Below are 276,267 nucleotides of genomic sequence, written 5' to 3' on the forward strand. Positions count from 1 at the left end.
GAACTAGGTACACAACTCATAAGTGATTGTATGAAAAGAAGATTGGATTCTCCATTTTTGAGAAAAGATATCCGAAATTCCATTTGTGATATTCTAGGCATGACCCCCTCCAAGGCATCAGGAACATCCCAGGTTCACAGTGAAGCTGGTGCTACTAAATCGAAGAGGAAAAGATGCTCAGTGTGCCCATCTAAAAAAGACAGGAAAGCATCCCGGGCGTGTGCCAGATGTCGAACACCATTATGTTTGGAATGTTCCACTGCTTTATGTCCAAACTGTTTCGGTAGTCTGGATGAATGAAATAACTGAAATGGACTGGTGAAGATGCTGTATAATTGAAACCTAATATTTTGTCATAATTTCTGCTATTTTCAAAGATCACATAGTCATTTAGCTGAGAAATGTACTAAAATTTATCCAAAAGTTGTGCCTGCAGAAATTTTTATATTGATTTTGAACTTTTCTTCTGGCTTACTGTTGTGAAGCATAGTACATTTTGTGTTTAAACGTGAAGTTTCAGTTGTCTATCTTACTATTTGTAACTGATGTGCAGGACTTTCCAAAAGTATATTTTTCACATTTCGTATTTTATGCAGTTTATTGTCCTTTTTTGTAACATCTTTAAGGTATGACCATAAATGAGGAATGTGGTTTTAAAACATTAGTAACAAAACATTAATAAAAGTTTCATATTTAAATTTCATTTAAATGTGTTTTTTTTACCAAAATATACTCAAAACTTGGGTGGGTCCCGAGGACCCAGATGTACCTTATGTGTTACAATTTATAGGTGTACCAGTTACGGGTTAACAATATTTCACAGGTCAAGAATTAGCGTTGCAAATCTGTAGAAACAAAATCCTATAAATATAAGTGTCCAAAAAAAAATATTCGTCAGCATTGTGATACAGTCACACATTTCATAACTCTTAAAGTACGTTTCTTGGTTTCCAACATCCTTTTCATAAATCAGAGTCCCTAAACACTACTCATTATTCCTTACCTCATTATACATATACATATTCGTCGACACTTCTTCAATATTTAATCATGAGAAATACGTAGCATAATAAACATTCCTCAACAACATAATACACATTGTCGTCGTAATAATAACATCATAACACTTCAGTCAAATCTCAAAATCGTCGTAACTTTCTGCAATAATTTCAAAACCTAAAAAAAATTCTCTGCTCATTTCAATAGCGTCATCTACCTCAAACGTACTTTAAAATCATGATCTCATACCAAATACATCATTCAAAGCTCTCATAGTATCACAATGGTTCCAAAAAAATATGAACAGCTTACAAAGTACAGACAAAATACAGTTTCATAAGTGTGAAGTTATCCAACTGTGTAATTGCGTAAATATGTGTCACTGATGTAGTAAAAATAAATGTTTGTCTCTCTCAGTTAAATGATCAGATAGCTGTGTAATTTGTGTGTTAGAGAAATATGGTACCGATGTGTAAAGTTGTATAAGCAAATACCATATTAGCTAGGGTTCCTTGTGCTTGCCAAACACATGGTACACAAAGTAGGCGTGTACCCCCCTGAGGATTAATGTAATTATACCCTCAGGTGTTACAGATTACACCAATGGAATGAAATATATCACGGAAAACTTTCTTTGTAATTCAAAAATCTTTAAAAATACATGTTTTAAGTATAAAATTGATCACTGAAATGCGTGTCCTGTAGCGCTAAATGTGCATCTTGTTGTAAGATAATCTCTGTGGAAGTGTCGTAGTTATTTTCCTCCGAAAGCTAAGTTCTGCAGAAGCCAATGTACTTACCTCATGATAAATAAAAGTGAAATGCTTTGCGTATAGATATCGTAGTTATTATACTTATTGGCGTGATGAAGAAAGCACTGTACAGTAACGTAATGTTGTGCCACGAAAAAGGCTGTCTCATTGTTGCTATACCACAAAAGTTACTACTAAAACATGTTTTTCTTTCCAGAAGAATTCAGAAAACTGTGCAGATATAAAACAGAAACACCGCAAAATCAACATTGTAAATTGTCACTCATTAGTAGCGTCGTGATAAAATTGTGTAGCTGTCACATAAACTAACCTCTGTGTCATCTGGTATCTCTCAGAAAGCACTTTAAATTCAGAATGTATTTTCAAATAAACCAAAATGTTGCATTAAAATCTCATTAGCAGTACTGGTAAATGTTCTAAGTATGTGAGCCTTATAGTCGTTACGTAATCGTGCAACAAACAAGCAAGAATGTACACACACAATAACACTGTGACGTCTGTTCACTATAACAATGCATTCGTCATTTCTGTTTAAATAAGTTCTCTTGGTTCTTGACTGGATATTTCACTTCAAACATTGTTACATGTTAACAGTTTCTAAAGCATACTAGTAACGTGAAGTGAAACGTTTTATGGCAAAGACAAAGTTAAAAGGCAGATTATCTGTCAATAAATGGTTTTACATGAGAAATGTGGTGTAAACCTTTACTCTTCCTAGTACGCAGAGTTTCCACTTCAACGCAATTATCATGTGGTATACGTCGGATTCTGTAAGGTCCATTGTAAACTAGAAAGAATTTGTGACTCAAGTGTTTCTTCTTATGTGACAATGAATGAGCTTTAATGAGAACTTTCTGACCAATATACAATTTCTTTGCATTTGCTTTACCGTGTAGTTTTCTCCTTTTGTCTGCTGCAGATTTTATATTTTTAAGAGCCAAATCAATTATGTCTTTGTGTCGAAGTTTACGTGTATTCGGGAAAGGTAAAAGCTCTCTGATTCTGTTCGGTGGTTCTTCATTCTTCAGTACAAGAGTAGGTGGTAAAGCAGTGGAATCATGAGGCATTTCATTCAGCACGTTTTGAAATAAGTGTAAATATCTGTCCCAATGCTGATGCTTTCTGTGACAATAAAGCCTGCAGAGCTTATTGATTTCTTTCATAATCCGTTCGGAGGGGTTACAATGTGGTGAGTACAATGAAATAAAAACAGGTTTGATTTTATGGTTGCGAAGCATGCGTGACCAAACAGCAGATCTAAATTGCGGTCCGTTATCTGAAATGACTTTAGCAACGTGGCCAACTTCACGTAAGAAATTTTTAACAAAGGCGTTGGATACAGACCGTCCAGTGGCTTTACGTAACGGTGTGAAAGAAACAAATTTTGAAGTAAGTTCAACAGCGACTAGAACGTACGAAAATCCATTAGATGTTCTGACAAGCGGTCCCAAGAGATCAACAGCAGCAAATTCTTTTAATTTAGAAGGAATGATGGGAAACAACGGAGCACGATGTGAGACAGTAGATGGTTTCGCCTTTTGACAAAGTTTACAAATAGACAAGACTCTTCGAATTCGCTTTTCCATATTGTTAAAATAACAAGTCGTTCGAAGAATATGATAACATTTTCGTGGGCCAAAATGTGCGTAGCTGAAATGAATGTACCAAATGAGCTTATTAACAAAATCGTCTGGAATGCAAAGTACCCATAGCTTGTCATCAACAGTGCAGCGTTTGAAGAGTATGTTGTTTCTAACCAGGTAATAATGCCGAATCTGTGTGTGTGTCTTTTCATGCCATTTGCTCTTGATGTCTTTCCAAATCGGATCTTTATCTTGTTCATGAGCAATGTCCTTTAAAGATGTGGTGATGAAGTTTTCAAAGGCGACTTTCTGAATGTAAAGAATACTGAAATTTTTCTCGAGGTTGCCTTCTGTGGTACTTTTCTCAAGCCCAGCCGGTGCGCGTGACAGTGCGTCCGCAACAATGTTCTCCTTGCCGGGAATGTAGACTATTGTGAAGCGGAATTCTTGCAGAAACAATGCCCAACGTTTTAACCTGTCATGATTTAATTTTGAAGACATAAGAAATTGTAATGCACGATGATCACTGTATACTTTTACGTGCTTACCAGAAAGAAAGAAAGAAACGGAATTTGTTAAATGCCCAAACGATAGCTAAAGCTTCTAATTCAGTAACGGAATAATTTTTTTCAGATTTTGTTAGCACTCGGCTAGCAAAAGCAATGGTTTTCTGAACGGTAGTGTCATTTTCTATGGCTTCTTGAAATAAATGGGCACCAAGACCGACTTTAGAAGAATCCGTGCTAAGGCAGAAATCTTGTGACAGATCTGGATGGGCTAACATTGGCGCGTGAAGTAACGCTTCTTTCAAAGAATTGAATTCCAACTGTGCTTGTTCGTCCCAGTTCCAAATAGTATTTTTTCCAGTGAGAGAACAAAGTTTTGGTGTAACAAGAATTTGCATATTCAGAAAACGACGGTAAAAATTTACGAGACCTAGAAAACTGCGGACTTGTCTTTTTGTGGATGGAACTGGAATGGCTCTGATTGCTTCTAACTTTTCAGGATCCGGCTGAATGCCTTCAGAAGAAATAATATGTCCCAAAAACTTCACCTTTGTCCTACCGAATTCAGACTTTTCCAAGTTAACTGTAATTCCAGATTCTGCAAAAATACGTAACAAACTGTTGAGGATGCGATTATGTAGTTCCCATGAAGCTTCTGCTATTAGAATATCGTCCACATATAAGGTGATGTGACGTTTTAAGAACTCAGGTAATATCGAATTTAGCCCGCGAATGAATGCTGCTGAAGAAATGTTCAAACCAAAGGGAAGTTTCCGAAACTGATAACAAACGCCGAAACAAAGGAAAGCTGTGTATTTTCTACATTCTGGATGAAGTTCGATCTGATAAAAGCTGGATCTGAGATCAATGGAAGACAACACTTTTACACCATTAAAATTTTGAAGAAGTTCTTCCATCGTCTGCGGCCTGTCTGTTTCAGGAATAATGATAGTATTGATTTGTCTCGAATCTAAGACAAGCCTGATCGATCCATTTTTCTTCTCAACAACATGTAACGGATTGTTGTATGAGCTTACTGCAGGCTCAATAATGCCCACGTCAAGCATAGATTGTATTTCTGTTCTAACACGGTCCCTATAATGCGCCGGAATTACGTATGGTCTAACACAAAATTTAGCATGCTCACGAACACGAAATTGGTATTGAAATCCCTTGATTGTTCCTGTTTTGTGAGTAAAAACTGTGGAATGTTCTTGTAAAATCTCAAAAAGATCCTGCCTATCAGTGTCATTACAATTCTCAATTGTTTGAATTTTATTCTGAATTAACTCATTAATTTCAAATATGCCGTCGATATCATCCCTGTCAGTTCTTGCAGAGTGATTGTTAGTGTCTAGTTCCGTAGAAAATTCCGAATTGTTGTCCAACAGAAGGTAAAGCCGATTGATTTCTTCGTCATGGTTTGAGAGCCAATCTTCAAATTTCAAAGCTATTGACTTACCTTCCTTCTCTAAACCTATTTCAGCATCGTGAAAGTTTAAGATTGCTTTGTATTCATTCAAAAAGTCTACTCCCAATATAATTTCCGTCGACAATAATGGAACAATGAGAAAGCTCATAGAGAAGCTGTGGCTTTGACAATAGAATTCTAAGTTGGTTTGTTGGCGTACATCTACACTTTTTCCAAAGATTGCACCTTGTAATTTAATCTTACGTAACGGAAGTGTGGGGCAATCGTTCGATTTGTTGCATTTGCTAAAGGCTGTTTCACTGATTACTGAAATGGGACTGCCAGAGTCAAGTACTGCCGTAAATTTTATGTCATTTACTGTAATGTGAATCACAGGATATGCAATGTTGTTATGTTTTATGTCGTGTTCCTGGAGTAAGATGTCCCTAATGTCTTCCATTTTTACGTAATTACTAGCTACGGCAGCTGCGTCGTCAGTTTCATAAGTATGTTTTGTGGCTGCCAGCGGTGTGAGTCATTGCCTATTGTCTCTTTGTTGGCGCGCGTCGTTATTGGGATTTGGAGACCTAACTTCTACAAATTCACCTCCTCGAGAGGGCCCTGCCCTGTTTAAATCCCGCCAGTTCTGATGCAATTCAGGTCTGTCGTTACGATCACATCGTCTGTCGTCATGTCGGTAGTTCGTGTAGTTTCTTTCTTGTCGGTTAAGTGGTGGAGAATTTCTCCCTGAATCGTAACTGCGCGCTGGACCGTTGCGTCTAAAGTTATTCTGTCTCCCCTGATAATATTTATTTTGGTTCCCATATTGTCTGTTTCTCTGATTGTCTCTGTGATAGTCATTACCACGGAGAGGTGATCTTTCCCTGTAGTTATTACTACTCTGCCAACGGTTGTCATACGGGTGGTGTCTATTTTGGTCACGATTTGTGTTGTGAGAATAGCCTTGTCGTGTCCAGTTATTACTTCTTTCATCGCGGATTTGCGACGTATGTGACCTGTAATTGTTGTGTTCCTGGTTTCGCGTTCCGCGATTGTCAGTGTCAATTTCTAATTCTTGTAACAGTCCCTGAAAAGCTTCAATGTCGTCTTTGCAACGTCCTGCTAAAATAATATGTCGTAAATGTTTAGGCAGTTTGATTAAGCAAATGCGGATGAGTTCTGAGGGGCTGTATGGGTTTGACAGGTATTGATTCTTGTGCAACATGTCTTCAAAATATTTCACAAGACTGGAAAATTCAGATTGTTCGAAGTGTTTCATCATTATGATGTTATGTTTTACACGGTCTTGTGTAGCTTGAGACCAATATGCTGAGAGGAAGGCATGGTAAAATTCTCCCTCACTGTGGCAATCGTGAATGACCGATCGCATTCTTACAGCTGGTTCATTCTCTAAGTAGCCACACATAAATTCTAACCTGTGCTCCAATGACCAGTTGGGAGGGAAACAATGAGAGAATTGATGGAGCCACGCTTGTGGATGAATGTCGTTGGCAGAATTCTTAAACGTTTTGAATTTACGTGTAGTAATGAACAGCTTATAGTCAAAATCATCATGTCGGCGAGTCGCATATCGGTCATTGTTAGGTCGTGTCGGCCATTCCATCTCAAAATTCGGTGCACATTGCCAATTTCTTTCATAACTTCTGAAATGCCCTGTGTTATTATTTTGCAGCTTTTCCGTGTTTCTAAGTCCCTCTTCCCAAGTTGGGGCACGAGTATCCTCTGAAATACGTAATTCTTGTATTAACTGTGTCAGCTGATCTTGTACTTCCCGGATTTCTCTTTGGTGTTGCGTATTAATCTGATTCTGATTTTGTTTGAATTTCCTAATTTGTTCGCACTCTTCAGTGTCAGTGAAGGCTACAGGTCTTGTGTCATTCAGATCATCATCTACCTTTGTAGATAAGTTAGTGACCTGATCCGAAAGTTCGGCTACTTTCTCCGATAGTGAACACATTTCCTCAGTGTGTTTTTCTGAACCAAGTTTCAGAGTATCTACTGTGTCCTTTAAGTTTTCCTGAGTTTTTGCAAGTTGCGTAACCGAATCGGTAGATGCAACTGAGTCAATTTTAGCCCACAAGGTCTCATGATTTTCATGAACAATGGCTTGCAGTTCTTTTATGGCTGCTTCGTGATTCTGTAATGCATTTTCATGCCGCGAAAAAATAGGTTGAAAGTGCTCACAAATTTGTGTTTTTACGTCATTACAGACTTTTTGACATTTCGATTCAGTGTTATGTAACTCAGTGGTTAAATCTTCACGTGTTTGTTCAAGCGTAGTGTCTAACTTTTGAAGATTTTGTTCCATTGTGTCTAACTTTTTGAGATTTTGTTCCACTGTATCTAACTGTTGCTGTGTTTGTCTCTGGTGTTGTTCCATTGTGTCTAACTTTTTAAGATTTTGTTCCACTGTGTCTAACTTTTGAAGCTTTTGCTGTGTCTGTCCCATTTGTTGTATTAATTGTAATAACAATGCATTGGTGTCTGAAACATGTTCCTCAGTGCTTTTCGGCAGTGAATTTACACCGGAAACATTCACATTTTGACAAGCAGAAAATGTGTCTTGACTTATTCGAGAAAACGGTGAGGATCCAAAACCTGAATCTACAGTATTTGCGAGATCGTGTCGTGTCATTTTGGCTTCCTGAGGCGAGCTATTGCCGACCGGTCGATCGATAATGCTTCCCTCTTCACTAATTGTTTCACTGTCCACGCCATTGTTTGACGCCCGCTCCATTTCCCTGTGCACAGTTACCAAATTACTACTTTGAACATTAGTAAATTCATTACTCGGCGGCGCTGATAAGCTACGCTCGTCATCACTATTATTTCTCAGTTTAGTTTGGAGCCTAGTGTTACGTTTTTCACACGCCATTATTGTCACAGTATTTCACACGATAACACAGAAAAGCACAATTTGAAGAGCAAAATAAAATAACATAGCAATGGAAATAATGTCTACTTAATTGCCAGTGCAGGAGATCCGAATGGGTGACCAGTCCGGAATTTTTTGCCAATGGAGAGATCATCATGACACTTTTTCAATTACAGACAACATGTCCTGTGGATAAACATTGTGTGTCTTTAATTCAGTTGTTTCCATAGTCTTCTGCATCCTCATGCCGTTGATCATTGGTGATTCTTCCGCCTTTTAGGGGCAGTTTCCCACTCCAAGGGCAAGAGAGTGTCGTGAACCTCTGTCCACTCCTCCGCAATCTTTGACAAAGCCGTTGGCGGAACGAGGCGGATGTCTTCGGCCCTCATTGCTGATGATTTTTATTCAAAATTGAAGCAGATGTGAGGCTCGATCCCGGGACGGAGAATGTTGTGATTACTAGTCAAACACACTATCCCTAGAGCACGAACAGAAATACAATCGTTTTTCCTGTATCACTCGTAATCATACTATAATTCACAATCTCGCGTAATCTTCGTCACTTAACAGTATTCATTTATCTAATTGTTTCGTAACTATACTTATTCTAGAATGGGATTTTCACTCTGCAGCGGAGTGTGCGCTGATATGAAACTTCCTGGCAGATTAAAACTGTGTGCGGTCCGAGACTTCGAGAAAGGCAAAGGTCCCGAGTTGGAGTCTCGGTCAGGCATACAGTTTTAATCTGCCAGAAAGTAAACTTATTCTGTTAATAAACCATTCTACTTGTATTTGATGGACAGGCGATTCATGAGAGGATGCAGTCTTTCGCTTACAACAGATGTAGGCAACACAAAGCCCAACCAGTACAATCACAGCGCTAGAGGTTGTGGCAGTTGTGAAAACAGTCTGGCGCTGATCTCGCAATACTGTTGTATGTGTTGAAGCATTTGCTCCGCAGTGATTTGTTCCTTTTACGATGCTATGAATAGGTCTACGGAGAGTGGGAGGTTTAAAGACTCGTTGTGGAATGCTAGGTTCTAGGTTGACAACACATCTACAGGCTTCTCCGCCCAGTATATCACTGGTTGAGTCAGATTTACGACAGCTGTTCCAGTGACTTCAGCTGAGAGACGGATTGTAGTACCCGTTGTCACAGGTGGTATCATTAATGAATATTCCACTACATCGTAACTCAATCCTTGTCATATTTCTTGATCTCCCTTGCTTATAACTATAGATCCCACGGTGAATCGGATTCATTTCCTAGCCCGAGTATCGATAAGCGGAACGCTTCAGACATACTCGGGCTCCAGCATAAGTACTTGAGATGGCGCCACTCTCTGACCGATTGTTTACCGCTACGTACTGCAGCCTGGCTGTTGCTAACCAGTCTCTCGTCGATCACTGAAGCCTTTAGTTACGCACCATTGAACAGCAGAGTTTCGACTGTGCCAGATTTACGTTTGTAGTTTGGATTGCTCCCTGACTTCTGCTATATGCGACAACTTTCCGACGCTCTGGGCTTGATTCGGTTATTCGTCCACTACGTGATCTCCACTATCATTTACCTTCAGAAACGCCTGTTTCGTTGCACTGTTACCTACGTTACCACCAGCGCGAGTTATCATAAACTGTGTTCCACCCACCAGCAACAGCAGAGACAGCTCCTGCAAAACCAACAATAGTTGGCGGCTGCGACTTGTTCGCATCCCCCTCCACCATTTGCTTGCTCCGACGAGACAAACTAGAGTTGTGAGGTCCACTTACCGCGTTTTGTTCTTCACTGCAGGAAAATTCAAATAACGGACCTCAGTCGTCAGGGTGCGCTCTTACTCTCTCCCAGCTGTAAACTGTACGAAGTGGTGCGAAAATTACGCCCGCTCTCGGATCTTAGTAGCTCGACTTTTCCTGACATTTATGTTTTTCCGACTGTCTATTACGGTCAACAGACTCACGTCGCTGTAGCCAGACTCAAGTTTAATCAGTATGTTAACCCTCTCGCGGGTGCTAGGACCGAGTGTTCTGTCTGCTCGACTGGCTATAAGGGACGAAGATATTCTACGCCTCGCTGTAGGCTTCGCCCTCTGTAGGCGAGTCGCACTTTCCAGTGCGCGTAGAACCACTCTGCAATAACAATTATTATAAAATCAGTATCACTCTATACAGTCACAGAGATTGCTGTTTTTGGTAAAAACGAAACAGAACTTCAAAACTGAGACCTGGTTTCTCAGGATGGGGCAGAATAAGGTTACGATTGTGGATGGAGCCATAATTAGTAACTCTCGGTTGCACAACAAATACGTAAACTTTATTTAAAGAAATTAAAATTTTAAAACAATCCCTTAAAAATCACAATTGACTGTATGACGCCTGAAGATCTTATCACAAAAAAAAATTCCACAATTTTAGGGCCGAAGGCCACCAACAATAACCTCAAACAACAAACAGCTGAAGGCCTGAATTAGAAGTCAGGGAAACAATTCCAAATAGCACACATCTCAACAAATACCTTGCTTTTTAAACAAGTTTCCTTTAGAAAAAACTTATTGTAACATAGCTGAGGGCCTTATTATGAAAGAAGTGGAGTTATTGCTCGTCGGAAGGCCACACACAACTTCGAATCACAAACGGCTGACGGCCTGAATTAGAAGTCAGAAGAACAATTCCAAATAGCACCTTTAAAATAAATACCTTGCTTTTAGAACACGTTTGATGAAAAAAAACTTACGGTAACACGGCTGAAGGCCTTATCAACAAAGAAGTGAAATTATTGCTCGGCTGCAGGCCACATCAACAATAATTAGAAAATTACAAAAAATGTTCAAATGTGTGTGAAATCTTATGGGACTTAACTGCTAAGGTCATCAGTCCCTAAGCTTACACACAACTTAACCTAAATTATCCTAAGGACAAACACACACACCCATGCCCGAGAGGGGACTCGAACCTCCGCCGGGACTAGCCGAGAAAATTACAAATAACCTTAAAACAAACATCACAATCTAAGGAATCAGGACAAGCGGTTCTCAGCAAGTGTTCCAAGGGTCAGCCTGGGAAGGTAACTCAAACATAAGGTAAGGTGAGACAGGCAGCTAAGAGTTGTACTCACGTAACAGGATGGCAACTCAAACTAGGGGCAACTTATTTTAAGAACCGACCGACCGACTAACTAACTGCTGCACCCCAGGCTCAGCGGTCCTGGGAGCAACAACCAGCCGACCAAAGGCGAGATCTCAGAATAGCCGAGGTTGCATTAGCAGTTAACTCTTCACTCAACGTAAACGTCCAGGGTTCGGTGTGCAACAAAGTCGTCGCTCTCACAGCTACCTCTCCCCGATCCGGCAGTGGCAACACGCCGCTAGCGTCCCTGGCTTGCCCTGGCGCTTCACGGACCTGCTCGCTGCGCCGGCCGGGGTGGCCGAGCGGTACTAGGCGCTACAGTCTGGAACCGCGCGACCGCTACGGTCGCAGGTTCGAATCCTGCCTCGGGCATGGATGTGTGTGATGTCCTTAGGTTAGTTAGGTTTAAGTAGTTCTAAGTTCTAGGGGACTGATAACCTTAGAAGTTAAGTCCCATAGTGCTCAGAGCCATTTGAACCAACCTGCTCGCTGCTGCGCCCCCAACCAAGCTGTTGTCCGTTCGCAACCCGTCACCAAGTCCAGAACACAGACAGCATTAAAATAACTGCTCATTCAAAACCAGAAGATACACACGGATCCGGGAAAACAGTTCCACCAACAACTCACAATACTAAAACCAGTCACTGTGAAACAACACGGACGAATTATAACTTGGCACAAACACAGAGAAGCCAGAAGCAGTGGGAAGCCAAATGCACGTCGTCCGCTGCGGTGACCGACCAAACACCAACCAACGGTCATCCCCACTCAAGTCAGGCACAGTAAAGATCCCAGTGTAAATCGTCGACTGACAACTTATTGCCATGAGGTCACTTCGACAGGCAGACATATACACACAAGCCAAGGTTGCACTACTCGAATATCACGGTCCATTCGACTAAAACTCACTGAATCCGGTCCTTGACTAGGACTCTCGCGACCACATCCAGCCGTCGGGCAGTGCATGTGTGTCGCCAGCGGTTGGGCGAGTGCTGGCTGTCCGGACCTCACTGCTGCTCCGTCCCAACTCCACTCTCTCGACACACGACGACCCGGAAATCCAAAGATGGTACTGCAGTACGTGCCATCGATAAGCGCTGCTGCTGCCACTCACGGACAGACGAGGCGAGAAAACGTAGTGGCGCCAGTGAACACACTAAGAAAACTAGAGACCACTGACCGATGACCTCGCTGTCTGGTCTCCTTCCCCAAACCAACCAACCAACCTAGAGACCACTACCGCTGTTACAAGATGCCAAGCTATGAAAGGCATCACGCGAGCTGCACACGGCCCAAAAACTATTTCAGGGTCTGTGTAACTTGAGATTTACACTAGAAATATACGTGCCTGTAACCTATAAAAACCAATTAATATTGGATCAATATCTTTCAAAATGTAAAGTTTTAAAGTGAGCAGCACCCAGTGAAGACGCCGAAAACTCGGACTGTCTTCTGTTCTGCCTGGCAGCGAGTGTTGCTGACAAACCCCACGTATCTGCTGCACTGGTCTCCCTTCGTAACATATGTTACGCAGGGTGTTACAGAAAGGTACGGCCAGACTTTCAGGAAACACTCCTCACACACAAATAAAGGAAAGGTGCTATGTGGACATGTGTCCGGAAACGCTTAATTTCCATGTTAGAGCTCATTTTAGTTTCGTCCACCAACGCTCAATGGAGCACGTTATCATGATTTCATACGGGATACTCTACCTGCGCTGCTAGAACATGTGCCTTTACAAGTACGACACAACATGTGGTTCATGCACGATGGAGCTCCTGCACATTTCAGTCGAAGTGTTCGTACGCTTCTCAACAACAGATTCGGTGACCGATGGATTGGTAGAGGCGGACCAATTCCATGGCCTCCACGCTCTCCTGACCTCGACCCTCTTGACTTTCATTTATGGGGGCATTTGAAAGCTCTTGTCTACGCAACCCCGGTACCAAATGTAGAGACTCTTCGTGCTCGTATTGTGGACGGCTGTGATGCAATACGCCATTCTCCAGGGCTGCATCAACGCATCAGGGATTCCATGGGAGGGTGGATGCATTTATCCTCGCTAACGGAGGACATTTTGAACATTTCCTGTAACAAAATGTTTGAAGTCACGCTGGTACGTTCTGTTGCTGTGTGTTTCCATTCCATGATTAATGTGATTTGAAGAGAAGTAATAAAATGAGCTCTAACATGGAAAGTAAGCGTTTCCGGACACATGTCCACATAACATATTTTCTTTCTTTGTGTGTGAGGAATGTTTCCTGAAAGTTTGGCCGTACCTTTTTGTAACACTCTGTATAAGTTCATTAGTATAACTCGTGCGCTTTGGATTGTATATGTTTGTGTCATTTCCCTTGTGTACGTTAGGAAATAAAATTATGCGTATTAGATCGACTCGCAAGTAGAAACGAACCAGGAGCAGATGAAAGCTGTAACGCTTTCTGACATTACAAAGAAAAGCAATTAGTAGTGGCGTTGGCAGGAATGTTCGAAAACGGACAACAGCGATTCGCCATTCTTTTGTGCATGTTTATCTGGTCCCGCACCTAGCCGTCAGGCTTCCTTGCCCACCGGGCGTAAATTAATGTCCGTACCATCTGGTCGTCCAATCTGCCAGGCGTACATGTGTGCCCATGGACGTCTGGGCGCTCTACCTGGTGGTCATGCATGTATACCCGAAGCCACGAAAGGGGTAAGCAAAGCAATTAATCCTACGCAGTGTGGGCTCTTGATTTGCAAGATTGGCACGAAAGTATGATTTTTCCTGTAAATTCCTTAATCTATGATGTTATTTGCCCTACTCCTAACCGAGAAATTAGTGTGAGGGCTTTAAAGGTGCCCAGTCCCACCTTCAGATATCTGTCAGAAACTGACAGAGCTCACGGAGTAACTGTGCAGCACAAGCTGTTTGACGATTCGTCTGGTTCGACGTTCATAGTACTGTTAGGCGCCATTGTGGTGTATGATCAACTGATAACTTCCAATCAACGTCACCATCCGATTTACTGAGCATCCGTTTGTCCGATAGTCTCGCGACACGAGATTCAGCAGATAGTATAGTACGAGGGTAATCCGAAAAGTAAGGTCTCCTTTTTTTTTTTTATAAGTACAGAACTCTGTTTGTGTGGCAGTTGGTCGCACTGTTATGAAGAGTCCTTCACGCGCTGTGTGTAAACATGCGCACGCCGCCTTGAGGCGCTCAGTCTTGGCTTGGCAGCCGTTGAGAATGGAGCTCCCGTTGGATGCTACCGCCAAGTGCGAATTGCTCGCAGTTATTCGGTTTTTGAACGCAAAGGACACTGCGCCGATTGAAATCCATCGACAATTGACGGAAGTGTAGGGATGTCAAAAATTTTCGGAAGTGGTGTAGAGAGTTTGCAGCTGGTCGGACCGAAATTCACGACGAACGAAGGAGCGGGGGACCGTCAATTTCTGAGGAGACAGTGTTGAAGGTTGATCAAAGCATGCGCGAAGATCGGCGGGTCACCCTCGATGATCCCTGCACGTTGGTTCCTGAGGTTTCCCGAAGCACCGCTCACAGAATTTTAACGAAAACATTGAACTACTGGAAGGTGTGCGCAAGATGGGTGCCACGCATGCTAACTGAGGACCACATGCGACAACGAGTTGATGCTTCCCGCGCATTTCTTCACCGCCTTGCAGCCGAACAGGACAACTTTCTGGACTCAGTTTATAACACTCCTGTCTGCTACTGCTATACCATAACCTCGAAGCTGGAAGCAGTTTGCAAAACAGAATTATTTTGTTAGAGTAATTATGGTATAACGCAACAGAGCAGTGTTACCCTCTGAGAGGAATTTTATTATGTTAACCGTATTGTACCTAACGGAGGTGGCTTATCGGAAGTGAAAGTCAGAATTACGTAAATATTCGAACAGTAACAAACAATATTTTTGTTTATCTACACTGTTTAAAGAAAAAGGAAAACGGTCGCCAGCCTAATTAGGCAAGAGAAAGATTAACGTTCTCGTTTAAGAACGTAGGTATGCGTAACTTTAACAGACAAACGCAACCTACACTTGACCACACGCGAGTGCAATGAACTCTGACACCTGCATATGTTAACGTTAATGTTGGAACAAATGGCTAGAGCAGCACAAACTATTTGTAAAATTATAACAGATACCGAAACACACTATTACCTTCAGGGCTTGTTCAAACTGAACGGACTTTATAACATTACTATTAACATTCACTGCAGGACCATAAATTGGACATAGGTTAAGTCTCTCTCAGTTAAATACTTTACTATTTAAAAATGAAAGTTAATTGGAATCCATTAACAGTTTGCTTCCCACTACGATTTGAATAAAGAAATTATGGTTTTCATAATTAGTGGTCTTTCCGTTACTTGTTACCGAACATTAACACACTAGACAAACTGTGGATCCCGTTATACTATTATTATGCACTTCTAATACACAAGAGAGACAAACGCTTAGCAAACATGAGTATAACTTTTCACAACTGCAGTTTTCCACTTTTACTACCGTGAAACACAAAATTAACATATATGTAAGATGCTGACTCACCTACTGCGATTTACAACAGGCAGTAATGTGATCATTTACTAAGCAAAACTTTATAAGCCTCAGTCTTAAGAACTTTTAATTTGAAGTTGGCAACAACACATTGATAAGCAGTTTTACTAGGAACATTATTTTCAGCAAGCATCATTAACTTTAACCCACTCTCTTGCCACATTAACTTTAACTTTCTATTTACTGTATTCAAGAGGCATCAATTACCAAAACTCTAGGCGTTAATGTTCTTTCAGTAAGGACACTCGGAAATCACTTTAGTTCAAACGGAGAGGAACCTGAGAGGTGTTATGATGAGGAGAAAAATCAAGGTTGGTATATAAATTCAGATATAAATTACCTTATATTTGAACACACTAACACATTCATTAAGCTGATCCTTCACTGTACATCATTGTAGCATTCCGATGCAATGATTGCACAATGTGGTGGCAACTGCATGTTGGTAGGTGGAATTGCAGGTAGAATTGCTGGACTCTGTCAGTTCTTGGTGGCGACGACAGATACAAATTCCAGAATAGTTCCAGCTATTTATCCATCCATCCGAGGCATTGGAAAGTAGCAGAAAAAGCCTCTCTCGGAACCAGCACAATATACATCTTTTACATGGCAGTGCACAGTTTGATAGCTCGTCCCCGACTCGTAGCTCGTCCCTGACTGACTATCAGTTCCACCTTTGTACATAGGCCAGCCACAATTTGCGCGCGCTACACAGTTCCGTTCCCGAGGGGAACCACTACATCTTTTACATACAGAATAACTAAGAATCCTAAGTGAGGATCAGCAGTTTACATAACAGCAACCAAATACATTAAATAAAACAGAACATTTGCACATATTGACATTTCTGCAAAAAATTATTCACACAGAAATTACAATTATATATAGTAAGTCTTGTTCCCTCCAAGTGGGACAAAGAATTTAAATGACAGATTACTTTGCGTAGAACCAAACAATGACATCAAAGTTTGTACAAAGAAAGAAGTATACAATTTTGTGTTATCGATTCAATCAAACACATTTACAGAAGCTTAACGATGTAATATTAAGTTAAACAAAAGGCAAAATAAATCAGTAGAGCATTAGAGCTATGGTGTTACAAGTTGTCACGGGTGACGAAAACTGGGCATACCACTTTGCACCTGAAACCAAGCCACAATCACGCCAGTGGCGGCATCCTTCTTCGCCAAAACCGCGGAAATTCAAACAAACACAGCCTGCCGGTAAAGTCATGACAACCGTTTTTTAATATCGGAAAGGGATATTGGTGGTCGACTTTATGTCCACTGGGACCACAATTACCGCTGACAGGTACTGTGAGACTCTGAAAAAACTCAAACGGGCAATTCAGAACCGGAGAAGAGGAATGTTGAACAAGGGCGTACACATTCTCCATGACAACGCTTGCCCACACATCGCTCGGCAAACCGTTGCTCTCCTGCAACAGTTTCAGTGGAACACAATCACCCACCCACCCTACAGTGCTGACTTGGCGCCCAGTGACTATCACTTGTTCTCTAGGTTAAAAGAACATTTGGCCGGCAAGCGATTCAGCTCCGACGACGAGGTGAAAGAAGAAATTCATAACTTTCTGAACAGCTTGGCGGCGAGCTGGTATGACACGGGGATACAAAAACTGCCACAACGTCTACAAAAACGCATACATACAGAAATGGTGATTATGTCGAAAAATAGCTAAATGTACAAGCTGTAAACTGATGTAAACCATTGTAGAAATAAACAGGTCTGTGTACTTATAAAAAAATAGGAGACCTTACTTTTGGGATTACCCTCGTAGTTAGCGATATCGCACCCGCGTCGTCGGTACGCACGGAAGCGCTTTGTCTGCCATCGGCATGTCGCAATGCGAGACGAGGCTCATTCAACGTTTTTCTTCCCATCGTTGTCAAATCATGTCCAGTTTGCGGCCCTTAGCCTCAACGGTGTCACTGCCTTTTTCGTGACGTCATGTATTCTGCATACCACAAACCTGGGCACCTCGTGAGTATCCGCCTTGGCCGGCGTGCATCAGTCACATCGGCCGTCAGCACGCTACACGCTACTTTGCTGGTGCTCATAGCAACAGCAGGGAGGACACAGCGTCTCATGTTGCAGCTGGACATTAATGGGACAATGGCGGATTTCCAGTTGAACACAGGCGCAGCTGTGTCTCTGATTACTGGGGACACTTACCAGCGCATTGGCTTCTCGTAGTTGCAGTGTCCTCAGAGCAAAGTCGTCATGTACAGCAGGCAGTCGATTCCATTGCAGATCGTTGTCCAACCTAGGTATAAAAATGTGGCTCGGCAACTAACCTTGTAAGTAGTCAGCTCTTGGACGACAACTAACATTTTTAGGTTCAAATGGCTCTGAGCACTATGGGACTTAACTTCTGAGATCATCAGTCCCCTAGAACTTAGAACTACTTAAACCTAACTAACCTAAGGACATCACACACATCCATGCCCGAGACAGGATTCGAACCTGCGACCGTAGCGGTAGCGCGGTTCCAGACTGTAGCTCCTAGAACCGCTCGGCCATAAAATTTTTGGTCTAGATGTTTTTGCACTTTTTGTTTTTAAAATTCAGGACCAGGTTAATCGAGTTTCAACTGTGATCCCATTCACAGAACTTGATATGTTGTGTGTACAATTCAAGCAGCTGCTTGAACCTACGTTAGGTTGTCAGCAGGATTCCATGTCCCTGTATCCTGAAAGCAGTGACCAGTGCCTATGTTTTGTAGAGTTTGTCCAATGAGTTTCGCCATGCGCGAGCAAGTTACAGTGGAACTAGATAGGTTGTAAAGTGTGGGTGCTATATCTCCATTATCGTAAGTGAAGAAATCTAAAGGATCACTTCGCATTTATAGTAATCTTACGCCTACTGTTAATGATCAAGCAAATGTCGATTTGTATCTACTTGCTCATCAGAGGAGCTGTTGGCTAAATTAGCAGGCAGTCATTATTTTTCAAATATCTCTCTCCCTCTCTCTGATGCCTACTTCCAACTGCCTATTGATAACCAGACGAAACAGCGTTTAGTGATTAATACAACATTTGGCATGTATCGTTAAAATATTTTGCTATTTGAGGTTGTAAGTCCTTTTGTGACGTTTCAGAGATATTCTGAGCAACGCATTATTTAGATGACTTGTCAGTAATTGGGGCCATGTGGGAGCAGTACCTGCGCGACCTACAGATGTTCTTTGAGTGATTCCAAGCCCTTGGTCTGCGATGTCGCCTCTATAAATATAGTTTCTTTGAGCCAAGTATCAAGCGCTGGGACATATGTTCAGGGGAGATGAGCTTACATCCAGACAAGATCATGTGGACGCAATCACTAACTTACCAGTTGTTCCTCAGCAAAGTAAAATATAACACCCATCTATTCCAAATGCAGCCTATGTTTCTCATCCACTCAAACAATTGTGTAAGAAGGGTGTTAAATCTGTGTGATCAGAGGCAAGTCACAAGGCTTTCATCCAACTTAAAAATTGCCTTAGATTGGCTCCTCGTTTAGCACTGTTCCAGCCTGGCATTCATGTAACGCTTGCCACTGGTGTATCGAATTGTAAATTGTAGCATTGCTGGCGTGCTGTCCCACAAATACGCCAACGACGTAGAACAGTCCACTGCATTTGCATCTAAAACGTTAAATGCCGAGCTGAGGAATGGTTTGCAAATCGGGAAGGAAGCAATGGCTATCGTATATGGCGTCCTGAAGTTTCACATGGATCTTTACAGTGGCAAGTTTTACGTGATTATCGATCTCAAGACCTTCATTTCGCTGTTTGGTCCCCATTCCAAACTTCCCAATAAACAAAGGGCACATTATTATTAAGCAGAGACCGTGAACGTGTCATCTCGAAACGGCGAAGTTGGTGGAATGTTCACGAGCTACTGTCGTGGGCATCTACGGAAAGAGGTAGATGGGCAGTGGAACTACCACTGGCGCTAAATGGTTGGAAGTCCATGACTCTTCACAGGATGTGAGGATCGGAGGCTTGTCTGCTCCGTAAAGTAGGATAGATGGTGCTCTGTGGCAGTGGTTTGAGGAGTATTATAGTGAACTCCCCGTTCATGTCTCGGCGTCCAAATTCGCCTGACGTAAATCCTATGGAACCTATCTAGGTCGCTAACAGGCGCCATCACCGCGTACGCCCGCTATTTACGCAAATTACATGACCCGTGCGAAGACATCTTGTTGTGTACATAGTTCCGCGTAGTCAGCGCGTACGCAACTTTCCCAATAGAGCGCGCCCCGCTAAGCACAACAGCGCAGGCGCAGCGCTCGTCCGTCTCCGCACTACGAGATAGCGCTGTCTTAGAGACGGACCAAGTTCTGCTTCCGCCGATCCGCGTATTAATATGTAACGCAGCCAATGAGATTGCTGCTAACATAGAACCTTTTCTCCTTGCGGATCACACTCGCGCAGTGATACCTGAACGCTCGAGGTAATATAACGAGTGTTCAGACTACCGATTAGTCAGTCTGCGTTAGTCTGCATTAGTCTGTACCAGTCTATAGTTAAGTTTCAGTCTGCGCCTAATAAGATTATCGTATTCCTGTACATAGCCATGAAGAGAAATGTATAGACACTTTGTCGAGTATCAGAGATATGTGAGAATAAGATTAATGTACCAAGACAAAAGGAACTAAAGATTGTCAATTGTAAACAGCATCCAGAATCAAGTTACGTAATGTCTATGATTTTTATTATTTTAATAAATGTGTGTGAAAATTAATCAAGTTCTGTTTAATGTTGGTCACCGTCAATCTGCTACTCTAAGCGTGCAAGTGGCATTTCTATCATCTGACCTAACGGCAGAAGATAAACACGCCACGATAAAACCACAAGGCATATTGCTGACACTTGCCTACTTCGCTAGAGCGACAAGTCAAATAATCTGATGGTGTGTGTACCGAAGGTCTCACAGTACGCACACCACACATCTAAAGCCTCATTTCTCCACAAACCTACCAAGAAACTATCGGATAAACTATCGGATTCCTGATACACAGAGACAGTTATGTATTTCGTTCTAAAGACGGACAAACAAGTTATCAAGCAGATGGTCATAATGTTTTGGCTCATCAGTGTAGTTCATTTAAATATTATTGGTCGTTAATGCCTCGTTTTTATTAAACCATCTTACAAACTTCAAAGAGTAGGCAAGGCCACGTTGTAGAAAAGAATTTTTACAATGTGTGTGTGTGTGTGTGTGTGTGTGTGTGTGTGTGTGTGTATTTTGAGCGGGGGTTCAGCTTTGGAGTCAGAGCAGAAGCACAGGATTCTTTCGATACAGCTCCGGGTAGAAAGGAAGATTCATGCTTAACGCCCCATCGACATCGTGGTTGTTAGGAAATGGGTTGGAATAGGAAAGAATATGGAAGGAAATCGGCCTTACTCTTTCACTGGAATCATGTCGGTATTTTCCTCAACCGACTTAGGAAATATACACCTATATCTACACTCAGTGAAACACTGTGCAGTGCATGGCAGAGAGTACGTACCATTGCACCAGTTGGTTCTAGAAACTTTCTACGTTTGTCTTCACAGGATAACATGCTTCTATCTTCAACAGTGTGCCAAGTCAGTTCTTTCAGCATCCTTCTGGTACTCTCCCATGTGTCGAACAACCCCCCTGATCATTCTTGCCCTCCACTCGATATTCCTTGTCAGTCCTATTTAGCTATTTAGTATGAGTCCCACACACTTGAGCACTATTTTAGGATGGCTCGCACTAGTGTTTTGTATGCAGCCTCCTTTGTAGATTGATTGCATTTCCCTAGTAGTCTACTAATGAATAGCTGTCTACCACCTGCTGTAGCTATAACTGAGACTGTATGATTGTTCCAATTCATATCCCTGGAAACAGTTTTACGCAGGTTTTTGTATGAGTTGATCGATTCCAGCTGTGACTCATTGACATTATGGTGATAAGATACTACCTTTATTTCGTTTTCTGGAGTGCACTTTTCTATATTTCTGAGTATTTAAACCAAGTTGCCAATCTTTACACCACTTTCAAACATTATCTAGATCTGACTGAAAATTTGTGTAGCTTCTTTCGCTACAGATAACTACGTCATCTGCAAGAAGTCTGAGGTTACTGTTAGTACTGTATGCAAGGTCGTTAACATACAATATGAATAGCAACGGTCCCAACACATATCGTTCGAAGTTCCGTCTACGTCAGATGACGTTCCGTCTAGGATAACTTGCAGCACCCTACATACCAAGAAACCTTCATTCTAGTGACAAATTTCGCTTGATACCCATGAGCCGTGCCGCGTCCAGTGTCTCGCTTCACGCTCTCGCACTCGTTATCTTTGGCCAGAGAGGAGGGCACGGGGCGTGGCGGGAGTGACTCGAGAGGGTTAGAGGGACTTGGGCACTGACTGGCATGGTGCACTAAGAGGGAGGAAGTGGCTTAAATTGGTTCAAATGGCTCTGAGCACTATGGGACTTAGCATCTGAGGTCATCAGTCCCCTAGAACTTAGAACTACTTAAACCTAACTAACCTAAGGACATTACATACATCCAAGCCAGAGGCAGGATTCGAACCTGCGACCGTAGCGGACGCGCGGTTCCAGACTGTAACGCCTAGAACCGCTCGGCCACACCGGCCGGCAAGTGGCTTAACGAAGACAGTAACGGCAGAGTCGGTCAGTGTTGTGACCGTGAGGGCTTCTTCTTTTGATCCGTGGGTTCGTTGCCTGGTGTTGGTCAGAGTACGCGGGGCGTGCTTTTTGGAGGTTAAGAAAGGCACCATAAACGGATTGAGTTGGGGCCGTCCGGTCAGTAGAAAGACATCCGTCGTAGGTTCAAATGGGTCAAATGGCTCTGAACACTATGTTACTTAACATCTGAGGTCATCAGTCCCCTAGAACTCAGAACTACTTAAACCTAACTAACCTAAGGACAGCACACACATCCATGCGCGAGGCAGGATTCGAACCTGCGACCGTAGCGGTCGCGCGGTTCCAGACTGAAGCGCCTAAAACCGCTCGGCCACACCGGCGGGCCATCCGCCGTACGTCTGCGAAATTCTTCCGCGGGACCTCGTTTTGGAAAGCAGTTTAATTCCGAGCAAACGGGGCACATTTGGCCTCTGCAAGCTGCTTCGTCTGCGCAGTCACCTTTCTGCACTACCACGGGTGAACACATTCTTCCTTGTAAATGTTCGTGTTCGGCGTTAAGCCGTCTGAAACAGTATCGTTGTACGCCTGTGTATATTCCTTCGCACGTGATCGTTTGCAGCACCATCACCACGGCCTTTTGAAACTGGTGACTCCATGTTGCCAAGAGTTTGAGGGTAACAGCAGTAACGGTCAAACTGCAATTACTGCTCAGCCTCCCTAACTTGAAATGTTATAGATGTACGTATTTGCAGAGTGTTAGATTTAGAGTTTCCTTCTTTAGGAGAGGAACCATTGATTCGTGGATTGTGTGTTTTGGTCAATCGTTGGATCTCAGGAGGTATTTTCCGGTAACGTTGGTACCGTTTCCGTAAACGTGGTTTGGACTTAATTGCGAACAGCATGTAGCTACCCGATCTCCGTGCACTTGTGCCAAGTTTTGTAACTGCTTGGTTGTTTTGCATGCCGCCTTGTGCGGATTTGTACAAAGCAGTTAATAGATGCTTGAAGCCTTTGAGTGAACTATTTTCTTGTGTTGCTCGTAGGCTGGCCCTCGCTCATGTCGTCATTTAAGATCGTAAACTTCGACAAGAATTAGTAATTGTTTCTTGTCTGTAGTACATCTCTTAGGTGCTAAATTTGTGAAAAGAACTGCTCCTGCCCCAGGCTTAAGCTAATTATTAATGAAGTGATCTCACATTTTTGTGCATGTGGCGCCGATCTTTAAGCTGGCCTTCGTTTAATGAGTTATTACATTTTGAAATAGTACTTATTACTCTGTTTGGCCTTTACCATGTGCGAATGTTGTGTTAATTCTGTCATTGCGGGGTCACGTAAGGTTTCGAGTCGGAGCCTTGTCTTTGTAAATATCTTCGAGACATTTAATCAGGTCGGAAATAATTTTTTTTTTTTCGGTCTGGAGCTTAATAAAACTTGCCGACCATAGAGCTTTCTTTGCTTGTTGTCACTTAAGGTTAACTGGCTGACTGCAAGACAATTTGAGCGCCGTCGGGTCATGTTATTAGCCATTCTGTTCGAATGGTTCGGATGGCTCTGAGTATTATGGGACTTAACTTCTGAAGTCATCAGTCCCCTAGAACTTAGAACTACTTAAACCTAACTAACCTAAGGACATCACACACATCCATGCCCGATGCAGGATTCGAACCTGTGACCATAGAGGTCGTGCAGTTCCAAACTGTAGCGCCTAGAATCGGACGGCCACCCCGGCCGGCCAGTGATTCTGTGGCTTCCTCGCAAGTAGAGTTTACTTTTTTCATATTTTTCCTGTTCTTGCTCTGTGCTTTCCTAACTTCGATAACTCATTGTAACCAGTAGCGTTTCCAGTGAGTTTTCTTACGAAATGTCAAGAACACTAGTTGCTCACGCAAGTATTAACCTTTTGAATAATTTTTCTTTAATAATTATTTTAAATAAAAGCATTGGTTTTGTGATTTGATATGAAACACTCTCTCATCATTCCATATTTGAGATCCGTATTGTTGCAGTCATAATGATTGTGGAGGAAAGCCTAGTGTTTTAACCGATTTGTTTGATGTGTGTTCAGCAAATGTATTTTAAAACTTTTTGGTGCCACGAATGATGTTCAATACATTTTTGGTCCAGTCCTTCCGATCCCAAGGCAGCTAGGCGCGGCAAGACGTGTACCAACTCCATAAGATCGTAGTTTTGATAATTACTGTACATGTGGTACTGAGCCAAATGATTTTCGGGAATCGAGAAATATTGCATCTACGTGACTGCCTTGATCCTTGACCGAGCGAGATGGCGCAGTGGTTAGCACACTGGACTCGCATTCGGGAGGACGACGGTTCAATCCCGCGTTTCCCTAAATCGCCTCAGGCAAAATCCGGGATGGTTCCTTTGAAAGAGCACGGCCAATTTCCTTCTCCATCCTTCTTTCATCCGCTGGGACCGATGACCTCGCTGTTTGGTCCCCTCCCCCCCCCCCCTCCCCCCAGATCAAACAAAGGACCAAACACTTGAAATTTCCTGGCAGATTAAAACTGCGTATCTCGGTCCGACACACAGTTTTAATCTGGCAGGAAGTTTCATATCATCGCACACTCCGCTGCAGAGTGAAAATCTCATTCTAGTAACCAAACACTTGATCCATAGCTAACATGTCACATGATCGATGTTTCCGAAATCCACCCTGGTTAGCATGGAAGAAATCCTTCCGTTCGATGCACCTTATTGCGTTTGAGCTCAGAATATGTTCTAACAATGCTTGACTTGTACCGGTGCGCACCGGTACCCCGTAACGGTACCTCTGACGAAAAAAAAAAAATTCAGAACCGCAAATTCTGAGATGCAGTACTGTTGTTGTCGTTGTTGTTGTCTTCAGTCCAGAGACTGGTTTGATGCAGCTCTCCATGCTACTCTATCCTGTGCAAGCTTCTTCATCTCCCAGTACCTACTGCAACCTACATCCTTCTGAATCTGTTTAGCATATTCATCTCTTGGTCTCTCTCTACGATTTTTACCCTCCACGCTGCCCTCCAATACTAAGCTGGTGATCCCATGATGCCTCAGAACCAGTCCTACCAACCTATCCCTTCTTCTAGTCAAGTTGTGCCACAAATTTTTCTTAGCCCCAATTCTATTCAATACCTCCGCGTTAGTTATGTGATCTACCCATCTAATCTTCAGCATTCCTCTGTAGCTTCTATTCTCTTCTTGTCTAAACTATAGAACTTAATTTTTTGCTAGTACAAAAGTTGTTTTCGCATTTTTGAAATGAGCAGAAAAGCGTTAAAATGACGTTTTAAAAAGTCTTAATTTCAATTTCCCCCCCCCCCCCCCCCCCCCCACACACACACACTCCCGGAAGGTCACAGTACCAAAACCTCCTATTTTTACAAATCAGGCACTGCTTTTAGGATTCTGCAATAAATGGATGTTAAGGATATTCCATGGTAGTTTTGTGGATCATTTCTGCTGCCCATCTTGCATACGGGTGTATGTCTTGTGCTTTCTTCCAACAACTGGGCTCGGATTTTTGTTCGTGGGATCTACGGTAGATTGTAGTTACAACATCGGTTCACAAGCGAAAATTGGCTACAGGATGTCGAAGGGATTCCATGGGGCCTGGAGCTACGTTCAGTTTTAACGATTTTAGCTGTTTCTCGGCGCCACGGTAAACCTAAACCTGAATGGTCGGTCGGAAATTTAAGTTGCCGTCCTCCCGTGTGCGAGTCAACTGTGCCACCTCGCTCGGCCGGTACGGCTCGGTTTCCTGCCACGCTGTCCGCGAGCTGTTCCCCGCCGCTGCCACCTTACCGCCCCGTCAGCTGCAGCCGTGGGTACCGTGTGACGTCACGCACAGCCCGACTACTGTGCGCGCCGCCGACCTGCCGCTCAGAGTGCAACATGGAGGCGCCGCAGCTGCACGCATCGCCGCTAGAGGAGAACGCCGCCAGCGCCGGCAAAGCTCTGCGGCAGATGCGGGCGCTACTCGCAGGTAACCGCGCTCTCCTCCATAACTAGCTTCCATAATTCACCTAGCAGGCTCTTCATTTAATTCCTATTTAGTCACTGCCGCTCGGAGGGGTTGTTCTATAGGACAGAACTCCGGTGGAATCTTACAAGTAAACCTGCACAAGGGTTACACTTCGATTTTGATAGGCTTTGAACATGTTGTAGTGTAGAGCAAAATAAGAGGTATTAAGAGGGGTAGGACGTCAAACGGGCCGACTTGGAGCAGGAGAGTCACCACAGGACATTTTAATTTCTACTGTCTATACTTTTACAAATAAATTCATAAAACTTTGTCAGCATGACCAGGAAGGATTGAGGACTCACACTCATCGCAGTGGAAGTTCAAAAACGTAGCAAAATACCTTTTTTTACACGTGAAATTTCATCGTTTTTTCACTTATTACTGGCTGCATTTGTGGCTATAAGTACACTTTTCTTCCTAAGTAAGAGAGATTCTTCGATGAATTTTTCATAGCATACAAACAGTAGTTACAGGTGTATGAAACTCTAGAATTTTCCAAATCTATTAAAAAACTGTGGAAAAAATTGAGATAGTTAACTATAAAACTTGATTTTTTTCTAAACATGAAGTTTAAAATGCAACAGTTCATTCATTTTTTCATAAATTAAATAACTCCTAGAGTTTCATACACCTGTAACTATGGTTTGTATGCTGTGCAAAAGTCATCATAGAATCTCTCTTACTTAGGAAGAAAAGTGTCCCTATAACAATAAATGCAGCCAGTAGTAGGTGAAAAAATGATGAAATTTCACATGTAAAAAAAATGTGTTTTGTTACGTTTTTGAGCTTCCACTGCTATGAGTATGAATCCTGAATCCTTCCTGGTCATGCTGTTGAAGTTTTATGAATTTATTTGTAGAAGCATAGACAGTGGAAATTAAAATGTCCTGCGGTGCCTCCCCTGCTCCAAGTCGGCCCGTTTGACGTCCTACCCCCTTAAAAAACTAAAAAGCCGCCTCGATTCGCAATCGAGGCGGCTTTTTAGTTTTTTAGTATATTAAGCAACGATTGCTGACGCGCTACGATGTTGAAGGTTCCAAAGTAAGAGGCATGTATTTTTTTATACCTGTCCATACGGCCGTTAAGAGGGCGAAACACGACGCGGAAAAAAATTGAGTTTAATAATTCTGAATCAATACCGTTGAAACGATAACAGGTACAAAAAAGAACTTCAGCTAAAATTTATATGGTTTTTAATGTACATTACAACGGTGCACCCAGACCTGTTGCAAAAGTAATAATTTTCGAAATTCCCTCTCCCCAATATTTTATTTTTCATTTTGACATTTGACTAATAGCAAAACGTAGAGCTCGTTAATGTCAAACCCAGTCATATAAGATGAAGTTATATTCCAAAGATCCATTTGTTGGAAATAAGCTAGCAATGTATTTCTCAGATAGCCTATGAACACAGATAAACTAATTTCTGGTGTTCCGCAGGGTAGTATAATAGTACCATTACTGTACACATGTGTGTACGCTTCATTGCCAGCTGTCATGCTGGGTTGTTTAATAAGTCTTTCCCAGATAAATACATCCAATAGAGCATTTGTTTTCTTCGAGGGCGTGTACAACAATGCAGAGATATTTTTAGCTCATTCCTGACAAATGCGTCTTTGGACTACCACTTCATCATATATAACTGAATTTGATATTAACGATGTTACATATTTTGCTATTGGTCACATATCGAAACGAAAAACAAAAAAAGTGGGATGGGGGAGATATCGAAAATAGTGACTTTCTCAAGAAATCTGGGTGTACTGTCGTAACGCACATTAAAAACCACAGACCTTTTGCTTTACGTTTTTTTTTACATCTGTTACCTTTTCAACGGTATTCATGTTAAGCACGTAAAAAAGTAAGTCTGTTATTTTGTTTACGCTACGTAATATTCGGAGCCGATCAAAATCGATGTGTATCCCTTGGGTAGGCTTACTTGTTAGTGAATTTTTTCGTATAGCTGGCGCTCAAAAATAAATTAATTTGTGGTGTTCCCCAGGGAAGTATAATCGGACCATTGCCGCACAGATCGTTGCCAATATATTAGTAATCTTCTCAGGCAGCCGGCGAACACGGATTAACTAATTTCTGATGTTCCCCAGGGTAGTATAGTATGTCTATCAGTGCACAGAACGTTGCGAAATGTTAGTGAATTTACTCAGATAGCGGACGAATACAAGTAAACTAATTTCTTGTGTTCCCCAGAGCAATATAATCGTGCCATTGGTGTACACGTTACCCCTTTCGCTGCTGAGTTCACGTCTACAGTGCGCTTGTGCTACTGTGATGGTCATTTCTGTCGCACAGCGCGGTACGTCTACAACAATATCGCGATTCCTTCTGCTGCTAACGACATGATCTTCTCAGAGAGTGGCTTTATTTTCTAACGATTAAAAAATTCGAGGAAAGGACTTCCCTCGTAGCCGCAATTGATTTTCCTCTTCGATCGGTGACCTTTGATTTTGTTCTTTCTCGGTGATGCTTCTCCGTAACTACATGAACAATAGCAGGAAGAAACTCAGACAGCGATTGATTCATTTCACGTACAGGCCTCTAAACATCGCCTTTGAAAATTAGAACATTTCTGACCGCTGTTAATGAAACAACATTTCGAACTTATTAACGTATTTGCTGCTATTAACGTAGTTGCTGGTAGCCGGAGAAAAGTGTGTAGGCTGAAAGTCTATTAATAGTAAAGCTGTTGGTTCGAATATCGTTGAAAGCAACTTTTTTATTTTTTTATTCCACGTTTATTAACAAATGGAAATGTTAATTAACAAATATTTGATCACATTTTTAAATGAACGTAACATAAGAGGACAATAGATGGAAGGAGAAGAAGAAGAAGGCCGAGAATTGGGTGGCGAGATAACATTCAGATAGACACTGCTACGACGAACAATGACACCAAATCGACACAGAGCACTCCACAGAAAGAAACGGGGGGGGGGGAATGGGGGGGGGGGGCTCTTAGAGCTGGCGTATGGTCGATAAGGTCCTTGCCATAAGTAAACTGAAGAAAAAATGTAAAGTAAAAGTAAAGTAAACCGTCCTTCTTTTTTTCATTACTAATCGCATGAAAATGCGAGGAATTATGATAAATTAAATTTTAGTACAGAAGTGCAAAACATAAAATAGAAAATGAAATACTTTCTCATTTTTAGAAATTGCAGAGTAGTATTGATTTACTCAAAATTGTCATTTCACAAAAGGGCATCAAATTTGACCAAAGATTGCCGTACATTATTTGTAATTAAACATTTCCATTTGTTAATAAATAGGAAATTCAAGTAAAACAAAAATGTTCCTTTCAACGAGATTCGATCCAACGACTTCACACTTCAGACTTTTACGTCACGCATTAAACTACCGGCAGCTATGTTAATGAACTCGAAATATTTTGTAGTCAATAGTCTCCGAAATCTTCTAAATTTCAAAGGCGATTTTATGAGAACTGCCTTAGGAAATTTATGTCAAGATACTGACTTAGGTATAAAGAAACTCAAAGAGGGGCAGTCCTTATTGTCCCCTTGTTGGTAAGCTGTATAAGACCTTATTACACATATGTTCAATGTGTGAACAAATAACTTTTAAACAAAAAATGGCTCTGAGCACTATGGGACTTAACTTCTGAGGTCATCAGTCCCCTAGAACTTAGAACTACTTAAACCTAACTAACCTAAGGACATCACACACATCCATGCCCGGGGCAGGATTCGAACCTGCGACCGTAGCAGTCGCGCGGTTCCAGACTGTAGCGCCTAGAACCGCTCGGCCACCTCGGCCGGCTAACTTTTAAACAAGTCAACGTTTTTTCGAACTCACTCAGTACCAGTACCATGTCTACCGCTTTCATTGGTTGACTGTAGTCCAATACGTATTTCAGTTTCAATTTCTCGAGACTGCTTTGGCCGCCTTTTTTCCCGATGAAACCAGTTGAGCTGTATCATATGTGAAAAACGTACGTATGTTCGTTCTGTCTTACTAAATTAACGCAATTAGTGTATTCGTCAAGCTGATTTCCATTCCTCCTCACTGGAACCTGAGTTTGAAATTTTGTGTATTCTTCTGGTCCTCTGTTGCGTAAATACTGGAATAGATCGACTTGTGTACCACTTGTCAGGATAGTGACCATCCTCTTCCCAAATAACGTACCAGAAGTGTTCTTAATGTTTTGCTCGATTTTTGTTAGACAACCTTCACTAATTATTCCTATCATTGCACTCGCTGTACTAAGAAGTCCATTATAAATCCAGTTGAACAGTCACACATAAAAAGGTATTTATTTCACAACGACTTTCTTTCTTCGGAATATACTGGCTGGTAGCGAGGCACCCTTTAACGAGAGAATTTCGCCAGTACAAACGTTCTAAAATGAAGTGAGTGTGGATCTGAATTTTTCTGTTTCATACTCCCCGCATGGCGAGCAAAATGTATGAGACAGGCGAAATAACCTCAGACTTCAAGCAGAATACAATAATTCCAATTTCAAAGGAAGCAGGTGCTGACAGGTATGAGTATTACCGAACTGTCAGTTTAATGATTCTTGGTTGCAAAATGCTAACACGAATTCTTTACAGAATAATGGAAGAAGTGGTAGAAGCCGACTTCGTGAAAGATCAGTTTGGATTCCGGAGAAAAGTAGGAACACGAAAGGCAATGCTGGCCCTACCACTTATCATAGAAGAAAGGTTAAGGAAAGGCAAAGCTACATTTATAGCATTTGTAGACTTGAAGAAAGCTTTTGACGATGTTGACTGGAATACTCTCTTTGAAATTCTGAGCGTAGAAGGGGTAAAGTACAGAGAGCGAAAGGCTATTTACAACTTGTACGCAAACTAGATAGCAGTTACAAGGGTCGAGGAGCACGAAAGGGAAGCAATGATTGAGAAGGGAGAGAGAAAGGTTTGTAGCCTGTCCTCGATGTTATTCAATCTGTCTAACGAACAAGCAGTAAAGGAAACAAAAGAAAAATTTGGTGTCGAAATTAAAGTACAGGGAGAAGAAATAAAAACTTTGAGGTTTGCCGATGACACTGTAATTCTGTCAGAGGCAACAACTACTTGGAAGATAAGTTGTGCGGATTGGACAGTGTCGCAAAGGGGATATATAAGATGAACATAAACAAAGGAAAACGAGGATAATGAAATGTAGTCGAACTAAATCAAGTGATGCCGAGGAAATCTGATTAGGAATTGAGATATTTATAGTCGTAAATGAATTTTGCTGTTTGGGCAACAAAATGATTGGCAATTGCAAGAAAAGCGTTTCTGAAGAAGGGAAATTTGCTAACATCAAGTATAGATTTAAGTACAAGGAAGTCTTTTCTGAAAGTATTTGTACGAATGTTCAAATGTGTGTGAAATCGTATGGGACTTAACTGCTAAGGTCATCAGTCCCTAAGCTTACACACTACTTAACCTAAATTATCCTATGGACAAACACACACACCCATACCCGAGGGAGGAATCGAACCTCCGCCGGGATCAGCCGCACCGTCCATGACTGTAGCGCCTCAGACCGCTTGGCTAATCCCGCGCGGCGAAAGTATTTGTACGAAGTGTAGCCGTATATCGAAGTGTAACTTGGACGATAAACAGTTTAGATAGAATAGACGCTTTGAAATGTGGTGCTGCAGAAAAATGCTGAAGATTAGCTGGGTAGATCACGTCACTAGTGGGGCAGTACTGGAAAGAATTGAGGACCAAAGAAATCTGTGGCAAAACCTGACTGGACGATGGAAATTTGGAAATTTGTGGTAAGTTCCTATGAGACCAAACTGCTGAGGTCATCGGTCTCTAGGCTTACACACTACTTAATCTACGAGTAACTTAAACTAACTTGCGCTAAGGACAATACACACACCCATGGCCGAGGGAGGACTCGAACGTCCAACGGGGGGCTGAACGAAGGATCGGTTGGTAGGACACATGCTGAGACATCAAGAGAGCACTAGTTTAGTACTGCAGGGGACCGTGGAGGGTAAAAATCGTAGAGGGAGACCAAGACATGAATACAGTAAGCAGATTCAGAAAGATATAGGTTGCAGTAGTTATTCGGAGATGGAGAGGTTTGCACAGGATGAAGGTAGCACGGAGAGCTTGATCAAACCAGTCTTCTGGCCGAAGTTCACAACAACTTAACGCACCAATAGACCTAATCTTGGGCGGCCGGGGTGGCCGTGCGGTTCTAGGCGCTTCAGTCTGGAACCGTGTGACCGCTACGGTCGCAGGTTCGAATCCTGCCTCGGGCATGGATGTGTGTGATGTCCTTAGGTTAGTTAGGTTTAAGTAGTTCTAAGTTCTAGGGGACTGATGACCACAGATGTTAAGTCCCATAGTGCTCAGAGCCAGCCAGATCTAATCTTGAGCTTTCTCACTCTTGAAAGGCGAGCGCGAGAACTACGAAGAACGATTTGCTCGGCCTCGAGATACTGAATGAGCAGGATTGACAATAGCCAAAGTAGACTCGTACGTAGATGAAAGAAAACTAAATTCATCGTCTCCATCTCTATCCTCAAATAACCTTCGTACTTTCGCGTTTAGCGGTACGCTTTTGCACAAGTTTGAACAACCTTGTAAAATGCTTCTGCAGTGTAGTCCCGTATATAGGAGCGAAGGGCGAACAAAGCTTCCTCTGCCTTATATGTGCCATAATAAACGTTGTATGACACAACCTCATGAATCGCTGTAGGTCATGCCGTGTATTCATGTTGTGATGAAACATCGACATGTAGATGTCCTGCATTCGTGCTACTGACACTGTTGGCACCTGCCGCATGTATACAGCAGTAGCACAGGGTAAGCGCAAATTTATGACGGATATATGCGTCGTAAGCAATTAAATTGTTGGTATTATGTTCCTTAAAATTTCAGAATTTTCGCCATCACCGGGGGAGGTGGTGCAGCTTCTTTGAACAAATGAAAAATAGAAGCTATATCTTTTTTTCAAGTAAAATAGAAAATCTGATGATATAGTTTGATTCCTTTCACTTTTATTTTTAAGAAATCATTTTGTGTCCAAATCGGACGCTTCTTGGAACCACTGAAACAAGCCCTTGCAGCCGGAACATTGGCCATCGGCGGGAATTTCCGAAGTCCTCCTATTTTACACGTAACAGAATACTAGATAATTTTGTATAAGTCGTTCCCAATATATTTTTTTGTCAAAATACATAGGATAATTGAAAGATATTAAGTTCTAGTAAAATGCTGACATGTTGAAACAAATATCATTTTCTTCACCCGCAAAATCTAGACAAAAGCGTGCACGAAAACAGACTTGAAGATAACGTAAAAGGGCTACGTACGCTGATAAGAATTCAATTTAGAATGTCGGCAACAAATTCCGATAAAATTGTATGTACCGTTCTCAGGTTATGTTCCACTATCAAAAATATGGTTTCGAGCAAAGTGCGTTTAATGTTTTGGGCCACATTTTTTGAAGTTAATTAGACGTATCTCTAGTCAGCGATCCCTGGAATATACAGCAATCCTTCCAAATTCAAAAGCATGTCCTCCTCCATCTTCTTCGCGGCGATGGTGGTCCTGGTGGCAACCATGGCAGCTTCTGCCATCCACTGCTCAGCTCGCTCGATACGTGTTTCGTCCGCTTTTGTACAGAAGTTGTGACAGGCTGGTTCTATCTCAAGTTCGAGCACTTTCGTAATTTCCATAACGCCGGTTAAGTCGTCGTTGAAATTACACGCTGCCACAATGGCCAAGACGTGCAATTTTTACCCTGCTGTGAATGGTTTTCGAAGACACTTAATCACAAATCGCCTTGTAGTGCGATAACGAAGTTTCTGGCGAACTTGAAATGAACAGTATAATAAAACAGACATCACAGAGAACATTTTAAGCAAAAACAAAAAAAAAAATTGTTGAAATTTTAAAAGCTTACAACCCTCTTACGGCACTGGACTCGCTTTTGAGATGAGCGGGGATCGAATCCTCCTTTGGCCATTCGTGTTTAGTTGTACTGGTTCTGAATCGAGTGAAGTAAATGCCGGCATGAGTCATTTGAAAAGGACATAGCCGACTTCCGTTCCTAATAGTATCCTGTCCGAGATTTTGTTCAGTCTCTAATACTGTCAAAATCAGTGGGACTTCAAAGTCTAATCTTTCTTCTTTTTCCCTTTCCTAAACTGTGAGGTTTTGTACGATGTTCTATCCAACGAAACTTATAGGAACCTCCAGTAAGGTTTTGAGAAAATATCGCGTAGGCGAAAAGACTGACAGTTATGACTTCATATAGAAACATGTAAGCTGACAGTGCTAAAGACGGGAACACACTATTATCATAGAAATAGCAATTTAGATTGTTTGCAGGAAACATACCTTACAACACGTTTAAACGACTTGCGGTACTCTATAACACTGCGTAAATGTGTAGGTCCCATATCAAACTGACCGGTAATATCGAGTGTTTCAGGAATTTGGGCCGTGAATGGCCCTAGACTTGCCTAATTGGCGATACAATGTAGCAGAAATGCTGAAGACTCACTTTGTAAAAGTTGTACAGAGACCTATTACATTTTCACAAAACCCCACAAGAAACTTTCAAGAAATGGGGTTCACGAATGTCTTCGTCCCCTGTAGAGACCGCGGGGATCAAATTAGACTAATAACAGGTCACGCAGGGGCGTATAACCAAACATTCTCCCCACTCTACTTCCTTGAATGAAACAGGAACAATCCTTAGAACACGCTACAGTAAGAAATACATTCCAACAAGTATTTTAAAATGAATAAGGTCTTTCTGTTAGTGAAACGGAAGACTAATTCTGAGAAAGTAGACAGATATGACTCTTTGAAGTAGATTTTTTTTAATGCCAAATACGTTTAAAAATTGCTTACAGTAACTTCTCGTCAGGTGTCAGCGTGTTTTACAAAAAGAGAAACAATTGCACATGAAAATGGGAAAAGCGCTTGCTTTTTAAATCACTTTCTAAAACAGAAAATGCTTTTATTTCTGTGAAAAGCGATTGATCATTCAGTATTTATATAGATTTGGAGCATTTCTCAAAAGTTACCTCTACTTCTGTCGGATTTAATGTGCACGACGTTTTCAGGAATATGTCCCAGCACTGTGAAGCGCTGTAGAAATACTGCTACAACTTCCGACAATTGAGTGAGGTGACTTCACATTCCGATGGATCGAGATTTGAATTCGCAGTTGCCGGCCGGTGTGGCCGAGCGGTTCTAGGCGCTTCAGTGTGGAACCGCGCGACCGCTATGGTCGCAGGTTCGAATTCTGCCTCGGACATGGATGTGTGTGATGTCCTTAGGTTAGTTAGGTTTAAGACGTTGTAAATTCTAGGGGACTGATGACCTAGGATGTTAAGTCCCATACTGCTCGGCCGGCCGAAGTGGCCGCGTGGTTCTGGCGCTGCAGTCTGGAGCCGCGAGACCGCTACGGTCGCAGGTTCGAATCCTGCCTCGGGCATGGATGTGTGTGATGTCCTTAGGTTAGTTAGGTTTAACTAGTTCTAAGTTCTAGGGGACTAATGACCTCAGCAGTTGAGTCCCATAGTGCTCAGAGCCATTTGAACCCATACTGCTCAGAGCCATTTGAACCAATTCGCAACCGGCCACTCAGTTTTCGGTTTTCTGTACTTTCTCTAAATCATTCCAGAGGAATGGTGGGATTCCCTGCAGCCCCTAAATTTACTTTTCACGATTTCGAGATATCTCAATAAGTAGCTATTTTTGTTTTTCTTTTGAAAGGTCAGGTGTCACTGCTGTGAACCACGCGAATAGTGACGTTGATTGTAGGATTATTTGAAAACCTGGAAGGCACACATTCAGGCTTTCAGTTTTATGCTTAAACTCTTGATCGTTCTAGATGGAGCTATTTTCAGTGTTGGTAGTCCCATCTTTTCCCCTGAAGTAAGGCCTTCTGATATCATTAAAGGCTGCCCTGTCCTTATTATCCCAATGAAATACTAATAGGTACTATCTCACCACGCTATTCATTTCGTTTTGTTTGTAAAGTTCCCGTTTTTCCGCGGTACCTATTAGAGTACACTTTGTCATTCTTGCACTTTATTGTATGCGAATCGGATACATATTATCTGTGTCGTGTGAACGTAGTTGGCACAGAATAGATTCGTTATGCACAATGAACACGTCGCGTAATTAATGTAATGAGGCTCTGTAGAAGCAAAACCCCCTTTGCATCTCATCTCACAGCTTCGTGGGAGAACCTTTGCAGGGTTCGAAAGGATTGGGTAGACGCCAGTTGGAAGTAAAGTAACAGTGTTGCTTTTCTGAAAGTTTCTTAAGTGTCCATGTTTGTCCTCATCCCTTTGAAAATTTAGAAGATGAACACGTGAGAAGTGCTCGTGCGTGTAGCACATTAAACGAAATATGAGTGTATCACGGCCCAACACACAGTTTTACCTTATCACATATAATCACTGCAGTCTGCAAAGAAAAGATCGAAAAATGTCGTCTTTTCTCTGAATTTTTGTATTGCAGCTGTTTGTGTTTTGCCAGCCTCAAGTGGAGACAGAGAATCAGATGTGACGAACATGGAAAACCACCTAAAATCACACCCAGATTGACTGGTGTACCAGAACAACGGTCGTCAATGAATAGCTCATACTCGGTACGTACCCGACTCTTGTTATTGTTCCGCAACGTATCACTGTACAAGGTCACTGGTTGCAGCTATAGCGTGAGACACAAGTGTACACAGTTGCATGTTCCTTCTGCATTGCGAATAACAGTTTGAATTAATACGAGATCGAACCTTTTAACCAATGTCACATATGTGTTGAACATTAATTCAGATAATCCTTTTTATCAGACTGTTTTCATTATTAATTTGAGGTTAAACGAAGAATCACAAATTGATTGCAAACAGTACCATTCTTCAGCATGTCAGATTCGGGCGAGGCGTGAGAAGGTAGTGTTTAGTACAGGGTGTTTCAAAAAGATTTATCCCATCTACAAGACTGTATTACATGTACTACTTCAGGGTTAATTTTGACTTACATATAGGAGTACATCGTTTTTATTTTCAAGAGAATTATGCTGTTATACAGGGATGTATTTTTTCCATGTATGCAAGTACAGCTTTGTGGTACTTCTTATAATTACTCTCGGGGTCGAGGTTTTCATTTACTTTTCACAGTTGTTCAATGTGCCCTCCACCATTCGCCTCACACTTCTGAGAGCTTGTGTGGAGCTAACTAAATTCACTGCTGTTGCTGTTAGACGTCGCAGTTCACTCAAACTTGTCTGATGGAGAGACACACAGGCGGTGTAGTCAACAAAAAAGAAAAAATGGTCATGTACTGTGGAATTAGGTGACCTTCAACGCCAATGGTCCAATGCGAGGTCCGTACCGCCGTTACGGTTGATCCGTCGTTGAGACCGTTGTTACGAAATGCTGTTACATGCAGGTGCCAGTGTGGTGTTGCTGTGTCCTGTATTTTCTACAAGCTCTTCGAACTGCATAAAAAGTCGGATCTGCAATAGATACGTGGTTGTTGTAACCGTGTTTTCCACAAAAATGAACGACCCATAAATCTTTTCATTGTACATGAATCAGGGCACACGAATCGTACGAGAGTCTCGCTACTGCTCGACTATGGTGTTCGGCTGCTGTGCAACGTTGCCGTTGTTCGCTTTATCACTGCAGGGAAGGCAATCTTCTCGATGAACACTAAACGTGAAAGGAAATTATCTTCCACATCCACTCGCAGAATAAATTCACAAAACAATACACGGTTTTGTTTATCATCATCATGAAGGGCTTGTAGGAACTGAATCCTGCATGATTCGAAGCACAAACGACTCCGCAAAACAGGCCGGACAGTCATACGAGAAATGGCTAGCTTTTGGCTGGCACGACGATTAGTGGAGAATTTTGTTCAGTGCTAGTTAGTTTCGTGTTACAGGGATCATTTTGCACGAAAAGTCGTACTGATGTGCAACGAATCATTTTACATTCACCTAGCAAATTAATTACTAAATATGGCTACACGCTGAACATTTGCAAGCTTTTTTATTGTTTTTTAATAGCGGGTGTGAGTTAATAATACCTACCCACCAGCTTTTACACATTATAGTAACAGAAATTCTTCTACGGAATAGAAGGAAATGTCAAGAATAGGCCTTTTCAGTTTGTTTTCAAATTTTACTTTGCTGTCTGCCAGACATTTCGTACCACCGGATAAGTGATCAAAAATTCTTGTTTCAGCATTGCGCACCCCATTTTGTGGTAAAGACAACCGTAGCGCCGAGTAATGAATGTCATTTTTCCTTTTGGTGTTGTAGTTATGCACATAATTGTTCATTTTGAAGTGTAGTGGATTATTTACAACAAGCTTTCAAGGGAATAAATATACTGTGAAGCAGTAGTCAGAATCACCGAGTGCTTAAACAAATATATATTAGATGATCTAGGGTGAGTACCACATACTATTCCCGAAGCATGTTTTTGAGCAATGACGTCATTCTTTCTGAATGATAAGTTGCCTCAAACCGTTATTCAATATGTCATTATTGAATGAAAATATGTCAACTTATTGATTTGTCGGTCGCCAAGATTTGCAGTGATTCAAAGTGCAATTGTGGCTGAATTGAGTTGTTTTATGATTTCCAAAATGTTTCTTTTTCAGTTTAAATTCTCATCAATACCTACGAATTTTGAAGTTTTCGCCCTATTTATTATTTCGTCATCGGTGTTACACGTACCATTGATGTAGTACCGCTAGATGTGCACAACTGAATATGCAGTGTCTTATTAAAATTGAGGGTGAGAGCATTCGCAGAGAATAGTGAATAATACTTTTAAGAACACTGTCTACTATTTCCTCTGTTTCTGTATGCATGTTTGGACTGATTACAATGCTAGTGTCTTCTGCAAAAAGAGCTAATTCTGCTGGTATATTAGACAGAAGATAGTTTACATAGATGAGGAACGATAGTCGACCTAAGACTGAGCCTTGGAGAACCCCTTACGTGATTTCTTCACATTCAGAATTACGTCCTTGGACTATATTGGTTGATTTACCAGTACAAATTTCTTCGTTCTTTTGGTTGGATACAACATAATTCATTGGTTGGCTATACCATTAATCCCATAAAACTCGAATTTATTTAGGAGAATGCTGCACTGTATATTTGAACGAACATGGGATTTCTCCTTAAGTAAATATCCAGCGCCTTGAAAATGCTAGTGCCATCATCGAATCTTTTCAGCTGTAGGAGGTGCAGTGCGGTACTCGGGACAAAGCTCACGCCTCAGAGTTGTGACTGAATTCCACCGGCTGGAAAGGAAATCGCAAAACGCAGTTTGTTGCTGTATTACCGCTGTCTCGACTCGACACAAAGCGGGTAATGAACGAGCAAGCTAGTTGCACCAGGGACGCCCCTAACGGCAACTACATGACGCGACACTTATAGCTGGTACCAGTGTAAGCTTTTATTTTCGATCCGTTTGTTAAAACTTTCCTCAAGTTCCTACCTTCATTCATTAAAAGATGTCGTCTTACGAAATCGGACGAATCTTCTAAAACAATCTATCGAATACGATTTTCCTTCTGACATCGTCGCCCAGCAGAGCTAGGTGATTTAAAGACTTTTTTTTTCACTCACTGTCGACCACTCATGTTTATCATTATGCAAATATACATACGCCCCTCATGCGTTCAAAGTAATATCTAACTGCAATTGTTTTACCACGAGAGGCGTTAAATACGTAATGCAACGCATTTTTCTCAAAGCGGGTAGGTTTTATTCAGGATTCCAATACACCTGATTATTCCCCACTGTTTTGGATATAAAATCCTACTTTTCAACATAATTTCCATTCAATACGACGGCCTTACGCCGTCTTGCCGGAACGGCATGTATGCCCGCGTGGTACCACTCTACTGGTTGACGCTGGTGGAAACGTCTTGCTGCATCACTAAAGTGCGCGTCATATATCTTGGCGGCCGAGTTTAGGTTCGTTCTACGCATCTGACGTCACAAAACACAGTCAGCCAATGAACAGAGAACGACGTTGCCACATCTCGACTGCAGTGCAGAGCACGGACGACTGTCTTCAGTTTAGAAACGTTCAGTCATAAATAAAGTAATAGAACAAAAGCAATGTCTTGATAGCAGACTTTCTTTTATAGAAAGTTTGGAAAAAGCATTCTTTATACCAATTGCTTCATATTTTATTAATTAAACCAAACATGCAATAAGACTCCTAATTCAGGCGATAGCAAGGAAAGGTGTTTGTTTCAATCTCACGAACTGCTTTTTCGCAATAAACAACAGCGGTAATTGTGTATTTCCTATCGTACTTCGACGAAGCGTGAGTAATTCATAGTCATACCAACAGTGTTTATAAGTAGCTGCGTGTGGTGTTAGAGTCCTTATGGAGTTACACTGTTCGAGGAGCTGAGTGACAACTAAAATCGACCATTCGGAAAGTATACTCTATGGACTTTTACCTCTGCAAACTCTTCAAAATTTCGTGCAATGGTTTACTATATTTAATGCTGCATAATAACTGCATTGAACATCGAAACAAAATTAAGTCATTTATGGGGGGAAGGTATCAGTCAAGAAGATAGGTAAAAATCTAATTTTTGAGCCAAATAGTTTTTGTGGAATCGAATGATAAAAGAGTGTCAAAGCAGTCGGAACACAATGTGTCTGCACAGGCGAGCAGTGCAGTGACAAAATCGCTCACAGCGCGGAATGCAGGGAGCACGTCTTTGTAGCAGCGAAAGGGTTAATGCGACCGTGGTGGCTTTACTTCATGAACTGCGCGCTCCCCCCTAAACGTAAGCTTGCGAACTATGCTATACTATGGCGCTGCTTCTATTGGCGCGTGCGTCGTGTGCAACTGGCAACGCAGCAATCTCCCGCGTCTAGGCGGGCATGCGCGAGCCGCCAAGATAAAAGAATTCAACTATAACAAGGGGGGCCACGACGTTTGGAACGCGGATTTACTGCAGACTTCGTACACTCGTAGTACTCCATGAGGACAACAAAATGTGTAAGCAGTAGCGCGTACTTCTCAAGCGTTATTGAGAAAACCGCAAGATAATTTCGGTCGTCAAATGTATAACTATGCGTAGCCATTTTCACCATGAAGCGGTGGCAGCCGAGTGGTTAGCGTTCAAGCTGCTGGATCGCTTGGTCGAGTCCCGTTCGTCAGTTTTTTTTATTCCTAACACAGAAATTTTCTTTACTATTTATATTACAATTGATATAATGGGAAAAATACATGTATTCGGATGGATTTTCATTAAATTTACAATGTTATTTCGCAGTCTACAAATTTTTATTATCACAAATAATATAATATTCATAACTATCGACTAGTAAACGACCAAACTCATAAAATGATACTGAAAATGTATGCTTGTCCGTGTCTTCAGAATTGTTCGTATTTAATCGAAAGAGAACGACAAATTGCTTCTCGTGAAGACGCTGTTAAAATGCACTCGATACTGCTTGACCAATTATCAGCGCCGATATTTAAGGAAATGCTGCGTTATTCATGGTTTGCTTGCAAATTATCGACTGAAAAGAGAGGTTTCTGAAATTGTTAACAAGGTTTGTTTTTCCACGGAAAACCTCAAAAGACCTTGCGTATGCGGAAACATAGCATTTATTCAATGCAGCTGGTGCCGTTTGCCGGCCGCGGTGGCCGAGCGGTTCTAGGCGCTTCCGTCCGGAGCCGCGCGACTGCTACGGTCGCAGGTTCGAATCCTGCCTCGGGCATGGATGTGTGTGATGTCCTTAGGTCAGTTAGGCTTAAGTAGTTCTAAGTTCTAGGGGACTGATGACCTCAGAAGTTAAGTCCCATAGTGCTCAGAGCCATTTGAACCATTTTTTGGTGCCGTTTCATTTTATGTTTTCATAGTTTTTACGAAAAATACCATCCTGCAACTTGTACTCGTAATGTCGAAAGCGACGACTAATTGTACATCTTTCTAAAGCCGTCTGTGCCGGTCAAAACTTGCAGGTAACAAGTCGTTTCGGGCTCCTCCCAGGTGTAAGGGATTTCTCAAATCACGGACAAGCATACATTTTCAGTATCACTTTATGAATTTTGTCGTTTACTAGTCAGTAGTTATGATTATTATATTATCTGTGATAATAAAAATTTGTAGACTGGCAAATAACATTGCAAATTTAATAAAAGTCCATCCGATTACACTTATTTTTCCCATTATATCAATTGTAATATAAATAGTAAGGAAAGTGACTGTGTTAGAAATAAAAAAAAAGCTGACGAACGGGACTCGATCCAGCGATCCAACGATTACGTAGCTTGAACGCTAACCACTCGGCTGCCACCGCTTCATTGTAAAAATGGCCACGCACAGTTATACATTTGACATCCGAAATTATCTTGCGAGTTTCTTAATAACGCCTTAGAAGTACGTGCTACTGTTTGCACATTTTGTTGTCCTAATGGAGTACTACGAGTGTGCGAAATTTGAAGTAAATCCGCGTTCCAAACGTCGTGGCCTCCCCTTGTAAGCTCCCCACTAGCCACGTACTGCTTCCCGCTGACTGCGTCTTTCATTGGACCAAACAGCTGGAAGTCGGAAGGGACGTGAGCGGACTTGTCGGGTTGATGGAGAAAAACATTCCAGTTAAGACCTGTAAACTCCTCTCGGGCGCGCAGACTTCCGTCAGGCCTTGTGTTGTTGTGAGCAAGGAGGAGTTGGTTTGCGTTTTTGTGGTGACGAACACGATGAAACCGTTTCCCCAATTATCTGAGGGTAGCGCAATACACTTCCGAGATGATCGTTGCACCATGAAGGAGGACATCAGAGTAACGACTTCAGAGTCCCAGAAAGTCGTCGCCATGACTTTATCGGCTGATGGTGCGCTTTGAACTTTTTCTACGGAGGAGAGATGGTGTGGCGCGAATCCATTGATTGCCGTTTCGTTTCTGGTTCGCAGTGATTAACCCATGTTCGTTTGACGAAAAATTGTCACGATCAGCCTAGTAAAGAGCAAGCAATTTCGCACGGATGGTCCTTCATTGGTCTTTGTGCTCTCCCTATAGGCGGCGATGAACGCAGCAGCCACACATCTGTGAGTATCCCAGGTGGAGGACGAGTGTGTCAGCACTGCCAGCACAGACGTCCAGTTGTGTAGCGAGGTGTTTGATTGTGATCATTCAATCAATCCGAATGAGTGTGTCCACACGTTCCAACATTGCAGGAGTCGTATCTGTGAGCGGCCGGTGGGCACACGGGAGATCGGACAAGTCTGCGTGACCTTGTTGCGATGATGACAGACGCTTCGCCCAATGACGCAAAGTGCTTTTGTTCACTTCCAGGTCTCCGTAGACATTGCATGGGGGCTTCATTATTTATAATTCAAATAATTTTAAAATTTTTTAGTCGCTGTATGTCCAATTACGAAGTCTCGTAAACGGTTGGCCCTGACTAGTTTTAGTACGCAATCTGACTGCATAGAATAACAACAAAGAATGGAATGAAATTTTCCGTTAACACAATTAATTAATTAAGTCCCCAGCAGCTATAAAACCAACGCAACAACAAAGCACAAGTGTAACTGTTCTGTGTGTGGAAGTGTGATTCAACGTACACATCTGGCACGGTTCTTCTTCAATAAGACAACAAATTTTAAATATCATTTATACTGAAGTAATTTAAAAAAATATAAATACTATAATTGCGTAAGGAAACCAGAATTACACTCTAATACAGGAACACGAGCCAGATGCTTTGTTGACTGAACCTGTAATGACGCATTATTTAAGACACTGAAATAATGAAAAAACAGGGAATATTTTACCTTCATATATATTGACGAAAAGCACTCTGATCATTACAATATCTCCATTCGAACAACATCTGCTGTCTATCCCATCAAACAACTGCATAAAACATGGAACAAGCACTCCCTACTACAACATCTCAACACCGACTCACTACTACCACATCTCAACAAGCACTCTCCACCACAACTTCTCGACAAGAACTCTTCACTACGACATCTCAGCAAGCACTGACTACTACGAGTTCTCGACAAGCACTGCCAGTGGAGGCGGCTGAATAATACTCTTTGGCGCAATCTCTGGCGCTGTGGCTCAGTGTAGCCACCTTTCAACATTCTGCAAGCGGCTATGGATATCTGCGATGCTCTGGTTTTTCGCCAAAAGGAACTCAATGCTAATTCTGTGCTAGGAACGCACTTCCGTTACAGACGCCATTTTGAAGGCTAAGAATAGCGCCGGATTTTCATGAAACTCTAGGGGCTGAAGCGGGAATATTCCACGATGTCACACAACAAGTTACGCATTGTTTCAACCGAAACAGGCAGAGAATTAAATATGTTGTATTGATTATTGAAAGCGCCTTGTATTTCCCTAACTTCGTCTTGAAACTAAAAGCAAAAATCTGAAGTCTCATAGAATGCACATTCACTACCTAACATTTCTGCATTACTGTCCAGGATAACGTCTGTTCAGTGGTTTCCTTTCGTGTGTTCATTAGGTGCTCTGTCCAGTGCTCAACTGTGTAATGTGGCCTCAGAGGGCGCGTCTACGTGGTAACGCTGCGTCTGTGTCATTACAGAGGAGTACAAAATGTGACAGAGAAAGAGAGCGCGAACTAAGAGCGCACGTACAGACTATTATTTTGTCATTACACTAAGAGTGCTAGTTGAGTTAAACGTACAAATTTGACGGACGAATCTCCATCATGTTCGTATACTCTCACTCCGTAAGGGACTGTCAAGACTTGTAGGGTTTAATCGAAATTGATTCGGAGCAGTCTGAAGGTCAGTAACTGCATAGCGTCACATCTCCTTTTCAGCTGATGGAAGTTTCTCCCAGCACCAGAGTTTCGGACCGAGTGAACGAACCCAGTCGGGTGTCAGCGCGCTGCGACTACTCCGTGACCTCGGCCGCACAGGCGAGTATGTCTGCCTTGTCGAACTTGATACTTGAAAGGCTGCGGCAGTTCGGCAATGCGGAAGGACACCGGCAAAACGAAGAACGACTACTCCACTTGTCTGCTTCCTCGTACTGCTGTAACCGTAAAAGTGAAGCGTTCCCCCACCTGAAGGTTAGCCTGAGCACCACAGAGGCCTGTCGGGCAAGCGGTACACTTGCCTGACGTACGTGGCACGAGAACTGGTTCACCTACCTTAAGTAGTAAGTTCCTGCTATGCAGGGTATATTTTAAGTAGGAGTTAGTACTTCAGGGCAGGACACCGTACGTATAAACGGAATTAACGGTAATGGTTACATCAACGTCGACTCGGAAATGTTTCGTTTACAAGCTGTTACATGAATAATGGGGTGAATTTCAGTCGCTTCTTGGAAGTCCATGAAATGTAGTGTGTGCTGATTACCTGGACAGTATAGCTCCCGTCGGGGGATCTACTTCGTGCACGACGACGACCCCCACGCCTCAGGGTGAGGCAGGGGACAGAGAGAAAAAAGTTTTATAAACAGTGGAAACTAATGGTAGGATAAAACGATATAGTCATGCATGAAAACGTTTTAAATGATGATCGTCAAATACCTTGACGCATTTGTGAAAATGATAAAATCGTATTGTGCTGTATCGCATGCATTACCCATGCACTCTTGCTTGGTCATTAAGACGTAGGTGAAAAAAATGTAAATATTGATACACAAAGTAATATTTACGTACGTCGGTTTAGAATGTAGAGGGAGAAACACAAGCCATCGTACCGTATTATGAATAACGACAAAGCGAACCGTTTGTTACACCGTTCAGTTTTGTAACTTAATATTGACAACTAATCTGATTCGATCGTCGAAGGACGGAGACAGAATAAGACAGCTGTGAAGGCAGGTTAACACATAGACACAGTGTCCTTGGTACTCGCCAGATGACGTTTGCCTTACACACAGTCATTTAGAGAGAGCAGGAAGTCCTTACTTGCCGAACCAGTGGACACTTGTTCTTGGTAACATTGAGCTTCGTCCTCACTTTGAGCAAATAAAACGGCTGATTATACTTTACTGTATACTTGTCTGACGAGTGAAGCTGATGGAATTTCGGAACTGTGATTATAAAACTGTTTAACAATTTTGTTGTTGTTGTGGTCTTCAGTCCTGAGACTGGTTTGATGCAGCTCTCCATGCTACTCTATCCTGTGCAAGCTTCTTCATCTCCCAGTACCTACTGCAACCTACATCCTTCTGAATCTGCTTAGTGTATTCATCTCTTGGTCTCCCTCTACGATTTTTACCCTCCACGCTGCCCTCCAATACTAAATTAGTGATCCCTTGATGCCTCAGAACATGTCCTACCAACCGATCCCTTCTTCTGGTCAAGTTGTGCCACAAACTTCTCTTCTCCCCAATCCTATTCAACACTTCCTCATTAGTTATGTGATCTACCCATCTAAGATTCAGCACTCTTCTGTAGCACCATATTTCGAAAGCTTCTATCCTCTTCTTGTCCAAACTATTTATCGTCCATGTTTCACTTCCATACATGGCTACACTCCATACGAATACTTTCAGAAATGACTTCCTGACACTTAAATCAATACTGTATGTTAACAAATTTCTCTTCTTCAGAAACGCTGTCCTTGGCATTGCCAGTCTACATTTTATATCCTCTCTACTTCGGCCATCATCAGTTATTTTGCTCCCCAAATAGCAAAACTCCTTTACTACTTTAAGTGCCTCATTTCCTAATCTAATTCCCTCAGCATCACCCGACTTAATTAGACTACATTCCATTATCCTTGTTTTGCTTTTGTTGATGTTCATCTTGTATCCTCCTTTCAAGACACTGTCCATTCCATTCAACTGCTCTTCCAAGTCCTTTGCTGTCTCTGACAGAATTACAATGTCATCGGAGAACCTCAAAGTTTTTATTTCTTCTCCATGAATTTTAATACCTACTCCGAATTTTTCTTTTGTTTCCTTTACTGTTTGCTCAATATACAGATTGAACAACATTGGGGAGAGGCTACAACCCTGTCTTACTCCCTTCCCAAACACTGCTTCCCTTTCATGTCCCTCGACTCTTATAACTCCCATCTGGTTTCTGTACAAATTGTAAATAGCCTTTCGCTCCCTGTATTTTACCCCTGCCACCTTTAGAATTTGAAAGAGAGTATTCCAGTCAACATTGTCAAAAGCTTTCTCTAAGTCTACAAATGCTAGAAACGTAGGTTTGCCTTTCCTTAATCCTTCTTCTAAGATAAGTCGTAAGGTCAGTATTGCCTCACGTGTTCCAACATTTCTACGAAATCCGAACTGATCTTCCCCGAGGTCGACTTCTACCAGTTTTTTCCATTCGTCTGTAAAGAATTCGCGTTAGTATTTTGCAGCTGTGACTTATTAAACTGATAGTTCGGTAATTTTCACATCTGTCAACACCTGCTTTCTTTGGGATTGTAATTATTATATTCTTCTTGAAGTCTGAGGGTATTTCGACTGTTTCATACATCTTGCTCACCAGATGGTAGAGTTTTGTCAGGACTGGCTCTCCCAAGGCCGTCAGTAGTTCCAATGGAATGTTGTCTACTCCGGGGGCCTTGTTTCGGCTCAGGTCTTTCAGTGCTCTGTCAAACTCTTCACGCAGTATCATATCTCCCATTTCATCTTCATCTACATCCTCTTCCATTTCCATAATATTGTCCTCAAGTACATCGCCCTTGTATAGACCCTCTATATACTCCTTCCACCTTTCTGCTTTCACTTCTTTGCTTAGAACTGGGTTTCCATCTGAGCTCTTGATATTCATACAAGTCGTTCTCTTCTCTCCAAAGGCCTCTTTCATTTTCCTGTAGGCAGTATCTATCTTACCCCTAGTGAGATAGGCCTCTACATCCTTACATTTGTCCTCTAGCCATGCCTGCTTAGCCACTTTGCACTTCCTGTCGATCTCATTTTTGAGACGTTTGTATTCCTTTTTGCCTGCTTCATTTACTGCATTTTTATATTTTCTCCTTTCATCAATTAAATTCAATATTTCTTCTGTTACCCAAGGATTTCTACTAGCCCTCGTCTTTTTACCTACTTGATCCTCTGCTGCCTTCGCTACTTCATCCCTCAAAGCTACCCATTCTTCTTCTACTGTATTTCTTTCCCCCATTCCTGTCAATTGTTCCCTTTATGCTCTCCCTGAAACTCTCTACAACCTCTGGTTCTTTCAGTTTATCCAGGTCCCATCTCCTTAAATTCCCACCTTTTTGCAGTTTCTTCAGTTTTAATCTACAGGTCATAACCAATAGATTGTGGTCAGAGTCCACATCTGCCCCTGGAAATGTCTTACAATTTAAAACCTGGTTCCGAAATCTCTGTCTTACCATTATATAATCTATCTGATACCTTTTAGTATCTCCAGGGTTCTTCCATGTATACAACCTTCTTTCATGATTCTTAAACCAAGTGTTAGCTATGATTATGTTGTGCTCTGTGCAAAATTCTACCAGGCGGCTTCCTCTTTCATTTCTTAGCCCCAATCCATATTCACCTACTATGTTTCCTTCTCTCCCTTTTCCTACACTCGAATTCCAGTCACCCATGACTATTAAATTTTCGTCTCCCTTCACAATCTGAATAATTTATTTTATTTCATCATACATTTCTTCAATTTCTTCGTCATCTGCAGAGCCAGTTGGCATATAAATTTGTACTACTGTAGTAGGTGTGGGCTTCGTATCTATCTTGGCCACAATAATGCGTTCACTATGCCGTTTGTAGTAGCTTACCCGCATTCCTATTTTCCTATTCATTATTAAACCTACTCCTGCATTACCCCTATTTGATTTTGTGTTTATAATCCTGTAGTCACCTGACCAGAAGTCTTGTTCCTCCTACCACCGAACTTCACTAATTCCCACTATATCTAACTTCAACCTATCCATTTCCCTTTTTAAATTTTCTAACCTACCTGCCCGATTAAGGGATCTGACATTCCACGCTTAACAATACACTTGAAAAAATGGTCAAGTAGCGCAAATGGAAGTAAAAAACGTAATAACTTTACGGAGCTCTAAATGAAAACTAGAATATCTTGTATATTCAAATGATGTACGAATACTGGCAGAAGACATAGAAACGGTCAAGATAGAACTTTAAATATATGAAAAGAGAGATGAAAAGTGGGATTGCAAATATCTAACGGAAAGGCGGAAATTATGATACAGAACAAAACAGACCGAACACCAATATCACAAAGTAAGAAATAAGAAGATAACGAAGAAATTTAAATCCTAGGGGAATAGATAACATCATTAAGTTGCCAACTGTTGCATTACAATAAAGCACAAAAGAGATGGAAGCAGCGTACCAGTTGTGAAACGTGTGCAAGAAAAAAAAGTACAAAATTTATCGTCGCCGTTGGCGGCGCATGGTGCCTTTATACAAGGCTTTGAAAGCCATGGACATTGATCTTGCTGGGCAGTTCAATAAGCAGCAGCCTATTGGAGGTCTAAACTTGTTTCGAGGACTGAAATGGCAGTTTACGTGTGAAGTTACTGCTGTGTTTGGAGGTAGTACATGGTTGCTGTTGTGTGGGGAAATCATGCAGACTTTGGTGGCCTTGAAGCTTTCCGTGATGCAAATATACTTGCGTGGAAGACCTGGAGTATAACAGAGACTTCAGGTATACTTGGTAGGGTCCCATACCGTACGTTGGTTCCAGGTAAGCCCTTTGTATTGCCAATAGGAAGGAAGAAGAAGTGAATGCTGATATGATTACCTGTTTATATAGGCCAAAGCAGGCAATGGAAACTGTAAAAGAAAAGTAGTTGGTGACTGTATGCTGCATAGACAATAAATCTAAATTCCTTATCTCCCTTTCCTAATTCCTTATCTCTAAAACAATAAAAAAGCGTTGATCCACTTATCTGGCCTCTTAGCTCGCGCCTTCAATATATAAGGCTCTTGTGGTGGTTATTGGTCCCGCCTGACCGCCTGTGAATTTTTTTTAAAGCTGGCAGCACTGCTTGCTGCTGCTGCTTGACTGTTGAAATAATAATTTAAAAAGTTCTTGGTCACTTAATGAGATATGAAGCTGAATTGAGAAACCTGTGATACTTTGATGTGCTGAAGGAAATCCGACTTGATTTTAGGTAGGTCGCAAATTTAAATACAAGATCATAGTAGGAGAAATGTAGCTCTTGTCAAAACAAGCTTGAACCCATGTAACTGCATAAGTTATTTAACCCAGAATTGAGATTATTATGCTATGCCATAGTGAACCTTATACTAGAAGACTGAACTGTGTTTTGTTACCAAAGAGGCAATACACTCATGAGCCAGAACATTATGGCCAGCGACGTACTATCGATTTAAACCCGTCCACGCGATAGCAGCATCACCTGGCGAGGAATGACTGCTAGTCAGACACACGCACGGTGCGTGAGGGTATCATCTGGAGTGCCCCAGGGATGTGTGGTAGGTCCGCTGTTGTTTTCTATCTACATAAATGATCTTTTGGATAGGGTGGATAGCAATGTGCGGCTGTTTGCTGATGATGCTGTGGTGTACGGGAAGGTGTCGTCGTTGCGTGACTGTAGGCCGATACAAGATGACTTGGACAGGATTTGTGATTGGTGTAAAGAATGGCAGCTAACTCTAAATATAGATAAATGTAAATTAATGCAGATGAATAGGAAAAAGAATCCCGTAATGTTTGAATACTCCATTAGTAGTGTAGCGCTTGACACAGTCACGTCGATTAAATATTTGGGCGTAACACTGCAGAGCGATATAAAGTGGGACAAGCATGTAATGGCAGTTGTGGGGAAGGCGGATAGTCGACTTCGGTTCATTGGTAGAATTTTTGGGAGATGTGGTTCATCTGTAAAGGAGACAGCCTATAAGACTCTAATACGACCTATTCTTGAGTACTGCTCGAGCGTTTGGAACCCCTATCAGGTCGGATTGAGGGAGGACATAGAAGCAATTCAGAGGCGGGCTGCTATATTTGTTACTGGTAGGTTTGATCATCACGCGAGTGTTACGGAAATGCTTCAGGAACTCGGGTGGGAGTCTCTAGAGGAAAGGAGGCGTTCTTTTCGTGAATCGCTACTGAGGAAATTTAGAGAACCCGCATTTGAGGCTGACTGCAGTGCAATTTTACTGCCGCCAACTTACATTTCGCAGAAAAACCACAAAGATAAGAGAGATTAGGGTTCGTACTGAGGCATATAGGCAGTCATTTTTCCCTCGTTCTGTTTGGGATTGGAACAGGGAGAGAAGATGCTAGTTGTACTACGAGGTACCCCCCGCCACGGACCGTATGGTGGATTGCGGAGTATGTATGTAGATGTAGATGTAGACGTGTATTATCAGTGAATGTACTGTCCGTGTGTAGAATGGGGAAGGGGTGCAATCTGAGTTTGACCGAGGGCAGAGTCTTGAGTGTCTTCAGCACGTGGCGAAGCCAAGGTGAAACCACGTCTAGACGTCATGGGTTTGGGTGGGCACCAGTCTTTACAGATGTCGGACGTCGTAAGCTGGCAGACCGGTAAAACAGGGCATTAGGCGAACTGTGACGGAACTAGCATCACTTTAATGCTGAACAGAGTACAAGCGTTTCTGGACATACACTGGACATTCCTAACGATGGATCTCCTCAGCCGACAAACCATGCATGTTCCAATGTCAACACCACGACATCACCAACTTTGATTGAAGTGGGCACGTGATAATCGGTACTGGACGTTGTCGCTGCATGATCTTATAAACCTCGACACCTATTTCATCGGGCCGATGGGCAGGTGCGAATCCGTCGTCTTCCAGGAGAACAGCTCCTTGACACCTGTACTGCAGGACGAAGACAAGCTGCCAGCTGCTCCATTATGCTCTGGGGAACATTACGTGGGCATCCATGAGTCAGTGGAGCTCATGCGAGGCACCATGACGGCCAAGGAGTATCGTACACTGGTTGCAGGCGACGTACACAACTTCATGAGGATCATGTTTCCCGACGACAGTTGCACTTTTCAGGAAGATAGTGCGCCATGTCACAGGACCAGGAGTATGATGGAGTGGTTCGAGGGGCACAGTAGTGAGTTCCACTTGATACGCTGGTCCCCCAACTCGCTAGATCTGAACCCGATTGAACACATCTGGGATGTGACTGGATATGGCATTAGAGCTCATCATCCCCCCCCCCTCCCCCCCTCCTCGGAATTTACGGGAATTAGGTGGCTTTTGTGTACAGACGTGGCGCCAACTGCATCCAGGGACCTACCAAGGCCTCATTGCTTCCATGCTACGACACGTCACAGCTGTTATCCATGCCAATGATGGCTGGTTCAAATGGCTCTAAGCACTATGGGACTCGCCAGGTCATCAGTCCCCTAGACTTAGAACTACTTAAACCTAACTAATCTAAGGACATCACACACATCCATGCCTGACGCAAAATTCGAACCTGCGACCGTAGCAGCAGTGCGGTTCCGGACTGAAGCGCCTAGAACCTCTCGGCCACAACGGCCGGCTCCAGTGATGGACATACCGACTGTTAGGTAGGTGGTCATAATGTTCTGGCTGACCAGTGTACATTGTATTGGGATTTTAATTCGTTTGGTAATAAAGTGAAATTATCATACTGCCAAAAGAAGAAATATTTAATTGTTCATTTGGGTATTTCTCATTATATAGGGTGTTTAGAAATGAATAATGGGATTTTAACAGTTTATGATATTTATTATATTAAACTTACAGTTATAAATGATATGTCAAATGAAAGAGCAACTCAAACAGTTTTACCGAGAACCTCATAAATGTTCAATGTGAGCACCATTTGTCACACGGCACACACAAAGCCTATAGCCGAGTTCTTCCCAAATGTTGATAAGTGTGTCTTCAGTGATTGTAGCAACAGCTGCTTCAATCCGGTTTCTTAATTCAGGTAGGTCTGCTGGTAGCGGAGGCACGTACACACGATCCTTGATGAAGCCCCAAAGGAAAAAATCGTATGGCGTTAGGTCGGGTGAACGTGGAATCCATGCAAAGCAAGCCCTGTCATTGGGCCCCTTGCGGCCTATCCTGCGCTTGGCTGTAGACAAATGGTGCTCACATTGAACATTTATAAGGTTCTTGGTAAAACTGTTTGAGTTGCTCTTCGATTTGACATTTCACTTACAACTGTAAGTTCAATGTAATAAATATTATAAAGCGTTAAACCCCGATATTCATTTATAAACACCCTATATATATAGGACGTCGACCATAGGTGCCGCTTACCTTGAGTAGACAGCAGGAGTATATAGAGGGTTTATACAAGGGCGATGTATTTGAGGACAATATTATGAAAATGGAAGAGGATGTAGATCAAGACGAAATGGGAGATAAGATACTGCGTGAAGAGTTTGACAGGGCACTGAAAGACCTGAGTCGAAACAAGGCCCCGGGAGTAGACAACATTCCATTAGAACTACTGATGGCCTTGGGAGAGCCAGTCCTGACGAAACTCTACCATCTGGTGAGCAAGATGTATGAGACAGGCGAAATACCCTCAGACTTCAAGAAGAATATAATAATTACAATCCCAAAGAAACCAGGTGTTGACAGATGTGAAAATTACCGAACTATCAGTTTAATAAGTCACAGCTGCAAAATACTAACGCGAATTCTTTACAGACGAATGGAAAAACTGGTAGAAGCGGACCTCGGGGAAGATCAGTTTGGATTCCGTAGAAATGTTGGAACACGTGAGGCAATACTGACCCCACGGCTCATCTTAGAAGCTAGATTAAGAAAAGGCAAACCTACGTTTCTAGCATTTGTAGACTTAGAGAAAGCTTTTGACAATGTTAACTGGAATACTCTCTTTCAAATTCTGAAGGTGGCAGGTATAAAATACAGGGAGCGAAAGGCTATTTACAATTTGTACAGAAATCAGATGGGAGTTATAAGAGTCGAGGGGCATGAAAGGAAGCAGTGGTTGGGAAAGGGGCATGAAAGGGAAGCAGTGGTTGGGAAAGGACTGAGACAGAGTTGTAGCCTCTCCCCGATGTTATTCAATCTGTATATTGAGCAAGCAGTAAAGGAAACAAAAGAAAAATTCGGAGTAGGTATTAAAATTCATGGAGAAGAAGTAAAAACTTTGAGGTTCTCCGATGACATTGTAATTCTGTCAGAGACAGCAAAGGACTTGGAAGAGCAGTTGAACGGAATGGACAGTGTCTTGAAAGGAGGATATAAGATGAACATCAACAAAAGCAAAACGAGGATAATGGAATGTAGTCAAATTAAATCGGGTGATGCTGAGGGAATTAGATTAGGAAATGAGACACTTAAAGTAGTAAAGGAGTTTGCTATTTAGGGAGTAAAATAACTGATGATGGTCGAAGTAGAGAGGATATAAAATGTAGACTGGCAATGGCAAGGAAATGGTTTCTGAAGAAGAGAAATTTGTTAACATCGAATATAGATTTAAGTGTCAGGAAGTCGTTTCTGAAAGTATTTGTATGGAGTGTGGCAATGTATGGAAGTGAAACATGGACGATAACTAGTTTGGACAAGAAGAGAATAGAAGCTTTCGAAATGTGGTGCTACAGAAGAATGCTGAAGATAAGGTGGGTAGATCACGTAACTAATGAGGAGGTATTGAATAGGATTGGGGAGAAGAGAAGTTTGTGGCACAGCTTGACTAGAAGAAGGGATCGGTTGGTAGGACATGTTTTGAGGCATCAAGGGATCACAAATTTAGCATTGGAGGGCAGCATGGAGGGTAAAAATCGTAGAGGGAGACTAAGAGATGAATACACTAAGCAGATTCAGAAGGATGTAGGTTGCAGTAGGTACTGGGAGATGAAGAAGCTTGCACGGGATAGAGTAGCATGGAGAGCTGCATCAAACCAGTCTCAGGACTGAAGACCACAACAACAACAACATTTATTCAAGGAAAGCTTTTCTCGCTTAATTTTATAGACCAAATACTAATTATATGAAGGCCCTCAAAAGCACATTATGTACATAAAATTTAAAAAATCTGATTCCAGAATAAATGAAAAATATGACCTTTTAAAGGTCCTCTTTAACAAATTAGACCCCGTCTTTGACAAAATCATGGCTGCGTCCTTAAATAAAGCCCTTAACTTTGTCATGTGTTGTCGAGAGCTCGACCGTATTTAAACACACAGCAATGAAGCATTAGATTGGTGTGAAACTGTAACTCGCTCCGCGCTGGAGGAAGTCGCTGCAAGTCATAAGACCTGTAGGGTCACGTGCCGTGATGCGGACCACAAACCCCATGTATGTCGTTGGCCCTGATGTACCTCGATTCAAGGAATGGGCTTGTTTGCAGTGAGACAGGCAACCACGCAGGCCGTGTGACAAAGTATGGCAGGAACTGTCAGGACGTCGACCATAGGTGCCGCTTACCTTGAGTAGACAGCAGAAAGGCGGGCCAACAGCAGGGAGCCCAATGTACTAGTGGCACCACGTTGTTCTTTCAGACGAGTCCTGGCTTTGCCCAGTGGAGGTCCCCGTGTGTGATGCCACTGAACGTTGAACGGAGCGTCTGGATATTCCCAGTTGCACTGCCGCCTTTCTATACGATTTCCCGGGACTTCTCTGTACAGCAACTCGTACCGCTTCAATGTCGTTCATGAAGCACAAAGGACGCCAGATTGCATTTGTCTTCGACATGAGGGCTCAGCACCGGATGTGATGATGTGGAATGCCATTGGGTATACACCACGACCACCTCAAGTCCGCATACCTCTTCGGTCCCGAGCGCATATTAAAGGTACAAGTGGGCTACTACTGTGTTAATTGTCCCCAATTTTTTTTGAGATCATATACATTACACATATTTCTAACCTTACTTTAATTTTTTGTGGAAGATGTAAAACAACTGCCATCAGTTGTGAAGCAAAGGAACACTTTGCACTGTTCACGCCATACAAAAGTAGAACCTCTGCAGCGGCAGCGGCATTTTGACCAGTTCTTCTGAACGTGGTACTCAAGCCTGTTGATCAAGCTAAAAAAATATAACCCCTCTTCCACTGACGTAAAAAAAATTGGCACTGAATTCCAAAAGTTTACAGCTTATAAGTCCATTATAACATTAATTATACAGGGTGGCGCACGAAATGTGTTACCATTTTGTTTTTGAATATAAACTTTATTGTCAAAACAATTTGAAAGGAACACATACTACAATGAAGAGCCGTCCATGGAGATTTGTTCTAACTCAGCACATGCTCAATATGTCCACCATTTCGTTTCCTAACTTCCTTCAAACGAACACTGAAGTTAGTGATTACCCTACGGCACATGTCTTCCGTAATTTCACTGCAAGCTTGAAGAATAAGTCTTCTGAGCTCCATTAAATCACGTGGACGTTTCGGGAAAATTTTTTCCTTTAGGTACCCCCAAAGAAAAAAGTCACATGGATTGAGGTCTTGACTATTGGGGGGCCAATTTTGTCCGTCATTGAAGCGACCTGGAAACCTGAATGAAATGATCCGCATGTCGAAATGCTCGTGTAAAAACTCCAACACAGTGTTTGCAGTATGTGGCCTTGCTCAATCTTGCATGAACCACTGCGTGTTGAAGGGCAAGGCCGTAGCAGGAAGCTGTGGAATGAAGCTATTGTGAAGCATGCTCAAATAACGCTCGCTGTTCACAGTTTCTTCAAAGAAGAAGGGTCCAATAAGTCCGTGACTGGAAATTGCTGCCCACGCTGTAATCCTCGGAGCATAATGTTGTCGTTCATGAAGCACTTGTGGGTTTTCAGTGGCCCAAAAGCGTACATTTTGTTTATTAACCACACCGTCTAAATGAAAATGCGCCTCGTCTGAAAACCAAACGTTGTTGAGAGTTTCTTCCCTACCCTCCGCCCACTGAGCAAACAGTAGTCTCTACTGCTTGTGTTCTTCAGTGAGCTTCTGTGCACAGGTCGTCTTGTATGGGTACATATGGAGGTCACTTGTAAGAATGCGTTGAACGGAGCGTCTGGATATTCCCAGTTGCACTGCCGCCCTTCTACACGATTTCCCGGGACTTCTCTGTACAGCAACTCGTACCGCCTCAATATTCTCCGGCGAACAAACAGGCTTAGGCCGAGGTCGCTTCGCTTCCAATACTGTTCCTTCCTGTACAAATTTATCGTACAACCTGTGGATGGTCTTCTTGCGAGAGACCCATCGTGTGTTAAATTGTTGAAAACGCCTCTGAGTCACAACAAGGCTTTTCGTTTCATGAAAAAGTAACACAATTGCCGATCGTTGCTGTGTCGTCAGTTATCCATTGTCAGCCATTGCTGCTTATTAGTCTCCTAGCGGCAGTATCGTGAATTACACGTCATTTCGTAACTCATTTGTTTTTACAAGCTCTGCTGGTACTGCTGTAGAGATCCCAGCGGGATATCTAATGTGCGTCGTAAACTGTGAAAGAAATATTTGGTAACACATTTCGTGCGCCACCCTGTACTTATCTAGTAATTGAGGAAGGTCTTTACAGATTTCATAAACTATTAATGCGTGCGAAATCACTTGTAATGAAAAAAAAATACGTCATTTCGCCGAGGCTGTGCAGCGGCCTCGTGGTGCTCCGCAGAAAGATGAAAAAGTGAGCTGTGGCAAGTGCAATGTGTATCGTACAAGATAACATAGGCCAGAAAAGGTTCAGCTGCGTGCGCGCCCCAGAGAAAAACAAGACCTGGAAGTATCATATGTAGTACCAAGGGACTGATGAGAACAACTGCTACCCTGGACGGCAACTGGTACATTTCTGATGTAGTAATGCCGGTGATTGTTTTCTTGTTTCGAGTTCATCGTGACTCACCGTGAGGTTACCTGTCATCAAGACAACACAATACCTCTTTTGATACGGCAAATGTCGTCCTGTTACCTTAGACAGCATGTTCGCCAGATCTCTCACCCACCAAAATTCTCTTGACATGGGTTTCCGAGAAACTGGCACACCACCACCTCCCGGTCACTGCAACTGATGAACTCTCGCGTGAACGTGAAGCAGCATGGAATGGTGTACTCTCGATGACCAGCCAGGTTAGAGCTGTTGTTGGTGCGAGAGGTGGCACCTGTTTACACTAAATAGCGCCACGTACATAGCCCCAAATTACCTACAAATTTAATCATGTATTCGTCACATTTCACTGTACACTCACAGGAAGTAAAATTTAGTTACTTACAATCTTCCTTGGTGGTGCAATTTTAATAGCAATTAGAATATTTACTAACAACAAGCAACGCATCCGTGCTTCGCTAGGGTAGCACTAAGAATCTACAGCTAGACGATTTGTCTGGCGTAGCGGAAATTTTGTTTATGGGACACCGCATAGAGTTATGATTAAAAATTGGAGAACAGCATTAGGTAACTGCATGTCATCTTCTTTACACGAATAAAATGATTTAAGCAGCACACGCCGTTTGCCGGTCTACTGCAGCACCTCAAGTCGTGAGTGGGCTGCCCCACTGCAACTGGTTGTCACTGCGAACCGAGAGTAAGCTTCACATACAGACAGGAAAAACGCGGCGAAGGACTTTAATTCATCGTAGTTATTTATAAACTATGCACACGAACCTTTTTCGTTCCTCAGTCTATATGTTAGTCAGAACCATATCAAAATACTTTCGGCATTTCCTGACATTAGTCTGCAGACACAAACAGAAGTGAGTGCGGATCTTCAATTTATACATATAAGAGACATATCCACCCTTCATTAGGTCCTCATCTCGGTTGTCTCTTGTCTCTTAGCATCTAACAAAGGATTTCCTGTCTCATCTCTCATCCATTTACATCCTACTCACTTCCTCGTCATTTTCGTTAGTCATAATTACGTCTTTTCTCCAGTTTGTTGCCAGATCAGTTCGCTTGCTTCCCTGTCTCTCCCTATAATCCCCAACATACACCTCACCATTGATCACTGAACAAGATTTCAAATAATTTCCATTACAGCCCCTGTGTCACAGCTATCGTTAAAACTGTTAACACACATCGATTATGCCGGCCAGAGTGGCCGTGCGGTTCTAGGCGCTACAGTCTGGAGCCGAGCGACCGCTACGGTCGCAGGTTCGAATCCTGCCTCGGGCATGGATATGTGTGATGTCCTTAGGTTAGTTAGGTTAAATTAGTTCTAAGTTCTAGGTGACTGATGACCTCAGAAGTTAAGTCGCATAGTGCTTAGACCCATTTTGAACACATCGATTATAAATTTTCTGTTTCAGACGCATTGGAAGCTTCGTTTCGAAAACCGATTTGCTTTACTAAAAGTGCTCCTGGACAGTTTTATGCTTATGTTTATTTCTTTTGCTGTAAATCCAGTAATAGTTTGCATCACTTGTCGCCACTTGTAAATTATATTAGCTACTATTTTCCTGATTTTTATAAATCGATAAGTAAATGTCTGGGGTCTAAGACGATTTGGAATCAAGGAAGGAATAATTTTAAATACTGTAGTTCCAGTCACAGTACAATGTCTTGGACTCCGCGAAGACAAAAACGGATTTTGATAAAACATAACTATCATTCTTTTAGCGAATGGTCGGTGGCTAGTACCCACTACCATCGGAAAAGGTCTTAAGGATACCAATTTAATTTACTAGTAACGTACTTACAGAGGTGAAAATAGACGATCGGCTAAGGTAGCAATGAAAAGAAAAGCGGTGACTCTAATGAAATTTCAGCATGACCCATTATGGGTATTATTCGACACGAAGCTCAAAATAAGAATTCCATGTTAAAAATAAGCAGTATAAAACGTTTTACTGATTCACTGTTTCTTGATTTAACAAAATTTCAAAAATAAGTTTTATATTTTTACGCATTAACGAAGTATTATTTGTCATTTCTCACTATAAAAAACCGATGTTAATGTTTTCTAATCTATAGTTCGGTTAGGTGTCCAACTATGTTGGGGTAATAACTTGACAGGCTCTAATCAAGGCGCAATTGTGTCAGCAGGATGGAAACCACTGCAGTCTAAAACGTAAATCCTCTCCTTCGCCCCCTCCCCCCTTCCTTCCCCCCCCCTCTCCCCCCCCCCCCCCCACCAAGAATGTATAATGAGTTCCTAGTGTCTGCAGATGATTATTGCAATAGTTCAACATAAGAATATGATAAAAGTTTTCTAAACAAAATTTTACCTACAGAACGTCTTCGATTATTAGAAAAAAAATATTGTTTCTGAAATTTACTTTTGGATATTTTATGTCAGTGTATAAGTGATATAACTTTTCTTAAAAGCGTAATTAAAGCCTTTTATTTGTGAGATCCGGCTTTAGTGAGTGGTTCAGGATTTAATTCAGCATTACAGGTTTAGTTTATCTACGATATCTCTCAATTACGTAATGAGAGTTCCCGACAACTCTTTGACAATTTTGCATGTGTGAACCCCATGCCTTCGTGCAGATACAGCTGTATTCCGAAACTAATGACATTAGATATTATATCTTACATTTGCATCTACGTCTACGTCCACATTAACGCTTCGAAAGCCACTGTACAGTGCATGGTAGAGGGTGCTGCGTACCAGTAATAGTGGTTTTCTGCACTACTCCATTAGCGTATTGTGCGAATGAAAGATGAGTATCTATAGGCCTCTGTGCGTACCATAATCTGTCACATCTCTCATGACCCCCACGCGTGATACATTGTGTTGGCAGCGTAATGGCCGCACAATTTTCTTCGAATGCAGGTTCTCTTCACATATCCCACAGGATTTCGCGAGAACTACGTTCTCTTTCTTTCAGGGATTTTCATTTAAGTTCCCCAAACGTAACTGTTACATTTTCATGTGAGCTGTATCAGCCTGCTGCGATTCCATCAGCACGTCTCTGAATTTTTTCGATGTCGTATGTCATTAAGGACTCCGAAAACTGGAACAATAGACTTCGCCACAGAGCTACTGAAATTTGTTAGAACCCATGAGTCTTTCACTTGTCTGGCGTTTAACCAATCGTTTTTTCCACCCTCCATTCGCGAGTAGAACGAAATCTTAATATGTGGTAAGAGTGGGATTTTGGAATACAAATTAGATGCATATGTACAGACAGGTGTTTACACTTTGCAGGGTTCACTATCAATGCACTTTTAGCAGAACTGAAAATTTTTAGCGATAAACCTCAGATTTTCCGATATATGTAGTTCAGTTTTAACATGTGAATCTGCATTTCGGAGCGCAGTCCAGACTATTCGTGTTTAGAGGGATATCCCCTGATGCCACAAATTCCTAGTTGAAATACCGCCATGAAACTAGAAAAGATGGAGAAAACAAGATCCATTAAACAACGCAACAAAAAATGTTCAATTGTATGTGAAATCTTATGAGGCTTCACTGCTAAGTTTACACACTACTTAACCTAAATTATTCGAAGGACAAACACACACACCTGTGCCCGAGGGAGGACTCGAACCTCCGCCAGGACACAGTTCATGACTGCAGCGCCCAAGAGCGCTCCGCTAATCCCGCGCGGCAAACAACGCAACAGCAGACGAAAGTTGATTATATTCGTATGAGTGGGAAACTAAACGGCAGTGAAATGTGTAGGCGTTCCAAGATGAACCGAAACAGATAAAAGTGCGTTAATTTGGTGGGAAGCAATTCCAAAAATGCCATCGCTTGATTCTTTGGTTACACTGGACATGTTGCAACCATTGCTTTAGGGTAGTGTTCCCAATCTTTCTGAGACCTGTTCCCATCGTTTCTGAGACCATCCCCCCTGAGTGAAATCAGATATCAGCAAGTCAAATACAGAACCGAGCACTGAAGCACTCTGCCCCAGTTCGTGACTCAGCTGAAGCAGTCACCATCATCGAATAGGAGTAAAGAGTTATTCAGATCTCAGATGGAAATGTGATATTGTAAATGTTGAAAATTATTCTTCAATAGAACAATTTGTTAATTTGTGCACCAGGCGATGCTTTAACAGTCAATTAGAGTTGTAAATTATCAAGCACTCCTTTGGCAAAGCACTGTATCACTTTAAGTAAATCCTTTTATTATTCATGTAATAAAGTGAACTGGTATTTCATATGTTGTAGTTCCAATGAGTCATCTCCGAGAGAATTCAAAGAACCCACAGTTATGCCGGATGACTGTAGTTTCGTCTGGTCATAACAATGACAGCGGCGGCTATCACATACTATGCCAAACGATTTGACAGACAAAAACACTGAATTAATATCTCTTTCACATGATTTACAGCCTAACGACCTCAGTATTTGTACAGCGATTGTCGTTTCAAGACGCCACCGAATAAATCGTGAACCATGTTTTGAGGTAAAAAATACTTCCAGAAATTGTTCGAACCCATGTAACTTATTACAGTCAAATATTTTGAGAAAAAACAAAAGCAATTTGTAACAAAAATTTTTCTTTCACTTTTCATTTTTTAAATTTTTTTACTTGAAAAGATGGCTCCCGTGTTTTACGCTGCTCCGTGAGAGCGTTCAGTCCTTCATCTAGCTTTCTTCACACAACTGGCGCATGTCGAAGTCGAATACTGATTTTCACCCACTAAAAGCAAATTTTTCCAAAATCGATTTATTTGTATGCGTTTATATGAAATCCAGCCAGAGATCTCAATTTTTCTCATAACTGCTTCTTTGGAGGTGTTCCGGCCTTGTACCCAGAGTAGTATAGTCTCCGTCCGCCTCTGTAGGCGAGTTGTCAGCACAGAAGGCTGCCATGCAGACGACCCGGGTTCGATTCCCTTGTGCTGCCAAGGATTGTTCCCTTGGTGGGAGGACTGGTACGGGGTGCAGACATCCTTCTGCTGTATATTGTTCGTTCCTTTACTAGTACGCAGAATATCGCATTATTATTATTATGTGCTGTCAGTGGTGAGAGGTAATGCGTGAAATTTGGTATTCTCGGCCCAATCTTAACACTGTGTATCTCGGAATATTGAATTCCCTAACGATTACCGAAATGGAAAGTCTCATGTGTCTAGCTCCAACTACCATTCCCAATTCAAAGTCTGTTAATTTCCGTCATGCGGCCATAATCACAGCGGAAACCTTTTCAAATGAATCACCTGAGTACAAAGCTCCACTTTCTTTTCTTTCCTTTATTGTAATTTCATTCCCCTGCCCCACATGGGAATGGGAGGGCTGGCAGCCGCACAGTCCACCGCCCTTCAGCCAGTTGGCTTTACAAAAATACAGAAGGGGGATTACATAAAAAGGGGGGATAAAAAGGGGGACATAAAAAACACAGTAAATGGAGATGATGGGAGTTTAGATATACACTAAGGTGGGGACATGAGCTATTGCGAACTGAAAAACTGCCTAAGATGTTTAATAAAGCTAAAGTAATGGTAGTTCTAAAATCAAGCAAAGAAGGAACTAGTGTGGCTAACTATTTCAGTATACGGAATTACTGGAGAGTTTCATTTTCAGCCGCATCCATGAAGCTAGAGATAAAATAACCCCATTCCATCAGGGTGGCTTTAGAACTAACCGGAGTTGCAGCGATTAGGCGGTAACACTTAACGACGATGGTTTTCAGAGAGCCCTCAACTCGACTGCAGCGTTAGCGGATATGACTGCAGCTTTCGCTACACAATGGGGAGCAGACCCGATATTCAGGTTTATTGACGCTGTTAAATGCCAGAAGCCAGCAAGTTTACTCAAAAATATGCTCTCTAATCGAAATTCTCTTCAGTTTATGTGCGAGTAAAAGTGAGCAGATGGAGAATCTTGAACAATGGTCTGCCTCACGGAAGAGTCCTGGCTCCCATTCTGTCTATTTTGTACGTCCACGACCTTCCAGCTACACCTCCAAGAAAATACAGTATGCCTATCAACTGGCATTAATATTTCAAAGCTAAGACATCAAGGAATGCCAGAGTACGCTCTCAAGTAACGTTACCATAATAAATGAATATTTACAAAAATGGAGACCCTGACTAACCACGTAAAACTGAAGTCACAGTGTTCCATCTCCATAATAAAGGACATACAGGACCTTATAGGCCTTATTGGATTGGGCTGAAGTTTCCCGTAGTTATCTTAAATACCTAACAGTCACCATCGATCAGACACTGTCATTTAGGCAAAGGACTAGCCAAAGGAGAGGTCCAGGGGGTTCGGACCCCCCCCCCCCCCCCTCCCCCCTTCCCATCACCTAAATGAAATTATAAACGGCTTAGCTGCTGTGGAGTGAAATTTAAAGACTTTTTACATTCAATCATGTGACGAGAAGGGATATGCACTATCGATAATCAGCAAGGCCAACGATACATTTCAGCTATCTATAAATCCAGTGCGCTATCGGCTATCGCTCATCCCTATTTTAGTCAAGATCAGTTAGTCAGTTCAGTCCTTATTTGCTGTTTATTTTAATGTAAGTGCTATGGTTTAATGTTTTAGTGCTGTGTGCTGTTGTGATATTTTCTAATTATGGATAAGTTTGTAACAAGAAAGAAGAGCAAAACGATTTTGGTTCGACCGTTAGCGTCATGGTAAGTTGAAAATATGTTCACCTATTTACCTATCTGTAGCAGTTTAATGTTAGCACTGGAATCGTTATCTGGAGACTGGTAGAACCTTGAGGTTGCAATATTTCAGTATTTAATAAGGTATGGGAGCGATAAATTTCATTATAAATAACATTAAATTAAAATTACTACACAAAAACACACCTGGATTTGTTTTTGGAGCCCAAATATCGCGTTTATCAAATGTTCAAATGTGTGTGAAATCTTAAGGGACTTAACTGCTAAGGTCATCAGTCCCTAAGCTTACACACTACTTAACCTAAATTATCCTAAGGACAAACACACGCACCCATGCCCGAGGGAGGACTCGAGCCTCCGCCGGGACCAGCCGCACAGTTCATGACTGCAGCGCCTTAGACCGCTCGGCTAGTCCCGCACGGCTCGCGTTTATCAACAAATCATCATCCAAAAGCCGATGGTTACATTTCTTTAAAAAATTTATTCAATATTCTATCATTAGTAGCCCAAGAGACAATATGTCGTCCAATCTGGTCATCCGTGCGGTACTAAGTGATGGAAACCAGTTGTGATGCGGAATGACAGTTCAAATGGCTCTGAGCACTATGGATCTTAACATCTGAGGTCATCAGTCCCCTAGAACTTAGAACTACTTAAACTTAACTAACCTAAGGACATCACACACATCCATGCCAGAGGCAGGATTCGAACCTGCGGCCGTAGCGGTCGCGCGGTTCCAGACTGAAGCGTCTCGAACCCCTCGGCCACAGCGGCAGGTGCGGAACGATGGAGAGGGGTCTGTGGTGAGCGGAGTTATGACAGCACATTCTATACTTTGTTCGTTTCTAAAAGATTTTTTCAGCGGGCTGCTTGATTTCGTCCGAGCAAATTGCGCCCTGCATCCCTCCCTACCCCGTTTGTCCAAAATCCTTCGTATTTACGTTTTTCTAATACTTTTATAACTGACGCCAGCAATTCCATAACCATTTAAATCTTAAAATAAGCATGCATTCATGCGCTATCAGAATTCAATCCTTTATTTTGGTGCATTTCATTTTATTTTAAAACAGTGTATAACAACCAATTATTCGAAGTTCTCCACCGGTTTGAAGTAGCTCTGTGTGTTGAGCAGCTGAGCTAGCAGTCCCTTGACTCGGGAGGCGAGGTAGTTTGAATCCATCCGCCGGCAACCTATGATTTCCCGTTTTCAATCTACGGAAATACCGAAGATGGTCCCTCACTATAGACCACAGTCAATTATTTCCAAATTCCTTTTCTTTCTTACAGATTCCGATTCCCTTAAAGATGCAGCAACTCTGTTTAAATGAAAAGAGCTGCATCGAAGGCGGGCCGAGCTTCACTTCGGTGACTCCCGGCACTAAAAGCCATACGGTAAATAAATAATAATCCAAATTCTCCTGATTTAGGCTCATGCATTTGTCTACCGGCACATTCTTTAGTGCAGAAAATGATTTTTCTTGCATTGCAAGATATGACAGACGCATACTTGTTGTTGTTGTTGTGGTCTTCAGTCCAGAGACTGATCCGATGCAGCTCTCCATGCTACTCTATCCTATGCAAGCTTCTTCGCCGACCGGAGCGGCCGAGCGGTTGTAGGCGCTACAGTCTGGAACCGCGCGACCACTACGGTCGCAGGTTCGAATCCTGCCTCGGGCAAGGATGTGTGTGAAGTCCTTAGGTTAGTTAGGTTTAAGTAGTTCTAAGTTCTAGGGACTGACGACCTCAGATGTTTAGTCCCATAGTGCTCAGAGCCATTTGAACCAAGCTTCTTCATCTCCCAGTACCTACTACAACCTACATCCTTCTGAATCTGCTTAGTGTATTCATCTCTTGGTCTCCCTCTACGAATTTTACCCTCCACGCTGCCCTCCAATACTAAATTGGTGATCCCTTGATACTTCCTACCAACCGATCCCTTCTTCTAGTCAAGTTGTGGCACAAACTCCTCTTCTCTCTAATTCTATTCAATACCTCCTCATTAATTATGTGATCTACCCATCTAATCTTCAGCATTCTTCTGTAACACCTCATTTCGAAAGCTTCTATTCTCTTCTTGTCCAAACTATTTATCGTCCACGTTCCACTTCCATACATGGATTCCTTGCCATTGACAGTCTACATTTTATATCCTCTCTACTTCTACCATCATGAGTTATTTTTCTCCCCAAATAGCAAACACTCATCTACTACTTTAAGTGTCTCATTTCCTAATCTAATTCCCTCAGCATCACCCAACTTAATTCGACTACATTCCATTATCCTCATTTTGCTTTTGTTGATGTTCATCTTATATCCTCCTTTCAAGACACTGTCAATTCCGTCCATCTGCTCTTCCAGGTCCTTAACTGCCTCTGATAGAATTACAATGTCATCGACGAACCTCAAAGTTTTTATTTCTTCTCCGTAGATTTTAATTCCTACTCTGAATTTTTCTTTTGTTTCCTTTACTGCTTGCGACGCATACTTAAATGAAGAAATTTGGGAAATTGTATGGTTGAATAGTTCCAGATCCTTTGCATTTTCACCACCAAAAATTATTTTAGCTTCTGTGTCGAACAGAGATCTCATTATTCCAAAAGCCCTGACGGTAACATTGACGGTGTCCGAAAAAATTTGCTCGTGCATTTCTGATCATTTCCTCGGCTCAGATCCATATTTAAAGAAGAAAGGTATAAAATTACCTTGGAGCTGAAGGGAGATCGGAGCATGAGTGTTTCTTAGTGGCTTTTACCCTTATAACTTGTGTTCTGTGAAAATAAATCATTTCAATGTTACGGCACAATGATGACCTGTGAAAACAACGCCGTATTGGTACGATTTGTCATCGTTAAATATCAAATAATGATGTCTGTAGATACATCCCTTACACACTTCCTGCCGTATACTGAGACTTGGCTGCCATGTCGAAGCGGTAGCGTAGCTAATAGCGTCGTGATCTGTTGTTTACTAAAAGATTCTGGGTCTTTTTTTAATTTAACAGAAATGTTATGTGCAAAGTCGATATTTTTTGTTACGAATAATGTTTTTGGTGCAATTCTTGATGCATAGCCCCACGACTGGAATCTTTCACCATTGGCCAGAAATATTATCGTGACTGCAGGTCTATTCAAGAAAGCAAACACAAGTTACACGCTAGAATTTGTTGCTCTTGCAAAACTTTGCGTAAAATATCTATCCTATCTCTTGGTTTTAAGGATTGCCTCGCGTTTGTATCTTGCCGGTAAATATCTTTTCCAATGCAACATCGAGATATGGATATTTTGCATTTGCAAACTGAGATTATACACTATAGTTTAACTATATTCGATTTAAAAGCGAAAATGGGATGAAAATTCAGTTGAGTTAACGAATAACTTTTACTAGTCTGTATCTCAGATCGTTGTACTGCATTATGTAGTGTTCCTCTACCAACAATTTGCCGTTCAAGCCATCGACGAGTCCAAAATCTCCAAGATTTTCTCCGCTCTTCTTCGACAGTCACTAACAGTGTTGACGCAGCTATTTTACGAGCGTCCATTGTCGTAATGGAATTTTGTGGTTTGCGAGCCAAATAAAGCTGACACTGCCGCTGGAGAGTACTGCGAGTGTAAATCACGCTAACGAGCTCGTCCCGTGTGCGGTCGGCGCTCTCTCTCGTGAGGTCGGATGTCCGGTCTGCGTCCACGTTAGCTGCTTCGTCCCGTGGGAGGACGGCTTTACCATTGTTTGCAGCCGACATCTTCAATCGTATGAATACTTTTTTGACCGCTGTACGTCATAATTGGTTTTTGTAACCAAGAGAGAGCACATCATAAAATACAGCTATACGGAATTTCTGTTGATTCTGTTGTAAAGTTGATACGTTAAATGCTTGGTATACGGGCAAAGAGACGGGAGACGGACGTGCACTGTAGACACGAAGACTCCAAGAGCCGCGTGCTGTGAAAGCTAAGCGTACTAGCTGGCCGCGAAATGTTTACGTGCAAGTAATTCTCGAAGCGCTCGTGTACAGCTGATTGCGGCCAGGGTATGCAGTAGTCTGGCTTCTGTGGGTATTGCGTCCACGTTCGCCGTAGCTGACAGCTGTTTATTCGCATCGCTCGACGTAAACAGCGGCGGCCGTGGAATTCCGCTCGTGTGGCGTTATTTGGACACGAGAGCGCAGCCGTGCCTGGAAATCCGCCGCAAGCGGCTGTTTCGTCAGCCTGCGCAGGGCCCTTGCCTCACAGCCGTAACCAGCGGCTGTCAGCAAACAGCTGACCTCGCGTCGCGGTTCCGCCGGCCATGTGTCGAGTGGCGAGCGGCGTGATCGACGTGGCTGAAGAGCGGGCGGCTAAGCGCGCTTCGCCTCTTCTGACCTTGGTCGTGTCCGCCGCAATGTTTACAATTTGACGTTCGCGTCATCTGATGTAATGGCGCCACTGTACGTTCAACGTCAAAACAGAAAACTGGTTTTCTCATTGTTGACTGTTTTTGTTACTCAATCCGCCATCCACAAAGCTCTTCCTCAGGACGGGAAAAATCGTGTTACCCCGCGCAAATTCAATATTACCACGATGGAAACCTTCTTCCACAGGAATATTTCTGAAAAAATAAGCAACCTCGCAAATCTTTCCCACTGTAAACGGTGAACACACATTTGCTCTTGGTATACTATTCTTTGACAACGTGTTGTCTGTAGACACCAACAAGAATATAAATATCTATATATATTGCATGGCCGGCGCGGTGGCCGAGCGGTTTCAAGGCGCTTCACTCCGGAACCACGCGGCTGCTGCGGTCGCAGGTTCGAATCCTGCCTCGGGCATGGATGTGTGTGATATCCTTAGGTTAGTTAGGTTTAAGTATTTCTAAGTCTAGGGGAATGATGACCTCAGATGTTAAGTCCCATAGTGCTTAGAGCCATTTGAACCATTTGAACGATATATTGCATATGTCTGACTTTCTCTAGAAGAGTCCTTCCCAAATTTACTTGTGTAGCTGAGACACTTAACCTTGATACTGACAAAAATAAACGACTTCTTTTAACTGCTGTAGCGCAGCTAAACCTATTTGGTAAAACACACCTATTATTAGGTTCGTACATAAGTTCGCAGCGTTTTCCTATAAGTTAAATAAACACAACAAATACACATAACAGAGACGTTAGTCGTCAGTAATATATTATCATTCACAGTTTACAACAAATTGCCAACGCTGAGATATCGATTCCGCGACTGTACAAATCTCGTGGTTTTGAGCCAAAGAACTTGTCGATCCATGTATCGAGCGCATTTTCATTCGGAAGGTAGTTCCCTGAAGGCTGTTCGACAGAGAGCCGAAAAAGTGAAAATCTGAGGGTGTAAGATCAAGTGAATGAGGTAGGTGCGGAATGACTTTCCAATCCACCTGCAATACAGGGTGGTCCATTGATAGTGACCGGGCCAAATATCTCACGAAATAAGCATCATACGAAAACAACTACAAAGATCGAAACTTGTCTAGCTTGAAGGGGCAAACCAGATGGCACTATGGTTGTCCCGCTAGATGGCGCTGCCATAGGTCAAACGGATATCAGCTGCGTTTTCTTAAACAGGAACCCCCATTTTTATTACATATTCGTGTAGAACGTAAAGAAATATGAATGTTTTAGTTGGACCACTTTCTTCGCTTTGTGATAGATGGCGCTGTAATAGTCACAAACGTATAAGTACGTGGTATCCCGTAACATTCCGCCAGTGCAGAGGGTATTTGATTCGTGATAAATTACCCGTGTTAAAATGGACCGTTTACCAATTGCGGAAAAGGTCGATATCGTGTTGATGTATGGCTATTGTGATCAAAATGCCCAACGGGCGTGTGCTATGTATGCTGCTCGGTATCCTGGACGACATCATCCGAGTATCCGGACCGTTCTCCGGATAGTTACGTTATTGAAGGAAGCAGGAAGTGTTCAGCCACATGTGAAACGTCAACCACGACCTGCAACAGATGATGATGCCCAAGTAGGTGTTTTAGCTGCTGTCGCGGCTAATCCGCACATCAGTTGCAGACAAATTGCGCGAGAATCGGGAATCTCAAACACGTCGGTGTTGAGAATGCTACATCAACATCGATTGCACCCGTATCATATTTCTATGCACCAAGAATTGCATGGCGACGACTTTGAACGTTGTGTACAGTTCTGCCACGGGGCACAAGAGAAATTACCGGACGATGACTGATTTTTTGCACGCGTTCTATTTTGCGACGAAGCGTGATTCACCAACAGCGGTAACGTAAAGCGGCATAATATGCACTATTGGGCAACGGAAAATCCACGATGGTTGCGACAAGTGAAACATCAGCGACTTTGGCGGGTTAATGTATGGTGCGGCATTATGGGAAGAAGGATAATTGGCCCCCACTTTATCGACGGCAATCTAAACGGTGCAGTGTATGCTGATTTCGTACATAATGTTCTACCGATGTTACTACAAGATGTTTCACTGCACGACAGAATGGCGATGTACTTCCAACATGATGGATGTCCGGCACATAGCTCGCGTGCGGTTGAAATGGTATTGAATAGCATATTTCAAGACAGGTGGATTGGTCGTCGAAGCACCACACCACGGCCCGCAAGTTCACCGGATCTGACGTCCCCGGATTTCTTTCTGTGGGGAAAGTTGAAGGACATTTGCTATCGTGATCCACCGACAACGCCTGACAACATGCGTCAGCGCATTGTCAATGCATGTGCGAACATTACGGAAGGCGAACTACTCGCTGTTGAGAGGAATGTCGTTACACGTATTTCCAAATGCATTGAGGTTGACGAACGTCATTTTGACCATTTATTGCATTAATGTAGCATTTACAGGTAATCACGCTGTAACAGCATGCGTTCTCAGAAATGATAAGTTCACAAAGGTGCATGTATCACATTGGAACAACCGAAATAAAATCTTCAAACGTATCTACGTTCTGTATTTTAATTTAAAAAACCTACCTGTTACCAACTGTTCGTCTAAAATTGTGAGTCGTGTGTTTGTGACTATTACAGCGCCATCTATCACAAAGCGAAAAAAGTGATACAACTAAAATATTCATATTTCTTTACGTACTACACGAATATGTAATAAAAATGGGGGTTCCTATTTTGAAAAACGCAGTTGATATCCGTTTGACCTATGGCAGCGCCATAGCGCCATCCGGTTTCCCCCTTCAAGCTAGACAAGTTTCGTTCTTTGTAGTTTTTTCGTTTGACGCTTATTTCGTGAGATATTTTGCCCAGTCACGATCAATGTTCCACCCTGTATATTGCGTATGTTTGACTTCCTCCAGAAGAGTCCTTCCCAAATTTACTTGTGTAGCTGAGACACTTAACCTTGATACTGACGAAAATAAACGACTTCTTTTAACTGCTGTAGCACAACTAAACCTAATTTGGTAAAATACACTTATTATTATGTTCGTGCATAAGTTCGCAGCGTTTTCCCATAAGTTTAATAAACACTACAAATACACATAACAGAGACTTTAGTCGTCAGTAATATATTATCGTTCACAGTTTACAGCAAACCGCCAACGCTGAGATAACTTATCGATTCCGCGACTGTAGAAATCTCGTGGTTTTGAGCCGAAGAACTTGTCCAGCCATGTATCTAGCGCATTTTCATTCGGAAGTTGGTTCCTTGAAGGCTGTTCGAAAGAGAGCGGAAAAAGCGAAAATCTGAGGGAGCAAGATCAAGTGAATAAGGTGGGTGCGGAATGACTTTGCAGTCCAACTGCTATTCAGCGTTTTTGTTAGTCTAGCAGAATGCGGCCGGGTATTATCGCGGAGTAGCATCACTTCATGCAGTCTTCTGTTCATCGTTATTTGATTGCGTCTGCAAGACATCTGAACTGTTGACAATAAATGTCAACAGTGATGGTTACGCCTCGGGGAAGCAATTCGTACGTAGTACAACACACCGTCCTGTTCCACCAGATGCATGACATTACATCTGTGGACGGGCGCAGGTCTTTGACGGGGAATTGCTGCTTTGTTCGGGCTCTACGATTCCTTTATTTTTCTTATATTAGGATAAAGACACCGTTTATCGTCTCCAGTAACGATACAGTATGGGAATTGATGACGAGCAAGCAGAGATGTACAAATGGCCACCTACCGATTTTTGTGATTTTGCCTTAGAGGATACGGTACCTATACACCCGATTTTTTTAACCTTCCCGACTGCGTGCAAATGTCGCATGATGGTGGAATGGTCGCTGTGTGTCATATTTACCAGTTCTCGAATACGCCGATGTGAATCATTGAGGATTAGTGGTCTTAAATGATCTTCAGCAAACCCTGAAGGCCTTCCTGATCGTGGATAGTTACTAATTTCAAAACAATCCTCCTTAAATCGAGAAAACCATTTTATTACTGTGCCTTGTCCAATGACGTTATCCCCAAACACGGCGCAGATGTTTCTGGCTGCTTCCGCTGCTGTTACCGCTCTCTTGATCTCAAACAGAAAATATGTCGGAAGCTTTCCAATTTCTCCACTTGGCACTCCATTTACAAGCGTGCACAGCTTCACTCACTATATCAAAATGACGAATAACAATACGCAAACTCAGACAGCAACAGTGAAATACAAATAAAAAATGGCTATCGATAAATAAACGCATAGCAACCGGACAAGCACTCCGACTTCAGGGCATAAGTGGCCCATCGGGACCATAGCAACCGGAATACCAGTATGTAAAACGAAAACGATACGAAGTTATGCATCAGCCTTATAGTATGCCGAACGCTATTCAAGAAAGGTATAGGAGTAATCCATTGTCGGGCGCGGTGGCCGAGCTGTTCTACATCTACATCTACATCTACATCTATATTGATACTCCGCAAGCCACCCAACGGTGCGTGGCGGAGGGCACTTTACGTGCCACTGTCATTACCTCCCTTTCCTGTTCCAGTCGCGTATGGTTCGCGGGAAGAACGACTGTCTGAAAGCCTCCGTGCGCGCTCTAATCTCTCTAATTTTACATTCGTGATTTCCTCGGGAGGTATAAGTAGGGGGAAGCAATATATTCGATACCTCATCCAGAAACGCACCCTCTCGAAACCTGGCGAGCAAGCTACACCGCGATGCAGAGCGCCTCTCTTGCAGAGTCTGCCACTTGAGTTTATTAAACATCTCCGTAACGCTATCACGGTTACCAAATAACCCTGTAACGAAACGCGCCGCTCTTCTTTGGATCTTCTCTATCTCCTCCGTCAGACTGATCTGGTACGGATCCCACACTGATGAGCAATACTCAAGTATAGGTCGAACGAGTGTTTTGTAAGCCACCTCCTTTGTTGATGGACTACATTTTCTAAGCACTCTCCCAATTAATCTCAACCTGGTACCCGCCTTACCAACAATTAATTTTATATGATCATTCCACTTCAAATCGTTCCGCACGCATACTCCCAGATATTTTACAGAAGTAACTGCTACCAGTGTATGTTCCGCTATCATATAATCATACAATAAAGGATCCTTCTTTCTATGTATTCGCTTCAGTCCGGAACCATGCGGCTGCTGCGGTCGCAGGTTCGAATCCTGCCTCGGGCATGCATGTGTGTGATGTCCTTACGTTAGTTAGGTTTAAGTAGTTTCTAAGTCTAGGGGACTGAAGACCTCAGATGTTAAGTTCCATAGTGCTTAGAGCCATTTGAACCATTTGAGTAATCCCCTAAGTTACAGGACCTCATCATTAATGTCGATATGCAGCAGGATTTTGGAACGTATATTGTGTTAGAACATTGTGAATTACCTCGAAGAAAACGGTCTATTGACACACAGTCAACACGTATCTAGAAAACATCGTTCTTCTGAAACACAACTAGCTCTTTACTCGCACATGCTGTTCACAAGGGATTTCAAATTGATTCCGTATTTCTGTATTTCCGGAAGGCTTTTGACACTGTACCACACAAGCGGCTAACAGTGAAATTGCGTGCTTATGGAATATCGCCTCACTTATGTGACTGGGTGCGTGATTTCCTGTCAGAGAGGTCACAGTTGGTAGTAACTGAAGCAAGGTCATCGAGTAAAATTGAAGTGATTTCTGGCGTTCCCAAAGGTAGTATTATAGGCCCTTTTCTGTTCCTTATCTATGTAAACGATTTAGGAGACAATCTGAGCAGCCGTCTTAGGTTGTTTGCATACGACGCTGTCGTTTATCGACTAATAAAGTCATCAGAAGATCAAAAGAAATTGCAGAACGACTTAGAAAAGATATCTGTATGGTGCGGAAATAGGCAATTGACCCTAAATAACGAAAAGTGCGAGGTCATCCACGTGTGTACTGAAAGGAATTCGATTGCACGATAATTCAGTCAGATCTAAAGGACGTAAATTCAACTAAATACTTAGGAATTACAATTACGAACACCTTAAGTTGGAAGGAACACACAGAAGTTGTGCGGAAGGCTAACCAGAGACTGCCTCTTATTGGCAGGACACTTAGAAAAAGTAGCAGATCTACTAAGGAGAGCCGGACGGGGTGGCCGAGCGCTTCTAGGCGCTACAGTCTGGAACCGCGCGACCGCTACGGCCGCAGGTTCGAATCCTGCCTCGGGCATGGATGTGTGTGATGTCCATAGGTTAGTTAGGTTTAAGTAGTTCTAAGTTCTAGGGGACTGATGACCTTAGAAGTTAAGTCCCATAGTGCTCAGAGCCATTTGAACCATTTTTTTTTTTTTACTAAGGAGAGTACCTACACTACGCAAGTCCGTCCTCTTTTAGGAACTGCTGCGCGGTGTGGGATCCTTACCATTTAGAATTGACGGAGTATATCGAAAAATTTCAAAGAAGGGCAGCTCGTTTTGTATTATCGAGAAATAGGAGAGAGAGTGACACTGAAATGATACAGGATTTGGGGTGGACAACATTAAACGAAAGGCGTTTTTACTTGCGGCAGAATCTGCTCACGCACGAAATTTCAATCACCAATTTTCTCCTCCGAATGCGAATATATTTAGCTTTGCGCCGACCTACGTAGGGAAAAACGATCATCATAATAAAATAAGAGAAATCAGAGCTCGCACGAAAGATATAGGCGTTCGTCTTTTCCGCTCGCTGTACGAGATTGGAATAATATAGAATTATTTGCAGAGTGTCCGCCCCGATAGCTGAGTGATCAGCGTGACGGATTGGCGTCTTACGGGCCCGTGTTCGATTCCCGGCTGGGTCGGGGATTTTCTCCGCTCAGGGACTGGGTGTTGTGCTGTCTTCATCATCATTTCATCCCCATTCGACGTCCAGGTCGCCCAATGTGGCGTCGAATGTAATAAGACCTGCACCAAGGCGGTTAGACCTGCCCCGCAAGGGGCCTCCCGGCCAATGACGCCAAACGCTCGTTTCCAGTCCCATTTGCAGAATATCCATGTAGATGTAGATCTAGATGTAGGTACACTAAGATTTTCACCACTTGCTTAATAGCGTGTTGGTCTACGTTTAGAACGCAATACAGCAGCTACTCTGCCTGGCATGGATTCGACAAGCCCTTCGCAGCTTTCTGTAGATGTGTGGCACAATATGTCTACGAATGGGGTTACGTAATTTCAGTAAGATTCTGCCCGGTGGCTTGTGGCTGCTGAGCTGGCGCCCGATAGCGTTCCAGATGTATTCCATCGGGATAAGATGAGGCGCCAGTTGGTGGCCAGGTAGCCCCATGAGTTGCTGTCACGCTTCTCAAACCACTGCAGGACGATTATGGTCCTGTATCACCTGACAGTTATCCTGATGGAAGATGCCATCGCTGTCGGAGAAGACATCAAGCATAATGGGATGCAGGTGGTCCACAATAAGGTTCGTGTAGTGCACAGCTGTCATGGCTCCTTCAGGTCTCACAGACGTCCAGGTGAACGTCTCCCATAGCATCTTACTGTCGCATTATCCTGCGTCCGCGACGCGGTGCAAGTGTCTAGCTACGGTTCGCCTAGATGACGGCGTATCTGGACTCGACCATCGACCTGGTTTAACAATAAACGGAATTCAGCCGACCAGACGACACGTTCCTACTGATCCACGGTCCACTCTCGATGATCCCGTGCCCACTGAAATCGTAATTGACGATGTCGCTAGGTCAAGATAGGATTACGGAGGGGGCGTCTGGTGCGTATCCCCAGCTACAGTGAGCGCTGTACGGTGTGCTCCAACACACTTGGCCCTGCAACCACTATTGTGCCCTGTCGTCAGGTCTGCCACAAATTGCCAAACACCCTACACTACTGGCCATTAAAATTGCTGCACCAAGAAGAAATGCAGATGATAAACGGGTATTCATTGGACAAATATATTATACTAGAGCTGACGTGTGATTACATTTTCACGCAATTTGGGTGCATAGATCCTGAGAAATCAGTATCCAGAACAACCACCTCTGACGGCCGCGGTGGCCGTGCGATTCTGGCGCTGCAGTCCGGAACCGTGGGACTGCTACGGTCGCAGGTTCGAATCCTGCCTCGGGCATGGGTGTGTGTGATGTCCTTAGGTTAGTTAGGTTTAAGTAGTTCTAAGTTCTAAGGGACTTATGACCTAAGATGTTGAGTCCCATAGCGCTCAGAGCCATTTGAACCATTTGAACCAACCACCTCTGGCCGTAATAACGGCCTTGATACACCTGGGCATTAAGTCAAACAAAGCTTGGATGGCGTGTACAGGTACAGCTGCCCATGCAGCTTCAACACGATACCACAGTTCATCAAGAGTAGTAACTGGTGTATTGTGACGAGCCATTTGCTCGGCCACCATTGACCAGGCGTTTTCAGTTGGTGAGAGATCTGAAGAATGTGCTGGCCAGGGCAGCAGTCGAACATTTCCTGTATCCAGAAAGGCCCGTACAGGACCTGCAACATGCGGTCGTGCATTATCCTGCTGAAATGTAGGGTTTCGCAGGGATCGAATGAAGGGTAGAAATGGCTCTGAGCAGTATGTGACTTAACTTCTGAGGTCATCAGTCGCCTAGAACTTAGAACTAATTAAACCTAACTACCTAAGGACATCACACACATCCATGCCCGAGGCAGGATTCGAACCTGCGACCGTAGCGGTCGCTCGGCTCCAGACTGTAGCGCCTAGAACCCCACGGCTACTCCGGCCGGCATAAGGGTAGAGCCACGGGTCGTAACACATCTGAAATGTAACGTCCACTGTTCAAAGTGCCGTCAGTGCGAACAAGGGGTGACCGACACGTGTAACCAATGGCACCCCATATCATCGCGCCTGGTGATACGCCAGTATGGCGATGACGAATACACGCTTCCAATGTGCGTTCACCGCGATGTCGCCAAACATGGATGCGACCATCATGATGCTGTAAACAGAACCTGGATCATCCGAAAAAATGACGTTTTGCCATTCGTCCACCCAGGTTCGTCGTTGAGCACACCATTGCATGCGCTCCTGTCTGTGATGCAGCGTCAAGGGTAACCGCAGTCATGGTCTCCGAGCAGATAGTCTATGCTGCTGCAAAAGTCGTCGAACTGCTCGTGCAGATGGTTGTTGTCTTGCAAACGGCCCCATCTGTTGACTCAGGGATCAAGACGTGGCTGCACGCTCCGTTACAGCCATGCGGATAAGATGCCTGTCATCTCGACTGCTAGTGATACGAGGCCGTTGGAATCCGTCACGGCGTTTCGTATTTCCCTCCTGCTCCCACCGATTCCATATTCTGCTGCCAGTCATTGGATCTCGACCAACGCGAGCAGCAGTGTGGCGATACGATAAACCGCAACCGCGATAGGCTACAATGCGACCTTTACCAAAGTCGGAAACCTGATGGTACGCATTTCTCCTCCTTACACGGGGCATCACAACAACGTTTCACCAGGCAACGCCGGTCAACTACTGTTTGTGCTTGAGAAATCGGTTGGAAACGTTCCTCATGTCAGCACGTTGTAGGTGTCGCCACCGGCGCGGACCTTGTATTTATGCTCTGAAAAGCTAATCATTTGCATATCACAGCATCTTCTGCCTGTCGGTTAAATTTCGCGTCTGTAGTACGTCATCTTCGTGGTGTAGCAATTTTAATGGCCAGTAGTGTACTTTCCAGAGTTGGCAAGCCTCCGTGCTCCACAACCTGTGGTGAGCCATAGACATCCATAGTCTGTCGCATTTTATAGTGGTTTCACCTCTTTGCCTAGATGCTCACGACAGTAGCACGTGAGCATCCTATCAAAAATGGTTCAAATGGCTCTAAGCACTATGGGACTTAACATTTGAGGTCATCAGTCCCCTAGAACTTAGAACTACCTAAACCTAACTAACCTAAGGACATCACACACATCCATGTCCGAGGCAGGATTCGAACCTGCGGCCGCAGCAGCAGCGCGTTACCGGACTGAAGCGCCTAGAACCGCTCGGCCACAGCGGCCGGCCAACAGCACATCAGTTTAGCCGTTTCCGAGATGCTCGTTTCCAGACACCGGACCATAAGAATCTGTCCCTTATTAAAATCGCTTATTTCGGCGGATTTCTCCTTTTGTGGCCCGTGTCGTCGCTAGAAAAACTCCCCATTTGTCTCTGTTCCGCTTATGTATTCTGCTTACTGTCTCATATACCCGCAGCGCCACCAATTGGCATTCAATCTCGCGATGGGCAGTGGTCATAACATTTTCGCTCGGCGGTATATGAACGAGTACATTACATCAAGCAAACTAGGACTGCGTTACTGACTGAATGGACAGTGATCCAGTTCAGAGTTTTCCATCTGAGTTATTTGGTAACCGTTCAGATGACATAACCTACGTAAGGGCCAAATGGAAATCAAATTCAAATGTTCAAATGTGTGTGAAATCTTACGGGACTTAACTGCTAAGGTCATCAGTCCCTAAGCGTACACACGACTTAACCTCAATTATCCTAAGGACAAACCCACACACCCATGCCCGAGGGAGGACTCGAACCTCCACCGATACTAGCCACACAGTCCATGACCGCAGCGGCCCAGACAGCTCGGCTAATCCCGCGCGGCTTAAAATTAAATAAATGAAACTGCCGACAGTCTGCGCAATTGTATTCTATGCAGCCTCGAGCCATTCTGTAGTCACGTGACTTGGAGGACAACGTGTTTTGATGACAAAAGTGTTTTGATGACGAAAGTCCTGTAGATCTGAAGACTCTCTCCATAGATAGGCTACTTCTACTCTACTGTAACACAGTCGGCACAGAAGCGGCAGTCATAGTTGAAACGCTTGCGCTGAAGAAGGAAATGGTGCAAGCGCCGAGTCTAATCAAGCATAGAGCTGCTATAATTCGACATGTTCATCAGTTAGGTGGTGAACAATTAAAATTAAAGGCAGACATCTATCTGCCTGGCAGCGAAGTTTCAGAGCGAAAGTTCCTCTTAGAGTGAAGACCAAAAATAAGAGGTTTCCATGAATTGTCGAGAAGAAAGCCCTAGTCTCGGTTGAAAAGCTTATCTGTCAGTTGTATTTGCACTGCTCCCTTGACTGCGCAACCCCAAAAGGATGAAAACGTAATCAATATCTTTTTCGTAACCCGTGAAATCATCATCGTTATCATTTTCTTGGGCTTTTGTCCCACTTCGAAGTGGGGCGGCCCTGTTACTATGGATTTGGCGATGTTAGTGTCAGAGGGTGGCCGATACCCTTGCTGTCGCCACCCTGTACTCCCCGGAACGGAATTAGTGTACCCCAGCTGTCTGCATCTAGTGTAAGCCATGAAAGAGTGTGAATGTTTTCAAATGTCTGCGAGTCGTGTAACTGAGGAGGGACACGGGTGACCAGCCAGGGGTTCACCTAGCGGTATGTGGAAAACCGCCTAAAAACCACATCCAGGCTGCCTGGCACACCGGCCCTCGTCGGTAATCCACCGGGCGGATAACCTAGCGGGTTTTTCCGAGACCTGTGAAATGTCCAATGCAAATATAATGTTCAGCCACCGCAGATTTATATGGCTGTAGAAGGTGGGTGTACGGTTGGTGTTCAAAAAATGTTCAAATGTGTGTGAAATCTTAAGGGACTTAACCGCTAAGGTCATCAGTCTCTAAGCTTACACACTACTTAACCTAAATTATCCTAAGGACAAACACACACACCCATGCCCGAGGGAGGACTCGAACCTCCGCCAGGACCAGCCGCACAGTCCATGACTGCAGCGCCTGAGACCGCTCGTCTAATCCCGCGCGGCTCGGTTGGTGTTCCACGCACCATTGTTACCTATGGTACGGAAACGTTGCCCCACAACGAGGAAAAACTCGTAGAATTTTCTGAGCACCTGAGCACCTGAACTCTGTTCGTAATAATATCAGGTTCAACGCAGAGCTAGAGAAGAGTAAATGACTACCGTTTTCGAGTGTAAGAGTTCGTTGGAAGGACGAAGGGTTTCTACGAGGGTAATCCCAAAAGTATGATCTATTTTTTTTTATAAGTACAGAACTCTGTTTGTGTGGCAGTCGGCCACACTGTTATGAAGAGTGCTTCACGCGCTATGCGTAAACATGCGCACGCCGCGCTGAGCCGTTGAGAATGGAGCTCCCGTTGGATGTTACCGCCAAGTGTGAATTGCGCGCAGTTATTCGGTATTTGAACGCAAGGGGCACTGCGGCGCTGATTGAAATCCATCGCCAATTGACGGAAGTGTATGGTGAGTCGTGCATGGATGTCAAAAATGTTCATAAGTGGTGAGAGAGTTTGCAGCTGGTCGGACCGAAATTCACGACGAACACAGGAGCGGGAGACCGTCAATTTCTGAGGAGACAGTGTTGAAGGTTGATCAAAGCATGCGTGAATATCGGTGGATCACCCTGGATGATCTCTGTACGTTGGTTCCTGAGGTTTCCCGAAGCACCGCTCACAGAATTTTAACGGAAACATTGAACTACTGGAAGGTGTGCGCAAGATGGGTGCCAAGCATGCTGACTGAGGACCGCATGCGGCAACGAGTTGATGCTTCCCGCGCATTTCTTCACTATCTTGCAGACTAACAGGACAACTTTCTGGACTCAGTTGTCACGGGTGACGAAACCTCGGCATACTACTTTACACCTGAGACCAAGCAACAATCACGCCAGTGGCGGCGTCCTTCTTCGCCAAAGCCGCGGATATTCAAACAAACACAGTCTTCCGGTAAAGTCATGACGAAGGGGGTCGACTTTATACCCACTGGGGCCACAATTAACGCTGAAAGGTACTGCGAGACTGAAAAAACTCAAACGGGCAATCCAGAACCGGAGCAGAGGAATGTTGAGCAAAGGCGTACACATTCTCCATGACAACGCCCGCCCACACGGCCCTCGGCAAGCCGTTGCTCTCCTGCAACAGTTTCAGTGGAACACAATCACCCACCCACCCTATAGTCCTGACTTGGCGCCCAGTGACTATCACCTGTTCCCTATATTAAAAGAACGTTTGGCCGGAAAGCGATTCAGCTCCGAGACGAGGTGAAAGAAGAGGTTTATAACTTCCTGAACAGCATGGCGGCGAGCTGGTATGACATGGGCATACAAAAACTGCCACAGCGTCTACAAAAATGCATCGACAGAAACGGCGATTATGCCGAAAAATAGCTAAATGTTCAAGCTGTAAACTGATGTAAACCACTGTAGAAATAAACAGGTCTATGTACTTATAAAAATAGGAGACCTTACTTCTGGAATTACCCCCGTAAGAGAGTGCGCGTGCAGTGAGCCCACGCATATTCAATTATACATGCAGGCATCCAGCTGCCACTATCCTTCGCAAACATTGAGCGTACTCAAAACTGAAGTACTCAAGATCCATGTAGTGTCTGACGCTGATAGCCTGTAGGACGAACTGGTACATCTAGAGGCAGTGTTAAGAGAAATGGCTATAAACGGCATCATGAAGAGCTCTACTAGCCAAGATGCCAGACAAAGGAAACGCAAAAGAAGAGGAAGATGAAAGAGATATAAATTCTGCGACATATCGTCGTATGTGGGAAATGTTTCTTCGAAAATTGTCGGAATCGTGAACAAGCACAAAATGTATGTAGCCTTTCGCTCACCAGCCAAGGCGGCAGCTATTGTGAAATCTTCGAAGGCTCCTCTGTTGATACGGAAGGTGAAAATCTGTGTAATTCCGTAACAATGTGGGGGGGGGGGGTTATGCAAGACAACAAATCTGTGTCGTTCGGGTGCAACATTAGACACATAGGCTGTCTTCTCAGTGAGAGTAACTGTTGCTCGCAGCGTGTACAAAGCTACTTGTGTCTTTTGGAATCATGTTGTATAACGAGCTACGGCTAACAACAAGGTGTGTGGTTTGAGAATGGCCAAGTTAGTCCGAAACCGGTAACTACTGCAGCAATGAACTGTATATTCATGCAACTGCGATGGAGAAACTACAAAAATACTACACCGTTGCGGACCTACCATCCCGAGGCAGCATGCCTCGAATCAGCATGTTTTGAGACGTGCCAATGGAACGTGACCAGTTTCGACACAATTGTTTTCCACTAACGTTAAAAGTCATACGTGCCTGCAAGAAATGCAGATTGGCAGTAAGCGTACAAGGTTTTTGTTTTCCACTTGAAAAGAGATACTGAGGCTTGATAAGCTAAAGCTAGTTGGAGACGTGTGACCTAGAAAAACAATTATGAAGTTACTTTATCCATCGCGGATCTCTCTGAACGGCGCGACTCTTATCTAATTTAAGATAATCAACAACCAACTAAAAACGGTTTACAAAATATTTTTAAATTTCGCAGCAACTAGCTTCAAGCCACGGTCTGTCAAACGGCTACATGAGGTTATATCGGTGTTACACTCTTTTAAAGCATTTGTGAAGTTGCGGACTGTTTCAATAGTCTGTAAAAGAGACAGATTGTCTGCGAGTTGAAATCGGGCTCCCTTCTTCTACGTCCTTATGAAATAGCTTACTGCTGTTCTTTTCCATTTATAGACTTATTTATGTCTCCCCTGTTCACTACCTCCGTGTACTCGATAATTAAGGGCTCTTTTGGGGAAAAATAAATGAAAGAAAAGGAATGGGGACGTACAGTAGTGACTGAAAGTAGAGATTGTAAATCCAAAAGTTTAGAAATCTAAGAGATAACAGAAATAAAATTTTTGCTTGTTGAAACAATTATCTCACATGTAAAATAAATTTTTGTTTGTTGAAGCTATAATCTCTTACATTCTTGGACTTTTGAATTTTCAGTTCTTATATACTCATTTCTTTTCCTTAGCTTCTGTCAAATATTCCATTACCACTCATAAAATATTCATCTAGGTACTCTGGGGTGTTATGATCGCCTGTTACTACTACTGTCATGCAGTGTCGTTGAGGTAGCTATTCTCCTTTAAAATTCTTGTCATGTTTCTTACCGCGTTTTATTGTTCACTGATCTACGTACGATACGCTCAAAGAATGAAATACGTTTGTCTAGTATGCTACATTGTGCCTAGGAACGTTAAAATATGCGTAATAGTTGTAGGGTACGACTAGTCCGATGTACTTTCTTCCAACCACTATTTTGTTTAATACGATGGACCTCCCCCTAAATTCTGTTGTTTTCGTCTTCGTAGAAGAAATATTAGTTCCGTTAGCATTATTGTCAATAACTGTCACATTTATAACAGTCAATAGTTTGAGATAGGAATAGTGGGGTCGCTGGTTAACTACACTCCTGGAAATTGAAATAAGAACACCGTGAATTCATTGTCCCAGGAAGGTGAAACTTTATTGACACATTCCTGGGGTCAGATACATCACATGATCACACTGACAGAACCACAGGCACATAGACACAGGCAACAGAGCATGCACAATGTCGGCACTAGTACAGTGTATATCCACCTTTCGCAGCAATGCAGGCTGCTATTCTCCCATGGAGACGATCGTAGAGATGCTGGATGTAGTCCTGTGGAACGGCTTGCCATGCCATTTCCACCTGGCGCCTCAGTTGGACCAGCGTTCGTGCTGGACGTGCAGACCGCGTGAGACGACGCTTCATCCAGTCCCAAACATGCTCAATGGGGGACAGATCCGGAGATCTTGCTGGCCAGGGTAGTTGACTTACACCTTCTAGAGCACGTTGGGTGGCACGGGTTACATGCGGACGTGCATTGTCCTGTTGGAACAGCAAGTTCCCTTGCCGGTCTAGGAATGGTAGAACGATGGGTTCGATGACGGTTTGGATGTACCGTGCACTATTCAGTGTCCCCTCGACGATCACCAGTGGTGTACGGCCAGTGTAGGAGATCGCTCCCCACACCATGATGCCGGGTGTTGGCCCTGTGTGCCTCGGTCGTATGCAGTCCTGATTGTGGCGCTCACCTGCACGGCGCCAAACACGCATACGACCATCATTGGCACCAAGGCAGAAGCGACTCTCATCGCTGAAGACGACACGTCTCCATTCGTCCCTCCATTCACGCCTGTCGCGACACCACTGGAGGCGGGCTGCACGATGTTGGGGCGTGAGCGGAAGACGGCCTAACGGTGTGCGGGACCGTAGCCCAGCTTCATGGAGACGGTTGCGAATGGTCCTCGCCGATACCCCAGGAGCAACAGTGTCCCTAATTTGCTGGGAAGTGGCGGTGCGGTCCCCTACGGCACTGCGTAGGATCCTACGGTCTTGGCATGCATCCGTGCGTCGCTGCGGTCCGGTCCCAGGTCGACGGGCACGTGCACCTTCCGCCGACCACTGGCGACAACATCGATGTACTGTGGAGACCTCACGCCCCACGTGTTGAGCAATTCGGCGGTACGTCCACCCGGCCTCCCGCATGCCCACTATACGCCCTCGCTCAAAGTCCGTCAACTGCACATACGGTTCACGTCCACGCTGTCGCGGCATGCTACCAGTGTTAAAGACTGCGGTGGAGCTCCGTATGCCACGGCAAACTGGCTGACACTGACGGCGGCGGTGCACAAATGCTGCGCAGCTAGCGCCATTCGACGGCCAACACCGCGGTTCCTGGTGTGTCCGCTGTGCTGTGCGTGTGATCATTGCTTGTACAGCCCTCTCGCAGTGTCCGGAGCAAGTATGGTGGGTCTGACACACCGGTGTCAATGTGTTCTTTTTTCCATTTCCAGGAGTGTATAATAACTCGTCAATCGTTAAGTATTATCTTTAACTGCAAAAACAAAATAAATGTTAACCAAGCACCGTTAACTGTTTATGACTGTTATTTGCATTTTTTGATGGTTGTTACGATACGAATATACTAACAATGAAATATTCTGTCAAGCACACATTAACGGTGGCAAGACTCACAGCTTTAGTTTCTTGAGAACAAACACCGACCGCCCAAAATGCTTCTGGCTGCAATTTAAAGCCGGCCGTGTGGCCGTGCGGTTCTAAGCGCGTCAGTTTGGAACCGCGTGACCGCTACGGTCGCAGGTTCGAATCCTGCCTCGGGCATGGATGTGTGTGATGTCCTTAGGTTTGTTAGGTTTAAGTAGTTCTAAGTTCTAGGGGACTGATGACCTCAGTAGTTAAGTCCCATAGTGCTCAGAGCCATTTTTTTTTTTTTTTTTTTTTTTTTTTTTGCAATTTAAATATATGTCCCACAAGTTAATTAACTGTAGACGTACTGTGTACCACTGACTGTTAAACTTGATCACTATCTGACGAATAGTATCCTCGCACGTATTAGTCGACATTAATATAGGGTGTGTCCAGACTTCGCCTTTACGACAGCCGAAGTCTGCTGCGGATACTTTCAATGTGCCTCAGGAATGGAGGAATGGCAGTCCTTTCTTCCTCAAGAGCCGAAACCAAAGAAGATATCCACATCGGACGCTGGGGTCTGGAGCGAAATCGAGGTTCTAACTCATTCCAAAGGCGACCCATTAGGTTTAGATCGAAACACTGGGCAGTCTGGACCACGACCCGCCAGGATAGCCGAGAGCGCTAACGCGCTGCTTCCTGGGCTCGGGTGGGCGCGCCGGCCCTGGATCGCATCCGCCCAGCGGATTCACGACGAAGGCTGGTGTGCCGACCAGCCTGGATGTGGTTTTTAGGCGGTTTTCCACATCCTACTAGGTGAATACCGGGCTGGTCCCCACGTCCCGCCTCAGTTACACGACTTGCAGACATTTGAAACACGTTCACACTATTTCACGATTTACACTAGACGCAGACAGCTGGGGTACACTAATTCCGTCGTGGGGGTAATGGGGTGGGGGCAGGAAGGGCATCCGGCCACCCCTTAAAATTCACCACGGCAAATCCGTAATTAACCCTGCCGAACCTGCGTACAATGCGGGATAAGGGCAGTAGCAAAAGAAAGAAAGAACTGGGCATTCCGGGCCGTTTCGGGAATGTTATTTTCTACAAGCCACTGCCTCAGAGATGCTGCTTTACGGCAGGGTGCCTTGTCGTACTGACAGAATCATCGTCTCCGAACTGTTCCTCTACTGAACACAGTGCACGATGCTGTAAAGTGTGTTAAAACCCTTCCACGTCTAGCGTTTTCCTATGCACGATAAGGAGACCACACTCCAACCACAGAAAACACTTACATACTGTAATACAGCTCCTCCGTATTTCACTGTTGGTACTAAACGTGGTTGCAGGCAACATTCTCCAGGCATCCGTCAAACCCCAACCCTTCCACCGTTCTGGCAGAGGCTACAACGTGATTCAGCACTCGTAATCACGTTTTCAGTCATTCACCGTTCAGTGGTGTCTCTCTTTACATTACCTCAACCGTCGTCTAGCACCAACTGCAGAAATGTGTGATTTATGAGGAGCTACTCGACCACTTATCCCCATTCTTTTTAACTCCCTACACATAGTCAGTGCGATAATTATAAGCTGTACAACTTTGCTTCCGCCGCTTTTCCCCCAACATTTGAGGCTTTAATGAAATAAATCGGTTACACATGCATCATTCAAAGTATTTTCCATCGCTGGCCACTACTTTCGCCCATCTTTCGGGCAGTGTACGAATCCCGCGCCGAAAAAATTATTCATCTTTTGAAGCGATCCACGAATCGATCCAATTTGTGACTTCATGAGATCGGAAGTGTTGATCAGCCAGGCCATGCGCCATTGATTTAAACAGGACATAGTCAGAGGGAGCAATGTCTGGAGAATACGGCGGGTCGGGTAGAACTTCCAATTTTAACATTTCCAAGTACGTTTTGATCTTTTTTGCAACGTGGGGTCGAGCGTTGTCGTGCTGCAAAATCACTTTATCGTGCCTCTCGCTGTATTGTGGCCGTTTGTCTTTTAATGCTCTGCTCAAACGCATTAATTGCGTTCGATAACGAGCATCTGTGATTTTTTCACTTAGTTTTAACACTCCATAGTACACGACGCTGAGCTGGTCCCACCAAATGCAGAGCATGATCTTCGCGCCGTGAATATTCGGTTTGGCCGTCGACGTAGAAGCATGGTCGGGATATCTTCATGATTTCTTGCATTTAGGTTTATCGTAATGAACCCATTTTTCGTCCCCGGTCACAATGCGATGCAGAAATCCCTTCCGTTTTTGCCTCTGAAGCAACTGTTCACAGACACACAAACGCCGTTCAACGTCTCTTGGTATCAGCTCACACGGGACCCAAGTTACTTCTTTCCGAATGATGCCCATAGCCTTGAGACGTTTTGAAATGGCTTGCTGTGTCACTCCCACTAATTGTGACAATTCTTATTTAATTTAATGGGAGTCTTCACTCAGCAGTGTCTCCAATTCTGCATCTTCGAAAACGTTTCTCTTCCACCACCATGCCGGTTTACGACGTTAAAATCACCGTTCTTGAAGCGTCGCAACCACTCACGAGAAGTTCTTTCACTAATAGCGTCCTTACCATACGTACTTGAGAGCATACGATGTGACTCAGCCGCTGTTTCCTTCATATTGAAACAAAACAGTAACACCTACCGCAAATGACGAGAATTAGGCTCGTAAACTGACATTTTCAATCAAGAACAACTTTGTGAAGCAGACACAAATCGACTAATGTTTGAATGAGGTTACGTTGACCGAGGTCCAAGCTAACTGCCTGACGTCTGCGATCTGTTTCTTTCGATCGCTACTAACCACTGTACTATCGGGAAATGGCAGAAGCAAAGTTGCACACCTTGTAGAACTCTAAGAGTGATTCCTTAGACTGATTTCATGCGATTTTTTTAACAGCCATCATTTAATGTGACCGTACTCTGTTTAAAATAGGTTTTGTATATTTCTTGAAAATGTTATTATTATGTTAATTAAATATTACTATTTCAGTGAAATTGTCTGTATGTGGCGCAATATTGCTACAATTGATAAAACGGTAACCACAATCTGGCAACGCTACGTAAATTTTAGCCATATACGATTGGTATCTTACGAGTACATTAAAACACATCCAAATGCACCTTGATGATTATTCATGAAAATGAATATGCTTTTACATGTCACTTTGCTTTTCAGCGGGCTAGGACAAATATAATGTTCACTCCTTGTAACTAAAGTCGTCGTTCTTCAGACGAAGTACAGGCCGGGGCCCAATTCCACACAGTGCCTTAAAATGACTGGCAAATTCGTCAATAAAACTGCCTGGACGAAGTCTCCAGCTTTGCTAAAAGAAAAATTATTCAACAATCTGTGCTGATAGTAACGCGCCTGTAAATGTGCCGCGTAATGGCGGGCGACCGCAGCGCTCCAGCGATGCTGTTTTCGCTCTGCTGCAGACAATACTGTGATTCTGAAAACTAGGATTATTTGACAAACGTGTAACACCACTGTAAATAAAACTCAACTAATATTTTAACTTATTTTCTTGACATCAGCTCAGTAAATGACATAACATTACATTGTAATAACGCTTCGGAAAACACACACACACACACACACACACACACACAGAGAGAGAGAGAGAGAGAGAGAGAGAGAGAGAGAGAGAGAGAACTTTTACACATATAAATCGGTTGAAGACCGCAGATGAACTCTTATCAGCACAATGATATCGTTTATTTTTCAAATACATCATTATTGATGGTCTTTGCTTTTTTAAACTATTAATTTTCGTAATTATTCGCATAAAACAATCTCTTTAGCATTTCATAGTCACACAACTTTTCTATAGTTTTTGTATGTCTCACTTCACTTGCAAAAAATATTATTATTACATAGTGGTATGGGGACGCTATAATCCTTCGCAATGTTCCACGGTGTCCGTCCATCGGTACATGAGGTCTGGCTGGTACTGGTTTAGCTGTGGATGTACCCTCGCGTTTCCACTTCACAGTCGCGGCACCAACATACGACGGAGCTGTAGAAGGGTTGAAATCTCCGTGATAGATTTGGTGGGTGACATTCAATGTCACATTCGAAGTGACTGAGCTCTCGTAAAGTACACAGCCTCCTGTTCCTGTTTCGTTATTGGCAACACAATAGGCCTACTCCCCGCCTTCTTTTATGCTGTGGGTCCTCCGCTCATGACATCTAGCGGTGAATTCCACATTACCCAGGGATGACCGTTTAAATTTGGTCAGATAGTTATTGTAGATTCATCTAGTATATTTCTGGCTATATGTCGGACTGGAGAATGTTCTTTCACACGTAAGTAGTTTCGAAACTAAGAGACGTACTAACGCCAAATTACAACATAGCCTCTGCCACGTGTCGAAACTAATGAAAGACACACAAGTGAATCATACGACAGACACAACATATCAATAAAAGCTCATTAATGCATGCAGATGTAGGTCAATTTATTCTGTGAGTTGTTATGACAGAAGACGAAGTGTTTAACTTACTTGTTTGTTGGTGTTTTTCTCTCTTCGTTTTGCCCACTCACTGCGTTTAAAGTTGGTTGTTAACTTCGTGGTATTTGGCTTCTTGTCCTCCATAAATCTCTTCATGAATTCGCAATGTTTCTTTTTCCCGGCTTCTTACAATTTCTTGGCAGTCTTCTTTTCGAACTTTCTCCTGAATCTGTGCTTTATTACTAGTATCCCAAAGGATAGACAATTTGTCATGATTTCTTTCGTGATGGTCATGTTTTGTATATCTTCTAGAGTTTCTTCTGAATACTTGTTATGATATTCTTTTAGTTAATAATGTTGAGTAGTCCCTTGATGAGTTTACTGGTGTCAATTATAAGAAGACGACCATTGAGTTTGAAGTGTCTGTTGCGCTCGGTGTTAGTAATGAACGTACCTATTACACTATAGAGGTCATACTCGTATGTTCGCCTCTTCATCCAAGTCCCTCTTTCTCCTTTTTTGCGGGTTCGTAAGCTTTCCTAAGCATTTCTCTCTCCTATTTTTCACTTTATGCTACTTAATAGTGCCCTCCTGCAACTATGGTACACGATACATATAATTCTTCCGGTAAGGTCGCAAGTTCATATTGCGCGAAATCCCTTTTTTACTGCATTGGTCTCACATGATTCTGGGTGACCTTAGAAATTTAACGGCTGTTTCTAGGTTTGCGCTACTATCGAACCTTGAGGGCAGTATGACCTCTCCGAGATCTTTGAAAGAGGATACTTGCAAAATAGCACCATATTCCATTTTTAATGGGACTTTGCTATTTTTCTGATGCAGATTCTCCATGTAATATGTTTTATCTGCCTACGCCGCTATTCTCTGTAGATTATATAGCCGTATTTAATTTTCCTGTAGGCTTAGTGCTCTCTAACGATAGATGAGTATTTAATATAGATTCTGTATCCAAAATTTCCAATGTTTATGCCCTTGATGTCTGTCTCCCACTCTCTTGTAACTGTGTCTAGAACACAGGAGGCGAAAAGTCACCTTGTTGAACACTGTATGTATTTCAAAAGGCTCAGAAATTTCACGTGGGAATTTTACTTTTCAAATTTCTAAGAATCTGACAGATGAGTTCTCTAGTCTTCCTGTCTACTCTGAGCTCTTTCATAATGTCAGAAGCAGTCTGTCCGTCGATAGTGTCGTTGGTCTTAAGAAGTCCACAAAGATGACAATTGTGGTGGTACATCGGCAGGTCCTTAATATCGTCGTTTGGTTAAATATCTGTTACGTATACGATCGACTATTTCTGAAACCTGCCTGGTAGTCATCTGTCAGTGGTCAGGTTGTTGTTCCAAACGGTTTAGAACTAAGTGTGTGGCCAGCCTCTGTAATTATTCGAGTCTGTCTTCTCAACTTTATTATGCAGTGGGTGTATCAATGCAGATTTTCAGCCGTGCGAAATCGTTTCAGTTTTCCAGATCTCTATTAAATATGTTTGTATTCTCTTTAAGAACTCGTCTCCTCCAAACTTCCACATCTCAGCAGTAATGCGTCTTTACCAAATGATTAGTTGCTTTTAAGCTATCTGATGTTATCTGTTGCTGCCTTCTTTGTCGGGGAGGGAGGGGGGGGGGGGGGGGGGAATGGCCGGGGCTTTGAATTCAGATTTTGCATTTATTTTTCGAAGGACGATCTCTCTGTTGATGGATTGCCGTCCAGTAAGTAGTCAGCCTCTCCAGTTTTCGTCTCGAATGTTTCGTTTCATACTAGCGGTTTTTCCTCTGCCATCACCCCTTCGACCAGTGGAGGAATGGGTAGTTAGACATGATATGAGACATGTTGTGTGGTGGGTAGTACGATAGTAAAGTATAGTAGTTGGGCTATTATGTCCGTAACTACCTCGACTAACCTAAACGAGGATGAGTCTACAGCAATTAAACACCGTTTCTTCTGTAAATGAGTCCAAGGCTTTAACCACTACGCCACGTCATTCGACCTTATTCAATCTGACAGCAATTCACTGAGACTGACCTTCTCAGGAGGCTTGCCAAGAGACTTAACCAACATATTATTATGTCGATTTGACGCGAAGAGTATCCACCGAAAAGAGATGCAATTCCTAAGCGAGAAACATTCGTAACTATCATTTTCAAATGTGGACTGAAGTGTATGTCAAATAAATACATTTATGAAGGCCTGCTCAAATATTGCTCTCAAGGGTATTTTTCTGATCCGAATTTTATGTTTTTCTTCTATATGTAAATGAAATGTAATGTATTGCGAATACATAGAAAGAAGGATCCTTTATTGTATGATTATATGATAGCGGAACAAACACTGGTAGCAGTTACTTCTGTAAAATATCTGGGAGTATGCGTACGGAACGATTTGAAGTGGAATGATCATATAAAACTAATTGTTGGTAAGGCGGGTACCAGGTTGAGATTCATTGGGAGAGTGCTTAGAAAATGTAGTCCATCAACAAAGGAGGTGGCTTACAAAACACTCGTTCGACCTATACTTGAGTATTGCTCATCAGTGTGGGATCCGTACCAGGTCGGGTTGACGGAGGAGATAGAGAAGATCCAAAGAAGAGCGGCGCGTTTCGTCACTGGGTTATTTGGTAACCGTGATAGCGTTACGGAGATGTTTAATAAACTCAAGTGGCAGACTCTGCAAGAGAGGCGCTCTGCATCGCGGTGTAGCTTGCTCGCCAGGTTTCGAGAGGATGCGTTTCTGGATGAGGTATCGAATATATTGCTTCCCCCTACTTATACTTCCCGAGGAGATCACGAATGTAAAATTAGAGAGATTAGAGCGCGCACGGAGGCTTTCAGACAGTCGTTCTTCCCGCGAACCATACGCGACTGGAACAGGAAAGGGAGGTAATGACAGTGGCACGTAAGGTGCCCTCCGCCACACACCGTTGGGTGGCTTGCGGAGTATCAATGTAGATGTAGATGTAGATGTAGATGTAGATGTAGATGTATCTGTTCTGCTCCGAGAAAGTAAAATACATCGAGCTCCTCAAGTTCAACAATTGGCCGCCCAACAAAGGCTCCAATACGATAGTTTGAAAGGGGGGGGGGGGGCTAGAACTGGAGGTGTGGAGTATTGTTAATATATTGGAATATAAATGGTGACTTGTAAGTAGCCATAAAAAAAAGTTCCCTTTCTGAATCTATTAAAAACCTGTGTAATGCAGACTTTTATACAATTTTCTTGAAAGGATAACACCTGATTACACTATAATTTTCCACCTGCTTCACACACTATTATCTTAGACTTATTTTTTATTTATGAACATATTATAGCCATGAACTGTGACATGTTCCATTTCAGTTATCAAGCATCACAATTCATGCTCATTTTCAGCGACCTCTGCTGTATCATACTGATTTTCTGTCAATGACATGTCGATTTGACGCGAAGAGTATCCACCGAAAAGAGATGCAATTCCTAAGCGAGAAACATTCGTAACTATCATTTTCAAATGTGGACTGAAGTGTATGTCAAATAAATACATTTATGAAGGCCTGCTCAAATATTGCTCTCAAGGGTATTTTTCTGATCCGAATTTTATGTTTTTCTTCTATATGTAAATGAAATGTAATGTATTGCGAATACATAGAAAGAAGGATCCTTTATTGTATGATTATATGATAGCGGAACAAACACTGGTAGCAGTTACTTCTGTAAAATATCTGGGAGTATGCGTACGGAACGATTTGAAGTGGAATGATCATATAAAACTAATTGTTGGTAAGGCGGGTACCAGGTTGAGATTCATTGGGAGAGTGCTTAGAAAATGTAGTCCATCAACAAAGGAGGTGGCTTACAAAACACTCGTTCGACCTATACTTGAGTATTGCTCATCAGTGTGGGATCCGTACCAGGTCGGGTTGACGGAGGAGATAGAGAAGATCCAAAGAAGAGCGGCGCGTTTCGTCACTGGGTTATTTGGTAACCGTGATAGCGTTACGGAGATGTTTAATAAACTCAAGTGGCAGACTCTGCAAGAGAGGCGCTCTGCATCGCGGTGTAGCTTGCTCGCCAGGTTTCGAGAGGATGCGTTTCTGGATGAGGTATCGAATATATTGCTTCCCCCTACTTATACTTCCCGAGGAGATCACGAATGTAAAATTAGAGAGATTAGAGCGCGCACGGAGGCTTTCAGACAGTCGTTCTTCCCGCGAACCATACGCGACTGGAACAGGAAAGGGAGGTAATGACAGTGGCACGTAAGGTGCCCTCCGCCACACACCGTTGGGTGGCTTGCGGAGTATCAATGTAGATGTAGATGTAGATGTAGATGTAGATGTAGATGTATCTGTTCTGCTCCGAGAAAGTAAAATACATCGAGCTCCTCAAGTTCAACAATTGGCCGCCCAACAAAGGCTCCAATACGATAGTTTGAAAGGGGGGGGGGGGGGCTAGAACTGGAGGTGTGGAGTATTGTTAATATATTGGAATATAAATGGTGACTTGTAAGTAGCCATAAAAAAAAGTTCCCTTTCTGAATCTATTAAAAACCTGTGTAATGCAGACTTTTATACAATTTTCTTGAAAGGATAACACCTGATTACACTATAATTTTCCACCTGCTTCACACACTATTATCTTAGACTTATTTTTTATTTATGAACATATTATAGCCATGAACTGTGACATGTTCCATTTCAGTTATCAAGCATCACAATTCATGCTCATTTTCAGCGACCTCTGCTGTATCATACTGATTTTCTGTCAATGACAGACCATTCCTGTATTGATATAGTCCTTCCCTCGGTGCCTCCTTAATATATAGCCTAAGTACCAGTGGAGACAGCCGGCCGGGGTGACCGAGCGGTTCTAGGCGCTACAGTCTGGAACCGCGCGACCGATGCGGTCGCTGGTTCGAATCCTGCCTCGGGCATGGATGTGTGTGATGTCCTTAGATTAGTTAGGTTTAAGTAGTTCTAAGTTCTTGGGGACTGATGACCTTAGAAGTTAAGTCCCATAGTGCTCAGAGCCATTGGAAGCAACCAGTGGAGACAATGAGCAAACCAGTTTTACACTTTTCCTGATTTCGGTCTGTTGTAACACTCTGTCAATGCTAACTATCGAAATCTGTTTCGCCTGGAGGGAAGAAATTGCTCTTCTGCTACCTAATAAAGGAAAACATTTTATACCATTCTGTTGTGTCTAGACAAGACAGCCTAGACACAATGAGAGGAAGCCGAAAGGCACGCGCTTAAACTCACGCAGGCTGGCGTGAGGTCTGAAACAGGATACGTAATGAATGCTATAAAGAAAAGTACGTAGCTGCTGGAATACTTAACTTTAATCCACAATTGGTGAACATTGGTCTTGTTGATACAGTATTATCATCTCAATATAACTTGGTGATGGCGCCTTGCTAGGTCGTAGCAATTGACTTAGCTGAAGGCTATGCTAACTATCTTCTCGGCAAATGAGAGAGTAATTGTCAGTGAACCATTGCTATGAACGTCGGCTGTACAACTGGGGCGAGTGCCAGGACGTCTCTCTAGACCTGCCGTGTGGTGGCGCTCGGTCTGCAATCACTGACAGTGGCGACACGCGGGTCCGACGTATACTACCGGACCGCGGCCGATTTAAAGGCTACCACCTAGCAAGTGTGGTGTCTGGCGGTGACACCACACATTCCATATTATCAAAAGCATTCACAAAATCCATGACGGCAGAGTGTGCCACCTTGCACCTCCTAAATCGGCTCTCTGTTATCAACTTCAGAGCTCAGATTCCTTCTCGAATGTAGCTATTTCTCCTAAAGCCAAACTGCCCTTCTCCTAATCTACTTAAACAGTTTTCCCTTCCATTCTTCGATGAGTACAAATAGTTATCAGCCACCCAGGGCGAATTTATTCATTATTATTAGTAATATGAGCAACAACAATCCTACACCGTGATCAGATAAAGGGATCTGTAGTGGTGTACTGAGATAGCACACAGGAATAGTTTTTGCAACAGTTGGTACCAGAAGTATAGTCTACGCAGGATAACATGGCCGATAGATGTGCAGTCGGTAAGGCATGCGTGTGGAGAGCGGTAATAGTGGGGGTTACGGGCAGGCGCTCAAGTGTACTGTATCGAGCACTGGAGGGAAAGTGACAGTTTAAACTGAAGTCTATGTTCAGTTTTTTCGTAAATATTAGTGAAGCCCCTCCATGCTCACACTTGCGTGGTGGCCATTCAAAAATATCTGTCACCTCTGCTTTGGTTAATATCTAACAAGAATTCCGTTGAAAATACAGCGATTTCTTTTCGCCTGGCTCCTTAACCGTTTGTAACTTTCAGAGAAGCATAATGACAGGCAAATTTTGAGTAGACATACACGCTTCTTTTGTTGCCATGTTACAACTTCTTTCTTTTGCCAAAACACAGTGGAGTTTACACAGCGTCACCCCATTAATGTTGTGCACCCGATGCAACTGCTAGAGAATTCTGGAACAATGGTTTATTAAGTGAGGAACTGAGGAAAAGTAAGGTCAGTAGCTTATGAAAAAGCACATACTCATTACAAACTAAACGTGTATTGTCTTCACCTAGCCGCGCGGGATTAGCCGGGCGGTCTTAGGCGCTGCAGTCATGGACTGTGCGGCTGATCCCGGCGGAAGTTCGAGTCATCCCTCGGGCATGGATGTGTATGTTTGTCCTTAGGATAATTTAGGTTAAGTAGTGTGTTAGCTTAGGGACTGATGACCTTAGCAGTTAAGCCCCATAAGATTTCACACACATTTGAACTTTTTTTTTTTGTCTTCACCTAGGTTGTTCCAAAACCCATAGCATGGCCCTTAATAATTACATTCTTTCATTGAAAAAGATCTGTAGTTGGTGGAATAACACAGTAGATAATGAAGTTTTGCGTAGTAACTATAAGGCAAAATACTCTCCACTTTGCCCGCATCTCGTGGTCGTGCGGTAGCGTTCTCGCTTCCCCCGCCCGGGTTCCCGGGTTCGATTCCCGGCGGGGTCAGGGATTTTCTCTGCCTCGTGATGGCTGGGTGTTGTGTGATGTCCTTAGGTTAGTTAGGTTTAAGTAGTTCTAAGTTCTAGGGGACTGATGACCATAGATGTTAAGTCCCATAGTGCTCAGAGCCATTTGAACCATTTTTGAACTCTCCTCTTTGTGTGCTATCATTTGCCAAAATCTCTTTTCTACATCTCAAACTGTTTATGAAATATGAGAACTGTTGTGAACATTTCATTCTGGCTTTATAGCTGGCGCAGCTTGCAGCGCAATCACAAATGAGTGTGCTACATCAGATCAATTTTATCGAGATTGATGACAGATATACAGGGTGTAAATTTTAAGTTGACAGACCAGAATAACTCGAAAAATAAGCTTCACACGAAAAAATGTGTAGAATCCAAAGTTTATTATTTTCGAGGGGGACAACTGCTGGTGCTAAAATTAGCCCGTCCCTGGGGGTGGGACGGGAGACAACTTTAAAATTTCAAATGGGAACCCCCATTTTTTATTGTAGAATCAGATTCTACATAAAAAACTACGTACATTTTGTCTTAAACACTTGTTTTGGTTCTTGGTAGTTGGCGCTGTAATTCAAGAAAATCTATGTTCTAATTTTTGCGTGGAAAATGGTTACGGATAAATAAAAAATACTTATTTACTTCGTAAATTTTCATTCGCTAAAACTAAAACTCTACCTCTCTCCCTCTAGGATGGGGTTTTAGAAAGGAATTAGTTTTATAAATGTTGACCCAAATATTAATTTTTTCCGCAGATTCGGATTGGATCAACATTTGTAAAACTCTAATTCCTCTCTCTCAAACCCCATCCTATGGGGAGGGAGGGAGAGTTTTAGTGCTAGCGAATCAAAATTTACGAAGTAAATAAGTATTTTTCATTTATCCGTAACCATTTTCCACGCAAAAATTAGAACATGGATTTTCCTGAATTACAGCGTCAACTACCAAGAATCAAAACAAGTGTGTAAGACAAAATGTACGTAGTTTTTTATGTAGAATCTGATTCTGCAATAAAAAATGGGGGTTCCCATTTGAAATTTTAAAGTTGCGGGCTAATTTTAGCACCAGCAGATGTCCCTTCGAAAATAATCAGCTTTGGATTCTACACATTTTTGCGTGTGAGGTTTATTTTTCGAGTTATTCTGGTTCGTCAACTTAAAATTTACGCCCTGTAGACATCCACCCAACACCCAAGTCTATAGAAACATTCCATATGTTAGCTAAATGTAATATGCAGCAACGTATTATATAATATGCAACAAACGCAAAACCAAAGCGACCGCTGTTTTTCATTGCAAACTTTTTCGGATGTCTTCCGTGTTAATGTCACAATAACTACGACCATTAACGAAATGATGAGCACATCACGATGAACCTGCCATATAAAGCTATAAGTAACGCAAAAATGAAATTTTACCCCTTAGTTTCTGCAAAATTGTTTGATAAAAATTGCAGGGCGTGCGCATCGATTCTGTCATCGCTGACAGTCCAAAGAGTGGCAAACACTGTCGGCCTCCCCTTCTGAAGAAACGAATGAACTCGCCAAGCGCTTTGGACGAACATTGCCCATGCGCATCGGCCACCGTATTCTGAGCGGACTCGACCGTGGAAGTCCGTTCGCAGCAGCCACATCTCTGCGTGCAAACCAATTACGCTGCCCGCGAGAATCACGCTTCCTGGAGCGGCAGTGCAACCAGGAAAAGAGAGATGCACGCTTAGGAAACCGTGTACGAGCAGAAGTTGTCAGGTGTAAGTCAGTCAGAGTCTTGCTAGGGAGCCGACCGTTGTGACCGAGCGGTTCTATGCGCTTCAGTCCGGAACCGCGCTGCTGCTACGATCGCAGGTTCGAATCCTGCCTCGGGCATGGATGTGTGTGTTGTCCTTAGGTTAGTTAGGTTTAAGTCGTTCTAAGTCTAGGGGACTGATGACCTCAGATGTTAAGTCCCATAGTGCTTAGAGCCATCTGAACCATTCTGCTAGGGAGTTCGGGCATAACGTTCGTCGAGTCTTCAAGTCTTCAGGTCGTCGAGTCAGACAGAAACAGTGGCCGATAAAGCGGTTAGTCTTCAGTAGACACAGTAAAGAGAACAGAGTTGGCGTGTGTGGACAGAGACCAACTTCCTAGATATTTAATCTTCGAACAGTACATCAGGAAAGAAGATTAGTTTTCTTCCGACTTTAGTTCAGAGAACATTATTTAGTTTGCGTTCATGGAACTAAAATAAAATCCGGACAGATAGGCTACACCTGCATTCTATAACTGCTGTAACCAGCGTTACCAAATTTGAGTAACAGATTTTACTATTCACTATTCTGTATGACATCGTGTGTGTGGTGCCCTAGGATCCACGCATCTGTCCTAGCAGGACAACTTTATTAGTCTTTCTCGTGGCAGCGTGATTTTCATCACAGTGGACGCAACAGTCTACAAACCACTAAAGCCGCAATAAATTCAGCGGGAATGAAAATTCCTCACGTTATTATGGTTCGTGATAAAATAATAGAACAAAGCAAATATTGAGCGAGGGCGCCATTCTCCCTACAAAGACTGAGGTTCTTCAGCGATACCTTCAAGCTGTAGGTCAGATAATTCATCATTTCCGTATTCAGGTGCGGTGTTCTTCAGTTTCTTTTCTTTTAACTAGTGGTAGCCGGCACGGTAGCTCAGCGTGTTCGGTCAGAGGGTTTAGCTGCCCTCTGAAATAAAAAAAAAACTGTGTGAACGGATCAACGAACAACCTGAACGAGTGTCATCGGACGTCCAACACGAACAAATTCAACGAACAATATAGAATAAAACAAAAAAAAGTGGTCAGCGTGACAGAATGTCAATCCTAAGGGCCCGGGTTCGATTCCCGGCCAGGTCGGAGATTTTCTCCGCTCAGGGACTGGATGTTGTATTGTTCTAATCATCATTATTTCATCCCCATCGACCCACAAGTCGCCGAAGTGGCGTCAAATCGAAAGACTTGCACCTGGTTAACGGTCTACCCTACGGGAGGCCCTAGTCACACGACATTTACATTTTATTTAACTATTCCCGTGGAGAGAGAGCGGAATTGTTACATATCTCATAGCTGTACCACAGTGGTTAGAGGACTAGACGGTCTGAACAAGCTGTTTTCATGTTCTTAGCCGAAAAATGTTGTTGTGCAATCCCGGATAGGTCCTCCCTGCAATGTCAACCCAAGGATAAGTTGAAACACGGTGAGGTAACTTCCCGACCCACTGCGAAATGTAAGCAGTGACTCGGTCAACAACACCTGAACGCTGTATTTGCTGGCACGGCCTACTCAGCATACATACTTGAGTGTAGAAGTCCCTTGGAGCGGAGTCATTAGCATAGCCAAAACTAAAATACCTCCACCGCTGCTGTAAGACAGAAATGAGTTCACTTCCTTTCGCAGTCCTGTACCAATCAATTCATCTGCATATTAACTGTTTTTTACAGTAAGGAAACAGTTTACTATACACAATACACACAACGAAAAACTCGTTCCATAGTCTTCTAGTGGTAAAGGTTACATCGAACAAAGAAAACTACAGATTTTAACGCCTAGTCAATGCCCTTATCAACAGAAACAGAGCACCAGCTCGGATGGACAAGTATAATGAAAGGAATCACTTTTGAAGTTTTAACTTAGGATGTAGTCTGGAGGATCTATCCTTCAGGAAAGTATCTATGCTCGTTGGTCAGAAACGGTCTGAAAAGCTCTTAAGGGTGTCGCAGGATAGGTTGTGCTGAGAAATAATTCTTAAGAAAAAGATTCGATACGTTGCCCCGTTTCCGAGTCAATTAGTATTCGAGTTAGTCAATCAGGCTGTTGTGAGCGCCGAGGCGGTCTCGCGAAACGTATTCTAAGTTTGCTTCCCTAAAACGGAGCAAGCGATACAAAAATTGGTCATGGGATAGTAGTAGGGATCGAACCTGGAGCAGAGGCTGAGCAGTCTCGTGTGCTGTCATCTACGCTATGGGGACAACTGACACTAATTGTATCTGGCGGCCGCTTGAATTTGCGCACGCTGTGATCTAATTGGCTAACTTCAATGCTAATTAACTCAGAAAGTGGGCAACATATCGAATATTATCTTAACAATTATTTCTGAGTACAACCTACCTTACAACACCCTGTATCATGTGTTTTGGAAGGATAAGATAACACACTAGACGCCGCATTACTGGAAATTTTTAATAATAAATGTTTATATAGTTGCTGTTGTTGTCTTTGTTGTTGTCGTCTTCAGTCCGAAGACTAATTTCATGCAGCTCTACGCTATTCTGTCCTGTGCAGATCTATTCTGCTGCGTGTGGTAACTGATAAGTGTAGCGTACTTACTTCAACCAATTTCTTATGTAACACTGCAGTTTACTGCCCATACTTTCCTCGATTACCAAAACGATAATTCCTTGACGCCTCAGGATGTGTCGTATCAACCGGCCCTCCATTTAATCAAATTGTGTCGCACATTTCTTTTTTCTCCATTCCGATTTAGAACTTCATCATTGGTTATTCTATCTACCTAACATCCAGCCTTCTTCGGTAGCATCCATTTCAAAACCTTCTGTTGCCTTCCTGTCTGCAGTGTTATCGACGACATTTCACCTCCGTAAAATGCTGCACTACAAACAAACGCCTTCAGAAAAAGACATTTTTAACGTTTTTTTTTATATAGTACGGGCCCAATTTTCAGTAGGTCGTGAAAATCAGATGCATCAAGTCGGGACACAGTTTTCACAGTGCGACCCTTGAGCTACCGCATCATTACTACCAACCTTACAGTTGTAACCATTGTCACGGATGAGGCAGCGTCCCCAGGACTTTTCTCGGCGTAGTATTTGAAGTTTCAGACTGCACTGTTTGGCGACTGTAATGTATGCTTGCTGCAAGGCAGTGTTTGTGTTGTATATGGAGGTAACGGAACTGAGTGCAAAGTGGTTTATAGATCTCTCAGATGGGGCACGCTATGGTGTTACGTGTCTGTTGCGTTCTTGGTAGACAACCTCTGTTCGGCAAGGACAGGGATTGACCGCAACGACGAAATCGTCTAAGCATTTGGTTGATACTATTCAGGGAAACGTAAATCGCAATTATCGAATAAGGTTTTAACGCTCTTTCTAATACACACAATGCCGTAATCGGATAGCAGAGGTTTCAGGTGTAATCAAAATAACTGATGTCGAAGAGACAAAACAAAAAAAAATAAAAAAATAAAACGTAATCTGCTGGTTTTTCTCCTTATCTTCTAAAGTTTACCTATATAAAAATATTCTCAATGCTTGTCGGCGACTACTTTCTTTTCAACGACAGTGATGTAGTGTTACAGTCTGTAACCACTGCCCTGTAAGATTGCGATTTAAGTGTAAATTTGGCGCGTAAGTTCGTAGAGACTTTGTTTTGGATGTTTGTATTCCGGATACAGCAGCGTTGGCATATTGTAGTAAATAGTGAAAGAGAATATATTATTGATGACTAAAGTCTCTGTTATGTGTATCTGTTGCGTATCTTAAACTTATGGAAAAAAGCTGCGACTTAGGCACGTACCTTATAGTTTTGCGCCACCTGAATATCTCTGAACGTTTGGCACCTCTCTGGTGGATGAGGAGAAGGAGGAGACAGTGTTTAACACCCCGTCGACAACGATGTCATTAGAGACGGGGCACAAGCTCGGATTAAGGAAAGACAGAGAAGGAAATCGGCCGCGCCCTTTCGAAGGAACCATGCCGCCATTTGACTTAAGTGATTTAGAGGCATTATGGAAAATCCAAATCAGAATGGCCGGACGCGGGTGTGAACCAACATCCTCCGGAATGTGACTCCGGCGGCCACCTCGGTCGGTGTCAAAGGATAGAACAAATGCAAAAATAAGCCTTGAGAAACCTAAAAATGTAGCTTTATCGCCGAATAAAAGTAAAACATAATGAAAATAAAGTACAATGTCTGTTCCTTCAGACATTGTTAAAGATAGACTGTATTGGCGGTTAATATGAATGCAATGCCACTCCGCCCCGTGCATTGTCGCCGACTTCATTCCACTTGGCATTCTAACCAGAAGGTGACGGAGATGTGGCTGCCCAAACCCGTCCCCCTACTGAGACCAGCAGTGTGAGCTGAAAGATTCAGCAGCGCTGGATTGCTGGTCCCAAATATGCCGTATCGGTTTGATGTTAGTACGTATATGCTGCAGGTATTCCGTTCAGTAGATAACTGTCTCCCCAAGGAAGGAGTTCAGGGGGTGTACTCGTTCACTATTGTAGCGAAAGACTAATCCTATCCCCGAAAAGCTGACTATAGGGTCGCATGGTGTATTAGAGGACACAGCAAAACCCTCTCAACAGTCATGAAAGTTGTTCGACATCTGTACATGTCACTAGTCCAAAACATGACAGGCCCAGAACTTTCGAGAATGCATATCTGAAACGTGCATTGGTGTCTTGCGTCCTTCAACTGCCCTGTGACAATCAGTCGGGTGTCAGGCAAATCCTCGGTGAAGAGAACCGGTTCCATCTCAGGTGTTTTTTCCTGTCTTCTTCGCGGGCCATGATGCTGATAGGTTCATGTGGTTGTTCGTAATGAACGGCTAGAGGCCATTTTCATCGTGTGCAGACCATCTGCGTCGACAAAATCCTTCAATTCATCCCCATAAACGAAGTGCGCAGTTCTGTTGCATTCTTTTCCATGTACCTTCGGGTCTTCATTTGTATAAGGGGCTGTCGAATGAAAATGAGACGGATGGAAAAATAAAAGGGCTAGATAAAGGAAAAAACTGGCGAGGTGCGAGTAGTACCCGCGCGCTGAGTGTTTCGTTCAAACTAATTATGTGTGTATATTTAAAAGAGCTTTGGAGGACTTACGGTCAAATAAGACAGAAGGGATAGATAACATTCCATCAGAATTTCTAAAGTCATTGGGGGAAGTGGCAACAAAACGACTATTCACGTTGGTGTGTAGAATATATGAGTCTGGCGATATACCATCTGACTTTCGGAAAAGCATCATCCACACAATTCCGAAGACGGCAAGAGCTGACAAGTGCGAGAATTATCGCACAATCAGCTTAACAGCTCATGCATCGAAGCTGCTTACAAGAATAATATACAGAAGAATGGAAAAGAAAATTGAGAATGCGCTAGGTGACGATCAGTTTGGCTTTATGAAAAGTAAAGGGACGAGAGAGGTAATTCTGACGTTACGGCTAATAATGGAAGCAAGGCTAAAGAAAAATCAAGACACTTTCATAGGATTTGTCGACCTGGAAAAAGCGTTCGACAATATAAAATGGTGCAAGCTGTTCGAGATTCTGAAAAAAGTAGGGGTAAGCTATAGGGAGAGACGGGTCATATACAATATGTACAACAACCAAGAGGACGGTCAAGAACGAAGTGTTCATATTAAGAAGGGTGTAAGACAAGCTGTAGCCTTTCGCCCCTACTCTTCAATCTGTACATCGAGGAAGCAATGATGGAAATAAAAGAAAGGTTCAGGAGTGGAATTAAAATACAAGGTGAAAGGATATCAATGATACGATTCGCTGATGACATTGCTATCCTGAGTGAAAGTGAAGAAGAACTAAATGATCTGCTGAACGGAATGAACAGTCTAATGAGTACACAGTATGGTTTGAGAGTAAATCGGAGAAAGACGAAGGTAATGAGAAGTAGTAGAAATGAGAACAGCGAGAAACTTAACATCAGGATTGATGGTCACGAAGTCAGTGAAGTTAAGGAATTCTGCTACCTAGGCAGTAAAATAACCAATGACGGACGGTACAAGGAGGACATCAAAAGCAGACTCGCTATGGCAAAAAAGGCATTTCTGGCCAAGAGAAGTCTACTAATATCAAATACCGGCCTTAATTTGAGGAAGAAATTTCTGAGGATGTACGTCTGGAGTACAGCATTGTATGGTAGTGAAACATGGACTGTGGGAAAACCGGAGCAGAAGATAATCGAAGCATTTGAGATGTGGTGCTATAGACGAATGTTGAAAATTAGGTGGACTGATAAGGTAAGGAATGAGGATGTTCTACGCAGAATTGGAGAGGAAAGGAATATGTGGAAAACACTGATAAGGAGGAGGGATAGGATGATAGGACATCTGCTAAGACATGAGGGAATGACTTCCATGGTACTAGAGGGACCTGTAGAGATTGGAATACGTCAAGCAAATAATTGAGCGCGTAGGTTGCAAGTGCTACTCTGAAATGAAGAGGTTAGCACAGAAAAGGAATTCGTGGCGGGCCGCATCAAACCAGTTAGTAGACTGATGACAAAAAAAAATACTGTTCACCCTTTCTGGGAATCTAGAATCTCGACCATTTTTGCCCGTCACCGAGATTGATACTGGCAAGATATCGGTCCCAAGGGTTCCAAGGTTCCCGAGCATGTTTTAATTTCAAAAATATAAATGTGACATAAAGCATGCAGGAGGCAGGCGACCGTTATAATAATAATCATTCAGGATAACTGGGTCGAAATAGTAAAACTCAAACAACGGGCAAGAAATGACTTTTACTACAGCGGCCCAGTCAGCCCGAATGCAGAATTGCTGATCGTTTTAATTTCAAGTTTGGCGTCGGACAACAAATGACAACAGAAATATTTCTTTCGAGTGATTTAATTAGAAATTAATAATTTTCGAATTTTTTTGAACTTTTGAAGTGGACCCTTGCTTCTTGCCAAATTTCATAATTACAGCCCAAAAGGAAGTACCCTGTAGATTCCGATGAGTGAGTTTGCCGATATCATGATATGTGACACACATGACCTTTTCTTGATTGTATTGACTTAGAACTTCAGTGTTATACACCGCCAAGAGCTCATAGACTTTTCTAAGTGACATAAATTTCAAGTTGATACGTCTACTCGTTCCTGAGAAATGGGATTTTCGACATTCCGAGAGACAGCAAAGTGATCCTACAAGGGTTCCGTTTTTACTGATTGAGGTACAGAATCCTAAAAAGTAAATAAACCGTTTACTGTTTCAAAAGTGTTCGAGCTAACTTAATATACACTACTGGCCATTAAAATTGCTACACCACGAAGATGACGTGCTACAGACGCGAAATTTAACCGACAGGAAGAAGATGCTGTGATATGCAAATGATTAGCTTTTCAGAGAATTCACACCTACAACGTGCTGACATGAGGAAAGTTTCCAACCTATTCCTCATACACAAACAGCAGTTGACCAGCGTTGCCAGGTGAAATGTTGTTGTGATGCTTCGTGTAAGGAGGAGAAATGCGTACCATCACGATTCCGCCTTTGATAAAGGTCGGATTGTAGCCTATCGCGACTGTGGTTTATCGTATCGCGACATTGCTGCTCGCGTTCGCCGAGATCCAATGACTGTTAGCAGAATACGGAATCGGTGGGTTCAGGATGGTAATACGGAACGCCGTGCTGGATCCCAACGGCCTCGTATCACTAGCAGTCGAGATGACAGGCATCTTATCCGCATGGCTGTAACGGATAGTGCAGCTACGTCTTGATCCCTGAGTCAACAGATGGGGACGTTTGCAAGACAACAACCAGCTCCACGAACAGTTCGACGACGTTTGCAGCAGCATGGACTATCAGCTCGGAGACCATGGCTGCGGTTACCCTTGACGCTGCATTACAGACAGGAGCGCCTGCGATGGTGTACTCAACGACGAAGGGTGCACGAATGGCAAAACGTCATTTTTTCGGATGAATCCACGTTCTGTTTACAGCATCATGACGGTCGCATCCGTGTTTGGCGACATCGCGGTGAACGCACATTGGAAGCGTGTATTGGTCATCGCCATATTGGCGTATCACCCAGCCTGATGGTATGGGGTGGCTTTGGTTACACGCCATCTCTTGTTCGCATTGACGGCACTTTGAACAGTGGACGTTACATTTCAGATGTATTACGACACGTGGCTCTACCCGTCATTCGATCGCTGCGAATCCCTACATTTCAGCAGGATCATGGGATAATGCACGACCGCATGTTGCAGGTCCTGTACGGGCCTTTCTGGATACAGAAACTGTTCGACTGCTGCCCTGGCCAGCACATTCTCCAGATCTCTCACCGACTGAAAACGTCTGGTCAATGGTGGCCGAGCAACTGGCTCGTCACAACACGCCACTCACTACTCTTGATGAACTGTGGTATCGTGTTGAAGCTGCATGGGCAGCTGTACCTGTACACGCCATCTGAGCTCTGGGGAATGTTTTCGTGGCATTCCCTAGGTGATCTTATCATTCCGGCAAGCACAATGGATCAACACAAGTGTGTATGTATCCTTGGGAACCAGTCCCTACATGCAGTGTAGAATAAATTAGGACATGTTATAACACAAGCTTAGAAGATAGATTAAGGAAAGCCAAACCTACGTTTCTAGCATTTGTAGACTTAGAGAAAGCTTTTGACAATGTTGACTGGAATACTCTCTTTCAAATTCTGAAGGTGGCAGGGGTAAAATTCAGGGAGCGAAAGGCTATTTACAATTTGTATAGAAACCAAATGGCAGTTATAAGAGTTCAGGGACATGAAAAGGAAGCAGCAGTTGGGAAGGGAGTGAGACAGGGAGTAGGTATTAAAATCCATGGAGAAGAAATAAAAACTTTGAGGTTCGCCGATGACATTGTAATTCTGTCAGAGACAGCAAAGGACTTGGAAGAGCAGTTGAACGGAATGGATAGTGTCTTGAAAGGAGGATATAAGATGAACACCAACAAAAGCAAAACGAGGATCATGGAATGTAGTCGAATTAAGTCGGGTGATGCTGGAGGGTATTAGATTAGGAAATGAACCACTTAAAGTAGTAAAAGAGTTTTGCTGTTTGGGGAGCAAAATAACTGATGATGGTCGAAGTAGAGAGGATATAAAATGTAGACTGGCAATGGCAAGGAAAACGTTTCTGAGGAAGAGAAATTTGATAACGTCGAGTATAGATTTAAATGTCAGGAAGTCGTTTCTGGAAGTATTTGTATGGAGTGTAGCCATGAATGGAAGTGAAACATGGATGATAAATAATTTGGACAAGAAGAGAATAGAAGCTTTCGAAATGTGGTGCTACAGAAGAATGCTGAAGATTAGATGGGTTGATCACATAACTAAGGAGGAGGTATTGAGTAGGATTGGGGAGAAGAGAAGTTTGTGGCACAACTTGACTAGAAGAAGGGATCGATTGGTAGGACATGTTCTGAGGTATCAAGGGATCACCAATTTAGTTTTGGAGGGCAGCGTGGAGGGTAAAAATCGTAGAGGGAGACCAAGAGATGAATACACCAAGCAGATTCAGAAGGATGTAGGTTGGAGTAGGTACTGGGAGATGAAGAGGCTTGCACAGGATAGAGTAGCATGGAGAGCTGCATCAAACCAGTCTCAGGACTGAAGACCACAACAACAACATAACACAACTTCGAAGATAGTCATTGCTGACCGAAACCGGTAAATACCAAAAGTTTGTGGTTATTGACGGAAGTAAACGAAATGTATTCTACTATTCCTGGATCACTGTTTTAATCTGGGACTACGCCGCAGCTTGTAATACATGCAGTTTGTTATCCATGGGAACGATGGCATGTACCAGCAGGACAGTGCAATGTCTCACGCAGTTGACGGTGTGCGTGCGTTGTTCGAAGAGCGTCAGAATAAGTTTACCGTAGTCCCATGGCCACCAAACTCCCCGCATTTAAACCGAATCGAGAATCTGTGGGAATACCTCGGTAGGGCCGGATCCTCAACGGACACTGGAGTGGACATGGCTCCACATCCCTGTCGTTATCTTCCAGAACCTCACTGACCCTCCTTCTGCAGTCTCGTAGCAGTCCACGATGTAAACGGTTGTTATTCCGGTTTTTGACAGGTGGTGGTCACGTTAATGTGAGTGGACAGTATACAGGGTGATCAGAAAATGTCTTAAACGCTTGTAGGGATGTTACAGGCCAAGTTGTATTGAGACATAAAGGTTAAGAAACAATTTCGACACGTTGCGCCGTTTCCGAGTTATTTAGCATTGAAGTTAGCCCATCAGGTCGTCGTATGGGCAAATTCAAGTTCCAGCTATCCAAACAAAGCATTCGTTGGGCAACATCGCCCCTGGAGGGCCGCTTGAATGCGAGCGCGCGTAGATCTGATTGGCTAACTTCAGTGCTAAATAACTCGTATGCGGCGCATATAATCGAAATTTTTTCTTAATATTTATGTCTCAATACAACATGCCCTGCAACATCCCTACAAGCGTTTTACACATTTTCGACCACTCTGTGTATACGTATATATCTCGAAAACGTCATTATCAAGGTATTTTGTCTACGTAGAGCCCTGTTTGCAAAGAAGATTAAAGTAAATCTGCTTTCTCTGTGTTCTTCAGTGCAAGGTGCTGTGCCTCCAAACACGATGAGAGCCCATTCGGCTTGTGTACACTTTTCAACATCTCAGCATTTATCTAAAGGTTGTTGAAAGTTTAGACCTTATGGGCAAAGTTAATGAGTATGGTGAGACTCAACATATTGAATGAAGATCTGCTTCGTACTGATCGCCTGCAGTCGACAACACCAGTTAACAGCCAATAACTGTAAGGAGCAATCAAATGAAAACAATACCGATTGAGAAAAAGTAAGCAAACTGTTTGTTATTTGAAATGTAATCGCCATAACTGTTAACAGGTTATATTCCAACGGTCTACATGGCTCAACTTCCTATGGAGTATTGCAAAGATAATTGATATCCTAGCTGTGAACAGTACAGCCCAAACTTCAAGGTGTTTGATCGTCAGAATATACTTCGATCTTACCAATTAAAATTGGATCTCACTCTGTGAGTGTCTCCCCAACCTGCCACAACTAATTAACATTGCAGGACAGAGTCCTTAGCTGGCGGTGGGAAAGGCAAGATGACAGTCACCGGCTAACCAGATACGTAGGGCTTAGGCACAGGGTCGTTAAATATACAGTCCTCGTCCTTGTGTTGTACGTGCCTTGAGCAGTGTACGAACTGAGAAGTACCGTTTTGCTGGGATGTGTTCCATCTCCGGGCGTCTTACGCCACGGAAAGATGTTTGTACCCAAGTGTGCACCTCTTCTTCTGAAGCAAATCGACGGCCACGAATGTCTGTCTTCAGGACTCCAAAAGTGTCGATATCGCAAGGGGAGGGATCGGATCCGTATGGAGGACGTGTAAGGGCTTTATAGCGAAACTTCAGCAGCATAGTAGGAACAGCGTGTTTGAGCGGGCCCACTTTCGTGGCCGTCGTTTCGCTTCGGACAAAGAGGTGCACTCCTGGGTACAATCGTGTTGCCGTAGATAACTGCAAAAATGTTTCCATGGTGGCATTGACCGCCTTATCTCATAGTGGGATAAATACACTATTGGTCATTAAAATTGCTACACCAAGAAGAAATGCAGATGATAAACGGGTATTCATTAGACAAATATATTATTCTAGAACTGACATGTGATTACACTTTCACGCAATTTGGATGCATAGATCCTGAGAAATCAGTACCCCGAATGACCACCTCTGGCCATAATAACGGCCTTAATACGCCTGGACTCTTCCGACGATTGTTACAGGGTGTTCGTTTTCAGACTTTCCACGCTGTACACGCCAACGGCCCTCTGTCCGATGGAGCTTAAAACGTGATTCATCTGAAAAGGCCACCTTTGATCACTGAGTGGACGACCATTTGCGCTACTGGCGCCCATATTTCAGCCTTCGTCGCTCATGAGCAGCAGTCGGCATGGGTTGCCTGAACCACGCGCTTACTGCGGAGGCCTGCACGCTGCAACGTCCACTAAACGGTTATTGAGGAGACACTGTTGGCAGCCCCTTAGTTCGTGTGGGTAGTCAGTTGCTCGCCAGTTGCACGTCTATTCTCCCTCACACACTTCCGCAGCCGTTGCTCACCCTTGTCATAAAGCGGCACCGCCGCTGCCTCGGTACCGGGTTTGGCGACCACGGTAAACTCTAACCACTGCGACACGCCAACAGTTAACAAACTCAGCAGTTTCGGAAATGTTTCCACCCTTGACCCGAAAGCCAATGATCACTCCAAAACCAGGTAAATCGCTCCGTTTCCGCATTGCGACAACGACTTCACAGCTGTCCGTGCCTTTCCCGACACGCATTATACAGGGTGAGTCACCTAACGTTACCGCTGGATATATTTCGTAAACCACATCAAATACTGACGAATCGATTCCACAGACCGAACGTGAGGAGAGGGGCTAGTGTAATTGGTTAATACAAACCATAAAAAAATGCACGGAAGTATGTTTTTTAACACAAACCTACGTTTTTTTAAATGGAACCCCGTTAGTTTTGTTAGCAGATCTGAAAATATAAACAAATACGTAATCAGTGCCGTTTGTTGCATTGTAAAATGTTAATTACATCCGGAGATATTGTAACCTAAAGTTGACGCTTGAGTACCACTCCTCCGCTGTTCGATCGTGTGTATCGGAGAGCTCCGAATTACGTAGGGATCCAAAGGGAACGGTGATGGACCTTAGGTACAGAAGAGACTGGAACAGCACATTACGTCCACATGCTAACATCTTTTTATTGGTCTTTTTCACTGACGCACATGTACATTACCATGAGGGGTGAGGTAAACGTACACACGTGGTTTCCGTTTTCAATTACGGAGTGGAATAGAGTGTGTCCCGACATGTCAGGCCAATAAATGTTCAATGTGGTGGGCATCATTTGCTGCACACAATTGCAATCTCTGGCGTAATGAATGTCGTACACGCCGCAGTACATCTGGTGTAATGTCACCGCAGGCTGCCACAGTACGTTGTTTCATATCCTCTGGGGTTGTAGGCACATCGCGGTACATATTCTCCTTTGACGTAACCCACAGAAAGAAGTCCAGAGGTGTAAGATCAGGAGAACGGGCTGGCCAAGTCATGCGTCCTCCACGTCCTATGAAACGCCCGTCGAACATCCTGTCAAGGGTCAGCCTAGTGTTAATTGCGGAATGTGCAGGTGCAGCATCATGCTGATACCACATAGGTCGACGCGTTTCCGGTGGGACACACTCTATTCCACTTCGTAACTGAAAACGGAAATCACGTGTGTACGTTTACCTCACCCCTCATGGTAATGTACATGTGCGTCATTGAAAAAGACCAATAAAAAGGTGTTAGCATGTGGACGTAATGTGCTGTTCCAGTCTCTTCTGTACCTAAGGTCCATCACCGTTCCCTTTGGATCCCTACGTAATTCGGTGCTCTCCGATACACACGATCGAACAGCGGAGGAGTGGTACTCAAGCGTCAACTTTAGGTTACAATATCTCCGGATGTAATTAACATTTTACAATGCAACAAACGGCACAGATTACGTATTTGTTTATATGTTCAGATGTGCTAACAAACCTAACGGGGTTCCATTTAAAAAAACGTAGGTTTGTGTTAAAAAACATACTTCCGTGCATTTTTGTATGGTTTGTATTAAACAATTAGACTAGCCCCTCTCCTCACGTTCGGTCTGTGGAATCGGCTAGTCAGTATTTGATGTGGTTTACGAAATATATCCAGCGGTAACGTTAGGTCACTCACCCGGTATACCCTCCGCTGCTAGTGACGTCATTTGCCGTATGTGAGTGGTTATTCCACACTGACATCGAACATAGGCAGTGGTCATATTAATTTTATTGGCCCGTGGGGATAGCGCAAAATTTTTGTTCATTGATTTATTTATTGGCTTCAAGGTTCATAATCTGTACAACCTGTATTAGTTAAAGGTAAACAGGCTGAACGTAATCTACAATGTTCTGCACAATACGATGTACTGAAAGATCATAGTAAATTATATGGCTATATTCCATACTACTCAGTTCCTAATGTGTCATACAAGATGTAATGTCAGTCTTGAGACACAAGCGCAAGTGCTTATTTTAAAAACATCGTCTAACAGTCCCTAAAAATTAAAATATTGATACAGAGGTAAAACGCAGTAAACCCGACAACTGGGCTCCGTGAACGGGCAGATGAAAGAAAAACCGCCAAGAATATCTAGTCATACGCACGTGATTTTCTCAGCAAAGTTTCAGCTTGACGTCATTCTAAAACAGTTGTGTACTCGTTCCATTCGCATCAGAGAGCCACTTCTGGCAACCACAGGAAAAACCTCTTACAACTGGTCGTGCAAATGTCCACGTTTACACAGATTTCTTTTGACTATAGAAGGCGTTTCACACTTATTCTCTGCTGTGCGCCGTTCAAACATTGGTTCCTTCAAACGTCTGCGTGATGTGGTGTAACTTTACAGTTCCGCTTCGAAGCTACTGTACCTTATACCGCACTGAAATTGTGTACTGCTCTTTAACTCAGTGAAAACTGAAGGTAATTTAGAATCCTACTGTTGGTTCGCAGTTCGTAATTAATTTCCAAGTCGGAGAAACGAACGTTAATCTGAATCTCGATGAAATAGATACAGAACTGTTCAGTAGCTGCAGATTACAAAGAAATCAAGTTGTGGAGGTTGAAATAAAATTATTTCAGTTTCACAGCTTCGTGGTAGAAAGGACCATTCTGCACACTTTACAGGGTTTTGTGCAAATGCTCAACGCTACGTGAGTCCAAGTTCCTCATCTCACAGCAAAGATCTAACGTGACATAATCTATTTCGGTAACCAGCGGGACCTATATGCTAACTGTGATGAAGAAATTTCACAATAATAATTCATTTAACAAGTCTCTTGCTGTGGCCATTCTTCGCAGGAGCTTTATATAAATTGCAGGAGTTTGCTGCACATTAACTCGGCATCGGACTGTTTGTAGACAGCATTTTCGAACAATTTACACCCTATGTACATGTACCACTTTAAGAACTCCGATAACCGTGTGCCTATGTAACATGTCCTCCCTAACTTCTACTGGCAATGTTCAATATAACGGATTCAATCAACATAGGACTACTGTGATGAAAAGGAATTTTGAAATTAAACGGTTCATCATTAACACCGGGTTCATTATGTCTTGAGCTCATGGACAGGGTCCTAAGTCTGTCTTAAGGCGTTCTGTAGCAGTTGAAATCTTGTAATTTTCATTTTTTTTTTCATTGAGCTTAGTCTACGAAATTTCCTCATTCCATTGATTAAAGCTGGCGTCTGAACATTTTTTTTTTTTGCTTTTGATATGGAGGAAGGTTAGCTGTGGTGTACTTGAGATGAATTGATGGATGGGTAGGAAAAGGTGACATTGGTGAGGGACTCTTTGGGGAAGTATAGGCGTGAGGTTAGGATAGGCTGGCAAAAGTATCACGAAGAAAGACTTTGGAGGTGAAAGGAGACAATTATGTTTAGTCTGAAAGTGAAGGGGTGCTGTGGATTTCATTGGTGCAAACCGAGCGAGGTGGCGCAGTGGTTAGACACTGGACTCGCATTCGGGAGGACGACGGTTCAATCCCGCGTCCGGCCATCCTGATTTAGGTTTTCCGTGATTTCCCTAAATCATTCCAGGCCAATGCCGGGATGCTTCCTCTGAAAGGGCACGGCCGACTTCCTTCCCCATCCTTCCCTAATCCGATGACCACGCTGTCTGGTCTCCTTCCCCAAAACAACCAACCAACCATTGGTGCAAACGGTGTCACTGCAAGCTGACACGAAGTCTATTAATGTGTGAATTTTGAAAGACGAGTTCATGTAAGTGCGACATAGAATATCCATATTAATGAAGTCATACACATGTACAAACAGAAAAACCAGGGTTTCTGTTATTTTGATAAAACTGCCTGCAGTTGACAAAGTGAACTACTCGCATGTCGTTTAAAAAATTTACTTAGACATCGAAGGTCTCTAGGAGGGGAGGAGGCCTCGTTTAATGAAGGAAAAGGAAGATGAGATATTAGGGTGTCGTCAACAACGAACTCATTAGTGGCAGAGCAGAAGCTCGTATTAGAGAGAACTGGGAAGGAAATCGGCCGTGCTATTCCAAAGGAACCATCCTGACATTCGCTTCTAACTATTTGAGGAATTCACAAAAAATGATGTGATTTGAGGAAGAAATTTGCGTCAATACAGATGTGGATACAAATCTCCAGATTTATTCCGATCTTGAACAAATTTTGTACAATTTTCTTTCAAGACTATAGAGACGTTGTTACCAAACATCTCGATTTTACTACAAAGTTCTTGGCCTTAAGAGTAAACTGACTGTAATTCTTATAGCGAGAATAAATTACAGCAGCAATACCCGTCTTGGGGACTGCACTGTCAGGCGTCACTACATCGAGTACTTAGTTGCCGTTGTTACATATGACGTATACCATAGAAGATATGTTAGTCCATGTTCCTCAGTCATTTTTATTATCAAAATCCACAGTGCCATACAAAGCCTAAGGCAGGTCTTGGTTATAGTACTAACAAAAGTTCCGAGATCGCGGGTCGATCAAAAGATCGGACGGAACCCGAGATTTCCCGAACTGTGACGTAAGCTATTCCAACAGTTCGAGTCGTGCTCGGACACAGCCCTACTTGAAACAGTGAAAACTGAGCTGAAACAATAGAAGTTACATTTAAAGCGATTTCAGTTCCCCATGCCGCCTGCATTCGCAATGAGTTGAATGAAGCACAGGACCAGGTATTAAACATCCTGGGCAACGTCGGGCACTGCAGCTAGTAAGGTATAAAGGATAGATAACATTCGTTCGGAATTTTTTAAGTTATTAGGAGAAGTGACATTCAAGCAGTTATTCTAGTTGGTGTGTTGAACATTATGATTCTAGAGACAAACCATCGGACTTTTGGGAAAATATCATCTAAACAATCGCTAAAATAGGAAGAGCAGGCAAGTGCGAAAGCTATCGTACAATCAGTTTAATGGCTCACGGAACCAAATTACTGACAGGAATAACTTACAAAAGAATGGAAAAGAAAACTGAGGATCTGTCAGATGATGATCAGTTTGGCTTTGGTAAAGATAGGGGCACCAGATCAAAGGATATCATGGGTAATGTTCGCTGATGACATTGCTATAAGCAGCGAAAATGAAGATAGATCTAGAATATGAGTTGAGAGTAAACCAAAAGAGTAATGAGAAAAAGCAGAATGACATTAGCGATGAACTTAACATCAGAACTGAGGACCACGAAGTAGATAAGGTGACGGAATTCAGTACCTTGAAAGCAAAATAAAATTTGTCGGACAAGCAAGGAGACCGTAAAAAGCAAATTAGAGGAGACAAAGAGAGCAGTCCTGGCCAAGAGAAGTCTACTGGTATCAAACACGGGCGGTAATTTGAGGAAGAAATTTCTGAGAATGTACGTTTGGTGCACAGCATTGTATGGTAGTGAATCATGGACTGTGAGAAATCAGGAAACGAAGAGAATCGAAGCCTTTCATACGTGGTGCTTCTAACATTACTCCAACTGTGACTCTGGCTAAATTATTTCTCATTACGAGAAATTCATCGGAGTGTGAAATGATGTAGGTTTTGCAGTGGAATATTAGCTGTGAACCGTCGAATCTCCTCCACCAATAACGCGCATTAGGGGATGCATATTGCAGAAATGACTTGATTTCGGACGTGATGAAAACTTGGATGTTAATATAATATTTTCGAACACGCTGATGAATCCTTTTATCAGCAAATGTATTTTCCGTAAGCATTTACTAGGATGTTCACACATAAACTGCTTTCCACTAACATGACTGAGAAGACAGCAACTATTTAAAGATTTTGCGTCAGTAGCCTACATTGACCAAACTGCGACTGACTTCGCACCGCTCAGTATATACCCTATCTTTACAATGTATGTTCTTCGTGTATTGTCAACAACAATTACATTTACTGATTTATAACGCAAAGTTAATGATTTGCAACAAACTGTTAGTACGGTTCTAAAAACAGTAAGTGCTGATTCGTTCTGAATACATTTCTAAATAGTGTTTTTTGACTTTTGTATGGAATTTTGGTTATGAAGTTACAATAACAATACCTGTCGTAAAATCATTAATTACAGCTTGATTTTACGTTAGATTTAATTCCTAACGTTAACTGAGGTATAATACAAAATGCTAAAGCGGAGTTTCAGGTTAAAGTTCTGTCTGATAATTTCGTGGTATCAAAATGCCGGAAATCAATAGTGTTTACATCAGCATGTTCGAGAATCGTTAGTGAAAAGGTTAAATACAACTGATCTAATTGCTTTTGAGTTATTGACATGATACGTAAAGTGCACAAGTCACGTTGAGTACATCAGGTGACTAATAAAGGTCCGAAAAGTCAGTTTTTAGTTAGTTGAAATTGACGATTTTTTCTAATTAACTATTGCTTTAATTATGGCATAGATATTTCTCCCGACCTATGGGAAAGTAATTATGGAATCACGAGAATGGAATTGTAAGTTTTGCTCAACTTTACGACACTATGTTGGTTCACAACATCAGGTTTTCCAGATAATTATAATTTTCTGTTAATTACAGGTGAATGATCTGAAATAATGTTAATGATGTTGATTCGGTTTATAAGTGAACAATAAATTTTAATTTGCTGATAGAAAGTAAGAAAAACCATACTTACTAAATTCTGTCCATTACGTAGAGAGAACGTATATTGCGAGTGCCACTGTGAGATGAAAAGGCTGGCACAGGAGAAGAATTCGTGCTTGCCCGCAATAAACCAGCCAGAGGACTGATGACTAAAAAAAAAAAAAAAAAAATCCGCAAGATTATTTCCAGCAGCAAATAAAACGATCTCTCAGCCACCGTTGCGCAACGGATCTTGAAAAGTGGAACAAATGTTTTCTCTGATTTAATGTAGTTTTTGTCACGTAAGTAGTTGGCAGTTTGATCGTAATTAGAATTAGCTTTGGTCGGTGTGACAAACACGTTTCGGCAAGGGGAAGTTCAAAGTCAACCTGTTTCCGTGCTTGAGGACGCCGCTGAACGCTAATATCTTCACCGGTTCTTGGAGGTGGTGCTGTTGTTAAGAAATTAGACTCGCATCCGGGAGGTCGGCAGTTTAAATCTCGGTTTAGCCACAGCTTTTTAAATACTCTGTGGTTTCCTTAAACCGCTAGAGGGAAATTCCGGGATGGTTCTTTCGAGTTTGTGCGCCGTCGCTAATGACCACGTCGTCGATGGAACGTTTAACTATAATCTTACTTCCTTCGTGCGAATCTTACTGGTAGTCGAGAATTTCGTCACCGTTATATATCTCCAGTGAGATTTCTTGTGTGCACATGTCTCTGTGTGGAGAACTGGGGGGATTTGTGAGGGGGGGGGGGTTGACTTACCTTTGGAATGGGGAAATAAGGCTCAGCTGTCATGTCATTCGTTGCGTTTGGGCGACGTGCTTGGTAAGTAAAGGACGTAAAGGAAGATAGAATTCCCGTCGACGTCGAGGTCATACGTCTTACGTAAAGTCAGTAAGCGCATCGAAACGTACTCCTCAGTCGCTCAGTGACCATTCTGGCACCAACACGTAAGATCGTACAGAGAGGATCGGAATACTGAATTCAGTCTTCCGAAATTGTTTCACTGCGGAAGACCGTACAATCACCGCACGAACGCGAAAATGGCAGTACTGAGATAGCGTAAGTGAACGCGGAAGAGAAAATAAACTGTAGATGCACAACAATGGAAGGGCATCTGGACTGGATGAGAAAGAGCTTGCTCTCATTCTTGCAGCAGTTTCTGGACTTCGCTAGAGCAACTAATGACACTAAGCGACTGGGATAAAGCTCAGGCCGTTCCCACTTTGAAGAAGGTTCTTCGGGCACATTCACATAATTGTACGACTATATCGCTGATGTCATTCTGTTGTTTCATAGTGGCAAATGTTTTTAGTTCACGCATTATGACGATTGGGGAAGAAAAATCTCCTCTATAAAAATCAACATGGATTCCGCAGAGGTCTCGCCCATGAGACGTCCAAGTTGATTCTGTTTTCCTTGTCTCTTTGATAGGTTTCGACACAGTTCCGTGCTGTCATTTAGTGAACAAAATGCAAGGTTATCGATTATTTAATCAGATTTGTAATTAGATTCAGTCCTTCCTAGCAGATAGAACTCAAGACGTTGTTCTTAATGGGACGCAATCGACTGTTTAGAGGTTATATCGGGAGTAGCCCAAGTGACTGTTACACGGTCGTTCCTCTTTAGCAACACACAGGCTGTATCATAATTAATAACAAAAACTGACCCGAGTGAAATCATATGATAATAAAAGCAAGAATCTTCCAGTACACACGGGTTCGCAAGCGAGACGTTTGCGAGCTTGAAAAGAAACTCGTAGAGTCCCTAACACTCCACATCCTTGATTATGGCGATCGTATTCTCGAAGGACTGTCGTATGAGAGCTCACGTCGGCTGGAAGTGGCGATGAATGCTTACGAGCGATACATTTGTGATGTACGCTACTTCGACTGTATCACTGCTGCCTATGAACAATTATCATACCCTATGTTTGCTGCGTCGTCTTCTCAGTCATGTTGTTGTTGTTGTTGTTGTGATCTTCAGTCCTGAGACTGGTTTGATGCAGCTCTCCATGCTACTCTATCCTGTGCAAGCTTCTTCATCTCCCAGTACCTACTGCAACCTACATCCTTCTGAATCTGCTTAGTGTATTGATCTCTTGGTCTCCCTCTACGATTTTTACCCTCCACGCTGCCCTCCAATGCTAAATTTGTGATCCCTTGATGCCTCAAAACATGTCCTACCAGCCGATCCCTTCTTCTAGTCAAGTTGTGCCACAAACTTCTCTTCTCCCCAATCCTATTCAATACCTCCTCATTAGTTACGTGATCTACCCACCTTACCTTCAGCATTCTTCTGTGGCACCACATTTCGAAAGCTTCTATTCTCTTCTTGTCCAAACTGGTTATCGTCCATGTTTCACTTCCATACATGGCTACACTCCATACAAATACTTTCAGAAACGACTTCCTGACACTTAAATTTATACTCGATGTTAACAAATTTCTCTTCTTCAGAAACGATTTCCTTGCCATTGCCAGTCTACATTTTATATCCTCTCTACTTCGACCATCATCAGTTATTTTACTCCCTAAATAGCAAAACTCCTTTACTACTTTAAGTGTCTCATTTCCTAATCTAATACCCGCAGCATCACCCGACTCAATTCGACTACATTCCATTATCCTCGTTTTGCTTTTGTTGATGTTCATCTTATATCCTCCTTTCAAGACACTGTCCATTCCGTTCAACTGCTCTTCCAAGTCCTTTGCTGTCTCTGACAGAATTACAATGTCATCGGCGAACCTCAAAGTTTTTACTTCTTCTCCATGAATTTTAATACCTACTCCGAATTTTTCCTTTGTTTCCTTTACTGCTTGCTCAATATACAGATTGAATAACATCGGGGAGAGGCTACAACCCTGTCTCACTCCTTTCCCAACCACTGCTTCCCTTTCATGCCCCTCGACTTTTATAACTGCCATCTGGTTTCTGTACAAATTGTAAATAGCCTTTCGCTCCCTGTATTTTACCCCTGCCACCTTCAGAATTTGAAAGAGAGTATTCCAGTTAACGTTGTCAAAAGCTTTCTCTAAGTCTACAAATGCTAGAAACGTAGGTTTGCCTTTTCTTAATCTTTCTTCTAAGATAAGTCGTAAGGTTAGTATTGCCTCACGTGTTCCAACATTTCTACGGAATCCAAACTGATCTTCCCCGAGGTCCGATTCTACCAGTTTTTCCATTCGTCTGTAGAGAATTCGCGTTAGTATTTTGCAGCTGTGACTTATTAAACTGATAGTTCGGTAATTTTCACATCTGTCAACACCTGCTTTCTTTGGGATTGGAATTATTATATTCTTCTTGAAGTCTGAGGGTATTTCGCCTGTGTCATACATCTTGCTCACCAGATGGTAGAGTTTTGTCATGACTGGCTCTCCCAAGGCCATCATTCTGATGGAATGTTGTCTACTCCCGGGGCCTTGTTTCGACTCAGGTCTTTCAGTGCTCTGTCAAACTCTTCACGCAGTATCTTATCTCCCATTTCATCTTCATCTACATCCTCTTCCATTTCCATAATATTGTCCTCAAGGACATCGCCCTTGTATAAACCCTCTATATACTCCTTCCACCTTTCTGCCTTCCCTTCTTCGCTTAGAACTGGGTTGCCATCTGAGCTCTTGATATTCATACAAGTGGTTCTCTTCTCTCCAAAGGTCTCTTTAATTTTCCTGTAGGCAGTATCTATCTTACCCCTAGTGAGACAAGCCTCTACATCCTTACATTTGTCCTCTAGCCATCCCTGCTTAGCCATTTTGCACTTCCTGTCGATCTCATTTTTGAGACGTTTGTATTCCTTTTTGCCTGCTTCATTTACTGCATTTTTATATTTTCTCCTTTCATCAATTAAATTCAATATTTCTTCTGTTACCCAAGGATTTCTATTAGCCCTCGTCTTTTTACCTACTTGATCCTCTGCTGCCTTCACTACTTCATCCCTCAGAGCTACCCATTCTTCTTCTACTGTATTTCTTTCCCCCATTCCTGTCAATTGTTCCCTTATGCTCTCCCTGAAACTCTGTACAACCTCTCAGTCATTGAACTCCCTATTTATCTTCAACCCTTACGCCACTATCTGAACAATACAGTATAAATACCCGTTTTCAACAACGTAAAATCCTCTTTGTAGCTCTGCACAACATTGCCATGTTCTCTAAATAATTTTCTGTATCACGAACCTGACTTTGGAACAATTTTCCTCAAAATATTAGAGAAATTAAAATACTTTCAAACCTCAAAAGACAGCTAACGTCAAACCTTCTGTCAGAATAGCTATCTCTTCGTGCAGGTCTCTCTCATCAACCTTCCGTCCCCACCACTTTTCCCTCTCTTTGTCTGCAGAATTCTTTACTGATGTTCTCTTCTAGGAGTCACTGCCAGTTTCATTTCAATCCTCTTCTCTTTCATTATCCCTTCCACTTATCCTAGCATCAAACAAGGCTTCAAAAGTGCTCATCTAATAAATATCATTCTTAATGCATCCGTTATTTTGTTATTATTAATAACAGTGTTACTATTATTATTATATTATTGCAAATTATTACATTTTGTTAATAATGCAAATTATTATTACCGAGTTTGGTATGTAATATTTTTTATGTTTGTTGTCCCTAGTCAAATCTAAGACACAGCCTTAAGGCCCTAATCTGGTCGGGCTAAAAAAGGATTAAATAAAAAAATAAAAAAATAAAATAACGGCCATTGTGAGGTTACCATCCATCACTGACTTCAGTATGATATGTTGTCCTAGTTAATACAAATATATTTGAAATCTAAAATTTTACTATCAAGTCTCCTTCTAACTGTACCGTAAATTTCACACATGACCTGTCTCAAGAAGAAATAACGTACCACTTCAGCACGTTGCATATCACAGTTTACTGTACTCTCGTATGTGTTTAACGAGGTGTTCCACGTGTCCTGCTCGCATTTGTATCCAATACTGCAACCGCCTCTATAATGGGCTATGAAATCTTTCAAGCTACGCCAGATCACCCCGTATGACCCTAGGATTCGCTGCTCCAATTCGTCATCCATATCAATGGGTGTGCTGTACATCTTACATTTGAGATAACCCCAAACTTGAAAAAGCCAGAGGATTATTGTCAGGTAATCTTGGAAACCAATATACAGTCCCTCTTCAACTTATGTGTTAGGCATCTTACGCTAGCAGCCAAATGTGCTGTTGCCTGTCATGCATGTTCCACACTCCTCAACCAAGAACCATAGCTGAAATTTGAGCCCAATCAAGAGACTCATTAATGCAAAATTTTACGTCGAAAATTCATATACACTATGATTATATTTCATACTGATGTCAGTGGAGGTTTGTAACGACACATTCTCTAGTACGTCGCAAATGGTTCATTTGCGGTTACATTTTTACTGGAACCTCTTTACCTCTATTACTGTATGCTTCTACCAATGTCAGTTTCGCTATTAATTGTAATGCAAATTGACAACACGACATAGTGGATAACGTCGGAATCTTTGTCGTGTTCAAAAATGTCGTACACCATATTAAAGCTGATCCGGGACTGGTTTTCACTTATTCCACTGTCTTACAACCATGTCTGAAAGAACAGGCACTGCTAACGATCCACATCTGTAAGAAATATTTCGACATTTATTCGCGAGCCGGCCGGTGTGGCCGTGCGGTTCTAGGCGCTTCAGTTTGTAACCGCGTGACCGCTACGGTCGCAGGTTCGAATCCTGCCTCGGACATGGCTGTGTGTGATGTCCTTAGGTTAGTTAGGCTTAAGTAGTTCTAAGTTCGAGGGGACTGATGACCTCAGATGTTGAGTCCCATAGTGCTCAGAGCCATTTGAACCACCATGTATTCGCGAATTCCTTGACAATAGTTGTATTACTAAAACTGGTATAAGGAAAATTTGAGCCTGATCAGGATTCGAGCCCGGATTTCCCACTTTATTGCAAGCGATCGCCGTAACTACTTCGGCTATCTGCACAAGCTCCCCACCCAAACCTCCATATGTCATATTGTCTACATCCTTACGTCGTAGTCCACTAAATTAATCACGTAATGCTCGCAAATTTACGAGCATTGCGGGCATTACGTAATTAATTTAGTGGACTACGACGTAAGGATGTAGACAATATGACATATGGAGGTTTGGGTGGGGAGCGTGCACAGATAGCCGAAGTAGTTACGGAAATCGGTCGCAATAAAGTGGGAAATCCGGGTCGAATCATGGTCGGGCTCAAATTTTCATTACGCCAATTTTGGGCGGTAGAGTGATACCTAATACAGGTTTTGTCAAGGAATTCGCAGTCAGCGAATAAATTTCGAAGTTCTCCACTGTCATCCCGTTTGTGATCCCTTGCCTTCGAGCACCAAGGCCTCCGCCTCCCATTCTATTCCTGATTCTTCAGAGATTGTCTGCTGCTTAGTTTTATGTTATTCAGACTAATCTGAGGACACTGGAATCAGCTGCGCCACTTTCCCCTTGTGTCATTGATACATTGTTGACGAACATTTCCACTAACTCAGAATGAATGGTTGCTGCGTGTCCAATTAAAATGCAGAATAAAGATTTTATACGGCACCATCGACTTTCATTCCTCTAGTGTAGTTGTAAATTGTTGTAGTTGTGCTGGGAAAGTCCCTGAGCTTCCAGCGCTAAAAGAAAGCACAGAAGCTGAAATCGTTATAGGTACAGAAAGCTGGCTAAAGCCTGAAATAAGTTCTGCAGAAATTTTTACGAAGTCTCAGACGGTGTTCAGGAAAGAGAGAGTAGGCAGAATTGGTGGTGGAGTGTTGTTTCTGTCAGTAGTGGTTTATCTTGTAGTGAAGTCGAAGTAGATACTCTGTGCGAATTGGTATGGGTGGAGGTTATACTTAACAGCCGAACTAAGTTAATAATTGGCTCCTTCTACCGACCCCCAGACTCTGATGATACAGTTGCGGAACAGTTCAGAGAAAATTTGAGTCTCGTAACAAATAAATACCCCACTCATACGGTTATAGTTGGTGGGGACTTCAACCTTCCCTCGATATGTTGGCAAAAATACCTGTTCAAAACCGGTGGTAGGCAGAAAACATCTTCCGAGATTGTCCTAAATGATTTCTCCGAAAATTATTTCGAGCAGTTAGTCCACGAACCCACGCGAATTGTAAATGGTTGCGAAAACACACTTGACCTCTTAGCCACAAACAATCCAGAGCTGATAGAGAGCATCATGACTGATACAGGGATTAGTGATCACAAGGTCGTTATAGCTAGGCTCAATACCGTTTCTTCCAAATCCACCAGAAACAAACGCAAAATAATTTTATTTAAAAAAGCGGATAAAGTGTCACTAGAAGCCTTCCTAAGAGACAATCTCCATTCCTTCCGAACTGACTATGCAAATGTGGACGAGATGTGGCTCAAATTCAAAGATATAGTAGCAACAGCAATTGAGAGATTCATACCTCATAAATTGGTAAGAGATGGAACTGATCCCCCGTGGTACACAAAACAGGTCCGAACTCTGTTGCAGAGGCAACGGAAAAAGCATGCGAAGTTCAGAAGAACGCGAAATCCCGAAGATTGGCTAAAATTTACAGACGCGCGAAATTTGGCACGGATTTCAATGCGAGATGCCTTTAATAGGTTCCACAACGAAACATTGTCTCGAAATTTGGTAGAAAATCCGAAGAAATTCTGGTCGTATGTAAAGCACACAAGCGGCAAGACGCAGTCAATACCTTCGCTGCGCAGAGCCGATGGTACTGTTACCGACGACTGTGCCGCTAAAGCGGAGTTATTGAACGCAGTTTTCCGAAATTCCTTCACCAGGGAAGATGAATGGAATATTCCAGAATTTGAAACACGAACAGCTGCTAGCATGAGTTTCTTAGAAGTAGATACTTTAGGGGTTGTGAAGCAACTCAAATCGCTTGATACGGGCAAGTCTTTAGGTCCAGATTGTATACCGATTAGGTTCCTTTCAGATTACGCTGATACAATAGCTCCCTACTTAGCACTCATATACAATCGCTCGCTCACTGATAGATCTGTACCTACAGATTGGAAAATTGCGCAGGTCGCACCAGTGTTTAAGAAGGGTAGTAGGAGTAATCCATCTAACTATAGACCTATATCATTGACGTCGGTTTGCAGTAGTGTTTTGGAGCATATACTGTATTCAAACATTATGAATCACCTCGAAGGGAACGATCTATTGATACGTAATCAGCATGGTTTCAGAAAACATCATTCTTGTGCAACGCAGCTAGCTCTTTATTCGCGCGAAGTAATGGCCGTTATCGACAGGGGATCTGAAGTTGATTCCGTATTTCAAGATTTCCGGAAAGATTTTGACACCGTTCTCACAAGCGACTTCTAATCAAGCTGCGGGCCTATTGGGTATCGTCTCAGTTGTGCGACTGGATTCGTGATTTCCTGTCAGGAAGGTCGCAGTTCGTAGTAATAGACGGCAAATCATCGAGTAAAACTGAAGTGATATCAGGTGTTCCCCAGGGAAGCGTCCTGGGACCTCTGCTGTTCCTGATCTACACTCCTGGAAATGGAAAAAAGAACACATTGACACCGGTGTGTCAGACCCACCATACTTGCTCCGGACACTGCGAGAGGGCTGTACAAGCAATGATCACACGCACGGCACAGCGGACACACCAGGAACCGCGGTGTTGGCCGTCGAATGGCGCTAGCTGCGCAGCATTTGTGCACCGCCGCCGTCAGTGTCAGCCAGTTTGCCGTGGCATACGGAACTCCATCGCAGTCTTTAACACTGGTAGCATGCCGCGACAGCGTGGACGTGAACCGTATGTGCAGTTGACGGACTTTGAGCGAGGGCGTATAGTGGGCATGCGGGAGGCCGGGTGGACGTACCGCCGAATTGCTCAACACGTGGGGCGTGAGGTCTCCACAGTACATCGATGTTGTCGCCAGTGGTCGGCGGAAGGTGCACGTGCCCGTCGACCTGGGACCGGACCGCAGCGACGCACGGATGCACGCCAAGACCATAGGATCCTACGCAGTGCCGTAGGGGACCGCACCGCCACTTCCCAGCAAATTAGGGACACTGTTGCTCCTGGGGTATCGGCGAGGACCATTCGCAACCGCCTCCATGAAGCTGGGCTACGGTCCCGCACACCGTTAGGCCGTCTTCCGCTCACGCCCCAACATCATGCAGCCCACCTCCAGTGGTGTCGCGACAGGCGTGAATGGAGGGACGAATGGAGACGTGTCGTCTTCAGCGATGAGAGTCGCTTCTGCCTTGGTGCCAATGATGGTCGTATGCATGTTTGGCGCCGTGCAGGTGAGCGCCACAATCAGGACTGCATAGGACCGAGGCACACAGGGCCAACACCCGGCATCATGGTGTGGGGAGCGATCTCCTACACTGGCCGTACACCACTGGTGATCGTCGAGGGGACACTGAATAGTGCACGGTACATCCAAACCGTCATCGAACCCATCGTTCTACCATTCCTAGACCGGCAAGGGAACTTGCTGTTCCAACAGGACAATGCACGTCCGCATGTATCCCGTGCCACCCAACGTGCTCTAGAAGGTGTAAGTCAACTACCCTGGCCAGCAAGATCTCCGGATCTGTCCCCCATTGAGCATGTTTGGGACTGGATGAAGCGTCGTCTCACGCGGTCTGCACGTCCAGCACGAACGCTGGTCCAACTGAGGCGCCAGGTGGAAATGGCATGGCAAGCCGTTCCACAGGACTACATCCAGCATCTCTACGATCGTCTCCATGGGAGAACAGCAGCCTGCATTGCTGCGAAAGGTGGATATACACTGTACTAGTGCCGACATTGTGCATGCTCTGTTGCCTGTGTCTATGTGCCTGTGGTTCTGTCAGTGTGATCATGTGATGTATCTGACCCCAGGAATGTGTCAATAAAGTTTCCCCTTCCTGGGACAATGAATTCACTGTGTTCTTATTTCAATTTCCAGGAGTGCATATAAATGACCTGGGTGGCAATCTGAGCAGTTCTCTTAGGTTGTTCGCAGATGATGCTGTAATTTACCGTCTAGTAAGGTCATCCGAAAACCAGTATCAGTTGCAAAGCGATTTAGAAAAGATTGCTGTATGGTGTGGCAGGTGGCAGTTGACGCTAAATAACGAAAAGTGTGAGGTGATCCACATGAGTTCCAAAAGAAATCCGCTGGAATTCGATTACTCGATAAATAGTACAATTCTCAAGGCTGTCAATTCAGCTAAGTACCTGGGTGTTAAAATTACGAACAACTTCAGTTGGAAAGACCACATAGATAATATTGTGGGGAAGGCGAGCCAAAGGTTGCGTTTCATTGGCAGGACACTTAGAAGATGCAACAAGTCCACTAAAGAGACAGCTTACACTACACTCGTTCGTCCTCTGTTGGAATATTGCTGCGAGGTGTGGGATCCTTACCAGGTGGGATTGACGGAGGACATCGAAAGGGTGCAGAAAAGGGCAGCCCTTTTTGTATTATCACGTAGTAGGGGAGAGAGTGTGGCAGATATGATACGCGAATTGGGATGGAAGTCATTACAGCAAAGACGTTTTTCGTCGCGGCGAGATCTATTTACGAAATTTCAGTCATCAACTTACTCTTCCGAATGCGAAAATATTTTGTTGAGCCCAACCTACATAGGTAGGAATGATTATCAAAATAAAATAAGAGAAATCAGAGCTCGAACATAAAGGTTTAGGTGTTCGTTTTTTCCGCGCGCTGTTCGGGAGTGGAATGGTAGAGAGATAGTATGATTGTGGTTCGACGAACCCTCTGCCAAGCACTTAAATGTGAATTGCAGAGTAGTCATGTAGATGTAGATGTAGATGTAGTGGAGTGCTACGGGACTGTAACCTGGGGATTTCTGTGTGTACTAGGACTGCAGACTCGGGAAGTGCATTCATTTAAATGTCATGATTATTCACTAGTATCCGTAGCTCGTGGTCTTGCGGTAGCGTTCTCGTTTCCTACGCGCGGGGTCTCGGTTTCGATTCCCGGCGTGGTCAGGGATTTTCTCTGCCTCGTGATGACTGGGTGTTGTGTGTCTTTAATCATCATTGACTCTCAAGTCGCCGAAGTGGCGTCAACCAAAAAGGACTTGCAATACGGGGGCCGAACTCAGCCGCGTGGGGCCTCCCGGCCAACATCATTTCAGTAGTAAACATCATTTTATTTTATTGTTCAGTTTCCGTTTGTTATCTCTCGTACCCTTCAAGTCACTAGGTCAGCATCCATATTCGTCTTTGGAAATGGCGGCTTCAGTTTAGGAGTATCTGACTCCCTTCTCCACTACGACGTGGTTGGAGCTTGCTTCAAATGCGGTATTTACCTGCAGCAAGGAACAATAAATTAACAAGGCTGTTGTAATACAACGCATAAAAAATGTTATTCAATGTATTTGCTAAACATTTATGATCGGATCTCATAGTCCATAATGTATTCAAGTATAAGTACAGTTACTTCTGGTAAACAATTAACAATCCGCACACACTGACAACGTAACATTTCGTTAGGCATTTTCAGTGACAGAACTCTGGGGTCACTGAGGTTTCCAGCACTCTGAAACAGAAAACAGTCGACACTAGAGATGGGCAAACTCGTTCATGCTTGGGAACTAGTCCACTGGTGATCGCTCTATTTTGGGAACCGTTCATTTTTACTCGTTCACTGTTCATTTGCGCTTGGTATACGGTTCTCATGAAAAATTGAAAATTAATAGCATAGGTGACTGAAGATGGAAGGCGCCAAGAGGGGGCACTTGTCTCCGCCCTGGAGTACAGAGTTTTTATTCATAACAGAGTTCTCGCACACTTGTAATTTTCGTAATTCTACAAAACCTCTCGTTTAGCCAACTGTACTTATGAGGCTGATCGCAGTGAACTGGTGTAAAATGGCTTACGAAAAACCGGCCCCGAGTACAGACTGCTCGCCAATTACGCGCGATTTGTTGACCGCTACGAGCAGAATAGATAAACATGTAATAATTAGGCAGTGAAAAAATAACAAATAAGCTAATGCAAACAACAACTTCCGATTTTTCGTGCGCCACCCTGTACCACTGAAATAATATTGTAGAAGTTATCATACTCTCTTTACAAAATGTGATACCAGACATTCGATTGTGGAACGCGGACTTCATTCGGTTGTAAGTCTGTCTGCCTTCCATAACAATACTCTCTTTTATACTGTATTAAAAAAAAAAAAAAAAAAAAAAAAAGACGGAAAGTGGCCACTCGTGTGTGCCGTGCTGACTTCCTTTGCATGTGTAATAACAAAAAATCTTGCCTTTTTACAAGTATTTCTTCTGCTGTTTATCGAAATAGTGAATAAGCTAATATGTTGTTTTGTTACCTGAAAAGATGTATGTATTACATACCACGTAATTTTATGTAATTTACGTAATTATAAAATACATTTTAATTACCGGTCATGGACGCTGAATAGAATACGAAAAGAACCAGAAGTTCAGAGGTCAAAAAAGGTTTGAAGCAGATCTAGAATGGGCGTGCGCAGCGAACGAAGCGAACAACTCTAAACTGAACTGAACTATGAGCAGTCGGCAGTGGAACTGCGATGAGTCGCCAAGCGAAGGAGGACGAGTCCGGCCGAGCGAGGCCGAGACAAATGGGAACGGGACCGAGGCTCGAACGAGACCGGCTGACGTGCCGTTGCGGGAACGAGACCGACCGTTTCCCGTTCCCGTCAACTGTCAGTGGAAAGCCGCGACCGAAGTGAACTATCAAAGACCGTTCCTTGGACTTCGTTCATCGCTCGTTCCGTTCATCTTGATGAACCGTTCCTTTGGACCCGTATGTTCGCAAATGACCCATCTCTAGTCCACACGAAGTGTTCCGAATGGTGTCGACTTTTAACGATCAGTACTTGGTCGGCCGGCGGCTAGCTTATCACGTCCTTACCATATCTATTATATAGAGAGCAGGTAACATACTAATTTAGGTAGTTTACCAGTTAATAATAAGATTGGTACACATGGTGCCCCGTGTCACCACACAATGTGGTATTGGCCTTAGAGCAAAAGAATTGGGCAACCACTGCTTTAGACCCAACAGGTAAAACCACTTAGTGTGTTCGAAGGAACTAAGGACTCGGAACCTTCCAGACAAAAATGCTGCACTATTTTTATGTTGTGGTGGTTCTGACGCCTGTGACTTGCTCGTTTCAGAGCGTCCCGACGTGGAACTCAGCTGCCTGGAGGACTGGTATCTGCTGCGTTTCCTGCGCTGCAAGCTGTACGACCCCACACAGGCTCTCCGTCTGGTGAGTACACCAATCTACATCTACATCTACGTCATACTCCGCAAGCGATCTAATGGTGTGTGTCGGATGCAACTAACAGATCCCCCTACCCTGTTCCACTCGCGAATGGCTCGTGTGAGGAATAACTGTCGGTAAGCTCCCCCCCCCCCACCCCCCCATGAACCATGGACCTTACTGTTGGTGGGGAGGCTAGCGTGCCTCAGCGATACAGATAGCCGTACCGTAGGTGCAACCACAACGGAGGGGTATCTGTTGAGAGGCCAGACAAACGTGTGGTTCCTGAAGAGGGGCAGCAGCCTTTTCAGTAGTTGCAGGGGCAACAGTCTGGATGATTGACTGATCTGGCCTTGTAACACTAACCAAAACGGCCTTGCTGTGCTGGTACTGCGAACGGCTGAAAGCAAGGGGAAACTACGGCCGTAATTTCTCCCGAGGGCATGCAGCTTTACTGTATGGTTAAATGATGATGGCGTCCTCTTGGGTAAAATATTCCGGAGGTAAAATAGTCCCCCATTCGGATCTCCGGGCGGGGACTACTCAAGAGGATGTCGTTATCAGGAGAAAGAAAACTGGCGTTCTACGGATCGGAGCGTGGAATGTCAGATCCCTTAATCGGGGAGGTAGGTTAGAAAATTTAAAAAGGGAAATGGATAGGTTAAAGTTAGATATAGTGGGAATTAGTGAAGTTCAGTGGCAGGAGGAACAAGACTTCTGGCCAGGTGACTACAGGGTTATAAACACAAAATCAAATTGGGGTAATGCAGGAGTAGGTTTAATAATGAATAGGAAAATAGGAATGCGGATAAGCTACTACAAACAGCATAGTGAACGCATTATTGTGGCCAAGATAGATACGAAGCCCACGCCTACTACAGTAGTACAAGTTTATATGCCAACTAGCTCTGCAGATGACGAAGAAATTGAAGAAATGTATGATGAAATAAAAGAAATTGTTCAAATAGTGAAGGATGACGAAAATTTAATAGTCATGGGTGACTGGAATTCGGTAGTAGGAAAAGGGAGAGAAGGAAACGTAAGGTGAATATGCATTGGAGCTAAAAAATGAAAGAGGAAGCCGCCTGATAGAATTTTGCACACAGCTCAACTTAATCATGGCTAACACTTGGTTCAAGAATCATAAAAGAAGGCTGTATACATGGAAGAAGCCTAGAGATACTGGCAGGTTTCAGATAGATTATCTAATGGTAATACAGAGATTTAGGAACTAGGTTTTAAATTGTAAGACATTTCCAGGGGCAGATGTGGACACTGACCTCAATCTATTGGTTATGACCTGTAGATTAAAACTGAAGAAACTGCGAAAAGGTGGGAATTTAAGGAGATGGGACCTGGATAAACTGACCAAACCAGAGGTTGTACAGAGTTTCAGTGAGAGCATAAGGGAACAATTGACAGGAATGGGGGAAAGAAATACAGTAGAAGACGAATGGGTAGCTTTGAGGGATGAAATAGTGAAGGCAGCAGAGGATCAAGTACGTAAAAAGACGAGGGCTAGTAGAAATCCTTGGGTGACAGAAGATATATCGAATTTAATTGATGAGAGGAGAAAATATAAAACTGCAGTAAATGAAGCATGCAAAAAGGAATACAAACGTCTCAAAAATGAGATCGACAGGAAGTGCAAAATGGCTAAGCAGAGATGGCTAGAGGACAAATGTAAGGATGTAGAGGCTTATCTCACTAGGGTTAAGATAGATACAGCCTACAGGAAAATTAAAGAGACCTATGGAGATAACCACGTGCATGAACATCAAGAGCTCAGATGGAAACCCAGTTCTAAGCAAAGAGGGGAAAGCAGAACGGTGGAAGGAGTATATAGAAGGTCTATACAAGGGCGATGTACTTGAGGACAATATTATGGAAATGGAAGAGGATGTAGATGAAATGGGAGATAGATACTGCGTGAAGAGTTTGACAGAGTACTGGAAGACCTGAGTCGAAACAAGGCTCCCGGAGTAGACAACATTCCATTGGAACTACTGACGGCCTTGGGAGAGCCAGTCCTGACAAAACTCTACCATCTGGTGAGCAAGATGTATCAGGCAGGCGAAATACCCTCAGACTTCAAGAAGAATATAATAATCCCAATTCCAAAGAAAGCAGATGTTGACAGGTGTGAAAATTACCGAACTATCAGTTTAATAAGTCACGGCTGCAAAATACTAACGCGAATTCTTTACAGACGAATGGAAAAACTGATAGAAGCCGACCTCGGGGAAGATCAGTTTGGATTCCGTAGGAATGTTGGAACACGTGAGGCAATACTGACCCTACGGCACATCTTAGAAGCTAGATTAAGGAAGGGCAAACCTACGTTTCTAGCATTTGTAGAGTTAGAGAAAGCTTTTGACAATGTTGACTGGAATACTCTCTTTCAAATTCTGAAGGTGGCAGGGGTAAAATACAGGGAGCGAAAGGCTATTTACAATTTGTACAGAAACCAGATGGCAGTTATAAGAATCGAGGGGCATGAAAGGGAAGCAGTGGTTGGGAAGGGAGTGGTACAGGGTTGTAGCCTATCCCCGATGTTATTCAATCTGTATATTGAGCGAGCAGTGAAGGAAACAAAAGAAAAATTCGGAGTAGGTATTAATATCCATGGAGAAGAAATAAAAACTTTGAGGTTCGCCGATGGCATTGTAATTCTGTCAGAAACAGCAAAGGACTTGGAAGAGCAGTTGAACGGAATGGATAGTGTCTTGAAAGGAGAATATAAGACGAACATCAACAAAAGCAAAACGAGGATAATGGAATGTAGTCGAATTAAGTCGGGTGATGCTGAGGGAATTAGATTAGGAAATTAGACAATTAAAGTAGCAAAGGAGTTTTGCTATTTGGGAAGCAAAATAACTGATAATGGTCGAAGTAGAGAAGATATAAAATGTAGACTGGCAATGGCAAGGAAAGCGTTTCTGAAGAAGAGAAATTTGTTAACATCGAGTATGGATTTAAGTGTCAGGAAGCCATTCTGGAAGTATTTGTATGGAGTGTAGCCATGTATGGAAGTGAAACATGGACGATAAATAGTTTGGACAAGAAGAGAACAGAAGCTTTTGAAATGTGGTGCTACAGAAGAATGCTGAGGATTAGATGGGTAGATCACATAACTAATGAGGAAGTATTGAATAGGATTGGGGAGAAAAGAAGTTTGTGGCACAACGTGACTAGAAGAAGGGATCGGTTGGTAGGACATGTTCTGAGGCATCAAGGGATCACCAGTTTAGTGCTGAAAGGCAGCGTGGAGGGTAAAAATCGCAGAGGGAGACCAAGAGATGAATACACTAAGCAGATTCAGAAGGATGAAGTCTGCAGTAGGCACTGGGAGATGAAGAGGCTCGCACAGGATAGAGTAGCATGGAGAGCTGCATCAAACCAGTCTCAGGACTGCAGACCACAACAACAACAACAACAACAAGCTTTTGTATTGTTCGGGGTCAACAGCCAGAGCTTGCACCATTCATCAGTCCTCTGCAGGTCATTCTGCAAATCGATGCTGTCTTCTGCGTTGCTGCCTGTCAGACACGGAGGAGGGACAGGAGCGGACCCAGTCTGGTAGGAGGGCCTTGCTACCGTTTGGCTGCATGGTCGGTAAATGTGGTTGTGGTTTTCGTGGGGCTTCCTCTTCATCCCTTTAGGCGAATAGCACGCTATTATTTTGCCTGGTCAGAAACACGGCACACAAAAGTCACGAGCACATACAAAAAATTTTACTAGATTCGTAATTAAAAGATATGCACGTCGATCCTCCACTTATCCGGAGATATTGTGCCTCAAGGAAGAGATCTGGTCACAGAGACAAGTGTGAGGTCCCATACGGGGAAAGATTCACCAAATACAAAACCTGCACAGTTTTGCAATTTAATGAGAGAAGGGAAAAGAGAACCATTACGACGTGATCCTTCATATTACATCTACGAAATTGCTGGTTTAAAAGTTTTAGGGGCTGCATCTATTTCTGACTTTGTAGTTACTTGATTACTTTGATAACTGGGGAAGACGTGACTTCTTTCATACTCAAGTAACGTGGAGGGAGCGGGGGGGGGGGGGGGGGGGGAGAGGGCAATTAAAACCAACTTTCTCCACGACAACAAGCGTGGGCTTGTACAACAGCGATAATCCAATATTATTGAGATGTGTGTCCCCAAAAGATTGGGGTGCAATATCCCATCGAAACATTTTGAAAAGCTTGATGATAGCGTTATGTTATTCAGCAAGTGATCTGAACATTCAATATAACTGCTATTTGTCTTGATCGCAGTTACAATTATGATGACCAGTTTCGATTGCTGAACAACCATTCTGATTCAAAAACTTAGCTGCAGCTACTTAGTCAACGTACATTTAAAGCACATACACGGCCCTGAAAATATTCGTAAGACTGACACGGAATTGACCCTTGTCAACGAGCAGGAGAACTGCCCACACAGAAAATGCTGGAAATCGTGATTTGATGAACCAATCGATTGCTGTCACTTGTGTGTAAATGTACATGTCCCGCGTGTCCTGCCTCAAATCTTCGCTGTCATTACGCTTGTTTAAGTAGTTCTAAGTTCTAGGAGACTGATGACCATAGATGTTAAGTCCCATAGTACTCAGAGCCATTTGAACCATTACGTTTGAGTGAGTGAGAGCAGCGGAACCGTTTAGTGATCCGTTTACTTCAACACAAAATAGTGCTCACAGTAAAGCAGTGAGCGTCCGTTGTCGAGTGTTAGGCGAAGCACAATACGTGGAAAATGTGTGCGGAACTGTTTGCGCAAACGTTTAAGACTGAAAGCGCTTTCGTAAAACCTCCAGTAAAGTCTGCAATGTAAAAGTTAGTGGTAAAATGGCGCGAAACGGGCTTTGTAGCGAATAAGGACAGTAACTACCCGAAAAGAGCTCGAGGGAAACAAAGCTTGGATCAAAGTCCAACGGAATTTCAACATGGTTTATCTGTGAAAGTGGGAATTAAGGGATCGTCACATGGGAACGTCACCAAAAGAGACATACATTTGTATCCTTATAATTTACTGCTGTGTATGAGTTAAGGCATCCAGACGAACTTTCGCATATTGCTTTCTGAGTGAAGTAGAATCAAGACTTTTGGATCCTCAGTTTTTCATTTCTTCAGATAAGGCCTACCTCGGCCTGTCAGCGTATGTGAACTCGCAAAACATGCATCGTTATGTATCAGAAAATCCCCATCAGCACATAAAAGAATTGTTATTTGGTGTTGCAATGTGTGGTGTCTCCATCAGAACGCCATTCCTTGGCGAAACTGCTAATGTTAGCCGGCCGGAGTGGCCGTGCGGTTCTAGGCGCTACAGTCTGGAACCGAGCGACCGCTACGGTCGCAGGTTCGAATCCTGCCTCGGGCATGGATGTGTGTGATGTCCTTAGGTTAGTTAGGTTTCATTAGTTCTAAGTTCTAGGCGACTGATGACCTCAGAAGTTAAGTCGCATAGTGCTCAGAGCCAATGTTAACTGGTGTGTCAGAAACTTATTAATCAAAATGCGGATCATCTCATAGAAGACGAATGGTTGTATGGATATTTTCAGCAAGATGGACCAACAGCATGTAACACTCCCGGGGGTACTAATGGCGGGCTGGCTTTAAATGTTTGTCGCTTCTGACCCTGCGCCCTGTCCTCACCACGTACCTGATACGTGGCGGTCGTATTGTTCTGCTCCACACTGCTACTGGCTTGCCGGAAATTATGTAAGCGGGTTTCGGGAGCCACTTAACGTTTAACACAACACTGTCCTACGTCTGGTATGAACAGCTACATTCTGAGACAATAAGCAAATAGCAGATTGCACTGTTTACATCCTGAGTCCTAAGTGTTTATCCCAATTAACATTCTTGATGATTATCTGACCACAATGTCACTTGGACGAGCGTACGTGTAACCGACGCGACGCGTGTGATTGTTGATAATGCGGAAGCCGAATTTTCGGACGAAAATTCTTACGCTCGTCACGCAAACACAGATATCTGGTACCAGTCCTCCTTGTCACTAGCAATCATATAACGCTGTTCATGAATTTAAATTTTCAGTTCTCAGTTCTCACTTGTACAAGCGTGCACGTAACCGTAGCGGCGCGGCTGATTGTTGATGATGTGAAACGCGATGACCAAACGCACGTTCTCACGCTCGCTACAAGACACTGGCACTTGATTGCACTCTTTTGTGGTAACTATATTGCTAATTGACATTAGTTCATTCTGAGAGGCTGGACAGGGCGCGGGTGATTGATGTACGGTACGACTCGCAGACGGGCGGATACTCAAAAACGTTATCGGAGGAATTGCTGATATTTAATTACTTCTTTGCGCGCTTTTCACTAAAACCACTTCCATATCTCATTACTTCACTATAATAGCACTTGTAGCAACACTTGAACTTCCATAACAATGCATTTTACATGTAAAGCTACCGACAGCACAAGATAACAGCTCCTTGTCCCGTGCTCGACTCTGCAAAAGAAACGCGGCCGCTCGCAAAGATACTCCGCAACCAAGCCAGTGATATGACAATAGCTTACAAGCATACAGCGCCTTGTCAACAAAAAAAATGGCTTTGAGCACTATGGGACTTAACATCTGTGGTCATCAGTCCCCTAGAACTTAGAACTACTTAAACCTAACTAACCTAATGACATCACACACATCCATGCCCGAGGCAGGATTCCAACCTGCGACCGTAGCAGTCGCGCGGTTCCGGACTGCGCGCCTAGAACCGCTAGACCACCACGGCCGGCCCTTGTCAACCTTGTCGCGTTTGCGTGAGGTGTTCACTGAGGAGGGGACAATCATCGGAAGTCAGTGCAATTTCCTGGCCACCTCGCACGATCTCTCTCTGAGTGATTCTTACATATGGGGCAAACTGAAGGGACATGTGCACTCATATAATCTTCACACTCTGGAAGAACTACAGCAGAACACTGAAAACGCAATCGCTGCTGTATACCAGGACAGAGCTGATACGCGTGTCTCACTGTTTCATAAATCGAGCAGAGCGCTGTTCTGCATTAGCAGTGGACATTTCCAGCATCTGCTGTGATGTTAATTAACGAGGGTCAATCGAGCGTCAGTCTCACTTCATATATTATCCGGGGCAATTATATTTTGTCCACCCTTTAGGACAGAGTGCTGCACTGATTAAGACTTTCACCTCTAGCCGGTTTAATATACACTACTGGCCGTTAAAATTGCTACACCACGAAGATGACGTTCTACTGACGCGAAATTTAACCGGCATGAAGAAGATGCTGTGATATGCAAATGATTAGCTTTTCAGAGCGTTCACACAAGGTTGACGCCGGTGGCGACACCTACAACTGCTGACATGAGGAAAGTTTCCAACCGATTTCTTATACACAAACAGCAGTTGACCGGCGTTGCCTGGTGAAACGTTGTCGTGATGCCTCGTGTAAGATGGAGAAATGCGTACCATCACGTTTCGACTTTGATAAAGGTCGCATTGTAGCTTATAGCGATTGCGGTTTATTGTATCGCGACATTGCTGCCGCGTTGGTCGAGATCCAATGACTGTTAGCAGAATATGGAATTGGTAGGTTCAGGAGGGTAATACGGAACGCCGTGCTGGATCCCAACGGCCTCGTATCACTAGCAGTCGAGATGACAGGCATCTTATCCGCATGGCTGTAACGGATCGTGCAGCCACGTCTCGATCCCTGAGTCAACAGATGGGGACGTTTGCAAGACAACAACCATCTGCACGAACAATTCAACGACGTTTGCAGCAGCATGGACTATCAGCTCGGAGACCATGGCTGTGGTTACCCTTGACGCTGCATCACAGACAGGAGCGCGTCCTCAACGACGAACCTGGGTGCACGAATGGCAAAACGTCATTTTTTCAGATGAATCCAGGTTCTGTTTACAGCATCATGATGGTCGCCTCCGTGTTTGGCGACATCGCGGTGAACGCACATTGGAAGCGTCTACTGGTCATCGCCATATTGGTGTATCACGCGGCGTGATGGCATGGGGTGCCATTGGTTATACGTCTCGGTCACCTCTTGTTCGCATTGACAGCACTTCGAACAGTGGACGCTACATTTCAGATGTGTTACGACCCGTGGCTCTTCCCATCATTCGATCCCAGCGAAACCCTACATTTCAACAGGATAATGCATAACCGAATGTTACAGGTCCTGTACGGGCCTTTCTGGATACAGAAAATGTTCGACTGCTGCCCTGGCCAGCACATTCTCCAGATCTCTCACCAACTGAAAACGTCTGGTCAATGGTAGCCGAGCAACTGGCTCGTCACAATACACCAGTCACTACTCTTGATGAACTGTGGTATCGTGTTGAAGCTGCATGGGCAGCTGTAGCTGTACACGCCGACCAAGCTCTGTTTGACTCAATACCCAGGCGTATCAAGGCCGTTATTACGGCCAGAGGTGGTTGTTCTGGGTACTGATTTCTCAGGATCTATGCACCCAAAGCCGGCCAGAGTGGCCGAGCGGTTCTAGGCGCTTCAGTTTGGAATCGCGCGACCGCTACGGTCGCAGGTTCGAATCCTGCCTCGGGCATGGATGTGTGTGATGTCCTTAGGTTAGTTAGGTTTAAGTAGTTCTAAGTTCTAGGGGACTTATGACCTCAGAAGTTAAGTCTCATAGTGCCCAAAGCCATTTGAACCATTATGCACCCAAATTGCGTGAAAATGTAATCACATGTCAGTTCTAGCATAATATATTTGTCCAATGAATACCCGTTTATCATCTGCATTTCTTCTTGGTGTAGCAATTTTAATGGCCAGTAGTGTATATAAATCGCAACACTAAAAAATAATTAATATAGGGTAATGATATTTCTGGAATACACCTCTTTAGGTAACATATTTAAGTGGTTAACATTGCAAGATCATAGGTTAATGTAAGTGGGGGATAAGCCAATGCAAATGTGAAATGCTGGTACATTAAAAACTGGCTTAACCGCCAGAATGTTGAATGCAAACATGCAAACGTGCATGCATTGTGTTGCACATGTGCCGGATGTTTTTGTGGGATAGAGTTCCGTGACTCTTGCACTTGGTCGGTCAATGGAGGTGCAGTTAGTGCTGTTTGTGGATGGTGTTGCCGTCCGATAATATCCCACATGTGCTCGATAGGAGACAGATCTGGTGACAGAGCAGGGCAAGGCAACATGCCAACATTCTGTAGAGCATGCTGGGTTACAACAGCAGTATGTGGGCGAGCGTTATCCTGTTGGAAAACACCCCCTGGGATGCTGCTCATTAACGGCAGCACAACAGGTTGAATCACCAGACTAACGTACAATTTTGAAAGCAGGCTGCGTGAGCTAATTACGAGAGTGAGTTCTGTCATACAAAATCGCACTTCAAACCATAGCTCCAGATGTGGGTCCAGTATGTCTAGCATGCACACAGGATGGTTGCAGGCCCTCAACTGGCTTCCTCATAACCAGCATTCTGCCATCACTGGCATCGAGGCAGAACCAGCTTTCATAAGAAAACACAACAGACCTCCACCCTGCACTCCAATGAGCTCACGCACGACACTGCTGACGTCGCAAATGGCGGTGGTTTGGGGCCAGTGGAATGCACGCTACAGGGCGTCCGAATTAGAGCTGCCCTTGAAATAACCGATTTTTAAAGAGTTCTTTGTAACACTATGGTGTCAACTGCTGCTCCGATTGGTGCTACAGAATGCGCCAGAGCCATGCGCCGGACACAATAGCACATTTTGTAACTAAAAATGAAATTCCTCCAGCTGTACTTAAGATTTTTTATTTAGTTCGCTACTAGTTTCGGCGTTGCGTCAACACATCTTCAGGCCCGTACGCTTTGCTGAAATCACTTGTGCGTGGCTCAGTCTAGAATTCCGCGGTGATATCAACACGTGCTCCAGTCTAGAAGTCCGTGGTGAGATCAACACATGTTCCACCAGGTGTTGATCTCACGATTTCAGTAAAGCGTACGGGCCTGAAGATGGCGTTGACGCAACGCCGAAACTAGTAGCGAAGTAAATAAAAAATCTTAAGTACAGCTGGAGGAATTTCATTTTTAATAAAAATTATACCAGCTGTGTCCCACTTTCATCCAGTTTAAATGTGGGTATAAGAAAACATGGTCGTTCGGAGCCCAGTCTTCTTGCGACCTTACATTGTCGTGACCACCGCTGCCAGGAGTCATGTACAGTAACTACATTCCTGCCAAGGTTTTCTGCACTATCGCAGAAGGAACATTTAACCTGTCAGTCCTATTAGACAACCTCGTTCAAAGTCAGTGAGGTGATGATAATGGCTCCTTTGTCGTCTTAATGGCATTCTTGACTAACATCAACTTACCATATACAATCTGAAAAGTAACTAACGATCACGACCGTTAAGCGTGTGTTCAAGCAAACCTAATTTGCATCCTCATAGTGACGCTAACAGCGCCACCCTCATGCGATTGGCGCAAATTTGAATAGTCTTCTTTCAGATGCAGAAACACGCTAAGCAACCTTCGTTTGTGTCGCACAACTCCTTTTTGGTATTGTTTTTTTTTCCTTCAGTGTTTTTTCTTATTCCGTTTTTAAATATCACGTTCGCTGCCATCTATTGCAGTCTTTTTCTGAAATTACAAAAATTACTCCGGAAAATTAAAATTTTTCCAACTGTGAAAACATGTTCCAAGGTATAACGTGATCGTGTAACTAGGATCAAATATTCTGCTGACATTTAAAAATATTTCAGTCGATGAACTCTTGTCAATACTATATTGAGTTATCTATCTGTTACAAGTTTTGCACACACTCACCTCGCTGTTGAGCTCACGGGTCATGCATCGGTGGGAGGATGAGTGGCTGGAAGTGACTGACAATAAGCTCCGTATAGTCAAGCCCACAACGCGTGTGTGGTGTACTTCCTTTCAGCCCCATCGACGGGACGAGGTTCCCCTCACTCGGCTTCAAATAGGCCACAGCCCTATGACGCATGGCTTCCTGCTCCGGCGGGAGGACCCTCCAATGTGTGGTGCTTGCGGCGTCCAGGTCACTGTGCGTCACGTTTTATTGGATTGCGTTTTATTTTCTGACCAGCGGGTCGCGGCTGACTTGCCAGCGGACCTGCCATCTCTTTTAGGCAACACTCGGACGAATGTGGTTAAAGTTTTAAAGTTCTGTTTTTAGAAAGATTTTAGGGAGAGGATTTTAATTTGCTCACTGTGTGACAAGCTCGCCCATATTTTATGTAAGTGGCCAGCCAATAACAATTTCCTGTGACATTCTTGTTGCTACGTTTCCCCTTTCCTTAAGTTTTACTTTCTTATGTAGCATTTTCCTTCTTTTCCAGCTTTCTTTGAGTGTGTGCTTTAGTTTTCTTAGGTCTGTCCACATTCGTTCCTTTTAATGTGTGTCAGGGCGCTGATGCCCTCGATGTTGAGCGCCCATAAGCCCCAACACACCACCACCACCACCACAAGTTAAATACATTTTGAAACTGAAGCTACTGGAAACGAACACAAAGTTACATTTTGAAGATATATTAAATTGGTAAGACAGTAACGAAACTCAATTAATTTGCAAATATACCACGGTCCACTCCAAATACCTGCTTCGATTTACAAGATGATGCACGACGGACGAAGTGTGGCTGAACCATCCACAAGTTATATAACTAGTTTTAAAACTATATAGAATCTTACTCGCCATAAAAATCTGAAACTGGAGAATTAAGAATATATTACAAATACGAGTAGCTTTAATCCACACATACTATAAAATGGACGTACATTAATGCTTGTGTGTGTGTGTGTGTGTGTGTGTGTGTGTGTGTGTGTGTGTGTGTGTTCCACACATCTTCCTAAACCACTGGGCCGATTTCAACCGAACCTGGTATAAATATCCCTTACTGTGAGACAACAATCGCGGAGGGGGGTATAAAGGCGTACCTATCATAGTTCAGGAGGTAACACTATTCGCAATAAATTTCGCAGACTGTATCCCCATATGACGGAGACACGACATCATGGACACTGAGATGCGTGAAAAACTGCCGCATTGTGCATGACGTTGAAGTTTATTGCTTCTTTTCTACTAACTTTATTCGCAACACATTTCTCTGACAGTATCCATACACAGGGTGTCCCAGCTATCTTGTCCACTCAAAATATCTCTGGAACAATAACAGCTATTGGAAAACGACTTTCACCGGTATCAACGTAGGTCTGGGGCCCATGAATGTACATATTTGGAAACATTCTAAAACGAAAGCATATGTGTTTTTTAACACCAACTTATGTTTTTTTAAATGGACCTCCTATATTTTTTCTTCAGCAATCCATAGCATGACAAAGCACATACACAATGGCGTTGATTGCATCGCAATATTCCCATTACAACCCGAGATATTAAGACGCGAAGTTGACGCTTGAAACACCCGACATGAGCTGCTAGCGCACGTCCTGAAACTCAGGCGTGAACCCCATGCTGCCCGTAATCGCGATGTGATTGACATGTGTAATCACACTTCCATACTTATCAAGAGGTCCGAAACGAATAATACGATCTGCTGCCATCCTGCATTAACGTCGTACATTCCAGCAAGTATTTATCCCATAGGCTAGGGGTGATGCGGTTCTGTAACATATCTGTGTACCGCAACGTTAGTCACAAAGTTAACTTCGTTTATCGTTAATCCGTTACTAAAAAGGTAATGCCGTTCAACGTTAAAACTTTACTTTACTGTAGATCTAGCGCAAGTGACAGTTAATCGTTCACTCGTCATAGTAAAATTCATGTTGATGGTTGTAGTGAAACGAGCAGGTGAACTAAAAGTTTTACCGTTGTTTCGGACCTCTTGATAAGTATGGAGGTGTGATTACACATGTCAATCACATCGCGATTACGGGCAGCATGGGGTTCACGCCTGATCCTCAGGACGTGCGCTAGCAGCGCATGTCGAGTGTTTCAAGCGTCAACTTCGCGTCTCAATATCTCGGGATGTAATGGGAATATTGCGATGCAATCAACTCCATTGTGTATGTACTTTGTCATGCTATGGATTGCTGAAGAAAAAATATAGGAGATCCATTTAAAAAAAATATAAGTTTGTGTTAAAAAACACATATGCTTTCGTTTTAGAATGTTTCCAAATATGTACATTCATGGGCCCCAGCCCTACACTGATACCGGTGAAAGTCGTTTTCCAATAGCTGTTATTGTTCCAGAGATATTTTGAGTGGACAAGATAGCTGGGACACCCTGTATACAGCTGAAAGCGCCTATAAAATCATATCACTGTACAGGTATGACTCGTTTTTTTTAAAATCATCAATCTTTTGACTGGTTTGATGCGAACCGCCACAAATCCGTCTCCTGTGTCAACTTCTTCATCTGAGAGTAGCACTTGCAACCTATGTCCTCATTTATTTGCTAGATGTTTTCCAATCTCTATCTTTCTCAACCATTAAAGAAGCAGTGCTGCGAAACACGTTTTCCAATACAAAACATCAGCTTAAATTTTTTATAATGCGTAAATACTTGGACATCTATGAATTTTGGGCATTTGCCTATGCATTTATGCTGGGCATTTTCCCCAAATTATAAATGCCCAGGCATTTTACGCCACTAGGCAAGACCCCTGCAGCTCAGACAGCTCCCATCGTCCAGGACTGGTTTCGTGAACATGAGGATGAAGTGTCGCTTCTCCGCTGACGACCACAGCCAGCAGATCTCAATGTTATTGAGTCATTGTGGTGTACTTTGAAGGTAAGGGTGCGTGACCGCTGTCCACGCTATTTGAACTAGCCACTATTTTGCAGGAAAATTGTATAAGATTCACTTGAAAAGCATACAGGACCAATATTTATCCATTCAGAGGCGACTGGAAGTTTGAATGCCAGCAGTTTTCCTACACCGCACGGTTAGTAATATTATAGGTGTTGCCATATTCTGTTCACCCCATGTACAAACTACGTTCCTGAACAATGTATATTCTTCTCAACACGTACAGAGACCACTACAGGCATACAAACAGAAGAAAAAGGAAGATGATGAGCCCTTCAAAACGTAAACTTATTTACCATATATGGGAAACGTTTACGGTTCAAAATGGTTCAAATGGCTCTGAGCACTATGGGACTTAACAGCTACGGTCATCAGTCCCCTAGAACTTAGAACGGCTTAAACCTAACTAACCTACTGACAACACACAACACCCAGTCATCACGAGGCAGAGAAAATCCCTGACCCCGGCGGGAATCGAACCCGGGAACCCGGGCGTGGGAAGCGAGAACGCTACCGCACGACCACGAGCTCCGGACTGCGATGCAGGTATATGCAGGATTCCGTGTGAGTGCGGCGTATTGCATATAGGGCAAACGACGTGGACTGCTCAGGATCGCTCAGCACAAGCGGCACACTCGCCTCCTCCAAGCCAGCGAGTCTGCTATCGCCGAACACTGTATTTCTAATATTTATTCGATGAAAAACTGTAAAACAAAAATTGCAATCCATGCGTTATAATTTTGGAACTCCATCAATCGGAATGGCGGCTTCCAGTTGGGTTCTGCGTGGTTTCTTGTTGTAGAAAAACTTCGAACTCTGCGATTGTACGGTGTAAAGGCACGGAGGGGCACGGCGCAGTGTACCGTACCGTACCGTACCGTACTGAACTGCAGCAGAAGCACGTGCGCTCAAGCAGCACATGTGCAGCGATAACTGGGTATACCATGCAAAGGTCAGAAGGCTCTACACCGGAATATCGTGGCAGAAAGTTACAGACACCCGGCAGTTCGCCCGAAATTTCATCGAACAAGATTTCAGGTAATGGAAACACTGACAGTTACCACTAGAGGAAGAGAATGACTGTTGAGACACAGATGGAGTCATTCAAGTCATATAAGCACTCGTAAACACAAATGTGATGTGACATGCAATTGAAGTACCACTCAAATTCCTTCATCTAAAGCAGACGGCAGCCTTCACTCCAGTTGCCTCACCTAGGAAAGACATTCTACAGGGCGATTCTTATTAACTTTTAAAAACCCTCGTAGCGACGTAGACGATGCTGAGAAAAGTAATTTCCTGTAAGACACAGGGGGCCGCAAATGTCGGGAAATACCCCAAAAGCGGATGACAAATGCTGAACACGTGACGTCACATCCAAAATAAGGAGCATATTGTCGAGGGCATGCGTGAAGGGATGACTGAGCGGTGCAATAATTGCATTTGAGCAAACGGTGCAAATTTCGGACACCTTTTTAAAAATGTATATGTTGTAAATGTAGAAGTTACAAAGTCGTTGTCCTCGCTATAACCTTCCTTCCCGTCTTTTTTTGTTTACAGACATTTTGCAGTAAGGAAAACGTAGGTCATTTACTGGCAGTGACGCAATTGCGTTTACTTGTGACGCAATACTGTACTCAGCAATAAACCAGCGGAGACCGCGAGACCGATAAATACATTAATAAATTAATAGGTCAATGTAAGCACATAATTGTCTCACGCAATGAAAAAATACTGCCTGCTAGACGTATGACTCAAACCCTGACATCACCTCCCCCCCCCCTCCCCCCCCCCCCCTCTCCCGAGCTAAAAGTAGCGTACGCAGGCCCGGAACGGCACCGAAGTGAATACTTGACTTTGGTTGGCCAGATTAAATGTGACTGACCGATAGACACAGCCGCTGCTCGTGCGGCAAGCTACGTCAGCTGGTGACGTCACGTGTGCAACATTTACCATCCACTTCTGGGGTATTTCCCGAGATTTGTGGCCCCATGTGTCTCAACGTTATCTACGTCCATTCGGAGGTTTTTATATGTTAATAAATCAGTCTCTATAAAGCTGCTAAGACCACTTATACTGATATACTATTCAGATGTATGGGATCCTTATTAACAACTGGTGTGAGTGACACGAGAATCTAAATAGAAAATTAAGAAGACCTCGTAAATTGCGGAGTAGTACTACATAAACGTTCAGCTATCTCAACTAGTATACGTTCATAGGAATAAGCCACATGCCTCACAAAAACTTATAATATTTATGGGATCGCCTTCAGTGATTATCTACGAATAGACTTCAGCTTCTTATCTATTGAGATGGATTGTAGGGATATGATCAAGTTTCATCACTCATTCGTATAGAAGAAACTTTAATTCCACAATACATCGGTGGAGGCATCGACGAAGAAGCCATAAAGTACAGTACAATGGATACCAGCCTGTGCTATGTAACTTACAGGGTGATCAAAAAGTCAGTATAAATTTGAAAACTGAATAAATCACGAAATAATGTAGACAGAGAGGTACAAATTGAAACACATGCTTGGAATGACATGGGGTTTTATTAGAACCAAAAAAATACAAAAGGTCAAAAAATGTCCGACAGATGGCGCTTCATCTGATCAGAATAGCAATAATTAGCATAACAAAGTAAGACAAAGCAAAGATGATGTTCTTTACAGGAAATGCTCAATATGTCCACCATCATTCCTCAACAGTAGCTGTAGTCGAGGAATAATGTTGTGAACAGCACTGTGAAGCATGTCCGGAGTTATGGTGGGGCATTGGCGTCGGATGTTGTCTTTCAGCATCCCTGGAGAAGTCGGTCGATCACGATAAACTTGCGGCTTCAGGTAACCCCAAAGCCAATAATCGCAAGGACTGAGGTCCGGGGACCTGGGAGGCCAAGCGTGATTATCATGCGCATTCACTGACGTTTTTCTGTCCAGAGCCATCTGTCAGACATTTTGTGAACTTTGTTTCTTTTGTTCTAATAAAACCGCATGTCATTCCGAGCATGTGTGTCAATTTTTACCTATCTACATTATTCCGTGGTTTATTAAGTTTTCAAATTTATACTGACTTTTTGATCACCCGGTACATTAACTAACAGAGGATAAAAGTGCCTACAGTGATGTGCTTTGAAGTTGCAGTAGTACGTACTTTCTATACGAAGTACTGAGCTAACAATAAAGCTTAACAGAATCAGCGGAATAGTACGATGTAAAAACTTTCAGCCAACTAGCACCACTTAACAGTTTCATTACTGCACAAATTTATTCATAAGTCAAATTGATAACTTTATCAGTATATTTCAATTTGGCCAACTTGATAGACTGTTCTAGATAAATGCACTCTTACTGCGCCGATTCGTTTATGACAATAATGTTTGCGGATATCATCGACAGCAACGATACGATTGTTACTTTCATAGTAAGCAAACTCGGTACGGAGTCAACACGAGAGTTAACTCACACATTGTTAGGAATTATAAGGCTGTGACAGTGTTCGCTTTTCCATCGGTGACATTTTTCTGCCCTTATCTTTTTATATTTAGCAGAGGAAAAGAACTTACCATATCTAACTTCTTTCCGCTACATTCAATGGGTCGAACTTACATACAATAGGGAAGATAGTCAAACCTCTATCTAGAGGTGTTGATTTAGCTTGTGCCTTATCTATGGATGGCATCAGCAGAACAAACACATGACTTCCCATAAATTACGCAATGGGTTTTTGCCCGAATTTTCATAGCCAAACGAAGAGTGGCAAATGGACAAATGGGCGTTAAACTGACCATCTTCAGGTCGTGGTAATCACGAAAAATTAGCGCTCTGAGGGGAAATCTAAACATTTCACGAATACCTGCTGCTAGGTACATTAACGAAGTGTCAAAAATTCTTGCTCTTAAATAGTTGCATTAGTTTGATATTTTACTGTGAAAATGGTCTTATTCGAATCAAGTAGTAAATTCAGGACACACTGAGAATATACGACGTTACGGAAGTAAGTGAGGCGTTAATAAGATCACACTTTCTGAACGAAACCTGGAAACAAAAAATAGTTAAACATTGGTCAAAAGATTTGTCTAAAACCAAGAAATAAAACAGGTTAGAAAAACATTTGACGCGCCGTTGAATTGTGCTCGAACTTATTTACAGCAAATGAGGTAAGTCAAGTATTTCTCTAATCTGTTTCATTTCTTACTTTTAGGCGAATCATTTTACGAAACATTTAACAGATTTTTTTCAAAATTATTTTGTTGTCTCTTCTAATTTCACAGCAAGAAAATATTCTTGCAAAAAATCACGCTTCCAGAAAACGGATCTAATGAAACAGAGAAAAATATATGCAAAATAAAACAGATCTCCCTGTTGCTGCCCGGGCCTTCAGCATGACTCGTTCTAGGAGCAGTTAAAATGGGAAAATTCCCGTCCTAGTTTGCACACAAAGGCTGCGAAGACAATGCTGAGGCCTTTGACGTTGAGACATGCTTGCTCTGTTTCATTGCACTTTATAAACTGACGAGCTGGAAATGCGATGTTAATCAGTCACAAAACAAAGTCATGGACTTCCATCAGCGGCTGAACACAAAGAAAAGGAAGCAGAACGTTTGCTTAAACAATAACATGATTTATAGAATTTCTTGGTTTATTGCAACGTTTGTACTGCCTGTTCTCCTGTGGGTTTCATAAAAACACTAAGCCTGAATGACATGGCAAATTCCCTCCTAACTGAGACTATATGTAGTACTTTTACTTCTAATAAACAGTGCTGGTTATCGTCAACAATTAAGCTACTGTAATTTACACTGGTACACTCGCTACACAATAGAACGACGATCCTTCATTATCTTCTGTACTAGAAACGTCTCTCGTAGTGGACGATGTAAACGTGTTTACAAGTCGTTGGGACGATAAAGAAGAATAATTCCGCATCATCTTTTGAGTTGATTTTCAACTGACAGATTGCTCGCAAGTGGTGAATGAATTGCGCCATAAAAAGAAAAGGGTTTGCCATAGTCTTTCAGATTTTGGCAAAAGGAAGCAAATTCAATCGATATAAACATCTATTCAAAGAATTTACAATAGTGGATTTGGTAATTTTGAATTCACCGGTGTAGATAGCCTTAACACACTGAAATTTGTTTGATCTACGTTGGCACAAAAGTTGGTCACTCTTTATTATTCGTACCGTTATTGATCGCTATCACAGCCTATAACACATTTTTTGAAGTTAGAAGAATAGCACGCACTGAAATTTGTTTGATCTACGTTGGCACAAAAGTTGATCACTCTTTATTATTCGTACCGTTATTGATCGCTATCACAGCCTATAACACATTTTTTGAAGTTAGAAGAATAGCATAAATACAGAAGACAAAACTTACAGTTCGGGGTCTTCGTAGCAGTTTCCACTTAAAACTTCATGCATCACATTTTGTTGGAGCATTGGTCATTGATTAGTTAATGATCGTACAACTTTTAATTACTCTATTAATTAACTAAACGACAAAGTTGTGACTGATAATTCACAAGCTGCGAGTACTATTAACAATTACTTTCTAAATATAGCAGCACAAATATGATTACGATTCTGTTGAAGTAGCAAGAGAATCTATAAAAAAAAATAGCAGTTCCACAAAACCTTAAGCAAACAGAAGTATCACCAACATCCTTCACTGAAATTAATGGTATGATAAAAATTCTAAAAAACGAAAGTTGATATGGTGTTGCTGAAATTTCAGATAGATTCTGTAAAGTTGTTCTAATTTAATAAGTTAGTTATATATGTTATCCATCACTGACACAGGGAAGTTTTCCGGACTAAAATGTCAATAGTTAAATCTTTTTATAAGAAAGGTAACAAGAAAGACTTAACTAATTATCATCCATAATTTACTTTACGAACGTATGTTCCCAAAATACTGAAAAAGTGACGTATTTATGTCTCACATTTAAGTAGAAACTACTTACTTACCACATCACAGTTTGGACTCCACAAGGGTTGCTGCACCGAAAATTCTATTTATACGTTCGCCCACCAAATATTGCAAGCTATAAATAATAAAATATCGGCAGTCGATATTTTTGTGATCTTTCCAAGGTGTTTGATTGCGTAGACCAAGTTACTCTCTTAGAAAAACTTAAGTTTTATGGAACAGATGGTTTTATGGACGACTGGCATAAATTATACTTAACAAATAGAATGCAAAAAAATTGTGTTGCATAATTCAAACAATGTTGGAGAGGTAGAAAAATTTTGTGGCTGGGGAGGAACCACAGGGGGAGTCCCATAGGTTTCAATTTTGGACCCATTCCTATTCCTTATGTATGTGAATGACTTTCAGTTTAACAGCCTCCACGCAAAATCGATACTTTTTACAGACGATACCAGTTTTATAATAAACCCCACTAGAGAGAAAGCAACAGAAGAGATCGTTAAGCGTGTTTTTCAAAGAATTGTCAAGTAGTCCTTTGAAAATGGACTCCCCCTAATTTTTGAAAAAACACACTGTGTTTAATTCTGTACAGTTAATAGCCATACCAACAACTCATGTAGCACAAGAACAGTAGTCAGTGAGTAGGGTAGAATGCTCCAAATTTTTGGGTGTACGTACTGATGAAAACTTGAGCTGGAAGAAGCACATTACTAGGTTTTTCAAACTATTAATGTCAGCTACTATTGCTTTTCGTACAACTGCAAGTCTTGAAAATAAACGAATCAATCACCTGGCTTATTTTGCATAGTTTTTTTTTATTTGCCCAATAACATAAAATGGCTGGCAGGGAGCAAAGCAAGTTTTAACTCTAACTTACAATCATTTCTCCTTCTATATTCTATATCATCGAAGAACTGCAGTTTAAAAACTGGTAGCCTGTACTTAAAAAAAAAACCTTGTACATGTCTACATACTTTCCTACTACTTCAACAGCCATATCTATCAATAATTGCATTGACTTCAGCAACAGTATGCAAAAATTGCTTACATTTACAATAGTTTTACAGTTCGGAAATAGTAGGTTACTTTAGTTAATTTCGTAGCACTAATGTATAACACATAAATAGAAAATGGAGAATAATGTTTCGTAATAAGCTACGTCACTTAACGTCAATTCCGGTTCGTGGTTCAGGTTCAAAGTCCCAGTTGAAGTTGCCCATCCCGCTTGCAGGTGCAACCAAAATTTGATTTTCAGTGTTTCTTCTAATTTTTGGCTCAATTTAAAATGCTGTCATAATCTACTCATTAAGAGGTATAACCTTATGTTAAATTTTAATGTTGTTGTGGTCTTCAGTCCAGAGACTGATTTGATGCAGCTCTCCATGCTACTCTATCCTGTGCAAGCTTCTTCATCTCCCAGTACCTACTGCAACGTACATCCTTCTGAATCTGCTTAGTGTATTCATCTCTTGGTCTCCCTCTACGATTTTTACCCTCCAAGCTGCCGTCCAATACTAAATTGGTGATCCCTTGATGCCTCAGAATATGTCCTACCAACCGATCCCTTCTTCTAGTCAAGTTGTGCCACAAATTTCTCTTCTCCCCAATTCTATTCAATACCTCCTTATTACTTATGTGATCTACCCATCTAATCTTCAGCATTCTTCTGTAGCACCACATTTCGAAAGCTTCTATTCTCTTCTTGTCCAAACTATATATCGTCCATGTTTCACTTCCATACATGGCTACACTCCATACAAATACTTTCAGAAACGACTTCCTGACACTTAAATCTATACTCGATGTTAACAAATTTCTCTTCTACAGAAACGCTTTCCTTGCCATTGCCAATCTACATTTTATATCCTCTCTACTTCGACCATCATCAGTTATTTTGCTCCCCAAATAGCAAAAAATCCTTTACTACTTTAAGTGTCTCTTTTCCTAATCTAATTCCCTCAGTATCGGCCTACTTAATTCGACTACATTCCATTATCCTCGTTTTGCTTTTGTTGATGTTCATCTTATATGCTCCTTTCAAGACACTGTCCATTCCGTTCAACTGCTTTTCCAGGTCCTTTGCTGTCTCTGACAGAATTACAATGTCTACGTTTTTATTTCTTCCCCATGGATTTTAATACCTACTACCCCTGCAACTACTGAAAAGGCTGCTGCCTCTCACGTTTGTCTGGCCTCTCAACAGATACCCCTCCGTTGTGGTTGCACCTACGGTACGGCTATCTGTATCGCTAGGGCACGCAAGCCTCCCCACCAACGGCAAGGTCCATGGTTCATAGGGAAAGAAATTTTAATAGAGTACAGAAACTGTGCACCAACCAGGTCTGGATCACCTCCCCTTCTCGCAAACTAGCGTACGACGCGTTGTGCTACACGAACAGGTACTTTATTCCGTGCACCTGTGGCAGTAAAATTTGGGACATGTACGTCACATACACCGAAATATCTCGTGAAAGTGTCCTCTCTGAGTTGTAAGTGGTTTCCGCAATGGACCAGAAATTGCTTCATTATGTACTTCGGAACAGATAAACGAACTAGTTTACAACGTAACGCAAGAGTAACTTAGAAACAACGAGGGCGTGCAGAAAAATCTTATTCATAATCTTAAGTTCACAGTTGCACCTATACACAGTTAAAGAGTTTATAATAGCACTTCTTACCTGTCCCGTTTATCCCATAGGACAAACTGGATGATCTTTCAGTGTCAGATCTACGGAACAATTATTGGGGAAGTGGGGCGCTTATGTACATAATTCCATTTTTGCTGCTCATCTGTTAATTTCCGGTCACAAACCGAAAAATGTTGAAGAACTCTGCATTTTACATAGGGAAAAGAAAGGTCACACAAAGAGCTGGAGATTTACAAGCATACTACTAAGAACGATGGCCTCGTCCTCAGCGAACAGTTACAATTATGTATTTTTTAATGGCTTAATTCACTACTCACGAAATTTTTGTTCCTTTATTTTTTCCATATGTTCCTGCCTATAACTCCTAAACATCTTTTTCTTCAGATCTCATTTAGACGTGAATTACTAAAGTTTCATTGACGCATCTCTTTTTGGACTGTGCAGCTGTTGGTGTAAATATTCTACAATACTCTGTACTTTATGTAATGGACACTTCAGTAAGACTTAATAGAAGGCTCTTGCTTATACTTCATTTAATTGACTGGTTTGCATTTTCAAAAATACATTAAGTTCTCATCCCTTGAATTTTGTTTTTTACAATTAACTGTTGTCTAATTCGATTATTTTGTTATGGTGTCTCAAATGGGCGTACAGTATGTCATAGTCTGAGACCGACAGGCTACGCAACTTGTGTCTTGTTTTCGTAGCAGCAGTGCAAGCCACTGGGACGGCCAGTCTGATGTTGTTCCTTGCAAGGCATACGTACCAAAGGCTGGAACATTTTTAATTTTTAATCTTTGACTTGAGCATGTCTGCTCTAAACTTTGACTATTTCCTTGTCGCAATGTAACTTTGCATAAGTAATCTTTCTGTGTTACGACATTTCTCATCTTGATTAATGTTTCTGTCAAACTTATTTTTATGTATATTATTTTATAGGGCTTTGAAATTTTCATTCTGATGAAGACATCCTTACATGTGTCGAAACCTAGGTAAATGTATCAAACAATTATTTGCAGCCGATTGGCTGTGTTGTTGCTCCAATGAAACTTAGATAGGGTTTCTGAAAGACAGCCATGTTCAAAATGTCAATGGGAAGTGTATGGCCACGCACCATACAGCCCGGTCTTGTCTCCCTCTGGTTTTCGCCTCTTCACTCACATGAAGCACTGGTTATGAGGACAGCATTTTGGCACAAACAACAAGCAGCAGACGATCACAGGGAATTGACGGAATCTCAGAAGGCAGCCTTCTACGACGAGGTATTGTTAAGTTGGCAGCATGTTACGATAAATGTCTATGACTGAGAATGTGAGGGTCCCTGCTGTAAATGTAATTGCAAGGAATCGTATGTTCAAACTGAGGAACTAAATGCAGTTTGAAAGACGTCTGAGTGATTCAGATAAAATTAAGACAAGTAAAAAAATTATGGAAGGTGCAACCAGTCATTGATCGTGTTATGAGAAAATGTTTTTCACTGCCAGTTTCTAGGCATGTTTCGATAGATGAGCAAATGATTGCTTTCCGTGGCAAGACTTCTCTTAGACATTGTGTAAATAATAAGCCAAGTGCCGTCGGTATGAAGAATTTTATGCTGACAAATGCTGATGGACTGGTACTTAACTTTGTTTATTTACCACACTTATCAGTCTGCGCAACCAGAGCCCGATCTTGGTTTGGGAGATTCTGTGGAGAAGAAGCTGGAAGAGAGTAAGTCTGCCAGCGAGCATGTTGTGTATTTCGATCGATATTTCATATCCATTCTATTATTGCACTACCTGTGGGAAAGACAAACGTGTAAAATAGGAACCATTTTAGCTACCGTATTCCATCCAAACTCACTGGAGACAAGGAACTGATAAAGAGAAGTAGACGTTCATTTCTACGAGTTCGTCAGAGAATGTAGCAACATTTCCCTTTTGAAGCGGGTCGATAAAGTGGTGTACTGAGATATCACGTAAGAAGAGTTTGCGACAGTTGGTACCAGAAGTACCGTGATTGTCCGTCCGCAGCGCTAACGTTGCTGACTGCAAACCAATCACGACGCCCGCGAGGACCACTCCCCCTGGAGTTGCGGCGACACGAGAAAGACACACATGCTCTTAAATAAACGTGTAGTCTACGAGCAGAAGTTGTCAGTTGTAAGTTGTCTTGACAGGGTGTGACGTTCGTCTAGTCCTCAAGTTGTCGAGTGAGACAGAAACAATGATCGATAGATAGACAGTGGTTAATCTTCAGTAGAAACAGAACAGTGAATAGAATTGTCGTGTATGGAAAGAGACCGCCTGCCTAGAGATTTAACTGAGTACTATTAGTTCGGAACTGCCTTTCGAATAGTATCTAAAGACAGAAAATTCGCTTTCTTCCTGTTTTAGTTCAGAGAACATTATTTAGATTGTGTTCGTGGAACAGTAATCAACGCAGGACAAATAAGCTAAAGCTGCATTCTACAACTGCTGTATCCAGCGTAACCGAAACTGAGTAATTTTACTATTCACTATTCTGTGTTACTTTCATTCTGTGTATACTACCCTGGAACCCACGCACTCATCCTACCAGGACACCTTTATTAGTCTTTTTCAGCGGTAGAGAGATTTCATCAAAGTGGATGTTCTCAGTCCACAACAGTTATGTTACAGTAGCGTCTACTATCTCTGATGCTTCTCCAAGTAGTATAATAAAAAGGTGGCATACAAAGACAACAGAATTCATTGGAGAGTCTCGGCCCAAATGTATCTGTGATTACTGGAAACCAATGGGAAGTGTTGATCTACGAGGGGCGTGTGAAAAGTCCCAGCGATGGCACCACTGATGCGTATCGAGACCATGTTTAGTTAGTAGCATATTTGGAAAGAACTCACACCAAGTTTCAGCCATATTGGTCTATTTCTTTGTGTTTAGCATTCGTGTGAATCAAGGAAGTCGAGTGATTGTCAAAAAATGGACGAAGAAGAATTTCGTGTGGTGATTAAACATTACTTTATGAAAGGCAAGACGCCTGAGGAGAACAAAGAGAAGCTTGATAAACATTACGGTGACTCTGCACCTTCGATTAGAACAGTTTATAAAGGGTTTCAAAATTTTCGGAGTGGCCATATGGGCACAAGTGGTGCTGAACTTTCTGGACGCCCTGTGGACGTTACCACTCCAGGGATCATTGATAAAATCCATGATATGGTGATAGATGACTGAAGAGTTAAGGTGCTTGAGATTGCTAGTGCTGTGGGCATCTCGAATGAACGGGTACATAATATTTTGCATAAACATTTGGACATGAAAAAGCTATCCGCAAGATGGGTTCCGCGACTGCTCATGCTTGACCAAAAACGTAATCGTGTGAAGTGTTGCAAGGATGGTTTGCAGCTGTTCAGGAAGAACCTGCAGCACTTTAAGCGTCGTTTCGTCACTGTGTTTGAAACATGGATACATTAATATACTCCTTAAGATCAAACAACAATCTAAACAATGGGTTACCAAGGGAGAATCTGCACAAAAAATGACGAAGACCAGTCCTTCGGCCGGAAAGGTTATGGAGACTGTCTTTTGGGATTCGCAAGGGATAATCCCCATCGACTATCTGGAAAAGGGTAAAACTTTTACAGATGCAAATTATGCATCGTTATTGAACCGTCTGAAAACCGAGCTGCAAGAAAAACGGCGGCGAATGGACAGTAAAAAAGTCCTTTTCCACCACGACAATGCACCAGCACACACCTCAGCAGTTGTGGTCGCAAAATTAATGGAAATAGGATTCCAACTCGTTTCACATCCCCCCTTATTCTCCAGACTTGGCTCCCTCGGACTACAATTTGTTCCTCAACTTGAAGAATTCGCTGGTGGGACAAAGATTTTATTCAAATGAGGTGATTACAACAACTAATAGCTATTTTGAAGACTTGGACTAATCCTATTATTCGGAAGGGATCAACAAATTAGAACAGCGTTCTCAAAGGAGACTATGTCGAAAAATAAAAAAGCTTTACCTCAAACACGTAACTAGTTTTTATTTTAGCACGGACTTTTCAAACGCCCCTCGTATGTGACAGAGTGATTTCTTATTTTGGAATATCTACGCAAGAAAAGAAATGGCCTGTAAAAGTCTTCTTCCATCTCATTTACATGGCGACTGTGAACTCGTGGAATGAGTAATGAAAGGATCAGAAGGCACTAGAGGCTAACAACAAATCAGTTATGGATTTAATGGATTTTAAGATCTGTATCGGTAAATCTATGATTTCTGCTGCAACTGCAGCATGACACGACATATTTACTCTTCAGACTCTCAATCTGAATCTCATGAAGTAGCTCCCACGAAAGACGCAAAGGTAGTTCAAGTTCCAAACGGAGATGTTAGGAAAAGTGCGAGCAGACATTTGCTTCTCTGGCCGATTTCAGACAAAAATAAATGGATGAGATGCCAAAACAAGGGCTGCAAAGCTAGAACCAAGTTTATAAGCTCCGAATGCCAAGTACACTCCTGGAAATGGAAAAAAGAACACATTGACACCGGTGTTTCAGACCCACCATACTTGCTCCGGACACTGCGAGAGGGCTGTACAAGCAATGATCACACGCACGGCACAGCGGACACACCAGGAACCGCGGTGTTGGCCGTCGAATTGCGCTAGCTGCGCAGCATTTGTGCACCGCCGCCGTCAGTGTCAGCCAGTTTGCCGTGGCATACGGAGCTCCATCGCAGTCTTTAACACTGGTAGCATGCCGCGACAGCGTGGACGTGAACCGTATGTGCAGTTGACGGACTTTGAGCGAGGGCGTATAGTGGGCATGCGGGAGGCCGGGTGGACGTACCGCCGAATTGCTCAACACGTGGGGCGTGAGGTCTCCACAGTACATCGATGTTGTCGCCAGTGGTCGGCGGAAGGTGCACGTGCCCGTCGACCTGGGACCGGACCGCAGCGACGCACGGATGCACGCCAAGACCGTAGGATCCTACGCAGTGCCGTAGGGGACCGCACCGCCACTTCCCAGCAAATTAGGGACACTGTTGCTCCTGGGGTATCGGCGAGGACCATTCGCAACCGTCTCCATGAAGCTGGGCTACGGTCCCGCACACCGTTAGGCCGTCTTCCGCTCACGCCCCAACATCGTGCAGCCCGCCTCCAGTGGTGTCGCGACAGGCGTGAATGGAGGGACGAATGGAGACGTGTCGTCTTCAGCGATGAGAGTCGCTTCTGCCTTGGTGCCAATGATGGTCGTATGCGTGTTAGGCGCCGTGCAGGTGAGCGCCACAATCAGGACTGCATACGACCGAGGCACACAGGGCCAACACCCGGCATCATGGTGTGGGGAGCGATCTCCTACACTGGCCGTACACCACTGGTGATCGTCGAGGGGACACTGAATAGTGCACGGTACATCCAAACCGTCATCGAACCCATCGTTCTACCATTCCTAGACCGGCAAGGGAACTTGCTGTTCCAACAGTCAATGCACGTCCGCATGTATCCCGTGCCACCCAACGTGCTCTAGAAGGTGTAAGTCAACTACCCTGGCCAGCAAGATCTCCGGATCTGTCCCCCATTGAGCATGTTTGGGACTGGATGAAGCGTCGTCTCACGCGCTCTGCACGTCCAGCACGAACGCTGGTCCAACTGAGGCGCCAGGTGGAAATGGCATGGCAAGCCGCTCCACAGGACTACATCCAGCATCTCTACGATCGTCTCCATGGGATAATAGCAGCCTGCATTGCTGCGAAAGGTGGATATACACTGTACTAGTGCCGACATTGTGCATGCTCTGTTGCCTGTGTCTATGTGCCTGTGGTTCTGTCAGTGTGATCATGTGATGTATCTGACCCCAGGAATGTGTCAATAAAGTTTCCCCTTCCTGGGACAATGAATTCACGGTGTTCTTATTTCAATTTCCAGGAGTGTATATTTGTGTATCACTGAAGAGAGAAAATGCTTAAAGAGTTCCACAACTGAGAAATGATTTTGATGTACTGCCCCAATTTCAGATATTTATGACTGAAACTGCTTTTTCTGTCTCTTAGTTTTGTAGTACTCCGTAAATAATGTTTCTAAATGTTAAATAAGTATTGGAAAACAAATACTTTTCTTATTAATTTCATGGTCGTATATCGTGAATAATAACTTTGAGACCCATTGTCCGTCCAGCTGGACAAAAGGACAATCTCTTTCTGAATGAACAGTAAGAAAGAACTGTTGTTGCACTGCTCATTTAAGACATCCATATGCCACGGGGACCGATGACCGTAGCAGTCTGGTCCCTTTAATCCCACAAACCTACCAACCAACCATATGCCACGATATTATCAAAGAATATTTGAAGTAATAAAAACGTTTTCCTTGTGTCTGGAGAGACTTAGTTGGAGCAATGCCTGTCTAGAGGAGTAGCTGAAAGGTGTATCTAAAAGTTGCCAGTACAATAGTGGAAATCAGTATAAAGACAGGTTTCCACGAAAGTAACAGTACAATGTATGAAGCACACATGTATCGAATTTTCTATGGAAGTAGTAGATGCATATAAGACATGAACAATCATAACGTAATTACATTGTTTCTTCCATAACACGATTAATAAAATAGGGCGTTTGCATTTCCTGGATGGAAATTGATACAAAGGCACTCACTGTCCTGTTCTGATTTTGCATTGTTAGTACTTTGTCCAGCCTCTGTCCTTCCTAATTACCTCAAGAATTGTCTCCGACATTGATTCTGTTAGGGTTTATAGTTCTTGCAGTGAAATTGTCACCCACACTTGTCGTTTAGCTCTTTTCAGCTCATATACTGTCTCAAATTGCCTTCCGTTGCAACAACCGCACGTTGCAAGTATTCCCGATAGCTTTTCCATTGGGTTCAAACCCAGGCCTGTACAAGCTTCAGACCACTTTTTGGTTGTAACCGAAACAGGCACAGATGCATTATCTTGTTGAAGGTTGAAGCGTCAGACTTCTTTTCCCTAATCAATATTGTCCCTAGAATCTGTCTGTATGTGTTAAGAGTTCGTTTTAGTGTTCAACTAAGCAATGCATAACAATTTTAGCGCAGAACGCTGCACTAATCATAACACTTCTGCAACCAAAGTTTCTGTTCATTCTTACCTATTGCTCTGTTCTCAGATCATACCAATAATATTGATGTGGTGTGCGTACTGTAAGACCTTCTGTACACACACCATCAGATTATTTGACTTGTCGCTCTAATGAAGTAGGCGAGTGTCAGCAAGATGTCTCGTGGTCTTATTGTGGAGTGTTTGTCTTCTGCCGTTAGGTCAGACGACAGAAATGCCACTTGCACGCTTATAGTAGCAGATTGACGGTGACCAACTTTAAACAGAACTTGATCAATTTTCACACACATTTATTAAAATAATAAAAAGCATAGACATTACGCAACTTGATTCTGGATGCTGTTCACAATTGACAATCTGAAGTTCCTTTGGTCTTGGTACGTTAATCTTATTCTCACATATCTCTGATACTTGACAAAATGTCTATACATTTCTCTTCATGGCTATGTACAGGAATATTATAATCTTAAAAGGCGCAGATTGAAACTTGACTATAGACTGGTACAGACAAATGCAGACTAATGCAGACTGACTAATCGGAGGTCTGTACACTCGTTATAATATCTCGCGCATTCATGTATCACTGCACAAGTGTGATCCGTGAGGAGAAAAGGTTCTACGTTAGTAGCAATCTCATTGGCTGTGTTACATATTAATACGCGGATCGGCGGAAGCAGAATTTGGTCCGTCTCTAAGGCAGCGCCATCTCGTAGTGCGGAGACGGACAAGCGCTGCGCCTGCGCTGTTGTGCTCAGCAGGGCGCGCTCTAGTGGGAAAGTTGTGTATGCGCTGACTACGCGGAACTATGTACACGACAACTGAAATCCATCCTGCCCGTCTAAATCATATTTCTTCTCATCACTGAAGAACTGATTCTTAAGTCCATCGCACATGTTTTTCAGGAAACTCCAATCTAGCCTATTTATGTTTGGGCGTAGAGCGGGTTTCTGCTCTTGTTTTTTGAATGCAATGTCATGAGACAAAATTTGTCGCACACGACTGGCAATTATTGGCAACTTTAAATTAGCAACAACTGAGAAGAATAACATTTTGTGGACCTTGCTGTGCGCAAAAGTAGCCCTTTCTGTGGCTCAGATAATTTTCTGTTTTGCTCATATTTTCCATTCTGTCCATATCCTGCACTCAGTATGACGAAAATATCAACCACTGTACTTGAACAGTTCAGCTTCTTGGAAATTTGACGGTTAGAGTCCCATTTCCTTGTACATACCGATGTTTGCTTATATATCACACGATAACTAATTTCCCTGTGGCACTGTCACAATGGTGGTTTATGTACACAACACGCACTGTCACTGATGGTATTTGTTCCCTGTGGGTAGTAATAAGACGCCCATGCTCACACACTAACACTGCACAAAGCCGACTGTGTTTATACCGAGTTCCACTTCTGCCACCTCATACGTTGAGATGTTCTTAAGAACTGTACTACTGACATCATAGGCGATTCCATTTGACTGCATTTGTCGGATTTCATAGTAGTGCATATACATTGCGCGCAACTATTGCAACCAACGTCCGCCTCCATAGCTGAGTGGTCATAGCGGCAGAATGCCATGCGAAGGGCCCGTGTTCGGTTGCCGGCTGTGTCGGAGATCTCCTCCACTCGGACACTGTGTGCTGCGTTGCCTTCATCATTATGTCATCCTCATCGACACGCAAATCGCCGAAGTAGTGTCAACTCAAAAGACGTGCAACAGGCGACCGGTCTACCCGCCAAGAGGCTATCGCCACTCTACATTATTTCCAACTGACAGTGTTTTTTTTCCCTGCAAATAGCCACTCCTTTATATTGATTTCCACTATTGTGTAACATTTTCGATTTCCGCTGTGGTTTCCATTCCGCGGCCGATCGGAGGTTGGAAAAAAAAATAGCCCTCGTATTGGTGTTATCGGTGTAGCGTGACGCAGTGGAAGTGACGAGAACTTGTAACCTTCCCGTATAAATAAAAAAATATAAAATAATGAAGTGTAACCTTCCGGTATAAATAAAAATAATTAAATTCTGACGCATGAAAACTGATAAATCTTAACTAATGAAAAACTGATAAATTTTGATGTAAGCAGCGCTACGCCATGGCCCTGTGAAATCAATCTGAATCTGTCCGTGAGAAATAAACTGAAAAATTCTTGCCTCGTGATGGTGTCGCTGGATAACGTTGTCTACATATCGGCTCGTGAATGGCACAGCTTAGTGCAGTGCTGGCCTGTCTACTAATACTGGATAACATTTGTCTGAGGTCTGAATTACGAGAAAAACTGACTTTACTTAGTGACACAGCTGCACAGCTGGTCGTCTGATTACCAAAGGGCACATGACTATGACCTGACAAAAATTCTGGAATATTTTAATTTAGATAAATGATTGGATCGGGACTGGCAAAGACTTAAGGGGAAATTATACTTTTATGTTGACTGGTGAAAACAATTATATTCTGAAAATTTTTTATGTTATTGATAAAGATCTACAATCCATTATACGGGAAAACTGAATATATTACAAATCTGAGTCAACTGGTGTTGACGAATCACAAAAGAAAAGATTGGAACAAATTCATATTAACATCTCAGACAAGTGACTTAACTACGCGCATGCCAATAAAAATAATAAAATTTACCTTGCAAAAGATGGTTCACTTAATTACACTGTTGATTTTTCATTATATTGACAGTTATTCATTTGTTCATCATCATCTCATTCCATGGTATCATGTAGCTCTGCGGCTGATCACAATTATTACTCAGTTCCATACAACGAACTTTTACAATTTGTTCTGCACTGTGACTTCAACAACTACTAACTGTAAACTGCGCTGTACCAGCGACAGACTACAACTACACTGTAGCAGCGAGCGACTGCAATTGCCGCAGAGACTGCTCTGACCTGCGGCTCTATTGCACCTCTGTTTTAACAGGGGCAAAGATATTTTATGTCTCAGGCAGTGCCTGTGAATTGTCGTTCTAGCAAATGAGCAATACGTCGAGATTAGATTTGCTTCAGCAGGGTGGTGAACCCCTTACAAACTCGTCAGAGGGCATAGGTCTCGCGGTCTAGAGCCTTGTGGCGGTCGGTCGTAGCCGCGGCAGCCTGAAGAGCCGTTGGCAAGAGCGGAGCGCACGTCCAGAGGCACGAGGCGTGATGAGCTGCTCGCCGATGGCCTTCGGCGTCTGCAGAAGAGCCGCGCGGCAGCCCTTGGCCGCAGCAACAGCCTCCCTCGTGTTTGGAATCTGCTTAGCGGCAGTGACGCGTCTCCTGTCGCTTCATTCCATGAAATATGACACTTGGCGTCGTTCAACACTTTACTGATCAATACCGTAGGCACGACCAACAGTTCCCGCCATCCACTGTCTACACTGAGGCGACAAAAGTGGTGGGATAGCGATATGCTCTTGTACAGGGTGTCCCAAAAAGAATGACCCGATTTTAACTTGTAATAATATTGAGGCAAATGTCACTAGGTAACTGAAACAGCGCTAGATGCAATCGGCATGGTTTCATAAAAAATCCGCTAGATGTCACTACGAGCGCTGACCTGGAGCGTGTAGCCAGTCTCGCGCAATATGGCGTCCGCGCAACAGAAGGCGTATTGTGTTATTGAAATTAGTCGTACTCAATCAGTGATCGCAGTTCAGCGGGCGTTTCATATTCTATTTCGTGCTAAACCACCATCACCAAAGAACATTCTACAGTGGTATAAACAGTTTGAAGGAAGAGGGTGTGTTGTGTACATAGTTCCGCGTAGTCAGCGCGCCCCGCGAAGCACAACAGCACAGGCGCAGCGCTCGTCCGTCTCCGCATTACGAGATGGCGCTGTCTTAGAGACAGACCAAATTCTGCTTCCGCCGATCCGCGTATTAATATGTAATGCAGCCAATGAGATTGCTGCTAACGTAGAAGCTTTTCTCCTCGCGGATCACACTCGCGCAGTGATACCTGAACGCGTGAGATATTATAACGAGTGTACAGACCTCCGATTACTCAGTCTGCATTACTCTGCATTAGCCTGTAGCCAAGTTTCAGTCTGTGCCTAATAAGATTATCATATTCCTGTACATAGCCATGAAGAGAAATGTATAGACACTTTGTCAAGTATCAGAGATATGTGAGAATAAGATTAACGTACCAAGACCAAAGGAACTTCAGATTGTCAATTGTAAACAGCAACCAGAATCAAGTTAAGTAATATCTATGATTTTTATTATTTTAATAAATGTGTGTGAAAATTAATCAAGTTCTGTTTAAAGTTGGTCACTGTCAATCTGCTACTCCAAGCGTGCAAGTGGCATTTCTATCGTCTGACCTAACGTCAGAAGATAAACACAACACGATAAGACGACGAGACATATTGCTGACACTCGCCTACTTCGTTAGAGTGACAAGTCAAATAATCTCATGGTGTGTGTACCGAAGGTCTTACAGTACGCACACCACAGGGTGCCTCTGTAAAGGCAAAAGTCCTGGACGGCCACGCGTTCCTAAACAAACAGAGGAACAAATTCGACGTGCGTTTGAGCGGAGCCCCCGCAAGTCTACGTGTCGTGCTAGCTGAGAACTTGCGTTACCGCGCATGACAGTGTGGCGTGTGTTACGGCGTCGTTTAGCCCTCAAACCATACCGATTACGACTGGTACAAGCTCTTCGAGATACTGACGAAGTGAAGCTAGCGGACTTTAGTAATGCTGTTGTAGAGGACACGGAAGATGACACTTTTATGTCACGGTTGATATTCAGCGATGAGGCAACTTTCCGTACTAGCAGTAAGGTTCACCATGTGCGTATATAGGGGCTCGAAAATCCTCATGAAGCAATTGAACCCAAACGTGATTCACCAAAAGTGAATGTTTTTTGTGCTGTTTCGCAAAGCAGGGTTTATGGACCGTACTTTTTTGAGGAAGAAACCGTAACAGGACAATCATATCTTGCAATGCTACGTAACTGGTTATTCCCACACCTTGACTCTGTCAATTTCACCTATCAGCAAGATGGAACACCACAGCACTGGCCCAACAATATGCGCAGTTTCCTCAACGCCAACGTGCCTCAACGCTGGATAGCGCATACAGGACCGCGAGACCACGCGTTACACTCTTGGCCTCCTGGGTCCCCTTGCTTAACAAAAATGGCTCTGAGCACTATGGGACTTAACTTCTGAGGTCATCAGTCCCCTAGAACTTAGAACTACTTAAACCTCACTAACCTAGGGACATCACACACATCCATGCCCGAGGCAGGATTCGAACCTGCGGTCGTAGCGGTCGCGCGGTTCCAGACTGAAGCGCCTAGAACCGCTCAGTCACTCCAGCTGGCCCCTGGCTTAACACAATGTGATTTCTTCCTGTGGGATATGTTAAGCAATGTTTTTATGTTCCTCCCTTATTGCGTGACATTGATGAACTAAAAATGACAATATCAACTGCTGTAGCTTCAGCGACAGAAGCCACCTTATGCTCAGTTTGGGGTGAATTTGGCTATCGGCTAGATGTCGTCCGTGCAGCCAGTGGAGGAAATATTGGACATTTACGATGGATTTTTATAATCTTTTGTCTTTTCTGAGTAATTTAGTATGCAATTTGTTGGTGTTAAGCCCTTCTTTCTAATAAAAAATTCTATTTAAAATCGGGTCATTCTTTTTGGGACACCCTGTACAGATGGCGGTAGTATCGCATACAGAAGGTTTTTTAAAAAGCAGTGCACTGGCGGAGATCTCGTTTGTTATCAGGTGATTCTTGTGAAAAGGTTTCCGACGTGATTGTAGCCAGCAAGCAGGGAATTAACAAACTCTGAATGAGGAACAGAAGCATGGGACAATCTGTTTCGGAAATCTTCAGGGAATTCAGTATTCAGAGATCCACAGTGTCAAGTGTGTGCCGAGAATACCAAATTTCAGGCGTTAACTGTCACCACGGACAACGCACCGGTGATGACTGGGTGTTGTGTGCTGTCCTTAGGTTAGTTAGGTTTAAGTAGTTCTAAGTTCTAGGGGACTGATGACCATAGATGTTAAGTCCCATAGTGCTCAGAGCCATTTGAACAACGCACCGGCAGACGACTTTCTCTTAACGACCGAGAACAGCGGCGTTTGCTTAGAGCTGCCAGTGCTAGCAGACAAGCAACACTACGTGAAAAAACCGTAGAAATCAGTGGGACGTACTATGAACATATCCGTTACGACAGTGCGGCGAAATCTGTCATTAATGGTCTATGGCACCAGACGACCTACGCAGCGAGTGCCTTTGCTAGCAGCATGGCATCGCCTGGGTTCATGACCAAATCGGTTCGACCCTAGGCGACTGGAAAACCGTGGCCTTGTCAGAGGAGTCCCCATTTCAGTTGGTAAGAGCTGATAGAAGGGGTCGAGTGTGGCGCATCCATCTGACCGGGTCACAATTGTTCACCATTGGTTTGAAGAACACGATTCGAGCGAATTATTTGGCCACTCAGATCCCATCGAACATTTATTGAACATAACGGAGAGGTCAGTTCGTGTACAAAACCTTGCAGTGGCAACACTTTCGCAATTGTAGACGGCTATAGAGGCAGGGCAGGTTCAATATTTCTGCAGAGGACTTCCAACGATCTGTTGACTCCGAGCCACCTCGCGTGGCTGCACTACGCCGGGCAACAGGAGGCCCGACACGATGTTAGGAGGTGTCTCGGGACGTGTGACACCTCAGTGTAACATCAAGCACTCACTTATTGACAGTGCTGCTTTGCTGTACAACTTCATAAATTGTTCTCTTTTGGTGGAAGGATTGCTTACTCACGCAGTTTCGATCAGAGATCTCAAAAGACTGCACATGTTTCTACTGTGGTTTCGAAGTGCAGTTTAAATAACTGAATTCTAGGGCGAAACAGCACGTCAGAGCATACAGGGGGAATATCAGTATCGACACTAGGCTGTGTTCATTTATTTATTTATGTATTTATTTATGCATTTATTTTACCTGGCAAGATTAAGGCCTTCAGGCCCTCTCTTACACCTAACCAGGCATACTCAGATTCAACAAATTTCAGTTTCTACAGAACGTTAAGGACATATAACATGTTATACAGTATTAATGTTAAAGAAAAAAATAAAGATTATAAAAGTAGTACAATGATAATTATAACAATCAAAAAAATAATTATAACAATCAATAATAATAATAATAATAGTAATGACTATCTATATGAAAGTAAACATATTTTTCTTTTATGAATGTCAGTCCTATTGCTAGTTGGGAATTTTCTCGTTATGTTCTTGCAGCTTGTGAGTTATTCTCATCAGGAAGAGACATAAGACGATAGAATGGGGTGAAAGAGATATAGAAGAGGTAGATAGGTTAGAGGAAGAGAAATAGAATGGTAAAATTCGAAGCTATGATGGAGAGGAGAAAGAAAAAGATGAGAGGGGCACAACAATGGTGGCTATACCGTCCCTAATATGTAAGTCTTGAGTTCCCTCTTGAATGTTGAGTGGTTCTGGATAAGACGCAGATCACAGGGGAGCGCGTTCCATAGTCGTATGGCTGAGATGGAGAATGACACGGAGAAAGATTTTGTGTTATGTAAAGGTACAGCCAAGATGCTAGACGTATCCGATCTGGTATTGCGGGTGTGGAATGATGATAGGTGTTTAATGTGAGAAGATAAGTATTGGGGGCACCAGTGGCTAAGAAATCGATGAAGTAAGCACATCGTGTGGAGATCGCGTGCCTTATGTGGGCGTATCCAACCTAGCTGGGAGTATGAAGGACTGATATGATCATACAACCGTATATTGCATACGTAACTAACGCAAGCATTCGTCACTAGCTCGAGGCATCTCGAATTTTCACTATTTGTGCCGTGTTGAACTACATCACAGTAGTAAAGATTAGGCAAGACTAGTGTTTGGACTAATTTTTCTTTAACATGGGTTGGAAATATTTTTATAAATTTTTGAATTGCATATAGGGAGGAGAGCGATTTCCGGCAAGCTGTGACTGTTTGTTATTCCCAGTTTAGGTGTTCATCCAAGATTATTCCAAGGTCTTTTATTGTTTTTTGGTATAGTAGTTGGGTACCATTGAGGAGTATTTGAGGGACTGTTTCGCGAAAGTACCGACTGATTAACTTTGGATGAGACATAAGTATGACCTGGGATTTCTTGGGGTTTAGTTTCAGACCTAGGTTCTGTGCCCATCGAGAAACAGAGCAAAGATCTGCATTCATACTCGCTACTGCGTCAGCAATGTTCTTGGGGCTTGCACTTATGTACAGTTGGATGTCGTCGGCATATAGATGGTAGTTGCAGGAGTGAATCACTGAAGAAATATCATTAATGTACAGTGAGTAGAGTAGTGGACCAAGGACGGAGCCTTGGGAAACTCCAGAGCGCACGTTTTTCCATGATGACTTTTCCGACCCACAAATGACTTGTTGACTTCTGTTTTTGAGGTAGCCAGTGTATTGCACTGTTTGAGAAATTCAGCTGCTTCATTTTAATTAGTAATATATCGAAGTCAACTGTATCAAAAGCCTTGCTAAAGTCAAGCAGTGTTAGGATGGTAGCTTCACGTCTGTCCATAGCATGTTTAATGTCATCAGTTACTTTGATCAATGCAGTTGCTGTACTATGGTGCTTTCGAAAGCCTGACTGATATTTGTCGTGGATGTTGTGAGTTTTGAGGTAATCCGTCAGCTGTTCATGGACGATGTATTCTAGGGCTTTAGATATTGCAGGTAGTATGCTGGCGACTTAGGGTTGTCAGTCTTGGGTATAGGTTGAATTAAACTTTGCTTCCACTCAGTAGGATATGTACTACTGACAAGAGACAGGTTGAAGATGTCTGTGATAACTGGAGTAATAGTGTCTACGACGTTCTTAATCATGCCAATGCTCACTCCATCATTTCCTACTGCCTCGGAAGAGATTCTCATAATTGCCTTGTGTACTGTGCCGGTAGTGACATGTTTTAGGAAAAACTTGTCTCTCGAGAGATTGATATCTTGGGGCTGGTAATTTGTCGCTGCGTGGCAGCTTACAGCTGTTGAGAAGAAATCGTTTAATTCTTCTGCAGACGCTTGATAAACAGCGTCAGATCTTCACTTCCCTATACCGAAACTGCGCAGCTTTTTCCACAGTGCAGGAGGTTTTGAAATGCCGCATACGACAGAGCGGGCATGTCTGATTTTGGCATTCCTCACGCTTTGCTTGGTTCTATTTCGGAGTTTCCTATAAGCTTCGTACGCCTCGGGAGTTGGGTTACGCTTGAAGGCCCTATGTGTCCTTTTGTGTACAATGATTGTTTTGATTTAAGTATTTAAAGATTGTATTATACATAGCGGTTTTCATCATTTGCCAAAAGCCGAGAAGCGATTCTTCTTAGTGTTTTAGCTCTCTGGGGCACTCTGGGATGCTCTCTGTGGCACTCTGGGATGCTCAATAGATGTCGAGCACAGTCTCTGATTGGTTGTTGTGTTTTTGGCGCGCGTTTCAAATTGAGTTGTAGCAACACGGTCTGTCTGTCAATTACTAAGAACACAACGGATGAAAAAAAAAATATATACCCCTGGGACACATCGCGCTAATACTAGTCCAAGCGTTATGAAGAAGTGATTGCAAAAATTATGACCTGAAGACAAAAAAATTAGCATTTGGGAATTTTAATTTTAAATGCAGTTTCTTTTTGACGAAACTCGATCCAAGATGGCAAACATCGCCACAAAAATCTGCAAAGTTGCAAAATAAGGTTTTTATTAAGTAAGTAAAACTTTGGGCCTCAGTGCATCTGTAGATAAAAAGTTCTTCGCTGATGCATAACTTCAGTCCCGTTATGTTATTGTAACTGGTGAATTGTGTTGTGAATTGGCAGGAGCCAATTCACGGGGTTTGGAGGAAGCCGAAAGGGACGCTTTTAAGCTCACGCAGGCTGGCGTGAGGTCTGGAACAGGTAAAGTAATTATACTATCAAGAAAAGTACGTAGCTTCAGGAATGCTTAACTTTAATCCATAATTGGTGAACATCGGTCAGACTGTATATGCATCACAAGATTAACAGCAAATGATACTGGCGCCTTGCTAGGTCGTAGCAAATGACGTAGCTGAAGGCTATGCTAACTATCGTCTCGGCAAATGAGAGCGTAATTTGTCAGTGAACCATCGCTAGCAAAGTCGGCTGTACAACTGGGGCGAGTGCTAGGAAGTCTCTCTAGACCTGCCGTGTGGCGGCGCTCGGTCTGCAATCACTGATAGTGGCGACACGCGGGTCCAACGTATACTACCGGACCGCGGCCGATTTAAAGGCTACCACCTAGCAAGTGTGGTGTCTGGCGGTGACACCACAAATTGTATAATTCCATATGTAATTTGTTAAAAATTGGTCATTGCAGTAATTTTACATTAAGCCATGAATCGACACACTAAGAAGTGGAGACGAATATCTTCGCATTATAATCATGTTTATCTGTGCATTATCATCTTTGAGAATCAGTAATGTACTTGAAAATGGGCTTATAACCCGAAACCTAGGTTGAGCAGTAATAAAATTTGTGAAAAAGGCAAAAAACAGTGTTTGTTTAGATTTTAAAGCGTTTCGACTTTCTCGTTTCCGATCTTTCGATCGGACCTATAGGTTTTATACTTATTTAAGAACAACTTTACGGATTTTTGTGGCTATGTTCGCCATCTTCGATCGAGTTTCATGAAAAAGGAACTTTCTTTAAAATTTAATTTCCTATATTTTGAAGAAACTGAGTTATACTCATTAAACTGCAAGAACTACTATTAACATAATGTAACCGATTGCCAATGATGAGGCGTGAAACTCCTCTTTGGCCCGTCAGTTAAGATATTTTTACGACCACTGTTCTTACATCGAATTACATGGCTGTCAGTTTTACATCACTTCTTTTAGACACGTTGGTGAGTCCCTGTTGATACTCTAAGAAATCGGACAACTTCGTGGGCAGGTCCAAAGAGAGTAGCTTTTTTCTGCCTTTCGCCACATGTCCATGTAGACTCTTCTTACTGCGCTGATGCCATGGAAACGAATGGTACACATACCCACACACACGCCCACACCCACTTACACACACACACACACACACACACACACCACTTCACTGGCATGTCACACTTCGGAGGTTGAAGAGAGGCGATTCACTTGAGCTAATTAAATTAAATTACATGTAGGGGTAAGTCAGGAAAGAGTACGCACCTCATATTTAACGATCATATCTAGTAGATGAGAAGGATAAAACAAACTTTTCCTATAAAAAACTATTGCCGGTATATTTAGGGACAACATGAATCAGTTGCAGCTGCCTAATTTTTAACACAAATCTTAAATGCCAACATATGTAAGATGCTGCTCGTTTGTACTCTTAGCCGCACCGTCTGGTAAGAGTACGTGACATGTAGTCAGAGAGTAGGCACTAGCATAATCACAAGAAAATTCATCATGTCCTTCATAAACTGCGCATTCTTCATGCCACCATTGGGAGCAATTATCACACTTAATCTAGTCTTCCATGATAAGTTCCTTGTAGACTTCACCACACTCAGAGCAGTTGAAAATATTAGATCCTTCCTTGGACCTGAAACTGGTTCTTCCTGAAGATGATGGCGCAGTTAAGTCCAGATTAGCCATAGAGATTATGCGTTGTTCGCTACTGGTAGTTTCTCTCTTACTGGTTTTGTCTGGTTTAGCTATTTCGCTTAACTATGCATTTTTGTACGGAGACCCAGACAAAATCTTGGATTTTTTGCCATTTTCTTCTTTGTCGTGGGTCAATCGAATTTTGGCAGTGGATACACACTGGATAAGCCTACAACTGTTCGTTAAAGAGCACTCTGAACTTCATTAGTGTGATGTTCTTGGATTTTTCCTGGTGACTGCACAGACAACTCATCTGTCACTGATGAGCACTATTTGTCTGTGGGCTCCTACTGAACTCCTTTTCCTTCTTCAGATGTTGGAAATCCAGCTCTCTCAGTGATTTCTGATGGAGAAAATCTCTTGTTGTGAAGACATCCAGATTGAACGGGAGTATTCCCGTTGACTTGAAGGATTTCTCAACTGTCTGGAGTTGCCACTGGGAATATGCAGTTCGAAGCAAAGCACTCACACCTGTCTGCCTGATGGTATTCCTGGATTAGTGACCGTTAGAAACAAGGGGAGAGCTGGGGGTTAAGAGTATGCGATTAGTCTTTCCCACTATCTTACAGAGTACTCTTAACCGATGCGCCACACGGTTCAGAAAACATCACAAATGTCAGTCACCGCTTGCTTCCGCTGTTTGTCGAGCTGTCGTTTGTTCCTCACAGGACGGCGATTCTTTTGGCAAATACGAGGGTAAGTCAATTATTATCCGCAAAGTAGTTATAAAATTTTATTGTAATCAAATAGGAAACTTACAAGAAAATCATTTTTCGACATAGTCTCCTTGCGTTTCAACGCCCTTGGTCCATCGTTGTACAAGTTTCCTGATGCCCTGAGCTGCTAGCCAGGAATGCACCGTTTTTTTCACTGCTTCGTCCGAGGCAAATCGACGGCCCCTTAATGCCTGTGATAGTCGGAAGGAGCAAGATCGGGATTATATGGAGGATGATCCAGTACTTCAAATTTGAGTTTCTGGAGCGTTTCAGCAGTGTGGGCAGCAGTATGCGGACGGGCATTAGCGTGCAACAACACAACACCTTTTAACAGCAGTCCTCGGCGTTTGCTTCGAATTGCAGGCTTTAGTCTGGCAGTAAGCATCTCACTGTAACGTACACTGTTTATTTTTCTGCCCCTTTCCCCATAATGTTTCAGTACTGGACCTTGAGCGTCCCAAAAAACCGTAAACATCAGTTTTCCTGCGGACGGTTGGGTCTTGAACTTTTTTTTTGCTCCGCGAATTTGCATGTTTCCATTCCATACTCTGCCGTTTACTCTCCGGCTAGTAATGATGGATTAATGTTTCGCCATCAGTAATGATCCTAAGAAGTTGTCCCCTTCGTTACCATAGCGATCCAAATGTTTTTTGCAGATGTCCAAGCACGTTTGTTTATGCAACTGTGTGAGTTTTTTTGGGACCCATCTTGCACAAATCTTATGCCGTCTGCTGTGCAGCGAGCTACGTTAATTTAAGTATTAACTGTATTTTTCTTACCTGTCACTTCTTCTTCCGTGTGTTTTTGCTTTTAGGAAGCTTTAATTGTCGAGTGCTAGTAATAGTGTTCCATAGATTCCGTGTTTGTTTTGAATACAGTCAGAGAGAGTCCCTTTGTCAACCATAGTGCCAGTAGAGCTAGTGTTTGTTTTCAATACAGTCCAGAGACAGGTAGTGCTATTTTCATTGTTTTCTACAAGAAGTGTCTAGCAACCACAGTTTAGTCAACAATCAGCCGCCTTTAGTGAATTAGCAGTCTAGTTAAAAGTTGATTAACTCTCTGCAGTAAATTGATTTCTTAGGATGGATAGGATGTGTGACTGCTGTGTACGGAAGCAGGAGGAGCTGGCCACTGTTCGCGAACAGCTGAACGTGTTGATGGCCGAGGTCAGCCGTCTTCAGGCTGCTGCCTCGGAGTGTAGCGCAGTGGGGAGTCCGTTGCGTCGCATGGTACACCCCAGGTGTTACATGCTTCACCCACTGTCCCTGCTGTCGAGACATCTTCGCGGCTACACGGCGCGGTTGGGCCACCCTCTCCCCAAGGGGAGTGGCGGGTTCAGCGGCGTTCGCGGCGCACGAGGCGGAGGGTCAATGTGGAGGCTGGCCGTGTGGCATCGCCCGCTCTGCGTGTGAGTGGACATGTGGCCGCTCCTTCAGCAAGGTCCGAGCAGGCACACGGGGGGAGGGGTTTATTAGTTATTGGGAGCTCCAACGTTAGGCGGATGATGGAGCCCCTTAGGGAAATAGCGGAAAGGTCGGGGAAGAAGGCCACTGTTCACTCTGTCTGCTTGCCGGGGGGTCTCATCCGAGATGTGGAGGAGGCCCTGCCGGCGGCGATAGAGAGCACTGGGTGCACCCGACTGCAAATTGTTGCTCATGTCGGCACCAATGACTCCTGTCGTCTGGGTTCAGAGGTCATCCTCAGTTCGTACAGGCGGTTGGCGGAATTGGGGAAAGCGGAAAGCCTCGCTCGTGGGGTGGAATCTGAGCTAACTATTTGTAGTATCGTTCCCAGAACCGATCGTGGTCCTCTGGTTTGGAGCCGAGTAGAAGGCTTAAACCAGAGGCTCAGACGATTCTGCGGAGATCAGGGGTGCAAATTTCTCGACCTCCGCTATCGGGTGGAGAAATGTAGGGTCCCCCTGAATAGGTCAGGCGTGCACTACACGCCGGAAGCGGCTACAAGGGTAGCGGAGTACGTGTGAAGTGCACATGTGGGTTTTTTAGGTTAGAGAATTCCCTCCCTAGGCCCGACAAGACGCCTCCTGAGACGGGGCAGGGTAGGAGTAGGCAAAATGCAACAGGGAATAAAAATATTAATGTGCTAATAGTAAACTGCAGGAGCGTCTATAGAAAGGTCCCAGAACGGCTCTCATTAATAAACGGACACAATGCCCATATAGTACTAGGGACAGAACGTTGGCTGAAACCAGACGTAAACAGTAATGAAATCCTAAACTCAGATTGGAATGTATACCGCAGAGACAGGCTGGACAGTGAAGGGGGAGGGGTGTTTATAGCGATAAGAAGTGCAATAGTATCGAAGGAAATTGACGGAGATCCGAAATGTGAAATAATTTGGGTGAAGGTCACGGTTAAAGCAGGCTCAGACATGGTAATTGGATGTCTCTATAGGCCCCCTGGCTCAGAAGCTGCTGTGGCTGAGCACCAGAAGGATAATTTGGAAAATATTTCGAGTAGATTTCCCCACCATGTTATAGTTCTGGGTGGAGATTTTAATTTGCCGGGTATAGACTGGAAGACTCAAACGTTCATAACGGGTGGCAGGGACAAAGAATCCAATGAAATTTTTTTAAGTGCTTTATCTGAAAACTACCTTGAGCAGTTAAACAGAGAACCGACTCGTGGCGATAACATACTAAACCTTCTGGTGACAAACAGACCCGAACTATTTGAAACAGTTAACGCAGAACAGGGAATCAGTGATCATAAAGCGGTTATTGCATGGATGATTTTAGCCGTAAATAGAAATATTAAAAAAGGTAGGAAGATTTTTCTGTTTGGCAAAAGCGACAAAAAGCAGATTACAGAGTACCTGACGGCTCAACACAAAAGTTTTGTCTCAAGTACAGATAGTGTTGAGGATCAGTGGACAAAGTTCAAAACCATCGTACAATATGCGTTAGAGGAGTATGTGCCAAGCAAGATCGTAAGAGATGGAAAAGAGCCACCGTGGTACAACAACCAAGTTAGAAAACTGCTGCGGAAGCAAAGGGAACTTCACAGCAAACATAAACATAGCCAAAGCCTTGCAGACAAACAAAAATTACGCGAAGTGAAATGTAGTGTAATGAGGGCTATGCGAGAGGCGTTCAATGAATTCGAAAGTAAAGTTCTATGTACTGACTTGGCAGAAAATCCTAAGAAATTCTGGTCGTATGTCAAAGAGGTCGGTGGGTCAAAACAAAATGTCCAGACATTCTGTGGCCAAAATGGTACTGAAACAGAGGATGACACACTAAAAGCCAAAATACTAAATGTTTTTTTCCAAAACTGTTTCACAGAGGAAGACTGCACTGTAGTTCCTTCTCTAGATTGTCGTACAGATGACAAAATGGTAGATATCGAAATAGACGACAGAGGGATAGAGAAACAATTAAAATCGCTCAAGAGAGGAAAGGCCGCTGGACCTGATGGGATACCAGTTCGATTTTACACAGAGTACGCGAAGGAACTTGCCCCCCTTCTTGCAGCGGTGTACCGTAGGTCTCTAGAAGAGCGTCGCGTTCTAAAGGATTGGAAAAGGGCACAGGTCATCCCAGTTTTCAAGAAGGGACGTCGAACAGATGTGCAGAACTATAGACCTATATCTCTAATGTCGATCAGTTGTAGAATTTTGAAACACGTATTATGTTCGAGTATAATGACTTTTATGGAGACTAGAAATCTACTCTGTAGGAATCAGCATGGGTTTCGAAAAAGACGATCGTGTGAAACCCAGCTCGCGCTATTCGTCCACGAGACTCAGAGGGCCAAAGACACGGGTTCCCAGGTAGATGCCATGTTTCTTGACTTCCGCAAGGCGTTCGATACAGTTCCCCACAGTCGTTTAATGAACAAAGTAAGAGCATATGGACTATCAGACCAATTGTGTGATTGGATTGAAGAGTTCCTAGATAACAGAACGCAGCATGTCATTCTCAATGGAGAGAAGTCTGCCGAAGTAAGAGTGATTTCAGGTGTGCCGCAGGGGAGTGTCGTAGGACCGCTGCTATTCACAATATACATAAGTGACCTGATGGATGACATCGGAAGTTCACTGAGGCTTTTTGCAGATGATGCTGTGGTGTATCGAGAGGTTGTAACAATGGAAAATTGTACTGAAATGCAGGAGGATCTGCAGCGAATTGACGCATGGTGCAGGGAATGGCAATTGAATCTCAATGTAGACAAGTGTAATGTGCTGCGAATACATAGAAAGATAGATCCCTTATCATTTAGCTACAAAATAGCAGGTCAGCAACTGGAAGCAGTTAATTCCATAAATTATCTGGGAGTACGCAATAGGAGTGATTTAAAATGGAATGATCATATAAAGTTGATCATTGGTAAAGCAGATGCCACACTGAGATTCATTGGAAGAATCCTAAGAAATTGCAAGCCGAAAACAAAGGAAGTAGGTTACAGTACGCTTGTTCGCCCACTACTTGAATACTGCTCAGCAGTGTGGGATCCGTACCAGATAGGGTTGATAGAAGAGATACAGAAGATCCAACGGATAGCAGCGCGCTTCGTTACAGGATCATTTAGTAATCGCGAAAGCGTTACGGAGATGGTAGATAAACTCCAGTGGAAGACTCTGCAGGAGAGACGCTCAGTAGCTCGGTACGGGCTTTTGTTAATATTTCGAGAACATACCTTCATCGAAGAGTCAAGCAATATATTGCTACCTCCTACGTATATCTCGCGAAGAGACCATGAGGATAAAAAAAGAGAGATTAGAGCCCACATAGAAGCATACCGACAATCCTTCTTTCCACGAACAATACGAGACTGGAATAGAAGGGAGAACCGATAGAGGTACTCAAGGTACCCTCCGCCACACACTATCAGGTGGCTTGCGGAGTATGGATGTAGATGTAGATGTAGAAACCCAAGTCTGTTGTGGATGATTTCGTAGGCAGAACCGTGACTAATTTGCAGGCGATGTGCACTTCGTCAGTTAATCGTCTAAGAGAATCATTTCACGTGAACGCTCAGTGGTTTTTTCATTTGTGGCGGTAAACGGTCGTCCGGCTCCTTCAACGTGCGTAACACTTGTGCGACTATTTCGGAATTTTTCAAACCATTCGTAGACTCTCCGTTGTGGCAAAACACTGTTGCCGTACTGTACCGAAAGTCTCCGATTAATTTCGGCCCCTGATACGCCTTCCGACCAAAAAAAAGGCAGCGATAACTAAACCAACCTATCAGCTTGAAAATTGCAATGATATAACTACAAATAAACAAAGCATGCGTCATCAACGTAAAACGACAGTACTACCAAAATAAACAAAAATATAACTAAATTGCGGATAATAATTGACTTAACCTCATAGTTTTATTTTCTAGTGCATACCTAGATAGTGCTTATTGCTTATGATATACAACTTAAACATTCATAATTTGAAACAAAAATTTATATTTACCTTCTGTAACCAATAAACCCCGCGAAGCTCTTGAAGATTACATGTGATGGCGTCTTTATGGAAGCAACAACTGAATGTAGTTTTTCGTTGCCGGTCAGTGTGGCCAATGCAGAGAAAATGTCACTGCATACTCTTACCCGATCTTACCCTATGTAACAGATACAGACAACAACAGTCATAAGAGAACAACACTTCTTTGATGGTGTTGATTATATTATCGCATAGGGCCCGTGCTTGTAAAGAAAGTACTTATGATTAGCACAAAGTGCTGTATGAGAATATTAATTTTTTTAGCACCGTCGATTAAAATAGTAGAGCGCGCCTCTGTCTGACTGATATTGAAGATAGACAACATCATTGATGGGAGATCAATGGACGAATCATTCACAGCATGGCTTCCATCTCAGGGCCGCATTGTATTTGGTTCAAAGGCAAACTGACTGTACACTCAACGTGTTCGCTCATTTCGTCTCGCAACAATTCCTTACCAACTTCGCTATTCCAACCGTTGAATACTCTGAAAAATAGTGAATAAATACATACACGTGTCAGAGTTCTAGGAAAGGAAATTACTCTATAAATGATAACAATCGTAGTTACACAAGTTTAATATTATTTAAAGCCAGCGAAAAACGCGTACACGAGCAGACACAAGTAAATCTGCTCTGCAGCAGAGTGGATGGATAGCAAGATAGAAGTGAGCCAGCACTCATAAAACAAACGAAACAGCTTTAAATTTTCTTGTTTTAGCAAAGGTATTCCGTATATCTCTGAACACCTGGAAATCTCTGATCTGAAATGCAGATCGCTGGTATTCTTGATATGACATCTGCATTTTACGATATCGACTTAAACAAAATTTATGTTTACGTAATTAAAGACACAAGGTTTACATACGTACTACATTAGGCTCTACCCTCAATATATAAATGTATATTTTCTAAAGAAACATCTCAGTTTGAGAGGTCACTTGAGTACCTTTCGCCAGTTCTACGGCATGTGCAGCACTAAAGGCGAACAGTGTGTTCTTTGAGTTAGTTAGATACATGTTCCCTAGACCAATTGATAGATCTTTTTATCGAAATGATGTGGAACGAGTCGGTTTACAGAATGTATATACATCGTTAGTTTCAAAGTATGGCAACATGCTGGCCATTTACAAGTTCCTAAATGTGCCTATGACCAAAATTTCGCATTAATGAACACGTTACTCGTCGGTCTTTAATTGTTTGAGCAGTTTAGTAATACATTTCACCCAGTACAAGTTTTGATCGATATCTAGATCCAACAATTTGGAACATGCTATACTTTATACTGATTATTGTTCGTGTGTTTTGCCACCCGATGGTAAGACGCTATTTGTTGTGCAGGACTAACAATAATGAATTTCTTCAAAATTAAAGGGGAGCACATTTTCGGAGAACCTCTTAATAATTCTTCGGAAAGAATCATGAACTATGATTTTTCTGTTATTTTCACACCAATGGCATTTATTATAGCACTAATAATGTCTGCAAAAGTACCAACTCTGCTTGAGGAATGTTAAGTGGGAGAGCGTTCGCATATGACATAAAGAATATAAGTAGACATAAAACTGAACCCTGTACAACTCTCTGAGTGATTCCTCCTCACTAACTAAAGTTTCCCTCTTTCCAACGTTATTTGAAATATTCAGCATAGTTGTTCGTGTTCTGCCTGTTAAGTATGATTTATTTATATCAGTTGTCCATAAAGTCATCAAGTCCATAATTTTACTAAGAGAGTAACATGATCCAACCAGCGCCTTGGAAATTTCACAGAAAACACTAACTGTCGATATTTTGTTATTTAAAACTCATAATAATGAATAGTATTCTCAGTCGAACAGCCCTTCTGGAATTCAAACTCTCAACGTGTTAAGTAAAGTGTTTCTGCTAAAATATGAGACTACTTTTGAGTTCATCACTTTTTTCGAATATTGTGGAAAAAGATGTCTGTAAGAAAATTGGACAATAATTCTTTCTTGTCATCTTCCTGATAAAGGAATACTTTAATCTATCTGGAAAAGTTTCCTGTGCCAGTGACACATTACATAATATATTACTAAGGAAATTGTCGGAAATTGTGAATGATGAGTCACAACATTATCTCCATTTAATTGTGACTGTTACACTTATCGGTTGTCCTGTCTCTTGTTTCAAATGGTTCAAATGGCTCTGAGCACTATGCGACTTAACTTCTGAGGTCATCAGCCGTCTAGAACTTAGAACTAATTATGTGGTGTCACCGCCAGACACCACACTTGCTAGGTGGTAGCCTTTTAAATCGGCCGCGGTCCGCTAGTATACGACGGATCCGCGTGTTGCCACTGTCAGTAATTGCAGACCGAGCGCCACCACACGGCAGGTCTAGAGAGACGTCCTGGCACTCGCCCCAGTTGTACAGCCGACTTTGCTAGCGACGCCACACTGACAAATACGCTCTCATTTGCCGAGACGATAGTTAGCCTAGCCTTCAGCTACATTTGCTACGACCAAGCAAGGCGCCGTATTCAATTGCTAATTAATATTATGAAGCATGTATCATCAAGAGCGATGTTCTACAATTATGGATTAAAGTTAAGTATTCCAGAAGCTACGTACTTTTCTTTATAGCATTCATTACGTATCCTGTTTCAGACCTCGCGCCAGCCTGCGTGAGCTTAACGCGTGCCTTTCGGCTACTTCCGAGTGGCGTGGCTGTCTTGCTACGCCACTACAAATTATACCTGACTAACCTAAGGACATCGCACACATCCATGCCCGAGACAGGATTCGAACCTGCGACCGTAGCGGTCGCTCAGCTCCCGACTGTAGCGGCTAGAACAGCGCGGCCACTTCGGCCGGCTGTCTCTTGTTTCAAAACGTCCCTTGTTCGTCAGCTTTAATCTCATTATCTACTCATTAATTTCTGTCATGATGTGCCTATTTCTGGACATTTTAGTGGTTTCCTCAAAATATTACAGTATTTTAATGCGGAATCCGAGTAACAACGGATCTTGACTTCTCATGTATTTATATAGATTTCCCCTTCCCTCTTGCATGATGTTTTAATCCTTTTAGTCATCCACTGCTTACTTTTGTTTAATGAAGTTTCTGAATAACTTCTTAAGAAAGCTAATCTCAAATACTGACGCGAATTTACTGTGAAATATATTGGACACACATTAGCGTGTCTTTTCACATATATCTCATCCAATATCCATTCTTTTAACTTATTCTTAAGAAATCGTATCCTAATATCTTTAATAAGCCTCTCTGCTTTATATGAACGTGCCTAAAAGCTGTCAGGTGCTAATTGTACATCGTGATCAGATAGTCCATTGACAATCGACTAACGTTAAGTGTGTCAGCCTGAGCACCATCTATAAAAACGTTATCAGTTACGGTCCTGCTACCTTACTGCAACCGAGTTGGAAAATTCACTAAAATCAGATTGAAGCAGCCAAATAATACTTCCACTTCAATCCTCCAGTCAGTTTCCTTTGAGAAATCTGCATCGAAATCTCCACAAACTACTAACTGTTTCTTCTTGTCTCACAGGAACATCAGTAATGGATCTATATTTCTCATAAATTGTGGAAAGTTTCCCATAGGAAATCGGTAGTGTCTTAAAACAAGAAGTGAAGTATTCTGCAGTAACAACTCACAAGCACACTCTTCTATGTTCTGACCTATAGAAAAGCTGCTTGTTTTAATATTTACGGAGGGACACTGATACACTCCAAGAAAAAAGGGGGAGAAAAAACGACGCACCACGAAGAAATTACCCGAATGGAACAGAAATCTATAGATGTGATGTTCAAACGCAGACAAAGGAATGCTTACAATTTCAGAAAAAACTGGATGATTTATTCAAGAGAAAGATCTTCAGCTTCAGAAACAGAGCTAGTCAGTAACGCATTGGTCCACTTTTGACCATTATGCAAGCAGTCATTTGGCTTGACATTGATTGACGGAGTTGCTGGACCTGTCCCTGAGGCACATCGTGATAGATTTTGTCCAACTGGCGTGTTAGATGGTCAAAATCACGAGATGGTTGGAGGGTCTTTCTCAGTTGGGGAGAGATACAGCGACCTTGCTGGCAAAGGTAGGGTTTGGCAAGCACGAAGACAAGCGGTAGAAACTCTCGCCGTGTGCGATCGGGTATTATCTTGCTGAAATGTAAGCCCAGAATGACTAGTCATGAAGGGCAACAATACGGAGCGTAGAATATCATCGACAAACCGCTGTGCCGCCGATGACCACCAAAGGGGTCTTGCTATGAAATGGAATGGCACCCCAGACGATCACTCCTGGATGTCGGACCATAAGGTGGGCAACATTCAGATTGGTATCTCTTCACTGTACGGAGCATCTAGGCATTGGGGCTCAGTTTGAAGCGGGGCTCATCGCTGAAGAGAACTCTATTCCAATCAATGAGATTCCGGGCCGAAGACGTGTCTGGAAAAGCCATGAAATGCAGTGGGATACCTGCCTGACTGTCACTCAGTATAAAGGCCCGAGAACCACGTACGATGATCTGAGGCGCCATTCCTTTTCATAACAGGACCTCTTTGTTTGTTATTCGCGGCACTCTTACAGCCCGCTACGGTCGCAGGTTCGAATCCTGCCTCGGGCATGGATGTTTGTGATGTCCTTAGGTTAGTTAGGTTTAAGTTGTAGGGGACTAATGACCTCAGCAGTTGAGTCCCATAGTGCTCAGAGCCATTTGAACCATTTGAACCACTCTTACAGCACAACGGTACGTTGACGGTGTTCTACGCCCCGTTTTGTTGCCCTTCGTGACAAGTCATCCTGGACGTTCATTTCGGCAAGTTATTACCCGCCCGCATGCGGCTAGAGTGTCTACTGTTTGTCTTCCCGCATGCCAAATACTGCCTTGGCCAGCAAGGTTGCCGGATCTCTTCGCAGTTGAGGGCGTTTGAAATTTTATGGGCAGGGCGTTCCAGCCAGCTCAGGATTCTGACAGTCTAACGCGCCATTAGGACAGAATTTGGCACGATATCCCTCAGGAGGACAGTGGAGTCAACTGCGTCAAAAAACAGTGCCAAAATAAATAGTACAATACTGTAACGTCTCACAACATCTCCGCCGGTGTACCAATGATGCAAACTGCTTTTGGGACATCAAAATCCTAAATTAACAACTGTCAAGTAAAAGAGCGGGGCAACGGCCTTGCCGCAATGGATACACCGAAGTTAAGCGCTGTGGGACGTGGTCGGCACTTGGGTGGGTGACCGTCGGGATCACCGTGCACTGTTGCCATTTTTCGGGGAGCACTCAGCCTCGTGATGCTAACTGAGGAGCTACTCGACCGAATAGTAGCGGCTCCTGTCACAGAAAACCTCATAACGACCGGGAGAGCCGTGTGCTGACCACATGCCCCTCCTTTCCACATTCTCAGTGAGGACGAAACGGCGGTCGGATGGTCCCGATGGGCCACCTGTCGCCTGAAGACGGAGTGCTTAAGTAAAAGAGTGTACAGGCAGATTCTCGCACCGTAAGCACTGATCTGCATCCTATACAAGCTGTGGCGTCAATAATAATAAACAAAGAGGCAGCTCCACATCAGCAGAAGGCATCACCGGACATTAATTTCCGGCCAACCACTGCCTGCCCCCTCCCCCCCCCCCTCCTCCACCTCCTCCTCCTCCTCCCCCTCCCCCCAAATACCACACCAGCAGCGAACAACAAACAAAAAGTCGTTTGCTAATGTAGATTGAGACATTTTACTTATTATAGGTGTATTACTCTTGAAGAATCAAGTTTACCAAGATCGCTAGGAAATCTCTTTATTGATATTACCACTTTCTGCAGATTTACGGTACCATCATCAGATCTAACAGTTACTAAAACCAACATCTCAAGTAATGGTACCACAAACATATACGATTTCATATAACCACTGTGTACACTACTGAACATCAGAACGTGAATGCTTTTTTCAGCACTGCAAGTCACACGGTGATGTTGTGTCACATTGTAATAAAACGTGGCAGGGTACATTAGCATGTCGCAAATAAAACATCACACAATTAAAACATACAACATGTACTGATGTCCCAGCGTGGTCACTTGTCACCACAATGGCGATTTAGCTAGTATAATGTTTTCACAGATAACCAAGCATACGTTTGTTTACATAGTGGTGTCCGATAATCGATAAATTTCGATACATGTGACACACTACAATTATGTCTTCTCTCCAGTCTCATTAAAATTATTTGTGAGATTTAAAATAAGATTGTGTTTTGAGTATATACACTGTCATTTTTTTTAAATGTGAAATTTAGAGTGAAACCAACATCTACATCTACTTGGATACTCTGCAGAGGGTTCATCGAACCACCTTCAGAATAATTCTCTCTTATTCCACTCCCGAACAAAGCGCGGAAAAACGAAGACCTATATCTTTCCGTGCGAGCTCTGATTTCCCTTGATTTATTATAATGATCGTTTCTCGCTACGTAGGCCGGCGTCAACAAAATACAAAGTTACTGATTGACATTTCGTGAGAAAATTCCGCCTCAACGAAAAAGTCTTTGTTTTAATGGTGTCCAACCCAAATCCTTATCACGTCCATGAGACTCACTCCCCTATTTCGTGATACTACAAAAAGTGCTGCTATGCGTTGAACTTTCTCAATGTACTCCTTTAATCTTACCTGGTAAGGAGCCCAGATAGTGCAGCAGTACTCCAAAAGAGGACGGACAAGCGTAGTGCATGCAGTCTCTCTGTAGATCTGTTACATTTTCTTAGCGTTCTGCCTATAAAACGCAGTCTTTGGTTTGCCTTCCCCACAACATTTTCTACGTGTGTTCCTACCAATTTAAATTTTTCGTAATTGTAATTCCTAGCTATTTAGTTGAATTTACGGCCTTGAGATTAGACTGATTTATCGTGTAACCGATATTTTACGGATCCACTCATGTGGATGACCTCACACCTCTCGCTATCCTTAACTTGTAAAGTTACACTGAAGCACCAAACAAAATTGTAAAGGCATGTGTATTCAAGTACAGAGATATGTACACAGGCACAATATGGGGCTGTGGTCGGCAACACCTGTATAAGACTAAAAGTGTCTGGCGCAGATGTTAGATCGGTTACTGCTGCTACACCGCAGGTTATCAAGATTTGAGTGAGTTTCGCCGGCCGTTGTGGCCGAGCGGTTCTAGGCGCTTCAGACTGGAATCGCACGACCGCTACTGTCGCAGGTTCGAATCCTGCCTTGGGCATGGATGTGTGTGATATCCTTAGGTTAGTTAGGTTTAAGTAGTTCTAAGTTCTAGGGGACTGATGACTTCAGATGTTAAGTCCCATAGTGCACAGAACCATTTGAATTAAGTGAGTTTGAACGTAGTGTTACAGTCGGCGCACAGGCGGTGGGACACAGCATCTGCGAGGTAGCGATGAAGTGGTGATTTTCCCATGTAATCTCCCCACAAAAATAATTTTAAAAATTGAAAATGAAAATGAGCCAAGTGTAACCTCCCCAAAAAATAATAATTAAATGAATTTTAAATATTGTAACCACTGAACAAAATTTGGCTCCCATTTATAGTCTGTGTGCAGAAATGCATTCACATTTAATGTTACCACAAAATTCTTTCCTCATTTAATGTCAAGTTCGAAAAAGAAAAATTCTTAAACACCAAAAAAAAAAAAAAAAGTTTTGTAACCTGATGAATTTTATGAGGACAGCAGCGCTGCCCTTTGGCCCTGTATTCTGAATAAAAAAAGCAAAAAATTCTTACCTCAATAAAAACTGCAATTATATCTGCTCTTAATTAGACATTTTTCGACACAGCTTCGTGCAATGCTGGCGTGTATATATATATATATATATATATATATATATATATATATATATATATATATATTATTCTTGGAAGGAATGATCATGCATTGGAAATATTCTTTAAATTGAAATGAATACTTTTCTTTAAAAGAGTTACTTTATATTATAAAAATTATTATTGGGGCATTTTTTTGGAAAAAATTAAATTACAATTAACGTACATTATTAGATATGCGCAAGGCTGCTTCTTTACCTTCTACAACAATACTCATCCTCCAGAGTCCCGAGCAGAGCACACAGCCGACACATGCCGACTCACGCCGACTCACGCAGACTACACCAGACTACTGTCGACTCGCGCAGACTAGCGACAAGCAACAACTAACGATAAGCTACTCTCTGGTCAGAGATTCTGTCATGCCTCGCCCGTCGCCGGCAAAGCATACGTCTTACATAACCCTCCACTGTGGGGGCAAAAATTTGGCAGCGATGGTGAGTCAATTGGACTTGCCATGAGCAACAAATTTTTCTTAATTAACTAACTTTACAATCACAGAATATATACATATATATAGGTGCAGAACATGAAATAAAATATAGTGCAAATGCACTGAGTACAGAACATATCAGGCAATGACAAAATGTATACACAATGAGTACAAAATGTTGTGTTGGCAGAAGAGCCAACACCGTGTTGCTAGAGGAGGCCGAAATGCACGCGTTTAAGCTCACGCAGACTGGCGTGAGGTCTGGAATAATTAAAGGAGTTGAGTCTAATAAATAAAGTACGAAGCTCTTTGAATACTTAACTTTAATCAATAATTGGAGAACATTAATAACAATCTCAATATTAACTGGTAATGGCGCCTTGCTAGGTCGTAGCAAATGACGTAGCTGAAGGCTATGCTAACTATCGTCTCGGCAAATGAGAGCGTATTTGTCAGTGTAGCATCGCTAGCAACGTCGGCTGTACAACTGGGGCGAGGGCTAGGACGTCTCTCTAGACCTGCCGTGTGGCGGCGCTCGGTCTGCAATCACTGACAGTGGCGACACGCGGGTCCGACGTATACTAACGGACCGCGGCCGATTTAAAGGCTACCACCTAGCAAGTGTGGTGTCTGGCGGTGACACCACACAAAACATATTAACAAATGGCAAAAATGCACACGCACTGTAAAACTCTTTAGCATTTTTACAACAAATAAACATGATGAGTACAAATCATATTGACAAATGACAAAAGTGCACACGCACTGTAGTTCAGAACATATCAGCAAATCACAAAAATGTATATGCAATGAATACAAATCATGTTAACAAAATGATGGAAGTGCACACGCACTGTAGTACAGAACATATCTGGGAATCACAAAATGTATACGTAATGAGTACAAATGGCATAAAGTGCACACGCACTGTAAAACTGTTTAGCATTTTTACAACAAATAAACATATCAAGGAGTGAAATAAAGTGCACACGCACTGTAGAAGTCTTTAGCATTTTTACATAACATATCATGGAGTGAAATAAAGTGCACATGCACTGTATAAGTCTTTAGCATTTTGCAAGAATTTAAACGCATTGTATAAGTGTTTACCACTTTACAAGAACTAGGAAAGGAATGGGAAGGATTGCGTCATGGTTGTAGCACTTTAGGTTGCACGCAGCTGCACTGAAAGTCCATATCTTTCTACAGAAGCACAACACCAAGTGAGACAATCTGAAGTTCTTTTCCTTGAAGTATTAATCAGTGTAGTCAAGACACTGAAATGTCGTAATAACATTCCATGCTATCATTTTGGTAGTACACTAGGTACACTGGGACCATAATAACATCTCCATCGCTCAAGGTGGTGGACAGCATGTCGTGTCAACACCACGTTCTTGTAAAGTACACCAACGTAGAATTAGTGCAAAAACCAAATATAGTGCTCCATGAGCATGAGGATAGACAGGACAAACGGATATTGCAGTAATTTCTGGTAATTAGGTCAGAAGGTGAAGGACATTAAGTCACATACTAGTCTTCATTGAGAATTACACTAGTCTAACAACTGATTTGAGTAATTGGTGGCACTCATCGCCCAGTTACTGAGCATTTCTGTACCATGTATGTAGTATTACAGAATAATGTTCATAAATTATCTGAATATAGTAATTATTGGCACTCAATGGCCAGATATAAAGCATTGTTTTATGCATTATTCAGAAGTCGTCATTCAAAATGAGTTAATTATTGGCATAGCATTTATACATAATCCATCTAATTATAGTAATCATTGGCATCATAGGTCATCTCATTACAGTAATCAGTGGCATTCATTGGCCAGTTACGAAGTATTTTTTTATGCATTATTCAGAAGCCATCATTCAAAACAAGAGTTAATTATGGCATGTAGCAACAAGCTGCTAGTGACTGTATATATCATGTAAGCGACATAAGACATGTAAGATAGTGTAACTATTAGTCAAGGTGTTTAGTCCAATAATACATAGATATACTGGATTAAATACATCTGAGAAATTTGCATTATATTTAGCACTAGAAATATATCTCCAACTGGTAGCATTATTTGGTTGTATACTGGTAATAGTTGGGGCTGGTAATTTTTATTTTATTTTTATTTTTTGCTAGCAATGCGTTGCGTTGGGATCGATAATTAATTGCTGGGGCATGAAAATGTTTGCTTTTGACTTATTGCTGGAAATGAAGATGTGTAACGTCATTCGTCATGAGTCAGCTGTAGCAAGGTTATGAAACCAGTAGAGAACACGCGGTCACATTCATAAATGAAATAAGTTTAATGAACAACTGTTTATAGCACATTAATTTCATGAATAATTTCTCCTGCAAAATATACAAAAATGGATTATTAAACTGAAAGAAGAAACGCATATTATGCTGAAAAGTAGTGAACTTCGAATTAACAGGTAGTGAAATGTGTATAAAAAATATATATGTTCTCTAGCTGTCCTTTCCAAAACCTTCAGTCTTCATACCATGCGATATAAGACATACTGTCAAAACGAACTGCAACAAATACTTAAATAACTACATAGCATAAATACATAAACTTCAACATTATCCTCATCTGCAAAGAAAAAACTTCATTATCCATATTATCATAACTCCATTATTATCATCACCTGTAAAGAAAAACTTCATTAACTATAGTAGCATATTCTTCATCATTATTCATCACCATTCATTATCATCTGCAAATAAGTCACTTCATTATTCATTATACAACTATTCCTTATTTCTAGCATATTTCTTCACTAAAACTAAGATGTGTAGTTCTGTCTGACAGCCTGCATCAATCGCCTCGTATTCTGAAAGAAAAAAAATTAGTTAAGACTGCTATCATACGATGTATATAGTATATTCTCGTTAATGCTTGTTAATTCTGATCCACTTACTCTTCGTCACGAGGTATTGCATCTTCTTTCGTTCATTCCGAAGGTGAAATTCCCATTTCTGCTTAATTTATTTCTTTTACACGTTATTTCTTTCTGAAAATGATGAACAAAGATTAATCTCTTGCATTTAATTCATATACCCATTAAATAAAAAACTGGTTTCTAGTGATATAATTGAGCATACAGCACAGCATGACAGAAAACGTAATATGTCAAAAACATAGACAGTGTTCAGAGGCAAAAAATGTACACAGTGTATCACAATGTAGCAACAAAAAAAGTAAAGTAGTCACGATGTTGAGATATCATAGGGCAAAATGTTAAAATCAACTGGTGTTCGTTATATCTTAAATATTTCATAGTGCATACAAACAAAACAGGAAAACAATCATACATACATGAAAAATATGCACGGTCTGATGTGTAACCACAAGAAGAGCGACCTGCTAACCTTACCTTGTCGGGCACTTGCCAAGAAAAAATACGATAATCATCAGTAAGTAGTCACATAAACATAATTGCATAAGTGGTCATAAAATGTGTAAGTTTATCTGGAAAATATGCACGGTCTGATGTGTAACGACAAGAAAAGCGACCTGCTAACCTAACCGTGCCGGGCACTTGCCAAGAAAAAATACGACAATCATCAGTAAGTAGTCACATAAATATAATTGCATAAGTGGTCATAAAATGTGTAAGTTCATCTGTAAAAAGATGCACGGTCTGATGTGTAACGACAAGAAGAGCGACCTGCTAACCTTACCTTCCGGGCACTTCCCAAGAAAAAATACGACAATCATCAGTAAGTGTTCATGTGAATATAATTGCATAAGTGGTCATAAAAAAATTAGGAAATGGCATTACACTGTGATAAATCATAAAGTATGTTCATTCAATAAAAGGTTTGATGTTGGAGACGTGGTGGTTCCCTTTGGTTTTTCTGGTTCTCAAAGTTTCGACGTGTACTACATTGGGGTGAGGAATGCTGCGAATCCGATATGGACCTGCGTATAGAAGCTCAAAATTACTGCATCTACTCTTTCCTCTGTTGGATAAATAGTGTGTACGTACTAATATCTTCTGTCCAATGTGAAAGTCACGGCGTGTACAAGCCTGTTTTTGCTGTCTTCTCCGGCGCTCTGGGGCACGTTTGATGTTGTTCAGCGCAATGTCAATTATTTCATGGTGTCGTAGTCGACGAGATGTAGGAAAGGTTACTAATTCTTTAATTTTGTTAGGTGGTTCAACATTTTTCAGTATAACAGACGGAGATAGCATAGTAGATTCATTTGGTATGGAATTAATTACATCCTGGAATGAGAGTATGTATGTGTCCCAATCAATATGTTTTTTATGGCGGTATATTCTACACAGTTTACCAATTTCTTTCATTAATCGTTCACAAGGGTTCGAAGAAGCATGGTACCTGGATATATAGATCGGAGAAATGTTTCTAGCTCGTAACATACGTGTCCATATAGCACATCGAAACGGTGATCCATTGTCGGAAATTACTTTCAACACATACCCTACATGAAATAAAAAATGTTTTACAAATTCTTTCGAAACTGTTTTAGCAGTAGCTTTGCGTAACGGAGTGAAGGTAACAAATTTTGAAGTGAGTTCAACAGCGACAAAGATGTAGCAAAAACCTCTATTAGTTCTGGGAATCGGACCAAAAATGTCTACAGCGGCCATATGTCTCAATTTAACAGGTACAATGGGATGTAATGGAGGAACATGTGAAGTCGTGTCTGATTTAGCTTTCTGGCAGATTTTACATGACGCTAAAACTCGTCGTATACGTTTCTCCATGTTGGTAAAATAACAGTTCTGTCTCAGTATAAGAAAACATTTTCTGGCTCCGTAATGAGCGTAACTTAAATGAGTATACCAGATTAATTTGTTAACAAGTTCGTCAGGAATGCATAATAACCAATTGTTGCCGTCAGGATGAGAGCGGCGAAACAGAATGTCATTGCGTACAGTGTAATGGTTTCTAATGGTAACATTATTCCTATCTTGCCAAAGGTGTTTAATTTCTTTCCACACGTTGTCTTTACTCTGCTCTTGTGCTATGTCTTGTAATGACGACGAAATGAAATTTTCAAATGCAACTTGTTGAATGTACATGACGCTGAAATTTGCTTTGCAGAAGTTGGTTGCGATGTCTTGCTGATTGTTGTTAAGAGAACGGGATAGTGCGTCTGCTACAATATTTTGTGTACCGGGAATGTGAACAATTGTAAAATTAAATTCCTGCAAATAAAGTTTCCATCTACTTAATTTGTCGTGTGCAAATTTAGCCGAAAGTAAAAATTGTATCGCTCTATGATCTGTGTAAACAGTAGTGTGTCTTCCATAAAGAAAATGCCTAAATCTGGTAAAAGCCCATACAACACATAATGTTTCAAGTTCTGAAACAGAATAATTTCGTTCAGCAGGTGACAGAATGCGACTTGCAAAAGCGATGTTTTTAATTACTGTACAACCATCTTCTTCAATTTCCTGAAAAATATGTACGCCTAAAGCGGTGTTAGAACTGTCGGTGGCAATGGAAAAATTTCTGGCAAGATCTGGGTGCGATAAAAGTGGTGCATTCAACAAAGCATGTTTCAAATAACATTCTCGTGAACAAGATTCTGTGTATCTGAAGTATTGCTTACGTTGCTGGAAGATGCAAACTGTACTGTATCTAGTCAAATTCTATCTGACGTGTTATTATTTTCAGGAGGATGCTGTGGCATTTCCACTATTTGTACTATTCTATTATTTCTTCCTGACGTATTACGTTCTGGATGATACCTACTGTCTAGTTCATTCATGATAATATGTTATTGCTGATGTTCTTGCTGCTGATAAGATCGACTGTTATTAAACATACGCTGAAAATTGTGCTCATTATTTTTACGTCTGTCATGATAGTCATTTCTATACGGCGCATTGCGATAGAAATTGAAATAATGTGTTTTCTGTACGTACTGATTTCCTTGTTGCTGTGCGTTACTATTTATTGGACCTGATGCTATACGCGTACGCGGCGAAACATTAAAGCTTGGTTGACCTTGTACATTACATTGTTGGTTAGGTATGCTAACCGGTTTGCTTTCGTGCTGTTGCGGTGAAAAACGTCTATTGTTACCAAAATGTGGTTCCTGTTGTTGATAATTTTACACATACTGACAATTAAAATTTTGCCTGTTATTAAAGTTCTGGTGGTTGTCATTTCTGGAGCGTCTAATGAAAAATTGTCACTTTCGGTATAACTTGTTACATCGGGTTTTCATTATTCATTCTTAATTCTAGATAGATCGGTAGTTGAAGAGCTGTTTTGATAGATATAAAGGATAGTAGAAGAGAAGGCAGCAGTGCAGAAAACTAAAGATGAAACAGCACTACTACGGCTCGGGGCCCTGTGCACGCTACGGCACATATTCATTAAAGCGTAATGAATCCCCTGAGGTTTATTACGCACTACAAATAAATTTTAGCTTCTGCGTTACAGGCAATGCCGGTGAAAATTCAGAAACAAATTGCTGTATCCAAGCCAATGCTAGTTTCTGCATTACAGGTAATGGCAGTGAAAGTACAAAAATAAATTGTCGTATCCAGTTCAAAGCGTGTACCTGTGCTCTGTCATTTTTAAATACTTTAAATTCTCTCACGGATAGAAATTGCTCGTAATCAACGTTATCTTCTCTGAATGTGTGAACAGGTTCAGGATTGCATGAGAATCTGTTTGTCTGTGTCACTTCGTATTCTAAGTCACGTAGTCTCTGTAAATTACCTAAGTTACACTGGCTGTGTGAGTGTGACAAATGTTCGGAATGTGGTGTATGCTGTAACGTATTAGTGACTGAAATATTTTTTATCTCTGTCACTTCTTGCTATAAAGTTGACAATTTTCTACGTAATGTATTATTGGACGAATCTATCTCACTGATCGTCTGCTGTAAATTTTGGAATTCAGGTGTTTGATTAAACGAAATCGGTGATGTATCGTCTGATTTGCTGTCATTATTACTTTCAATAACGTCAATATGACTGGCCAATTCATCATATTTTTCAGTTAGTATTTTTACCTGATCGTTGTTTTTAGTGTCACAAGCATTAATTTGTTTTTGTATCTTACGTGTGGTTTCGTTCAATTTTTTAATGTCAGCTTTGATGACTTCGGGATCCTGAATTAATTCTAATTGTTCAAGTCTGTCGGTCACTGTCTGAAAGTCTACCGTGTGTGTGTCTGTTTTTGTTTTAAGATCGGAAATTTCATCACGCAATTCGGTGTTCAACTGTTTGATAGTATTAATTTCGTCTGATACTGTAGCAATATTGTTGTCTACGTATGTTTTTGCTTTCGTAAACAATTTACGTTTATCTTCCTGTCTCTGTGCGGTAATTGTTTCCATGATTTGTCGCTTTACTTTATTCTGTTCCTGTATAAATTTACGGAAACGCGTTTCACTGTTTTGCAGGTGATGATTAAAACGTTCGACAATTTGACTGTTTTGTTGGTCGAATTACATGTCTACTTTTGCATCCAGTGTGTGCGAAAGTTCTGCTGTCATTAATTTAAACTCCTCGTGTAACTGTGTTGTGTTTTCAGAGCATTGTTTAGCGACTGCACTAAATTCGTGTCTCAGTGATTCTGTTGTGGCTGCTCGAATATCCCTTAATTCTTGAGCAACAGATCTAATTTCTTCACTACTTTTCCTAGCACAAGCCACAATTTCCTCACGTAATTGTTCCTTAGTATCATAACACTGCGCGGCAACAGCTGTAATCTGTTCACTAAACTGTGTGGAATTTTTGTCTAATTTTTCATTCAACTGTTTGGAATTGTTGCCTAATTTTTCATTCAACTGTTTGGAATTGTTGTCTAGTTTTTCATTAAGCTGTTTTCATTATTTTCATTAAGTTGTTGTTTGAGACTTTCACTAAGTTGTTTGTGGTTGTTGTCTTGTTCTTTTTTCAACTGGTTGGAATTATTGTCATATTCTTTCTTAAACTGTAGCAATACTGCCATAATTATTCCAAGCCAAAGGTAGCTGCTGCATTCTCTGTGCTGTGTGATGGTGTATGTGCATTTGTCACGTTTTCTGTATCCATTTGGCTATTCTGTGATTCTTGAAAAGGTTTGCCAATCGGATGTGCACTGTTGGTCATTACACCGGAATTAAATAAATCTGTTGTATTTTGAGTACTCTGTTCATTTTCGTTACAAAAATTTGTCTGTTCATTACGAAAAATTTTGCAAACCGGGTGTGTCAAGCTGGGCAGCGTTCATTGTAACAGAACGTCCCACGTCATCAATTGTCGTCAAATTAACAGAGGACACAATTGAATTTATTTGTTCATCATTAGGATCAAAATCGTTACCGGCGGTCGGTACGCACTGTCTGTAAATGGAGGATTGTCATCATTACACTGAGAGTCGCAAATACTATAGGTCAAATTATTAGAATCGGCTATTCCACTCATTACACATCACGATGTACTGTTAACAGTTTTTCGCGGCATTTTTCACAAATCAGAATTAAGCACAAATGAAACAAGGACAATGCAAAATGCAACAAACAATATTACAACAAAGAGCAACAAATTGCCGATGATCTGTGAAAGAAAGAGTGACAAATTAGTAAATGCGTTGCGCCAGATGCAGACTACATTTAAGTAAATAAGAGCAGATATGTGACTACTTATCAGAAGATTCACAAAGAAATACGATCCTGGCAGGGTCGCCAAGTGTAACCTCCCCACACAAATAATTTAAAAAAAATTGAAAAATGAAAATGAGCCAAGTGTAACCTCCCCAAAAAATAATAATTAAATGAATTTTAAATATTGTAACCACTGAACAAAATTTGGCTCCCATTTATAGCCTGTGTGCAGAAATGCGTTCACATTTAATGTTACCACAAAATTCTTTCCTCATTTAATGTCAAGTTCGAAACAGAAAAATTCTTAAACACCAAAATAATAAAAAAAGTTTTGTAACCTGATGAATTTTATGAGGACAGCAGCGCTGCCCTTTGGCCCTGTATTCTGAACAAAAAAAGCAAAAAATTCTTACCTCAATAAAAACTGCAATTATATCTGCTCTTAATTAGACATTTTTCGACACAGCTTCGTGCAATGCTGGCGTGTATATATATATATATATATATATATATATATATATATATATATATATATATATATATATATATATTATTCTTGGAAGGAATGATCATGCATTGGAAATATTCTTTAAATTGAAGTGAATACTTTTCTTTAAAAGAGTTACTTTATATTATAAAAATTATTATTGGGGCATTTTTTTGGAAAAAATTAAATTACAATTAACATACATTATTAGATATGCGCAAGGCTGCTTCTTTACCTCCTACAACAATACTCATCCTCCAGAGTCCTGACCAGAGTCCCGAGCAGAGCACACAGCCGACACATCCCGACTCCCGCCGACTCACGCAGACTACACCAGACTACTGTCGACTCGCGCAGACTAGCGACAAGCAACAACTAACGATAAACTACTCTCTGGTCAGAGATTCTGCCATGCCTCGCCCATCGCCGGCAAAGCATACGTCTTACACCCATACGTCCATTTCACGAGTGTACTGTGAGTATAAGGAATCCGGTAAAACTTCAAATCTCCAACACTGCTGCCGCCGGAAATAGATCCTGCAAGAACGGGACCAACGACGACTGAAGAGAATCGCTCAACGTGATATAAGTGCAACCTTTTCGCAAATCGCTGCAGATTTCAATGCTAGGCCATCAACAAGTGTCAGCATGCGAACCAGTCAACGAAACATCATCGGTATGGGCTTTCGGAGCCGAAGGCACACTCGTGTACCCTTGATGACTGCACAACACAAAGCTTTACGCCTCGCCTGCGCCCGTCAACAGCGACATTGCTCTGTTGATGACTGGAAACATGTTGCCAGGTCAGACGAGTCTCGTTTCAAATTGTACGTGTACGGTTGTGGAGACAACCTCATGTCCCCAAGGAGCCTGCATTTCAGCAGGGGGCTGTTCAACCTGGTAATGGAGTACTGGAGGGGGGGGGGGGGAGGGGAGCGTGTGCAGTAGGAGTGATATGGGACCTCTGATACGTCTAGATACGACCCTGACAGGTGACACGCACGTAAGCATCCTGTCTGATCACCTGCATCCATTCATGTCCATTGTGAATTCCGATGGACTTGGGCAATTCCAGCAGGACAGTGCGACACCCCACACGTCTAGAATTGCTTCGGAGTGGCTTCAGGAACACTCTCTTGCATTTCAACATTTCCGCTGGCCACCAAACTCCCCAGACATGAACATTCAACTGGTTCAAATGGCTCTGAGCACTATGGGACTTAACATCGGAGGTCATCAGTCCCCTAGAACTTAGAACTACTTAAACCTAACTAACCCAAGGACATCGTACACATCCATGCCCAAGGCAGCATTCGAACCTGTGACCTTAGCAGTCGCGCGGTTCCGGACTGAAGCGCTTGGAACCGCTCGGCCACCGCGGCCGACCATGAACATTATTGAGCATATCTGGGGTGCCTTTCAACGTGCTGTTCAGAAGAGATCTCCACCCTTTCGTACTCTTACGGATTTCTGGACAGCCTTGCAGGATTCATGTTGTCAGTTCCCAGCAACACTACTTCTGACATTAGTCGAGTGCATGCCACGTCGTGTTGCGGCACTTCTATGTGTTCACGGGAGCCCTACACGATATTAGGGAGGTATGCCAATTTCTTTGGTTCTTCACTGTACAGGGTGTTTATAAATGAATATCGGGGGTTTAACGCTTTATAATATTTATACATTAAACTTATAGTTACAAATGATATGTCAAATGAAAGAGCAGCTCAAACCAGGGGCGAATCCAGGATCTCGGTCAGAGGGGGGTAAATTTTTTGGTACCTGCCTTCCAAAAAATTAATTCCAAATAAAACCATTAATACTCTATAAGCGCGAGCGCACACGCACACACACACACACGCACACACAAACACACACACACACACACACACACACACACACACACACACACACACACATATATATATATATATATATATATATATATATATATATATACTCCTGGAAGTGGAAAAAAGAACACATTGACACCGGTGTGTCAGACCCACCATACTTGCTCCGGACACTGCGAGAGGGCTGTACACGCAATGATCACACGCACGGCACAGCGGACACACCAGGAACCGCGGTGTTGGCCGTCGAATGGCGCTAGCTGCGCAGCATTTGTGCACCGCCGCCGTCAGTGTCAGCCAGTTTGCCGTGGCATACGGAGCTCCATCGCAGTCTTTAACACTGGTAGCATGCCGTGACAGCGTGGACGTGAACCGTATGTGCAGTTGACGGACTTTGAGCGAGGGCGTATAGTGGGCATGCGGGAGGCCGGGTGGACGTACCGCCGAATTGCTCAACACGTGGGGCGTGAGGTCACCACAGTACATCGATGTTGTCGCCAGTGGTCGGCGGAAGGTGCACGTGCCCGTCGACCTGGGACCGGACCGCAGCGACGCACGGATGCACGCCAAGACCGTAGGATCCTACGCAGTGCCGTAGGGGACCGCACCGCCACTTCCCAGCAAATTAGGGACACTGCTGCTCCTGGGGTATCGGCGAGGACCATTCGCAACCGTCTCCATGAAGCTGGGCTACGGTCCCGCACACCGTTAGGCCGTCTTCCGCTCACGCCCCAACATCGTGCAGCCCGCCTCCAGTGGTGTCGCGACAGGCGTGAATGGAGGGACGAATGGAGACGTGTCGTCTTCAGCGATGAGAGTCGCTTCTGCCTTGGTGCCAATGATGGTCGTATGCGTGTTTGGCGCCGTGCAGGTGAGCGCCACAATCAGGACTGCATACGACCGAGGCACACAGGGCCAACACCCGGCATCATGGTGTGGGGAGCGATCTCCTACACTGGCCGTACACCACTGGTGATCGTCGAGGGGACACTGAATAGTGCACGGTACATCCAAACCGTCATCGAACCCATCGTTCTACCATTCCCAGACCGGCAAGGGAACTTGCTGTTCCAACAGGACAATGCACGTCTGCATGTATCCCGTGCCACCCAACGTGCTCTAGAAGGTGTAAGTCAACTACCCTGGCCAGCAAGATCTCCGGATCTGTCCCCCATTGAGCATGTTTGGGACTGGATGAAGCGTCGTCTCACGCGGTCTGCACGTCCAGCACGAACGCTGGTCCAACTGAGGCGCCAGGTGGAAATGGCATGGCAAGCAGTTCCACAGGACTACATCCAGCATCTCTACGATCGTCTCCATGGGAGAATAGCAGCCTGCATTGCTGCGAAAAGTGGATATACACTGTACTAGTGCCGACATTGTGCATGCTCTGTTGCCTGTGTCTATGTGCCTGTGGTTCTGTCAGTGTGATCATGTGATGTATCTGACCCCAGGAATGTGTCAATAAAGTTTCCCCTTCCTGGGACAATGAATTCACGGTGTTCTTATTTCAATTTCCAGGAGTGTATATATTTATTCTGTTTTTTGGTTTAATTGTCTATCGCTATGTGTTAAGTGTGTTTAATGAAATAACTTAGACTGATGACCTCTGATGTTAAGTCCCGTAGTGCTCAGAGCCATTTTGAAATAACTTACTGCATTACCTAAAAAATATTCCTCAATTACGACACGTCCACTTAAAAAAATGTGTTTGTTTGCTAATGTAAAATGATCTATAAAAATGCTAATGTTCATTTGTTTCCTTTCTTAAATCTTCGAAATTAGTTCACCAATTTCTTTCATTTGACAGAATGTTGCCATCGAATTCGCGCATGTGTTTATACGCAGCAATGACGATGCGACTGCGAAAAGGTATAATAGGATATTTGACTATGTTCAGGAAATCATCTTATATTGTTAATTACGTCATTTTGTGCTCATAATAAGCTGTTTTTCCTCATGAATGTAAATATTAATAATAAGAAATTTCTTTCTTTCTTCTTGTAAAAAAATAAATAAAATAAAAATGCAAAAGTATAAATAAAATGAAATTTAATATTAAATATGTATATTCAAAATACTGCTCTTAAATATTAAATTCTAATCTCCTTCTACGCCCACCTTTTTAAAATCTTGTAATTACTTTTTCTACATCTACAGGAAGCTGGTAATGAATAAGCATAAGTTCTTAAATAAGTTTTCAGGCGCCGCAACGACGAAAACGATCTTTCAGCAGATGCAGTTGTCACTGGAAGCGTTGCCAGGACCGATAAAAGCTGACGTATTATAGGATATGCATCCTTATCACATCTGGCCAATATATCAAGGGCGATGGTTGGAAGCTCTTTTTGTCGTTTCTTTTCTTGATTCCATTTCTCACGCCACAACATCATTTCATCCCGTAACATAAGAGAAGCAATGCCTTTGTCCACGTCAAGCAACGAACCGAAGCAGTTGGTGAGGGACTGCAATTTTCTCAGTTTCAGCTGCAGAGATCTTCACAATACTTTCTGGACTGGAAACAGAAAGGTTGAACACATCCAAAGTTTCAGCAGAGAATCTCTCTCGTAAATCAGTTATACTGAAGTCCAGTAGGGGAGCATAGACTGTTACTCTGTAATATTCTTCTGCCGAATTTGTTTGAGGGTTGTCACGATAAACTTGGCGTCGACCGTGGCGAAGTATGCGAGGGATATTGAGCTCGATGCCGGTGGCCACCCAAAGTGTTCGCACGCTGTCAGTTTCTTAACAGTCAAACCGCACCTCAACACAACCTTCTTGACTTCAGAGGTTCGCAGTAGTTTCTAATATATGATATTTTTTTCTGTCAAATCACGCTTTTAGGCCTACTACAGTGGTGACTTACATTATCACTATCGTGTTTCACTGAATTTGAGAAGCAAAAAATGGGAAGCCTACGTTTTTTTACGTTGTTGTTTTACGTCCTGTTGACAATGTGGTCATTTGAGACAGCTTAGTGCTAACTTATTGTAGCTTAATCTACAAAGTGTGTTAACTGTAAGACGGCAGAGTTGTGAGGGGAGTGCGGGGAGAGGAGGAAGCAAGCATTGGCTGGCAAGGGGTAGGAGCCGTTGGGGGGGGACAACGCACGCCTACCAGTCGCAGTACTGGCACTACAAATTGCGCGTCATGCTTACACGAAAGCAGACGAAAGGCTTGGAAGTAAAACTCACTTAAAATGTTGTTCGTAAACGAAACTGAAATCGTCATGTATATTAAAATCTATATATATAAAAATGAATGTATGTATGTTTGTCTACTATGCGCTCACGAACCATTCTTCCGATTGCAATGAAACTTTGATGAGTTGTTCTCCGAACGCTCGGAAAGAGTAATGGAAGCAATTTTTTCTGCTCCCTTTCCCTTTCGCAGCATTCAATCACACGCAATATAATTTTGCGAGCATCGCTACGTAATACTGGTTTCCTTCTAACCGTAGGCCTACCGGTAGGGCTTGTTGGCGACTCCCGAAATGGGCCAGCAACTGCCTCTTCACTCATTTTGAAAATGTTTAGCACAACTGCACAATAAAAACACGCAGAACAGTACAGCGCAAAACAATAACGAAGCAGACGACAATGGCTACCTTGTACAACACAGTCAGCTACGTAATGTTGGCAGCAGTCGCAACTGCGTGCCTACAGAAGTCTCCCGACGTTTAGGCCGGTATTACACTATCAAATTTGTTTGTCCAATATTTTTGTCCGAAATCTTTGTCAAAGATATTTGATAGTGTAATAGGGACTTTGTCAAATGTCGTCCAATATTTGATCAAATCTAGGGCCTCGCTGTATATTTGATCAAAGAAACCGCTTGTCTTCTGTTCACTGCAATGTGACATGTTACCACATGGAGCGCTAGCATCCCTGCAGCGTTCTGTCGTCTGTAGTGTTTTTATAACCATTGCCGGTAAATACAATTGGTGTGTGCCGACAACTAAAAAATTAATAGAGATATCTGAAGCTGATGAGGCGCTTTACAACGTGAGGCACCCTGAATACAAAGATAGATTAAGAAGATTGGAGACCTAACCTAACCTAACCTAACCTAACCTAACATAACCCTCTCCTGTAGCAAGGAATCGGAGTGTTATAGTGAGCCTGTCTTCTGAAGATGTAGCAGTTCTTAAGTGAATATTGTGCTTTGTGATATGAGGATACACTTCATTGAGCACATCCATTCTTAAGTAATTGATGTACGACTTGACGTCTTCCACTGTAAGCTCACGTAACAAGTTTTGTTGAATGCTTTTATCGTGTCGTCGTAAAACCCACGGCTTCACCCAGATTAGATTAGTTTTTCGTTCCATAGATCCGTGCTGAGGAGATCCTCGTGGATGTGGAACATGTCGATTTTTTTAAGCTGAAATAACAATACTAATAGTATGAATAAATACATCATTTGTTTCTATTAAAATTTTCGCCAATTGAGTAGAAGGAGTTGGCCAGTAGTAAGTCTTTCAGGCTCCTTTTAAACTGATCTTTATTTCTAACTAAATTTTTTATGTTTCCTGGCAAATTATTGAAGATGAGTGTTGCTGAGTAGTGGACCCCTTTTTGAACTAAAGTAAGTGCTTTTAAGTCCTTGTGCAGATCATTTTTGTTCCTGGTATTGTGTGTATGAACTGAGTTGTTTGTTGGAAAAAGAGATATATTATTTAGGACAAATTTCATTAAGAAGTAAATATACTGAGAGGCAGTAGTTAGTATACCCAGTTCTTTGAAGAGGTTTCTGCAGGAGGTCCGTGAATTTACTCCACAAATAATACGTATTACACGCTTTTGGACCTTGAAAACTTTTGTTTGACTTCAAGATTTACCCCAAATATTATCCCATATGACATTATGGAATGAAAATATGCAAGCTTTTTCATTTTTATGTTGCCTATGTCTGCTAACACTCGAATTGCAAATACAGATTTGTTAAGGCCTTTCTGCAGTTCTGTGGTGTGCTCCTCCCAACTGAATTTATTATCAAGTGGTAATCCCAGGACTTTTAAGACTGTCAACCTCGTATGTATGGTTCCATTTTTCCCCCCACTTCTTTTCCGCATGTGCACACAATGCAATTGGAGTACGTAGAACTGCTACGGTTAATAACAAGTTGTTGTCAGCCATCTTGAACTTTGACGAAATATTTGATGACAGTGTAATACCCCTTGTAGTGCTACGTCAAAGATCTTTGTCAAATATATTGGACGGAATATTGGATCACATCTTTGATCAAATCTTTGACAAAGAAATTTGATAGTGTAATACCGGCCTTAGTGATGTCCGTACAGTGTGTAAACTTTTAGATGGCAGACCTCTCCCTAGTCCTGAATCGGTAGAAGTCGGTAAGGCCGGTATTACACTATCAAAATTACTGCCTCTCAGTATATTTACTTCTTAATGAAATTTGTCGTAAATCATATATCTCTTTTTCCAACAAACAACTCAGTTCATACACACAGTACCAGGAACAAAAATGATCTGCTCAAGGACTTAAAAGCACTTACTTCAGTTCAAAAAGGGGTCCACTACTCAGCAACACTCATCTTCAATAATTTGCCAGGAAACATAAAAAATTTAGTTAGAAATAAAGATCAGTCTAAAAGGAGCCTGAAAGACTTACTACTGGCCAACTCCTTCTACTCAATTGGCGAAAATTTTAATAGAAACAAATGATGTATTTATTCATACTATTAGTATTGTTATTTCAGCTTAAAAAATCGACATGTTCCACATCCACGAGGATCTCCTCAGCACGGATCTATGGAACGAAAAACTAATCTAATCTGGGTGAAGCCGTGGGTTTTACGACGACACGATAAAAGCATTCAACAAAACTTGTTACGTGAGCTTACAGTGGAAGACGTCAAGTCGTACATCAATTACTTAAGAATGGATGTGCTCAATGAAGTGTATCCTCATATCACAAAGCACAATATTCACTTAAGAACTGCTACATCTTCAGAAGACAGGCTCACTATAACACTCCGATTCCTTGCTACAGGAGAGGGTTATGTTATGTTAGGTTAGGTTAGGTTAGGTTAGGTCTCCAATCTTCTTGATCTATCTTTGTATTCAGGGTGCCTCACGTTGTAAAGCGCCTCATCAGCTTCAGATATCTCTACTAATTTTTTAGTTGTCGGCACACACCAATTGTATTTACCGGCAATGGTTATAAAAACACTACAGACGACAGAACGCTGCAGGGATGCTAGCGCTCCATGTGGTAACATGTCACATTGCAGTGAACAGAAGACAAGCAGTTTCTTTGATCAAATATACAGCGAGGCCCTAGATTTGATCAAATATTGGACGACATTTGACAAAGTCCCTATTACACTATCAAATATCTTTGACAAAGATTTTGGACAAAGATATTGGACAAAGAAATTTGATAGTGTAATACCGGCCTAACACCGATACCCAAGGGGGGACACGAACACAGTCTTCGCGTACGCGCGGCTCATGACAACGCCTAAAGCTGCTCCGCTATAGTGACCGAGTACCATTGGGTTTTCAGAGTCCTGTGAAATACTTATGAACTGGTGGCGAAATGCATATTATCAATAAAATCATGTGGGAGGAATGCAGGTGGGGAATGATGGCATTATAGGAATCAGAAACAGGACGTAAACAATAAAAATTCATGAACTAGCAACAGGAGCTCATGTTTTCCGTAAATACAGTTATGACAGTTTAGCAAGCTCGAGAGCAGATTCTTCCTTCTACTCCGGCAGTTTCCTTGGCTATTTGCAAACACCAGTTCGTTTCTTCAAGATTTGACTTCTGAAATAAGCAAACAGTTTAGAACAAAGCCACAGATCTAAGTTCTAACACTGTTATGAAATTCATGCGTTTTTCAGATTGCGGCAGAAGCATACGCTTAGTTCCTCAGAATAAATTACGTTGATGAGGAAAACGCATCTTCCTCAGTCTTTGGCAGAGTTGTCCTCTACACTCTGGAGAAAGAGAAATGAATGTGAGTTTTCTAGATTTCAGTATCTGTTTGAATCTGCTGACTGTAAGATTTATATTCTTACTGGACAAAATAAAAAATAAAATGAGAGAATGGATTGTGAATGAATCCACAGACGTTATTTTCGTGTGCATTATTACATTTGGCTAATTAATGTTTGTTCACATTCCGCATCAAAAGTGAGAAGAAAACCAAAATGGGGGAGAAGCGTTCATCCAGGTCGAAACGTGCAATTGCAGAATGAAATGGATTGTCGTAAGGTTCTCACTATTTGCAACTAATGAGAATATTTTCAAGTATTCCTTCGATGCTCATTGCCATCTCTTTGCAAATTGCCACTAGAAACAAAATCTTACATACGCACTGCAGGGAAAGTGCTAAAAAAGGGACACACATCGCTCATGCCTCAGCGAATATTATCATTTTAGTCGGAAGTATAGTTGTTTCTTCTGTAGTTTATTCGTTAAATGGAAGTGGCTTCAAGGTCTCTTTTTGAATTGTTACATCAAACTGCATGCCATTGTTTACATCTTCAACTTCGAGTAAAACATACTAGATAGACGTAATCAGCCCCTAAAGCAGTCGGAAAAAAAGATCGGTCAAACCGCGGGGAGGGGGGGGGGGGCAATTGCCCCTGGCTCAAGCAATTGTGTTCGGCACCAGTGCGCATGCGCGATTGGTTGAACTTCACTGTACCCAAGCGCTGGATAGGCCGCAAAGGGCCCAATGACAGGGCTTGCTTTGCATGGCCTCCACATTCACCTGACCTAAAGCCATGCGATTTTTTCCTTTGGGGCTTCATCAAGGATCGTGTGTACGTGCCTCCGCTACCAACAGACCTCCCTGAACTAAGAAACCGGATTGAAGCAGCTGTTGCTACAATCCCTGAAGACACACTTATCTACGTTTGGGAAGAACTCGGCTATAGACTTGATGTTTGCCGTGTGACAAACGGTGCTCACATTGGACATTTATAAGGTTCTTTCATTTGACATATCATTTATAACTGTAAGTTTAATGTAATAAATATTATAAAGCGTTAAAACAACGATATTCATTTCTAAACACCCCGTATAATAACTACAGTTCAGTGCCGTGTTAAAAAAAAAAAAAAAAAAAAAAAAAAAAAAAAAAAAAAAAAAAGAGTTGACAATACATGTAGCTCCGATTATTCGTCAGCATGGAGCCATATCAAAATTTTGTTTTTAACTAATAATCTTCCGTACGTATAAAACTTGAAGATCAGCAGAACATCCTCGAAACGCGTTGCAATATGTTAAATTATACATGAAGCAAATAAAAACGGCTGGTAACGGAAACTACAAATCAGTAATTATTCCACACAGTCACGGTTCCCAAACGTAGCCACTATGGCTACAAGTGACTAATACTTTCTGGTGAGGTCTCTCTGAGCCGTAGTTGTGTCCGGCTCTTCGAAAAGCGCGCCAGGTGGTGTGCTTTCGCTTCGCGTCTAGTGTTTGCGGTGGCGCTTTCGGTTTGGCGCACTGTTTGGATCGCTACCGCCCTCTAGCGGCAGGTGAGGCAAGTGTACGTACTGGGCGGTGACCGAGAGAGGTGGTGGTCGTCAACTGCTCGCCACGTGCTTTGCCCGACCTCTAGGCTGTCAGGGACTAAGTCTGCCTTACCCGCATATACGTGGCTTATGAACCTTAGAAGCCGTGGTGCAGGAGATCAGCTCTTGGGACCGTATGTCTTCTTATCGGCCATTGAAACCACTGGCAGCGGTTGGCTCTGACGAGCATTTGGAAGTGCAAGGTGTTCTAGGCGCTGTGGTGGAGTGTGAGAAGTTGAGTACTGTTTTTATGTAACAGAGTTATATACATATATATACTGGTGTTGTGGTCTTCAGTCCTGAGACTGGTTTGATGCAGCTCTCCGTGCTACTCTATCCTGTGCAAGCATCTTCATCTCCCAGTACCTACTGCAACCTACATCCTTTTGAATCTGCTTAGTGTAGTCATCTCTTGGTCTCCTTCTACGATTTTTACCTTCCACGCTGCCCTCCAATACTAAATTGGTGATCCCTTGATGTCTCAGAACATGTCCTACCAACCGATCTCTTCTTCTAGTCAAGTTGTGCCACAAACTTCTCTTCTCGCCAATCCTATTCAATACCTCCTCATTAGTTATGTGATCTACCCATCTAATCTTCAGCATTCTTCTGTAGCGCCACGTTTCGAAAGCTTCCAAACTATTTATCGTCCATGTTTCACTTCCATACATGGCCACACTCCATACAAATACTTTCAGAAATGACTTCCTGACACTTAAATCTATATTCGAAGTTAACAAATTTCTCTTCTTCAGAAACGCTTTCCTTGCCATTGCCAGACTACATTTTATATCCTCTCTACTTCGACCTCATCAGTTATTTTGCTCCCCAAATTGCAAAACTCCTTTACTACTTTAAGTGTCTCATTTCCTAATCTAATTCCCTCCAGCATCACCCGACTTAATTCGACTACATTACATTATCCTCGTTTTGCTTTTGTTGATGTTCATCTTATATCCACCTTTCAACATACTATCCATTCCGTTCAACTGCTCTTCCAAGTCCTTTGCTGTCTCTGACAGAATTACAATGTCATCGGCAAACCTCAAAGTTTTTATTACTTCTCCATGGATTTTAATACCTACTCCGAATTTTTCTATTGTTTCCTTCACTGCTTGCTCAATATAAAGATTGAATAACATCGGGGATAGGCTAAAGCCCTGTCTCACTCCCTTCCCAACCACTGCTTCCCTTTCATGTCCCTCGACTTTTATAACTGCCATCTGGTTTCTGTACAAATTGTAAACAGCCTTTCGCTCCCTGTATTTTACCCCTGCCACCTTTAGAATTTGAAAGAGAGTATTCCAGTCAACATTGTCAAAAGCTTTCTCTAAGTCTACAAATGCTAGAAACGTAGGTTTGCCTTCCCTTAATCTAGCTTCTAAGATAAGTCGTAGGGTCAGTATTGGCTCACGTGTTCCAATATTTCTACGGAATCCCAACTGATCTTCCCCGAGGTGGGCTTCTACTAGTTTTTCCATGCGTCTGTAAAGAATTCGCGTTAGTATTTTGCAGCTGTGACTTATTAAACTCATTGTTCAGTAATTTTCACATCTGTCAACACCTGCTTTCTTTGGGATTGGAATTATTATATTCTTCTTGCAGTCTGAGGGTATTTCGCCTGTCTCATACATCTTGCTCACCAGATGGTAGAGTTTCGTCAGGACTGGCTCTCCCAATGCCGTCAGTAGTTCTAATGGAATGTTCTCTACTCCTGGGGCCTTGTTTCGACTCAGGTCTTTCAGTGCTCTGTCAAACTTTCACGCAGTATTATATCTCCCATTTCATCTTCATCTACATCCTCTTCCATTTCCGTAATATTGTCCTCAAGTACATCGCTCTTGTATAGACCCTATATATATATATATATATATATATATATATATATATATATATATATATATATATATATATATATAAAGGGGTTTTTCAAGTTCTAGTGAAGTGTATGAGTTTCTTCACCAGTGGTTTTGTTGGGGTCTTCGCACCACAGTTTTCGTTTGTCTGTCCGCAGGAAATGTGGTAATTGCTTCTTGGTCAGGCCGTTTCATTCACACCTCGACTGGGTGATTTAGGGTCAGTGTCGCGTGTCTCTGTGGTTCGGAGTCTGTGCAGGCACCGCCCTTGCTACATTTTCTGGTTTTGGGTAACTCGGGGAGGTGGTAGCTTCTAATGGAAGTTTTGGGGCTGATCTGATGTGGCCCTGTAGACCACCAATAACTATTCCGCCTATTGTGATTTGGGCCCCTTTACACGTGTCACTCCCTCACCGAGCTAAGGAAAATTTTTCTGGGAACTGCCTTTAATGTGAAGGTTTGTGTGCTGGCTTATTCACATTTATCTTGTAACAACTGACAGGTGTAATATAAGTTATTTAACTGGCGAGAGACAACTATTTTAGCTTTAGTTCAAACTGGCTACTTAACGGCGGTTTTTTTTTTTTTTTTTTTTTTTCGGAATTGTTCTCTTATAGATATAACAAGTTTAAAATCTTATTATTGGGAAGTTGTTAACGCCATACCTTGCAATATCCTTTCCATAGAGAAAATTTACCAGCTATTTAAAAGAGTTTTTTAAATTGTTGTTTTATATACCGGGTGGTCAAAAAGTCAGTATAAATTTGAAAACTTAATAAACCACGGAATAATGTAGATAGAGAGTTAAAAATTGGCACACATGCTTTGAATGACATGGGGTTTTATTAGAACAAAAAAAGCAAAGTTCACAAAATGTCCGACAGATGGCGCTGGACAGCAAAACGTCAATGACTGCTCATGACAATCGTGTATAAAAGGAGCTGTAATGAGAGAGAGAATCAGATGTGCCAGCAGTCGCAACATGTTGATGTTACCTGAAAAGGCGCTTTTAGTGAAGCTGTATTATCAGAATGGGGAATGTGCTAGCTCAGCGTTACGATCCTATCGTCATAGGAAGGGGATTCGAACGGGTAAAGGTCCGTTGACAAATGCAGCTGTGGCGAGAATGATTTTGAAGTTCGAAGCCACGGGTTGTTTAGACGATAGACTCCGTAGTGGCCGACCGAGCACAAGGCGTAATGCCGCTGAGACAGTTCAGGAAGAAATGGAGACTGTAGCGGGTTCGTCTATGCACGGGGAAGTCAGCGCTCGTGCAGTCACACGTCGCACTGGAATTCCATACACTACCCTTTGGTTGACACTGATGTGTACCCTCCGATGCTATCCGTGCAAAATCCATCGGCATCATGAACTGTTACCTGGCGATTTAGTGAAGCGGAGGGCATTTGCAGTATGGGCGTTTTAAAAGATGGCGGAAGATGACGATTGGTTGAGTAATGTGTTGTGGACCGACGAAGCTCATTTCACGCTCCGAGGGTCTGTCAACGCCCACAACTGCAGAATTTGGGCTACCAAAAATCCTAGAACTGTCGTGGAAACTCCATTGCACGACGAGAAAGTCACGGTATGGATTGGATTTACCACATCTACCGTTATCGGGCCTTTTTTCTTCGAGGAAATGCGTGGATCTGGTTTTGTAACTGCTACCGTGATGGGTGAGAGGTACACCGATATGTTACAGAATCGCATCATCCCCAGCCTGGCTGATAAACACCTGCTGGAACGTACAATGTTTATGCAGGATAGCGCTCCACCCCATACTGGTAGACGCGTGAAAGATCTCTTGCGCGCGTTGTTTGGTGATGATCGAGTGCTCAGCCGCCACTTTCGTCATGCTTGGCCTCCCAGGTCCCCAGATTTCAGTACGTGCGATTATTGGCTTTGGGGTTACCTGAAGTCGCAAATGTATCGTGATCGACCGACATCTCTAGGGATGCTGAAAGACAACATCCGACGCCAATGCCTCACCATAACTCCGGACATGCTTTACAGTGCTGTTCACAACATTATTCCTCGACTACAGCTGTTGTTGAGGAGTGATGGTGGACATATTGAGCATTTCCTGTGAAGAACATCATCTTTGCTTTGTCTTACTTTGTTATATTAATTATTGCTATTCTGATCAGATGAAGCGCCATCTGTTGGACATTTTTTGAATCTTTGTATTTTTTTGGTTCTAATAAAACCCCATGTCATTCCAAGCATGTGTGTCAATTTGTACCTCTCTATCTACATTATTCCGTAATTTATTCAGTTTTCAAATTTATACTGACTTTTTGATCACCCCATATATATATGTCAAGTTAAAATCTTGCTGTTGGGAAGTTGGTAACGTCATACCTGGCAATCTCCTTTTCATAAAGAAAATTTGTCAGCTATTCGAAATTGTTTTTTAATTTTTTTTTAATTGCCAGAGTTAAAAATTTATTATTGAGGAAGCCTTTCAAAATAAAAAGATGACCTTAGCAGTGTGTTATTTCACCAGCACCTCCTGGCCCCTACTTCCACAATAACGGTTGTAATAACATGTGTATTGTATTGTATTGTATTGTAAGTTAACCGGGGACCTAGAAACGACAGAGAGGCTCCGTCCCCGTCGCAGTCGCAGTGGTCCACAACCCCACGACGACTACCGCAGTCCACTTCACCCCTCCGCTGCCCCACACTGAACCCAGGGTTGTTGTGCGGTTCGGCCCCCGGTGGACCCCTCAGGGAACGTCTCACACCAGACGAGTGTAACCCCTATGTTTGCGTGGTAGAGTAATGGTGGTGTACGCGTACGTGGAGAACTTGTTTGCGCAGCAATCGCCAACATAGTGCAACTGTGGCGGAATAAGGGGAACCAGCCCGCATTCGCCGAGGCAGATGGAAAACCGCCTAAAAACCATCCACAGACTGGCGGTTCGCCGGACCTCGACACAAATCCGGCGGGCGGATTCGTGCCGGGGACCAGGCGCTCCTTCCCGCCCAGAAAGCCCTGCGTTGGACCGCACGGACAACCGGGCGGGCGAATAACATGTGTACAGTGGAAGATTAACCGTCATCTTCGGGACCGTGGTCGTGACGGTTGAGCGAATAGGCGGATAACAGAAACACTGTATTCCTCCAAAACATAACCTCAATCAATTATTTTATGTATAGGCACATATCACTCTCACAGTAATATAATAGTGTTTCGGAGCGAAAACAAATTAAACACGATTGTAATAGCAAATAAAACTATTTATTACATGATAAAAACATCCGTACAGTAGCTACAAAAGTTGCAAAATACGTAATGTACAGTACTGTACTGTACTATAAACTTACAGGTGAAATAGTTTATCTAGCTTGGAAATAGTAAGTAAATTTCTTGTGCGTTTTTAATGTTCGAGCTTTCACCGCGTCAATATTTCGTATTTTTCAGAGCAGTAGAGCCTGCGTTGCATTAGCCTCTTCTTGACTTTCAAACCATTCTATGCACTTGGACAGCATTGTTTCGGCCTCTGAATGGCCAATAGTTTGTTTTTCTTCATCAGCCCCTTATTCTTCTTCTTTGGTGGCACTTAACGCTGGCAACAATTTCGTCATCACTCAAAATTTGAAAACTCCCGTCGACTTTGTCACACTCTAACCACTCTGATACTTCTTCTGACGTCAAATTTGTGCTGATTTGTAAATTATTGCACAAATTGACCATCTCGTCAACTGTCACACACTCAGTTTCCTCCGATTCTTCACCTCTAGGTTGAGGCCAAAGTTTATTCCAGCCGTTCTTGAGATTTGACCCTGACAAATCACTCCATGCACTGGCAACATTGAAAATAGCATCTTTAATACTGTAAGACCTCCAAAACTGTTTTACAGATGTTGATTCATCAGATGAGAGCAAACTTTCGATAAATATTTTTCTATAACGACGTTTCATGTTTTCGATGATTCCCTGATCCATGGGCTGTATAAGTGAAGTTGTGTTTTCTGGAAGGAAGAGACATGTTATGTTGCCGTCATCACTTTTCATTTCACAAGTAGGGTGCGTTGGGGCATTGTCTAATAGCAATAGCACTTTCTGTGGCAACTTTTTTTCAGCCAAATGTGCTCTAACTTGAGGTACAAACTGTTTGTGAAACCAGTCAGAAAAAACTGATTGACCCATCCAAGCACTCTTCTGGGCGTAGTATTGTGCAGGGAGAGCATTCAAATTCTTGAATGCACGAGGTTTTCTTGATTTCCCAATCACAAGTAGGGGTAGCCTATGATTGCCGGTCACATTTGCGCAAACCATAGCAGTGATGCGATCTTTTTGTACTTTGAAACCTGGAGCAGCTTTTTCAGAGAGTGATGCTAATGTCTTTTGTGGTAAAGCCTTCCAATGAAGCCCAGTTTCATCACAATTGTAAACTTGCTCCCTAACAAGATTCAAATCAGGCATTTTTTCTTTAAATTTTTCCCGGAACTCAGCAATTACAGAGCTATCCGCGCTGAGTTTTTCTCCACTGATATCAAGTTGGCGAATGCCATGACGAAATTTAAACTTGTCGAGCCATCCGATACTTGCTTTAAAAGACGAGTCACCATCAAGTTGGTTGTTCATTTCAACAGCCTTGGCCATTATTATAGGCCCTGAAAGTGGAATCTTCTGACTTCTTGCTTGTATAAACCATCGGTACATTGCAGTGTACAATTCATCATATTTTGCAGGTTTCATGTCTCTCTTGTTCGCACATCTCCATCCATGCTCTGCATTGTTGACATATGTCGTTCTATTTTATCAGCATCACGTTTTATATCGTTAACTGTTGTTCTTCCAATACCATAAATCAGCGCTACATTTGTCGCAGTTTCGCCCTTTCTTAAGCGTTTTATAATTTCAAGTTTTTGATTAAGTCCTAAAACAACACGTTTACGTTTTTCAGACATTTTATCAAGTCACTGTATCACACACACCTGCACTAAATACGGTAGTGTAAAATATTAGTCAATAAAGCTTATTCAAGTGGAAAACACGTAACACGGCACAGTCCGCTAGATACACTGTGACAATTACAGTCTTCTCGCCACAACTGGAAACCGACCCAGTGGTGGTTGTTGACTCACAAGTGAGACAAAGACAAGAAAAGGGGGAGATGTGTTAGCACGTCACCTGAAGGTCATATTTTATGTACCATTCTACGGCGGGCGGATACATTCACTTCCCACTAAAATAAAGTAAATAAACAACTGCACCTTAGAGCATTCCGTTATTACGGTATTATTATGCTGTTACAGCAGTGACGGTTAACAGAAACTGGCGGTTTAAAGAGTGACGGTTAACCGAGTTTTTACTGTGCTTGAGTCGTTGTTTGTGAACCGCCCTAAAGGACGGTTCACTCCCTTTATCCTGGCGTCCCTGCACTGACGCACGCCTTCCGCGACCGTTTGTTGCGCAGGCGCAGCTGTACGAGGAGTTCGTGCGGCAGCGCGGGCCCGGCTGGCGGCGCCCACGTCGGCCGTGGGTGCGGCACTGCCTGACCTCTGGCGTGCTGGAGGTGCGCGCCCGCCGCCTCCTGCTGCTGCGCCTCGGCCGCTGGCGGCCCGCAGCCTGGCAGGCCGAGGAGCTGCTGCAGGCGGCCGGGCTGTGCGGCGAGGTGGCCGCGCTGGAGCCCGCGGCGCAGCTGTCGGGCGTGCAGGCCGTCTTCGACCTGCGCGGGCTGGGCCTCGAGCAGCTGCGCGCGCTCTCGCCCGGCTTCGCGCGCACCATGGTCCACTACCTCGCGGTGAGTGCTCAGCCGCGCCGAGGTCGGCGACCTTCAGTACTCTTCCACGCTCTTGTTTCACTCACTTCTTTCACTCTTCGTGAATACTATACTTTGAAACTTCCTGGCAGTTCGAGTCTCGGTCCGGCACACAGTTTTAATCTGCCAGGAAGTTTCATATCAGCGCACACTCCGCTGCAGAGTGAAAATCTCATTCTGAAAACATCCCCCAGGCTGTGGCAAAGCCATGTCTCCGCAATATCCTTTCTTTCAGGTGTGCTAGTCCTGCTTGATTCGCAGGAGAGCTTCTGTAAAGTCTGGGAGGTAGGAGACGAGGTACTGGCAGAAGGAAAGCTGTGAGGACGGGGCGTGAGTCGTGCTTGGGTAGCTCAGTTGGTAGAGCACTTGCCCGCGAAAGGCACAGGTCCCGAGTTCGAGTCTCGGTCCGGCACACAGTTTTAATCTGCCAGGAAGTTTCATATCAGCGCACACTCCGCTGCAGAGTGAAAATCTCATTCTGAATACTATACTTTGTTCATCGTAGGTTTGTCCGCAGCTCACGGTCCAGTGGGGCATTTCTCAACCGCCGTGTAGCGACACACTGGTGCGTGCCGCCAGTAATGTCAGGGGTGCCGCGAGATTTCTACTAATCTTCTGCTGATAAAATGTCCACAACATAGAAATCGCCAAATCGTTTCTTGCAACAACCACTTTATAAAATTTGTATCTCACATTCATTCTACACTGAAACGCCAAAGAAACTGGCATTGCCATGCGTATTCAAACACAGAGGTACGTATGTAAACAGGCAGAATACGGCGCTGCGGTCGGCAACACCTATATAAGACAACAAGTGTCCTGCAAAGTTGTTAGATCGCTTACTGCTCCTACAATGGCAGGTTATCAAGATTTAAGTGAGTTTCAACATGGTGTTATAGTCGGCTTACGCGAAAGAACTTGTCCCCCTTCTAACAGCCGTGTACCACAAGTCTCTAAGGGAACGGAAGGTTCCAAATGACTGGAAAAGAGCACAGGTAGTTCCAGTTTTCAAGAAGCGTCGTCGAGCAGATGCGCAAAACTATAGGCCTATATCTCTGACATCGATCTATTGTAGAATTTTAGAACAAGGTTTTTGCTCGCGTATCATGTTATTTCTGGAAACCCAGAATCTACTCTAGGAATCACCATGGATCCCGGAAACAGCAATCGTGTGAGACCGAACTTGCTTTATTTGTTCGTGAGACCCAGAAAACATTAGATACAGGCTCCCAGGTGGATGCCATTTTCCTTGACTTCCGGAAGGCGTTCGATACAGTTCCGCACTGTCGCCTGACAAACAAAGTAAGAGCCTACGGAATATCAGGCCAGCTGTGTGGCTGGATTGAAGAGTTTTTAGCAAACAGAACACAGCATGTTGTTCTCAATGGAGAGACGTCTACAGACGTTAAACTGACCTCTGGCGTGCCACAGGGGAGTGTTATGGGACCATTGCTTTTCACAATATATATAAATGACCTAGTAGATAGTGTCCGAAGTTCCGTGCGGCTTTCCGCGGATGATGCTATAGTACACAGAGAAGTTGCAGCATTAGAAAATTGCAGCGAAATGTAACAAGATCTGCAGCGGATAGGCACTTGGTGCAGGGAGTGGCAACTGACCCTTAACATAGACAAATGTAATGTATTGCGAATACATAGAAAGAAGGATCCTTTGTTATTGTCGTTGTGGTCTTCAGTCCTGAGACTGGTATGACGCAGCTATCCATGCTACGCTATCCTGTGCAAGCTTCATCTCCCAGTACTTACTGCAACCTACATCCTCCTGAATCTGCTTAGTGTATTCATCTCTTGGTCTCTCTCTGCAATTTTTACACTCCACGCTGCCTTCCAATACTACATTGGTGATCCCTTGATGCCTCAGAATATGTCCTACCAACCGATCCCTTCTCCTAGTCAAGTTGTGCCACAAACTCCCCTTCTTCTCAATTCTCTTCAGTACCTCCTCATTACTTATGTGATCTACCCATCTAATCTTCAGCATTCCTCTCTAGCACCACATTTCGAAAGCTTCTATTCTCTTCTTGTCTAAACTATTTATTGTTCATATTTCGCTTCCATACATGGCTACACTCCATACAAATACTTTCAGAAACGACTTCCTGACACTTAAATCTATACTCCATGTTAACAAATTTCTCTTCTTCAGAAACGCTTTCCTTGCCATTGCCAGTCTGCATTTTATATCCCCTCTACTTCCACCATCATCAGTTACTTTGCTCCCCAAATAGCGAAACTCCTTTACTACTTTAAGCGTCTCATTTCCTAATATAATTCCCTCAGCATCACGCGATTTAATTCGACTACATTCCGTTATCCTCGTTTAGCTTTTGTTGATGTTCATCTTATATCCTCCTTTCAAGACACTGTCCATTCCGTTCAACTGCTCTTCCAAGTCCTTTGCTGTCTCTGACAGAATTACAATGTCATCGGCGAACCTCAAAGTTTTTATTTCTTCTCCATGTGTTTTAATACCTACTCCGAATTTTTATTTTGTTTCCTTTACTGCTTGCTCAATATACAGATTCAATAACAGGGGGGATAGGGTAAAACCCTGTCTTACTCCTTTCCCAACCACTGCCTCCCTTTCATGTCCCTCGACTCTTATAACTGCTATCTCGTTTCTGTACAAATTGACAGGTTATCAAGATCTAACTGAGTTTTGACGTGGTGTTATAATCGCCGTACGACCGATGGGACCCAACATCTCCGAGATAGCGATGAAGTGGGGGTAACAGAACTGCAACCCTTCCGCAAATTGCTGCATATTTCAATGCTGGGCCATCAAAAAGTGTCAGCGTGTGAACCATTCAACGAAACATCGTCGATGTGAGCTTTCGGAGCCGAAGTCAGCTCGTGTACCCTTGATGAGCGCACGGCACAAAGCTTTACTCCTCACCTGGGCCCGTCGACACCGACATTGGACTGCTGATGACTGGAAACATGTTGCCTGGAAATTTGGAAATTTGTGGTCAGTTCCTAAGGGGCCAAACTGCTGAGGTCATCAGGCTCTACATGTTGCCTGGTCCAATGACTCTAGTTTCAAATTGTATCGAACGGATGGACGTGTACAGGTATGGAGACAACCTCGTGAATCCATCGACTCTGCATGTTAACAGGGAGCTGTTCAAGCTGGTGGAGGCTCTGTAATGGTGTGGGGCGTGTGCAGTGATATGGGTCTCCTGATGCGTCTAGATACGACTCTGACACGTGACACGTACGTAAGCATCCTGTCTGATCACCTGCATCCATTCATGTCCATTGTGCACTCCGACAGACTTGGCAATTCCAGAAGGACGATGCGACATCCCACAAGTCCAGAAATGCTACAGAGTGCCTCCACGAGCACTATTCCAAGTTTAAACACTTCCGCTGGCCACCAAACTCCCCAGACATGAACTTTATTGAGCGTATCTGGGATGCCTTGAAACGTGCTGTTCAGAAGAGATCTCCACCTCATCGTACTTATACAGATTTCTGGACAGCCCTGCAGGATTCATGGTGTCAGTTCCCTCCAGCACTACTTCAGACATTAGTTGAGTCCATGCCATGTCGTGTTGTGGCACTTTGCGTGCTCGTGGGGACACCCTACATGATATTAGGCATTAGAGGTGGCAACTAAACGACTATTCACGTTGGTGTGTAGAATATATGAGTCTGGCGATATACCATCTGACTTTCGGAAAAGCATCATCCACACAATTCCGAAGACGGCAAGAGCTGACAAGTGCGAGAATTATCGCACAATCAGCTTAACAGCTCATGCATCGAAGCTGCTTAGAAGAATAATATACAGAAGAATGGAAAAGAAAATTGAGAATGCGCTAGGTGACGATCGGTTTGGCTTTAGGAAAAGTAAAGGGACGAGAGAGGCAATTCTGACGTTACGGCTAATAATGGAAGCAAGGCTAAAGAAAAATCAAGACACTTTCATAGGATTTGTCGACCTGGAAAAAGCGTTCGACAATATAAAATGGTGCAAGCTGTTCGAGATTCTGAAAAAAGTAGGAGTAAGCTATAGGGAGAGACAGGTCATATACAATATGTACAACAACCAAGAGGGAATAATAAGAGTGGACGATCAAGAACGAAGTGGTCGTATTAAGAAGGGTGTAAGACAAGACTGTAGCCTTTCGCCCCTACTCTTCAATCTGTACATCGAGGAAGCAATGATGGAAATAAAAGAAAGGTTCAGGAGTGGAATTAAAATACAAGGTGAAAGGATATCAATGATACGATTCGCTGATGACATTGCTATCCTGAGTGAAAGTGAAGAAGAATTAAATGATCTGCTGAACGGAATGAACAGTCTAATGAGTACACAGTATGGTTTGAGAGTAAATCGGAGAAAGACGAAGGTAATGAGAAGTAGTAGAAATGAGAACAGCGAGAAATTAACATCAGGATTGATGGTCACGAAGTCAATGAAGTTAAAGAATTCTGCTACCTAGGCAGTAAAATAACCAATGACGGACGGAGCAAGGAGGACATCAAAAGCAGACTCGCTATGGCAAAAAAGGCATTTCTGGCCAAGAAAAGTCTACTAATATCAAATACCGGCCTTAATTTGAGGAAGAAATTTCTGAGGATGTACGTCTGGAGTACAGCATTGTATGGTAGTGAAACATGGACTGTGGGAAAACCGGAACAGAAGAGAATCGAAGCATTTGAGATGTGGTGCTATAGACGAATGTTGAAAATTAGGTGGACTGATAAGGTAAGGAATGAGGATGTTCTACGCAGAATTGGAAAGGAATATGTGGAAAACACTGATAAGGAGGAGGGATAGGATGATAGGACATCTGCTAAGACATGAGGGAATGACTTCCATGGTACTAGAGGGAGCTGTAGAGATTGGAATACGTCAAGCAAATAATTGAGGACGTAGGTTGCAAGTGCTACTCTGAGATAAAGAGGTTAGCACAGGAAAGGAATTCGTGGCGGGCCGCATCAAACCAGTCAGTAGACTGATGACAAAAAAAAAAAAAAATCCACTTTCTTTGGCTCTTCAGCGTATTATAAAGAAATTATATGTGCACTGGCAGAAAAAAGCACAACACCAAAAAGGATCAATGAGACATAAACGAAAGTCGGAAGGCGTGTTTCTACATCTGAAAGATGATGTTTATTCAAGTTTCGAGCCAGTCGCCTAAGAGTGGCGCTAGTAGCACCACTATGATGCTGCTAATCAGATTTGCTTTCAATACGGGCTGTAACGGTCATGAGCGTTATTTTCCTTTCAAGTTGCCCGTGGCTTGTTTGTTTATTTTGTTTTATGGCGCAAAAACAGCTGGGGTCATACGTGCCCTAGTCAAAACTATAGAACATGAAGACAGAGAGGAATTAGAAAAGGGCTTTACGTCGATCCCAATTGACGTAAGAGAAGACAGCTAGAAACAGGGACGTGGAGAAAGGGCTGCAAATGACACCATACAGAAACAGAGGTCCAGAACCGAAAATAAAATGGCCTTCGCAATATTGTTGCGATGGATAAAAATTAAAACGCAGTCGACACCCCGTGCATCATTTGCTGAAACGGCCGATAACTCTGACAGCAAACCCAAGGAGGAAAGTAAACGGTTGTGAGGTAATGGGCGAGTTGTGGCGCCCTGAAAATGTTCTAAGTTCGGAGTTGGCATGGTCTTACGGGGGCTTTCGGCGGGCCGCGGCTTGTCGGCGGCCACGTGGTGCCGAGCATCGGCCGGAGCAACAGGGGCAGCCCCAGCGCGTGGGCCAGGCCGACCCCGTGGCTGGGAATACCATGTTGGCGCAGTGGCGAGGACTGTGCTTTGTGTCGATGAAGGAGATTTGTGTGCTGGGAGTGCCAAAGATGGCGGACTTCGTGAAACCATAATGGCAGATATTTCACAGTTCATGTAGGAAGTGATAATAGCCAGAGGAATCATGATACCTTAAAAAGAAACGTGTACATTACCATTATTTGCATGACGATTCTGATCATGTAATCAGATTTTCAATATCTTTATTAGTTTAAAGTATAGTATCTGAGTGTAAATTATACGAGTAACACTCAGCAAAGAATTTCCAAAATCTAAACGGTTCATCCGATTTTGTCGATCGACGTGTCTTTAGAAAGCTATTAGTGTAAACCTAAATTGGTGAGAACTACAGGCATGTAACTTGAATAGTACAAGTCAAAGTGGCCGATTACCGTTGACCGCGTCAGACCATAAGTACTCCATAGTTACACGAAAAAACGGTAGCAGCATGCTTGTTAATATATTTATTCGTTCATGTCTTTGTTTGTATCCGATATATTCTATTCATGAAGAAATTGGTTAAATATTTACTGTGTTTTAGAAAACACAGAGACATTACGCCACTGGCCTACCTTTTGTTTCTATTCCTTTGATATGTGTTTATTTGATTTGTTTATATGTTTAATAATAATAATATATATATATATATATATATATATATATATATATATATATATATAAAATTTCTATATTTATTTATATATATATTTAATAATGTGTGTTTGAGGGTGTTTATGGTCCAGCTGTAGGAATATTTATTTAATTTCAGGTCATTTAAATGTAAATCCAGTATTTCGTATGTGTTTCAATATGTTTGTGAGTGTATGTTGGCTTTAAGAAATGGCGAGAGCACTCTAGCCAATCACAGTGCTCGTTAATGGAGAGACTGGATGGAAGTGGGGAACGTGTGCTGGATGGGGAGCAGGATGGTCGGTTGCGGGAAAAACGCGAAGGGTGGTGCAGTTTGCGCGTGGTGGTGGGAGATACAAATATTTCTTGCGCACTTGTGAGATTTCCATGACTTCTGCAGTGAAGACGTAGTATGCGTTTAGAAGTGAATATCTCGCGAGCTATGTTGTTGTTCATAACTAATTACGTGAAGGAAGAATCTATTGTTTCCATGTTATTCGACTTATATTTTATTTAATTGCTGGACCATCGACACCAATAAGTGTTTTCCAGTAATAAACGGCATTCTTATAGGTACTTCTACTATCACACTCATCGTTTAAAGTCGTTCAAAATAGTACCTGGAGGTTTTATTTAATTGCAATCTTTCATTTATAAATTTCTATGTCACATTCAAAATTCGCAATTGCCGAGTGATAGGAACCTTTGACCATTCGATTCATATGTATATCCATATTGTATACTGTAGACTCAGCAGTATTTGGCTTGTAATGCGGCAACTATGTATCCCAGTCCCTAGACAACGAAACCAGCCAAAACTTTTAATATTTCAACTCTGGGTCTGAGTGTACGTAGTTGAGGGCCACTCATCACTTTTTCTTTTTTGATAGTCCGCACGGTTAAAATATGGGCATTCCATGAGAAATTGGCAGACAGTTAAAACTTGGGCGCAATGTGTGCAAAGTAGTGGGGGAGCACCATTTAACAAATAACGATGGCTGAAGAGGCAGTGCCCAATACGCAACCTAGTTAAAATGACTTCCTTCCTGCGGGAGGGCTGAGAGGAGATCGTCCAAGCCGCTGAGAGAGGCTGAATAATCTGCAGCTTATACCCATGAAGGGAGAACCAATGGCGATGCCAAAGTGACACCACCTCCTGACAGGCGGCGACACAGAGATCATTGGAGGGAATATAGGAACTAGCAGGCTGAGGTACGAGAACTGCAGCCTTGGCAGCAGCGTCAGCAGCCTTGTTTCCTGGCAGACCAACATGACCAGGAACCCACATAAACATCACACTGGCTCCACCAAGAATGAGCAAGTGACATTTTTCTTGGACCCGTTGCACTAAGGGATGGGCGGCGTACAGCGCACATAGACTTTGAAGGACGCTGAGAGCGTCTGAGCAGAGGACACAATTGGAAAGTCTGTGTCGCTGGATGTACTCAGTAGCCTGATACAGGGCCAAGAGCGACTGTGAATACTGAGCAGTGTGCCAGAAGCTGATATCGAAAAACGTTAGCGCCAATGATGAAGGCACACCCGACACAACTGTCAGTCCGAGAGCCATCAGTGCACACAAATGTACTATCGCGAAGTTCAAATGGTTCAAATGGCTCTGAGCACTATGGGACTCAACTGCTGTGGTCATCAGTCCCCTAGGACTTAGAACTACTTAAACCTAACTAACCTAAGGACATCACACAACACCCATTCCCGAGGCAGGATTCGAACCTGCGACGTAGCAGCAGCGCGGCTCCGGACTGGAGCGCCTAGAACCGCACGGCCACCGCGGCCGGCTCCGCGAAGTTCCATGCAAAGGTTGCGAAACTGAAAACGACAGAGCCAGGTTGGACTAGTTTCCTTAGAAAGTGAATGAAGGGCCAAGGCTAAAACGGGCCGCTTCACGAAGCCAAGGTGGTGAAGGGTTCACACTCACCGGAATAGTTACAGGTAGCGTGTAGTTAATCTGCTGGAGCAAGTGCCGAAAGGAGGTAACAGAGAAGAGGAACGCGCCACATACTGGCGAACAAAGGAATCATCGAAGAAGGAGCATAGGATTGGTGGCCACAGATGGCAGACAAATGGCATGCATATCTGCTGAGGAGACAGTCACGGTGGTAGGACAGTGGTAGTTCAGCAGCTTCAGCATACAGACTCTCAACTGGGCTGGTGTAAAAGGCCACAGTGGCCAAATGGATGCCACGATGGTGGATAATGTTGAGACAGCGTAAGAGGGACGGACGTGCAGACACATAAACACAGTACCAATAGTCTAGTTTCGAACGGTAAAAAAGGAGGAGGGTGGTTCGATCTGCACCCCAGGAAGTACCATTGAGGACACGTAGAACATTGAGGGACCGCGTAAAGTGGGCTTCCAGGTAAGACACATGGGAGGACCAACAGAGTTTCCTATCGAGCATGAGCCCCAGGAATTTCGTAGTTTCAAAGAACGGAAGAGCGACAGGCCCAAGATGTAAAGATGGGGTGAGAAACCAAATGCACCGCCAGAGATTCATACAGACGGTTTTGTCAGTGAAAAAACAAAAGCCATTGTCGATGCTCCAGGAGTAAAGACGGTCAAAACAACGCTGCAGACGCCGCTCAGTGAGATAGGTCCGTGGAGAACTGCAATAGATGACAAAATCGTCAACCTGAGATCAAGAGATGCGCAGTGGGTGACAGGCCAGTATAGGGTTAATGGCGATAGCAAAGAGGACGACGCTCAGGAAGGAACCCTGAGGCACACCGGGTGCCTGACAAGACAGAGCCCACATTCACCTGGAAAACTCGGCCTTTAAAAAGTTCCTGAGGGAAACAGGGCAGGCGGCCACAGAAGCCCCACATGTAAAAAGTATGGAGGATACCAGTTCTCCTGCAGGTGTCGTAGACCTTCTCCAAACCGAAAAACACAGCCACAGTCTAGGATTTCCGCAGAAAACCATTCATGACATGGGTGGACAAAGAAACGAGATGGTCAACTGCAGAACAGGGCGCTCGAAACCCACACTGTGCAGTCGTTAATAAATTGCGAGACTCGAGCCACCATGCCAGCCGGCCGTGAATCATACGTTTCATCACCTTGCAAAGGTAAGAGAGATTGGGGGCGGTGGGGGGGGGGGGTGGAGCTAGAAGGAAGGTTTTAAGGTTTTTGTCCTTACTGGGCTTAGGTATAGGTATGACAGTGGCTTCAAGCAACGTCTGGGAAACGTGCCCTCTACCCAGATGCGGGTGTATGTATTAAGCAGAAAGTGCTTGCCCACAAGAGAAAGGTCCTGCAACATCTGAATGTGGATAGCATCTGGCCCTGAGGTGGAGGATCGGGATGAACTGAGAGCATGATCTAGCTCCCTCATAGTAAAGGCGGCGTTGTAGCACTCGTAATTCTAAGAAGAGAGAGGTATCGCCTGAGCCTCCTCCATTCGTTTCCGGTGGGGGAAGGCAGGGTGATAATGGGAAGAGATCGAAATTTCCGCAAAATGGCGGCTCAAGGAGTTGGAGATAGCAATAGGGTCCATAATGACATTGTCTGCTACTGTCAGGCGAATGGATCTTGGTCCCAGAGAGCCGTCAGAGGTTGGCCCACACAAAAGAGGAAGGGGTGGAACTGTGAATGAAATCCAGCTAACTGTTTTGCTGTCCCGAAGAACGGAACGTCACTTTGCACGCATATGTTTATAATGAATGCAGTTTGCCATCGTAGGATGATGGTTAAAATTGCGGAGAGCACGTCTCCACGCGCGAACTGCGTCGCAGCGTGCCTCAGTCCACCACGGGACTGGGACACAGCGCGGTAAAGTGGAAGTGCGAGGAATGGAATGTTCCGCAGCAGTAAGAATAATGTTTGTGAGATAGTTCACCTGGTCATCACTACCGGGGAAATCTTGTTCTTCGAAGGTCGCCAGGGAGGAATAAAGCTGCCAGTCAGCCTTAGTAAGCTGCCATTTGCGTATGCAGGCAGGTGGCGCTGGAGTCAGCAAATGGACAGCACATGGGAAATGGTCGCTCGAGCAGGTGTCAGAAAGAATTGACCACTCAAGACGATGAGCAAACTGGGCAGTGCAGAAAGATAGGTCCAAATGGGGATAGGTGTGCAAGGAGTCAGAAAGGAATGTGGGAGCTCCAGTGTTAAGGCAGAAGAGGTTGAGCTGATTAAGATCAGCCAAGAGGGCTCCTCTCTGACAGGTCCTGGGAGAACCCCAAAGGGGATGATGTGCATTAAAGTCACCGAGTAGCAGAAATTGGGGAGGTAGCTGCCAATAAGCTGAAGGAAGTCTGCCCTGATGACACTGAATGATGGAGGAACATAAATGGTACAGAGGGAAAAAGTCAGGTGCGGAAGGAAAAGGCGAACTGCAACACCTTGAAGATGGGTAGTCAGGGAGATGGGTTGGCTACGAACGTAATCCCTTATGAGCAGCATGACGTCCCCATGAGACAGAATGTCGACCTCAGGAGGAAGATCAAAACAAACTGGGAAGAAATATGAAAGCTCAAAGAAGTCATGAGGATGCAATTTTGTTTCCTGAAGGCAGAGTACAAGGGGACGTGGCAATGCTAAAAGCAGCCATAAATCCTATATGTGGGATCAAAGCCCATGAACATTCCATTGGAGGAGAGTCATGATGATGAAGAAATGAAGTGGTGTCACCTTGGCGGCTGCCGAGCGATAGCGTGCAAAGAACTGCTCCTACAGGGCACAGAAGCAGGAGGATCGTGCTCCTTGAGGTCCACAGAAGCATCAGCTTGCTTGTGCTGTTGGTCTGTGGAGTCCAGCGCAGAAAAAGGGTCGGTGGTGCACACCAGCGACACGGGGACTGGTCAGGCTAAGGTATCACATGACAACACCATCAAAGAGGATCTTTCATTCGGTGAAGGAAAAGATCGTTTGCCTTTGTTGGACTTCTTTGAGCCTTTCCAGTTTTCCAGAGGGCTCAGATGCTGGTTAGCTGGAGGGATATAAGAAGTCTTGACGGGAGCACTCCTTCTGTCCATTCTGGCCTACTGGTTGTGCAGCTGGTGGCTTCGCTTCCTGAGGCGAGAGTTTGATGGTTTGTTGCACAGGTGTACGAGGGGATGGCGATGCTACCTTGACACTGGGCGATTTCACAACCTCAGAGCTGAATTTGAGGTCGCATGTCTGCATGGCCATGTCCTTCATGGAGCGAGAGGTAGCAAAAACAGAACTATAAGTGCCAGGCGGGAGAACGCAGGTTTGTGACTATCCAATAGCTTGCGAGCGGCTGGGTAAGGCACTTTTTCCTTTACCTGGATCTCCTGGACAGCCCTCTCATCGAGATACATGGGACAATCCCGAGAGGAGGCAGCATGGCTGCCACTGCAATTGACACAGTGGGGAGAAGGAGGTGGATAATTGCCCTCGTGTGCCATGGTATACATATTTGGCTGGGTGTCAACAAGACGTTCTAGCGTGGTTGAAGTGATGGCAATGGTAGCAGTGCATCGGGTTTGGAAGACTGTGATAATTTCATAGCCTGCTTTAATCTTGGACAGAAGCACCACTCCATCAAAGGTGAGAAAAAGGCTGCAGGTGGGCACTAAGGTGGATTCTACATTTTTCATCACCTGATGAATGGCAATGACACCCTGATCAGAAAGGTATGATTAGATTTCGGCCTTGGTCAGAATGTCAAGCAGTCTAGTATACATAGCATCACAGCAAGAATTCAGAATTCTGTGGGCCTTGACATGAATGGGACGGCCATGGAGAAGCGAGGTGGCAAGCAGTTGTTGTGCCTGTGAATCAGAAGTAGTCTCCAAAAGCGGAATGCCATTCCATAAACGAGAGCAGGATTTCACAGGGCCAGGAATTGCATCATCACCTTTCTGAATAATAAACGAATTTACTGTTGTGAAGGACTGACCACCTTCAGAATGTGAAACAATGATGAACTGTGGTGAAGCTGGAAGTGTCTTTGAATCATTAGCCACATTCCATTTATGTTTGGTAGATGTTGGAATATTTCTTCCATTGAGATGATGTCAGCTGACTTAGCACTGGCACACAGAGAAAACATAACCCTCACTTATCGCCAAGTTTATTATACCATGAAAAAACATGCTTTATGGAACACAGTACTTTATAGAGTAACACCTAATATTCTGATAGCACTGCGTAGCACTGAGCACATTGACTGGACAACAGTAATACAACAGCAAGAATAAACCAAGCACTCATTTGTGATTGCTTAAATAATACTGTTCTTTGGCAGCTCACCAGAGCACACCGGCAGGCTGACCCCGGCAGCCTCTATAAGCAGGGCTGTGAACTGTGTGGACACACTCTCTGAAATCACATGCATCATGAGTGAATGTACATTGCCTTACTCTTATGCTATTTAGACTGGGATAACTATCCAAACAAATGATTCAGTGTGCTGATGCTTACACTGAATCATATAAGGATGTGATCAAATACATATTATTCATTTATTTTTATTAGCTCACGAATATTGTTGTTACCAAGATTGTCAATATAATATCAAAAGTACACAGACTGTAATTTTGTATCGCTGTGCAATAATTTACTCTTCCAAATTTTAATTTATAAGAACATTTTACTATGTATTGCTAAATTTACAGTTTTCATATGTTCATATTTATGGTAACTATGCTATTTGTGAACCAGGACTTTAAATCTGCCATTACTATGGCAATCGTTTGCTCCTCTGCCAACTACTATTACTCTGTTGTTGTCCCAGAATTTAAATACACTTTATGATGATGATGATGTTTCCTTTGCTTGTCTATCCAATCTGTGGCCACACACTGTGCTATCTCTTCCTTTGTATTTCCATACTGGTTAGTGTGTAGCTGTAAAATATTGTCATAAATACACTATTGTAGCAGCACTGTGAACTTCTGGCCATACGTTTACATTAAAATTCGAACACAGAGTTGTCAGGATTGCATAATATAATCAGTAGAAAACCACTTTGCTTGTTTTCTATACTGTGTGGTATTGAGCATAGAGGACAGAGATGAAAAGATTCAATATTTGACTGCTGAAAGAATGTCTTTCCTTTCTTTCTTTATTTTTGACAGATAATAGATCACTAAATGGGGTCATTCTACTGAGTATCTTATTATTAATAATATATTAACACTAAAATAACACTGGTACAGCAAAATTTTTCATTTACAGAATTGCTTTCCTATACGAATAAACGGAGTCCATGTTGTAAATGAACCAGCAATTTTTGGTCTGGTATTTTCACTATTCAAGAGCTTCCTTAATGAACGTATGCAGAAAAGGGTAAGTTTCCAAATACTATTACATACTTTTACAATGTATTAAAATTTAATTTACATATAAGTTAACATGATGCATTCACATTTTATTAATGCACTTTGCTTCCTCCTTTTTGATACTCCCATATGTCAGATGTCTTGTAGGCTCCTAATAAACACACAGTTGGGTGTCTATAGCTTTAAAAATAAACTCCAGACCAACAATATTATTACTTAAGATAAAAGGCGCAAAAGACACACTTAAAAGAAGGTTATAATTAGGCAAGCCTTTGGAACCAGTGACTCCTTCTTCAGACAGAAGGGTTGAAGGGGTAGGAAGAGTGGTGAAGCAAAAGGACTGGAGAGGTCTAGGAAAAGGTGCAGATTTCAGGAAAGTCACCCAGAACTGCGGCTCAGGAGAGACTTACCAAATGGGATGAGAAGAAAAGACTGATCATTGGGGACTGCACTGGAAGAGATCTGAAAACCCGAGAGTTTGAAGCTGGAAGACGGGGTTATATGCAAGACAGAGATTACTGCTTAAAAATTATGCATGAGTTAATAATAGTGAATAGCTAAGTGCATTGTACATAACACAGGTGGGAGGGAACAGAAAATAGACAGGTAAGAAAATGAAAGATGTAGAAAACTGTGAAGAAATTACTGTAAATTAAGGCAAGGTGGGTGGAAAGAACCAAGGATGTGTTGCAGCACTAGTTCTTACTTGTGGCGCTGCAGCAGGATATTTCGTGTTGCCAGTATACACCCATTGCCTATGCCCATTCATTCTAACTGTAATTTGGTGGTAGTCATGCCAATATAAAAGGCTGAGCAGTGTTTACATAACAGCTGGTATACAACATGTGTCATTTCACAGGTGGCTGTCCCTTAGAAATTATATGTTTTGTCAGCTACAGGGCTGGTATAGGTGGTGGTAGCAGTGTGCATTGGGCAGTTCTTGCAGCAGGGATGATCACAGGAATAGGAGCCATACTTTAGGGAGATGGGTGCAGGAACAGCATAGGGTCTGAGAAGAATATTGCGGAGATGGTGAGGCTGACCTGTTAAAGTTCCTGGAATCTCTGAGCACCTTCTCCCAAATAAATTTCACATGGTCCTATTCTGAATCCAGTACCTCTTTTCTTGATGTTGGTCTCATCCTTACCAAAGGCCAGCTACACACTTCTGTTCACATTAAAGCTACTAACAAACAACAGTACTTAATTTTTGACAGTTGCCGTCCTTTGCATGTCGAATGTTCCCTCCGGTACAGCCCTGGCATTTGAGGCAAACATATTTGTTCAGATGCAGACTCTTTACAGCAGTACACCACCATTCTCACCTCAGCCTTTACTGAACGTAGTTACCCCACCAGCCTACTTAAAAAGCATATTTGCCGGGCCATCACATCCAGTCCTGGTACTGCTGATCCCCCAAAGAAACAACTTCAGAGTGCACCATTGGTCACTACTCAGTCATGTCTGTCACCACCATTATTTTACTTACCTTTCTCATTTAATTAACAAGTGGAGCGCATTCTCAAAAAATATCCCTGCTGCAGAGACAGGCTCCCTTTCTTATTTCATTATTGTTTCATTATGTAATAAATAAACGCCTGCTCTGCTTATTTAATGCCCAATTTACTCTACTGAAAAACACTCCACAGTAACAGATCCTTATGCTAAGGCAAATTTAACTTTCATTACTGACCAGACAAAATTATCACTCAGAAAAACCTATCTTGTGCTTGCCTGAGGTTGGTGAGATGTTGGGTATTTTAAGGATTAAGGATTGATATTAGGACTTGGAAATTTTGGGATTTTTCTCATTGACTTAATCGTCGAAGATTATTATAGCGCGTTTGTGCTTATCACAGGACATGTCATGCTGACCTAAGCAATGGATGTGGTTATTTCTAGATCTGGAAGAGTTCTCATAGAAAGTCCTTGCCAGATCTTGGAATCTTTCTTTGAGGAGGGGGATTTCGGCAGCGGCGTGCAGATTGTTGGTGGGGAATCCCACGGGTAGATGCAGTGCCCTCCTGAGGGCGCGGTTTTGCAGCCTCTGGAGTTTGTCCAGATGCTGCTTTGCTGCGTATCCCCAGACAGGGCACAAATACTCCATTGCTGGCCATATAAGGGCTTGATTGACATTTACTCCTACAGAGCAGGGAAGGCTCTGTTGTGTTGAGGACTGGGTATAGGATGGGCATTCTGGCACAGACCTTCCTGTGGATGTCATCTATGTGGGGTTTCCACCTTAGTCTTGAGTCCAGGGTTCCGCCTAGATACTTGGTGGATCTGCACCACGGGAGTCAGGATCCATATCGGTGGAGGTGAAAGTGGGGACGTTGAGGGGGTTCACGTCTCCCAAGTCTCCAGGTGATCAGCATAGACCGTGTCTTTTCAGGGTTGATGATGATGCGCCAGCGACTGGCCCAGGTTTCTGTGTTATCTAAAACCATTTGTAGCCTATGAATGACCAGGTCCTTACTCGCATTATGAGTGTAAAGGGCTGTGTCGTCAGCATACTGTGTGGTGCGCACCAGGGGGGCTGTGGGAGTGTCCGCAGTTACAGATTGTACAAAATGGGCCCCAGACCAATCCCTGTGGCATCCCAGCATGAATATGGCTTTTGGTGGAGATGACTGTTTCTACCTTGACAGAGAAAGTTTTGTTTGTGAGATAGCTTTGGACTAACCTGACTATGCTCGGAATCCGAATTGTAAACCCAGCAGAAGTCGCTCATTGGTGATGTGGTCTCATATGGGAATAAGCAGGAGGCACTCACAGATCTTGCTGAGAGGTGGCAAGAGGCTAAACGGCCTGTAGTGCTGTGGGAATAAAGGCCATTTTTGTGGTTGTCCTCTTGATTCATCATCTGCTGCACATTGTAATTCTCTCAGCGAAGCGTCTTGTTTACCTCCGGTCAGCTGTATCCACCTCCATGCTGATTGGCTGCTCCGGTGCTCAGTGGCTGCTTCCATAGAAACTGGTCACTGATGAGCTGCTGTCCCACTGTGGCCATGAAAACCCTGTGCGACTGGCTGGTGCTCCATTACACTGTAAACCGCTGTAAAATTTACTGCTCAAAATTCGCGAGTCCTTGTTTATTGTGGTTACGTACAATACTCCTCACCTGCCAGGACACCGCATGTGGCAGTTCCACCTGCTTTACCTCTTCGTTTGTTGATTGTTGTCTTCAGTGTCAACATTGTGCATTACTACATTTGCTGAAAAGATGGACTGTGGATTCAGACACTGATTACTGCAAATTATGTAGCTGGCAGACACATAGTTGTGTTTCATAGTACTTTAGTTTCACTGTTCACAACCTCTCAGTAATACACAGTTATATGTCCAGTGCACTATTGTTTAACTTACGATAAGCCTCATTAATAGTTCGCATGCGAAACTCCACATATTGCTACAGTAGTTTACTGTTGAACATCTCCGAGCAGTAAAGACATAACCACAAAGTCCACAGTTCTTGAATAATAATCAGGTGCATATGAAGCTGCCATTGACATTGGTTTTTACACATGACTTAATTGTTTAACACTTGTTTCACAGTTAAATTGAAGCATTGTAGCAATACGAGAGAAGGAAAGTTGCTACTCACTATATAGCGGAGATGCTGAGTCGCGATAGGCACAATAAAAAGATTCACACAATCATAGCTTTCAGCCATTAAGGCCTTTGTCAGCAGTACACACACACACACACACACACACACACACATACACACACAAGCGCAACTTGCGCAGACGTCTGCAGTCTCAGAGAGCTGGTTGTTTTAATAACCAGCACAGGTTTCTTATCTGAAACTTGGCCCTGGACCAAAAATTGGGCCCTTATATGTTATCACAATAATAGGTGCTGAAACTACACATTGTTCAAAGTTAAAATTACAGAAACTACAGTTAAAACTAAACTAATTAAAATAACTGAGTTCATCGAAAAACTGGTTCTTTTTAACAGTTTCTTGTACTACAAGAGTTAGGCCAAATTATTTGTTTAAATCATGAAATTAACAAATATAGTTGCACAAACAATACTTTTGACCAAACTGTTAATTACTTTTGAATTAATTCAGGGCTGATTTTTCTAGCATGTTTCCGAATAGAGTCAAATAGATGCTTTAAGATTGCTAGTATCTCACCTTCCAAATGTTTAAAATTATTACAGAATGTATATTTGTTTACATGTCAACAATAGAATATAAGTCATGAAACAATTACTGTTTTCACCCTATAATGAAAGATACTAACAAGGAATAGTCAAAACAATTTAGAAAATCAATTACATACACAAAACTAATCACAAAATTAGATCTGGAGTTATTTACTTTAAAACTAAGGGCCAATCTTTCTATTTTATGGAAGTGCAGATTATATTCATGTATGTTAATGATAATCAGTTAAAAGTAACAAAACGAATTTAAGCAGGCAGATGGCAAAACAAGAGGGGAATTAAAATTATGCAAGCTTGCTTCGTCACAAATGATTTTAACTGACTGGAGTAAATTGAAATTTGATTGCATAGTTTAAATCTTCATTCATATGAGAAATCATTATCTGACGAGTGGTGTTCTCAAGAAAAGTCGGGTCCCAGTTGGATAGGCATAAAAAATGACTGATTTTCACCAGGTGTTCCACCAGCATTAGCCACTGGGGGCTGAAGTGCAGTTCTAAATATTTTATTAAATGACTGAATGAGTTTGAATGGTACAGCCATCTCCTGTTTAACTGTAACTTTGACAATGCCCAGAAGCACTAGTTTTATTGCATATAGTCTTGCGATCTTGTATCTTTGATGAGATCACGTTTGTATTTTTTGCTGCACCCATAAGAATAAACCTGACACACTACTTCAGATAATTAATATTATCATTTGGAACACATTTATTCTTGACTAAACTGGGCAGCCTAGCATGCACAGTCAAGGATATAGATAACTGAAAAAAAAAAACCAAACAAATATCACATCAGCAGTCATAGAGTTAGTGCCAACCTTTGAGTTTTTACATAACACTTCTTCATCTCTGTCCAATCTGAGCCTATGATTGTCTGATGAAGTTGACAGCAGGGCATTACACCCTGATCTCTCATCTTTTTCTTTTTTCTTAATGTAGCTGTTCTAAGTTTTATCAGTTGTGTAGAGAGGATAGTGATCTTCTGAAAACTCTTCTGTTTCTTTGACTTTTATTCTTCGTTTATAAATTAACTCCTAGTACTCAATCCTCTTGTCAGGTTTATGGACTTCGATTGCACTTGTTGGCCCTTGCTGCTTTGTTTAAGACTGAGCTTTTTTTGGGACTCTGTCATGCAGTTCCCCTTCATTGAGTCTTTAAATATGTCATTTCCTTCTCTCATGGTCTGCCATATTCCCAACAGATGTGAATACCTTTACTTCTGTCTTACCAATATTACTCTTTGATCAGTGGTATGTACTGAACTTACTGTCAGGAATAGCAGTTACAATAGAATAAAATTTCATTTTTAAATATGATAATACATTTCTGGCAATTTTGTTGCTCACTGGGCCATAAAACTCAAGACATCAGCTTCCACAGGAAATCATTTTCAATTAATAGTAGAGCTAACATTGTAAGCTGTTCTTGAGGGTATGAAGTGCATACAAAGTTTTTTATCTTTTTCATAACTGAAAGGCTTCTCTTGGCTGAGGTACTGGATGCAAGAGTAGTCTAAATAAGTTCAAAGAGGTTTATAATTTCATAGCATGCAGTCTGGAGCCCATTTGACAGCAAATTCAAGAAATTACCAACATTTTCATGATGCATTTTTCTTAAACAAGAAAAAACAACTGTGTAAAAAAAATTCTAGTAGTTTATTCCAAAGATTGTTGCCAAAATGACAGAAGTATTATTCATATGACATTTAATTACCTGTTAATGTGTATGATGGCCATGAATTAGTTTTTCCCATATTCTCACAAGTCCATTACGTTTAATTTTCAGCAGTTCTTCAAATTCATTAATTTTATCATACATTAGCTAACGTCATAAATTCCAGACTGAAATATATCAAATAATGTGTCAGTGAAAGGGAAACAGTCTGCAAAAGTATGTTGAATGAAACTGAAATGAATTCTTGCATCATGATTTCAAATCCATGCACAGTAGTATAGGCTTTTCATGAAACAAATGACTGCAGTTTAAGGTTCTCACACACAGAATGCAAAACTCCACCACGTAGCTGACACTTTAGACAGTCATTTCTTTACTTCCTCATCTACACTGAAGCACCGAAGAACTGGCATGCGTATTCAAATACAGAGATATGGAAACAAGCAGAATACAGTGCTCTGGTTGGCTATGCCTATATAAGACAAAAAGTGTCTGACACAGTTGTTAGATCAGGTACTGCTGCTACAATGGCAGGTTATCACGATTTAAGTGAGTCTGAATGTGCTGTTATAGTCAATGTGCAAGTGATGGGACACAGCACCTCTGAGGTTGTGATCAAGCGGAGATTTTCCTGTATGACCATTTCACGAGTGTACCATGAATATCAGGAATCTGGTAAAAAAGCTAATCTCAGATATTGCTGCAGCTGGAAAAAGATTCTACAAGAATGGGACCAACAATAACTGAGGAGAATCATTCAACATGACAGAAGAGCAACCCTGCTGCAAATTGCAATGCTGGACCATCAACAAGTGTCAGTAGAGAACCATTCAATGAAACATCATCGATATGGGATATCCGTTCCGAAAGCCATCTTGTGTACCCCTGATGATTGCACAACACAAAGCTTTACACCTTTCCTGGGCCTGTCAACACTGACATTGGACTGTTGATGACTGGAAACATGCTGCCTGATCAGAAGAGTCTCATTTCAAATTGTATCGTGGGGATGGACATCTACAGGTATGGAGACAACCTCATGATTCCATGGACCCTGCATGTCAGCAGGGGACTCTTCAAGTTGGTGAAGGTTCTGTAATGGTGTAGGGCTTGTGCAGTTGGAGTGATATGAGACCCCTGAATCATCTAGATACGACTCTGACAGGTGACACGTATGTAGGCATCCTGTCTGATCACTTGCATCCGTCCTGCCCATTGTGCATTCTGACAGACTTGGCAATTCCAGCAGGGCAATGCGACACCCCATATGTCCGTAATTGCTACAGAGTAACTCCAGGAACACTCTTCTGAGTTTAAACACTTCTGCTGGACACCATACTCCCCATACATGAACATTATTGAACATATCGGGGATGCCTTGCAGTGTGCTGTTCAGAAGAGATCTCCACCCTCTCATACTCTATGGATTTATGAACAGTGCTGCTGGATTAATGGAGTCTGTTCCCTCCAGCACTACTTCAGACATTAGTCGAGTCCATGCCATGCCGTGTTGCAGCACTTATGATTGCCCGCAGGTGCCCTATACGATATTAGGGAGGTGTGCCAGTTCCTTTGGCTCTTCAGTGTAGAACCCAGTTCTTTTTGTTTACTTGCAAAGAAAGGTAGGTAGACCAGTGGAAGAGAGGAAAAAAAAAATCTGCATCCTTTGATCTTTGGCACAGCTTGCAATAGCACTGAATTCAGTGAAATGATGAATGACCATTGGACTAGAAACATGTTTATCACTCTTGACTGCAATCCATTGAAATGACCATCCATTTGCATTTCCATCAAAACTCTGAGCTCTTTCATGAATTTTATAAACCTTTAATTTACTTGACTAACAGCTATGACAGCTAGCATCAAGAAGTTCTGCAAGAAATTGTACATATCAGTTACATTACCCAGAATAAATTAGACAAAATTCATTATTCTCCTTTGTTATTTTATTCATGAATGTGTTTGAAATAGATGCTGTCAAGCCATTTCCTATTAGAGTTAATGCTCCTGTAAACACAGAAGAACCTATTGAATGAAATTTTAGCTTTTTGTCACATTCACTGAGAAGATGTATGAGTTCAGAATGATTGCATATTTCAGCTTTAAAGTATTAGGCATCCTGATAACAACTTGTTGCTTTTGTGTAGATGCATAATGAACTGTGATATGGATTTATAGTTGTGATGTGTGATTCAGTTATAGGTCTACCCAGTTGTATTATTTTCTTCTTGTCTCTGAAACTACTGGCTACAAAGTTGTGCAGCAGAGTCCAGCATTCCCTCTGGTGCTGCCCTGCTCCAACTTTCACAATTTTGCTGCTCAGCAGTGTGATAAGCAATGGACTTGGTTGATTACCTTCCTACCAATAGCAGTGTACATGTGCAATGTGTATTAGAAACTGTTAGGTCTGTTTATGGTATTGAGATAATACAAAATTGTATACCACATGCATAAATAGTTTTTTTTTTACAAACAATGAACACATTTTCTGCAGCAGTTGAAAAGAAATTATTATGTTTAGTAGTTATAACCTTATACTAACGCCCGCAGTCAATTCACCGTGGGAGCTGGTGGCTGGAGGAAGCAGGTAACCATCCTCCACAGAGCTTTGTTCCCAGTTGTACAACCCATTCAGGGACATCAGACCTTACCCAAACTGTAACTTGTAGTGAGCACAATCTTACAAATTTTGGTGAGACTCATGAAAAATTGACAGTGCTAATCTAAAAGTCTGCCAGCCTATGTAAGGAATGCTTTTAAACTTCATTGTTTCCATTAGTTTCACCATTGTTTCCAGTTTATGCTGTGTAAGCAGTGCTTACTTCACATCCATTGGATACATACCACTGGCCTTAATATTTCTCTGTGCTGAATTATTTCTTCTAATAATGATTACTCTCAGTTCTCTTTCTGACACCACTTTCCTTTTGAACCTCTTTCTTCAAACATAAATTGATAATTTCTTTAGTCAATTTACACACAGTCAGTACCCTCTGACATCTCACACAAATTTGCACTAATTATTTAACTCAGAACTCAGAATATTTCTTCAGGTATCCACAATATTCTATATTTCATATGATTGCCACAGCGTCAACGTTTATTATTATTACATTACTGCATCTTCTGTTTACTCATATCAGGGTGTGTGCCCAGACTTGTGGCTCAGGACAGTAGTCAGAGTCTACAGATTGCTACACTGAATGAATGTTCAGGTGACGTGAAGTGAAATTTTAGATTTTATGATAACTGATTTGGAAAGAAATCATTTTAGGGCAAAGTTCAAACTAAAAACCCATAATGCAATGTTTAAGGATTGTTATCTAGTTGTATAACAATTTACTACACAAATGAAAATTTAGTGACTTGAGGAGATTAAAAAAAGGAAAAGAATTTTCATTTGGAACTTCCGTTTTTAAACTACTCTCCCTTTTTATTGAGATTAGTTTGTACTTTATGCCATGTAATACTCTAAATGTTGTGGCATGGGCCCTTTCAAGTTGCAGACCCCTAGGTTTCATCTTGGATTATCTACGCATAAAAGCAACCCTGTTGTAGCCACAGACTTGAGAGTTTCTAATTCATTCCCCAATAAATGAAATTGTCAGAATCCCATATTCTAACAGATTGCCTCTTTTTCTCTTCATTATTCTTATATTATGATCTGAGTCAAATACTTTGATTGCTTTGCATCTAGTTGACAAAAACCTTTTTTTTCTGAAAGTTTTATCAATCCTAATAACCACCACAGAATAGTTTCTGCAAGTGGTTCACTCCATAACTTTCTCATAGAGCTGTTTATAAAATCATGTTACATGACTGGTTGAGGTAGGAGCGTGAAGCTACAGCACTCCACCCACTGCAACTGTCAGGGATCTTCTTGTACTGGGTCAGCTATTATATTTTTTATTTGCAAAAGAGACTATCTTTAAACAAAAGTTAGCCATATCAAAAAGATACATGTGATTACTTGTTAGTTTGAAATATTTTCTGTTTAGCTGTTCTTACATGGACATGACATGGAATCACTACATAGCCACATAACTCCTGACTGGTTGCCCCCTGACCTGGGAGGCTCTGGAAAAGAAACAGATCTAAATGAGTGGCTTTCCTATGTTCTCAGTCAACCTGTGGTATTAGGTGAGTGTTCACAGTGAAACATTATGATTTTACTATCATGAAGAAGTTACTGTTTCTTACATGTGAGTTTATTTCTCTCTTTCTAGGGCTGAAGAAAGTTGGTTACGTTTTTGAAGATGATCTGATTATTTAGAAGAAGACAGATAACTTGAAAAAAGCATCACTGTCATAGTTATATGCATTTTCTGTATTGAGTAAAATATTTTTGTACAGTAAAAGAAATTGGACTGGTTTTAGAATGTTTGTACAAGATAGCTAAAGCTTTGTGTATAATATAGTTTTGTATCTAGAATAGTGTATTTTCTCCCAATGCCTATATTGGAGAAAATACTGTAGTGTTGTTGCTCATTTTATATGTCAACTGCTATCATTTTTATCCTCCTACTTCAGTAATTAGGAAGTTGTGAACTTATATAGAAACACCCAATATTCTGTTTGTTGTGACCTGTATGTACTCGAGTTCTAAGTACATTACAGTTGTTTGGCAATAAAATACTGCGGAGATCCATCTTAAAGAGTCAAGGGTGGGTATGTATTTAACACCACCATCAAAATTGTTATTTTACAAAGCACTTTTTGCTGACCGAGGTTACTAAATTATGATAATTATGTTACACTATAGAGAGAAGTCATTTAGAGTCCTGGAGGTGGAAGCATTTCAGAAATCACATTCTGCCATGTAATCTTACCCTAACATACACCACCATTAAAATTCTCTGTCTTTGTACAAATTTGGAAAGCTTCAAGAGGTATAAGATATACAAAAGAAAAACATTTTACTTATCTTCACTATTTTGTGGTTGTCGTTGTTGGCTCCAGGTCTTGTCTAGGGGTACATACTTGAGGCTGTAATTTTATAACATTATGGGTTCTTGTTGAACTGAAGAACTGATGAAGATTTGCCTGTCATTATGAGTATCTTCTTATTTTATCCTATTCTTCTAAATCACATTGACTTTACAATTTTCATTTCTATCTCACCACAAATTACATTGTTGTTGACAAACTTAGAAAAACATCTACTTCCATCTAAAGGATGCCCACTACTACCTACATTCTAATGGACTCACAAAATTCTAAAGAGTTTACAAAGCAAAAGAGTTTACAGACTTTCTTCACAAAAAAGAATCCCAAGCAAGATATAACATTATTTTATAAATGAGCCTGGAAATAAATTTAATAATTCGTGTTAGATTCTCAATTAATAATATGAATTTTTAAGTATACCTGAAATTTTTTAATTTCAAATATTTTTAAAAGAAGAGTAATTTTAACTGTACATACAGAGTACTAACAAATTAATTTCTTTTTACATATTTTAGCCCAAAACATAACCATTGTATACAAAACCATATGAAGTTCATTCAATTAGACAGCTGATATAATGATCACCTATACAAGAGTTGATAGTATGCATGGTATTGGTTATTTCTACAAAAAAAGGTAATGTTAGTGGAGAGTGACCCATTGTAATACCCCCCTTACAAAATTTGAAAACAGAATGTTTACAATATTTTGTGACAGTCTATAAGGTTTGCCAAATGGTGTATAAAATGATGCCCAGGATAGAAAATGGATGTATAGAAGTATCTGATACATAACATATTACAGAGAACATAAGAAAAATATCTGCTATACAAATCGTAATCTATACCTATATCAGGATATGGCATTCAGATTTTCAGATCTGTGGAACACATTGTCGCAAGACAAATAATACAAGGTCAAAACTACATTACGCCTCTAAACTATAGAAATAATTACAGAGATAATGTAAACTACTAGAATTTATAAATTTTATGTTAAGATCTATACAATCAAACCTTCAAAAGATAAGAGAAAAAATTTCAGAGCCTAAGTGTACGACGAGTGAGCTGACACCTAAAACTCATAACGACAGTTACAGACCATAAGAATATACTAAATCATGAGTAGGAACCAATCAGCCATGTAAGTCATAGTATTCACTAAGTCATAGTATTCACAGTATGTTGACTCATGAAAGAACAAACTAATGGAAAAATATTAGAGCCAAAGTTTATAATGTGGGGACCAACCCACGAATCCAAACCACACTGATTACAAACCATCAACAAAATAAGGTTCAGAGGGAGAGAGAGAGAGAGAGAGTCACAATGACCAGCAGTACCCAAAACTGAGCCAAGCATGAGTCTGTCCATGACTCAAGATCCAGTCAGATACAATACTGCAATACTCAGGATAGATTCAAGGGACAGAGCATCGAGTGACATTATACTGAATGCACTATCCGAAAATTACCTCGAGCAATTAAACAGAGAACCGACTCGTGGAGATAACATCTTGGACCTACTGATAACAAACAGACCCGAACTTTTCGACTCTGTATGTACAGAACAGGGAATCGGTGATCATAAGGCCATTGCAGGATCCCTGAATGCGGAAGTTAATAGGAATATAAAAAAAGGGAGGAAGGTTTATCTGTTTAGCAAGAGTAATAGAAGGCAGATTTCAGACTACCTAACAGATCAAAACGAAAATTTCTGTTCCGACACTGACAATGTTGAGTGTTTATGGGAAAAGTTCAAGGCAATCGTAAAATGCGTTTTAGACAGGTACGTGCCAAGTAAAACTGTGAGGGACGGGAAAAACCCACCGTGGTACAACAACAAAGTTAGGAAACTACTGCGAAAGCAAAGAGAGCTCCACTCCAAGTTTAAACGCAGCCAAAACCTCTCAGACAAACAGAAGCTAAAAGATGTCAAAGTTAGCGTAAGGAGGGCTATGCTTGAAGCGTTCAGTGAATTCGAAAGTAAAATTCTATGTACCGACTTGACAGAAAATCCTTGGAAGTTCTGGTCTTACGTTAAATCAGTAAGTGGCTCGAAACAGCATATTCAGACACTACGGGATGATGCTGGCATTGAAACAGAGGATGACACGCGTAAAGCTGAAATACTAAACACCTTTTTCCAAAGCTGTTTCACAGAGGAAGACCGCACTGCAGTTCCTTCTCTAAATCCTCGCACAAACGAAAAAATGGCTGACATCGAAATAAGTGCCCAAGGAATAGAAAAGCAACTGGAATCACTCAATAGAGGAAATTCCACTGGAGCTGACGGGATACCAATTCGATTCTACACAGAGTATGCGAAAGAACTTGCCCCCCTTCTAACAGACGTGTACCGCAAGTCTCTAGAGGAACGGAGGGTTCCAAATGATTGGAAAAGAGCACAGATAGTCCCAGTCTTCAAGAAGGGTCGTCGAGCAGATGCGCAAAACTATAGACCTATATCTCTGACGTCGATCTGTTGTAGAATTTTAGAACATGTTTTTTGCTCGAGTATCATGTCGTTTTTGGAAACCCAGAATCTACTGTGTAGGAATCAACATGGATTCCGGAAACAGCGATCGTGTGAGACCCAACTCGCTTTATTTGTTCATGAGACCCAGAAAATATTAGATACAGGCTCCCAGGTAGATGCTATTTTTCTTGACTTCCGGAAGGCGTTCGATACAGTTCCGCATTGTCGCCTGATAAACAAAGTAAGAGCCTGCGGAATATCAGACCAGCTGTGTGGCTGGATTGAATAGTTTTTAGCAAACAGAACACAGCTTGTTGTTATCAATGGAGAGACGTCTACAGACGTTAAAGTAACCTCTGGCGTGCCACAGGGGAGTGTTATGGGACCATTGCTTTTCACAATATATATAAATGACCAAGTAGATAGTGTCGGAAGTTCCATGCGGCTTTTCGCGGATGATGCTGTAGTATACAGAGAAGTTGCAGCATTAGAAAATTGTAGCGAAATGCAGGAAGATCTGCAGCGGATAGGCACTTGGTGCAGGGAGTGGCAACTGACCCTTAACATAGACAAATGAAATGTATTGCAAATACATAGAAAGAAGGATCCTTTATTGTATGATTATATGATAGCGGAACAAACACTGGTAGCAGTTACTTCTGTAAAATATCTGGGAGTATGCGTGCGGAACGATTTGAAGTGGAATTATCATATAAAATTAATTGTTGGTAAGGTGGGTACCAGGTTGAGATTCATTGGGAGAGTGCTTAGAAAATGTAGTCCATCAACAAAGGAGGTGGCTTACAAAACACTCGTTCGACCTATACTTGAGTATTGCTCATCAGTGTGGGATCCGTACCAGATTGGTCTGACGGAGGAGATAGAGAAGATCCAAAGAGGAGCGGCGCGTTTCGTCACGGGGTTATTTGGTAACCGTGTTAGCGTTACGGAGATGTTTAATAAACTCAAGTGGCAGACTCTGCAAGAGAGGCGCTCTGCATCGCGGTGTAGCTTGCTGTCCAGGTTTCGAGAGGGTGCGTTTCTGGATGAGGTATCGAATATATTGCTTCCCCCTACTTATACCTCCCGAGGAGATCACAAATGTAAAATTAGAGAGATTAGAGCGCGCACGGAGGCTTTCAGACAGTCGTTCTTCCCACGAACCATACGCGACTGGAACAGGAAAGGGAGGTAATGACAGTGGCACGTAAAGCGCCCTCCGCCACACACCGTTGGGTGGCTTGCGGAGTATAAATGTAGATGTAGATAGTCATTAATAGCTTTGAATGATGACACTTATATTGTCCACACTAATAAATGTCTTCCACACTATTTTCTAACTGTCCACCCAAACAAACCTACATATATAAAAATCTAGAAGATTCATTCTCAATTGGTAAAAAAATACATACTGATTTAAAGTTACATAATGTATTGGAAAGACAATCCCCCTACATGCATTTATGCTGAATAACACTGTCTTTAGCAGTCTCAGCTAACAGTTCACAAATATCAGTCACAACACAGATCCAGTCAACAGATGCTAGAGTGCATTACCCAGCACCCACGATCTCTTGCAAGTTGGCTGGTCCAGCAGGGTACAGTCATACAGCAGTGTGGGAAGTTGATCCGCCCACATCTTTCAGCTACCTCTCTAGAGTTATAATCACATGTTCCAACAGATAGGTAACTTCCTGTCTAGCATTCACATCAAATCCTGAAACATACTTTTGTGTGCTAAATATACTGTTCAGTGCCTTCTTCACATCACACAAGATACGTTCTCCTTATTAACTTTTCCAAGTCAGTTATATGGGATTTATGTCAGTGAGAATGTTCACATATGAAACATTAATAAATGGAGTTAAACACAATGAAAAGAATGGACTAGTAAGTTCATACACACAGGTATGTGCAGATACTGTTCCTAATTTTTGCAGTACAAATTGTGAATACTGTCCCATTGTAAAATTGCAAAAAGATCTACTCTTTAATCTCATGGCATATATGTATTAAATTCTAAAGCACAAATCCATTACAGAACACAACTATATAGTGTATCATAGGTATTAACTCAGTCAACAGATAAGACAAATCTTAAAAAATCACATCATCTTACATGCTAAATTCCAGAAAACAAAACACAATTATATTGTTTTACGAATCTAAAAATAGATTTAAATTCAGTCAATGCATAAGATGGAATGCTAGAAACTACATGATCTTACATACTACATTCATGGCAAACAAAACACAATTACATAGTATTAAAAATCTACAGACGTAGTGAATGTTTTCTTCTAGACTAAGGATCATTATCATGTTTACAGGTCTTGTCCTCTATGCTAAATTTTAACAGTACTTGACATTTCACATACTTGCTTTGCTTACCAGTTGCACCTCTTATCATTACAAGTGCAATGGAAATTTCCACCAAATTCTTACTATATTGGAAATCATCTCTAAATTGTTCAGATATACCACAAATTGGACTACCAGTATCAACAGTTCCCTTCCCACTGGTCAGTCTTAATCTTAATGTAAGGACATTCAAAATCTAAATCATCAACTTTGTTATTAGACACTTCATGTAAGATATCATTTTCAATTTCATCAGATGCTACATCCACACAGTTTTGCAGGGTTTTATCAACTTTATTGGTATCATAGCATTACTTTGGTTACAAATGTTGTCAGGTAAAAATTGAATACACTGAACAGATTCCATAGCACAACTAACGTCACTTATTACAGAAGGAACACAAAATATATTACTGAAAAAATTACATTTCCTACTTAGATCTTCTTTCACTTCATTCCACCAATTTGTATGTAAATTTTGACTAACCACAGCTAACTTATTCCATTATCTATGTTATCATCAATTTTGTCCCAAATAAATTTCAAAAAATTTTCATCTTTGTTCTCTAGGCTTACAGATAACTCACCTTTACTGTTTGGATCATTAGTCTGGATCACATTAATGAAAAACTGCTTTGACTGGACTGGTAGTCCATGACTCTCACTTACATCATCACAAACATCACTCACCTTACCTGTATTCACAAATAACTCTGGAACTTCACTATTCTTAAACTCCACAAAAACGTGATACTCATCATCATCATCATCATTATCATCATATTCTTCCAAAATTACTTCATCAATAACATCATTAACACCACAAGTCTCACCAATAAGCTAGCAGTCTCAGACTTACTGACCTTAGTAATTTTACAGCTCTCATTCACATCTTCATCAAAAATATGACCTAATTCAGGTACAGTACAGTTATTACCTGTTTCACATACATCAATAACACTGTTTTCCGACCAAGAGAAGAAATTAATAGTACACACATACACACAACATCAAAATTCTCATTACTCTCACATCATGGTTTGTGGTTAACATCTACATCTTTGTAATTGATCATAGTATTTCAAAACTTTTGATCAATACATAATTGAGAAATCTGACGTTCCTTGTGTTCAACTTCAGATATCTGTGCCACATTTTAATACTGTTTTTATTATCTAATTGTTGTTAATTGGGGGTTCTGTACTTGTTGTGCTTCCTCACCCCAAAACTGTGGACCTTCATTGAGCTGGATTGCCATTTCCTGAATAGCCATGTCTATGATTGTTTCTCCCATAAATTCACCCCTGATTATCACCATTATTCCTATTCTGCTGATGTTCAAAATTTCTGTCTCTATTACCATTTTGACCCTGATAAAAATTACCACTATATCTGTTTCTGTAATTACTACCATTGTGATCTCTATCATTATGATTGTTATGGTACATGCTTCTTTCTACTGCCCTGTCCAGCCTGTCAACATATCGTAAAAATTGTTCAAGGCAATGGTCAGGTCTGTGTACTAAATCCCACTGCAATCTCTCTGGTAATCTCTTTTTGAGTGTGTCAGTCAATGTCATTTCATCAAATGGCCTGTCAAGGTGTGCTGATTTCTTTAGTTGATTCTTACAAAATTCTTTCATTGTACTGTCCCTATTCCTATAATTTAGATCATTCAGAAGCTCACTTTTAATTCTCCCTTGTTCAGCTTCTGACCAAAATTTATTTAAAATACTTTTTTTGAAACTTTGATATGTCTCCCACTGACTTAAATTTAGGTTTACCCAAGACAGAGCTTTGCCTTCAAGAAATCTTTTAACAAATTTAATCTTTTGGTCATCACTCACACCTGACACAAAACTATCTCTACAGCAGTGTAGAAAATCCACTGGCTGTAAATTGTCTGATGGGAAACTTTTGATTGGAATGTTGGACCATGCAATACCATTATTTGAATTCAGATTGTTGTGAATACAAATTTCCTGAACTACTGAAATTTTTTGGTCTAAAATATTTACATTAGTTAGCATACTGTTTTCAACATTTAATTTTTTAAAATCTAAACCACTACAATACTGTTCCATTCTTTCTGCTGCAGCTCTCTGTTCAACTCTGACATCATCAACATTCTTCTCCTGTTGTGCAGATTGGGCCATGAACTCATTTTTCAATACAATAAATTTATTTTCTAATACATCAACTTTTTCATTTACACTTATTAATCCTTCTGACAACCCATCTTTTAGTTCTGAAACCTGATTACTAAGTTGGTCTATTTGGTATTGTACCCTGTCCATTTGATCATTGTTTTAGACTGTTCTGTTTTTATTTTTATTAACTGATCACTGACTGCACTAAATTTGCTTTGTAGTCCATCTTCATTTCCTCTAATTTTAATAAAATCAACTTCAAAATATTGGTTTTCACTGTTTCTTTGCTTTCTACACTTTCACTTGGTTCAAACATGTCTAGGCTACTTACAGCTTTCACTTCATCACTACTACCCTCATCTCTATTCAGTTTCCTAGCAATCACACAAGTGCACCAAAACTATTAATTTCACAAATAGTCTGTACTTATCTTTTTTTCTTATTGATGTGCCCCGTTGTCATTGTAAAGTCCTCTTTCAATTCATCTGGTCTGTCATTGTTGATATTATCTTGTCACTGTCGATCCAACTTTGTTGGGCAGTCCTTGGGTCTTTCTCTGTCCGGTGATTGAAGCTCATTTATACAAAAATACACAAATAATTGCCCTTTCCTCTTCTGCAACGGACAAAAATTCATTATGAGTCAACAGACCATGGCTGATGCCCACACTTGTAATATTACCCTCCCCTACATTACTATTAAAATTCTCTGCCTTTGCACAAATTTTGAAAGCTTTGAGAGGTGTAATATATACACAAGAAAAATTTTTACTTATCTTTATTATCTTTTTGATGTTGGCTCCAAGTCTTGTCTAGGGGTACATTCTTGAGACTGTAATTTTATAATGTTGCGGGTTCTTGTTGAACTGAATAACTGAGGAAGATTTGCCTGATGTTATGAATATCTTTTTATTTTATCCCATTCTTCTAAATCACACTGACCTTACAATTTTCATTTCTATCTCATCACAAATTACATTGTTCTTGACAAACTTAGAAAAACATATTTTCCCATCTGAGGCATGCCCACTACCTCCTACATTCTGCTGAACTCACAAAATTCCAAAGAGTTTACAAAGCAAAAGAGTTTACAGACTTTCTTGACAAAAAAGAATCCCAAGCAAGATATAACATTATTTTATAAATGAGTCTGGAAATAAATTTAATAATTCACATTATATTGTGCAATTAATAATATGAATTTTAAGTTGTTGTTGTTGTTGTTGTGTTCTTCAGTCCTGAGACTGGTTTGATGCAGCTCTCCATGCTACTCTATCCTGTGCAAGCTTCTTCATCTCCCAGTACCTACTGCAGCCTACATCCTTCTGAATCTGTTTAGTGTATTCATCTCTTGGTCTCCCTCTACGATTTTTACCCTCCACGCTGCCCTCCAATACTAAATTGGTGATCCCCTGATGCCTCAGAACATGTCCTACCAAATGGTCCCTTCTTCTTGTCAAGTTGTGCTACAAACTCCTCATCTCCCCAATTCTATTCAATACCTCCTCATTAGTTATGTGATCTACCCATCTAATTTACAGCATTCTTCTGTAGCACCACATTTCAGAAGCTTCTATTCTCTTCTTGTCCAAATAATTTATCAGCCACATTTCACTTCCATACATGGCTACACTCCATACAAATTCTTTCAGAAACGACTTCCTAACACTTAAATCAATACTCAATGTTAACAAATTTCTCTTCTTCAGAAACGCTTTCCTTGCCATTGCCAGTCTACATATTATATCCTCTCTACTTTGACCATCATCAGTTATTTTGCTCCCCAAATAGCAAAACTCCTTTACTACTTTAAGTGTCTCATTTCCTAATCTAATTCCCTCAGCATCACCTGACTTAATTTGACTATATTCCATTACCCTCATTTTGCTTTTGTTGATGTTCATCTTCTACCCTCCTTTCAAGACACTGTCCATTCCGTTCAACTGCTCTTCCAAGTCCTTTGCTCTCTCTGACAGAATTACAATGTCATTGGCGAACCTCAAAGTTTTTGAAACTTCCTGGCAGATTAAAACTGTGTGCCCGACCGAGACTCGAACTTGGGACCTTTGCCTTTCGCGGGCAAGTGCTCTACCATCTGAGCTACCGAAGCACGACTCACGCCCGGTCCGCACAGCTTTACTTCTGCCAGTATCTCGTCTCCTACCTTCCAAACTTTACAGAAGCTCCTCTGCTTTCTGTACAAATTGTAAATAGGCTTTTGCTCCCAGTAATTTACCCCTGCCACCTTCAGAATTTGAAGGAGAGTATTCCAATCAACATTGTCAAAAGCTTTCTCTAAGTCTACAAATGCTAGAAACGTAGGTTTGCCTTTTCTTAATCTAGCTTCTAAGATAAGTCGTTGGGTCAGTATTGCCTCACGTGTTCCAACATTTCTACGGAATCCAAACTGATCTTCCCCGAGGTCGGCTTCTATCAGTTTTTCCATTCGTCTGTAAGGAATTCGCATTAGTATTTTGCAGCTGTGACTTATTAAACTGATAGTTCGGTAATTTTCACATCTTTCAACACCTGCTTTCTTTGGGATTGGAATTATTATATTCTTCTTGAAGGCTGAGGGTATTTCACCTGTCTCATACATCTTGCTCACCAGATGGTAGAGTTTTGTCAGGACTGGCTCTCCCAAGGCTGTCAGTAGTTCTAATGGAATGTTGTCTACTCCGGGGGCCTTGTTTCGACTCAGGTCTTTCAGTGCTCTGTCAAACTCTTCACACAGTATCACATCTCCCATTTCATCTTCACCTACATCCTCTTCCATTTCCATAGTATTGTCCTCAAGTACATCACCCTTGTATAGACCCTCTATATACTCCTTCCACCTTTCTGCTGTCCCTTCTTTGCTTAGAACTGGGTTTCCATCTGAGCTCTTGATATTCATACAAGTGGCTCTCTTTTCTCCAAAGGTCTCTTTAATTTTCCTGTAGGCAGTATCTATCTTAACCCTAGTGATACAAGCCTCTACATCCTTACATTTGTCCTCTAGCCAACCCTGCTTAGCCATTTTGCACTTCCTGTCGATATCATTTTTGAGACGTTTGTATTCCTTTTTCCCTGCTTCATTTATTGCATTTTTATATTTTCTTCTTTCATCAATTAAATTCAATATTTTTCTGTTACCCCCATGAACCATAGACCTTGCCATTGGTGGGGAGGCTTGCGTGCCTCAGCGATACAGATAGCCATACCGTAGGTGCAACCACAACGGAAGAGTATTTGTTGAGAGGACAGACAAATGTATGGTTCCTGAAGAGGGGCAGCAGCCTTTTCAGTAGTTGCAGGGGCAACAGTCTGGATGATTGACTGATCTGGCCTTGTAACACTAACCAAAACGGCCTTGATGTCCTGGTACTGCGAATGGCTGAAAGCAAGGGGAAACTACGGCCGTAATTTTTTCCTGAGGGCATGCAGCTTTGCTGTATGGATAAATGATGATGGCGTCCTCTTAGGTAAAATATTCTGGAGGTAAAATAGTCACCCATTTGGATCTCTGGGCGGGGACTACTCAGGAAGATGTCGTTATCAGGAGAAAGAAATCTGACGTTCTGCGGATGGAGCGTGGAATGTCAGATCCCTTAATCGGGCATGTAGGTTAGAAAATTTAAAAAGGGAAATGGATAGGTTAAAGTTAGATATAGTGGGAATTAGTGACGTTTGGTGGCAGGAGGAACAAGACTTCTGGTCAGGTGAATACAGGGTTATAAATACAAAATCGAATAGGGGTAATGCAGGAGCAGGCTTAATAATGAATAGGAAAATAGGAATGTGGGTAAGCTACTACAAGAGCTGCATCTAACCGGTCTCAGGACTGAAGACCACAACAACAACAACAACAGCCTAAGGGTTTCTACTAGCCCTCATCTTTTTACCTATGTGATCCTCTGCTGCCTTTACTATTTCATCGCTCAAAGTTACCCATTCTTCTTCTACTGTATTTCGTTCCCCCATTCCTGTCAATTGTTCCCTTATGCTCTCCCTGAAACTCTGCACAACCTCTGGTTCTTTCAGTTTATCCAGGTCCCATCTTCTTAAATTCCCACCTTTTTGCAGTTTCTTCAATTTTAATCTACAGTTCATAACCACTAGATTGTGGTCGGAGTCCACATCTGCCCCTGGAAATGTCTTACAATTTAAAACCTGGTTCCTAAATCTCTGTCTTGCCATTATATAATCTATCTGATACCTTTTAGTATCTCCAGGGTTCTTCCATGTATACAACCTTCTTTCATGATTCTTAAACCAAGTGTTAGCTATGATTAAGTTATGCTCTGTGCAAAATTCTACCAGGCGGCTTCTTCTTCCATTTCTTAGCCCCAATCCATATTCACCTACTATGTTTCCTTCTCTCCCTTTTCCTACGCTTGAATTCCAGTCACCCATGACTATTAAATTTTCGTCTCCCTTCACTACCTGAATAATTTCTTTTATCTCATCATACATTTCATCAATTTCTTCGACATCTGCAGAGCTTGTTGGCATATAAACTTGTACTACTGTAGTAGGCATGGGCTTCATGTCTATCTTGGCCACAATAATGCGTTCACTATGCTGTTTGTAGTAGCTTACCCATACTCCTATTTTTTGTTCATTATTAAACCTACTCCTGCATTACCCTTATTTGACTTTGTATTTATAACCCTGCATTCACCTGACCGAAAGTCTTGTTCCTCCTGCCACCGAACTTCACTAATTCCCACTATATCTAACTTTAACCTATCCATTTCCCTTTTTAAATTTTCTAACCCACCTGCCCGATTAAGGGATCTGACGTTCCACGCTCCGATCCGCAGAACGCCAGTTTTCTTTCTCCTGATAACAACGTCCTCCTGAGTAGTCCCCGCCCGAAGATCCGAATGGGGGACTATTTTACCTCCGGAATATTTTACCCAAGAGGATGCCATCATCATTTAATCATGCAGTAATGCTGCATGCCCTCAGGAAAAATTACGGCTGTAGTTTCCCCTTGCTTTCAGCCGTTCACAGTACCAGAACAGCAAGGCTGTTTTGGTTAGTGTTACAAGGCCAGATCAGTCAATCATCCAGACTGTTGCCCCTGCAACTACTGAAAAGGCTGCTGCCCCTCTTCAGGAAGCACACGTTTCTCTGGCCTCTCAACAGATATCCCTCCATTGTGGTTGCACCTACGGTACGGCTATCTGTATCGTTTAGGCACGCAAGCCTCCCCACCAGCGCCAAGGTAGGTGGTTCATGGGGGGGAAATTTTAAGTATGCCACACATTTCATAATTTCAAATATTTTTAAAAGAAAAGTAATTTTAACTATATGTACAGTGTACTAAGAAATTAATTTCTTTTTACATATTTTAGCCTGAAACGTAACACATCATATACAAAATCATATGAAGTTCATTCAGTTAGACAGCTGATATAATGTTCTCCTACACAAGAATCGATATTATACGTGGTATCGGTTATTTCTCTAAAAAAAAAAGGTAATGTTAGAGGAGGGTGACTCATTATAGCCACCAGTATAGGAAAGGTGGTACTAACACCACTGATAATTGTCACAATGAGTGCCAGGAGACTGAGTTATGTATTGGATTTCATCTTACCGTATGAGAACATATTATGCTGATGAAAATGTCTCCTCAACTCACACTTATTCACTTTACATACACACCAAAAAAGGTTTTTCATCACCTTGGTTCTGAGAATTCCGGAACCTGTATAGAAAATAGGAATAGGGGTCAACATAAACATCATTTCCACCATATTTATCGCTCAAGAACATCACACATTGCATGTTGTACCACCATACTATTCACAAGTTCATCAAGGCATTGTTGGTCCAGATTGTCCCACTCCTCAACGGCACTTCAGCGTAAATCCCTCAGAGTGCTTGGTTGGTCATGTCATCCATAAACAGCCCTTTTAAATCTACCCCAGGCATGATGGATAGGGTTCATGTCTGGAGAACATGCTGACCACTCTAGTCAAGTGATGTCGTTATCCTGAAGGAAGTCATTCACAAGATGTGTGCAATGGGGTTGCGAATTGTTGTCCATGAAGACAAATGCCTCACCAGTATGCTGCCAATATGGTTGCACTATCGGTTGGAGGGTGGCATTCACGTATTGTACAGCCATTAAGGCACCTTCCATGACCAGCAGCGGCATACATCGGCCCCACATAATACCACCCTGAAACAGCAGGGAACCTCCATCTTCTTGCACTCATTGAACAGTGTGTCTAAGGCTTCAGCCTGACTAGGTTGCCTCCAAAAACATCTCCGACGATTGTCTGGTTGAAGGCATATGTGACACTCATTGATAAAGAGAACGTGATGCCAATCCTGAGTGGTCCATTCAGTATGTTCGTGGGCCCATCTGTACCATGCTGCATGGTGTCGAGGTTGCAAAGATGGACCTCGTCATGGATGTTGGAAGTAAGTTGTGCATCATGCAGCCTATTGCGCACAATCAGAGTCATAACACAATGTCCTGTGTCTGCACAAAAAACATTATTCAACATGGTGGTGTTGCTGTCAGGGTTCCTGTGAGCCATAATCCATAGGTAGCAGTCATCCACTGTAGTAGTAGCCCTTGGGCAGCCTGAGCAAGTCATGTCATCAACAGTTCCTGTCTCTCTGTATCTCCTCCATGTCTGAATAACATCGCTTTGATTCACTCTTACACTCTGGACACTTCCCTTGTTGAGAGCCCTTCCTGGCACAAAGTAACAATGCAGATGTGATTGAACCGCAATATTGATCATCTGGGCCTGGCTGAACTACAGACAACATGAGCCGTGTACCTCATTCCTGGTGGAATGACTGGAACTTATTGGCTGTCAGACCTCCTCCTCCTAATAGGTGCTGCTCATGCATAGTTGTTTACATCTTTGGGTGGGTTTAGTGACATCTCTGAACAGTCAAAGGGACTGTGTCTGTGATGCAATACCCACAGTCAATGTCTATCTCCAGGAGTTCTGGGAAATGGAGTGTTTCAAAACTTTTTGTTGTGTTTACATTTTGAGTGGAGTAGGCAAGATTTGACATTGAGTCTAATGCTTTTAACATTCATCCTTAGCCCTGAAAAGTAATGTTGAATTTACAGTTATACAATGTATAGAGAAAAAAATATGTAGACTGAATTAGATACTTTCATTGCTATAGTATATAATATTCTTTAAAGTACAGAAAAATGGAAGACCGGTGTGTAGCATACAGAAAGGTTATCAACTTTGCTTTAAATGTGGATGCCCATACTCTCATTTGTGTCACATTTAGGCAACATATGGCCAGATGTGCAGTAAAATATATATCACCCAAGTGATTTTTAACATTACTTTTATTAAAAATTGTCATATACAGGGGTCCAAAGAATGTACTCACTGTTTGACAGCATACACATCTTTTAAAAAATTGACTTAATTTACAGTTTTTGACATAAAGAGAGAGTTATGTTTTTTGTCCAAAATTACAAGTAGAAATTTCTAAACACTGTTGGCACTGAACTGCAGACTGAACCACAGGTGTCAGTGATCTGGCACATGAGGCTATGATTTTTTTTTTTAATTTTTTTTTATGCAGCACATTGACTGTAGATGGTTTTTGTCAATACACAGGATCTTAGATGGTTCCCTGTGGCCGATCTACCCACCATGCAGGTAGACTGTCATCTAGGTACACCCTGACATTTCAATGTGAGGGAGGTGGGGCTCAGATGTTTCTTCTCTTGTCAGATGTTTCTTCTCTACTCAGAGTTTCGATAGCAGGTTAAATCATTGTCTGCAGAATATCAGGATATGCCTGACCCATTATTGTAATCTCAAAGAAGAAAGGATCAATCAAATCATGTGATAACAAATCACACCACACGTTAAGCACTGGTAGATTCACTGCCTTGTCTACAAGAACATGAGGATTTTTAGGAGGCCAGTAGATACAATTTTGGTGATCCACAGGGCTGTTAAGTTTGAACAGTACCTCACCTGACCACACAGGTTTCCCCACAAATATGAGGGTCCTTTGTAAATTAAGGTCTCCAATGTTTCTTTACATAGTAAATATCATTTTATTGCAAAAGTACATATTCCGAAAGCTTGGACTTTTAGGTGTTTTTCAATGTAGTCCCCATTATGATTGACGCTGTTTTGGAGACACTTCAGAAGGTTTTTCATACCTGCATCATACCACTCTCCTACCGACTCGTGCAGGATGGAATGGACAGCCGCCACCAGCTCTTTGATGCTTGGGAATTTCATTCACCCCAAGTGTTGTTTCAAATTGGGGAACAATTAGTAGTCACTGGGAGCCAAATCAGGGCTGAATGGAGGATGGTCAATGATTTCCCACCTGAATTTAGTGATGAGATCTGTCATATTGTGGACAGTGTGAGGGCAGGTATTGTCATGTCGTAAACGGACTCTCTTTGTCAGCCGACCCCTCCTTTTGTTCTGTATAGACCAGCTTAGCTTTGTTAGTGTTGACTGTTGTACATCTTTCCAGGTAGTCGACCAGCAGAACGCCTTTCCTATCCCAGAATACCAAAGCCATCGCCTTTCCCGCAGACTGTGTTTGCTTAAACTTCTTGACATTTGGAGAACCAGAGTGCTGCCAATCTTTTGATTTTTCCTTAGTCTCTGGCATGAAGTTGTGGACACAAGTCTGATTCCTGGCTACAACTGAATTCAGAAATTCCTCACTCTCTTCCCAGTAATGGCGCAGAAACTTCTTTTTGTGTTCATAAATGAGCATCCGTGGGACCCAGCTGGCACACACTCTTTTGTAAAGGCCTTGTCACTACTGCTGTGGAGGCTGAGTTGCCGCTGTTGTTACGGTAGGCCGAGTTTGTGAGTTCATGAAATGGCTTCTGGTGCAGCATGCTCCTAAGACAATTTCTCCCTGTCATTATTACACAGCTATGCCCCAGAGTCAGGTAACAGGAGAGGAGAACAAAGGTTCTACAACACTTCAACAAGTTAATAACAAAGTCACACAAGTGAGTTAAGAAGGTTTACGTATCTTTGTGACTTGTCAAATAATGAAGTCAGTAACACTACATGTAATATAATGCAAAAAGGCCCTCAATGGCTAAGTACAAATAATTGTAGGTAAACTTCGCAGTAAATAGCAAATGCAATTTACAACAACTGTTCGTTCACTTCTAAGAATTCACTAGATGATGTTCCCTGTCTAAGTCAGCCCTGGACGATGATTTATAACTAAATGGGTAAGAGCTGCTCTTCTATCTCCTGAGTAGGCTTCTGTCTGTTGTCGTCCGTTCATTGGTGGAATGTACTCGGCCAGCAATTGGCCAAGGTGAAGTCAATATCTTCGTCCTCAGTGCCACCCGTGGAGCTAGTGGAACTCATGCAAGTGGTGAGTCTCTGTGGCACTGGTACCAGCTTGCATCTTTGCACCTGTGGTGCATTTGCACTGGCTGTGTCTTGTTTGAACAACACAGCACACATTGTGATATTTCAAACTCTAACCACCAAACGCAATTCACACTTGGTGGGAACATTGATTTTCCCTTCCATCATTAATGGTTGTTACACCAAGAATGAGTGTCACAGAGAGGTGGGAACTGGCAAGAATATTGGTGTGGGAAGCCAGGAACACGGTGCTGTTGTCAGATTTAAGCTAGCTTGCTTTGTCCCAATGGGAGCTCATTGGAGACCTTACTTTATGGGCAACCCTCGTACCTCATCCTCGCTTACCGTACACAGTTTTCAATCCTTTGGAGCAGGCTATTCTCATTAATTATGTGTAGTAGTCTTGGAATGCACACATTCCCTTTGTATCCTTAAGAATGTGTCTTACACTTGATCAGATCATCCTGCTTTCATACACAACAAATGTAATAGCTACACTACATTTCCACTTACCGTAACAGTAAGCAACTTTGTTAAAAAATTATTGCGCTACAAAGAGTTAAATTTTTTAGTCCCCCTCTCCTCCTTGTACTGATGAATGTTTCCAATAGTAAATATGAAACAGATAACTGATCTAACAATTAAGCAAATCTTTCATAATCCCAAAGATTGATTTTAAAATCACAGTGCTTTACCAGGAATTATCCTATTGGAGGTGCAATGCAACTGCCTTCCTCTGGCTTTTGGGCACACTTACCCAGCAATTGTAGGGAGACTGGAGCAAGGAATAGATGATAGCTCTCGGCCAACAAGACCTTTGTCAAAAATAGACAAAAAAGAAAAAAGAAAAACAAAGACACACACACACACACACACACACACCAGCGCGCGCGGGTGTGCACACGATCACAGTCTCTGGCAGCTGGAGCCAGAGACTGTGGTCATGTATGTGTTTGCACACAACTATGGCACAGAATAGCTAGACCAGGAGAACGTTTAGAATGGTGACTGTAATTGTCTGCCAGAATTAACAAAAAGGTAACATTGACTCTGAGAGACAGATCCAATGCAGATGTTACGTGTGCACACACAACTACCCAGTGTTTACATTTCACCCCATGTGGTGATCTCACTGTGAGTCAGAAGCATGGTGTATGATTGAAAAAAAAAGAAGCTTTAAAACTCACACACACACATTACTACAGTCTCTGGCAGCTGGAGTCATCTGTGTGTGTGTGTGTGTGTGTGTGTGTTTGTCTATTTTTGACAAAAGCCTTGTTAGCCAAAAGCTAACTTTCTGACAGCCTTTTTGTTGTGCCTTTCTGCAATTCACCACCTCTGCTATATGGTGAGTAGCAACTGTCCTTTTCATTAAACTATTACATTCCATCCTGGATTTTCCATTGTTTGACTACTATGGATACACTTATCTCATTGTAGTTCTTTCATCGAAGCTTGCAGGCCTGTACATAATTTTTACTATTTGTAACTACCAGCACAACCAAATAAATGCACCCATCAAAATATTCAGCACCAGGAGACATCACACTAATACAGTATAACACCACCTCTTTCCTTGATAATGACACATTATTTCTCAGTTCTACTCACACAACTACACTTAAAAACTAGATTTTCTTACAGGCTACCAGTTTTTAAATAAAAATTTGTCTACAAAATAGGGAGAGTTATCCAGGAAAAATCAATGTAGGTTTGATTTAAAACTTGTTTGCAACCTGTAGTCACGTTATGTTATTGGCAAAATAATCAAAACTTTTGTTGGTGCATCTTTCAGTGAGCTTGTGTAAGTTATAATAATGGATAATAAAGGCCATTTTTTCTAGTGTTGGAATGGACATCACTATTCTTCTCAAATTGTGCTGGATTACTTGTGATGAATTTTACTAATTAGTATATATATTGTGAGGGAGAATTTAAATGCCTTACTCCTTGAAGAGGTACCCACAAGATGACTGCAGGTGAACACCATATATTATTCTTACAGCTCACTTTTGTGTAATCAGCACTTTCTTTCTAACTGACAAGTCACCCAAGACAGTTATTCCATAATACATCATTGAGTGGAAATATGGAAAATGTATTAGAAGGTTAACCTTCAAGTGGGTGTGCTGTTTTTCATAACACGAGCTGCCGCAAGGTGCACTTTTCACAAATGTGTAGGATAGCTTTCTTTATATTATCAAGGTAAGTCATGTATGATCAAAATCACAGTTTAATCATAGTTTATTTAAAAAACAAGAAAATGAACTTACATAATTTGATCTTAACCACTGTTTTATCAAACAATAATGAAATAAATGTTCACTATCAAACTCTGTTGTCAAGGGCAGGTGTTACATAGACAGTAATGACCCACTTGAAGCATTAAGCAGTGCAGTAGCATCGGATTCCAGGCAGCTGCTTATTCGATCACTAATTATCTCCTAGACAACTGCCTCAATGTGGGATTATGTTGCTAGTTCGTAATCAGGGTCATTTTTTTGCATGGATCGTACATTTTCTCTTGCCTACATCACTTTGTATTTTCTATTACCATTGCTCACTTGGATGTATGATAACAGAATTTATCACTGTGTTACCTGAACCAATAGTGAAGGAATGGGTATGGATTTGCAGTTGTGAGATGACAATGGAACCATGAAATTTTATTTTTGGTTGGCGCACTTTATGCACAGGCGCACCTGCTCGAGGGTTAATTCGTTTGTTTCCAAGACTTGCCATTATATGAAGAGTGAAAGCAGATAAATTTAACTGTTTGAGCAGCTCGGCAACATGCTTCCATCAGTGAAAGGCTTTTTTAACCTAAAATTTGGAGCATTCTGCCTTGTTTACTGACTGCTGTTCATGTCCTGCATCAATTGTTGTATGATTATTTGTTGAATGGATCTGAATGTAATATGTTTCCTAAAAATTTAGAGAGATTCCGTTTTCAGAGAACCACTTAACACTTCTTTGAAAAAAAACATCATTATCAATTTCTTCTGTTGCTTTTTCTCTGTTGTTGTTGTTGTGGTCTTCAGTCCTGAGACTGGTTTGATGCAGCTCTCCATGCTACTCTATCCTGTGCAAGCTTCTTCATCTCCCAGTACCTACTGCAACCTACATCCTTCTGAATCTGCTTGGTGTATTCATCTCTTGGTCTCCCTCTACGATTTTTACCCTCCACGCTGCCCTCCAATGCTAAATTGGTGATCCTTTGATGCCTCAGAACATGTCCTACCAATTGATCCCTTCTTCTAGTCAAGTTGTGCCACAAACTTCTCTTCTCCCCAATCCTATTCAACACCTCCTCATTAGTTATGTGATCTACCCATCTAATCTTCAGCATTCTTCTGTAGCACCACATTTCGAAAGCTTCTATTCTCTTCTTGTTCAAACTATTTATCGTCCATATTTTCACTTCCATACATGGCTACACTCCATACAAATACTTTCAGAAATGACTTCCTGACACTTAAATCTATACTCGATGTTAACAAATTTCTCTTCTTCAGAAACGCTTTCCCTGCCATTGCCAGTCTACATTTTATATCCTCCCTACTTTGACCATCATCAGTTATTTTGCTCCCCAAATAGCAAAACTCCTTTACTACTTTAAGTGTCTCATTTCCTAATCTAATTCCCTCAGCATCTCCTGACTTAATTCGACTACATTCCATTATCCTCGTTTTGCTTTTGTTGATGCTATCCATTCTGTTCAGCTGCTCTTCCAAGTCCTTTGTTGTCTCTGACAGAATTACAATGTCATTGGCGAACCTCAAGGTTTTTATTTCTTCTCCATGGATTTTAATACCTCCTCCGAATTTTTCTTTTGTTTCCTTCACTGCTTGCTCAATATACAGATTGACAATATACAGACTTCAAGAAGAATATAATAATTCCAATCCCAAAGAAAGCAGGTGTTGAAAGATGTGAAAATTACCAAATTATCAGTTTAATAAGTCACGGCTGCAAAATACTAATGCGAATTCTTTATATACGAATGGAAAAACTAGTAGAAGCTGACCTCGGGGAAGATCAGTTTGGATTCCGTAGAAATATTGGAACACATGAGGCAATACTGATGCTACGTATTATATTGGAAGCTAGATTAAGGAAAGGCAAACCTACATTTCTAGCATTTGTAGACTAAGAGAAAGCTTCTGACAATATTGACTGGAATACTCTCTTTCAGATTCTGAAGGTGGCAGGGGTAAAATACAGGGAACGAAAGGCTATTTACAATTTGTACAGAAACCAAATGGCAGTTATAAGAGTTGAGGGGCATGAAAGGGAAGCAGTGGTTGGGAAGGGAGTGAGACAGGGTTGTAGCTTTCTCTCTAATGAGATTTATTATAACACTAGTATTGTTTGCAAAATATACCAATTCTGCTAGACATCACAGATATAAGACATAAAAGTGGAATCAAAGTTCACCCTGTAGGACTTTATGATTTCTCTGCAGTAATTAAATTTTTCTCTTGATGCAACATTGTTCGGAATTATTCATCACAACTTTTTGAATTCTGTTTGTTAAGTATGGTTCAACCCAACTATATGAGGTGCATTCAAGTTCTAAGGCCTCCGATTTTTTTTCTCCGGACTGGAAAGAGATAGAAACATGTGCATTGTTTTAAAATGAGGCCGCGTTCATTTTCAATACGTCCCAGAGATGGCAGCACCGTACGGCAGATGGAATTTTACTGCCAGCAGCGAGAATGAGAACTGTTTTAAATACTTAAAATGGTGACGTTTTCCTTACTTGATCAGCATGCAATCATTCGTTTTCTGGTGTGAAACCAATTGAAATTCATCGACAGTTGAAGGAGACATGTGGTGATGGAGTTATGGATGTGTCGAAAGTGCGTCCGTGGGTGTGACAGTTTAATGAAGGCAGAACATCGTGTGACAACAAACCGAAACAACCTCGGGCTCGCACAAGCCAGTCTGACGACATGATCGAGAAAGTGGAGAGAATTGTTTTGGGGGATCGCCGAATGACTGTTGAACAGATCGCCTCCAGAGTTGGCATTTCTGTGGGTTCTGTGCACACAATCCTGCATGACGACCTGAAAATGTGAAAAGTGTCATCCAGGTGGGTGCCACGAATGCTGACAGAAGACCACATGGCTGCCCGTGTGGCATGTTGCCAAGCAATGTTGACGCGCAACGACAGCATGAATGGGACTTTCTTTTCATCGGTTGTGACAATGGATGAGACGTGGGTGCCATTTTCCAATCCAGAAACAAAGTGCCAGTCACCTCAATGGAAGCACACAGACTCACCTAGCCACCAAAAAAATTTCGGGTAACCGCCAGTGCTGAAAAAATGATGGTGTCCATGTTCTGGGACAGCGAGAGCATAATTCTTACCCATTGCGTTCCAAAGGGCACTATGGTAACAGGTGCATCCTACGAAAATGTTTTGAAGAACAAATTCCTTCCTGCACTGCAACAAAAACATCCGGGAAGGGCTGCACGTGTGCTGTTTCACCAAGACAACGCACCCGCACATCGAGCTAACGTTACGCAACAGTTTCTTCGTGATAACAACTTTGAAGTGATTCCTCATGATCCCTACTCACCTGACCTGGCACCTAGTGACTTTTGGCTTTTTCCAACAATGAAAGACACTCTCCGTGGCCACATATTCACCAGCTGTGCTGCTATTGCCTCAGGGATTTTCCAGTGGTCAAAACAGACTCCTAAAGAAGCCTTTGCCGCTGCCATGGAATCATGGCATCAGCATTGTGAAAAATGTGTATGTCTGCAGGGCGATTACGTTGAGAAGTAACGCCAGTTTCATCAATTTCGGGTGGGTAGTTAATTAGAAAAAAAATCGGAGGCCTTAGAACTTGAATGCACCTCGTATGTAAAATTTATGTTTTCTAAGAAAGGTGCAATGTGATGTTCCTTGGAACAGCCTGTTCCACTGTGGTTTCTTGCAGTAGTCAAAGGTGATCGTGTTCTATATTAACTTGGTGTAGTGTAAATGAGCAAACATGCACTGTGTGCAGTCTCGTATCTGTATGTGCAGATGGTGCAGACATTATATGAACATGTGATTACCAAAACAGGCAATGAAATACAAAAAAAGATCATTGGCTGTGGATGATGAGTGGTGCTTTGGTGGTACATACAGAAGTTGTGGCGAACTCCTCAGAGCAATATGGTCATTGTCTTCGAACTGACTTACCCTGATGGCAGACGTTGCTTGCAATGCTTCAATGTATGTTGAGTTATGTGATTGTCATTATTATTGTTAAATGGATCCGTCATTTGCTTGACTTGTGTTGTTCAAATATAGAAGAATCCCAAAGAAAGGAGTAAACTGACATCTAGGGAGTTACATCAAGGAGTAAACCGATTATTTCATTAGTGTTGAGTAGTGAAGACTTTTCTTTCAGTGCCACCCTGTAGGAAGTAGCAGTCCAACGAAATCAACTCTGTAAACAACTATGGTATGAAATAGCTAGACCATGAGAACTTTTAGAATAGTGACTGTAATTGTTTGCCAGAATTATCAAAAAGGTAACACTGACTTTGAGCTTTGAGTGACAGATCCAATGCAGATGCTACATGCTCACACACAACTACCCAGTGTGTACATTTCACCCAATGTTGTGGTGTCACAGTGAGTCAGAAGCATGGTGTATGACTGAAAAAAGAAGCTTTAAAAAGAAGATGAACAAATTTTCAAGGGGTTTCAACAAAACATTAAGAAGAAACAATATTTTGCTACAAGCAACAACAAATCAACAAGACAACTTACAAAGTGCACACAATACATTGTGATACAAATTTCAACACTTTGGAGAAGACAAGTTATCCAGTATTATTTTACAACAATAGCTCAAGAAGTTATCCGTAATTTGAAGGGTGCAATAGTGCTGTAAACTTGTAAACACCAGCCAGAATTATTACAACAGAGTAAATGCATGACAAATATTGAGAAAATATTACATACTTAGCAACATAACAATAAATTCAGTTCATGTTTGGAGAAGAAGACAGTCGAGTTTGTAATTAGCATCTAGTTGTGAGCTGATGTACGCTCCAAAATTACAGAATTGTTTCACCAACTTGGCGGTAGCAGCTAATCAGCAGCCAGATACAGCTCCAAAATGCATCACAGCCAGCTGCAGCCCATTGGCAAAATGGTACACTGATCATCAGCAACTCTTCGCCAGTGCATCGGCTGTTTACTGTCAATGAACACCAGCATGCAGTTCACTTCATCCAGTGAGCTAAATACAAAAATTTTATTTTCACAGTAATTATGGAGAAACTTCGTGAGAAGTGAAACAGTGAGATTTTGTTTCATAATTTCATTTCAATCATTGATGGTTACTTATTTCTACTACAAATTGAAATTAAAATAGCTTTAATTTGTGACAGTAGTTAAGTGTGCAATGGAAGCAAAAGCAGTGGAATCTGTAGCAGCATCGCAAATGCCTAAGTTAAAGAGTTAACAAATAGTCTTAAAAACACATTAGAAGCTAATGGTAAAAGATTACAAACATTAATAAATACCAAACTGACTTTACAAGAAGGATATATCACGCAATTAGAGGAAAATATAAACAAGAAAGTGGAGGACACCATTGAAACATAATTTCTGTCATGCATAACTATGCTAGAAAATCTAGTAGGTTCCTTAGAAAATAAAGTTGGTACCTTAACTAAAAGTCTACCAGCAACAGTAGACACTAAAGTGATGACTAAACTTAAAGATCATTTTACAGCTAGGTTAAAGAGAATTTCTAAGCAGTAAGCAATGAAATCTCAAAGATTCAAGAAAGAGTTGAGGCCTTAGAAAACCACCAGGTATTAAATCCACATAGTGTTAACTAGTTTAGAGAAACAACCACAAGATTTTGTAGAGCAAAAGGTACAGGGCACTGTGGAATCTTTTAGTGGGCTTACCACTTCTGTGGGTAGTGCTGCACAACAACAACAAAATTTCAAAATTTAGAGAAAACACAGTTAGATATTGAAAAAAGAGGGAACAGTGTTAATGTAGGGTGTCTAAAGAATTCTTGGAGGAATTCCAGTTATGATCAGGTTTAAATTCATCCAAGTAATTTCCTAAATCTAAAGTGGAAAGGCAAGTACATCCAATTTATCTCTTATGAGCATTTTCTAGATCATTACCAAGTAAGTGGGAAGACTCAAGAAAAATAGGTTTTACATTAGGCTATTTAATAGGAGATGCAGCAGAATGGAATAGTTCCCATTCTGAAAACTTCAAATCTTGGGAAGGTTTCAAAAGTAGTTTCAAGAGGAAATACTGGTCAGCTAGCATGTAGGAAATATTAATACTTGATGTACTCAATCCTAAGAATTATAGTAATAGTTGGGGTTCCCACAAGAAATACATGGAACGGCACCTTACACATACCAAATATTTAGATAGTAAAATTGGACGTTTAGCAGATTTATTGGTAAGCTGATTACTTTATCATGTACATAAAGAAGTCTTGTATCAACGATGGACAAGTGTTAGTGATTTGTTAACATTATAGGAGGGGTTAGATAATTTAAACAATGAAAGGAAGGGTGTGACTGGCTGCTAGAAGAAGAAGAAGGAACAAATAAAACCTATAACTGTGGATAAAATTTTTGAAATAGAGGTAGATATTCACTAAGATTCAGGTAGCAATACATCAATAATTTCACAGGAATTTATGACCTTGAGTATAGAAAATGAAAATGTCCAGTACTACCAGTAATTGGTGTTTATGTAACATGCATAACCCGAAGTAGAGGTAAGCCTATAAAAGAAGAAACAATAGCACCAATTATGGTGAATGGTTCTCCATTTTACCAAACTCTATTACTTAGCAGAAGAACAGCTTTGTAGCTGAGGTAGTTATAAAAACAACTCTATTGTAGATAACTGGTTTTGATAAAACTAAGTTACCATCTTCAGGACTTTGTAAAGGTTATTACGAACATCTTCACAACCTTTATGAAGATCTGAAAATGGTAAGTTAGTTTTACCAAAAACCAGTTATCTGCAATAAAGTTTTTTATAGAGAACTTGGCTAAGTAGTTCTCCTCTTAAGCAGTCACTCCAGATTGGCTCTTCAAGCTCAACATGAGTAAACTAACAAACGTTATTGATTTGATTTTGATTTCATTGTAACAGGGATGCTAAAACGGCTTAGGTCTAACCCACCACTGCCTGCACCGAAACTAAGTTTAATGTGCAGTATTGCTCCCTGTATATCTAGTAAAGCCAACCAATGCCCTCAAATAGTGCAAGGAGTCCCTCTACCAGTTTTTTGTTAGACACAATTTCTTCAGGTCTAGCTGTCCCGAAGATTCTGTATCTTTTACTCTCCAATGCCATGCATTCGAAGATTAGGTGTGATGCAGTTTCTTCACCCTCATCACAGATCCTACATTTAGGGTCCTCTTCCATTGTACCCACTGTGTGTAGATGTTTTTTGAAATTCCCATGGCTGGTCATCAGTCCAGGTCATGAGTTTGATCTCTTTCCTGTTCAATCCCAGGATTACAGAGCTTATGTTTTAAAAGCATGGCTTGGGAATCATTACCTTACCATGTGTTTGTTTATGGACCTTGGTCCAACATCCTATGTGCTGTTTCCTAAGCCAGTTCTGTGGTTCTAATTTGATCATAACCTTAATGATTGTCAGGACAGGTTCTGGTCCAATAAATGGAGTTGTTACCCCCCATCCTAGCCAGTCTGTCAGCTTGTTCATTGCTACAGATCCCTGAGTGGCCAGGGATCCACATTAAGTTTATCCTATTGCTTCCCCATAGCTCCACCAGAGCCTTGTGGCATTCTGCAACAATCTTAGATCTTGTTGCAGGAGCTGTGAATGGTTTCAGGGCTGTCTGACTGTCTGAATAGATGTAGATGCTATGGTCCTTGTAGCACCTATGCATATTCTCCTCCACACATGCCCTGATTGCAGTAATTTCTGCTTGTAATACAGAGGCCAGTTTTCCTAGAGAGATGATACCCTCCAGTCAACAAACTTTATTAGTCATCCCTAATTTTAATTTGCATGTATTACTCAGAATTGATTTGTTGTTACAACGTGGAAGTAATGCTTGATTTTCATACTAACAGAGTATCATAGAGGATTGGAACAATTTCTTAAAATGTACCATTTAAGAATAAAACAAAAGCAGTTAGTCAGACAGAAAAGACGTAGCCAAGATATAATTGGTAGCCACTACTAAAACAGTAGTAATGGAGAATGCTGTAGTTGAAATGGCTGCAATCCACAAAAGTCTACAATGGAAACTATGTGAATCAGACATCTGACAGAAGAATAAAAGCAGAAATTATATGATATATTAATTACTAATAAGGTAGTTTTCTCTGTTATGGCAAGAGCAATAGGAGATTATGTCTGTAATTTTAAAATAAAATATAATAGGCCTTTTTATATAATAGGACTTTTTTTGTAAACCATATGCTATTCCTATGGGTTTACAAAAAGAGGAAGAGATACACAAAATGATCAAAAATGGGATAATTGAAAGTAGTCTAAGTGTGTACAATTATCCATTATTGGTTGTAATTAAAGTGACTAGTGGAATGTTCTTGGTATTATTTGCTTGGATATTAAAGAAACACATCAAAACAGAAAGAGACCAACCTGTAGGAACAGATGAATCACTATGCAGATTTGAGCAAGCCAATTTCTTTAGTTCAACGGATCTCACAGCCAGGTACGTACAAGCAAAATTGCACGAATACTCATGACCACATATGGTGTTTGTGTTTGAAGGGAAGTTTTACCAGTTCCAAGTACTTCCATTTGGAATATATCAGTACCTGTTTTTATAAGAGTATTGGACAGAGTGCTGGAAGATGATTTAATACAAGATTTAATAATATATGTAGATGATTTGCTATTAATATCAGAATCATGGGAGGAACATTGTGAATTATTTACTGAAATCTTACTAGGGGTATTACAGTTAACTTAAAAAATTCTCACTTTGGTAGAAATGAATAAATCTTTTTAGGACATATGGTAAGAGTAAAAGGGATACAATCTGATCCTGAAAGAATATGAGCAACCAAAGATTGCCTAGAGCTAAGAAATGCCAAGCAGTTAGGTCCATTTTTGGATTTAGCTGGACCTACAGATTTTTCATAAAATGTCAATCCATGAATGATCCACGCTTATTGTCATTTCTTAAGCAAAGAACTAAATAGAAATGGGATGAGGGAGTGCTGAAACCCTTAACAAAATTAAATATTGTTTATTAGATGCTAAGCAACTTATGCATCCAAGGTTACATCAGCCTAATGGATTGCAAATGTGTGTCATGAGATGAATAAAACACAATTCACAGTTAGCAAAGGATGCTTCAGAATATGGATTAGGTTGTGAACTGTTTCAAGGGGAGTGGCACAAGGAGAAATCAATATCATAGCTTTTGCTAGCTGAATTCTTAATAAAAATGAATTAAATTATCAGCTATGGAAAAAGAAATACCAGCTATTGTATGGAGTTCAGAAAGTTTCAAATGTTGATTTGGGGATCAAAGATAGTAACATACATCAATCACCAGCCTTTGAGTTTTGTAATGGGGACTAAACTTCTTCACAGTAGACTAATAAGATTTTTGCAGAAGTTTCCTAAAGAGATACATCATATTGAAGGGTAATTAAATACAGTACCTGATGCACTTTCATGATTATCCCTTTTCATGAATATGTTAACTAGAACAGAGGGACCAGGAATTAGTTTTTACTATTAACTTTTTATCTATAATTTACACCAATAATGAAGTGAGAATTCTAGCAAGACAATCATGGAGGGAGATAAAATGAATGAGTTTTTCAGTTAAGTATTGTCATTATTAGAGCAGAATATTTTACCAGAAAATGAAAGGAAATGTGGATTGTTTGCAAGGATACTTTGTTTTGGAGACTAAATGAGAACTCTTGTTACTGGAGGATTTGCATCCCAGAAGACATGGAGATGGACCTGATCTGGTTTTTACTCAGAGGTTATGAACACTTTGAAATAAAGAAAGTCATTAAAAATATGACAAGGTAGAGGAGGTGTGTGACCTACATTCTTGTGATACGAGAGTGCTGGTTCAAGACATATAGCTATACGTGTTACTCCATCTGCAGTCAAATCTGACAGAGAGTAATGAGGGAAATCAGATGACTGCATGGAATGTATTGTTCACATAGACACACTACATGAATACAGATGATCCCCAGGTTCCAGGTGGTTCTAAATGAGCTTCCACACCTATCTATAGGACTCTTGGCAATGGAAGTACTTTATAAGCAATTTATTGGAGAACTATTATTAAAATATTACACCAGGCCTGGTGTTGGAAACATCAACTTTGATGATATACAAAATCAAGTAGAAAAATAGTTAAAATGTCAGTCTGAAATTAGAGTCAAAGAAATTAATTAGAATGCAGTCACACATCATTTGTACATAGATGTACTAGTTCTAGTAAAATCCCATCAGAGCTACAACTTGACAAAGGAGATTGGAATTTTTTTTATTGTGAGGGACCTTGTAAAATAATTGATATTTCTCACCCCAAGGCAGTATTTCTGGTAGATCCACCCAATGGGCAAAATAAAGGGTTATGTAATGTTGATATGATTAGGAGTTATGTGAAGTGATGCAACATCCCATATTTATTTTATCTGCATTGGTTCCTCACCGTTTATGAATTAATATATTTATAACTAGATCTCTGGGGTACCATGTTATTGAGTACAAACAAATACATAGTAATATTAACATATAAAACAGAGAAAGTCTTTTATCATGAATATACAGAAAAAATAAATTTACGACTGTTTATGTATTGCAGATGCTGACCAGAATAAAACGTATATGATTATCATATCTGAAACATGAATGAATTCACAATTCCTAATTAGTATAAGTATTGAAGATACATCTTTTTAACATGTTGCAACAGTATTACATAATACATATGTAATATGAAACTTTTCTATTTTTTACTTAACAGGGAATTTTTTTGTGTTTTATCGACATAATATATAGTGAAGGGGTATGTATTATTTTTCTAGAGGAGGTGTAGCATAGATGGGGAATAAATATGATGAATGATAGACAAACTGATGACAATAATGAATTGCTGTTAACTATTTTTTTCTTTCTTCATGTGTTGAACTTCTCTTTCTTCTATTCCAGAGCTCTAAAGGTGAAACTACAACATGACTTGTTATACTTGTATTCACAGGAATCCTGGAGAATGAAGAGCTCATAATAATACATTGACAATTAGACAAACATTTTTCCAGTATGATTTAGACAGGTTACTGTTTTAGAGGAGGAGAACAAGTCACAAAATGCTACAATGGTAAAGTAAATGATACACTAACTTGCATCAGAGCAGTAGCAAATAATTGGAGAACCACAAGGGGAAGGTTGGTCTCCATAGCCTGGGAAGGCAACTAATCTAAGGAAGTAAACCCTGAAATCAAACCTACTGGAGCTTACAACCTCGGTAGTAACATGATTAGGCTGTAACAATCCTAATCCACCCAACAACATTTTCAACAAAAGCATGGAGGACGAGCTTACAGATATAACTACCCCAGGTGGTACTCAATCCACCGTCACCTCGGATGATGTTAGTGGGTCTTTGGATTCTGGGGAGCCCACACCAACATGCAACAAGGATGAGTTGGAGCTTCTATAAAAAAGATACGGCATAAACAATGTAACTACTTTGCCATGCTGAATGTTAACTCCTTGCTCAAGATGGGCAAGTTGAAGCATCTGACAGACACCCTGACACAACGCAAGATTCTTATCACAGTGGTACAAGAGAACAGGTATACAGATGAACATACCTTTGAATCTCAGGGTTATCAAATATTCAAGGGCAAAGTGGGACGTTGGAAGATGAAGAACATCATTCACCTGGGAACTGGATTCATTGTCAGTAACAAAATACTTGATTCAGTTATCTACTTCCATTCACCTATTAGTCGAATGTCTCTATTAACATTTTGATGCTCCAGTGAGGTCTACACCATTGTGAATGTACATGAACCTATTAACCAGGACAACAAGAAAAACACTGAAGGCACAGACCAATTTTGGGAAGAACTCAAGGACACTATCAGCAAGATCCCAGAGCAGAATACAGTCATATTATTGGGTGATTTTAACACCCAGTTAGGGAAAGAGTGGAAGTATAAATATGTAGTGGGGAAATACCGAGCTCACAAGCACACTTACAGAAATGGAGAACAAGTTGTGGGACTCTGTAACGCACTTAACCTAGTAACGAAATCAATGGCCTTTAAGCATCTACCTAGAAAACAGGAGACATGGACTTCACCCAATAAACTCCTAGGAGAGTTTCAAATAGATCATGTGGCCATTTCAAGAAAGTCCTGCAGAGAAGTCCAGAATGTGAGAGTGTTAAGAGGGGAGAACCTGGACTCAGATTACTACCTCTCAAAAATAAAGTTCCAATTTCTACCTAGGAATACAAGAAAATCTCAAACTTCCAAACTTACCAAATTTAACTTGGAAAAACTGAAAAACTGTAATTTACTTGCAGAGAGAATGCAAACACTAGATCATGAATGCAACAACTGGAACCAACTAAGGGACAAATTAGTAAAAGCCACAACAGAAGTTGCCCCACTAAAGAAAAAGAAGGAATGAGTAGTGGACAAGTACCTGCAACCAAGTGATCGCAAAGAGACAAGCAGCTTGGTTAAGATGGAGCTCACAGAAGTCCAAAGCAAATAAGGAGAAGTTCATAGAACAGCACCGGCTAACTGTCAAAACAATTAGGCAGGTTAAACATCAGTACACTCAGGACCAATTGACTCAATTAGATGAAGATTTCAAGAAGAATAACACTAGAAACTTTTACCAAACTTTCAAGTGAAACCTTAGAAGCTATGCCCAACCTAGCTTACATTTCGGAGGACCAGATGGAAACATAGCCTATAATGACAAAGACAACTGTCACATATTGGCCAAATATTTTGAGAATATCCTCAACTGTGGATCCCCTAAAACCTCCTTTATCTATCAAGACAGTCCCAGACAACCAAACTCTCACCCTCCAACAGAAGAAGAAGTGAAAAATATCATTCAGTCCCTGAAGAATAACAAAGCAACAGGAGAAGACGCTATAGTTGCAAAGCTCTGGAAGCATGCTAGAGACAAAGCAATCAGCAAGTTGACTGAGATCATCTACTGAGAAGTTACCAGATGACTAGACATTTGCTCTGTCCACCCCTTACACAAGAAGGGTGATCTGACTGACATCAACAATTATAGAGGGATCTCATTGGTACCAGTTACCTATAAGATATTATCTAAGGCATTATTAAACAGAGCCGAACCTCAACTGGACCCAAAACTTGGAGATTATCAGGGTGTTTTTAGAAAAGGACGTTCTTGTGCTGAACAGATCCTTAACTTGAAGTCAATATTAAGTCAAATTAAAGTAGCAAATAAACAGTATGTAGTTACTTTCATTGACTTTATAAAGCATACGATTCTGTTGACAGAGAATTTTGCAGGAAATGGGCCTGGACCAGAAAACCCGCAGCCTTATTCAAAAGACCCTGAGTAACACTAGATCACAAGTAAAGTTTGGGGGGACACTTTCAGAAAGCTTTGAGATAATGACAGGAGTTAGACAGGGAGATGGACTTTCACCTCTTCTCTTCAACTGTGCACTGGACAAGGTGATCAGAGGCTGGTGAAAAAAATGGAAGTACAAAATATAATGAGTGGTATTTACCTGGGACACAAACAGAAGGGACTAGTAGTAGACGGTTTAGCTTTTGCAGATGATCTGGCAGTTATAGCAAGCTCAGTGGAAGTAGCAGTAAAGCAGCTCAATATACTCAAACTCCAGGCTGCTAAGGTAGGACTTCAATTGTCACTAGAAAAGACAAAATATCTCACCAACAGCAGTGATACTCTCAGTGAAACTACAGCTCAAAAAACGTCAAATTGAGAAATTTGACAGATTCAAGTATCTAGGAGAATGGTTGGAACATAACCTATCAAAATGAACAGCACTAACAACTTGAATTAATAAGTTACAATTAGCTTATCGATCAACCAAGAACATCTATAATAATAAATGCCTGTCTTGCAATTCCAAACTAAAACACTACCAAACAGTTATCTACCCTGAAGCCCTATATGCCTCAGAATGCCAGAACCTGAACAGGGAAGGTTTAACAGATAAACTACAGATTCAGGAGAGGAAGATCGTGAGAAAAATTCTGGGACTGATCAAAACAGATGGTGAGTACAGAAGACAATTAAACCAGGAGCTATACCATCATACTGAGAAAATCACAGATGTAGCCAGGAAGAGACATATCACAAGGATGGACCAAACAAGACTGACCAACCGATTTCTCAACTACTGGAAGAGCAGGAAGACGGTGACACCATGGCTTATAGAAGTCAAGAAAGACATCCAGGAACTGAACATAACTGAAAGGACATTAGAAACCAAGCACTTCTCAGAAGAATACTAAAAGAAAAGAGGTTTCAGGGCAGATCACCCTGTAAAAAGACCGGTGCCCTTTGGACAAAGGAGAGAAAGGAGAAACATTGCCAGAGAATGTGGGATTACTGGGCAAACATCAAGTCCCTCTCCAGGCTGAAAAATTGGATATTGTGGTCCTTAGCGGGCCCATTCAAAAGAAGAAGTAGAAATAATTGGAGAATGAGACATAGTGAGTTTTGAGGTAGATACTGACAGGTTGGAAGTTGAGAAAGTGACGAAATTATCCACACTAAAAAACTATCCTTGTGACTATTGATGAGAGTATAATATTGTTGTAAAATATTTTTGGGAAACATATATCTACACAGCTATGATAAACAAACTTTTAGCACGTAGAGGTGAAGTAACTGAATTAATTTAGAGGAAGTGAGCTTGGGTGTATATGATATGGTATAAGACAACAAAAAGGGCATTGCTGGCCAAGAGAAGTCTACTGGTATCAAACATAGACATTAATTTGAAGAAAAAATTTCTAAGAATGTATGTTTGGAGCACAGTACGGTATGGTAGTGAAACATGGTCCATGGGAAAACTGAAAAACAAGAGACTTGAAGCATTTGAGATATGGTGCTACAAAAGAATGTTTAAAATTAGGTGGACTGATAAGGTAAGGAGTGTGCAGGTTCTCCACATAATTGGTGAGGAAAGAAATATAGGGAAAACAATGACAAGAAGAAGAGATAGGATGGTAGGACATCAGTTAAAATGTCAGGGAATAATTTCCATGGTACTAGTGGGAGCTGTAGAGGGTAAAAATTCTGGTGGAAGACAGAGATTGGAATGAATTCAGCAAATAATTGAGGATGTAGGTTGCGAAAGTTACTCGGAAATGAAGATGTTGGCACAGGAGAGGAATCCATGGCAGGCTGCAACAAAACAAAACAAATAAAGCTGAAGTGACAGAAGATTTAGATTGGCATCTAGATACAGTAAAGGAACTTCTTCATGTAGTGTTATAAAGTAACTACAGTGTGGCTGATATGGGATATAAGGTGAAGTGCACCCGCATTAGGATTAAAGTAAGTAGAAATGAGTAGGCAAACCCATGGGAGGGTACTGTGGGTCAGGTACATTACAATGAAATGTTCTGCACTTTTATACTTAGTGTTAGGCAATGTATTTTGGACATTTACACTGATAAATAATTAAAGACTGTTAAGTATCTACCCACAAAATGGTATTAACATGTTATTTGTAAAACTAATGAAAGACTTTTGAGTGACAGTTGGTCACATGAATGAAGACATTTCTGAATTCATTAGGGTATAGTAACATACCTGGGTTATGAAGTACAGACATGATTTATTAGGATATGTGCTGTGTGGATGAGAGCCTGTATCCAATGCCAATGGGCCAAGATTAGACATCATGCCCAACCACCCTTTGAGAAATTCTCCATCCTGAAGACCATCTCCAGCATGCCCACATAGACCTGATGGGACCACTCCCAGATTCAAACAGATACAAGGACATCTTGTCAGCCATAGAAAGAACGTCTCAATGGGTAGTGGCCGCACCTCTGACTGATATCTGGGCCAACACCATCACCTGATTTTTCATCACACTATGGATTACACTCTTCAGCTGCTGAGTCCCTGACAATTAACAAGGGCCAGCAGTTTGAGTTGGCCCTTTTCTCCAAGCTTTGCCACCTCTGTGGGTGTCACCTGTTCCACACAACATCCTACCATCCTCAATACAACGGACTTGTGGAACTGTGGCACTGCACCCTCAAGACAGTGCTCATATGCCATGAACAGGAATGAATGGTCGCCCTCCTCTGGCTGCTGATGGGTATACTAACTGCCTACAAAGAAGATATGGATGACTCACCAGCAGAGGTGCTCTACGGGGAACTGACCACTCTCCTAGCAGAGTTTGTATCACAAACCACTGATCCCATGGATATCAACCTGCCAGACCTAGTAAAACGTGTGAGGAATCACATCCACCACATCCGCATCCCATCATGCCAAATTGACCATCTTTGTGAACAAGGACCTCCAATCATGTACACACGTCATACTCAGAACTGCTGCCATCAAACACACAATCCACTATGTGTACAGTGGTCCGTACAAGGTTTTAAAATGAGGGCCAAACACTTTTGATATCTTGCAAGCTTGAAAAACGACAACACTGTCACTGAACAACATAAAACTGGCGTGGACCTTAGTGGACACACCCAATGTTTACCCTCCATCAGCCCCAGCTCCAGGCCCATCAAGCCAATTTACAGTCAGCCTAGACCTGCGAGACTACCTCCCAGAAGACATTTCTGTAACATTGCAGGACTCACTACTCATGGTTAGGGCCAAATTTGACAATAGACAGTCGGGCTACAGCACAGTCTCAAGGTAATTAGAGCAGTCCATGCCGCTTCCACCTACGATCGACACAACAGGTCTGAAGTCCCCTCTTTCTTTCGACAGCTACTTGCTCGTGTCAGCCCCAGACCACTTCATAACAATTGATAACCCGGAGACCATCGCCGGCAGACCAACAGCCTCACCAAGAGATTATTTATCACTGTAATCACCATGCCCTCTCCCCAAGACATACAATCTGTTGTTTCTAGGCAATGGCTGTACATGAAATGCTCCTAGGAGAGCTTACAAAGGCAATGGGGAGCAGCACAGGAGCTATACAACCTATGGGAGCTGAGATTTTTAGATTTTGGTGAGAGAACGAAACAAAAGAGTAAGAAGGCACAAAAGAGTGTCACAGTACTGGAGTATGGGGGAGTGTGAGCTGTTATAGTTAATCTGTTGTGGGTGCCCAGTTTGATTTAATCTCTCTTATTTTTGTAGAAGTGAAGAAGGAGAAAAACATTTATTTCAAAATTGCAAAATAGTTATGGCTTACAGTTAGTTTGGAAACAGTTCGTTTGGTATTTTGCTGGTCACAAAAATCAGACTTTGAGAAAAATAAGCAACCGCAGCTTCTAATTAGTGTAATGTGCAACTAGTAACCACATATAAAATAGGTTTTGAAATAATCACAAACCAAATAAAAGCTTCTGTATTTAGTTATCTCCCTAGCACTGAATGAAATGGATCTTTTCCTTTTTATACAAAATAAAAGATGTTCTTTAAATGACATAGTCTTAATGTCATAAAATATTTTTTAATTCTTTTAATGGGCATTCAGTCAGTTTCAAACGTAAGTATGAGTCACATTTAGTAATACAGCTCAGCAACGAAGACCTAATTCCATCCAAGACTTAATAACAAGAGAAAAAGACTGAAAGAGAGCTTTTTGTACACGTCCTTCTATAATATTCTAACCGTATTATATTTGCATAGTTTTTATCTCAGTACTAATTGGCATATTTGTGCACTGCTACATTTCATAGATGGTGGAACAAAGAAAATTAAATATTGTTTCACTTACGCATTCTAGACACTGTCATTTAGTAATTATTTGCCTTCATATGGAGGAAAGTTCATTAAGTCTGGTTGTGACATCATATTTTAGAAAGTGTGGAATTAGGTATTATTATCAGAGATTCACTTTTAATTTACAGGGTGACCCAAAATTTCATTAGCATTTGAACATTTACTACTTCACAGAATAATGTAGATAGAGAGGTAAATACAGACGCACATACTGAAATGACATGCGGTTTTATTGAAACCAAAACAAAGTGCACAAAATGACCAACAGATGGCGCTTCACATGATACAAAAGCAATAATTAGCATAATAATTGATTTTTTAGCAAAGGCAATGTTCTTTATAACAAATACTCAGTGTGTCAGCAGTCATTCATCAACAATACCCATAGGCAAGGAATAATGTTGTTAACACTGTACAGCATATTAGTAGGCATTGTGAGAAACTGCTGTCAGATATTGTCTTTTAGCATCACTAAAGAGGTTGGATACTCACGGTAGACTTGTAACTTCAGGTAATCCCACAACCAATAATCACACGGATTGATGTCTGGGGACCTGGGAGGCCAAGCATGAAGGACATGGCAGCTCAGCACATGATCCTCACCAAATGAGGTGTACGGGAGGTCTTTCACACATGTAACAACATGGGCTGGAGCACCATCTTGCATAAAATTTGTACTTTTCAGTAGGTGTTTATCAGCCAGGATAAGAATGATCTGACTCCGTCTCTCACTATGGCTAACTTTATACATGATTCTCAAGTGGCATCATGTGCATGTTGCCTTTGAGTGCCATCTGTTGGCCAGCTTTTGCTCTCTTTTTGGTTTCAGTAAATCCCAATGTCATTTCAGTCACGTGTGTTCAATTTTTACCTCTCTAACTACCACATATTCTGTGAATTAATGCATTTTCAAATGTTAATGGAATTTTGAGTCACCCTGAATATTGGCATGCCCTCTTTGATAATCTTTTCCTCTGTAAGTGTTTTCAGATAGTTTGTGTTGTTCCTGTATCTCTAGTGAGCACTTTAAACTTTGAATGTGGCAGGTATACATGAACAGAGGAGGTGTTCATCAATTTAGACAGTCTTCCAGCATTGATGTCACTGAACATATGAACTGATGCTGGTTACTCGTAAGATAAAGTAGCCTGATGATTTGTATGTAGAAAATTGCATTTATCTCATGAGGTATAACTTTTATAGTAAGTCTGGTGATCCAATTGATACCAATTAAAGAATTGACAGGTTGTGATGGAGGTAGCTGAACATGGATATCTTTATTCAGGTGGCTTAATATAGGGGTGGTAAATCATATTATCTCAAGATATTTTGATCCCAAGGTCACCCATCCCTTACCCTTACCCTTACCCCTGCTACTGTTTGATTGTTCTCTTGTATGTTTTAGTGAAAACAAGACAAAGTGCTGTTAGGGGTACATGGAGGAAAGAGTTAAATTTTCCATCTACACTGTCTGATTTATATTTTTCTCCTCTGCGTTCTTCCATACTGTCTTTCTAAACTCCATATTAAAATAATTTTGGGATTCTATAATACAATAC

At 42.1% G+C, this 276,267-nt stretch overlaps 1 protein-coding gene across 1 annotated transcript; it reads left to right on the forward strand.

Moving 5' to 3' along the window:
- The first annotated feature begins 26,375 nt into the window (after window positions 1–26,375).
- Window positions 26,376–238,119, forward strand: LOC124593813 (alpha-tocopherol transfer protein-like). Its single transcript, XM_047132161.1, has 6 exons — window positions 26,376–26,481; window positions 131,193–131,287; window positions 213,567–213,893; window positions 227,504–227,614; window positions 237,456–237,597; window positions 237,684–238,119. The coding sequence occupies exons 1-6, from the start codon at window positions 26,391–26,393 to the stop codon at window positions 237,728–237,730; spliced, it is 813 nt and encodes a 270-aa protein (XP_046988117.1). The 5' UTR covers window positions 26,376–26,390; the 3' UTR covers window positions 237,731–238,119.
- Window positions 238,120–276,267: the final 38,148 nt, after the last annotated feature.

Source organism: Schistocerca americana, chromosome 2 (assembly GCF_021461395.2).
Source record: "Schistocerca americana isolate TAMUIC-IGC-003095 chromosome 2, iqSchAmer2.1, whole genome shotgun sequence".
Lineage (NCBI taxonomy): Eukaryota > Metazoa > Arthropoda > Insecta > Orthoptera > Acrididae > Schistocerca > Schistocerca americana.

Coding starts and splice junctions, on each gene's coding strand:
- LOC124593813 (XM_047132161.1), top strand. CDS start 26,391: ATGGAGGCGCCGCAGCTGCACGCATCGCCGCTAGAGGAGAACGCCGCC. Junction 213,894..227,503: donor CCATGGTCCACTACCTCGCG/GTGAGTGCTCAG, acceptor TTTCATTTACAG/AATTGCTTTCCTATACGAAT. Junction 227,615..237,455: donor ATGAACGTATGCAGAAAAGG/GTAAGTTTCCAA, acceptor TTTTCTGTTTAG/CTGTTCTTACATGGACATGA.